The following is a 242,113-nucleotide window of genomic DNA, read 5'->3' on the forward strand; positions in this document are numbered from 1 at the left end:
ATCCACCTATGAAAGTATGGCAGGATTCCTTAAAACTAAGGCAGATTTTTAACTTCATGCTTTTGTTTCTAGATAAGGTACTTAACCGAGTTCAATGTTGTTAATTTTAAAATCCTCTGGAAAGAGAATTATTTCAATATAAAGCATGTGATTGCTGAGTAAATCTTAGGCTCCATTGACCATGAAGGATAAAGAAAATCTTTACACAATTATATATTATGCAATTTCATATGGGGTTACCCTAAAATCCGATTTTTTCAGCTGAATTACCATTGTTCCCAAAATGTTTAACATCACTTCTTAAGACTGACTGATCTCTTAGAACTACAACAGTTATTTTATTCAAAACTCAGTTTGTGCTACAGACTCTTCTGACACATTTACTATACATTATTCCTCTCCTCCAAACCTCCTGTCTGTTTGATGGCTGATCTTAATGCTGCAGTTTTAGTTATTTGACCCGTGAGTTGTCTAATCTGTAGTGATATTAAGATTTCCATAGAGCAAGCAAGCAAACTTGCCTCCACGGCAAGTGTTCATGTAGGTTAAGGTGCAGATATGATGAGATAATTGGAAACCTTGTTAAAAGTTGTCTGAATGGAAGAACAAGGAGCTGCAGATATCCCACAGCTTCTGAAATCAACCTAAATGTGTTTGGTAGCTAATTTTTGTTGTTTTCATCACTAATGACAAATAAGCAATTTAGTACAGTATGTGGAGATTAATGTTCTTGCCAATTGTTTGATTTCCCCCCTTTTTACATTGAAATGGCAAAATATCAAAGCATTGATTTTACAATTACAATGTGTAATTATCAGCAGCAGAGGATGTAGATTAGGCGATTTTTCTAATTTTATAATTTCATTGTTTCTTCTTGTTGCAAAACCCTTCTAATATAAATCTTCCCCCAACCAAATCTCACATTTCTCTCCCCAGTTTCCTGTCTCTATTCACCCCTTATGGCAACATTTCTGCAGTCACCAGCTCCCCACCACGTGCAGATTGTTTCACTATATTTCTTTCTGCTCTAAACAACTGTGGTGAAGGCCACAAGCTGTTTCCTCTTGGGCTCTTTCTCACTTTCACTTCCCTCCAGTCTCTGCTTGCCCTGAGCTTTTCTCCCAGACTTTAACAGGCCCATGAAGACATTTTTGGAGGCTGGGGGGTACATTTTGGGTGTGATTTCTGTGGTTAATCAAAACAAAGCCTTCCAAGGCAGCAGAGCTTATTAAGTGCATTTCTAGTACAACAATATTGGCATTGCTGTGTGCCTACCTTTGTACTTTTGGCTCACCTATCAAGAAGCAAGTTATTGCCTTATAAATCACAGAGAGACCAATATAATTCCTTATCTCTATTATACTTAATTTATTTTAATCTCAATCTTTTGCTTACTGAAATTGAGTTCTAATTAAAGCCCATTAACAAATGCCAAATTGACTTGATATATATAACTTTAAACTGTGCTAAGAACTTTCAGCTATCAAAAGTTATCTATTACTACCAAACAAAACTCCAATAGTAAAACTGATATGAACTTAGGAGTTGTTCTTGCTGAAATCACACTGATGGCTATCTCACTTTTTAGAAATACAATTCTTATCTTTGTTAAATACTCTTTTATTGGCATGATCTCATGTCACAAAACTGCCACCAGGCTATTTAGAAACGTGTCTTTTGCACTGTCCAGACATAACTGCAAAAACAAATTACTACTGTAGTTTGTTCAGATTTAAATAGCAAGAGTTTCCCTATATTATTCTGATCAGATATTATTTGGGTCAAATCTGTTTTGATCATATACTGTTTTGCTCATTATTTGGACAAAAATAATTGGTTTTGTGAGATTTTAATTTCCTTGATAAATTTTAAATTTTCGGGAGGGGGAGTATTTTGTGCCATTTCACAATTTCTTTGATAAACAAAAGTATTGCTTTCTTTTTTATAGTCATAGTTTTAATACCTGTCATGAGAAATATTGAATTATTCATTAAAACAAATATATAATGTAATTTAATATTAAAAGCTTCAAGTGCTGAGGCATGGAACTGCTGCCTACCCCTATTGGTACCCATGAGACTGAGACTGCCCAGTGATCATAATACCCAAATATTTCAACACTAGACATTAAAACAAATAAACAACCACAGTACCTATGTAAACTTTCTCACTGTAAGACTTTTATAACTGTATCTGCAACTTTCAACATCCCTATTTACATGTTTTAATATGCAAATGATACTGCTCAGTCATGTGTTTTCAAGTGGGTAGAATGACAGCATGAAGGTTGGCATTCACTTCCAGGACTGAAGGTGTAGAAGTGGGATAAAATTTACAGTTAACAATTTACAATTAACAGAAGTTAATGTTGCTGCACTCTTTCCTACCTGGTAAGTTACTGTACATCTTTGGGGGAACATAAGGAAAAACTCAAAAGGTTTTCATTTTTCTGGTTTTAGTAAATGGCAATTGAGTTTAGTGAGATTAACACTAAAACAGTGTTCCTGAACAGGAATTATGGGGATTGTAAAACTGATCTCTTCTGTAAGCTGTTGGATATCTGCTCATAAGAAACATTATCAATGTAAATAATTTGTAATAGAGCTTTTTTCCTGTCTGTTTCCATACCCTATAAACCCTGAAATGGCTCATAATAAGCAGAAGAAAAATGTGTAACCAAATAAAACAAACAAGAGGTGGAAACTGAAACAACTTAGCAGTCTGGCCAGTTTTACACTTGTGGAAATCTGGAGAGACTGCAGAGACAGTGGCTGTAAATGATGGCTGTCAATTCAGATCCAAGCATTTTATTTTATCTCTGTGTGTGCTGGGCAAAGTTCAGTCCATTTGTATCTACCAGTTAATGTTTTACCCAAATGGGCACTTTTAATGCTTTTAACAGTTTTCTAATTAAGATATTAAGGCAATGACAGATCTAAATTGTGCCACTTAGTCAAACATGATCACAAGGACACATGAGGTGTCATCAGGTTCTTGAGATAATTCTCTTCTGTGTGAACTTGGGGCTCAATTTGACCATCAATAACCCCAGCTCAATAAATGTTCTAATGGACAGTTCCTATGAGAAGATCATCAGGGACTTATCCAGGTGACTTATCCAGGTAACCATACACATCCTATAAACAGAAATTATGTTCAAACCAACAGCTCCTGAATATAATCCTACTTATCTTTATCCTGACCCCATCATGCCAGGCATGAACGTCTAATTTAATTATTGCACCCAGTACAGATAAGAATTGTTTTCCCTGTTTTTATAAACAAGATAACATCAAAATTGCAACTTGGCAGGGATCACTGGTAAGTTCAGTGTGTTGCCTCATGGAAAATTAGACAGTAGAAGCAACAACAAGACCAAACCCTTTTCAGTCAGCAATAATTGGGTCTCACCATGAGGATAAGCAGCACAGGAGAGCAGCAAGGAAGGAAGTGGGGTTGTGATCCACCTTCTTAAACTAATTGGCAAATGGGCATTTTTAAAGCCAGCTGAAGAGATGGGAGGTGTAGATGTAGGTGTAGAGTCTGCTCAGGACTCAGCACTACTTACCTACCAGGGTAACAATGCTCTTCACACTGCAGAAGTTCACATGACACAGTGAAATGGACTACTCATAATCTTGTCTCAAGTTCATAATACCTGAGAATAATATTTTTTCTACCTCAAAGTAATAGAAATCAGTTTTCCATTTTTTCTGCTTATTCAATTAATAGAACACAGTGATGCTTATATTCCTGATAAAAATCTGTATATTACATTCAGTAATATTCAGGAATGTAAAGATGGTAATATCCTCCTATAGAAAGTAAATTTACTTGCTCTTCCTCGAGGCAAATGAACAACAGCCAAAATGAACAGGGGTGTGATTTACTCCTTCTCTTTGGCAGCTCTTCACTTCCTTAATTCTTCAAATCTAGCACTTTCTGGTCTCTATTATGGGTTGTCAAGCTATTCTGCAATGCTGCAGTTTGAATCACAGGACGTTCTCAGGCTGTCATGATGCAGCTGTGATCTGTGATCTGCACCAGAGTACAGATCAGGACCACTCAATGACTTCTGGCATAAGAAAGCTGTTTCTAAAAAAAGTCTTTCTGTTGAGGAAGAATGCAAAAGGCATATTTCCCACAGGAAGGTAAGTACAAGGAGCACTGTTCACTTGATGTCAAGTGAGTTCTCACTTATGAGCAAAAAGGGTTTTCAGAAGTTTCTCTCTTCCTGAAGACCTTAGCTGCTAATTTTGATGCTTTAAAAGCAGTATTTTCTTTTCATGTAAATGCTTTTCTCATTCTTGTGGTAAACAGAATAAACTGACAGAATGCTTTCCTGGCACTAAAGTAGAAAAAGTCAACAAACTGCCAAAGAGGGAAATTGTCTTTCTTCCACTCTCCATCTGCTGCAGGCAGCTGAAGAGTAACTTATAGCAACCGTAGATTAGGAAAAAAAATGCACATTGCTATAGAAATTGCCAACAGTAGACTCACTTGGAGAGCTTGGCTTTATTTGTAGACATTTTCAAACATTATTTGTTCTTTTTCAGGGCCTATTTCAAAATCCATCAAAGCCAGAGACAAGACTTCCATTAATTTCAATGCCTTTGGAGCAGATTCACAGGGGAGAGCCTGTGGCACCCTCAGCCCTGGCATTTTTAGTATGTTCATGTAGTGAGATTTCCAGTAGCAGAGAAAGAACCAGACAATGCTGCAGACCACATTCATCACAAAAGTGAGCTCCTAGTGGAAATGTCTGTATTTAAGTGCAGTCTCCCTCATCATGCCTGTGCTTTCAGAAACAGGCTGTGTTCCTCATATCTAGAAGGACAAAGTGGGAGGGCTGGATGCCAGCTGCTGTGAAGCCTGGCAAGTCAGCAGGGCCCAAGAAGAAGCAGGGAGTCTGGAGAAAGCATCATGCAAACATACAGTGGCCAACTAACTGAAGAGCAGCTGCCCTCAGCTCTGACCCTGAAACAGCTTGAATATAAAACAGTTGAATTGGGAGCTCCCAAACTGAAGCCTGTGAGGTTTTGTATGGGGCCTGAAACTTGCAGGCACCCACAACAGAAGCAGCTGAAGTCGTAGTTGCACAGTCTCATCTGGGAAGGGGATGGGTATCTGGGCCAACTAACTAATTAGAATATGGATTGGCTTTCTCCAGAGCTGGGAAATCCAGTCCCTGTATTCATATCTTAGCTGCTCCATAAGCTCTTCCTATTAATCAGTCAGAAATTCATGTGGGATCTGCTCCAAGGGTTTCATGGCTGAACTCTTGATTTACAGGTGTGGTGAGAAGGAAGATATCCAGCATAGTGTACTTTCTTCTCCTTTCCTCTCACCCCCCACAATTTTCCTACCCATTAAACACTTCCCAATTAACTTTATCTTGAAAACCCTGATAGCAGTCCTGCTATTTTCAGCTGAGCAAGACAGCCATAAATGGGAAGTCCAGAAAGGGATTGAAGTTCACTCTTGGATGTTGACTGGATGAAGTGCATGCACTTGACTTTGGCAGAAAGCTTTGGAGCTGGACTGGGATGGGCAGTGCCTTCAGCCCAGCAGTGCAGTGCAGGAGGCATTTCTGCAGTGCAGGAATCAAACACTGCTGATTCCTCTGTGCTGTGGTAACTGGCTCACTGACCCATGTCTAAATATAAGTGCATGTTCTTTCAGTTTTGGGTTATGGTGCTATGAATTAATAATTGTGGCATCAAACTTAGTGGAGTTAATGCCAAGAACAGAAGGATCACAATAGCTAAAATCCTTATTTGTACTGTGATTCTACTAAGCTGGTGGCTTTGTAAACCTGATGGATATCTTTTATAAGGAAGCAGAGATGCATTTAGATATTTCAGCTCCTAAAAGTTGCTGGGCTTGCTTCCCAAAGTCCATCAGCAGCCTTTGGAATATGCAAATAGGGCTCTCAAGTAGTTCTGATGACTAAGGCAATATTTTCATTTTTCCTAAATGATTGGTTTAAGTTATGGCCTTCTCTTCTGCTTCCCAGCAGGTAAAAATACTGTAGCTCCTAATAGTTGAGCAGCTTATCTTTTGAGGGATGATGGGAGCATTTCACTTGATATGTGGAATTCTAAGCAGACATAACAGTTCAAAATGAAGCTTACTTGGAATAGCTGAGATAAATCTGCACATATGTAAACAGAGGGTAGGATGGATATGATACAATAATTATAGACATTGCATTAGCATCTTAAAGAAGCACCTCAAACAATAATTATTAAAAATAAAACCATCCAGACCAATTAAATGTATCTAGAGAAGCAGTGTGTTTTCCCATCTCATAACTCCTTGTGTTTCTCACTTTTTAAATTCTCACTATTGTATCTCTTTGCTGTTGTCAAAACCTCCCAACTTCAATATTCACACAATGAAACCTTTGATGTAGGAGCTTTATCTCACTTTTCCACATGTTCAACAGTAGCATATATCAACTTTATCTTCTCTGCTCATGAGGAAAGCAATGATTTAATGCCTTCTCCTCAAACTGATCTCACATGTGACATTTGTACAATAGAGCTCATAAGGGCCAGTACAGGGGCTTAGCATCAGCTCAACACGCCCCAGATGCAATCACAATTATATATTAGAAGTTCTGTTCTGTTCCATGCTCTATTGCTGCTGTTGTGGCAAGCAGCAAAGAGGGAGGAGAATGCTGATGACACAAGGATGACATCTCAAGCTTTTGAAGAAGGCAGCAAAAAGAGTGGTGCCCTGGAAAGCAAGATGAGTGCAACACACAGCAGTGAGCTGAGAATGTGGCTGGGGGTCACAGTTCTGATTTCTCTTGCTGTGTGCGTGGCTGTGGAGGAAGCAACTGATGAAGGAATACCTTGTTCAAAGTACCAGCAAGCTTTCAACCATTCATGCTATGAGTTTGTTAGACTCCAGCAAACCTTCACAAGTGCCCAGAGCTGGTGTGAGAGAGGAGGAGGGCACCTTGTCTTTATTCAAAATGAGGAAACTCAAGAGTTCTTGCAAAACCATATTGCTGAGGATCAGGAATGGTGGATAGGACTGATCTCAAACTCCTTGCTGAATGAAACTACTGATGGTAGGTGGTTTTAAAATAATGTCTTTAAAATTATATCAGCTTATTATTTTTTTTAACATGGTAAAAATGCAGTGTCTTTGTAGATATCTGCTGAAAAGCCTCTGTCTTTTGCTGCTGTATTTTCAGATTTATATTAAGATGTTTAATTGCCTGCTTCACTTCCTTGTGGCATGTTATCACCCTTTCCATTGGATCTTGTGGTTGTGTGAACACACAGTGAATGAGACCAGCTTGCTGACCCAGTGAAACAAATGTGCTGTGTTAGGTCTCCAGTGGAAGCCAATTCATCCCACTGGGAAGTGCTGCAAGGTCTGATGCAAGGGAAATGGTGAAATCTTGAGGCTGGGAGCACAGGTGGAAGTGGCAGTGTCCCTTTTCATTATTGTATCAGGTTCAATATAAAATGCAATTGAAGATACCCATACTAAACCATCTCTGCTTCAGTAGGAGCAAGGCTACAGTCCTGCTCTGCAGGCTCTGACTCTAATTGTATTACAGTGGAAAATAAACATTCAGGGCACAATTTCTCTGTTCACAGGGTCAATAACTTGGCTGGACACTTCAAATATAAGCTACAGTAACTGGTACAAGGATCAGCCATCTCCCCTCTCATCCACATGTGGGTACATCCTGAAGAATGCCAAGTATCAGTGGGGTGTGACTGAAAATTGCAGCCAGGAATTTGACTTCATTTGCGAGTTTGGTAAGGTACACAGCAGCTGGAACAGTGGAGTGAGTGTGCCATGATCACAATGGGGCATAAATTACCATAATTTCCCAGCTTCAAAGTAGCTGGGAAATAAGTTAATGAATCTTACTAAATGTGAACAAGCAAAAAGCCATATAATCCCAACAGGTGCTCTTTTTCCAGTGTGCTGATGTACTCCTTATCCAGAGAACGAAAGAACCCACAAATCACTGGGAGATGCAGGTGCTCAGCAGCCAGACATTAGGGCCCAGGGTTCCAGCAGAGGCTTGATGAAATAGAAATGGATCTGAAAGTGAATCTGATGTGTAGCTGTCCACATCTATAGTGGACATAAGCTGGCTATGTTAAAGCATGGCTGCAAGAATAAACTCCCACAACACTGCAATACCTGGGCTAGGTGGGACATATATGGTTGCCCTATAAAAACACTCATTAATGTGTGCCAGTAAAATTTCCATTTGTAACTGCAGCAAAAATACAGTCAGGCTTCCAGAGGCACCACTCCTTGCAGGCTGGAGTGAGCAAAAGTGAGAGCAAGTTTTTCCTGTTTCTTCTCAGACCCCTCCATCACATGAAGTTCAAGGTTTTCCCCGGGTTAAGGAAGCAGACAGGAACCTGTACTTCCTGTGCTCAGACAGAAAATCCACAGACATTGTGTCCCTCAAATTGTGACTTGGAACAAACAGTTCTGGAAAGGAATGCTGGCAATATCAATCCTTTCAACATATAGATATGAGGGGAATTTGTGTTCCTCGCACTTTGCACGGGAGTGTTTTAAACTGCAGCTAGAACTGGGGTCAAAAGCACTGGAAGGACAGTCTGGCTGTGGGCTCACTAATATAAAAAGATTTCCAGTCAAGTATGCAAGTACAGATTTCCACAAGCCCTAGAAATGCTACTGCCCTGTTCAACAGTCTACTACTACTGACTTAAATAAGTTGTTCTGCAATAAACAAAGCTAATAAAGTTTTGCTTTTTATCCCGATTTTCTGTTCCACATCCCCTCCCTCCTCAGCATTCCCAGTTTGCTCCCATATCCCCAGCATGTCCCATCTCTGCAAATGCTTCTCACTGCCTCAGCTCCCTCCCCTGCAGCTGCTCCAGAGCTCCAGCTGTATGTGCTGGCCACTTGAATTCCATGTCCCAGAATAGGTAAACATAGGGTTATAATTCTTCTACTCATTGAGGTGTCAATGTAGCTCTTTTTCTTCTCCATAGATATTGCATTTTGTGAAATGTTAGTGTGTTGGAGGTTTATATCTATACATCAAATTTAGCTGAAGATGACTAACATTAAAAATGACGGGGGGAGAAGAAGCTGGCAGACAGCACAATCCCTTAAGCTTATTTTCCTTGCAAAAACAGACTAGAATTATTTTTCCATTACAACCACAGTAGACAACTGTCTGTTTGTAAGGAAACCATCATCTGTTACCATAGGATCTGACTGGGAGCCCATGAAATTCAAATAGCAGCAATATCCTACACTACATTCATCATCCCACTACCAGGGAAACCAAGACCAGATCAAGACAATTCTACCATTTGCTGCTCTGTAGGTTAGCAGTTTATTCTAGTAAATATGTATGTAGTGAACCAGGGTTCATACCTAGAAACACAGACCAAGTTTTGTACATCTTTCCATGTAAAAGTTGCTGAGACAGCAAATACTGTGAGAAATCTTCATATAGAGAACAAAAAAGGCATGAGATAATAGTTTATACTAGATTTTACCAGCAAGTTATTTTTCAAGCTTATTTAGAGAGCTCTAATCTGCAAACTGATCATGTTGCTATAGTTACAGCCAGGCTTAGCTTTAGCCTTTAAATAACAATAGCACACAATTATTGCAGTGTGCACACATTGGCACTGTTAATCAAGGGACTTGATGGGAGCCATCCAAACAACAACGGGAGGACAATGTATTTAAAACTGGGACTGTTGAAACAAAAACATCCTTTTGCAACACTCCTATATGACAGCAGTTATTCACATCCTTCTCTTCAGGGTATTAAGTATCCTGATTACTACACAATACTAAGAATTCTGAAAGATAATTAACTGTCCCAGATTAATCAAAGAATGAGGTGCATGCATTTAGAGCTATGACCTTACCCTCTGAGCAGTCCTACTGAATGAAGTCAGTCAAATATCACACAGGAACAAAGGAGCCTCTGTTGCAGAAATGGGATCAGCTCCATACTTAATATGCAAATATTCTCTAAAGAAATTACCTGAATATTATGCAATCCATACATCTCTTTCAGAAGTAAGGAGTAACTTTAAACCTTCCAGTATTTCTGGTCAAATGCTAAGAGTTTTCCACAAAAATACTATTTATTTTTATAACTAAAATATGTTTGCTTATTGAAAATGTCCTCAATGTTTTAAGAAAAAAACTATTAATTTTGACTTTTTAAAAATTAAAATATTCAATTCTTTTGTAATTTTCTTAAATTTCCTTAATTGTTTATATTAAAAAGGAGAAAAGGGAAGAAAGAGAAATGAAACAAAATGCAGTAGAATTGCAGGAGGATTTTTCAAAAATTCAAAAAGGTAATATTTGGGTTTTATTCTCCTGTTAGAATCTGGCCAGAGCATCGCTTGTGATAATTAGAATGCCACTGTGCAGTGTGGATCAGGAGAAGTTATTCAAATTGAAGAAAGCTTCTATGGGAGGAAGACTCCTCACTACTGTGTGCCACAGACTCCTCTCCAGCTGGAAACAGATGAAGGCTGCAGCTGGATCAGTGTCAAGGATGAAGTAGCAGGTGGTATTCAACTACTTTATCTTGTGTTCCAGTAGTGTTAGCAAATGGGAAAGTGGATTATTACTAAAAAAAAAGGGAATCACAGATAGGAAGGAAGTTGGTACAGGAGGCTGGATGGAAAGCAGGGGTTTTGTGAGGAACAGAGATTCAGAGAAGGAGAGGAGGAGCACGGAGAGGAGTTTTGTGAGGAGCAGAAATTCAGAAGAGGGGAGGAGCAAATATTGGAGAAGGGTGTGTCTGGCTACTCCCACTGCAGGAAGAAAATATTTCAGCACACTGATTCCTTGACAAATTTGGAAATTTGGTGGGATACACAAGATTTGACAGAGATGCAAGGCAACACATCCAGACAAACCTATCTCCAAAGCAGGAGGGAATTGCTGACACCCATGGGAACATGAGGGCAGGAGGGACCATGTGTCAGGCACCCACCCTGCTGCTGCCAAGGGCTTGGGTATTAAACAGTGACTGTGGCCTGTTCCTAGGGTGATTCTTAGGGCTTCCAGCCAAAATTAAACAAAACACATAAGCTTTAATTTTTTTGTACCTTTTCAAATTTAGCTTTGCTCCAATAAAATGAAGTGGTGCTATGAAATGCCACACAATAAGCAACACACTGAAGTCAAAGTGATGTGGAAATTTCTCTAGAAATCAGAGACATGGTACTGCTCCTCCTGCCCTTTTTGTTTCTCAATCATCTTTCATCTGAGCTGATGTGGCAGTAAAGGCAAGAGCCACTTGCTGATGTGAAATGCTCCCTTTCCAGGCCAGTGTCATGGTCTGCAGGCTTGCCAGGTGGCAGCAGATGGCACTTTCTTTGGAGATCCTTGTCCAGCTTCAGGAAGCTATTTGTCTATTCAATACCACTGCAAGGAAGGTAAGAGGGAGGGGGCACACCAAAATATTGCACTGTTCTCTGCTGTTACACTGTGACCATTGATATTTATCTTAAAAATCACTGTTCCACCCTCAGGGAAGAAACTGGAATGGTGGTGATCACTGAAAATAGGCACAAAAATGTAGATTCCCTGTCCTAACTGAAGGTTCTGGGTAGAATATAAAGCCCAGAAATTCAGACACATGAAACACATTTAGATGAAACTATGTTCCAACAAGAATTTTGATTAGCAGTCATGGAAAAGAATCAGCTCCCTGTCACACCACTAACACACACAAATTAGCAGTAGTACCAGCTGTGGTTTGGAGCAGGTTGGCTCCCAATGCCTGAAAATTAATTTAATTTTGTAAGAAAAATAGACAAACACTGGCACTGAATTCTGTCATTCTGTTTTGCAGGTCTGCAGCTGGTTATGACAGACACATGTTTTGTCTTTGAAAATATCACACTCACTTTGAACTGGCTGCTCTCACCCTACTCTGGGAATCTTTCCTGTACCATTAGCACTGGAGATGGTCACACTATTGATCCCTACTACCCTCTAACGTAAGATTGAGCTTTCATTTCTCTTCAGACAAACAGCACATTTCATTGCTTGCACTTTACTGAATGTGCCAAGTCTCATACATGAGATATTAAAAAATAGATAGCTCAATAATAGAACATACCTACGAGAGACTTGCATTCTGCAAAAACCTCTTCTGAAATCAATACAAAATTTTATAATAAGCTGCCAACCACAATCTTTCTAATATAACAAATGTTTCCTATTTCCAAGACTATTTATTTGAGATCTTAAGAAACAAAATTACTGAAAACATATTAGTAATTGCCAAATAAAAACAAATATTATTTTCTTAAGTTTAGAGAATGAATATAACAAGGACATTCTGTAGTTTTTCTTTTGTTTTAATTGCATAAAAATCCTGTCTTTAATAGATTAAACATTTTTCTGCTGGATTTAAAAACCAGATTTTGTCTTAGTGATAGGAATAACATTTGAATCAATGAAATTTGGGGATGTGTTATCATGTAAGGTAAAGGACTTCTCAGGATGGTGCTCCACAGCAAGGAGCTGTTCTCCTTCTATTCTAGACTGGTCAGCAACCTCACATACATGTACTCCTCTCCTGGGGAGTTCAGTGTTTTTGTGGAGTGCACCACGAGCGAGTGGCACGTGCTGGCACAGAGGCAGGTGACAGTCCAGGACCAGGTGGATCAGCTCAGCATTACTGGGTGCTACAGCCAGTATGAGACAGGGAACAGCTCCCACTGCCGAACGCTCTATGGGGACGTGCTGTGGATCCAGGTGCAGCTCAGTGGAGGTGAGGATCATTTCTCTGCATGATTTAAAGGGAAGGATAAATTTAATTGCCATCCATGGGATAGAAGTAGGATTTTCATTATGCAAAATAGTCCTTGTTTTTAGTGGATGCTTTCCCTCTAATTGTTGTATTCCTGCAATTTAATTCTCTCAGTTCCCCTGGAGGGGTTCTTCCTCAGAGATATTCCACCACCCTTTTTTCCTCCTGACAAAGCTGACAGCACAAGCATAACTTCAGTCACAAAAATCCGCGTGATGCCAGTCAGAATATTTCTGTATTTGAAGTTAGAAATTAATGGAAATGCACCTCTGATTAGAGTAAGAGGATTCCACCCTGAGCTGGACAGATTTGCTGCTGTCCAGTTCTTTTTCACTTCAAGTTCCTGGAAGCCAAATATGTGCTGAAAATATTAAGATTCAGTAGTGTATGTTTGAATTCTCAAAATATTCCCAGCAGAACACACAGGATAGATTTTTCATTAAGCCACCTTAAGTGACTTTATTAAAAAGACTGCACTGCTGCAGTGTTCTTGTGACTCCTGTATAAACACTGGAAAGCTGCACAAAGCAGCTGGAATTTGCTGGCCTATTGCACAAGCTGTGAGAAATTTTCATCTGTGTTTTTGCAGGCAAAGGAGTAACCTACAGTGTGCTAGCAGATAACATGACACTGACTGAATCCAGTGCAAAGGAAGGCCTTGTCCCCCATAACCTGACACTCAACAGTGCCTCTCAAAAGCTGATAGGCCCAGGGACACATCAGCTGGAAATCCGAGCATCCAGGAACGCGTCCGAGATGTCTGAGAGTATTGCTGTTCATTTAATCGAGCCAGTGTCTGGAATTCAGGCTGCAGTAGCTTCCCACACTCTGCAGCTGGGGGAGGATTTGGAGGTGAATGTCTCTGTGTCCCACGGTGCCCCAGAGAAGCTGATGTTTGAGGTGGTTGGAGCCAAGCAAACACACTGGCACACAGCGGATGGCCCTGGCGGGGAGCCGCGGGCGTACGGCGTTCCTGTGCCCTCGGCAGGTACAGCACTCTGACAGACACCTCCCCTGCTGCCTGGACACATCTGTACAGGTCACAGAAACAGCCACAGCATCCTGGGCTAGGGGACAGGAATGTACACCTGAATTTGGCAGCTTTTCTGACTGCTCAAACTTAGTCTGCAGAGCAGGGTGAGCAGCACAGGCCTATGTAAGTGAGCTGACAAATGGGTTTGCACATGCAGGCTCAGAGCAAGGCTTCACCTGGTGCTTGCAATGCAAGAGACACAGTGAAAAGACATAAGGTTTATTTCTTTATGGTACCATCTGATTGAAGTACAAATGAGGGCATTTTCTTGAATAGCAAAGTGTTTTCCTCCTGTTTGTTCATAATGTTTCAAGTTTAGGTTGCTCTGCATTTTATACTGAAATAATTCATAATATAAGGAGTTCTCAGAAGAGATGGTAAAAGAAAAGGGGAGTTTTTCTGTGTGTCAGTTTCCAACATATAACTTTTGTTGGAGTTAATGAATAAACATTTTAGTAATATTATCCTTCCATTATTACATAGTCAAAGCCTTTAAAATGTGGAATTAGGCAGATTGTGCTGAAGAGTTAATTAACAGTGGCAGAAGATAAAAAATTTCCTCCTCTAATGAGCTATTCCAACCCCATGCCAAAGTGGGAACAGAGGAAGCTAATTATGATTTCATTTCATATTTTTAAATTATTCAATATTAAAGTTTTATTTGTTCTCCCTGTACCCATTTGAACATCCCTTCCCCATGGGCAGAAATTTTCAAACAAGATAGCTGCTGTCTCAAGATGCCCAAACTCATTTGGCCTCCAGTGTTTGTACACCTCTAGTTTCCTGTGTGATCATATCATAGTCAGCAGACAAAGAATAGCATGACAAGGGCTAGGAAAAGGACAGCTGAGTTATTAAGAAGTTGAGATAAAGGAGAAAAACGTTCCAGGAAAAGCATTTCAGCCGTGGACACCCATCAGAAACCCTCCTGAAAACTCTTAAGCAAAAAGTAGGGGGTTTCCTTTACAAATTGGATATTGTACCTCAAACCTGTTGGACTGGACCCACTGGCACTCCTAACTGGCCCTTTGCCTTCTCTAGGTACTTTTCTAGTGAAAGTGGTGGCCATGAATGCCTTCTCAAACATGAGTCTGGATCTTGGATTCATCACTGTGCTGGCAAACAGTTCCCATAAAAAAGGTAATTGCATTAATCTGACAGTGCTGGTTTTGACCACGTAAGTGTCTTTTTGCAATCAGAGCATTTCATGGAGTGTTTATGGTTTGCATGTGGTAATTGCTTTCCTTCCAGCAACAGCACTGAAAACTTTTATGGAGGCTTCTTCCTGATGAAGGCAGATTCCCTGACTTTGATGTAGTCATAAATTAGCATCACTCTGTATATGTAACACATTGCACATTTGCTGTTTGTCCTAGAAATAATTAGTGAAGTTTATGGCTCGGGACATAGCTTTGAAACCAGAAAATATTTGCATCACAGCAGTCTCATAAATTGCTGTCACTAATGGCTTCTAGATGGCTCATCCTTACATTTACAAGAGCAGATTAAAACAGAAATAAAATAACCTTAGCACTAATTGTATTGAAAGTTTTCCAGTGCTTTCCATCAATTTTCCTTTGTACATCAGTGAAACCCCATCACCTTCTGTGAATACATTTTGATTTATACCATTATGTTTGAAGAATCATGATCATCTGCTTTGTAGTCTGAGATGAGCCTGTTGTTACCATTTTACCTATTTGACTGGGCTGTTTATCACAGCTCTGATTCTTACAGCTCCATCTTTCACACTGTCAGTAGTCAAATCCTGTGGATTTAAGTCATATTCACTGAGGATGTCTGCAAGCTTTACAAGTAGCACTAAAATATTCTGTTCTTTTATGCATTAAACAGATTCTGCTAAGGAAGAAGGCAGATACAAAACAAATACCCAAAAGAAAAACGTAAGTATTATTTAAAGATATTTCTTTTAAATTGCTTAGAAATTTTTCTTACCAGTGAAAGCACTGTATAAGACAGGGAAAAGAAGTATTTGTAGCATAGTAAATTATGGACTAGATGTTCTGTTTCCCATATGGCCTAACACAAAATCTACACCACAAGTCTTGGAGACAAATGTGTTTACAGGCATTCCATCTACAATTCATAAAAAAGATTAAAGAAAAGGAACTTTCCACAACAATTCCATTTTGGAAGTTAAAATGTGTTTAGATGAATCTTTAATTCATCTACTTGACTAATGCAAACCTTTCTCTGAAGAGTGATCCTTCAAGCAGAGTTTAATATATTTTATATGGTTCCTAAGTGTTTTCTACTTCTGTATTGGAGTGTTTAAATTATTTTGCAATGAAAAATTTTTAACTTTATGGCACTCTAAGAAGTTAATGACACACCAATTGCTAGCAGCTGTCCAAATTTAAATAATAAAAATGCCAGATAGAATATTTTATAGTCTTAAAAGTCTAGTTTTTAACTGTAACACTAACAGACAGACATCTGCTTTGGGAGATTTATTGCTCCACTAGAAGCCATCATGCTTTACAAATTGCCTCTAAGAATATATTGCATCAGAGGAATATAAATCTAATCCAAACCCAAGTTTATCACTGTTTGGTACACAGAAAGACAAACTCAGCTATCTCTTCTTCTCTTTGTAAATAGCTGCAATGTATCCAATTCAGATAAAAAAGGGATGCACCAGAAGACAAATGGTTATTCAAGAGTTAGAGGTTTTGGTCCAGATATGAAGGTTCAATAGGAAATAATTTCCTGGTTTTGAAAATGGGAGCTGCACTCCTAAACCAATTCTGCATTTGGGAGAATTTTGCCACGCAATTTTTCTGTGCCATCTGCTTCTATTCCCATACTGCTTCTACTTCCATACTAACTCTGATAAGAGAAAGATCATATAAACAGCTCTGCATCCAGTGATTTGGGGTCAGACCTTTTTCATTATAAAGAAGCAAAGTATGTGTGTGTTTATACATGTCTGTGTTCTAACAGATACATTTAATTCTTATTTAGGATCACAAAATATATATTAAACCAAGTCGCCATGTGGATCCTTTCACGACTGTAACACTTGGCTGGCCAGACAACAACAATAATTCAAGTTTTCTCTGGACCTGTGGTTTGTGCATTTCCTGAATTTTTTTCACCAACTTGTACTTGATGAACAAGAAAACTCACTGTTGTGTCAGATCCAGTGCTGCAAATCTGACTTAAAGATGCTTCATTTTCTGTCTTTAAAGTTTGCCACTCAGTGTACATGAAGAATATCCTTCCAGCCAACCCTAGTTCTGGCACCAAACTAATTATGGGATATAATTTGGCATAGTAGTCCATTTGTCTTCTCCCAATGGTTTCAGTTTTTCAAGATCTATCTGTTCTAAGCTTCACTCTCATAGCCAAGGGCTAGTCCCAAGTGACTTACAGAGTCAGGCATTTGCAAAGTACCTGTGTCTCAATAAAACAGCAATAATTAACATTAAACATGATGCAAAAACATTTCTGGCTGAAAAACAGGATTGGGATTCAGGCCATCTGTGTTCTATCCCCATAATTATCCCTGACCTCATACATGACTTTGGAAAAGCCTGTACTCTGAATGCAGATTACCAACTTTTTAAATTGTGTTCAAGAAACTTGTCTATAAAGCTCTGTGAAACTTAAGGCAGAAAAGTCCTTTATAAGATGCTGCTCTATCTATAAAGGAAATGTTTCTGCAGGAGCTTGCTGGCCTGCCTGGAATGAATGTGTGAAGCAACAGATAATCCTAATCAACCAAAGTGAGGTGCAAATCCCACCTTCCTGCCTTCCTCCTCCGAAATCAGCAGTGACTGTCAGGATTACTGTCAGAAACCATGGCAGTGAAGAGGGACAGGATGAGCAATGTCTCTATGTGACTGCAAAACAACAACTGCAGCTGGAAATCAGGTCTGGTTTTAAACCCTGGTATTCACTGGTTAATATTATTAGTGCACAAGCATAGTGAAAGGCCACAATTTCCAATAATGATAATAAAGTGGTATTGTACTGTCAGAACCATAGAATCACTGAATGGTTTGGGTTAGAAGGGACCTTAAACATCATCTTGTTCCACCCCTCAGTCATGGGCAGGGACATCTCTATTAGATGAAGTTACTCAGAGCTCCATCCAGCCTGGCCTTGAACACTTTCAGGGATGAAGCATCCACAGCTTCTCTGGGCAACCTGTGCCAGGGCTTCAACACCCTCACAGTAAAGAAAACTTATTGTTCTAAATCCATTTACACCTTACCATTATAAACATTACTGACCAAATAAGTCTTGTTGCATTTTTCAGTCCACATTTCTGAACACAATCCTTTTATAAACTGAAACACATTTTTCCAAAAACCACTTAGGGTTTTTTACCCCACTGCATCTTTCCAGTGTTGGAGATTTCAATGTGTCAACCTCATTGGAACAACAGGAATAAATGCCATAAGTCTGAAATTTCTCCTAGACATCTCATACTATCTGTAACTCCCATCTTCTTTACAGGTGTGAAGCAAACTGTAACCCAGTGAATGTTAGTGATGAAGTTGTTTTGAGTGTCTCTGGACAGGAGGACAACCAGACCATATATTATAACTGGTATTTAGATAACACAGTCCAAAACAAGGTGAGAAATACTTGTCAGAAATACTGCACACACAAAAAAATATCCACTGAGCCATATGGCCTTAGAGGATTATTTTGTCAAATGGATGCTTAGCAAATACTGGTGAAGACTGAGACAAGAGGGTGCCTGAGTTGGGAGGGGTTATAATGAAGGGCACCAAACTGCCACACTGCTCCTGATAAATCACACCAGAAAGAACAGCAAAGAGCCTCTACTGCCATTTGTTCTTTTCTGTCTGATTTTCCAGTCTACAGCCCTCCCTCCTGCCTGTGGCCTGACTGGTTTCCAGCAGAACTCTTTGAATTTGCTTCAAAGCAACACATCCGTGTTGAGAATGACCAGCTCCTTCTTGCAGACACAGGGAGAAGCTTTTCAGATTAAAGTAACAGGTAGGGGCTAACAGAGTTTTTAGGGTTTTACAGACTCCTTTGAGATAGTCTCTGCCAACACAACATCACATTGGTGTCACACACATAACCTCACTGACAAATGTGAAGGTAAATGACTCCACAAGCTAAAAGGTGTTACTTTATATGCACATTCTTTAAAATAATGAAGAGATAAGTTTGTTCCAGGGCATCTCACAGAAGGAGAAATTCAGTTATCATACTCCAAGCTGTTAATAACTTTGTTAAGGCTCACCAGAAACGAAGTTATGCCAAATGCTTGATCAAATAATAGAGTTTCACTTCATAATGCAAATATTAACGTATTTGAAATAGTTATTTCTCCTCTAATGGTTTATCCAGGGGAAGACAGCCCCGTGTCTCGGTAGTGTCAGGCAAATTAATCCACAAACACCAGAGGTTTATGTCTAAAAAGGAAACAGAGGAGTCCTTTTTGCTTTAGCTGAATAAAGGGAGAGGCCATGAGCATTCCTCTGGGATCTCTCAGATTTTTAGAGGACACAGCCTCCTTTTATCCTAATTTCCCAGCCTCTTTTCCCTCCCTCTTTCCCTGTTGGCTGAGGTACTCGAGAGGAACAGACTTCCCTCAACGACTGACACCTGAGATTCCCCTCTAATGTATATCCCTTCCTTTTAATTGCTAATTCTTAGAGAATTCATTGTTTTTCCCCATTGCTTCTTTCACCTTTCCATATCCAATTTCATTTATCAGCGAACCTACAGTTTGTTTGTAAAGGCAAATCTCTTTTCCCATTCATCGATCAGCGGAATCCATCCCATTGTTCTTTTATCTCCCAGTGCTAACCTTATCTACCAGCAAACCCACAGCTTATTTGTAAAGACAAATCCGGCATTCCTCTCAGTAGGCGATGATGGTGATTTACCAAAACAAGAATATTGGTCTAATACCGATACTCAACTGTGACGGACAAAAGACTCTCTAACAATTTAAAGTTAGAAAGTGTATGATTATTCAGCGCTGGGCAGTAGCGTGAGGTAATCCTCTAATAGGCACTGCAAAATCACAGGTGATCACAGAGTCTATTTATTAGCAAAGGATCCAAACAAATACATATTCATAATAACAGCCCCTCCCACCCCCTGCTTCCTATGGTAATTAGCTTGATTAGCTATTAAGCCTGCGTGATTGACTTATTAAATTAAGTCTGGGGTCGTTTTCGTGAGGAGGGGTCTTAAAAGGAGGAAGTAAGGCGAGTCTTCCTCGCCCTAAACTCTTGAACTTTTCTATCAATGGCAATACAAATGATTTCTGGAGACAGTCCAATTTTTCCAAGAATGGGTTTCTGGTTGCATTGTCTATGTTCCTTTGGATCTGCTCACTAGTTTCGTCTTTTCCCATTGTAAGCGCAGCTGAGCAAACATAAAACAACAATCAATTATTTAAGTTTCAGATAACTACTCTCCTCTAACTTTTAATTATTTTCAGCAAGGTAAGTAAAATTTTCTAAGATGAGCGTTAGGCTGTGGCGCTGCTGCGGCTGACTGTGCTCCGTCCCGGCAGGCAGGGCTCGGCGAGGCTTCGGGGAGCGCCGGTTCCAGGTGAGCGCCGCGGCCGCGCCCGCCGCGCCCGCCTGTGCCGTGCGCCCCGGGCGCGGCTCGCCGCTCACCGCCTTCAGCGTCTCCTGCAGCGCTCCCGGCCGCTCGGGCCGGCCCAGCCAGCTCACATACTGCTTCTACGTGACACCGGGTGAGTCCCCGGGAGAGCTGCCTGGCTTCTCCTAAAGGCACAACCTGCCCTGCTCTGCTGGGAGACTGCTCACCAGTGAGCCATGCCCTGAGTCTCCTGTTCTCACAGAGCAGGAGGTGTCTCTGTGCTGTCTGCTCCCTGACCCCTTCTTTCCTGTTTCAGATTCTCTCCTGGATTGCAGCCCGCATCCTGAACTCTTCCCAGTTTATCTTCCACTTGGAGAAGAGGAAAATGATTTTATTTTACATGTGACAATTATTGTTAGCAACAATTTTGGTGATACAGCTCAAACAAATGCTTCAGTGAAGGTACAGGTAGAATTAATTTCTTTCAAGAACTCTCAAGTTAATAACTAACCCACAATTGACTTTCGAAGCTTTTTCCTGTTTTAGATAGATTTCTTCCTTCTGAATGTGCCATGATCACCATTTTTCTATCTAACAGAGACTATTCTCTGTGTGCTCACGGTCAAAAGATCTTCCACTGTCCTTTTTTCTAGAAAAGAAGTCTAAAAGAATTGTTTGGACATTGACTGAGCAGTGTAAGCCTATTTACTGAGCCTGAAATTACTCTGCGTAAGCCCCAAAAGCCTCCTGCTTCTTTCCCAGTGCCACAGTATGGAGAACCCTTATCAGGCCATTAAAAATAAAACATGTAAAATGGGGAGCATGAAGTTTTATGTCCCACTCTAGGCTGTCATTAAGATGATCATGGGAGCTGTTCAAAGAAAATTGTAACAGCCTTGGCAATGCTGAGAGCATATCTGCTTCCTTCATCAGGTTGGACCTGCAGATATGATGGATGGGAACCTGACCCTGCAGGCTGTGATATCTGAAAAGGCAAACACCATCCTAAAAGATGGGAACAACAGCATGAGTCTTTTCCAGCTTTACAAGTCAGTGACATCTGTCCTTAATCAGCAGATCCAAGAGGAAAGTTTTAACATGTCCTTACAGACAAATACACGAAAAGAGGTCAGCAAAACACTTGCTGTCTTGGAGTACAGTGTCATATAATGGACTCTTCATATTCTTTGACAGCTCTTAAGTAACAAAAAGCTCACATATCACCACTTGAAATCAATTAAGGTTTCAAGTTTCTAGCATATGTCTCAGTGTTTGGCACAGGTTTCAGCTAGTTTTCCCTATTTGTCTACATAAATAATTTTTTTAGCACTCATCAATAAAACAGTTAATTCTCAATTGTTATTTCACTAATTTAAACTAGTTAATCTAAACCTGATTTTCTAACCTGATTTCAATTTAAATATCAATAAAATGGCATCTTCACTGGGATAAATATGCTATCCTAAGTAATATAAATATACTGTCCCCCAAAGCACTAGATGGCAGGTAATTTTCTTTTGTCCATTTTAGGCACCAGTTGATGTTTCAGTCATAAGCTCATATTTGTATAGTGCTTTGAGTGGCTCAGATGAAGAGATCTAGAGAATGTATCCTTCAATTAAGGTTCATTATTTGAATAACATCAATCACACATGGCTCTGCTTTCTCTGGAAGTGGCATTTACACAGTAATTCACATACATTAGTACAAATTCTCACAAGTAACTCTCCTTGCTCTTAATGGATGTTAAGTGTATGAATTCTCTGTGCTAGGAGCTAACATAAAACTCGTGATTATATAATTGCTAGGGCAAGTGGCATCTTGTCAGTAGAGCTAATATCAGCTCAAATGATCCTTGTTGTGGAACCTTACTCTGCATAACTTACAGCAAACCTGGCTGCCAATACACAGCACTACTTTCACAGTCCTAATTAGCATCTTGTTCCTTTGCCTAATTATCCCTTTTCATCCCAAGCTCCGAGGGCAGATGCTGACAACTCTCTCTGTTGTTAATATAACATCAATGCAGACTGCTCTGAAGATGTCAGAGGTACTGAAAGAAATCACTTATAGGAGTGAAGAGCTGTCTGTCTCAGCACAGGTAAGAAGCAACTCATATCTCCTCACACTAAAAGTAGACACTCTAATTATCCCACTGATCTTGGAAGAGTTTCTGTGCCTTATCTGTTCTTACCCATTTTTTCAATTGCACCAGCACGTGTATTTTCACCAGCAGCATTTTGGCTCTTTTTAGAGTAAGTAAATTCAACTCTCAGATATTGTCTCAGCAATCTGTACAATCCAGGCTATGACTATTAGCACTTTGGCACTAAGATAGAAACGTATAACCTAATTTACTATTTTACTGTACATCTAAAAGCTATCCTTGCCCAGGGTTTGACAGGCAAGTTATTCATCTTTTTATGGATTACATCTGTAAAAGCAGGCTGCATTTTTCATGGCTGTATTCCATTTTGGTGTACCATCTAGTATATGATGTTTATTAGCATTTGAAGTATTATCCCAGCACAAATAATTATAGTAAAAACGGCTTTAGCCACTAATAGTCTCAAGAGATTACTGACATTGCAATAGTCAGTAAATGACACAAGTGTCACTTCTGTCATTTGTAGTGCCAGCACATATAAACTGGTCCCCGTGTTTGTCATGCAGGTGGAAGCCAGCAACACTCTGAAACACGTCAGTGCCTCCTTGCTTGCTGTAAACACAGAGCACAGCAGAGATGGCCAGGAGTTAAAGGAAGCAGCCAACTATCTGTTTAATGCAGTGAGCAATGTTCTTAAAGCTTCTGTAGAAAACAGAGCTGGGAACACTTCAGTGCCAGAGGCAGAACGGGTAATTTAGATTTGGTCCAGTTTGTACTGTGCTATGTGTGAATATTTGTTTGCTTTGGGAGGTTTTTGAATTCTCTGGTGACTCCTGTATTTTTTAATTAGTGCTGGGAAGGGTACATTGTGACATCATGATGGACTTGAATATCAGAGGAAATTTCTCCTCAGATATGTTAGATTTAATGTCTGGTAATGAAGAGATAGAGGCCTCTTAAGATTTATTACACTGAAAACTGAACAGGACAGAGAACACAGCATCAGCTCTGACCTCTAATCAGTGACAAGCACATTGTGATTTTTTTTCAGATTTGCTTCTATCCCCTCCTTTTACCCCCTAATTCAAGGAAGCCACAGGTATTAAATATTCGTGATTGCTGCCACTACTTCACAGCTTGGACCAGCTCTGGTTGCTGCTTACACTTTTGCAGAAAGCTCTGATTATTTGTTCAGAAAGATGCAATATGTTTATTTTGTCCTATCCTTTCCTATCTATATGTGAATTGTCACAGCTGACTCTGTGAGTTTCCTGGGCTGGACATACTTTAGTTTCATCACTGCACGGGAGTAGGGATGAAATAAATCTAACCTGAGAGAAAAGATTATGAACTGGACAAGTTCCCCAACAATAATCCACTAATAATACACAACTGATATGTAATTAGGTCTTGCTTTCCCAAGTAACTAAACATTAACACGGCTAGCTAAGGATATTAATACACAATATGTTGATTGATGTCATGCTTGTAATTTCAATATACAGAAGTTATAAATACTGTAATATAGAAGTAAAATCTGTAGGGCATTTATTTGCTATCTGCAATGTTTCAATGAGAATTACAGAAACTGAATTGCAGTAGAATAACTTTCTCTGAGATTAGGAAACTCATCACCAAGTTTGTCAGCTTAGTAAAACACCAAAATTGAATAGAAGTAATGACAAATAATATGCAGCATGATGATCCTGAGTACCTTCATTTTAAGTTTCCTCCTCTAATCCTTTTCCAGAGTTCAGTGTCACACCAGCTCCTGAGTACAGTTGAAAATCTCCAGAGTGCCCTTCTGTTTGGGAAGGCACCAGGTGATGAGCCAACAGTCCTCACCTCTCCCTCTGCCACAATGTACATGCACAGGTAATAGCTGCAGTGTCACCCACTGAAGCTTCTGGGAGCTACAAATGTTAATTCCATTGTGCTTAAACAGAATGTTTGGAACTAACTAAATATTGTAGCATAATGACAATTTCAATAGTGCACCAAGGCTGTTGTTAGTGACTGATAGTGAGAACAGCTTGGACTCCAGGAAACTGGAGTCCTCTTGTCCTCTTGGACACCTTAGAAATTCCCATGCTGTGTGTTCTTTAACCAGCAGAGAATTGACAACAATTTCCTGAATGAGGCACTAGTCACTTACTTTTGAAATTATGTAGCAAACTCATACCAGCTAAGGGTTTCTTTTCTATTCCAAGTTGCCAATAATGACATGTTGTATGGAATTGTAACCAGTTTGGCAGAAGCAAATACCATCTTGAGGAGCCTGACAAGCATTTACCATTCCCTATAATCATCCCTAAATTGTTCATGAGAGCCTGGTTTTTATTCACATCAAACCGTGCATTCAAATCAAGAGCATGTTCACACAGAAATCAAGTCCTTCAAATAAATACATCTTGATACAACTTTCTCTCCAGATATGCCAATTCCACCCCTTTTCTGATGATTCTGTAGTTGCATTATGTGGAGTCCTGCATCAGGGACAGATTCATGTACAAAGTATTAATTGGCAGACTTGGAAATAATTTTGCAACTAAGTTATACCCATGAAAAGACAAAGCTTTCTCTGTAGATATGAAGTCCATGCTATTGATGTTTGGGTTTTTTCTGGTGTTTCTTTTTCCTTTTATTATTTTTTTTCTCTTTTATTCTGCTTTGCTTATGCCCAACCCTAACTGGACAGATTGCAAACAGAAAACATGGATAGCACATCCATTAACATCTCCAATTCCAGCTCTGCCAGCTTTACTCTCCCACCTGCTTCCTCTCTCAATGTTTCAGGAGTTGATGGTGAAACAGTGGATATAAGGGCAAGTAAACAGCTTTTATCCAACTTTATCTGATATACAGCTTACATTCCTGATCTAATGGTTTTAAAATCATTTATCCTTGCACAAAGAACACACAAGCACACATCATTCCTCCTGTCATGACAAGAAAATAATTTGAAAATATTGGTCAAGAAGCCTTCATTTATCTTAATTGCATGAGATTGGTTCAGCAAGTTAAGGAAAACTGAATTCTTAAATTCCCCATCCCATCAGCCCATTAAATACACTTCGATTCACAAGTACAAGACAGGAGCAGGCAATAGAATGAATCAATATCTACAAATCTATTTGCTGTTTGTTTATATCTTATGTCCTGAGGAGGATGCAAAAGCTCAGAGTACAAATCACACTCAAACTAATCTACTAGCAGGAGACCCCTAAAATACCTGCAAACATTTGTTTTTTCATGGTAGATTTTCCAGCTCTGCCAAAAAGGTGTCACAGTCTATGGAAACAATAAAGATTGTTGTAGACATTTCAGAATGAAAATCACTTTCAAGGTTTATAGACCCACCTTAGAGATAAGTCTTGATTAAATCTGGATAGAGACTTCTTGGAAGTCGACTTCTATTTGGGTCTGAGCTCAATCTTTCACTATTCAGCAATTCAGAGTGTGAATAAAATGAAATATTTACAATAGCTCAGTTGTCTGATTGTTAATGTCTCCTAACAGATGGTGAGCTTTGCCATGAATCCCTTTTTCTCCAGTGACAACAGTTTTGACATCAGTGGAACAGTGGGAGGTCTAAGCCTAACTGGTCTGGATGGTTTGATCATACCAGTCAGCAACCTCAAAGAGAACATTGAGGTAAATCCATTATTTCCTAATTCTCACCCTCTTTTCCCATTTTTTTCCTTTCTCCATTAGCAAACTATCATTTGTGCTATCATTTGTGAGGTGAACACAAATGCTGGTAGTGCTCATTACTTTAGGTAATGGCCTGATGCTGTCTGTAGTTGTGATGGAGGGATTTGTGTGATATGGTAAATGAAATGACAAGTATTTTTGTCTTCTCTTGAAAAGGAGGTATTTTATTCTTCCTTTAATGAAGATTCCTAAATGAATGTAAGAATGCTAATGGTTGGGGAAATAGATTCCAGATTACAATCATCTCAAAGCACAATGTGAAGTCTGATTTCATCATCCAACCACTGTATTTATTGTACTACACTTTGGCTTTCTATCCTATGTATAAAATGACATCTAAATCATTCATATGTGCACTTCATGCAGCCAGTGTCTCAGTCATAAACACAGTTCTCAGTTCAGAAATGCACCAAGGGTCATAGACTTTGTGATGAGTCTACACAGATTTTAAATTAACTTTTCAGAGGTTAGTTTATATTATCAAAAAAAAAAAAAAAACTTTGAAAGTGATATTTTTGTTGGCCGTGCTTTCTTGATGTTATGAAAAAAGATAATCTAGCATGTGGCTGCTTGCTAAGAAGAAAAATGCTTTTCTGTATTTAAACCTATGTCTTTCTGTTTAAAAACAGATCATCTTACCACGGCTTTCAGCAGCTCAGGAAGATAAGATTCTATTGAAGCTGGGCAATTATAGCACTTTTCAAGTCAATGTTACCTCAGAAAACACATCTATAGTGATCCACCTGGAATCTGAACATGATATCCCACTAATACTTTACTTGGGGTATGGTTATCATCCAAATGAAACCAACTATGACATGAAAAATCATCTGTTCTATAAGAAATCTGGAGGTAAGATAATTGGTTAGTGACCATGAACTTGCAGAATAAGCCCTGACCATGAGTTCAGGTGTCTAGCTGGAAGCAAGCCTCATGTTTCAAAGTTCCAATCTCTTGAATAAAATGTTCATAAACAGGAGCAAAGATTGGGATGATTTGATCAATGAATTGCTAAGAATGATTTCACTCCTGTTTCTTTGGTTTATTTATTACATGCAATAAAGCTGCATACTTCTGAATTAGCCTTTCTGTATATACATTGAAACAAAATTACTTATGTTCAAGGTGAGACAAACAGCTGGGTTCTCAGCCCAGAAGAACTCATTTTTGGAGAGGGAACCTACTATTTCATGGTTTTACAAGACATGGGGATGGATTCAGCAGTCTACAGTGGGCTAACCATAAATGCCACTTGCTTTGCATCCCGCTGTGTATTCTGGGACGAGCACCAGGGAGGCTGGAACAGCTATGGATGTCATGTAAGTAGAGCAAAACAAAACAATGTGTCTGTTACACTCTTCAAAGCCAGCCCTCATAACCACCATCATGTAGTAACTGACACCATAAAACAAGATCATTCTGAGATATTTTAATAAACTTAAGAAGTTTAGTCATAATGAACTAACCTTTGAACAACATTTCCATTTCTTGGGATGAAATTCTATATAAGAAGAAATGGAACCATTCTGACAAGGACATAATATATTATAATTCCCATTACTGGTTAGGTGTTAGAATTAATACTTATTATTGGAACTTGAACAATTTGGTGTGCAGCAGCTCTCTACACTAACTTATCACTCTCACCACTGTATTCAAATTTGCTAGGTAAGTCTTTTATCAGGAATCTTTTTTGGGTTTCAGGTAGGACCAAAAACAAATCCTAGCAGCACACAGTGCCTCTGCAACCATCTGACCTTCTTTGGGAGCTCCTTCTTTGTCCTACCCAATGCCATAGATGTCAGCAAAACAGCACAACTGTTTGGTACATTCGTGGACAATCCTGTGGTGGTGACAACTGTAGGATGTATCTTTCTGATGTATGTGCTTGTAGTTATTTGGGCTCGAAGGAAAGATATCCAGGATAATGCCAAAGTAAGTCTCCAGCTAATAAAACCAAGGTATTCTGGCCAATTCCCACCATGCCTAGCCTGTTTAATAGGAAGTCTTTAACCAATCCTACTCGTTTTCCTGTAACTCTCTGTTTACTGGTAAGTAAACATTGTTCACAAGATCACAAATTCCTACCCCCAGCTTTCAGGAATCTGTACTTTCAGGACAGCTAACATGCTGCTCGTGTTGTGTGGTTCTGCAGGTGAAGATCACAGTCCTGGAAGACAATGACCCCTTTGCTCAGTATCGTTACCTTGTGACAGTTTTCACAGGACACCGCCGTGGCGCAGCCACAACCTCCAAGGTATCAGTGGCACTGTGTGGGAGGAGAGTTGATTTGCTTAGAGAGCTGGATGAATAAAGGAGCACCTGAGGCTATGAAACAAGACTGCTCAAATGAGCCAGAAAGCCCTCAGGTTTGATGAAAGGAGAAGTAATCACACATAGGATGGAGATGTGCAAATCTTCGTTTTGCCTCTTTATTTTCCAGGTGACTCTCACTCTCTATGGTCTGGAAGGAGAGAGTGAGCCCCACCACCTAAATGATCCTGATACACCAGTCTTTGATCGTGGAGGAGTGGATGTTTTCCTCCTCTGCACCTTCTTCCCTCTTGGGGAACTGCAGAGTATTAGATTGTGGCATGATAATTCAGGGGACAGTCCATCCTGGTAAGTAGAGGACTGGAGATGCTGGGAAGTAAAAAATCCACAAATAATTTTTTATAATGACAATACCTTTCCCTTTCTAGCACTTGAAAATTATCTTTACTGCAGTTCTAGTAAGAAAAGAAGTGTTAAGATTCTAGTTTTTGCAGCTAAATAGACCAAATCATAGCCTAAACTGCAGGACCAGCAGTGCTTCCCATATCCCATGTCCAGTACAGGATGGGATATGTCCTGTGCCTTACAGTATAGTCACCCTAAGAAGCTGAAGGCCAGAGTTTGTCCTCCACAGCCTTGTTGAGCTCTAGATTTTAGACACTCAGTGACATAAGACTGTGCCCTGTGTGTTTTTCCAACAGGTATGTGAATCGAGTATTAGTCCATGATCTGGCATGGGATCAGAAATGGTACTTCCTCTGTAACTCTTGGCTAGCCATTGATATTGGAGAATGTGTCCTAGATAAAGTGTTCCCAGTAGCAACAGAACAGGACATGAAGCAGTTCAGGTACCTCCTATTTCATGGAATTTTTTACTCTTGATAGCAGTCAATCTGGAAAAACAAGCATGAATAAACAGACCAAAGCTGAAGAAAAAAATGAAAATAAGGAAGGTCTTTCCACTGTCCTTAAAGGGCTCTGAACAAGGGAGAGAGGGTGGATGGTTACATAAATCTAATCATTACCCTAACAGTAATACCATACTGAAAATATTGATGCTAAAGAAGGATAGCCTGACAAGCCTACAGAAACCCAAACATCTTCTCTTAGGTGTAATTTTCTTAACAATTTAAATAGTTATGCTATGCTGTGACCAAAAGGAAAGGACATAAGTAGCTATGACCATTCCATGCAAATCAAGCCATGATGTTTGATAATTCCTCCTAGTTACTGCTTCTGCTAATAGTGCCTAGAAGCACGAACAGGCTGGGACCCTGAACTAGGGCTTTGTTCTTTCCTCACACCTCTCCTTTCTACATATCCATTTGATTTCCCTTTTCTCCTTCCCAGCAATCTGTTTTTCATGAAAACCTCCAAGGGTTTCCAGGATGGGCACATCTGGTACTCGGTTTTCAGCCGCTCCCCGCGCAGCTGCTTCACGCGAGCCCAGCGCGTGTCCTGCTGCTTCTCGCTGCTCCTCTGCACCATGCTGACCAGCATCATGTTCTGGGGTGTGCCAAAGGATCCTGCTGAGCAGAAAATGGATTTGGGTAACAATCCTCACCATTGCTTGGGCAGGCAAACAGAGAGACAGCAGAATCTGGGAGCAAGAGTTGAATAAATGGGTTTTTTTCACAAGAGAGAGACCTGATGGTTTATTTTGACTGGGGTTATTTTCCCTTCTCTCCTCTGTTTGACCTTGACAGGTAAGATCGAGTTCACATGGCAGGAAGTGATGATTGGCTTTGAGAGCTCCCTCCTCATGTTCCCCATCAACCTGCTCATTGTGCAGATATTCAGGAACACACGACCCCGGCCGGCCAGGCAGGGCAGAGAGAAGAAGCCGGGAAAGAATGGCCGAGTGTCCCCAAGCCTGCCTCCCACCCCAGGGGCCACCCCGGCTGCCTCTCTCACTGCAGAGGCTGTGACAAAGGCAAGTCCCAGCGAGTCCTGCACTGCCCTCTGCTGCCACACACTACTGGCTTCCCCAGCTCCAATTTCCCTGTTCTGATGCCCTTCAACCAGTCTGAAGAGAAAAGCCAGTTACCACTGATGCAAAGCATTCATTTGTCCACCTAAATGCAATCCTTCACTAAGGTCTGCCTTTGTGCACCCCAGCCCTTGCACAGTTATTGTCTATGACCAAATCTCTGTGTTCAGGAGTTAAAGCAAACACTAAGCAAGACAGTAAAGATAAAAGGTATAATGGACCACATTTTCCTCAGCTTAGTTCCTCAAGCAGGCACACTGCCCTTGCAAACCCTGAAAGCTTCCTTGCTGAACTCACTGAAATCTGCCTGTCACATCCAGCACTGTAGGATGTGCTATTCTTATCCATTCTGGATTTTAGCAGTTGGTGAAGCTCCCAGCCAGTGGTACTGTCAGATCACATCAGTTTAAGCCACTGCAGCCAGAGTCACTGCTGTGTTGCTGCTGTCTTTCCTAGGACATAAGAAGAATTGCCAACTCACTCTTTAAAGCCCTAAAGACTCCATCTCTCACCTCAGTACCAGACCTTGAAAAATCAACTAATATCAACACACTCCTGTCACTGGTTGAGGACATCATCTGTCAGCAGAATGGAGCTGGGCAAGGGTTTTTTGATGAGAGCAAGAAGGATGGTCCTATAAGTGTCACATTGGGTGCTATGGATATCCAAGGTAAATAGCACACTATGAAATGCCTGCTGAAATCTTTGCAGTGAAAATTATCATAGCACTGGGTGTCATGACCCAAGCTCTTACATTCTGACTCAAAGGCAACTACAGAATCACAGAATAGCAGAGGTTAGAAGGGATCTCTGGATCCCAACCATGCTGCTCAGAGCAGGGCCAGTGGGAGCAGGATTGCCCAAGAACAGATCAGTCAGATGCTCAATGTCCCCAAGGATGAAGACTCCACAAATTCTCTCAGCAACCTACTCCAGTGTCCAACAACTACATTTTTTCTTATATTCAGAAAATTCCCATGTTTAAAGATGTGCCCTTGCTTCTTGTTCTTTCACTGCACCACTGAACACTCAACTAAGTAAAAGCAACTGTGAAATCTCAGTTTCTTTTGCTATAGAATTAAATGTTTGCTACCAGTCTGGTTTGGGAGCTGAATCAGCATCTACAAATGAAAAGACTCACAAACTCTTTGACCTGTCCCTTTTTTTTTTAAATTTCTTCTTGGCCTTGTGCTCTCATTCCTTTCAGTCTGACTCTCAGTTAAAGAATGAGTAAACAATCTCACTGATTTCATTTAAGACATACATTTGGCTTTTGCAGGGAGTCTTCCAAGCTACTAATTACACAAGTAAACCATGAACAAATTAACAGTTGATCTGATCTGACCTGTCTATTAAGATTTTAGGAGTGCTGTTTAAAGCAGTTGCCTTCTGAAAAAAGTTCCAGGCCATTCCAGTAGAAGAGTATTTAGCTCTAGTATTAAAGCTGCTTTTACATGTCCCTTCATATGTTAGTCTTCACTTCATCACATTCATGATCTTTAGCTCCATTTCTACCACCCTTTGTATTGAACATTAGTTTAATCTGGGACTATTTATTTTCTCAATAAATAAATAAATAACTAATCATTTGCCTGCAGAAAAAACAAGAAGTCCAACTGCAGAGAAGAGAATGTGTGACCAGCTGAAGTACAGTGATTACCATCGCTGCTTGTACATGCAACTCCAGCATGTAGAGATGGAGCTGGAATTACTGGGGCCCCATAAATTTCAGATGCCTCAGAGTTACACACAAGCTGTTTGCCAGGTTCAGCACATGAAGAACCTCCTAGAGAACCAAATCTGCTCATCATCATCCATCACTGAGGGGTAACCCAGTTCTCATTCTCAGTATAAGTAAATTCAGGTCATGAATTCAGAATTGGGCAGGATGACAGAGCCCAAATTATTACTGCTTAACATGTGCTAGATAACTACTATTACATCTGTAAAAATAAGCCTTACTATTATACCACTGCAGGAGCTACAAAGAAATTTCCATGTACTGTGAACTGCACACAAAGGCAATAATGACAGATCGTTGCTGTTTGTCATTTTTGCTTCCAAAGTGGAAAGTTACAATACAATGCCATGTGATAGTAAAGGGCTGGGATAATCATCCAGCTCCAAAGAAGTCTCTTAAAGTGTATGGATAAAGAAAAATTAACAAGCAGACAAAAATAGTTCAGTGAAATATGATAATTAGGTAGGAAGTATTGAAAACAATTGCACTAATTTCGTCACTTGGCCATTATGGTGATCACAAGAGATGCATTCAGCAGCTTTAATGCACTCATAGCTTTGCCAATAATTCTGCTGGAGATCCAATTACACATGAACTGAGGAGTAAATAAGTTCATCACATTTATTTTGATTTTAGCTGATCTCTGCACACTTCCTTGTTATTTTTTCTCACTGTACTTTTCGGTATCCATATATCCTATATAACTGCATTCATTAAAAGAATATTTTGATTTTATATCATGAGATGTTGCCTATTCCCAGTGAACCTCATGACCTGTTCCATCACAGACTGATTTTTTTATCTTCTGGTTGTCTCTCAAGGTGGTCCCATCCTCCCAGCTTGCCCAGCGATGACAAGAAAAGTTCTTCTCCCAGAGGGCTGCCCTGGTGGTTTGTGTTCATTGCTTGGTTCCTTGTGGCAGCCACCAGTGGTGTGTCCGGGTTCTTTACCATGCTCTATGGACTCCACTATGGCAAAGAGAACTCCATCAAGTGGCTCATCTCCATGGTCATCTCCTTCTTGGAAAGTCTTTTCATCACACAGCCCTTGAAGGTGAGAGCCTCAGAGATACAACCATTGGCCAAGATAAACTCACCTCTTGCCATTGCAGGAAGATAATGGAACACGTTCTAAAGACCTAAAGGATTTAGGATATAAAATGAGAAGTCTTTGCCCTCAAAACAAGAGCAGGCAGGTGATTTACAGAGTTCTGTTGGGTTTTGCTGACTTTAACTCCATTAGTTTCATCTCCCTTGCTTTGTCAGGGTTTTATGAGGTTTCTGACTAATGAGGATGTGTCACAAAATCAGTTTAGCTGGACAAACCCCAGCGCTGTGCACTGTTTTCTTGTTTATGGGCTTCAGCTGCATAGGTTCAACAAACCCAGAGCTGAAATGTTTTCCTGCAGTGCCTGGATCCAAAGGGATCCAGGTCAAAGACAAAGGCTTCTTTATAGGAAATGGGAATATGGTGAGTCTGTAGCTGATTCTTTCCAGGTGCTGGGATTTGCTGCTTTTTTTGCTCTGGTTCTGAAGAAGGTGGAACATGAGGATGAAGAAAACACAGCTATTGATGGGCCTTTATCTGCACAAGGTAACTGCCTGCAAAGTTAAAAATTATTAAAGAAAGTGCAGGATTCTCCAAGCTTTTGGAGTGCTTTATGAATGAGTATGTGACTAAGCTCAACTGGCTTGCGACAAAACCTGTAACTATTCCACAACTTAGTGAAAATAAATAAGTGACCAGTAAAAAATGCATCCTTCATGAAGACTAGTAGCTCTTTATCCCACAAGCATAACTAAAACTTCTCACAAAGAAATTTCCCACATCCTTTAAGCCCTATATGGATGTTCTCAGGTTACATATTTTTCCACAGCCACAATTATTCCCCTAAATTGAACAGTGGCTTCTGTAGTCATAATCATATCTAAATAAAGCCTTCAGCAGCAGACAGGAATCCTAGGGCACAGCAAAGTTATCTGATCTACAGCTTCCTCCCTGCTCAGCCTCAGGCTATGGATACACCACCTTCTGAGATGCTCAGCCTAGACAGAGACACCTGGGCCACACCTGGTCCTAAACCCTACACACTGTGTTTGTGAGCTCCTTCCTCCCCACTGTTTGCCTTACAATTGCTAGAGTAATTGTTTAAATCACATCCTCTGTATCCCTGAGGGAAAGCATTAGATAGAAATGTTTCCTTAGAAAGTCCAAACAAACAAAAAGGAGGACATGGATGATAATTGACTAATCCCAGGGTTCACTGCTCTCCCCCACAGGTGATTCACACCCTCTCTTTGGGGTCCGAAGGGACAGCAGAAGCAATATTTACCGACCACCTCCCCCTGCTGATGTGGAGAAAATGAAAATCAGCTGCATGAAGGAGCAGAAAGCATTTGCCCTCATCAGAGAAATCCTGGGTATTACCCATATTACCCAACAAGATTCTCTTGTTTTATTCAGTAACACTCATCAGTAATTTTACAGAAGTGAAAACACTGTTCTCTTGGGTGACAAAGTTTTGGCATATCTTCAGTTTTCTGCCAGCCATTATGATGTAGAGACAGGCTGTTCCATGGCAGCTGGAGCTGCAGGGAGGTGGGAATGTTAGCTGGAGATAAAAGTGTAGCTAAGGTTCCATGGTAGAGAAACTCACCACAAACACAAAAGATTCAAGAAAAGCAGAAAGGATAAAAGAAGGAGGTCAGCAGTTAAGTGAAGCTGAAATCAAAGAGCAGAAGGAGGCCATCTTTCTAAAAGCAGATTATATCTATAGATAATGATTTATACTCCTGTTCCTTTCCTCTAAAATCAATGGCAAAAAAAATTACCTTAACTTCACTTGGAATAAAGCTGGGCTAGCTGGAGCTGCCATGACTACTATTCAGCATTCTCACTTATTTTCTTGACTCCTACTCATATCCCAAATGTGAAACTTAAACTACAGCACATTGAAGCAGCTTGAGTGCATTCATTAGCACTGGTCACTCAGAGTCTACAAAACACCTCCTTGGCCTAACAGGTGCTGACAGCAGTAATCATTCATGCAATCTATTTTAAACTGCATCGTTAATTCAGAGCTCACATGTGCTGTCTCTTCCTGTTTTTTTTCCAGCCTATCTGGGGTTTTTATGGATGCTGTTGCTGGTTGCCTATGGGCAGAGAGATCCCAATTCCTACTATTTAAACAAACACATTGAGGACAGCTTTACAGATGGATTCCACGATGTCTACAGTTACCAGGATTTTTTCACGTGGGCAAACACTACTTTACTCAAAAATCTTTATGGATCATATAAAGGTGCAGAGTTGCATTGTTTCCCTTCAGCTTGCCAGATTCTGAAACATTATTTGTAATACTTGCCTCTAACTTGCATATTTGAGTGGAGAAAGGGACTGAGAGTGTACAAGGCCAGCAAGGAATCATACAATATGAATACCAGTGGATAACAAAAGCCCACAGCTTGACCCCAAATTAAGCATCTCCTGATATTTTCCTCTTATTTAATATAACCCAAAAAGTCTGTCCTGCAATGCTAATTTTTTTCAAATTTTACGTTACTTACTCCAGATATTCAGATATAAACTCAGTTTTACACAACTTTCCATAATGAAAAAAAAAAAAAAAAAAAAAAAGAATGGCAGACAGGTGGCACCATAAAGCTTTTCCTCAGGAGAGTTGTTTGTATCAGGACTTGGGTCAATGTGAGGCAAAATTATGCAATATCAGCATGTTTCTATCTAGCCATATCCAGTAAAATATGACTCATTTTCCAGCTCACATTTAGTGGTAAATATTGAAATATATTAGCAGAGGTTTTCTTTGGACATGACAAGCCATTTGAACACTAAAAATAAAATTACTCTTCTATGAGACTCAAGGTGAGTCACTTTCCCCCAGGTCTCACTTTCCTTCTGCATAAAATACAGATGGGGGTGACACAGAACCCTGTTATTGGGAATGTTATTTAAGAATTCAGTTCAAATCAATATGAGGGTTTAATTTTCATGACTATTTTGCTTACAGTGTTTCCAAGAAAAGAATATATGGCAAAATATTAATGCATCAGTGAGTCATAAATGAAATGAAGAAATATTATGAATTTTGTCATAATGCCAGTGCTGCTCTTTTCCACCCCCTGTTTAGGATTCATTACAGATGGCAATTCCAAGCTGGTGGGTAGTGCTCGAATTCGCCAGGTGAGAGTGAAAGGAGACACCTGCCCTGTTTCTCCCAGACTCCAGCACGTGGTTGAGGAATGCCATGCTCCATACTCCCTACAAACTGAGGATACAACAGTTTATGGGGAGCACTGGAATACCTCAGTCTTTGATAACTCCTCTGATTTCAGCTCAGCATGGCAGTATCAAAGTCAATCCAAACTGAGAGGACACCCCAGCTGGGGTAAATTTGGCATCTACAGTGGAGGGGGATATGTAATTCACCTGGGAACAGACCCTAAAAATGCCTCCAGGTACCACTTGTGTTCTTGTACGTTATCAGTGCACCTTCATGTGATGCTGTCTCATTCCTGTATAAATCAGATCACTGGCTACACATTCTTTTGGCAGAATTCTCCAGTACCTTTTCAACAACCTCTGGCTTGACACCTTCACAAGAGCAGTGTTTGTTGAATTTACAGTCTACAATGCCAATGTGAACCTCTTCTGCATTATAAGCCTGATGTTTGAAAGCAATGCTTTAGGTGAGAGCCTTTTCTAAGTTACACATTTCTGCAGACAGCAAGCAATGCACCTACAGAAGGCAGATTTCAGCTAATCACTACAATATTAAAACAAAAATGCAAATCACTGTATTTTTTGTTCCAGATGACTTCTAATGTATAGCTATGTAATCACATCTGGATACAACAAAGAGAATAATGAAAGCAGATTCTGATTTAAAGGCTACAGGAAAACATTTGGTCTGAACCTCCTTAGGGTGTGTCCAAGTATTGGAAAATGCCCAAATGGAGCTCATTTTGGGTTTAGAATGAGATTCAACTTTTTAAAAATTCCAAATCCTCCTGCTGTACTTCTGCATTTGCAGTCCAATTCAAACTCAGTCCTGCTGGGATTACTATTGTGCTATCCCACAAGACTCAAGCAGAAAAGCACTACCACTGTAAAAGTCTTGACTCTCTGAAATTCCTGTTTGAAGAAAATTTCAAACCCTCTAGAGTTACTCACATACTGAAATCTAAATCTTAGTTCAATAGTTTGATTCAGCCTCAAGCTTACGTGAAAGCAAGTACAAAAGTCTCACTGGTGAACTGAGTTGTTTGAGTGAAAGCAGAAAGAGCCCTGAGGTGATCCTTGTTTGTTTTTTAGGGGCCTTTTTCACAAGTGCAGAGCTGCAAAGTGTCCGGCTCTACCCCTACACCGACAGCCTCCACATCTTTGTGGTTGCAGCAGAAGTCATTTATTTCCTCTTTATTGTGTACTACATGACAGTACAGGTGAGGCCCAGTGGAAAGTTTGCCTGAGAGCTTTATCTTGTGCCTGCTGTTGATTTCACTTACAAAAGATTTAGGACTGTACTTGATTTCAGTAGTACTGGTGCTGCTACACCTATGGAAGATGGAATGAGGTACAGTGTCAGTACTAAATAACAGGAATGCAACACTTTATTTGGCTTGGATGCTGTTTTTGAGAAAGATGATGAGAAACTAGTGTAAGATGTAGTTTTATTAATGCAGAGCAGTCTCCTTTATAGTGGAGGGCAGTGTCCTAATGTTCAGAGGTGCATTGTATGATATGGAATCATGAGACTGAAACAGTAAAACTTCTCTCAGGGGAAGCTGCTGAAGAGTCTGAGATGGAGATACTTCCATAGCAAGTGGAATCTCCTGGAGATGGCCATTATATTGATTAGCTGGAGTGCTCTGTCAGTGTTTGTGAAACGGACAGTCCTTGGGACCCGGGACATCAGCTACTACCAGGAACACAAGGAGGAGTAAGTACTAATGTCTTTAGTGTATTCTTTGTGGTTGCTACTTATGCAGAAATAAATCTATTTTTCCTCTTCCCAGATAGTCCCTTGTCTGTGCTATAGCTATCCTACATTGCTATATATTCATAAAGCCTGTAAGTGTGTCAGGGTTTCGATTTGTGTCAGCAATAGGATTTTCTTCTGATACTTCTCTAATAAAATCCAGCAGACTTGAGCACCAAGCTGCCTATTTTTCTGTCTGCATCACCCTCTTGTGAATCTACAAGTCTTTCTGCTATAGGACATCCACCCAGAAAGCACACAATCTGCCTTGGTCTTTGTTGCAAAAAGCCATTGGTTAGAGGGCAATAATGGAATATTTAGTATAGAATGGAAAGTTACAGCATCTTTAAAAAAAATGGGCACACAGGAAAGACAATAGAATCACAAGATAATGAGCAGAATTTGGGCTACAGCCTAGACCTCCTCTCCTTAAAAATCTTAGCCATGCACAACTGAGCTTTTTGTGCGCACATAGTAGGAAGAGCAAGTGGGAACACTCAAGTAGGAACACATTAAGTCTCCACTGAAACCCCAGCATAGGGGAACTGGCTTTACCACCATACCCATTTATGCACTTCAAAGGATTCTGTGTGCATGGTATATTATGTATTTTCCTTTTTTCCCCCCTAACAGCTCCATAAGTTTCAGTGAAACAGCGAGAGCTGATGCAGTTCTTGGCTACCTGATTGCATTCCTGGTGCTTCTCTCCACAGTGAAACTGTGGCATCTGCTGAGGCTCAACCCTAAACTGAACATGATCACTTCCACACTAAGGAGGGCATGGGGTGATATCTCTGGATTCATCACTGTTATTGTAATCATGTTCCTCGCTTATTCCATTGCTGTGAGTATCATGGTGCTTTCTCTTGTCTGCTTCCAGGTACTGTCAGGTTAAATCAACTATTTCTGAATGCTAAAAGCAACAGAGCTTTGCCATGTAAAATGGAATAAAGCTGCCTGTCTAAATCTTAGTTTAGCAGCTTGGAGCCCAAGTTTTCCATATGAGTGAAAGAGAAGCTAAAACATCCACTTGTCTGTTCTTTGCAAACTGAAATTTAGTGAAAAAACCAACACTGAGCTGAAAAATAAGGATTCTCTATCTGTAATAGATGTGACAACGAACAAAGCATAGGAAAAAAAAAGAATATTTTCTGGATAAAGCTTATAATGTGGAGCATTCAGAAAGTGCCATTTGCTGTTTGGCTAGTTTATAATTGGGAAATAATTATCTTTTTTACATATCTAGTGGCAGGTTGAACATTCTCGTATCTGTGACAAAGCTAAGCACATTTTGCAGCAAGGACTCTGATCATGACACAAGACATGACTTCTGTCTTCTGCAGGCAAACCTGATATTTGGCTGGAAGCTCTACTCTTACAGGACTCTCTTTGATTCGGCAGAGACCATGGTCAGTCTTCAGCTGGGAATCTTCAACTATGAGGAGGTACCACACCTAATTTTGAGAAGTTTACAGCTGTACAATTGGCATCTCAGCTATCAAATATGCTTTGACCCAGCAAATAGAAGGACTTTCAATTAGTGTTAAACATTTATGCAATTTTGCAAGCTCCACAGCTCTCTAAAGCAGCCACCCTTTCTGAGACAGAAAAAGAGATCAAGTGGAACCTCTTTAATATCCTATTTTGACCACAAGGAGGCTCATAATGAACCTTTCATTAAGAAAGCTGCTCATATTTCAACTAGAGATGTTACTAATGATACAAAAAAGTTTTGAGCATTTTCCTTAGAAAGCTACTGATAAAAATGTGAGCCCTGTTTTTGTTCTGAACACCCTCTCTATCTCCCAAGAAAGGCAAGGCCTTCCACAGGGGAACTTCATGCTAATTTTTTTGTTGTTGTTGTTATCTCTTATATACCACTTTTCCAGTAAAATCTTTCAAATATTTCAATATCCTTTGAACATTTCTTTGTGAATTAATTCTTGGACATCTCTGACTGTGAAGTCCTCCTTGATGCATGTTTTTAGACCATGGATCCAATAGGAATATGGGTGGCTTTGAAGATCAGTAATTTGACACATTTTCACCTCAACATCCCACTCAGGTTAATAATGAAAATATATTCCTATGTTGCAGCTTGTACGAAAATTAGTGTTTGGATTTTTCACAACCCTTGATTTATAAGTGTCTCTGACAGTCTGACTGCGCTTCTTTGTAAAGCATACAGTAAAATAAATGAAATGCATACAGGGATTTAATCTATTCTGAAAGCTGAACCATTAGGAAGCTTCAGCTGTCCTGTGGATAAACAGATCTCCAGGCTTGTCAACTTTTATCTGAAACTGTCAAACCATTACAATCAAATGCAAATACTTTGAAACTCCCAAAAATTGCCCATATTCACACACATATATATAAAATATTCTGTTGTCTTTGTACTATATCATATCAACAAAGGACAATACTAGAGTAGGAAATTTATATATGTGTATGACATATATGTCATAATTGATTAGACACAGGATTTTCAAGGTGATAGACTTCTTACTGGGTATTAACTGCTTGTATGTATGTATGAAGGTATGTATGCTTTTTTGTTTATTTTATTGATGTCTTACCTTATGTATTACACAGGTCTTGGACTACAATCCAATTTTAGGCTCCTTCTTAATTGGATCCTGCATCATTTTTATGACATTTGTGGTACTGAATCTGTTCATTTCAGTGATTCTGGTTGCTTTCAGTGAGGAGCAGAAGCATTACCAGGTTTGTTCATCTAAGCTCTCCTGCTTTTAACATTTTTTGTTCAGTGCTTACTCAGGTATTCAACCATGGATGAAAACCATGTAAATTCAGTCCAGCTCTTAAAAAGGCAACATTTGCTCAGAAAGTACACTTCAGGTTTTCCAGATTTGCACTGTCTATTCCTGTTCGGATGAGTCCCTGTTCAGATCTGATTTGTAGCCTTCTGTTCACATACTACATCCATCAAAAAACTCTTAGGCTTGTGCTGGGCTATATTGAAATTAGTGACAAAATTGCTACTGAAGTGCATGAGGCTTTACAGATCCTTTTAAAACTCTCACTGTAAGTGCCTGACTCATTCAAGCGATGATAGTGCAGTGTGAAAATCCATCTTAGCACTCCAGTACTGCCCAGAATTCCCCTATGTTTTAAATAAAGTCAAGGGAGATGAAAACAAAGCATATAGCTGATAGAAGACAGGATATATATTTAGTTTTTCTCATTTACTCCATCTAGCATCTCACTGTGTATACCATGAGCTATATGGGAGTTGGAAAGTGCACTTCAGGCTCGTGTAGAAGGATTTCCATAAGAATTCACAGCCAAAATTTCTGTAGTGTCCACACTCATCTGGGGCTTCTGTCTGGATAAAAATATCAGCACGATGTTTTGTTTGGCAGTTGCTCATGCTCTGCTGAAAGTTGGCCCATTTCACCTCAAGTAGAGATTTTGTCATGCAACTTTCTCCGTCTTCAGCAGAAACTGAATGCACGTTGGGTGTGCACCTCTGAGTAACTTATTTGCTATTATTTCAGGCTTCAGAAGAAGAGGAGATTGTTGATCTAATGCTAATGAAGCTCTTCAGTTTCTTTGGGATAAAATGCAAGAAGGAAGAGAAGCCAGTGACTGGTGAACAGCTGGAACAACCTGTCAGCGAGTGAATGAAGACCACCTTGAAAAAGCACTTTGCTTGCGGGCAAAGTATTTAATTGTTTGCTATCAGCTGCAGTGGTTAGAGTTAGGTTAGATTATAGGCTTAGGTTATTACAGCTTCTGATTAAAATAGGTTTTCCCGAGACAATGGCTGGAGCTCTGTTAGGGGAGGTTTGTGTTAAAGATTAGAAAAAGGCTCTTCGGGTGTTGGGGCACTGAACAAGCTCCCAGGGAATGGCATGGCCCCAAACCTAAGAGAGCTCATGGAGCATTTGGACAATGTTCTAAGGCACATGTGGGATTGTCGGGGTGTCAATGTTCTAAGGCACATGTGGGATTGTCGGGGTGTCTCTGAAGGGGCGGGAGCTGGACTTCGAGCCCTGTGGGTCCCTTCGAACTCAGCCTGTTCCGTGATTCTGGGAAAACTACGCGGTGTTCACCCCCAAAGTGCTGCCAGCGTGTTATTCTTGAGTAATAGCTAAGAAACAGCGGTAACCCTGAGGCGAAAAGTCCCACATGCATTTGCTGTAGACTCGGCCTGTATTTATTTAATAAACACCGAGGCGTTGTTGCGCTGTTTGGTTAAATCCTTTCGGTCTCCGCCGCGGCGGTGCGGTGAACATGGCGGCTCCCTCAGGCCGCCCCGTGCCCGCTGCCGGCGGGGCGGAGCCCGGAGCCCGGCCCGGGGCGCGGATCCGAGCCCAGCCAGGGGCACGGGGCCCAGCCCGGGCGGCCCCTCAGGGCCCGCGGGCCCCCGGGTCACCGCGCCGGCCCCGCCCCGCCGCCATCGCCGCCTCCCGCCGGCACCGCCCCCGCCCGCCCCCGGCAAAGATGGCGTGGCGGGCGCTGCGGCGGGTCGGGCCGGTGCTGGCGCCGCGCTGCCCGCGCCTCCCGCTGCCGCCGCGGGGGCTCGCGGCCCGCAGGCTGGGCACCAGCTCGCTGCTGCAGTCCGGTGAGTGGCGGCCCGAGGGAGGGAGGGACAGCGGCCCGGGGCTGCGGGGAGCCGGCGCTGCCTGTGCCCGGCGGGGTGGGCAGGGTGGGCTCTGGGGGTTCGCTCCGGCCCGCGGGGGAGCCCGCGGCAGCCGGGGCTGGGTGCGCGGCGCGGTCGGAGCGCGGGTCCCGCTGGCTTCCATCCCTGTGTCCCTCCCTCCTCCCCTGCCTCCCGCCGTGCCGCAGCCGCCCGGAGCCCCCCGGAGTCGGCGGGGCCCGGAGAACCTCGCAAGATGGCTGAGCCCCCGAGCGCCCCTCACCTGCCCCGGGCGCTGCTGGCGCTCCCGGCCCCGCTCCCACAGGAGCGGCTCCATCTCCGTTACTCGCCCAGAAACTTTTAACCTCGCCTCCACACTGCAGTTTTGAGCGCAGCGGCTCAGTCCCCCGTGTTCCCAAGGAAGATTCGCAGAGTGAGCCGAGCGGGGAGCGCACCAGAATAGCGGATGGCTTTTCCCGGGGTTGCCGCTCGCCAGCGGCTCGGTGCGGGCTCCGGGGAGCATCGGCAGCGATGGAAGGGGCAGGGTGGGTGCCTGGCGGGGGCAGAGCCGCAGCCGGGACCCAGCGGGCTCGCAGGGCTTTGAGCCGCTCTGCCTGCACAGGTTTGGCTCCGGCTCCGGTCAGGGGATGCACCCGTGCATCAGTGCGTGCTGCGGTTTCCATTTGGCGTAGTTAATTCTGTAAGCATCTATTGGTGTCAAAGCTCTCTTTGAATGGAAGTTGCCCACGAAAGTCTGAAAAACAGAATCTGTGGTAGTGTAGCAAACAGAAATGTTTAAAAAGCAAGGAGGAGAAAATTCTGTCAAAGACTGCCACTAAGAACTCATCCATTTCTTTCCAGACAATCTTAAATCCACCTGTTTGTCTTCTGCTGCAAGTGAAAAAATTAATATTGTTCATTACTTGCAAACTCAGTCAAGATCTAAGCTTTTATTCTGGCCAATGTACCTAGTTTTTCTATACACATCACTTGAAGGAATAACAAACAGTGCTTATGTTTGAGGCGCAGAGGAAAAGTTCTGTATTCCTCTTTGTGGAGGTGTGAGTTCACTCTTTGGGTATGTATGAAATATTTAACAGAGACAGGTTACACTAAATGAAAGTTCAGATGTGCTAGTTAAACTAAAACCAAAGTCCTGTTGAGATGAATGAAGCTAGAGTAAATTCAGCTGTTCTTCTGTAAAAGAATGCAGAGAGATTTGGTATGCATTGACATTTCATATTCCTTTAGGTTGATTTATTTGATGGGCTGACCACCTAAGTTCAAAGTTCAAATTTTGAGATTACTTATTAACTGTTTTTCATTTGACCTTTACTTTTTTGCAGTGTTTTTTGTTGCATGCTCAGAATTTTAATTTTTCACCTTTTTTTGTCCTGCAAGAAAGTTACGTGATCTTCTAACTGTTCAGGACATTTCACTGCTGTATGCCAAACTGCTGTGAAAATCTCCTGTTCATTTATTAGCCTTGCTTTATAAACAGATTCTATACAATATTATTATCCTGAGTAAAAATGTAGTGGCTGGCTTCTTTGTGCCATGTGTAACATCACTAATATTCAGCTTGGGTTTGAGATTTGTCATTCTCCATTCTTATGGTTCATTACTCATTTCCAATAGAATTCCCATGGGTTTAACATCTTGACCCAAAATTATTTGAGACATTTAACACTGTTCATTAGAGTGTGTTGTGAGATTTTTGTAGTTATAAGTAGTGCCAGATGGAATTCTGTGGATTTTTGACTGATAATCCATGAAAAAATACTTAATATATTGAGTTTACTCATGTTTGTTTTGTATTATACTTGCAAACCCACATATTGTTCTACTGAGCTCTGTAAAACTTGGACCCTAATGTAAGACAAAGTGTTTTATCTGAGACTTGCTACTCTTGAACTTTTTAGACACAAGAGGATCACTGCAACTGAAGAAGCTTAAAGTATTGACAGTGGGGAAAGATTTTAGCAGGTCTACAATGAGAGCTTCTCTTTTCCATATGTACAATTTTAGAAAATATGCAAGGATTTGCAGAAGTGTAGTTTCTCTGGTATTTGCCCTAAAGAGTCCAGCCCACAGTGGAAAATAAAAATAAATATATATTTTTTTAATTTAGGAAGGTAACTACAGGGAAATTATATAGAAGTGAGAAAATGGACATGGCAGGCTGAAAATTCTCAGAGTAAGAAAAGGTCCAGGAAAAATGTTAGCTAGAAAAATGTTGCATGTTTCTCTTACTTCTTTTGAGGTTTCTCCATATGTCTTTATTTGTAAAATTGCTGCTGTCTTGAATCTTCCATATGTGAAATGTAAGGAGAATTGTAACCTTGCTGTGAAAAGACTGAAGGTTTTAACAGACCTATTTTAAAGTGATACAGAGTAATGACTGTGTTCTTCTCACAGTAACAATATTAACAGAGAGCAAATTCTATTAAGTTGCAGTTGTCTGTATGAATTGCCTTATTAATTTATTCTGTATTAATTTGCCCTAATATTACACAGAACTGTGCCAGCTTTGCACTTTGAATGAGATGCTGAAATGCTCACAGTGTTTCTAGAGTCACCAACACTGGCCTTCCCAGCCATAATAAAGCAGTTATCAGAAATAAACACTAAATATGGTTGAAAAGCTTCTGCGCTATCATACATAGAAATGTATACAACTATGAGTAAAACACACATCTAAGCTTTAGATTTGCACTTCTGTTTGAAGCAGAGCTGCTCCTGTAGTTTATCAGTGTCCAGATGGCTGCTCAGGAGCTGATAATACTCTGAGCAGGACACTCAGAGAGCCCCTGCCCTGTCACTGAGCGTGTTCTGTGCTTCTGTCAATTGCATGTGCTGGTTAAAATATTTTGCAAGAAAAATGAACACACTCAGTGAAAAGCCCCACAGTTTAAGCCTGCAAATGTGTTACTGTATTTAAGTGAGCAAGGTGTCACTTCTTTCCGAAATGTTTTGTTTCCTTTTAGCCCGAAAATTCACAGACAAGCACGAATGGGTATCTGTGGAAAATGGCATTGGAACAGTAGGAATCAGCGATTTTGCACAGGTATTGATCCCTCCCTCCTTGCCCAGGTCTGCAATATTTATTTTTGCCTATTTGCTCTGTCCTTGCTCTTTGGACATTTACTGTTCTTTTGTTGCTTTTTGCGTGTGCAACATGCACATGATTTTTTGGACCCGAGTCTATCCCATTATTTGTGATATTTGTGCCATCTCAGTATTCTAATAAGGTCTTAATAGCTTCAGACTGAGTCTGTGGAGAGCTGAACTTGGTGAGAAATGTCAATGTTCAGGTCTAAGCCTGAGCATTTCGTGGCTGTGTGAAGAGGACATCATGTACATTTTTAGGTCAAATTTCCTTTGAACACAAATATGATGAAATCCCTCTGGCTAAAGAACAGTTGTGAACAGATGTACAGCATGGCATATATTTCTTACTCTAGGACAGGAATTCCTTTGGATTTTTTTGTTCTCATGCAGATACTGGATTTTGGAACAGTCACAGGCAAATTCTGGGCTGTATGTAAAACTTAAAAAAGAATGGGACAAGCTATCAATAAATGGAATTAATGTTTCTCAGGACAAGCAGCATTTCTTTTAATCCCAGGTTTCTGTCAATAACTAATACTCTGTGAGATCTCTGGCCTTTTGTAAGATAGGGTACATGTGTCATGTAGGACAAGATAGGGAAGAGTTGAGCCAATTCTTATGGTGATAAGGGTCCCAATTAAGTGAGTAAATTGTGTGCTAACAGCTCTCTGTAGCTGATGTTGAGAAGACCAGCAGATGTTATTCCTCATTCTGCCAGAAGAAATCTGCATATAAACTGAGTCTGAGGGTTATTAACACTCTAAATAGAGAAACAATAATTTGGTATTTGGGGCATGATAACACAACAGTTTACTCATATTAAATGTTTGCTAAGAAAAAAAGTGAAAAATATGTGATCTGTATAGAATGAGAACAACATTTAGAGACAAAGAATACTTATGTGCAATTCAAGAGTTACTGTATCTGTTCTCTCCTATGTATAGTTTTGTTAATGTTTGTTCTGATGCTTTTGTTTTTCTGTTAAGGAAGCATTAGGAGATGTTGTTTACTGTAGTCTTCCAGAAGTTGGTACAAAATTGAGTAAACATGGTAAGTTTCAGTTCTAGTTGTTTGCTCTTGAAGTGATTATTCTGCTCATTCCACTCTTCCTTTACAAAGATAGATTTTCTGAAATAATATTTATGGTTATTAATACCATTATAAATCTTCTGGATGCAAAATAAATTCAGGTGTTTCTACAAGAGGTAGCTTTAATTTTAAATTCTCACTTCCAGACTGCTTAGCAGCAGAAAATATACACTTTTTAAACTGTGAAGATATTTATTAAAAAATAAAGTATTAAAATATTTTTATAATAATTTTATCTGTAGTCTGTTTTTAAAATATTTATGCTTTGATCTGAACTTGTAAGTGTTTCTCTGTAATTCTTCAGTTATGCACTTTGGGAATTGTGTGATGTGAAACTTCTAATTGATATCAAACAAATTTTTCTACAGATACAGACTCAGTAATTTTGGGGGATCAAGTGTGATCACAGATTTTTTGCTTGTTAGTGATGTACAAGTTGTTACATTCTTCATCATTCAATTATGTAACTTTTCCTGTTAGAGTGAACATTAACAGGTAGAAATTAAAAACTTTTTCATGGATTAACATGGAGAAGTGTCTTAACAGTATATGAAGAAAATATTTCCATTATTTTCAGACAATTTTTAAAAAAGAAACCAGGGGTTATGTGGTAAAGTAGAAGGCCTTTCTTCTGCCATCCTTCTTGTGGAGTAGATCCCTATCAAACTCTTTTAGCCAAATCTATTACATTGAATGCTGACTGTTAGACAGAAGGTCTCTTTGTGTAGGATTTTAATTAACCAATTTGTAGTTTTGCTTTATTTGAAGGAATTTCATTTCATTTAAGTTCTCTTTTCTACCCGTTCCGGCCTCAGTCTAATTCCAAGAACAAGTTGTTCTCAGATCCCTTGTGCTGGTGCCTATCTACCCTTGTGACAGCTCCCTGTTCCTTCAGCCTCTGTCTTGTTTGCTTGTGGCTGAGAGCTGCTCTGGATTAACTTTGCTCCAGGCACCATTTCCATAACTCCCTACAAAATAGGAAAAAGGGAAGAGCTGCTGGGTGCTTCCAGTATGGTGCTTCTGAATACTAATGTGTGTTTTCCAGTCAGTGCAAATGTAAGACTTGATATTGTTTCTGAAGGAAAAATGGGATTGTTGAAATTGTGGCTGTGTTGATTTTGTAATCAAATTACAAATAGAAAGGTTTAAATTGTAGATAAATGGCATATTTAAGTCTCTTGCAGCAAGAGCTGGGTGTTGTTCCTTCTAAGTCAATAATATCATATGTGCTGTAGGTTTTAGGCAAAGGATTAACCAAATGTAAGGAATGCCTGTCCTTTCTATAGTAGCCAGCTAGTACATATTCCCCAGAATTCAAGAGCATAAACATCATATTTAATAATGCTGATCCTTGTCATAAAGTGGGTGACTGCAGTCTGTTTCTTGCTCAAGATCAAGACATTTCTTCACTGCTGTGTCATCACCAGAATATCTGACAACAAATGGAAGTGCTTTGTGTTTTTGCCTTAAACATTCAATCACATTCTCTGTTTCAGATGAGTTTGGGGCTTTGGAAAGTGTGAAAGCTGCTAGTGAACTCTACTCCCCTCTCTCAGGAGAAGTGACTGAGATTAATGCTGCCCTTGCAGATAATCCAGGGCTTGTCAATAAATCCTGTTATCAAGATGGTAAGATGTCACTTTTATCATTCAATAATGAATAATATGTGGCTTCTTGCTACTACAAATGGCTTTGCAATTCCTGTTCTTTCAGTTTAATGGTGTGGAGACTTCAATGAAATATACTGAATATAGTTCAAGCCCAGTAAAATTTAATGTAAAAGCATTATCACGGTGTCATTTTTGAACATCTGTTTTACAACATGTTATTTTCAGATATACACCGTGGCTGAATTTAAATCTATTTGCCTTGACTGCATTTCTGGGTTCTAGATCTTGTAAGAGTTCACAATAAAGAGAGATCAGGCTCCTTGTTTTTCCAGACAGCATTTCCCTCTGTCACAGCCAGCACTAAACTGCACAATTGCTCTGACTCAAAAGGCCATTTCTTATCTTGGTTGGTTGTTCATTTTTTAAAATACTGAAATGTTGTTTTGCCTGCACAAAAACCTGGCTGATTCTCCAGTGATCCAGGGTTAGTTGTTCCTGCTGGGAGTGCTTTCCTAAGGCAGTAACATGAATGAATTGTTCTTGTAGGATGTTACCAATTCTTTTTAATTTCATAACTACAGGTTGGCTTATCAAGATGACTGTGGCAAACCCTGCTGAACTTGATGAACTGATGACTGAAGATGCCTATGAGAAATACATAAAATCCATTGAGGACTGAGCTGGAATAATGAAATAAATTAATATAAAATCTCAGTGTAGTTTGTCATCAATTAAGGAAATACTGAATATCCAGTTTTGGCAACTTGAAAAATACCACTTAAGATCACATGTGCAAGACTAGAAATAATTAAGAGTGTTTCACATCTGTGTACCTGTGAGGGTTTTTTTTATTCTGTTGTCTGATTTGTGTAACTGCAGATGTTATCTAGAATATTTTGGGAAACAAAATTCACTTGCTAAAATATATAGTTCTATAGATCATTTGTCATCAAATTTAGTAACAGCAGCCTTAACATGGCAATTTTGCTGTAGGCACATGACTGTTCTCATAACCTGGACTACAGTTTTCCCTGAAATACTTTTCTAGTTCTCCCTAACCATTGAAAAGCAGTGTCTTCCTAACCTACTCATGTTCTTTTTCCTTAGGGTAGCAAAAATGGTACCAAAAAAGGAGAAGCCATGTCAACTACCTCTCTGCATGATTTTTATTTCTTTACAAAACTTATTCATCTTTTGCTCTCCTTCTTTTTTTTCTTTTTTTTTCTTTTTTTTTTTAATTGTGTAATTAAATAGTCCTGCCTGTGAGGCAGGAGGGATGGGGGCCCTGCCTTCCCCTTTCTGTGTTTTCTTAGTGTGCAAAGCTCCTGCAGTGATTATTTATCAAGGTTCTACAGGGAATTGTTGAGGCTATATTTTTGTCTTGTAAACACTACCTAAGTCCCAAGTAATTAAGGAATTAATTTTACATCTTTTGGCTGGCAATTGTGGTGATTTCAGCAGAGCAGGTACTTGTAGAAGTTGTGTGATCAGCACAGTTTGCCATATCATGTATCCATGTGTGTCTGTATTTAAGATCAAGTAGCCAACTGCTCTAATGACATCTGGGACTGAACCCAAGACTTCCCCTTTGCAAAGCAGCTCATTCCATTAGGCTTAATATTTAATGAATCCTCAATTGTGAATTCAAAGTTGATGTGACATCTAATGGTAAGGTGGAGTTGTACACACCTGCACTTTAGGAAAACACAGTAGTACAGCAGAGTTTTGGTCTCAAACTTTCCCCCACAATTTTAAAATTATTAGCAGCTAAGCAAAAATGGGAACAAACCCAGTGATTTAAGCTCATCTAAGAGGAAGCAAGGGAATGCTTAATTCATGTAAGGTGAGTAAAGCAAAATTCATATCCTTTGAAAGTTCCTCCTTTCTGAAGGGATGTGAATCACAGACCTTCTGAAGTGCATAAATGCACTGCTGGTAATACAGAAACCTTTCTAATGTATAAAAAAGAGGGTGTCTTTTATGATTTGAAGGGATGTCAGAGTAATTGCTGTGGTGGTTTTTGGGTTTAAATCCTAGAAGCAAATTTGCTACACAAGTCACACATCAAAGCCCTTCCAAGAGAGAATCCACTGCTTATTTAAGATGGTTTCATCTTCACAGGAGTTAAACTGCAAAATGGGTAAGAGGAAAGAGGGAGTTTGACTGTTCCACAAGAGTTCTAACTTGGCAGTGGTTGATAAACAAAAGGCTCTTGTAAACCTAGTGTAAATGTTTCAAAAACTCTCAGTACTTCTCCATTATTCACAGTTCCATGTAGTATTTTTTGTGACAGCCTTCAGGGCTCAGAGAGCTGGGAGTTGGTCCTGGCCCCTTTACACCTCCCTGCCTCAGCTTGAGTCTCTCACACCCCGTGCACTTCAGAAGAGAAAGTTTGTTTCAAATACAGTAAGTGCAGGCAAGTTGAGGTAGGAATGCAGGAAAATGTTTCTATTTGATACTGTTTCTTTCAACATTTTTTTTTCCCTACTTGGCTAGATAGTAACAGGCCCTTCATTGTTTGCCCTGTAATGCGTGACTGTTGTTGATCTCCCTGTAGAGGTTAGTCCAGAGCACTGTAATGCATTTTTACACCATTTTCCTTTAAAATGTTCTTGTATTTTGATTAATAAAATAGTAATTTCTGTAATGACCTAAGGTAGCTGGGGAGCAATAAAAACTGGCAAACGATCTCTTCTTAAACTTTGCCCATTTAAACTGTATTAGCAGTGTGGATAATGACAGCTGTCTGGGAAAACTACCCAAAACTGAATTCAACCTCTCTTTCATGGTGTACAGGTACAAAAGTGATGCTCTATTGCTTAAAGAGGAGGATCAAGAACATCTCTCTCTGTAACTATTTTAAAATTTTATACAACTTTAAAGTGACTTATTCCTCTTAAAATGGGAACAAGGGTAATTAGGTGCCTTTTTTTTAATGTGGTTTATGCCAAGAGTTCAGCAGTTTAGGATAAATTATGTGGATTGGACCAAATATTTTTATACCTTTTTGCAATTCACTCAGCTACCTGAATTATGCTGCCAAAAAAGTGTGTTCTTTCTGGTTTGATGTTTGCTATCCAAGCATCTCATGCCTTCACTAAGTTCAGCATCAGCAGGAAGCCTCAGGCAGACCACCAGGCACTGATAAGCCAGACTGCAAGAGTATGAATGTAGCACTTGCTGATGTGAATCCACAATAAATGTTTTAATCAACACAAAAAGATGGAGTGAATGTGCATTACCTTCAGTCTGTGACACAATTTTAAATGCTTTTGTATAAATTGTTGGGGAAAATGTCATACGTGTTCACCAGTGTGTGCTCCTACAGAAAATTAATAAAGGAAGTGATTCTTACAAAAATATTCACTTTATCTGTGACCTCTTAAGTCTAGATCCTAAGTTTAAGAACTTAACAATTACAAGATAATTTATATGCATTATAGATTCAATAGAGAGATTTGGTTTACAGCAAGTTATAATCCCACAAGCAATAATTACGTCTCTGTATCTCCTGGGGGTTAATTATATCATCACCTTTCTTTGTGCCAACACTTCCTCACTGCTCCTCAAGTACCAACCCCTTTATCTCCCCAGTTATCTGTTTGGCTAATAGAAACTAAATTTGGAACTAAGTTTTCCAACCATATTTTATTTTCCAAGATTTTTATCAACATAAGTCCCCAAAAGCTTGAATACCTTACGTTTTGTTTGTTTTTCAGCCAATGGAGTGCTGCATCTCTTTGTGAATCTTGAGCTTGTTAAGAATATAAATAGAAATCGTGTAATTGTTACTTCTTACTAGAGAGAGGAAGAAAAAGATGTTTAAAAGAACTAAAATACATCAAAACACTTGGCAGTGTTTTGATGAGCATAAAAGAAGGGCAATGTCAGCTTCACTCTCAGTAAATGAGCAGTGAGACAATCTGTTAAACAGCTCTGAGTAGAAGTGCAGCAACTCTCAGTCTCCAATGCTTGTCTGAACCAGTGTCTGCAGACAAGGGAAGTCCTATGGCCAAGGATCCCTTTCCTTCAGACTGACAGGTCAGGAATCTAAAATCTCCACGTAGAAATGGTTCCTATCACTGAGGTTTAATCTACCAAACTGACAGAGAAAAGACACTATATTCATCTTCAGCCCAGCGAGTGAATAAACTGAACTGCAGCAATCAATCAACCTCTGGCACACGAGGGTTTTCTGCTGTGGTGTCAGGAGATCACACAGCAAAGAGGCAAAGGGAACTGCACCACCTGCACTAAATATCCTGGAGAAGAGAAAGAAAACTTAAGAATATCGCAGAATTATTTAATAAACGCAGGTGACCTGTAGGAAAAATGCTTCAGGTTACAAACGGAGCCCTGAGTGAGCTGAGTGCTGGATTATGGCTGGGATTCACCACACGGTGGCACTTGGAGCTGGCAGCCGGGGCAGGGAGCGCCCACGGCACCTGCGAGAGCAGCGAAAGGATGGAAACCCTGCTCCACTGGGAATGTTCAAAACGCAAATACGTTTCACAGCATGTAACAAAGAAATTAACTTCAACCTCGTTTCGTTGTACCCATCGCCACGTGGCTGAACTGATGGAAAATAGCAGCCTCGGGGGTGCTGTTTCCAATGAACAGGATCTGTAAGGCATTAAAACTCTGGAGCAACGTCCAGTCAGTACAAATTATCACCAAGATATGATGCAGATAGCACAGACAAATTTTGAGAGCAGCTGGGAGTGTCCTTGATGTAATTTTCTCCACTCTCCCCACACTGCTTGAGCCACAGTCTAAGAACAATCCTTGGCAGGAGAATTGACTCTGTGGTATCTGGATTGCTTCGAGTTTGCCCCACAGTATTGATGTCTCTCTCTTCCTGACAAAGCATAATTCAGTCACTTCAGACCAAATCTATTTTAATGCAGTACAAGTATCCTACATCCTTTGCTATTAGGCTGTTTTATTTGTCATTTGTTTATGGCATTTAATTATTTATGCTGTTGAATGTATTTTGCTTAGAGAAGGCTTTAAATGCAGGTACAGCACTTGTACCTTTCTCTGACCATGAAAGTCAATCCACAGGCCAGGAGGATGAGTCTGCACTTCTCAGGACACAGGAGAATTTCTGCTTTCTGCCATCACCTGCCTCCCTTCTTTATGGGTCTGGATCAAGAGAAAATGATAGAATTAAGTGTTCTCCTGGCTGTTCTGAGAAACCCTCACTTGTGCCACAACTGGAAATGCAAAGGCAGTGATAAAACTGGTATATTATCACTATTGTACATCTCTTTTTCCCTGCAGTGTATCACCCTCATCCACAATGATTATTATTATTATCACTAATAGTAATGTGACTGAATACTTCACTTATTTTAACTGTTATTAATAAGACTATCTACAACATGTAATGCTGATTAATCATCAGATGAATTACCATAGTAATATACTAATATTAGACATATTAATGTCTAATATACTGGCCCATGGAAAAGTGAAAAAACCCAAAAAATTAATCCAAGAACAAAGTAAAACTAATCATTATAATCTTCACTCAGAACTGCAATCTCATTACTTCAGGAACATTCAAGTATAATAGCAGTTTTAAATTCAAAGCATATTTCTTACCAAAAAGAAATCTAAATTACACTCTGTGATTCTAACTAAAGCAGTCTAATATATATGTAATGGTAGCTTAAGAAAATAGTTCTGGATTCTGTAATTTATGTGGGGTAAGAATTCATTTTTACTTGAACAGAAAGATTAGATGGATGTTAAGTCATTAAAAATTCCCTATGGAAAAAAAAAGGAAAGAAATCTAGGGCTAATATTAATTATTGCGTGCTTCCAAATAAACACAAGCACAAAAAAAAAATTATTAATGAGACAGGTAGGCAGATGTTCCTGAAAGAAGATAGAAAAATAAGTTGTACCAATTACATGAGAACAAACAGAACTTTTTTTCTCCTTGTGGCTATATGGCTTTTCTATGTATTATAAAAAAAGGCTTAAAAAGTGTTAGTTAAAGAAAAGCTGAAAACTGTTCTTGGCATTGCAAGAGAAGATGCTGAGTACACTAAAAGACTGAATAGCAGCACATTGTAACAATTCAAGAAACAAATATTTCGACGCAGGCAATGAACAAAGAAAGAATATTTGTAAGAGTGCATGGGATCATTTAGCTGATATGGGACAGCCTCAGCTCTGCAGTTCAGCAGCCCTTCCTCAACCACAGAATGCTAAAATGGTGCTCTTGAAACAAGACAATAAAACCAGCCACATCCATTTACATCCACTCCCATCCCCCCAGCAGAATTCCTCCTGCAGCTTCCTCAGAGGACACTCAGTGGAGACACTCCCAGGACAGGCTGCCTGGGAAACGTGCCCCAAATTTCAGGTATTGGCCTCTGATCTGCAGGTACATCCCAATATGCACAGTGGAGGCTTTGGAATATCATTGCTTCAGATCTTCAACAAAAAAGACATCATGGTTTGTCAGTTTAAGAAAAAGGAGTTTATAGTCACCACATGCTCATGATTTGTCTCACTAATCTTTAATGACAGCTAGAAGCTACAGGTTTATAAATATCTCTTTTTCATAATTGTGACAAGCAGTGACTAGATGCAGTTTTGGTGGAAAATTTTCTGAAATACTGTAAGGCTAGGTAAATTACAAGGCATTATTAGAAAATGTTGATTTTGACTTTTGGTGATATTACATTAACTTTTACAAACATTAGAAACAAACATTATTTGGTGAAATACAAACATTGCAGAAGACACTACAACCAAGAGTAATTTACTAGTCAAGTAGAGAGTTAAGTAACAATTTTTTTTTTCCAGAATGAAGTCACAGTAAATCAAAGAAACAGTAATAAAACTTGCATGTTGAAGAAGAGCCTCTTCAACAGACAGAACCTCTATTTGTGTAACACGACAAGGGAGGAGTTGGGTTTGTTCAAACCTCTCCAAGAACAGCAATTCTATCACAGCAATTTTCCTGCAGCACAAGCTGGATTGGTGTCCAGATGTTGGCAGGTTTTGCACCCAGGGTGCCCCTCCATGAAGGGGGAACAGGAGGTACACAAACATTGTTTATATTACAGTTCAGAAACTTGACATGTGAGTAATCCCAGCCAATTTTAGTTTGACTATTTTCAATAAGCTTTAAAAATACACTTATTAGCTCTTAGTGTTTAAATGTGTAGCACAATTTGGCTTTTTGTTTTAAGATGCAGAAATACAAAAGTTTTAAAACTAACAACAGTAACACAACTTTTGTAGAATGTGATAAGTGTAACGTGAAATTTCATTATGCAATGTTATGAAATATTGTCCTGTTATTGTTATTCAGAGGAGTTTCTTATGATTTAGTGAAGTCAGGTTGGACAAAAAGGAGCCTAAAGTTGTAACACCATTTAAGACACACAGTTTCCTTAATGACACTTTAAACAGAATATTCTATACATAACACACTGATACATGAACTACACCAATCAAGTTAATCCCTATAAAAACAGGTGCACCATAGAATTGCATAGAAAGAAATCCCTGGCATTAATAGTTTGCACTGGAGACTAGGACTTTCTCCCTGCCTTTCTAGATCAAAGCACATATGTTTTTTAAAAGCACAACTCACACTTGACATTATTCTTAGCTATATTCTTTGGAATCACTAGTGCATATGTTATTTCAAGCCATTTTTGTACTTCATGCTATTGTTTAATATCTAAAAAATGAAAATTACAAGGAAAAAATTTTCCCTGTCTTCCCCTCCAGAAATCTAATGTAAAATAACATTTCTATGTAGCATCAAAATAAAATAAAATCTTTCCTCAACAACAGAGGCTTCAAGCAAAAGCCAGAGAGATTAATGAAGAGGATATTCACACAAGATGAGGAAACCCAGGGTCAAAAATCCTTTCTGTGAGAGTATTTTCAAACAGTATTTGTAAGTTGGATAAAGAAAACCTCCAAGCAACAGCCAGTGGTTTTATAGCTTAGTATCCACTTTGTTTATGGAAGACCTACATTCAAGCCCATACATAGATGTAAGGAAATACTATTATCACTTCTTTGTTTTAGGGCAATTCTCTCCTATCAGATGAACCTGAGAAAACCACCACTGAAACAGGTGTGTTTCCCTGAACAAGTTTAATTTTCAAATTCACCACTGTCGTTCCATTTTAAACAACATACTGATCAGCTCTACATAGGAACAGTAGGCTTTGTTTTACAGAAATATTTACTATATTTTCTTCTTGCCCTGGAACTATGTATGCTGGAAAATCCTAAATTTCAGTGCTCAAAAATATTTCCCTTCCATTAAGTAATCCTTCCATTTACTCCAAGCATGTGCACGTGGAGTACCTACAGGAAACAGAATGACTAAGGATTTGCCAAAAAGCCATGCAGAATAGCTGGAAGGTAAAAGTAATTTACTTCAGATATTCCTTGCACTGAGGATTTTTGTTTCATGATATAAACCCTGCAGACAGATTAAATCCATCAAAAATTTTTAACAATATGCATTATGCAGCATCGGGTAAGTAACAGTAGAAGCTGAAAAGGTCAGGTCTCCACAAACAGATTTCATAGAAAACTAGAACTTCTGGCTTCAGATAAATATATATTTAGAATATTTGTCCAAGAGGTGAATATACGCAACAAATATATCCTGTTATCCTAATTATAGTCACAATTGGTTACTTTTTATTTAACTATATAAATGTAGAGGTGTACCAGGAAGATATATTTCTGACTGACATTTCTTCCACGGTAATATGGGAAAATATTATCAAATCTTTCTGGCTGCTATAGATACATGATTTCTGGCACAGCTAAAAATGTGTCAGGAATTAGGATTATTGTATTTTTCTAACAATTTCATTTCAATGACCAGTTCATTAATGGACTTGTGGTGGGAGAGCTAAGGAGCACATGAGCTTTATTTCTAGGAAATGCTGAAAGGCACATAAATTTTTTAATATATGATATGTTAAAAAATCAGATTCTGAGCATTTCTGCAGGTTACTTTACATTAAAATTAGCAGCTGCTTGCCTATTGGCATTATGGAAAAAAAACATTTCACATATCTGTAAAGGGATGATGCTCATGCATGAACAGACATTTGTTCATTCAAGTGATATATTTGCCCCTCACATCTGCTGAAACAACTGAGTGTGCACTTACTCTGTTGTTTACTGAGATGCTGAAGCACACACATTCACATTAAAAAGTTACTTGAAAATGGTAAAAGGAGAAAAAAATTAATTTACCTGAAATTATGTACATGAGTATGACACCTTCAGTTACTGACTTTATGCTAATAAATAATGTGTTTAGCTATCTGAAATTCCATTTACAGTCACTTAATAATTCTCATTTGTTTTAGGATTTCTAATAATTAGGGTAAATCTCCAAAATCTTGCCACAGAAGGCATGCAAAACCCCTACCAGTTCCAGTGTGAAGCAGCACACACCCATGTCTATCAGACATACAGTACAAGTCAACTTGCTGTATAAATGAGCATTATAGTGCACATAAAATAAAATGGCACATTTCATAAAGCTAAAATTTTGCACCATAGATGACAGACACATTTTTGCACCTGCAGTGACATAAGCAATGAAGAATTCACTTACAACCTAAGGATTATTGCCTTGCCAAACCATTCTGGTATCACTTGGAAAGGGAGGTGGCATGGACCTCATTCATGTATATAAAACCATTTTTTCCAGAAAGAAATTGGCTGGAAAATTTTCAAATATTTAACTTTGCTTGTGAAAGTTTTTCTGGAACAATATTCTTTAGAAATATGATTTTAAAAAGATGTTTTGCTCAAGCTACCAATAAAATAATTGGTGCCCTGCCAGCTTGGAAATCACCCCCTTCAACATAGGTTTTTCTCCTCAAAGTCATTGTTTATGTATTATATAAATATCATTTGATATTTATATTTCATCTCCACTTATCACAATGCTTCTAACAAGTATTAGATGGAATGAATGGATGCAGATTGAAATCTAATGGATTGAAAACAACATGAATGCTGCCAGTGGAAAAATAATCCCACCCATTAAACTGAACATGTGTTTGGAAATGTGAATGAACCTTTCTTGGAAATAAATTCATGTGACAAAAGTGCAAATATGCAATCGAAGTAGTGCAGCTTTGGCATATGCTACTGATAATTTCTATGGAAACACCTCAATCTCCTTCCACAGACTTCATCGATACCATCAATAGCATTCTCTGGTCAAAGCTGGCTGGTGCAGCTTTCCCTTTCCAGGCTTTACAATGGATCAGTCTCTAAATCTTCTACAAAACCATGTCTTTTACTGGACTTGCACCTGTCTTATCAATAATCTCTGAGCAAGCTCATAAAGTTACAAAATTTAGGTTGAGGTCAGGATTAACTGCTTGAAAGCTCAGGAGACATTTTGCAAAAGACTCTACTGGTATGCTATGACTTCAAAAGGTTGAATATTCAGATTTATGTTATGCAAAGGTGGCCATAAATAAAAGACCAAAAATATCTGAACAGTATTACAAAGCCATAGACCAGTTCTGCCTGTAAAATTCCAGCCAAGAACAATAGTAAATTTACCTAAGTCATAATTAAAAATAAATTCAAGTACAACAACCTCCTTGTGCACTTGATACAGGTACATCCCCTTAGGTAATCCAAATTGAAAGTGTTTAAGCCACAGGTGCTAGGAGGAGGTTTTAAAACCTTTTTGGAGACTTCTGGAGAATTTTTAGAGACCTACATATGCTGCATAAATCAAACTACAATGAAAACTGCCAATCATTGGAAAATAATTTTGGAGTTCTAGAGTTGTTCCAGTGCTTTTTAGCACTGCCTGTGTTTTTTAAAGCCATTGAAACAATAATCAGGAAATCTTGTTAAAACTTCATAAGCAAAGTTGCAGCATCAGTTGATCTAAAATGCATAGAAACTACTTTTTTCTCCAAGCATTTTCAATAGTCCACATAACTGCTGTGGGTTCACTCTGCCATTTAAAAAGGCAAAGCTTTGGAAAGCTACAACATAAATAAATGATGGTTTGCTATATTTCTACCAGGTTTCAAAGTGCTTTCAAATGGAGACAAGTCCTTTTCTTTCTCTCCAGTATTAAGGCTCTTATAAAAAGTAAAGTTCAACTAAAAGACACTTGGGCTTGCTTTATCAAATACACCACTTAATATGTTTTAATCATGAACATTTTAAGACCCTATTTGTGCAATTCTAGCTTGATAAACGTGTTCTAGTAACTCACAGGATTACTGTATTACAAGGTGGGGACCTTAATATACTAAAATGTGAAATACTTGGAAGATGCTGACAGTTAAGTTTGGTTTCATTAAAATCACAGGAATTAGGACACTGACTGGGAAATTAAATCCAAGCTACCAATACTATAGAAAACAGTCTTGCTATTTCTTCCATTAAATCAGAACCAGTAATCTGAAATGAAGTTAAATACTCTTTCTCTGTTGAGTTTCCAGATCTCTTTTTTCCCCCCAGAATTTATAAGTTTAATTATTCTGACTGAATCAGACCCTCAGCAGAAAAAACTGCTCTCACTTCTCACCAGAGTCAAAAGGTTTTGTAAGAAATCATTACTCCACACATTACTCAAACTGCTTGGGACACTTAACCCTTTCAAGAAACACAAAAATGCAGTTAAAAAAAAAAAAAAAAAAAGTTGCATTTCATCCCAAAACAACCTACAGAAAATCCAGAACCTAAAGGCCTGATCTTACAGCCCTTCACAACCAGAAAATCACACTGACATGGTTTTACCACTCTCAAAAGTTATATTTGCAGAGGCCCCTCTCCAGCAAACAGACACATGCCTCAATCCTGGAAAATCAGCACCCAGATTTGGCACCAGCACACCTGTATTCAGCTGAACTCCTGAAAAACCATGCTTAAAAAGGAAAATGCTTTGTTTAGTGCTGATATAATTTAAAACATACCTTTGAAGGCAGAAGCCAGTATGCTGCACAATTTTGATTGATATATTTTATATGGCAAGGTAGAACTTCCTTTGATTTATCTGATTAAACCTCACCAGTTTTGTGAAAATTACTTACTGAAATTATTACAAAGAATTTGGAGCAGGAAATCAGAAAGCAGGCTCCTGCATTGATACTGCTTAATTAAACTGTTAGCAGGAATAAAAATGAAGGTGTTGCTCATGATGGAGACTGGAATTATGGATTCAGCTCTTGCCTCTCTTGTTCCTTTGGTGCAATTCCATGACTTTCCTGCTGACCTGAACACAAGCAGCTTTGTGGAACCAATCCTACTGAAACAAACACCAGATCCTGACTAACTTTTCCACCAATGAACCACACGAATTCTAAACCAAAACACTTTCTTTTAAAAATCCCTCAGTGAATTGCATTTCAAATAGGATGCGATGCTGATCTCTTTTCTTTCTAACTATGATTAAGTAACTGAAATAGGGTTCAAAGGTAAAAAAAAAAACAAACCTGAAATCTTTTTTTATAGCACTTTCATTGCATAATGAAACACAACTACGCCTTGGGGCATCCATACTTTTGTCTTTTTGAGTTGGGAACTAACCTGTCCCTCAGCCCGCACTACCCGGCCGTGACCCCGCGGGACAATGAACACGGGAGGGTCAGCGAGGCGCCGAGGGCGGATCCAGCCCCGCTGGAGCCGGGCTTTGCTTGAGCTGGATTAGGCGAACAGGACGGAGGGACGCCCTGTGGAAGTGCCCTCCGTGTAACCTGCTGAGGTGACAGCAGCTCAGCCTGACCTCCGGGGCCGGGGGGATGTGCACTCACCTGCGGATCCCGGTCCTGGCCGGCAAATCCCGCACATTCCCGGCCCCTGTCACCCGAGCCCGGCCCGCAGCCGCTGCTTTGGTGGAAGCCACAGTGCCCGGGACACTGAGGGGACCCCTGCCCACACCCCGCCAGCGCCTGGGAGGGGAGCCGGGGCTCCCCCAGCCCCGCTAGTGACACAGAAAACACAAATCACCCCTCTGTAAACAGAACTCGGGAAAACTCCTCCGGGCGGCTCTGGGGAGTGCGCCGAGCCCCCCGGGAGGGTCCCCCGGGCCTGGGCTGGCTCCGCGCCCCCCGGTTCAGATGAAGTGGATCCAGGCGGAGCTGTCGGGGTCCTGCGGGGGCCCTGCGGCGGGCGGGACGCGCTGCCGGCCCCGCAGCCGGTAGTTCTTGCCCTCGTTGTTGTCCCAGTACTCGGCGCCGGCGACGCGGTAGCGGACGGCGAACTCCAGCGTGGTGTCGGCGGCGGCGGCGGCGGCGCCCAGGGGCAGCAGGAAGGCGAAGCGGTCGGTGATGCCGTCGGGCGGCCCCGGCGGCTGGTACGTGGCGGCAGCCTCGGCGCAGCTGGCCCAGCCATTGAGCGTGTAGCGCACCGACACGACCTTCTCGTAGGCGAGGTTGAGGACGCGCACGGCCCCGCGCAGCCCGGCCGGCTCTGCCCGCACCCACTCCAGCCTCACCTTGTGCTGCCTCACCCGCTCCGCGAAGCCGGGGCTGGCGCCGGGCTGCGGCGGGAACAGCGGCTCCAGCAGCGGCGGCGGCGGCCCGAACAGCACCGGCTCCAGGTCGCCCAGCGCCGGCGGCTTCCTGGTCTTGAGGAGGTCGGCGGGGCGCGGCGTGGGCGGCGCGGGCAGCGGCACCCGCGGCAGGTCGGCCTCGCAGAAGAGGTGCACGGAGGTGAGCTCCAGCCCCAGCGAGTCGGCGAAGCGCACGGTCTTGCGGCGCGCCGGGCTCTGCTGCAGCGCGGGGCGCAGGCTGCGGTCTCCGGGCGTGGGCAGCGACTTGGCGCGGCGGCGCTGCGTGGGGCTGGGGGGCACGGCGGGCAGCGTGGGCTCCCGCCCGCGGCTCGGCGGCGGCTTCTCGCCCGCCGCTTCCCGCACCACGGGCGTGGGCGCGGCGTCGCCGTCGGGGCTGCAGCCCGCCCGGCACTGCTCGGCCAGGCTGCCATAGAGGCAGGCGCTGCAGCTGAAGTTGCGCGGCAGGTAGAGCCGGGGCGGCGGCCCGGGCACCGAGCTGTGCAGCGAGCCCGCCTTATCCATGGGGTGCCGGCGGGAGCGGTGGCGGGGCCGGCGGCTGGCGCGGCACCCGGGGCTCCTCCTCTCGGACCGCGGCGTGCGGACGGCGAGGCGGTGTTAGCGCCCGGTCCGCGGGCTCTGTCTCTCGGCCGGAGCCAGCGGGATGCCCTCGGCGCTGTCCAGGTCGCGGCCGGCCCCGGGGGATGCCGGCGGGTTCATGTGTGCGGGGGCGGCGGCGGGACCGCGTTGCTGTGGCTGCTGCCGCTGGTGACGTGCCGCGGTCAGGCAGCGACACACGCCCCGAGCCATCCTTCCTTCCCCATGGCTCACACCGCCCCAGCGCCCGGCTCGGTGCCGGCCTCGCCGCGGTCCCGAACTACAGCCCGCGCCTCCCCCTTGCCGCTCCCCCCAGCACCGCGGATACGCCGTCCCTCTCCTCCTCCTCCTCCCCACTCGCTCTGTTCTGGGTCTTTCCTCGAGGATCTCATCCAAAAGGAGGAGGCGGCAGGGATTCCCCAGTGGAAGCATTAAAATTCATAGCGGCGCTCTCGCTCGTCCGATCCCGTTACAGAAATAGCTGAGAGAGGAAGAGGCAAAGCCGGGCTCGGGAAGATTACACGGGCCGATAAGAAACAGCTGGCTTGCAAGTTGGATCTCACAGTATACATTTAAAGGAAGAAATCCTGCTCATCTGCTGTAATGCGTTTATAGTACATCTGCCGAATAAAATAAAATGCACCTGCCACAGTCCTGCCACGCATCTCCATCGGGGTAAAAGGAGCTCCGGGTTAAACAGGGGGGAATGACTGTGAGAAACATAAACCACACTGCCTCTTGTCAGAAGAGCATTTGGAAATTGCTGAGCAATATTCAAATAAATTACAGTTTAATGACAGACTCTGGTGTAGCAGGTTCAAAGAGCTAAACCACCACTTTAGTAAGCCGCTTCATTCCAGACTTTCCGTAATCTGGGACTCATTATTAATTAGTAAATGGCATTAAAAACAATGATCCTACCATCCTACCAGAGCCTGACCCTGAACTGTGTTGACATGTGATTCTGATTTAGCTTCTGAGCAGGAGCTTTTTACACCTCTAGCATTTTATCTACAGCACTTGGTGTTCCTTTGACAGTCTAGGCAGTGGAAATGCGGCTGATAAGATTAAGAATAGGACAAGTAAACCTGATAAGGACTAAGAGTTAAAAAAAATAAAAAACCTACCACTGGAGCACAAGGAAAAGTTACCTGCTGTCTCATATTAGAACAATCAACTTTAATTCCTTCACTAATACGTATAAAAATAATTCCTAGATTATTACTGCTGGTTTCCAAATCTTTCTAATGACAGATGATAAGTAGGGAAAATTATGCCCATCTATATTAAATTTGATACTATTATGTTTTATTGCGCCACTGTCTCACATTTGCAGCCTAATTTCAGGTTTTGAAAAATCAAATAGTAATAACATAAGTACATCTGAATTCATTAGCCCAGAATCTTTAAATTGTCTCACTTGTCCTTTAATGCACACCATGGGAAAGATTTTTTTAGGTCTCTTTCCTGTGTCTTCCTCACAGAAATGAGTATTTCAGTAAAACATGAATTTATGTCTGTTTTTTGTCTACTCATATTAATATGGGGGAGAACAAGAACAGACTCAAATAATTGTTCAAGCAGGTTTTAAGACTACATCCTTTTGAATTATTTTTCTGTAATTTCTCTCTGTCATAATGAATATATTTAAATGAACTAACACTTGTTTTTTCCAATGTTCATTCTACTGATGTTCATATTAAATCAAGTAGACAGAACTTTATTTTCTACATCAATATGCAATCTTTGCATTTTTAAACCACTGTGAAACTATCAGCACCAGTAAGCTAAATTGGTTTAAACCAAATTACATATTTAGTTTGGTCTGGATGTTTTCGTGGTATGCCTGGGAACACAGGGAACACAACTTTAGAGTAATTTAGCTTCTGCTGTACTTTACACAAGTGGGGTACCTTTGTAAAGCTGCACTTCCCCTCTTCTGGTAATGTTAGTTGCTCAACTTATCATAAACTTGAGTAATACTATTGCTTTTTGTCTTTCTCAGGTCTCCCCTTCCACAACCATGGTATTTCATGGAATCAAAAACCCCAACTTCCTTATTCTCTGGTGATTGCAGGTCAAGCAGTTCATGCAACTGAGCTGAAAATACAAATTACCCCAAAGTAGTAAGCACAAAAATAGCATAAAACCTGAGAAATTACAGTGAAAAAAAAAAAGAAAAAAAAAAAAACCCGAGTCCAACACAATAAGCTCAGGACTAGCCAGGTCAAGGCAACATGAGATGCAGGGGCACCTCAGCTTTGTCTCAAGCACTGTCACTATGTAAACACCACCAGAATTCTCACAATGGTATTTCTCACTTTCTTCTCTCAATCCAAACATTCCCAGCAAGTCTCACTGAATCTGAGGATGCTGCTGCTTTCTTTTTACTCTTGCTCACTTGTCAAGTGTGCTGTGGGAACTCTTACCCACGCCTTTCACATCTGAGGGTGTCCTTAATACCAAGCTGGCTTGCCCCCTCTGATTAATTTTAAGATAGATGCAGTAAATTAAAGTCTTGAGCATGAAATTTAACAAATATACACACAGACATTCCCTCAAGTAGCCTGCAGCCTCTGTGACGTGGAAACTTAAAGATGGGAAGCATCAGGCACCATTTGTAAATAAAATTTAAAAAGCAATTTTGGGTTTGCCTACTATAAATATTTGTACACAGCAAATGCTGAAATCCTTGGAAGCAAGTAAGCACTACCACACACAGAAACTATGGTTTAATGTATGCAGTAGTAGGCAGCCATCCACCACCCCCTCTCAATCTTAATGTAGTTCACAAAATTTTGAACACTGAAGTTTTGAAGCCTAATCTCCCTCTGCTTTTATAGTGCTATGGTAAGGACATTTTTCAAAAGTATTTTCTAAATAATACTGTCAAAACCAAGCTGATATAGAAATCATCAGTGCTCCCCTCCCTTTTAAGAAATACCCATTATCTTTTTGCTGGAAAGTAGTATTTTTATGACAATATAATTTTGAAGGCGCCAGCACTAACAGAGACAGCATCCTGTAAATTCTAGAGCCATGCAGCTTTGCTCTATTATAGGACAAGAAGAGCAGGTGGTCTTAAATTGCAATTATTGTGAACAGTCTTAAGAAACAGTGCTCAAGCATTGTTTTCATTCCTCCAGATTCCTCTCCCTCTGCAGATTTAAATAGCACAGTCACAGGATAAAGGTTTGTCCTAATTAACATTGTCCTAATAACATTTTGTTGACCTGTCTCTGCATCTTCCAGCTGACGTCAAAATTTTTAAAGACAGCTTCTTGTTTGCCTACGTGAGCTGACTGCCCCTGACATTTCTGCCATGCCGAAGTGCAATTAAAATCTGTCTGATGCTTGAGAATTTCCAGCTAAATGAACAGAGATGTTTGGTCCCATTTTGTTAGATTTGCAAAGAAAAAGACAGAGCTGTAGCAGAAAGTGAACGGGGATCTTTCTTCTGCTGCATTTACTGATGAGAGTTCAGGTAATCTAGGAGAAAGCAAACACCAGTGCTGGGGAGCATTAGGCAGAACTATGATGGAACCATTAATAGGGCAGAGTGTCTGAGTGCTGGGGCTTATCCAAAGTGGCCACTGTCACATGTCCACTTTAACTTTCCAGAACAGGTTTATATTTAGCAATGAGAATTGCAGGCAGATAAAATGGATGTAAAGGCAAAGTGCATTACGGTTACAGCAGCTTTGGAGATGAAGTTGTGACTCAGTACAAGAACTGTAAAGGTCAACTTCTACTCTCATTTGTATCTGTGCAGCTCCTCTGAAGTCTGTGAGCTATGTAGGTGTTGCATGAGAATATCACTCCTGACTTTAATAATCTTATGTGACTACATGAATGTGACAATGGTATTTACACTGGCAGTCTGTAAGCCTTGCCTGATACAGTTGTTCTGCATGCTTCTACTTTAAAAATACCTTCCCACGCTGATGATTAACTCAGACTTTATTTATTTCCCCAAGAAAATATCTTAGTCACATCTCAAGAAGTGCCAGATTAGAATTAGATAGCATGCTTGAGTTATGTAAAAGAACAATAGTATTGATTTCTGTGTCAAAAATTATCTTTACCAACTAGGTTATGCAGTCTTTATCTATTCAGGTGAAAATTCTTTGATTAATAGCATCATATCAAGGTTATTTGATATCAAACAATGATCAGTGAATAAAATCCAACAGGTGAAAGTTCTAAACAAAAGATATTACACTTGGAAAGGGTGTTTTGTGATTGGGTGCTGGTTTCTAGGGTTTTGGCTTTATTTTGTTAATTTTTTTTTTTTTTTTTTTAATATTGGGATCCAAATGAAGAGATGGCATTTGCAAGAAAATAGAATTTTAACAGTTTATCTACATTTATGACCTTGTGAATCTGCCTTAGAGTATGATGAAGCTCATACACAATTTTAGTAATTAAGCATTAACTGCTAACTCTTGAGTGGCTTAAGACTTCTGGAGACAACAACAACAACAAAAAGCTAAAAAATCCCAAAAACAGTTGAGAGAGTGAAAACGAAAAAATACCATAGAAAAATCAGCCTACAAAAATTATGCAGAAAATGATAAAAAGCATGTATTTTTCTTATATAAATAATCCTGCACTTTTTAGAAGGACTGAATTTTCTTAACAAAGGTTAAGTAACAGCAAGCAGGTCTGGGACTCCTTCAGTCCTGGAACTTTTAACACATCTCTTCACGCAAGTATCTGAAAAAATGCACTTAGGGATGTCCCCAAATCCCATCTTCTGGTAAGAGTCCTTGTGACTCAGTCTTCATAAAATAACCACAGGGCTTTCTAACAACTGCAAATGTCTCAGTAGCACTAGTTCATGACTTTATAGACCCAAAAATAAGCTTGTTGCATGCTTCTTTTTTTTTTTTTTCCACACTTAGGTCTAATAGACCATTTTCTTCCCTTCTTTGTACCTTTCTCCCTATGGCAAAATACTTTCTAATCTGTTTTCCATATTTAGGTATAAAATGCAACCTCTACAAAACAAGCATACTTCACAAATAGGATGTGCAAGCATCCTTCACAAATAGCCACAAGAAAATCATATATTCTTGTTTCAGTTGCATTTTCCACTAAATAGAAAATGCAAACATCCATCCATCTCTAGCTCCAAAACTAGAAACGTTTTTCAAAGACCAGAAGGAGACTTCTTCCATTCAGACAAGTGAAGTCTCACTTTCTTCAGTGAGAAAGCAGAAAAATGAATGCATTACCAATTAAAAGTAAAGATGTTTGCTATACTATTTAAAAGATTTAGCCATTGCAGACAATCAGTTTTTTTAGGACTACATTAAAAAAAAAAAAAAAAAGTTGCAAGGAAAACTATAAACATTATTTCCATGTTTTCCAGTGTTTCATGCCAGGAGTTTTGCTATGTTTTTTGAAACTGTCAAATCAGACAGATTAGGTTTTGCTACAACCTGATACAAGAACACAGACTACACTCAGAGATTATTCTACTATTCTGCAGCAGAAGGCCTGAAAAGCTGCTGACTAAAGACCTAGAACATCAAGAAACAAATACACAACACTTCAGCTATCATAAGATTAATCAAGTTATGTGACTTTGAAAACACTGGGTTCTTCCAGCAGAGGAAACTGCAACTTCTTGTTTTTGTGTTAAATTCTCTCAAGAACAACACCACTCCTGTTCAAAGAGAGGAAATAAAGTTACAGGCTGGATCAGCCAGAAGTGTTTCCTCCATCCAAGGTGCCAAAACAAAACAAGGGAATTGTTGACAACAATGTAAAAATGCAATGATGGAACACCTGAAAGTTAAATCAACATTTTTCTCCTATTGTTTTAGGTCCAAACATCCAAAGGATTGATTCACTGTCAAATCCTGGAGCCAGAAAGAAAATCAGCCTCTACCTGCATTGTTCTGATGGAAAACAATCAGCTTGCCAGCATGCAATTTCTTCAAGTGAAGGAAATTTAGGAACTAAACCCAAACCAGTCAGGAACACTTTCACTGCCAGCAAAGTTCTCAGCAACGGGAGGGAAGAAAGTAGTTTGAAAATATAGTAGTTGAAAATAGATGGGTCTTCCCTATCTCTGAACAGCCACTTTCTTCTCAGTCTAATCAAGAGTTAGTTTTTCCTGCCTTTTGGACTGTCTACGATTTGTAAAGTTTCCAGAGATGAAGTCTGTCAAAATATTTGACTTTTGCCCCTAAGTCAAATCTTTTCTGAATGATGAAAAGCCTGAAGTAACAGTCTCATCTAAAGCAGAACCATTCCCATGATGGAATATGTCTGTTACTCCCAGAGGATCTTACACATCTGACTGTCCCATGATTTTAAACTCTCTGAACAGGAATTTACTTTCTAGATATTTATGACATCCTCCCTTCCACAAATACCTCCCTTTCCCCTCTAGAAATACCTGAATGCTGCTGTTTGCAAATGCTTACCTGGACTGTGACAGAGCTGAACACAGCAGCTCCTGCTGTCCATCAGGGAGTGCTTCATTCAGCAGTACAGCTGAGGAACAGTGCAGATGAACCTTCAGCCACAAGGCTTCTGCTCGTTCACCTCTCTGAATCATGCAAGACTTAGAGGTAACAACAGAAATCAGCATTTTGTATCCTCCAACTAACAGAAAATGGTGGGACCATCACTAAGCATGGGAACTGTATAGGAAGAAAAAGGACAGAGTATGATACATACTCAAACCAAGCCACTCTAGGGTTTGGGGGTTTTTAAATATTTACAGTAGCAAAAATATCCTCTCAGTTATATAAAATACATTACAAAATCATAAGGTGTTAGAGAGAATAGGATACTTTGAAAACCAACCATCATGACACAGCTGAATTCCTACTTGGTGTTATGACACCAGAGATCTTAAAAGCTACAGAAGGATGGTAAGGTTGAGGAAGAAAGCAAAGGAGCCACATCCTGAGAGTCTGTTGTAGAGGTGAGGCATCTGTCACAGAGCTGGAACTGCAGAGGTTTTCATTCCACTGCCTGTACAAGGTAAAGATTACATTTTGCATGTGCTGACAAGAGGTTTGAGACAAATAACCTTTTTGCACCCCCAAAGATCAAGAACTGACATAGTAAGATACATTTTGAAAGCTTTTTGGTAGAGATTTTTGTAAAATAAAATGAATATGTTCAGGAGCAATGGGTGGTACTTGCCAATAGGTGCTGGATTCCCCACCCAGGCCTCTGCAGGCAGAGGTCATGGCCATTAAAACAGAAGGCAAAAAATGATTGAAGTTAACTTTATTCCAAAATATGTATAATTTACAGGACTGAATAAGTGCTTCATTTGTGAACAAAACATTTCAATACTTGTGAATAACTTACTAGTAGCTTTATGTAACACTTCAGTTTCCAACAGAGGGAAATATGAAACAGTATTTTGGCACAAGGTTTTCTCTGCATGCAATAATGTAATTACAAGTTTCACAGTTACTAGGACAACATTCCTTCTTTGGGATTGTCACTTGTAAAATAGGTCTAAGAAATGAATGCTTTTCTCTGGTCACTGCAAGCTTACTGACTTAAATAGCAAGAATAAAACATGAATATCCTTTGAAAACTAGATTTGTCCACTAAATAAAAAAATCCCACCAGTAATGAAAAGAAAAATATTTTAAGGACATTACTCAGCCTAGCTGAGATTAACTCACACACGCTTTGGGAAAGATTCACCCATGAGATTTATTACTCATTCATTCCAAATAATTACAAATTTAAATGACATTGTAATCAAGTGTTGAAGTCTTTAAGCTGTAAAGATATGGCCATCTTTCATATGTAGCTTTATCAGAGATGCACTTGCAAATGTCTGTAGATAGAGGTACTGTCAATCTAGCTCTGCATGCAGGTGCTTGAAGCATGTAAAGCACTGGATGTTGTGAAATGTAGAGCAGACATCACCACAAGTCATCTATCATATTCCATTGCTAGTTGTTGAAGGTACTGTAAAGTCAGCATATGAAACATGGTCACAAGTAAGGGGACTTCTGTTATTTAACTGGGCAGCTCCTTGAGGAGTTTCCACCGTTTCAGGCTGTTCTGGTTACGTTTTCAGTGAAGAGACACACACACAAACACAAACATTCCCTCACCCTGACTGTGGGGCTGAGCACTGAGATCTGTTCATTGCATAGCAATGGCACTTGAAACAAGAGAATTCAGTCGTGTTCTAAGCAGCAAGTCCTTCTCGCACACGTTTAAGTTCACATCAACTCTTAAAAAATAACAACAAAAGAAACAGAAGATGCATAACTGCACCACACACTGGTTTGCTACCACTGAACAGCCATGTCCTCACAGTGTTCCTGTCATCAATGGCAGCCTGCTTACAGGAGGCCTATCCCACCAGAACACCAGCATAGCAGCACCTTCAACCAAACAGGAATGAAAAAGCTTGCAAGGCCCAGAACATTACCAACAATTTGGTGTGAATACATTTGGAACAGTCAATGGTACATATTAAGATAATGTTTAAAAAATCAGCATATGTCAGAAATATATTAAAGCAAAGGAAGCTGTACAACCTTAATGTTAAAGGCAAGTACATTTGGTTCACCTCCAAACTGCCATTTCAGGAACGTGTTCTTTTGCAAGTTGAGCACACTATGTTGATTCAGTATCAGTTCTGTTAAGTCTCCCTACATTTAAAAGGCTATTAAATGTCCTCTAGCCCCTTAAACCCCCAATCCTGCCAACTCTTAAGTTTCTACTCAGCCTCACAAAAAAATCAACTCACATCTTAGCAGCATAAGGATTTAGAACAAGTGGAAGGCAGCCACCAATTCTTTGTTCTGTTGCCCCTACACAACTGGGGTCCATATGACTAACAGCTAAATTCAGCCTCTTGTTTTCAACAGAAAAAACCTGTGTATTATGCCTTGGAATAAAAATTTGTAAGGAGTTAGTTACATACATTAAGTTACAGACATTGATCAAGTTGTTCAAAACTAAACGAGGTTTCACAAGGTTTCTTTTGCAGCTGTTTAATTTACAGCTGCAAGTATATATACATTTTTAAATGCTTTCATATCCTTTGGAAGTGAGAATTTTCTAGACACAAGCAGCTTTGCAAAACTAAGAATATATAGCATTAGCAAACTCTGACTTAAAACTACCAATTTTTCTAGGCCAACAAAAAGTTTTGGGGAGAACTCCCTCTCTACCCACAGCAGAAAGTATTCACAGGTGTATTAGCAGAAGTAGACACAAAGTCATAAGACATCTACTGTCAAACAAATTTTAACATTCTGACAAAAAATATATAGAAGGCAACAAGACAGACCTTTCATTTTTCAGCTTATGTTCTCACAGAATGCAAGCCCCAAATCTGTTGTTTCCTTTGTTCGACTCTTTATATATTAAAGAAAAGCACAAATGAAACTACAGAAGTACTAATTCAATTTTATAATAGTGTTACACAGGCATCTAGATCAAGATCCAGCAATCACAGCTTAACAGAATTAAGCAGGAAACACAAAGGGTAAGTACACATAACATTAGTATCACTTCCAGATAAAAAAAATTGGGCTAAGAGGCTACAGAAATGTGATGTTAATTTCTGTATAGCAGCTCTAATGGCAAGAGGGTACAATAAAGAGTAAGATAATAAGCCACTGCTGACCAATACTTACAATACAGTGCCTTGAAAATCAAATCAGAGACAAACTGCAGAAAAAGGGAGATAAGTATAATTTTAGTTCTACCCAGAAATAGTTGTGTCTGAAGTTTATTTTCTAACAAAGGCAAATATAGAAAATCAGACTTTTTCAAGAATTTGTTTAAATGTGAAGAATTCCTAATATTCAGCAATAGTGTTTCAGATCAGGTTTCATGAAGTTTTGTGTGGGATTCATCAAACTATGAAATCTGGCTGCAGTCTCCACATTTTCATAAAAATACTTAATAAATCCAAACTGAGTGATGCATGCCAGACATACATGACCCAAAACTGTTTTTCATTTTTATGAATAATTTGTGAATAATGAAAGTAGTGAAGAAAGAAGTTAATTTTGGTCAGAAATTAATTTTTGTCTTTCCAAAGACAATGCAGACATTTAATAAGTTTCTTAATACTGCACTTCCAATAAATGACTTCATGTTACAGTACTATGTTCACCTAATTGAAGTCCAAACTGTTTTAAACCAATGGAATGAGTGAAAGGATTGTGATTTGCATGTTCTAATAAAACACACAAAGCTCAGAAATACTTTTAATTACAAAGTACAATAACTGGGTAACGATTACATTATATGACTTTGTCCACACAAATTTTAGGTCTTTTCCTGACAGTCCCTGATGCTAAGAGCTTTGGAAATTATTTTCAGCTTTAAATCTCACTCATCTACAATTCAAATCCTTCAGTAGTTCTGCTCCTTAGCACCCAAGATTCTTTCTCTTGCAGAGTAAAGACTGACTTTCTAAATTCAGAGGTAATGAATAGTTTCTACAGCTGTGGAAAACACCCTTTCTTCCAAACCAGGTTTATAGTAACTACTTCTCTTTCACTCTTTTCACAGCTTGCATGTGGGAAACACAGAAATCAGCATATGAAGAAGTGTTCTCTGGTATTCCAGCCAAGGGAAGAAAGGAGAAGGAAAACACTTTAAAATATGAAGTTGCAACATTACTAGAAAGATATTGCAATAGAATAAATTATCCTAGTTTTGTTCTTTATCTTATCTCTCAATTTCAAAGTAGGCAGGTAAATATGAGTCAGTCATATCTTCAAAAGAAACAAAATCACAAGTGACGTCTTCCTTTCTTAAATATATCACACCCTTCAGATGAGAACTCTACAGACATTGTGAAACCTGGGGGCATCCCCCACAGCAGAGTTACTTTCTCCTGAGGAACTGCAAGATTCTGTTCTGCAGTTTCTTCAGCCAGACTGGAAGTGTCTGAAATCATATGTAGAAATGTTGAAAAATCAAACAGGCAACACAGATGGGGTTTCAGAAGGAACATGTGAGTTTCAGGATTAATATAAAGAGATTATTTCAGTCAAGGCAGAGACACTCACCACAGCAATATAAAGAGTATTAGGAAAAGACTAAGAAAAAAAAAAGGAAAAAAGAAAGGTATTGCTCATCTGCAACAAAAACAAGCTGGCTGCAATGGATGAGTGATTTCACTCCCACATCCTTGAATTGAGAATATGCAGCACAAAGCACAGGGAGTCCACAAAACCTAAGGCTTGGACATACATTTGCTGCTGGGCTGCACAGTAAATATGCAGCCAATACCTCTCCTCTAACAATGGAGGAGAAAAGTCTGTTACAGGCCCAAAAATTTGACATAAATAGTTTTCCTTCAAGGTTACAGAAACTAAAACCTGTCCAGTACAAAAACAGAGGCCTACATTTCACAGATATTATAGTAAGAGATAAAAATTACTTAAGGCCAAATTCCAACATACATTCACAACTGGCTTAATGTAAATGAAAAATACTGCAAACAGTGGCATGAGGGGAACCTAAACATAAAAAAAAAAAAATAAAAAAAAAGGTGCCAAGAGGTCATATGCTTCTTCTCTAAAACATCAGTTTGTGTGAATTTGAGCATACTCAGGGAGACTGTGAAAGCTGCAGGAACTGAGGGCTGCAGATCAAAGTGCAAAAGCAAGATAGAGCTGCTCTGGAAGAGCTTTTGTGAGCTGATCTCCCAGCTCTGCTGAACGAATTCCAATTGTTTTTGGAAGCAGGAAGTCCAAAAACAGAAGTCAAGGTGAGTGTTTTAAGGAATTTAATTTCCCATTCTTAAAGATTTCTCTTAAGGTAGTAAACCACTGTAACGTTTCTCAACTCCTATCTCAATAAAGCTAGGATAATTTTCAGTAAAATCAAATTATTCCAGTCTCTGAGGCACACACATTGTAACATTTGCATCTTACAGACAGAAATAACTTAAGCAAATCCCTTCTGAAGACTCTAAAAATGTTAGTCCCATTTATTACACTAGCTAAAAGGACAACATACTAATTTTCCCTACAATTACAAATTCCAAGCTCTTTTCCTACCTTCAAAGAGCATTGGTGCCACTCAGGGCAAAAAAAAAAAAACAAAAAACAAAACTGCTTTCTACACACATTTTTAACAATAAATATTTTCAACAATTCATGAATCTCTATGTGTCTAGTGTGTTGGAAAGGTAATTGGAAAATCTCAGCTTATGCAGGAGAAAGAGCTGTGAAGGCATAAAGTAAAAGAAGACGATGCGGCTGATGATGTTCATGCCGGATTTAAAATACAAGCTACTAAAAAAAGTAAACAGAAGTAGCTTACACTAATAGAATCCTCCCCCGTAAGTTCAGGGAAGCATCTCAATTGAACAGGTCAGGGTTTTGGTCCAGCACATTGGAACCCTGCATGTAAGCCAGGAATAGAGAGAGAGAGATATAGAGAACAACTTTAAAAGTTCTTCCACTTAGATGAAAGCGGTAATAGCTTTGTAAAGAAGTTTGAGCAAAAAACATAGGCACCACATATTTTTTTTTAAGGTTCAAATGTACATTAACATGTTACAGCTCCCCCTTCCCCCTCTATTTATACACACATTGTTTATGTGAAGTTACATATTCAATAGAGTACCTTCAGCATGAAAAGTCTCTTAGGTCAACTGCTCATGACAAGTACATTCAATAATGTTAAGTGGATCACTTGGTAAAGCCATCTCTCCCACCCCAATAAGTTAAATTCAAACCACAGGAAACAGTTATATTATGTAGCACTCAGTGGCTGGGCTTGTCAGAGCTCTGGAACAAGGAGCACAGCTCTTCACAGGTCTGTGTTTCTACTGAACTGAACTGGGACTCCATTGTATTCCAGGCTAAGTCAGCCAGAAGGAAGTCATCCATTGCTGTCTGTGTTTCATTGCTGGTAAGGAATAAACTCCCCAGATTCTCAAAGCAGCTATCCATAGTCTGTGTCTCAGCACTACTGAGCTGGACTTTGCTTTCAATATTCTGAGTAGGTGTATTTTTAGTAGCCATATATACTTCTGTCTGGGTTTCTGTATCAGATGAATCAGTGCTCATTGAGAAACTGGACTGTTTCAGAATACTTCCTAAAGGCAGATGGGTAGTACTGTCCAAAAAGAAATTCAAGTCTGTCTGTGTCTGTGTATCAAACATCTCCAAACCTAAGAAGTTAGAATTGCCTCGGCAGTTATATGATTGAGTGGCACTATCTGAAAATAAGAAATCAGTCTGAGTTTCAATGTCCAGTGACTCCAAAACTGGCTCAGAGTTCAGGGTACCAAGCTCACTCTCTTCAGTCTGAGTTTGGATGTTGGATGCTGAAAAGAACTCTTCAATGTCGAAGTCTATCCCTGTGCCCTGTGATGGACCAGATGGAAGATGTGTGTCAGCATTAGAACTTGTCTCAGACAAAAGACCACGATTATCCAGTGTCTGGCCAGACATGTTTCCTGAAAAGATGTTTTCCAGATCACTTAGCAGGTCCATTGTCTGGGTTTGATTATCTGTTGTATTTTGAGGTGGAAGTATATTAGTCTGTGTATTGAAGTTGATAAGGGATTCAGACTTAACTGTGTCCTGACTCAGACTCTTGCAACTACTTCTTTGCAGCAAGGTTTGATCTATATTTGCAGACATTAAATTGTTTTCTGGAAGTTCAATGTGAGTAGAAACATTATATGATGAAGGAACATTGTCAAAAATGTCACTGCACATTACAGCCTGGTCCATCTGCACTCTTCCATCAATACAGTCCTGTGTCCTACTGGTTTGAGTCTCTCTGGAAATGCCACACGTTGGAAAACAGCCCTGACTGAAAGCATCAGTCTGAGCAGCTATGGATGAAGTCAGTTTGGAAGCAGGCAGCAGTGTCTGTGTCTGTACACTGATGGGTAATGAAACCTGGGAACTGAATGACAGATCTGTCTGAGAACAAGAGGACACAGAAGAATTAGGAGTCCAGGCTGCAGCTGGTACAATGCTCTGTGAGATATAAGATAAGTCAGTCTGTATATTTATTGAAGAAATTTTGTTCTTGTGACAAACATTTCCCAGGTCTTGCCCTGTGTTATTTGATGTAACCTTGTCCAATTCAACTTGTACACCAGTACTTACTGGTTCACGATCACCAGAAGTCGTCACTTTTGAAACAGGCATACTGTCTTTAAATACAAGTGTTTCTGCCTCCAGGGCTGGAATCAGAATTCCTATAGATTGAGGCAATAAATGAACAGTACTTACAACTGAACCTTGATTATCAACAGCCACTACAGCAGGTTTGACAGAAGAGTCTGTTGCAGATACATACACAGGCAAGTGAGCAACCTGCATTACTGGAAGTTTAACCAAAGCTACCTTGGGCTTGGGTAAAAGCATCTTTGGTGCACATTTTGGCTGCATTTGGTTCGTAAAGTTAGAACTGCAGGAGCCTTCAAGAGAGGCCACTACTTTCACTTCAGAGGACTCCAGTTCCTGAGTGCCAGGAGCAGCACTGTGTGTATTGCTGAATGCTTCGTTTGCTTTCTCTGCCAGCTGCTGATTATGTACGGAGGACTCCATTTTCCTTTTCTTACTAGGAGGATCCCTGTGAACAGGACATCAATAATTTATACTTCTTTCAAACACAGAACATCTGCCTTCCATTCTTTTGAGTCACTGCATTGCAAATACAAACTGAAGTCACAGATGAGGTTGGATATGAGAAGACAATTAATCCAGATTAAAACATAAAAAGACGTGATGAAGGTCAATTTTGTTAAATGTCATTCCTTGTTCTCTCATTTTAAAAAAGAATAGACACTACCCCTTATGGAGACATATTTCTGAATGGATGTACAAATTTATATGGTTTCTTCCCCTCTGTGCATTAAGCACTCTGATTTGAAGACTTTTAATGTGCTATTTTGACACTGACTCAGATTGAGCATTGAAGGTGCAGAGATCTTAAAATATGTGCACAGGCAATGGTCTCTTATGGAAATGGAAGACAAAAATTAGCAATTCTTCACACAAAACTTAAATTTTGCAGCAGCTGAACCTCAAAGACAGTCTAGGCCTCAGAAAGCAGACTGCCCTTTATTAAATATATGTATATATTAAAACTGTAAATCTAAAAATACATCCAGCAACAACTGCAACAATGACTAGACTGTACAAGAAAATAACCTGAACTGCATTCCACATCTCAGTTACCAGCTATAAACATTTCCAAATTATCTCTACTCTCACAGAACTGCAAAAGCAGATGCAACAAGAACCACCACCATTTATGCCAAGCACTGCAGTGTCATCAGTACTTTTTGTTTTCTATGTAGGGAAACCAGATCTTACTGATTAGATGATCACCACTGCCTTCAACAAAACAGAAACTCCTAAAAGCAACAAAGAAACTGCAAACTGCTTTTCAGCTAAAACAACACGATCCTATTTCCTATTTAATCAACAGAAAGGAGACAAAAAGGCAGCACTGAGACACACAGGACCTGGTGATGAATGTATCATTACTTCACTGTTTCACTTTTACCTGTGTTCTGCAGGAATTTCATGGCCAGTTCTGTAAATGTGAGACAGTAATGCTGTTCTGCTGGCATAAGGGCAGCCACAAGTACACTGGAAAGTCTTGCCACAGACCTCTATATGCCGTTTCAAATACCATTCTGTGCCATAGGAGTTACTACATTTATCACATTTGTGCTTCTTTTCAGCATGCATTTTCATAAAGTGCTAGAATACACAAGGGAAAGTAAACATTAGCTTTCAGTGAAGATTAAGAAAAGAAAATCATGGTTAGGGGAGTAAATATCTGCAATTTTTTAGTTGCTAAGTAGCGCTGAAGTGTAGCATTAATTGTTTTTTTAAAGTGTTACTACAAATAAGTTTAAAGAAGTCAATGGAGAGAATCTGAAGTTTGCAAATCTGCTGATGCTACATGCATCTTAAAAACATAGATAAACATTTACCTATTCTAATGCCATTGAAGGTTTCCTGTGGACATCAATAAATCTATAGATCAACCTTGCCACAAGAACACAGTAAGTCCATAGACTTACTGCAACATGTGCACACTCCTGAAGATCTACAACTGAGCAAACAATCTTAAGTAGTACAGGTCAACACCAGAGCAAACACCAGAATTTTTCCTTCTCATTTATGGCACCAAGTGCTTGTCACTGAGCTCATACAGAGTCCCCAGCTCAGCACAAGTAACCAACTGCAGCACAGTGCTCTCGTTGTCACTAATGCAGAAGCATTTTCTTAAACAGGTTAACTAGTAAACAAATGCATTCTGTTATTAAAGCAGAGAAAAACTCTTAAACCTTGACCACTTGAAAAAGCAGTTAAAAGCATCAGCCACAGCTTAAACCTTCATCAGTTGCTACTGTGATTTCCCCCCCTTCTTTAACCTTTCTCCAGCTATTGGATTTGTAGAGAGGAGCTCTGTTCTAGTTTAGAAGAACATACTGACATCTGCCTGATCAGGAGGTTCAAGTCCTCTAATATCAACATGCAAATTCATGAATAACATGTGCACTTGGATTTGTTGCATAAAGTTCTAACTTCTGCCTATGTGCTAACAGGTTATGCTTGTACCTGTATGCAAAAGTGCACACTCTCTGGAGTAGAGACAAGACTAAATCAGTGTGAAAATACTTCAGGAAACAGGAATACCTGTTTTACGAGAGAAAATTGGGAAAATGGTCTGTTTGGTCCTCTAGGGCAGCCTTCAATAGGACAGCAGTAGAATTTCTGTGAAGTTTTCAAACCCTTCCTTATTGGTGCATTAAGTTTTCCATCCTGAAAAAGAACCAGTTGAAAAGTTGACAATTCTACTGGCTTGCATATTCAAGACAATATTCAGAATACACACCAACTAAGCTTCACTGAGTTTACACATCTCAATGAGTTGGAGGCACTTCCCTATGTGATTTGAAAGTTCAAATGGAGTTTTTTCCTGTGTGGATGCCACTTTGCAAAGATCCCATCAAAATTACCAGGTGCAATTACAACAAGCTCTATGGTGTAGTGGTACTGTACTATTTACTTTCATCAAGACACTCCCTGTCCCATGTTTCCTGTTATTTGAGCCAAAAAAAAAAAATTCCATACAGATACTACCCTAGATTGCTGATTCAATGTTTTTACTTGTTATTAGCACAGTATGTGAGGCTCCATTAAGATTAGTCACTGAAACAGAACACTTCCTTGATGTTGGAATTCTGCTAGCACTATTCAGAGTTTACTTGTAATAAAATGAAAAATGCCAAGTATGCTCTGCCACTTAATTTAGATCATAAACCAAATCTCACTTAAGCCTTTGAAACAACTGGTATGCTAATTCTGATCCTCCAAACAATAAGTGATCAAGCTATCCAGGCTTTCCATGGGAGTTGTCTCACTGACCCTCACAAGCACACAGAAGAAAGCAACACAATTTGCTCAAAGAGGACCTCAAAACCACATATAAGGACATACTAGTGGGATTGTGCAGATTGTTCAACCACATAGAGTCCCTTCCTACTGAGCACACAGGCATGGAACCAGACAAGACATATACCTCTAGACATACCCTATCTGAAAGGGTTTCAGTGAAAGCATCAGGCATCTGTGTCTAAGCAAAAAAGTAAAAGTGAACTATTTAAAATCTGATGCTCAGAGTAGCTATGAGTCTCCTTTCATCCTGAGACTGAATTGGAGGCCAAACATAGTCTCTAGAGCCTGGAGTTACAGAGTTACTGTAGTCCATGGTGACATCCCCAAGGTGATTTTTCAGGGAAGAAAAGGGACTGTGCCCTGTTTGAACTCAGCACCTGATTTTCCTCAGCATGAGATCGTGAGCACAGTCAGTAGGGGCTGATTTCACACCAGTCACTCCCTAACTACCTCTATGGGCAGATCTCCAGCTGGTTGTGTTTACACAGGTTACACCAAACACAGAGAATGCACAAGGCACAACAGTCTCCTCCCAAAGTGAAGCAAACAAAGCATGTACCTCAGCTGCCAGGGCCCAAAGGGCTTCACTGCTCACACCCCCACCTCTTACCCACCTGCAGTTACTCACAACCCAACAATGCTGTCCTCAACCACTCATGCCTTGCTTTTGAAGTCCTCTCATTTACACCTCAGGAAGCTGGGGAGGGGGATTTTTCAGTGATTTTGTTTTCCCTCAAATTATCTCTTAAGCTAAGATACTGTATAAAATATAATCCCTTCAAGCAATATTTCAGTATATTTCCACACACTCAGCACTGCTACTTGCTGGCATTGCCACAAGTTCATTTTTATAAATGACATACCAGACTGAAACAAGCAATATTTAGAGACTCTTGACCAAAATGATCAGCCACCATATCAAAAAAGTCTGTAATAATTCTCTAAAAAGGGAGTTTTCATGTACCATTTTAGCCTTCTAAGCACCTTTATGTACAGCAGTTTTCACTGTGGACAGCCCATTCATAAACAGGCCTGTTCTATCTCTGCTGAATCATCACTGTGACTATTGTTGTACCTCCTAGAGCCACTGCCCTAAACAGGAACATCACACAAACAAATCTAGCTGCTCCAGCCCAAATTCCACTTTTTAACCCTGACTTTACACAGAACATTTCCATCACATGTCAAAGTCCTCAGGAGAAAAGATGATCTGTCTTTAAGTCAAAGCTGTGTTTGGCCTCTCCCACTGCAGATGCCAATACACTGAGTAACTGGCAATTAGAGTTACTTATTTCTAAATAAAAAGTTACTAATTGTGTTATACTTAACATCACAACCCAACAACTGACAGGGCAATATGGGAAACATGTTTGGCCACTTAACAGGTAAACCACAGTCAGGTTATTTAAAACCACTGAAATACTAAGCTATAGAATAACACCAGGCATTTAAAAGCTTTGGAGACACCAGTAAGATGCTTTTTTAACAGCTGGAACACAGCCTTTAGCGGCAGAGACCACAACACATTAGTTGTGACAAGTTGAGAGATATTCTACACATACAAGGTATCATACATGGACAATAATCTTGTTTTGAGCTATCCCAAGCCCTTGTGGCTCTAATTCTGCCTCTTCTCAAAGCCCACCTGGCCAGTCCTGTTTCAGACATTCTCACACCTTCCTTTCTTACCTATCTGATTTTGTGTACCATGTTTCTATGACATCCACCCATCAAAATTATTGGTAGCTACTGGTCCAACAAACCTCTCCCAGTGCAGACACTTACAAGGTAAGGAATATTGACATGGCTTGTGATGACAGCTCAGAAAATAGGAATTAATAGTCCTTGCTACAGACTTAGTCAAGGTGAACTTGGTGACGTCTTGCTTTCCTGCCCCAGAAAGGCTTATTCCAAAGGATTACTTTTAAATTATGTTGCAGTAGACTACAGTCAACTATTTAAAACATGGGGGCTTTTGCAGCAGAAGCTCAGCCATTTCTTTACTAAATAGGACATGGAGAGAAGTGCATTTATTCTTATTGTAACAACTATTGTGGTAGTGCAGTATTTGAGTAACCTACCCCAAGGGTATGCTATCCTTTCCAGTTCACACTGGCTACAGACTCCCTGTTATCACAGGAATCCCCAGAATAATCTCCTTTACATGAACTCTTCTAGCTTCATTTTAAACTATGCAGAAGCAGATAATCAGGAAAAAAAGATCAAAAAATTAAAATAAAAAAGTCAAATAATACTCTCTGTTTTTGTCATCTGCTCTCATTTTTTTTCTTGGCTTATCCTCTGTCAAGGAGCCAGTAAATAAAAGTTTATATAAGATAAAAAGTGTTGACTTTTTATCTTCCTTTGTTAGGCCAAACAAGTCCAATTCTTCTAATTTCCCTTTGTCAGAAACACTTGCCATTCATTACCCATAGCAGTTATTTTCTACACATCTTCTGGATTCATTTTAACTTATTTAAATCACATTCTTACCCTACAGTACTGACATAGAATATCCCTCTGCCATATTTTAGGACTGTCCTTCTCACAGCAGCTTTACCCTGCATGCTCATTGGTGTATGACCAAATTGTTTTGCAAGTGTTTCCCACCTCAGGTTCTTTCTCTAACAAACCAGAGCTGATCAAAGTCACTTCACAAGACTAAAACCTGGTACTGCTCCACTTGACTCTGTTTTTACAGGGTAATCTCCATTTAAATGTCCTTCCTTTGTCACTGCAATCCCTCATGGGTTTTGGTATCAAAACGTCCTACTGGTGCTACTTTTATTAATGAAAATCAACCAAGTCATTCTCCCTTCTCTTCAGGAGTACTATGTTCTCTCCTTCCTCAACAGCTTCTTACCATCTCATTTGCAAAGTTGCCTCTTCACTAATTTTCTATTTCACTAATAAATGCAATCTACTAAATTCTTTTTATCTGGGGAATCAGCTATGTCTTAAAAAGTAAGAATACCAATATTAAAATATTTGGCCTCCTTTAAGCCTCGACAATATTTTAGTCACAATTACAATGACCTTGAAACAAGTCAAGAAGTTTCTGAAAATCTGCATTCCAGCCACACTTCAGTATTTACTCCAAGCTATCACAAGATTCAGTAATAAGGTGTATGGAGTATGCTCTAATTCTTCAAAGCACTGGTGGCTAACAGCAAGCTGGGTGAGAAAGCAGCATTTCCTCACCCATTCTACCCTGAGTTATGTAAGCCACCAGCTGCACTGCACACTCAGAGCATCAGCTCCCAACCAAAATGACTCTGCTGACCTGAAACAACACTTGGAACTTCTGCTGTACCTCCCCCCATTAACAACATGTGAGAACTAACACCTAACACACAGTAAAGTTGTTAGTACATATAGGAAATGAAATTAAAACACCCCAAAGACAGCAGACAGCAAGTACACTTGACACCGTTTCCTTTTGTTCCTCACCAAGGAGCACGTGTGACCCACACTCGATTCTGTAGCCATTTCACAAAACAGGGATGTTTATTGTTCTCCCACTGAGGCTGCACTTTCAGCATGAAACTATGAATGCTGCACTTGAAGTTTTCCAGGAATACAATTTGTCCTTGCACACTTGGCATTATGATTCTGGGAAAAACCAGGATATCTTTCTGAAAGGCCCACTCTCAATGTGTGCCTGCTGAACTGTGCTTCTCCTCCCCCCTAGCACATGCTTAGCTCAGGAGTATTATGGAAATGAGGGCTTGTTTCCAAAATGGCATCCATCTGTTTTGATGCTTTTTTTAGCTCAGACATTTAAAAAAAAAAGCAAACAAAACCCCAGCATAACAGCCCCCGGTGTTGGGATGGAGATGGTTTGCCAGCTGATAAGGTTAGGAAATGCTGCGAGTTTGCACAGCACCTCACAAGTGGGGCTTTAAAATCTTACTGCAGAAAGATTGGTGATAAGAAAGTAAAACAACACGAGTCCCAAAGAACTCCTAACTACCGTGGTATGTTTACAAAAATGTGCAAAATTGGTTATTTTGCAAGCAATTTTAGAGGAATCCTCAACACAACTGGTCAGCCCGTCCCCACACAGACTTGTGCATTTATACATGGACCTGCAGGGGCCTTTCACAAGAGGAAATTTAAACAACAGACAATGAGAAACACTTCATTATTCCCATCTGGAATCAGAGAATGGTTTGGTTTGGCCAGGGACCTTGAACACCATCTTGTTAAACCCCCATGCCATGGGCAGTGTCACCTTCCACTATCCCAGGTTGCTCCAAGCCCCATCCAACCTGGCCTTGGACACTTCCAGGGATGGAGCAGCCACAGCTGCTCTGGGCAACCTGTGCCAGGGCCTTCCCACCTTCACACTTTAGAATTTCTTCCTAATATCTAACCTAAATCTACTCTCCTTAATTTGAACCCATTCCCCCTTGTCCTGCCATTCCAGGCTCTTGTCCCCATCCTTGCTGCGAGCTTCCTTCAGGTACTAGAAGGCCTCAACCAGGTCACCCCAAAACACCCTCTTTTCCAGGCTGAACATCCCAATTGCCTCAGAATCTCTGGGAAGAATCCCAGTTCTTCTCAGGGTGAGGAACCACGCCCCCACTCAGGCTCACTACGAACCAAACCCCAGCACAGCCACACCGCAGCCGCCCCCCGGACCCGGACCCGGCCGGAACACGGCGCTGCGCCACGGCAGAGCCCCGCAGCCACGGGGAGGGGCCGAGCGGGAGCGGGCGGCGGGGCCGGCCCGGCCTCACGGCGGTACCTGGAGCGGGTGCGCCTTGCTGAGGTGCATGTTGAGGGCCGGGCTGTTGGGCAGCACCTTCCCGCAGCCGGGCACGGTGCACAGGATGTTGGTCCGCACTTGGGACAGCTCTGTCACCGAGGGCCGTACCAGCTCCCCGGCGGGCGGCACGTCCCTCACGGGCGCGGGGGGCCGCCCCAAGCCCCCGCCACGCCGCCCGGCCGCCGCCGCCATGTTGCTGTCAGCTGCTCGGCCCCCGCTCCGCTTCCGGGGGCGGCGGCCAATCGGCGGCGCCGCTGCTGAATATTCATGAGGCACGTGGCGCGGCCCCGCCCCCGCCCGCCAGCGCCCCGCGGCGGCGGCTGCGAGCGGCGCGGCCGAGCGCGGGCCCGTGCGCGCTCCCGCGGCACCGAGCGCGCACACGGCGAGCAGCGGGACACGCGGGCAAACGGCGAGCGCAGCCTGGGCACGGCCCCGGCCCGCACAGCGCTCAGGCGGCTCCGCTGCACGGGAAGCGGAGACACAGGCACCGACCGCTCTGCTGAGCGGTGACAGCACACGAGGGAATGGCCCGAGCTCCGGCCGGAGGGTGAGGCTGGGTGTTAGGAAAAGGTTCTTCAGCCAGAGCGTAGTCGGATACTAGAAAAGGCTCCCCCGGGAAGTGGCCACAGCAGCAGCCTGACAGCGCTCCAGGAGCATCTGGAAAACACTCCTAGTCACAGGTTGGGATTTAAATAATGGGTCCCTTTCCAATTCGGAATATTCTATGATTTCCTGATATTGGAATCACCAACACAATACACATATTTTCCCCCTATAGCTGGTCAAGCTTAGGGAAGAGATGAACACCATTTATTGGTAAGAGTTATGCCATAGGTGTAGCCCCAGGATGTGTGTTCCTGCTGCAGCCCTCAGCTGCAGGTGTTCTCTGGGTTAGCACAGAATAGTTTGGGCTGAAAGGGACCTTTAAACATCATCTAGTCCAACCCCAAACTTCCAACTTGCTGAAGAGACCAACTGGAATGGGGAAGAGAAGTTGGTCTGCACATTTCTCCTTTACCTTACCTTCTCCTCACCTCCTTGATGGGGAGACCTGCTCAGCAAGAAGGAATCCCAGAGTTGTAGATGTTTCCTGACAAGATAATAAATACATACCTCCTTGCCTGGAAATGCTGCACTTTTCCTGGAATATTTCCTGGAATATCCCTGCTTTAGAAAGTCAGAGATAAAACATCTCTGAAAATCAGAGATATCAACCAGGGGATGTTAAAAGGGGGATGGAAACTGCCTTTCCCAGAAACAAGAGGCAGTAGGCCAGGCACTCACAGTGTTCTAGAGCACTTGGGAACTTTATGGTAAATCACTGCCATCTCAGGCATTTAGCTTATTTGGGAAAGCACATTATGAAGAATAAGTTGCACAGAGTGAAAGGCATGCTGGAATCTTAATGGATCTGAATCCTGGAAGTATGGTGACATGTTAAGAGCCAGCTCTTAATGTCTATCACACCAAATCTGGAATTGTTCCAGAATCCTAACATTATGTTAAGTATTTTGTCAAATCAACATTTAGATCACACAGGTGGAATTCCTAAAATCCATACAACTAGCAGATAGTCCCAAATCTCTTTTCATGTATGAGTTATAGAGGTGCTGAAAACCAAACCAAAAATCAATATATGATAAGTAACATTTTTAAGTCAGGCCAAACAAACTTTTATAAAGAAGACTTAGTTTACAGTCTAAAGAACATGCCCATACAACCTCTGGAAATACAGCTGCTTCTGCACACTGAGATATTGAAAGTATATTGGAATTCTACATACATCAAGTACACACAAAACAATCCAGATAACAGAATTACAAATAAAAACTTGTACATCATAAATGAATCTTCAGTTCAATTTCAAAAAACAAAGTGGGAAATATATATATAATTACCAATGTTTACCAACTGTAAAGAACTCCAATGCAAAGCATTAGTGACTGTTGCCATGTTGATTTAATCTTTGTCCCCAAGCAAAAAAAAACAGTGGCAATGGGCAAGGATTTCAGAAGGATCAAATATTGATATATTCTAAAATATGTACCTTTCTCAAAAGAAAATACTGCTTCTTTCAATTTGTTCTTCCAACATAAAATTTCATAAGGCATTAATAGCAACAGGCAGATTTTCAAGTATTTGTTACTGGCTGCTGCCCTTGGTGAGAAAGACTTTGGAAGCTGAATTAACCCCTCCTAAAGATGGATGGAAGGTTTTTATTGACATCTATACCCCAAAAGTCCCTTCTCCCCCATGCCCTGAAATAGTCTTAGAATACAATTTATCTACTTAGGTAAAAACATGCCTGAGCTGCAGCCATGTGAATGGGACTGTTCTCCCTGTTCCAAACAGGGCAGGTGTTCTGTCTAAAATATGAAAGGCCACCTAGAGTATTGTAGCCACCTACAGCTATTATTGTGTCTTTATTAACTTCACAAATACTATTAAAAGCACAGTTAAAAGCAGTCACATTTAAATTCAAAATAACCACAATCTCTGTTAAAACTTGCAACTACCTTTTTTTATTAGTTAAGTCTAACTTCTGTTAAAGATAACTGTGGAATAATAATTAATGAGCCATCACTTGAAAAAAAAACAACTTTAAGGTATTAACAAAGAATAAGCTATTTTTGAAAGTTTATGATGATTTAGATTAATACCAATAATAAATAAGTTGCATATTTCTCTATGAATCAGTTTTAAATTAAGGGCTTACAAAGCTTTTTTTTTTCTCTCTAATTTTAAAATAATTCCTAGCTTTATGTGGTATGCATGTAAGGAGTGGTGAAAGTGGTGCATCAGCCATACCTGGGGGGAGAGAGAGAGAGAGATAATTGCAGCTGGACTCAACTGTTATTTACCTTTCATAACTGTTAGTAAAACTGAAACACAAAACTAAAACACTAAAACAAAACACAGCTTGAATATCCATGTACAAATCAGCAATTCTAAGAATAAATTGTCAGATATTTAGACATAAGTTGTTAAAGTGGTAACATTTTTATTCTACTATGTTTCTTTTTCTAATGAAACCATAAAGTTGTTTCCTTATGCAAGATACAAGCAAAATATAAGATGACAAAAGTATGTAAAACTATGGAATTTCCCTCCATTTTACAGAGTTGGAACACTTACCTGCTGGTGCCAAGGATTTCAGTGATTCCAAAAGATGTGGACTAGAAAACTTGACCAAACATCTGAATGGTTCTTTTTTATCCAAAACATCCATTTTAGGACCACTTTTAAACATTGTCTCAAGCTGTTAACACAAAATTTAACCAGTGAGTATAAGCAATGAATATATTTCATTTATATGTTATTACATATTACATTTAAATGTTTTAATAGGACTGTTTCCAATTTGTAATCATAACATGATTCCAGCTGGAAGAATGTTGTAGTAAAATCTGAGGGTGCCACCGTGTGGCAGAGTTTTCTGCTGAAAGCAAGAGGCAGCTTGTTCAGTAATACTGTAAAACATCAAGTATTTCTTAGAATTTTCAACTTATCTGTTCATGCAATAAAATCTCTGCATCATCAAGAAGTAGGTTATGGTATCATACACAGCATAAGATTTATTTGTACTTAAAATAATCCTAATTTCTCATGCTCCAATGCACTTTATTACAAAAACAGGTTGAAATGCTGAAGGGCTGAAAGATTGAAACACAATCTAAAATTCTCACCAAATTTCAATCTATTTATTTCAGAGACCTTAAAGTCACTTATTTTAAAATGTCTTTCCTAAAGTTCAAAAAGCCCTATAATATTTCTTAAATTTGAAATTTAATCTAACTATCACTACATTAAAATTATAATCTCAAATCAAATTGGTTGCTTTTCCTACCTTGTATTGTGCAAATTCAAGTTGTGGTTGGGGACCACTACCAAAAGCTTCCTGGTTCAGTCTGTGGATTCTTTCTTTCTCTCTTCCATTTTCATGAATTATTCTTATATCTGCTGCAGCAGAAAAGGGAACAAAGACAAAGTTGTCAGCTTCTGTAATACTGGTTTTCTGATCAGATGATTCCAATGAAAATTTGTACATAATAGTTTTAATGAATTCACTGCAGTCTTTTTTGGATAAGGTAGTTGTCTCTACCATTTATATTTTCAGCTCTTACCAAGAGAAAAACACAAGCTAATGTGAGATGCTGGGCCTTGAGTGGGTTTGGTGTCCATGTCCAGTGCCACTCATGGGAAATACTGACCTCTCCCAGTGACAACCAGTATTAAGGCACCAGGGATGGATAACATAATGGGAATGGAGCATATGTACATTTCCTTTTATCAATCTCTTTTCACAAGCCAGTGGGAATGATGTTTAAACTAGCTTTATATTTCAAATATACATACCATTTTCTGGTTCTACATTCCCTCCTTGCAGAGGTTTTGGAGTGTAAGTTTCGAAGTTCTAAATGGAGAGAGAGAGAGAGAGAGAGGAAAAAAATATTTTAGTTCAGCTCTACTTTTAGAACGCCTAGCTGAAAAATACTTCAATATATTTCCTTTTATTTCTCATTCTGGAAGACTGATTTTCCAAATTTTTACCCTTATTAGAAGTCTGGAAGCCAATCTTATTTTGAAAATATTGTCTGTCTTAGAGTATTTGTGAAGATTTCCCTATTTACAAATTTTACATGGATGAGCAGACTAAGCATCCATTCCAACAGCCTTCAACTGATGGATCTAGGAAGCCTAATGAAAGGAACCTAAAAAGGGTTAGGACTGAATTGTTCATGTAATTTTTAGTCTGAGTTTAGCCATCAAGAATTACAATAATAAAGAGTCCATGGGATACCAAATAATTACATCCTCACTGAAATATTACCTTCATGAAAGGTTGTCAACCTCAGTAGTTCAATATTATTTTAACTTGATGATCTCTTGGAAAAGATGAATTTTCCCCCTTGCTAGGGTGTGAGAACTAGGCTTGAAACAAAAAGCAAGACTTATCTTAAAATTTACTTGTGAATTGGCTCACCTGGCTATATCTTTTAAACACAATATCTTTAAGGGAGTTTAAAGAATGACTTCGAAGCTCCATTTCACGGATGTCATGGTAATTGGAGGCAACAATCAGGGCCTTTAAATAAAAATGGAAATTGTTTTAACATCAGTCTTAATCATCACTGTTTGCAATATATAAGAAACATAGCATCTCTAGACATTGTGGTGTTTTTGTTTCAAGGTAAGCAATAACTGCCCTTTAACTAGGATTTTCATTCTGAAAAAATGTTGCAGAGATTGTTATACAGCTATATTTAATTAATTCTATTTAATTAAAATTAATATTTAAAAGTATTCACAGTATTAACAAGCTAAGTCCCATAGTCTTATTAGCTGAAAAATAGACAAACAGAATCATAAAATACTACCAAAGCTGATCACCATAAATTAACAAAAATGAACAGCATTCCCTCATGAGCTCATATGCTTTGTTCTTGAAGTTAACTGTGTTAATCTAATATTCTTCAACTTCTTGAAGAGACAATTTAATGGAATACTGCCCAAGACTTGGCTACGAAATTAAATTTAGGAGCAGTAAACTGAATAAACTGTATTTATTCACAATGCACCAATCCAAAGATTTGGAGTTTGCCCCATTTTTATCACGGGCTAAGGAGAAAAAAAAATATGCAATTTGGCAAATTATAATAAGTGAGGTGTCTTTACCAATCCTCTTAAAAGCTAACCCAATTATATATTATATAATTATATATATACAATATAATTATGTTATATTATAACTGTGGGGAAGTCAGAGTCTGAGCAGTTTTATTCTGTACCTGACACAGCAGAGGCAAGTTGCTCTTCAGCATCGAGGCAGAAATGAAGATATAGGGAGTCTGTGAATGGTACACAACATAGCTGGGTTTGTACTGGTTTGGTTTTTTATATGGTGTTCCCCAGGCAACTCTAATCCAGATTGCATTATCCTCATATTCCTTAAAGGTGATGGTGACCTGATAGAAAAAGAAAAGTTTTGATTTACCAACACATTTAGGTATCCATAAAGATTTTCTTATCTCTTAACATCTCTGTTTACAAGACCAAACATAATTTAGTACCACTGCTTGAATAAGAAAAAAACCACCAAGCGTCGTAAAGATTGTATTTAAATAAAATTTCCACACAAAAACAATAACCACACAAACTGGGATAAAAAGAAGAATCACTTTTCAAACTCTAATATTGCTTTTCGTCCTGTCCATATACATTTTTTCTGAAGGTTGAAAATAGAAAATAGCTTATTACAAAAGCACTGATTTCTCTTTTGGGAAAACAAAAAAAGATGTCTGTTTAGAAGGAGGGCTAGTGGCAATAATTCCAATATGTCAATTTTTTGGAGAAACTAAACTTTTGATACACTTGTGATTTTTATACCTGAATATTTATTACTGCTCAAGAATACACAATCAAAACTCTGAACATCCCTTTTCTATTCTTGTTGATTTGGTCCTTGTTTACTTCTTTTTACCTTAACTCAGGTAGGTAGGCTTAAAAAAACACAACAACAAAAACCCCAAAATATTGCAAAACTCTTTTTTAATAAAGTGATGTGAACTGCATTTGATTGGTTGTGAGTGATTTAGATTTGTTCCCCTCCTGCTGTGAGTGGGAATCCACTGGGTGTCATGGAGTGACACAGGTGATCAGCCAGAGGCATTTAATATTACCTTGTTCAAATGAAGTTGGTGAGCTAAAGCAACTACAGATTCCTGCAAACTGGGCAAAGATTTGATAAAAAACCACCAACATGCTGCCTTTCTTGAAGTCAGTCACATTTTAAAACAAACTTACATTTTATTTCCTTCCAGCATAATTGTGAAGTTGCTAAAACAGATATGCAATACATTTTTCCTGTTTCACATGCAGTTCCTATCCTATCATGCCTAAATGAATAATTCCATTCAATTCTTGACTCAGTCTGTAAGGAACAGTTATGAAAACAACATATTGACACCAGAGCCATGAAACAAATTTAGAATGGATTTATTCTTACATTTTTCAAAGCTGACCGAATTCTTCTTTTAAACTTTTTTTTGAAATCTGCTATGTCAAAATATTCATCTTCTTCTCCTGTTACATAAGACAAAAAAACCCAACCAGAAATAAGATTTGTGGATACAAATGATGTTGAGAGATGTTTTTAGTTTTGCTGAAACAAAATTAAGCAGAAAAAAACAGAAGTTGCATAACCTTATATTAAAAGGTGTATTTTAATTCTGACACATATTATTACTATACAAAGATTAATATTTAATTAGTAGTTACTGATGTGTAATAATTACTTGAGAAGTTCATGGACAGTATACTAAAAACATTAAAGATAATCTTCATTGAAAAATCCATACTAGGCTGCAGGAAAATGTTAAACTCTCCACAGAAAAAATCCAGATGAGATTACATTTATGGCTAAAATGTAGGATATGAGGCAGTACAGCACTTAGTTGCTGAGAACTGTGAAATTATAGCAACAAAATATATTTTACCTGATTTTTTCATCTGGTAAACACTCCACATTCTTTTGTTTTGGTAGATGTGATTGTCTAGGAATAAATGGGAATTGCTCAATAACAATGTATTATCAAACAGAAATAAGGAACAAAGAATTTCACAATACTTTTATAGACAGGTTGCTTTAAAAAGTATTACTTCTGATAATGCAATATAATGTATTAACATTCTTAAACTACCACTCACAGCAATCATAAAAGCAAAATAGATTTTTTTTTTAATTGAAAGAGATGTAAAGTTATTTTGTAATTTGGTGAGTAGCTAATAAAGGGCATCCCTGGGGTTAAATGTTTAAGGAAGGGTTTTACCTACACTGCCCAATGTAAGACATGTAGACTGTTAGAAAAAACCTTGAGATTTAAACTATTGTCTAATCAAGTTGTGAATTGATATTGGAGTTAGGAGTTAAATACTTTAGTTAATCTTGAGCTTTTTGTAAAAGAGGTCACATCCAATAAGATCCATCTAAAATGTGATGTGCTTACCTCAAATGCATCTGCACCCCACGAGGGTCATCATTATGTAATTAGAGGCATTATGAACTTACTTAGGAAAAAAAAAAGTAATTTTAATTCACTTTTTACTTACAAATTATGTCTAGAGCTGCTGCTTGCTTTATGTCTGCAGAATTTTCCTAGAAAGAACAAGAGTGCATGGTGAACTACAGGTCCAGAATGCTGGATTCTCACTGTTTATCAAGTGAAAAATAATCTCATTATTGGTAGTTTAAAGGACATGGCATTGAAATCCACAACATGTACACTCTCTTCAAAGGCATTACAGCCAGTCCCAGGTTTTGAGAAATCAATCATTAAACTGCTTCAGCAAGGTTTACATGTTCCTCTGCAGAGGCAGCAAGAGGAATATAATCCTTACAGTGTGATGTACAAAAAATTAAAAAGAAAGTTAATGAGTATTTGTGACAATGCAACAATATTTCACTGTTCACTGTTTCAACTAGTATTTCACTGTCAGGAATCTTAATATACTGGTTAATTCTTATTTATGCTCCGCTGTATGAGAAGAGTTTTAAAAAAGTGCATGACACAATTTGTTACAGATACAAGTATTTCAGAAAAAATGCTATTTTAAAATATGGTATTGACTATCTTATGAGAATAACTTAAGCATTTCTTTCCTGTAGTTTGATCTACACTCCAGGTAAGCAATTTTTGGGTATGAAATTCAAAGGGAATCATACCAAAAGCTACAGAATTCAAGATTTATCAGTACTAACTGCATCTGTCTAGGTTATGATATTAAAGCCCTCTGGTACACTAAAATCAGAGTTAGCTCATACAATTGTTTTGCTTACGGCATTCTGAATGGGAGGAATTCTGGCCAAGGAAATTGAAAAAAAAAGACCAACAACATTAAACATCTAAAAGATATAAACAAGTGCTATCATTTATCCATACTAAATAGCTTTAAATCAAGACTTTGTAATGAGTGGGTATCTCCATCAATGCCTTTATTTTACAATTTAGAAACACACATTTTTAAAAGGTTTAACATGCTGAGCTTTTATCTACCATATGTAACTTAGAACTCCAACCATATATTTGCATACTTAGTATAGGTCTGTTCTACACAGATCCTACAGATCAGACAAAATCGATGGTGTTACCCACTCAGCTTTACATTTTCCAGACTGCTAAGTGCCATTTGAGGCTGTGTTGTACCCAAAGGTTACTGTTTCAGTTTTTTTTCATGATACTTCTCTTGCATCCTATATGTCACTGACATTTTTTGAAGGAGAGGATTTACCTCACAGAGTTGAACAACTTCGTGAGAAATGTTGTCCTTGATCTGGTGGAAATTTAGAGTCTGCAGCTGTGCCTCCGAGAGAAAGCCCCATTTCTGCAGCATCATTTTGATTTCATCCTTTGGCATTTTTAGCACAGTTCTTCGGATGTACTCAGCCACAGTTGCATCCATGATGGAACCACCCGGAAAGCTGAAAGGTTAAAGAAAGTAAGACCAAGCCGCAGGTAGGTTCAGGGCACTTGCTGCCTTCCAAGGTGTACAGAGCTGCACCTCGGCACTGCCTGACATGGATTTCAGTCCTAAGAGCGCCACTACTACAGATTTACACAGTGGCAAGTTAAAATACATACAATAACTTACATAGAAACTGAATCATAGAGCATCCTGAGTTGGAAAGGATCCACAAGATCAGAATCCAACTGCCTGTGCGGGACACCCCAAGGATTCCACCATGCACCCGAGTGTGTCTTCCAAACACTTTCTGAGCTCTGTCAGGCTTGGTGCTGTGACCGCTGCCCTGGGGAGTTGCACCAGTGCACAACCCCTCATTGGATGAAAAACCTTTTCCTGATATCCAGTCTAAACTCCCCCTGACACAGCTTCATGCCATTCCCTGGAATCCTGTCACTGGTCATCAGAGATCACTGCCTGCCCCTCCACTTCCCCTCACTGCGCTGAGTTCCCCCCTCAGTCTCCTGTTCTTCAAGCTAAACAAACAACTCACGTCACGCCCTTAGAAGTCTCCCGGCCTTACCGAGGCCTGGTGCGAGCAGAGGGATGGGGCGCTGGCTGCCGCCCAGGGCTATTGCTGTGTGTCCGCTCCGATGAGTGTTCGGAACCCTCGGACAGCGGGCACCGGTGCGCAGAATCCCGTGACCGACGGACCCGGCGCGGCCCGGCCGCCTCACTCGCACCCGTCGATCCCGCGCCCGCCTTTCGAACTGACCAATCAGAGCCCGCGCCGTGCCTCATCATCCAATCACAGCGCTCCCCGCCTGCAGCCCCGCCCCGCCCCGGCGACGGCGCCGTGCGCGCTCTTCGCTCTGAGGCGACTTCCGGCTGGGGCCGGCCGGGTCACTGCGCCCGCCCCGCAGCGGGGTGAGTGAGGGGAGGCCTCGGGCAGAGTCAGTGGGAAAGGGAAAAATTCAGGGAAAAGAGGGTGTATAGGGAAACTCTCCCCTCCTTCTGCTGCCTTTCCTTCTAGCCGCCTGGCTTTGGGGGGGGGCCGTGGCGAGCCGAGCTCGGGTCCACCTCTGGGACTCTCTGCGCGACATCCTCCGGAGCTCCCGGGGGGCCTTTGGAAGGGCAGGACAGAGTGGGATCACGGGTCTCTCCGTTGTGCCTGCCGTAAGCTGCTTTTCCTGTCTGTGTGTGTCCCGTCGCTTCTTTAAGGCCTCCCGGGAGCAGTGAGGAGCTGCGGACGGCGCGGGCTGGTTCCGTGGGACGCCCCTGCCTTAACCTTGTAACAGCAGCTGCCCCAGCCCCTCGCACCCCACGGCGAGACCGTGTTACTAAACAATGTTTTCTTTCCGCCGAGTGCTGCCTGCCTTTCGGCACGGGATCGGGCTGCTAGAGAGGTCAGAGGCTGTCTTCCAACAAGGAATGCATCCTCTTGCTCCCTTTCTCTCTGGAGGGGAAGAGCTTGCGAACCTATCGCAAGAAGATTCTGATAGGTTCGTAGAGTTCTTTGGGAAATTAATGAAACGGAGATGAGATGGAATGAAGCCTGGTCTGGTGGATGCAGCTGAAGCTCAAGAGCAGCTGGCAAAGCAGGAATTTGGTGACAGCACCTTGTCCTTAGTAATTGTAGAGTGAGTTAGGTTGGAACGGACCTCAAAGATCCTCTTGTTCCAACCCCCTGCCATAAGCATGGACACTTTCCACTAGGCAGCGCTTTAGTTTTATGGTGTCTGGATCTCGTCATTCTTAATTGTATATTTTGAAAAGGTATAACAGGAATAGGAAGAGACAGCTTTAGTAATCTGTTACACAGTGTTGTCCTGTGCAGTGGTGCTGGTTGTATGTTATAATAAAAATATCCCACTAATCGTGCCAAAACTCTACTGATGTTACTTGTATGAATACAACCTTAAATAATTCAGGGAGTAAAAATAGTGCTTTACGCACTCCCCTATTTTAACCTTAAATAAAAATTGTAGAAATTAGTATTTAAGTTGGTGTTCCACCTGCTCTATTCCTTAGGATTAACACCTTCTTAATTTGTTTTGCTAAGTCTGAAATCAGGTATGATGTAGTTTCATCAGGTACTAAAAGCAGGTGAGCTCATTCTGCTGCAGTGAGGGAGGCTGAATTGTTGGCAGAAAGTGGTCACGTGAAAAGAATATTAATAATAATCTTATTTATCAGCATTAAAGAAATATTATTCTTTAGGTTCAAAGTAAGTGCATTCTACATAATTAAAAAGATCTCAAAATAGACGTAATGGACCATTTTTCTATTTCCCTTCTAGTTTTCATAGATATATTTCTAAATTATTTTCCCCCATTCTAATAAGTAATGTTGAAAATCCAGTGCATAGTTTTAGAGACTGAAGTTCAAGAGTAAATTTTGTATGGTTTAGCTAAGCTTGGTTTATTAAAGTGGATTTTTAAATTTCTTGGAGTTGCTGGAAATTTTGGGGTCAATCTCAATGTATCTAATCATACCCTTATAGCCACAGCAGCATAGAGTGACCCTTCAATATCCTGGTCTGGAAGATGTTAATGGTATTACTGAAAGGTAGAAACAAAGTCCTGAGTTTTGAGTTCCCTTGGGTTTTGAAATGGTGTGCATCAACTGTGATTTCTCATTTCACTGATCACTGAGTATTCAAAGTTATTATCAAAATTCTTTGTGTAGTAAAGAACACTAGGAATGCAGGAGTTGTGCTAAAGTGGCCCAAATGATACCTTGAGGCAAACACCATCCTGTTAGATGTGGAGATGAGTATTTTATGCTAAAATTTTGTACAATCTTAGAGAAAACAGGATTTGAGTAAACAAAAAGTTAAGATTGTAAATATTTTTTTTTCCAAACACCAAGCAGAACAATACCACCTAACTGAGAATGTGAAACTCCACATGTTTTGTATTACTCCAGTTACACAGTGCCATTAGCTGCAAAAAGAAATGTGAAACGTGGAGAGCAGAGAGGCTTCAGAGGAATGGTGGGTTTGTTCCTGTCCCTGCTGTGAATCCCTGCTGTGCTTTGCACGGTCCTGCTGCCTCCTTGTGGGCATCATTTGAGTGTTGGCAGCACATGTTTGTGTTTTTGGGGTTGTGCAAAGCACAGGTCTGTGTTCCTCATTAGCAATGGACGTGCTCAGGTGTAATTTTTCATTAACAAGGATTTGCGTTTTGCTTTAAGAAGTCATTTTTCTGAACAGTGTGAGAATTCATGTGATTTGGGTGTTTCTTTACCATTGACCTTACAAAGTTGAAAAAATAGGATTGTGTTCTTTTCAAATGGAAAAATAGTAAAACTCGGTTTAAAAAGTAGTTTTCTAGCATGTTTCAATTAAATATGGAAAAAACATCTTATGGAAACAATTACCTAGATCTAAACCTTCCCTTCATTGTTGTCCTTCAAGAGTGGAAAAATTAAACATTGGGCTAATCAGCAAAACTAAAGGAACCTAATTCAGTTTTCCTTCTGCATCAGGGTACTGGTTAGTTCATATTTATGGGAGATTCTGAAAAAGAAAGAAATTTCCCTGGACTCCTGACATGCTGACCTCATAGCTGATTTTGGGAAGAAGTTAAATTGCACTGAAGCCTTTGTTTCTCCACACAGGAAGTGTGAGGAAATCAGAAGGAAAAATTGGCACACGAACAAAAATGAGCATTTTATCCTGAATTTTGGTGTCAAGCATTAAATGCTCACAGTTTTATTTGAATTCTGTACTACATGTAGGTTCCTTTTCCAGTTAATATGAAATATTTAATGCGTTGAACACAGGTATAGGTCAATTTTCTGATTAGGAATGAGTATCACATCTTGATAATTTGTATGTTGATTGCTGTTAGAAAGTTTGAGATGCTTAGTGTCCCAAGAAATGCTTATACAAGGAATTACCTCATTATTTTTCTAAGCAGAAGTATTAGTATTGGAAGTTCAGTATCATTATCAGAAAATTTCCAGCCTTAGGTTTTTGATTTTTTTGAAGAAATCTGGTTTATGTTGGAAACCATACAGCAAGAAAATCCTATATTTCCCTATTTAAGGAGAAACCAGACATGATATGATACTGGAATGAGACAATTCATAATTTTTTTTCCAGAAGAATAGCATAGATCTAGAAACTGGTTTAGGAAGTTAAAAGATTAATTATCTTTATCCATGTCTTCTATGTTCAGAGACTATTAGTTTATAGAAATTTATATTTTAACCAAATCATTGAGATACCTATGTAATGTAATTTTTATCAAGAAAGAAAAAACTGTGCTGAGTCTCATATCAAACACATTAAAGGGCAGAACATTTCTGTGCAAACCAGTGAAATATGTCAGTGCCATTATGTAAAGAGATAATTTCTTTACTTCTTTCCAAATACTCACTTCAGATATTAACATTTGCTTAGCATTTTCCAGTTCTAAAGCAATCTCTGTATTTTCTAAATATTGTTCTTTTACTTCACTTCCAGTATTTCTTGTACAGAAATTGTGTATTTACCTTGGCTTTCTTTACCCCACATTTTTACTAGTAGTTTCCTCGGACCAATTTATGTTGCTTATTCACAATTTTTTCCTGTGATTTTTTTGTTTTGTTTTGTTTTCCCAGTATTCTTTTATATATCAATTCCCTATGAGCTACCACCTATACAAATTTCTGTCCATTTGGACTTAGATTCTGGTAAGATGGCAACTTGCAGTTCTTATTTTTTTATTAGAATGTTATTTAAAATAAACTAATGAAACCAATGTCCTTTCTTCACACTCATTGTTGTTTCTGTTGAAACTTTTTTGTTTGTCAGAGTCATTCCCCTCCAGCAAAAAGATTTCAGCCTTCCCTGCTTATTTATAGATCACTGTATGATCTGATATTTCTAAACATCAGTTTAATATTGAGCACTGGAAACTGCTCTGTCCTTACTTCAGAAGTGCTTAAAGCCTCCAGGGAAGCACAGAAAGATGTTTTGTTACTTTAGTCCATCACATCCTACAGGAACTGAGCGCTAGAACTTGAAACACTGTAATATTGAATGTTACATGAAAATTTCAGGAGTAACTGGTGTGACAGTTAAGAACTTTCATTTGTAGCATCTATTCTAAAGAGGTGCCATTGGAAAATCCCTTGGAGTTGTTAGAAAACTTTTAACTGATGGGGTGCAACTATCAACTCTGTTTGTGCCACTGGTGGCTTTCATCCACTGTCTGAGAATTCTTTTGTAAACAATGGCAGTGATTACTATTCTTATTTTAGAAATAACAAATATTTCCTTGAAATGCTCCCTATTACATCCTGCCAGTGCTGATGTGCATTCCCTGTTTCATTAGGACACTGCTCTTTCTCCTGAGACTGCCAGCTCAGATGACAGTTTTAGCAAGTGCAGGCAGAGGCTGAATGATGAAGAGCTTTAATAATCATCTGGGTTCACACATGTTAAAGTAACACACAGCCATTGAGCAGGTCACCCTCTCAGGAGAATACTAACTCCAGAGCTATCAAAAAAGCTCTACTGATAAATTTAAAACATATTGACTTTGTGTGGCATGCAATCAAAAGCTGGTGGCAATAACACAGCAGGGTTCTTAATCACTTTGCTGTTACAGTTGTGCTCCTGCTGTCATATTTCTAAAGGTTCATTTGTTAATTTGTTGAAAAGAATGCTTAAGCAACTTGTACAGCTTCCAACAACTTCTGTGCTAAGAGTAAGTGTAGTGTAATATTAGACTTCCAGATAGTATGGGGAAAGGTTTTTGGAAGAAATCACTACAACACTACGTAGAACATATTCTCATGGTTCTCAAGTGACTGTTAAATGTTTGGATTTTTAAAATTAAGTTTGCTTGTGGGAATCTAACTCTTGTTAAGCTGAACACATGGTGAGAAGTACTGGATATGTGAGTGTATGTGGCTCTTTATGCTGAATATATTCCTTGAGCATTCTAGGAATAGCAGTGTAACTGCTATAACTGCAGCTGAATTTTGGGATTTTACAATTGTACAATCTGACCATTGGCTTCTTGTATTTGTCCAGTCTGTCTAGTAGGAATGTTAAGACAGTGATGGCTACTTAGTACAAGTTGTAGTGATGTTTGCCTGATGTATTGCAACTGGAAAGGTGATCTGTTTGGGAGAAGGGGAAATGACAAAATACTAAGTAAACAAACAAATAGACATCTCTAATTCAGTGGCAATATGGGCTATAAAAGTAAAATTTTACCAGGATGAGTCCATTTGTTCTGGTGTGAGCTGGACTTTTCTCCTCCCCTTCCTGGTGATCTTCCTGAGCAAAGATGTCATCTTCTTTCAGCCACTGTCATATGATGCTTTCATAAAGTCCATTTCAGCTAAAGAACTCACTCCCTCCCCACAGAATCCTGCAGGAAAGGATTCCCCTTTAGTTTACCAGAGAGAAAACATGAGGGAATCCTAAATGCCTCATTCCATTATCTGATGGAGTGGGGGATTCATGTAGAAGACCAATCCTGTTGCTTCTCAAAGGAACACAGTGAGGCAAGAGGCAACAACATGGAGTTTCAAGAAGGGACATTTCAATTCTTAGTGATTTAAAAAATATGAAGTGATTAAGTACCAGTTTTTAAAGCATCACCAATGTCTGGTTTAGGATATTTTTAAAAGTGTGTAGATAGCTAAAAAAGATGCCAGTTCTCAGAGTGCTGGAATGGAATAGCATTGTGCTTCCTGTTGTAATCTTTGTAAAAGGTAGAAAGAAAATCACATACACTTAACTTTTTGAAGTAAGGAAGCAGAAAATTGAGGTAGGAAGCTGAAAAGATAATGTGGACTTCAAGAAAGATTAATGTTGCTAGAGAGTCTCTGAAAATTAAAATCTCAGCTGCATGCTTATGCCTGTGATAGCCAAAATCATAAACTCCTAGTTGACTGGTAACATTTGGGTTGTGTAGAAGATCAGGCATGTGCTGGGTTTAATGACTGTAACTGTATAATAAAAATTATACACATTAAACTGCATTTTGATCTTCAGTATTGTTAAAATAACACTGTGATAATCTCCTAAATGTTAAATCAGACTTGCTAGTGACACTATTTTAATGTTGGCAGGTGGAAATTTTCTCAGATTCTTGTCCTTGTGCTACTAGAATCATCCCTAACTAAAGATGCATCCAGACCTGTCTCCTCATCTGCACACTGAAGAGTGTAACCTAATTATCAGTCTGCTCAAGCAGTGTCACAAGGAGGTAAGAAGTGTTGAGCAGAGAAAGGAGTGGGTGGGTTGGGAAAATGAGTGTCAGATAAATTAGTGATGATGTTATATGATCCTGGAGGGAAAACCATCCTCTAGGCAGAACAGCCATGAAATACAGCTGGTGTGTTTTCACTGAAAAGCTATCTGGTGACTGTAAAATCACCCCAGTGATTTATTTAGGAAATTCAACATACCTTAAAATTTTCTGTCCTACAACTTAACATTTAAGGACCTATTTTAAGGACCAAAATAACTTCTGCACCTCTTAGTGTACTGTGTACCCCTCAAAAAACAATAATAAAACCAGCTTCAAATGCCCTCTTTTTGTATGCTCATGGCATTTTCATATTCCAGCTGACTCTGGGGCAGATGCTTCAGTGTGGTTATAAGCAGATGTGCTGATGGGCATCCCAGCAGCCACATGCCTGATGTTCAGTGCTTGGAGAGCTAGTTGAGAATTACTGCTTGACTTCCATCTTCTCAATAGGCACCTACTCAAGGATGGAAATGCTAAATTGTCTTCAGGCTTCCCCAGGCTCTTCCTTGCTTCAAGATTATTAAATCATCATTTCACTTGTTGTTTTTTAAAAATTTGCTTTGTCTACATCTTCTGCATCTCTATATGTAGAAGATTTGGCCCCTGCATTGAAATCTTTCTGGAATGTTGTTAATTATTTTCCCAGTATATTCTAAATACATGTTTTGCAGAGATAATCTTGCTGTATTACTGCATAAAAAGTTAAATTTTATAGTTTATACTGATATAAAAATATATTTAAATATTCACTATGAATGTGAAAACTCTCATTTGCACCACTACATGCAATCTACAATATTTTCACCTCCGTGGTCAGTTGTGATGTTGATTCTTTTTTCTAATATAGTTAGATTCTAAGACAATACAAATGTTATTGTTTTGAACAGAATTGTAAATTTTTTGTTTTAAAAGCTGTTACAGGATGAGGAACAAGGCTGATAATTCCCAAAATGTGAGAGAAGACATTTTATCTGAAAGAGGAGTAACAACATTTTTGCAAGATTTTTCTTTTTTAGCTAAAGTAACATATTAAAAAACATTTTCTGCATCACACTTTATGATTTCTAAATTACAGCAATGAAGGGAGCAGAGTTCTAATATTCAAATTTATTTGCAGGGAGTATATTATACTGGTTTTCTTCAGCAACATGCAGTTTGTTTTTGTTGGCACTTGGAGTGCAGTATCTTGAAACATAAACACACTGCAGCCTGTTGATGCCATCTCATGGTGGTACATCCCATTCCACTGCTCCTGTACAGAGCATCTCCAAGCTTTAAAACTAAAAGCTGAATTAATGTAGGAGTTGTACTTTTCTTCCAAGGTCAGAAATTTTAATTTGCCTAAAAATGCTTTAGGTAGTTTGAGTGATGGAACAAAATTTCTTCCTTTCATTTTTTAGTTGATTTTTTAACAACAACTTTAATGTTGTAATGTAGGTAGATATTCAGTAGCTAGAGTTAAGTGAGAAGACTACATGTACATTAACTGCTGTAGTATCAAAAGGATTGCCAAAGGACCATCAGTTAGAATAGGCAACATGTAAGCAATATAAAGTGAAAGTGCTGTAATTATTTTTTCATAATTGTGAAAACAAATCCAATCAGGAAAGAAAATGCATTCAGATTTGTCCTGCATACATAGGAGGGTTTCTGTGCTTTAAGTAGGAATGCAGTAGTATTGATTTATTAATTGCAAGTAATGGTTGACTGGCTTTTTGTTTGTGTTTTGATTTTTTTTGGTTTTTTGTTTTAAATGAATGTCAAGATAGGAGTATGATCGACTTGTGTGAATTAGACTGCCTTGAGAACTGGAACTAAAAGGTGAATTTGAACTCCTTGGCAGCAAGTGATTCAAAGGAATCTTTTGTCAATCTGACTTATGAAGTGACTGGGAGCAGCAATAATAGTCATGCACAGAATTATGTTCTCTTGGTTTTATTTGAAGTTGATCTCTACATGAAGAGGAATTACTTTTGTCAGTCTTATGCTCAGCTGGGAGAGGATGCTTGTGTTGGCAGTCTCAGAACAGAGAGGATGAGGATGACTTTTTCACACTCAGTTGAAAGGAAGCAATACTTTTTCATTTGAAATTCAAGGGGAATGTACTGAAATATTCTTTTTAAATTTAACTCACTGAAATCTGAAGTCAGTGATCTTAATGAGTTATTGGTGACTACTTGCTGTTTTCTTATAATGCCTAAGAAACCTCATCTACAGTTCTAAGAACTTTCATCTACAATTTAAATCACCATTTCTGAGGAATCAAAAGCATTATATTTTAATTGTGTGTCTGTTTTCACAACGGTCAATTTGATTTACTTTATCACTAATTTAGAACCTGCTCTGTATATCAAGTTTTGTATCTAGTGAGGACAGGTTAATAAGATTCCTATTTGATGTCACTTTTTTTTGTTTGGTAACTCCACTCTGGTGCCAAGTATGTCCTATGAATAGACACATTTTTATAGGTAGCAGCTCAAAGAAAAGTGTACTGTCTCACAGTTGTATCACTGTAATAGGTGTGGTAGCTTTTTTTGAGAAACTGATTCTTTGTTTCTATTATAATCTCAGCCAAGATGTTGACATTTCAGGAATCTGGCAAAATAAACATAGATTAAACCCATTGTATGCACTACTCAGAGTGGAGTTAGCTTGAGCACTCACCTTGAAATTTAACATGCAGGTATGCAAGTAGAATATAAAACCAAATCTGTATCACCTGGAATGAAAATGTTGTAAAAGCATGATCAACGTGCAGTAAAGTGACCACTTACTCTGTGCAACTGCTTCAGAGTCATCTGATGCCCTTTATAAATCACAGAGCTATAAACAAGCTAATTATAGCACTGCTATAGTGAAGTGTTTGTCATAAACTTTATTAACCCACTCCTACTTCAGTTGTGTTCTCTTGGCTAAGATCTTGTTCATTTGAATCCTTAATAGTGTTCATGTATTACTTGTATGAACCCACCCAGCTGCTGGTCAACTGTGGAAATGCACCAAGGTTTCCCTCTGAAATATGCAATAGACTTTATTTGCATCTGTTTTGTTCTTCTTGGTGTTTTTTATTTCAATTCATTAGCTGTCTGCAAGATAAGGCTGAGTTGTCTCCATTCACTGTATAGCTGCAAATATCTGCTAAAAGCCCCCTCCATCAGATCTTCTAAACCACTTAGATGCTCTGCTGCCAGGTTCTGCCATTAGATTCTGTGGCATGGCACAAGCATCCCCCTGAAAAAGCAGTCCTTCTACAACCATGCATTCTGAGAGTGGTTTAATGCCCAGTATTATGGAATTGCTTTAAGAAATCCTGGCTAAGAGGACAGATTTTTATGGTGAATATCATCAGGTTAGCTATGGAGAGCCCTCATGAGGACAAGGCCTGCAGTTTTTAGAAACTATGGGGCACTTAAATGTAAGTCCCACGATTGAGGTGTGCCTTAAGATGCATCTTATTTATTAACCTTAAGATCCAGAGATATTTTTTATGCTGGCTCTAATGTTCCAGTCAATTAAGCCTAGTGCCTGCATCTTCTGGAGCAACACCACATTCTTCATGTAGCTGGGATAATGGAGCAGTGAATCCTTTGCCTCTCTAGGTCACAAAGAGAAAATTAAAACTAATTGCCTCTGTATCACAAGCTGGAGTTCAGAATATTTCATTTTTGTACGTTATTTAACCTACTGTGAGTGAGAGTTGTGAGGCTAACTTCTAGATCAATAAAAGGTATGTTCTGCATTTAAACATAGCTTCAGCTTAGGTGTCCTCCTTTAGTCTGGTTATACATGGTGAGTACCTTCAGCTTTCAGCAAGGCAGGGGTGGCTCAAGTGAGCTTCAGGAGCAGCTCAAACCTCTGCCTGCTTGGGGAAAAGAGTTACCAAACACCACTTTTCACAAGAAAGGGAAAGGAAAAGACCAGGATATGTTGAGAAATGCAAATGAATTTAAATAAATTTAAACCTTCAGAGGAAGAAACCTTTGAATTGTCATTTTTTTTTTCTCCTTAACTCATCAGCATAATGTTTTGAAGTTTTTTGGCCATTGCAATGATATTGACCGTGAGATGAGGAAGTGCTTAAAAAAAGAGGTAAGCAATAAATTATAAATACTGTGAGTTAAAAGCTTAATAGGAAATGGGAGAGAACTAGAGTTGCTTTTTACTAAGTAGTATGAATCAATAAATGTAAGCACATTCTGCTGTGGGCACTTGATAGCAAATCTAAGCTTTTAAAAATAAATTTGTCAAGTAAAATCTGGCATTAACAAATGGTGTGGTGTATTTTTTTGTATATACAAAAATAGGCAAACACATTTTAATGAAACAAATATTGCAGATAGGAACTGACACTTCACAGATTGCTTCTGACTTTTTTCTTAATTTTTTTTAGTAGTGGTATTTGCACAGAATTTAATATAATGCAGTAATGGTCATGTCTACATAAGTAACACTTAAAGCTGAAGTCAGTTGCACTGACTGAATCTACTTAATGAGTTGCTGAGTTAGGCCCTAAATGAAAATATCTGCAGGTTTGAAGGAATGAAGACTACTGTTTAAGTGGATTAACTGTTTAACAGGCACATTTTCATAGGGGTGTTCTTTATATTTATGGTGGTTGTGCCTACATGGCACAATGTATATATGAACATTTCACATACCTTTTAACTTGAAGCTATAGTTTCTAATTTTTACATAAATTTTACCATACTAAAATGTTTCTTTCCACATAATCCCATTATTCTTATTTTGCCTTCCACTGAAGCCTTTACATTAAAGGAGTTCTTGATGATTGTATTTGTCTGCCTTCTTAAAATGTGCTTATATTGATATGCCATTACTAGGAAGCCCCTGAAAGGTTGTCCACAAATATTGAATAGGTACAGATGTAGCTTTTAAAGATCCATTGTTCTCATTCTACATAAAAACATAAATGGGTTATTGAAAAATTAAATATTGGCAAGGGAAAAAGTTAAGCATACTGTAAATGTTAAGTAATGTTTTGGGTCATTATTTCAGTTATAGACCAATCAGTATAATGGATGAAAAACTGCAAATCCTTTTCAAAATCAATTTATTTAGTAGTTTATTACATTATATGGAGAATTGAATATTTTTGGCTTACTTGGGTTTTATTCTTCATACCAATTATTAAAATATTGAACAAATATATGCTGTAAACTAAGGACAAGAATTATTTTCTTCTCATGAAATACATATCAAATGATGCATTGATTTTTAATTTTTCATTTATTTGAGCCATGAAAATGTTTCCTTTTTGTTTGCAATGAAAGAAAGGCTCTTCATTCTTCTGCTAGTGCAGGGGCATACTTGAAAGCATGGTGACTTTATACATGTATCTTAACTCTGAAGGCTTTCTTGATTCCATTTTACACTGGAGTCCTGCCTCTGTTGTGGTTCTTGTTTAAACCATTAAAAATCCCCACATGCCTTACCCTCATTCAATCCAAATTTGCCTTTGTTCCTTTCATCTTGGTATCCTGCTTTATTTATGTGTGTAGTTAATGACCAGGATCAAAAATAGATCAAGCCTGTGATGACAAATTCATGTTTCAGAAGGCAGATGCACATTAATCAGTATCTTGTAAAAGGAGAAGGGCCTGACCTGTGCTCTAGAATAGCACCAGTGCAACTTTTTTTTCCTAGTTCATGTGTGAAGTGTATCTGTCTTATGTTACTGTATGATCACTGTATAATTAATGTCCTCCTTAAGATTAACTGAATATTCTTTATTAAAATGTTCTAATACTCCTTAGCTTGATAAGCTAAAGAAAAACTTAGAAACCTTATATTAATGGAATAAATATTAATTTCAAAGTAAAAGTGTTAATTTCAAAATAAAAATGAACCTATATCTAGATATTAACAAGAGCTGCATTTCTAATGCATCAGTCAAATATAGTTTCTATTCCTGGTAAAAAATGCTCACTACAGTTTTAAATTTGACATATCAGTTGAATGATAACAGCTGATCTATTGATTTCCTTATCTGTCCTCCAGTATGAAGAAAACAGGCGCAGAAACCGGGAGAAGAGGCAGAGGATAATAAATGCTCACAAAGCCTCAGAGAACTGAGCTGTGCTGAGGCTGGACAGCTGCAGCTCCACAGGGACATTCACTTGGCAGTTGACAGAATACTTGTGTTTCATCACCACTGTCCAGCCTGTGGTTTGTGAAATGGTGACAGAACAAATGCATTGAATATATATTCATTCCCAACAAGGCAAACAATGTGCAACAATAAATACAATACATCGCTCACAACCTAACTTAAATTTTGACCTCTAAAAGGAAACTACCATGGCAAGTCTTTGTTCTGGCAGTTTTATGATTAAACAATGAGGAATTGTGTTCAGGGCAGCTGTGTTCCCCACTTTTTACTGAGTTGCATTTACTTCCTCATGTTTAGCAGTTTCACTTCCATAGCTTGGGTTTTTTAGTTTTTTTTTTTTTGTTTTGTTTTGTTTTGTTTTTGTTTTTCATTGCAAAACACTAAATTATTTTTTCCATCACTCTTTGTAGTGTTGTGATAACACTTCTTAAATGGATTAGTGAAAAGAAATTTTAAACAGATGTGGCTTGAAGTTGGAAATTGCCTATCAAGGAATAATTGGAGTTCTAGTATTTTTATTGGAGCTAAAAGGATGAAGCTACTGTCTTCAGCTGAGAAGATTACAAATCCTCCCTGCCAACCATTTGTACAGTGTAGACTGTTGTAAGACAATTTGTTCATCATATCCAAAGCAAGTGGCTTTAGAAATTCAGAATGGAACATTTCCAGGGATTTACAAAGCTTCTCCTTGATTTTTGTTGAGTACAATCGATGTGTGCTGAGTGATTTTTGAAGAGGAGTGCTGCCAAAAATGCAAGCTAAAGTTCTTCTATTTTCTCAGTTACAAAGGTAAAGCAAAGTTACTGCTGTTGAGGTTGAAGCAAAGCTGGCACTGAAGTGGAAGGAAAGTGTAACTTTCTCAGGCAAGTTAATGTGTATTGTATTACTAAGTTGCCTTGTTTGCCTATAAAAAGTGTTTATTTGCCATCAAACTGCTGAAAGCCCAGAACAAGCCTCAGAATTCATAAGATTTGATATCAAAACATACACTGATTTGTCCAGTGATGGAGCTGCTTCTCTGCATGTCTGCTGGATTCACCTTACTTTTAAATAATGCCTCTGTTGTGCCTAGCAGCAAAAGACTTTTTAAAAAAATAAATTTTATTGAGCCAAATATAAAAAATATCAAGAAACCTTTTGGGAAAAAGGTGCCTATTCTACAATGAATTACATGGTTTGTTGTAAGAACCATTGTTGATACTCAATCTTGAAATTGATACATACCCCTGTGTTTAGAAGAAAATGGTATTTTGTGAGTTGTTTTGAAGGGTGAATTAGATCAAATAATTTCAGTTATTTTTCAATACCTGGATGGACCCAATTAGATTGGTAAAATTAAACCATAGGTGTTTTCAGGGAAAGCTCCAAGCAAAGCTGAAGCAATTGTTTTTGCATATTGATACTGTTTGTTTCTTAGAACAAGTAAATTTTGGAAGAGTACTTTGTAGTGAACTTCCCTATCTGGGAATTCTGCATCCATGATATCTCTTCCACTTGAGATGACACAACTTACTTCAGGCAAGCTCTTAAATAGGATTTGTAGTCTTTAAGTAAATAAATAAATTGAGAATTGTTCCAGAGATTAGGTTGAGAAGCTGATATCTGAGTGCAGAAGCACTGAAGCTTTTGTTTCTTTAATCAGCTTGTGTGAGTCCCTATCTTTCACACAGCAACAAAATAAGAAACCAAGAGCCACTTAGCACAGCTCATTAGTCAGAATCATGTTTGCAAAGATCAATGTGCTTAGTGAATGAAAGACCAAAAGACATACACAATTCCTATTGATACTTTCAACTACATTTTATTTATAAATCCGTTTTACAGATCAGATTTGTTTACCTAGTAAAAGTCTGATCATGGTCTTCCTTCTGTTTCCCTTTGCTAATTGCCCACTAGTAGTGTGATATGAGAGTGCCCATTGATTCCTGTGGGTTTTGTTCCTTTTGTTTGACAGAGAGTTCATGTTGCTAATTTGCTCTTGAAGCTGAAAAACACTGGTGTAATAATACTTATGATTTATCTGTCAGAGAAAGGGGTAAGGGTGAAATAGTAAATGTGGGTTTTTTCTTGTTTCCTAAAGTGAGCTTGTGTGAAATAAATTTTATCTCTATAGACTTTGAAGACACTTTATTGCATTGTCATTTGTCTATTGGAGCACTTTGCCCATTGTTCTTTCTGAAAGAGTGTATTTGAGAGAGAAAAGAAATTTGATGCAATTTGTGTTGAATTGCATGTGAGAAACTCAGGGGTGTTTTACATGGGAAAGTGAAGAAGGGGGAAACAGAAAAGGGCAAATGGCAGCTCTGGCCATGTGGTGAAGATTTCCCATACTGAAGTGCCATAAAAGTCTAGGATACATGGAGTGGAGGAGGACAGAGCAAAGGGAATTATAACTGTCCAGCAAAATCCCTCCAGTTTTACCAGAAACACCTGGTAACACTATTCATAGTGTACTTTCTCTTACTGGAAAACTAAATTATATCTGCTTTCCTTATTTAATTTTTCAAAAAATTAATTTTTTATTAGAAGGAAAAATATTCTGCTGAATAGCAGCAGCATAATATAAGAGCAGCAGGGTGAATTGTTCCTCTGGTGTTAATTTCTTTATACAACAAGGCTTGAATCCAGTGCTCCTGTTAAGCTGCAGTGCTGAGTGTTAATATATTATGAATGTACTGTTCGTCTTTCCCTGTAAACTTTAGTTGGTAACATCCTCAAGGAATTATGTCCTTTGTTGCTGATAAAGATAATATGTAGTTTCTAGAGCTTGAAGCAAAGTCTTGATTTAGTTGAGGTGACGGTACAATTTGGGTGAGGACTAGTCCTGAACATTTCCAATGTGTTACACACTTTGCTGAAGCTCCACACCTCATGTATAAAGTGTATTCAACAGTCAGGCATTGCTAAATTTGGCACTGCCCATGCTTTATAAAAATTCATGACATCTAATACAAATTTTTTTCTGATATAAGTGAAAATACACTTCTGTGGAATACCTAAAAGGATTTGAACAACTGGAAAACTGATAACAGATTCTGATAGTTGAGTTAAAAATTAATTATTAACGTAAGTGCTTAAGCAAAGGAGATTCTCTACCTGGACAACATAATGGATTTTAGTGCTGCAACTTATGTTGCACATTGAGTTTTATTAACATGGACTAGAATGGAGTATCAGCAAATATTAGAGGTCCCACTAGATTGTTTATTTTACAGGCTCAGTGATAACCATGCTGCTCATCAACAGAACCTGTCTTGCAGTACATAAAAGTCTACTAATAAAAACTTGAAAGTGAATAGTAAATTCACATCAGGTTTCCCAAACCTACTTAAATTGTTGTGTACCAAAAATATATATCAATAGGAAGAAAATATATATATTTAGCCTGAAAATGGTTCTTCTGGACCATCATGCTTTAAAATAATTTTATTGAACTATTTGGTGACATTTTAAAGGCTGGGAAATTTCATATAGAGCTATTGCTTTAACCAATGAGACTTTTATCGGTATTTTAATGTAGACCCTTACATAAAACAAGATACATTTCAAAAATACAAGTGAGCAGAAAAATCTTTTGGGATAGTAATTACCTGGAAAGATGTTACTGATGGCTTGACAGAACTCATTCCCACTACAGACGTCATCCATCCAGGACCTGGAGATTTGTTTCAGCTTTGGCAAAAGCGTCAAATGCCTTGAAGAGGATGGATATGTGTGGCTAAGTTACAGGAACACTTATATGACCGTGTCATTTCCAGCACAGAGGTGCTGCGAGCAAAGGACGTGTTTTGTTCGCATGACATTAGCGGTCTAATTTTTACAAAAACCTTTGACTGAAAACTCTTCGTGACCTTTGCTGCCAGCAGCTCGACGCTTGAGTTGCTCGGTTTGAAGTAAATCTGATTTCCCCTCCAGCCGCGGGCTGAGGCGGCTGCTCCCCGCGCTGGCATCACCGCGCTCCGGCCGTGCCACGATGCCCGCGGGGACTGCGGCTCCGTCCTGGCCGTGCCACTGGGAGCCGCTTCGTTACACACACCGGGAAGAACACCGGCCAGGTTTTGGTGTTTTTCCGGAGCGCTGGTAGAACTCTGTCAGCCGACAGACACCGGACGTGACCGTGTCCAGAGCGGGGCGGCGGCCGGTTCGGAGCTGCGCAAGGCGGCCTCCGCTGCCTCCGGGGCCAGCCGCCAGCGCTGGGCGCTGCGGGATCACCGCGATCCGCAGCGCCGTCTCCACTCTCCGCTTCCCCGGCTCGGCGGCCACGACCTGGCCTCCCGTATCCCATTCTCCTCATCCGTATCCCGTTCCCGCATCCCGTTCTCCCATCCCGCATCCCGTTCCCGCACCCCGCGCTGCGGCACTCGGCAGCGCCGCCCAGCGGCCGCTCGGTCCCGCGGGAGGCAGCGGCCTCCCCGCCCCGCGGGGGGGCTCCCTCAGGCCGCGCCGCCATCTTGGCGGGACCATGAGAGCGGCTTTTTGGCCCGGCTTTGCCATGTTGAGGGCTTGGCCTGCGCCTAGGTGCTCATGCTGTGCTGTGGAATGGCCTCGGCCCTTGTAAGAACCGAGTGCTGAGTGCTGGTGAGGTGCCATCGCCCCTGGATTCTGTGCAGCCCAACCACAGACTGTGCCTCAGGTAAAACGACATGCACACTCATCCCTCATGGGTCAGAAGTTGACACAGCTGACCCCCGTGCTCTGACATACTCTGGGGATGCCACTGATCCCTCGTTAATGCTGAATTCTCTTTCACAATCCAACTTCTGTTTATCACCAACTTTTTTTTTATTTATTTAAATCAAGTCCATGTTGTGCTGAGAACAGCGCTGTTGAAATTAGCAAACGTGGTTGGACTTTGGTGTGTCCAGTGCTGAGCAAGGCCCTGGCACAGGGCCCCATGTGTAGCCACAAACCACAGCAGGGATCAGCGCTGACATTACCAAAATTCCTCTCTGTGGTGTTTGGTAGGATTAGAAGACTACACTTTACTGTGTTTAACCCCCTGGATTGGTAATTATAGCTATAAGAGATATTTTAGAAACAGCTATGTTGTGCCCTAATACAAGCATTCCTGTTTTCCAAAGTTCAGCAGGATATTGGAACTGGCTGATGCACCTGGCTCTGGAAGCAGCCAGGAATAAAAGGTCGTCCTCAAAGACAACTGGCGTGGATGAAGTTTTGATTTATTAGTGATTCATTTTGTGTAGCGTACTGGTTGGTTTGTCACTTGCTCTGGGTATTCTGTAATATTGTAATTATTTATCCCGTGGCACCTTAGACCATGTATGCAATGCACAAAACAATCCACCTCAGCTGTCTCTGTTAATTGAAAACTGCAGCTTTAAATTCTTAACTTTCCCATAGCTTTCAAAGCTACAAATTTGTGTGGATTATTTAGCTGTGTTTTGGGTTGGTTCATATTCTAACATTCCTGGTAATGAATATATAAATTACTTTGAGTCTAAGTGGCATTAGTTAGACAGCTGCGGTTACAAACAGCCCACATAATCACATTAAATCAATATTAAATGTGTGCTACTGAATAGTTGTCTTTGGGATGCTGATGGTCCCAATTTAATTTAAACTTCATCCCACTAGTGCTTCTGAAAAACCTCAGAGGAAAACAAATAAAAAAATCAAATCCCCAAGTGAATAACTCCAAATGGAATAACAGATCTTTCATAATTGGTCCACAGTGGCTTCATTTAGGTGGATGTACAAGTGTGTGGTATACAGCAGCAAAAAGTCCAAAACCTGTTGGCTGTTCACTACAAGAGAGGGATTAACTGTGGAGAATGGGTGTCAAGATGCTTTTTCTTTTTTTTTTTTTTTTTTTGTGATAAGTGAGTTTATTTGAACTAGAAAAATAGAAAAGACTCATTTGAGTTACAATATTTTGTGTGAGGAGAAGATGTAAATACTAGAAGTTTCTGAAGAAAGCCAGTTTGTCCTCAGTGTGATGTGGCTGTGCTGCTGTTGGTTTGTTTGCAGGATGGCCAAGTATAGATGGTAAGGGCTGAAGAGGGGCAGCAACAAGGAAACCTGACACTTTTCTCTGGAGCTGCTTGGTATTCAAAATGGAGACTTAAATCATCTGGTTATAACAAGAGCTAGACACTTTTCCATGGATTTTTTTTGTGCTGGGCTTGTGTTCATGGGCTTCTGTTTCCATGCTTGGGGCTGTGTTCAAGGTGAGGGCAAAAATTATTTGGGTTATCTAAATCTCCTGGTTGGGAAGTTGCAGATTATTGCAGGGAGTGGTGCATTGAGTGGAAACCAGTTCCAGTGTCCAGTACTCACTGGAGATATAATTTTTATCTCTAATTGTTAATTAGGTCTTAAAATATTTTAGAAGAGACTGCACACCGAAGTTGTGTACTATATGTATTAGGGGAGAAACAGAAAGTGAAGATACCTGCAAGGGAAGTGAGAATTCTCCCTTTGAAAAAAAATTGGAACATTTGTGAAAGAAAGGAGATGACCCATTTTAGCCAACATTTCCAATATGGAAGGGTTATGGTCCTTTTCTCTCAAGCTGTGTGATGGATCAAGACCCAGCAGTAATACAACAGTGCAGCCTGAGTGAGGGCATTTTGATTCAATATATGAAAAGTGAAAAAATATTACCAAAAATCAAGAGTGAAAACAAAATATGTTAATCTTTCTGTTGTCTTTTGAGACATTTGCAAATAGGCATTTTAATTCAGGTGTGTTTGTCTTGGCTTTGACAGTGAGTGAAGCTAAAATAGCTTAGCAGCAGGAAGAAGTTTTGGATTATCATCTGCCTCTGTGCTAACCTGCATTTTAGAATTATTTCAGCTAAGTGCAGAATTATGTTCTGAGTCTTAGCATTCCCAAGCAAATCAGATCACTGATGTAATGACAGATGTGAATAGTGTACAAATACAGCAAATATGAATTTTGCTATTTTTCAGCTCATGGGAAAGGATGACTGACTAGTAGATTTGCATATAGGCTACACAGATGTAAAGTATTTTTCTTTAAATAATTATAATAATTTCTTATAATAAATAACTTTATTTCAATTTGATCAGCAATGACAAGTAATGCAAGTTATTTTTGTTGATGCCATGAAATCTTTTAAATAATTATGGTTTGCTCTTCAAAATTAAATCACCATGTTTCATCTTCATTTGAGCTTTCTACAAAAGTGATGATGGATAAATACTTGAGCACAGCCCCTTGGGGTCTGTGGTACATTGCAGAGGTCCAGTATTTAGCAGATACAGCCAAAATCAGCCCAGGGAAACCTTGAGTTTATTGAGTCTTTTAGATTGAGCTAATGATGGGCTCCTCCAAAAGCCATGGTCTTAAACAGCTGTGAACTTAAGTTCAGATTCAGATCTGGTTATGTTTTACAACTTCCTCTTATCTTTGTAAGCAGAACCAAAACCATAGTTTCAAGTCTCTTTTGTTCCAAAGATTAGATGTGTGGGCTTGAAACTTAAATCCAGATTTGGTGGTTTAGCCTTGTGCTAATTTTTTCTTTTTAAAATGAAACAAAGTATGAACAACCACCTCAGCAGCTGGCCAGGAAAGCTGCCATTTTACCATACTGAAATTGGGATTCTCAGTTTAAGTGTAAAATTGGCCTTTAGGAAAGGGAAGAACACAAGATGCTACCCTGAGACTGTTGGCAGGTGGCACGTTGACAGAACATTTTCCTCCAGACCTGTGCTGGGCCCCTCAATCTTGACTTGAAACTGAGTTCTGGAATGAAAATGTGTTATTACTGCTGAGCAGAGAGTGCTTCCAGGACAGAGAGCAGTTGTACACATACAGAGTGGGTGAAGCCATTTTCAGCCAGAATTGAAACCAGCAACCATTTTCTCTTACTAGTGAGTATGTAGACAGGGAATTTGTAATTGCTGCTGTTTTTCTGAAGAAATTGTTTTGTTCTATTACTTTCTTTTCACAGCAGTATTAGAGAATTCTTTCAATTACACATCTTTTGAAATTGGTTTAAAAAAATTGTATTCTTAGTTTGCAAATAGGCACTGGCACCAGGCTAGTGGTTTTGTTTTTTGCATGGTCGTAGGGAATTGTTTAATTCTCCTTTCTGAGTCCTCTTTCTCTAGGTCAGCAGCCAGCAGCGAGGAACATCAAGTAAAAATAAAACCCCTATTTTTAGTTCAGCTACATAATGTCCTATTTATAATACTGAAATTTCAGCTACTACCTGGCCCCTTTCAATTCAATGAACCATCTCTTCTTTGTTAGCCCTCATTGCTCTTTTTTCACATCTGCCCCTTTTGATTCTTCTGCAATTATTCTTGAAGGTTTGGGGATGCTTTTCCAATGGGGATTTTAATTCTGCATAGTGCTGAGAGTGATCAGTTCAAGTAATTTGACTAGAAGTAAGGGCAAGTAGCAACTAGCAGAGGATACTCAAAAGTTGACATAATTAATCCTCAAAATTTTAACATAATGAAATTCTTTGGGGGCTGGGGGGAGCAGCTGCAATCATAAATATATCAGTTGATCCAGATAAATATTTGCTTCTACTTTTAATCCCTCATGACTACTGAAAACATGATACTTTAACTTCATTTTCCTTAGGGTGATTCATGATAGTAATTTTCTTCCTCTCTCTCTCTAACACCCCCCTCCCCCCCACCCCCCCGCTTTGTTTTGTATAAATTTTAACGCAGGCCAGGGTGAGGGAGACAGAGAGGAGCACATACACAAACATCTCCTGGCTAGCCAATAAACTGGCTAGGGTCTGAAAATGAAATGGTTAAAAATGTGTTGAAAACCTCAGAGTGTAGCTGGAGTCTGGAGTTTTGGCAAGTAAAAGATGGCTCTCAACACAGGACCTTAGAAAAAACGCATTTGTCCAAAGGCAGTCTTTACCCTGCCTGCAGTCTTGGAGATAAGGCAGGAACTGTAACAGGAATAGTTCCAAAATGCATTTGTCAGCTCAAAGAGCAAGAAGGAAATGTTCATGTGCTACTGAGTGAGGTTCTGCTGCCATCAGAGAGTGGGCTTCAAAATGGGGATTTCACTCTGGTTAAGCCAAAACTAATGGAGAAAAATTTCTGCCGGGGACCAGACACTGAAAACATTTTATTTGTTTCCTCCATATGATGTATCTCACTTGAAAGAAATGAAATGACTTGTAAACCGACAGCTTTTCAACGAGGTTGAGTCATGCTAGAGACTGATGAGAAGTTGGATGGGGGCGGAGGAGGAGGGAAAGTAATTCTGGTAATGTGGAGACCTTGTCATTGTGTGGCAAAGTTTGAGTTTTAAGAACCATGATTATGCTTGAGTGAAATTTTTGCACGATGTGTATGATACATGGTGCTGAGCTGTATTGGAAGCTGAATAAATAGATTGAGCAAGTGCTTAGCCAGGCACGGTCACGTTGTTGTAGCAGAGGTAGCAAAGTCTGATGGCTGGAAACAGCCATTCTTTAGGAAAATGGGGAGCTGCTTTAAAAGAGCCAAAATAATATAAAAACACAATTTAAAACCCCTGAACAACAAACCCTGTAACCCACAGCATTCAGTGGCAGAGGTACAGAACACTTTATGTAATTAGATTCCAGGTACAAAGAGTCTGCATTTCACAGAATTTCAGTTATCTTCTGAACAACAACAAAAAGCTATTGTTTCTTCTTGTCCTGTTTCATCTCCTTGTTTGAATATAAATCCAAAGAGAGTTCCTCCTTCTCAAACAGCTCTTTTTTTCTCCTTTTTTAATATTCAGAATAAACAATATAAATAAATGGAAATAAGTGAGGTATAAATAAAGGAAAAATATCTATCTTATTTATCTATCTTATGACTGCTCAAAACCTTCATCTGTAGTTGCATAAAAGATTCTTTTTGGAGAGGAAGGTGATGGCTGGAATGAGGTTAGGTGGTATAAAGTGTAATTCTATTGTTAAATTTAGTACTGCAGTATCTGTGAGCCAAGAGAAAGGTAGCAGGGTACAGATGTGCAAAAGAGGAATATTTGAGGGTTTTCGGTTCCTGCTTGAGGAGAGACCATATGAGTGAATGAGGTCAATAGAAGGGTAAAAATAGACAATGTGAAAAAGGGATGGAGTGAGAAGAGCCCCCTGGAAATTGCCCACAGGGGGTGAAGGGAGGAGGAGGAAGAATAGACTATTGAATGGAGCTTTAAAAAGAAGGACAAGGAGGAAACCCACAGTATAAACTGTACTAAACTGAAGTTTTAGGGAGAGATGGGTAATTTGTGATGTCAAAGATTTCAGTGTGTAAGAGATTTGGAGAAGACAGTGTTGGGTCTTGAATTTACAAAGGTCTGCAGTGATGTCTGGGAGGGCTGTTTTAGCAGAAGCTTGAAACTACTTTTCTGTAGACATGAGGTGGAGACTCACAGCAGCTTCCTGAGTAAAGAGATTCTCATTTTTAACCTTTGCCTTTAACAAGTTACGATCATTTCATGTCTTGTAACAGATATCCTCCATCTTTTCATTAAGTGACTAATATTCTTGCACTTTATACAGTCATAAAAAATGTATGTTAGATGTGACCATTCCTGGCTGAGCTCCAAGTTCTTTTTCCACAAAGAAACTTTTTTTGCCTTCTACCTAATAACAATTAAAAGCAATGAAGACGCTGCTATAGTATTTTCGAGGTTATTTGGAGTGTTTACTGCAATGTAATGTATTCACTGCTCACTGCATTCTCCAAATAATTTATTTTAAAGACAAACACCCGCCCCTTTCCTGAACTCCCTTCCTCCATTCACCTTTCACTTTGAGAAGAATCCTTTCCAAAGCAATCAGTTGGATCTGACCCAAGTACAAATATGCTACATTATGCCATTGTTCTGTTTTCCTGAAATATTTTTTCCACCCTCTGCCCCCTTGTTTAATGCAAACACATTTGATCCTGTCCCCTTGGCTTTGTAGTACACAGTGCATACATTTAGTGTAGCCTTGCAATTATTTCTGTGTATTTAATTTCAGTATCACTTTTTGTCATTTTTTAAAATAAACCTTTAAACAGCTTCAATCTGATAAGGTTTCCAAAGCTCGTGTTTTCTCTGTTTCTGGAGCCTGAAGTGCTACCTTAGTGTATCTACATCCACATATGCAATTAAACAGCTTCATTTCATTGGTTTAACACAGGAGGAAAGTGATATGGAAAACTTGTCATTTATAGACACCTTGGTAATTCCCTCCTTTTGTATTAAAAGAGAACAGCTCATGGAGGCAGTGATGGCTTTAAATATTTTCTTTTAATTAAATGAAAAGCTACTATTGCTCTAGAGCATAGAATGTGACCACTGGTTACTTTTGCACACCTATGCTCTGCCTGCTGTGGATGAAAGGTCCTGAGAAGTAATGCAAAAAGTGTATGAAAACAGTTTACACCCCTGAATCTTTGATCCTTTAAGGTCACCAGTGTGCTGAATGGGATTTAAGATATTCTGCATAGGTAGAGAGAGTATTTAGGAATGTAGATGGTGAATGATATTCTGTGGTGATACAACTGCTCAAGCCTGTCTGTTTCTTGGACATTAATAAAACAAATTAGGTTTGTTCCCTGGGAAAAGAGACCAGTGCCTGTCTGTTGGGTTGTAACAACAAGAATTACCAAATAAAACTTAAGGTGAAATTCCACCAGGAAGATAGATGATCCTCTTTTTCTGGTATGTGTGAGAATTATGACTGGAACACTGCTTCAGTTTTTGCCTTAAATGTCTAGATTTAAAAAAAAAAATATATATATTATGCAAAAAATTACTGAGATAAAGGAGAGATACAGATTCCATTTGATATTTGAATATGTATGAGAAAGAGGAGGCTATTGTAGGGGACATCTTCATATAAGGGAGTCTTATTCACAGGAAATTGGGAGCACAGTTCAAAGAATATATTTAAGAAGGCAGCAGGCAGCACTGAAGCAGTCAGAAGAGGATGTGTGATGAGAGAGTACTGCACTCATAATAAACAGAAATACAATGCTACTGCACCCAGTAATGACATGGAAAACAGTATGGAGCTATTTTCCTCTGAAATGGAGATAATGAAGCAGAGATAAAGTAGGATTTAAGCTTGAGATACAAACTGTGCCTTCAGAATCCAGAGGTTGTTCATTAAGTATCTTGGATACTGAGAGCCTTCAAGATGCTGCCTTTTCCTTGAGTACTTTCTTTCTGCTTCTGAATATCATGATATTTGTATAAAAATAGCAAAACATCCTGAAGAGAAATGTGCATAAACCTTTGAGCACATATACAGTCCCTGGTTTTCATCTGGGGGTCCATATAGAGGACTGGAAATCCCAAGGTCATTAAAATGCCATGAAAGCTCTGGCTTTGAATACCATTATGGCTCCTCTAGAGCCAGAAGATGAAGAAAGATGAGAAGGCAGGATTTGCAAAAGGTTGATCCCCAAATCTGTGTGTGGTGGTTTAAACACCAAGCTCATCATTGGCACATTCTTGCCCTTTCAGCTGAAATGGAGCTTGGAAGAGCTGAAGACTGGTCTGGGATTCTTGAGTGCTCTGTTCTCCAGGACCCTTTATCATATTCCTTTGTTTCCTGTTTTTTTTTCCTCCCTTTTGGGAGGAAAAAAGCATCTGCATTCATATTGTGGATTTCTGCTTCCACATGGAGATTTTGTGTGCTTGAGCTCATGTTTCTAAGGGAGTAAACTTGAATAAGAAGGAAGCAAAAACATATGTGTCCCTCTTGTGTCAAAGCCTTAGTCATTAAAATGAGCTTAGAAAATTTTCTGTGTGAGATTATTGTGATATTGTAAAGCAAGAATATTTCTTAAGTGGCTGAAGTGAGCTATGGACTTAAAGGGTAGAAACCACTAAAATAGAAAAACTTCCATTTGGTTAAAATAGAATTTTTTCCCTCAAGAGTCTGTTCAGCAGACCCTTTTTTGACATGTTTTAATTCATGTTTTGCATATGTGTAAGTAGGACTTGTCTGTTATGGTGTTGGATGTCCCAGGCTCTGAAGGTTCTCCCTTCAGTTGGAAAAACAGAGAAAAGCAATAAAATTACCAGGTATGTCTCTCCTTTAGTTCAGCTGTAGAAAAACTGAGTTGTTCCATCTATCTGAGTGACAGCTTTGGACAAGAGATTATCATGTTTATTTTACTCACAGTCATTTTCCTCATTGTTAAAGGACAGGCAAGCAGATATTGTTTCGCTGATGGGAACGTTCATGGTAGCGAAGAAAATTAGCTGTAAGTAGGTGTATTTCTGAAATGTATGTTTTTCAGTCCTGACAAGGATTGGAATGTATTTGCTGTTATGGGTTTAGTTGCTAGTTAACATATTTTTATGTTTTATTCTTGGGACCTGTTTCACAGATGCTTGTGGCTCATCGATGAGTGCTCTGTGCATGTTTTGCATGGTAAAATTTGGTACGAAAATTAGGCTTCTATACAAACTCCCCTTTGTCACATTTTTTTGGTTTGAAATGAGGACAGAGCCATGGTTCTAAAAATTGTTGTCCTGTTTGCAAATGGTTAAAATTAATTTATTCTATGCAGAAATAGTTTAAAACTTCACTTACTCCTCCTGTTGTGTTGTCCATTAATGATGGCACATTAAGAAACAGAGGAATGTGTTTTTCATTGTTTCTTTCCTGTTAACATAAGGCAGTTGTTCTTGACTTGAATTTTCAAAGAAGCAGTGACGTTTCTAGGTAATTATTCCTGACTTGATACTTAATGCCCCTGAAACTATAATATTCATGCAATCTCCTGAATTTTCTAAACTCAAGTTTTGTCCCTTTCTGTGTTTTGTTTTCACCTTTCTCCATTACTGTTTATAAACATAAATAAACACAAATTAGGGTAGTAAGTAGTGTTTGACAGGAATATGTGTAATAGAAATTTCCTCTGTTGCCTGACCCTTTTAGGATTATATCCCACTCCTGGTGTTGTCACTAAAGATTTGCAGGGTAATGTGATCCATTTTGGTTTTCCAGCTGAAAACTGAGCTGTGAGGTTCCCCTCACTGCTTTTTCTTCTGACGTTTTGCTATGATTCTGGAGAAGGAGGACTAGGATCCCTTTCTAGACAATCACCACAATTCCCTGTGAAGGAGAGTTTTGCATTCCCCTCCAGTGTGTGCACATTTTACAGCTTTATTAACCTTTAAGACAGACAGAACTCCTGAGCAATGGAGCACATAGTGCATAACAAGAGAGGCCAACCTGTGCAACCTCTCTTTTCTAGGAATGAAACTCTAATGAGTGCTGGGTCTTTTGTCCTGGCTGTTCATCTTGGTGCTGCTGCCTTTCTCAGTGATCCAGTATTGATTAGAGCAGCCATGGAGGCACATGGAAGTGATCAGTGTAAGCTGCTGTCACTGCTGAGGGCACAGTGTGTGTGGCTGTGTTTTACCTCCATGCCAGGCTCTCCTGTAAGACACTTCCAGACTCGTGGCACACCAAGCTGGGTAAGCTCTTTTCCTTGGGTAGTTGTGCATCATACCAAATTTTCTCCCAACTTCTCCCTGAGCAGGCAGTGATTTCAGAGCTAACAAAGCAGCTCATTGGCAATCATCCAGGAAGTATTGCTTTGTTTTCATTATTAAACTGTGAGTTTAGAAGACAGAGACTGGAATGGGCTTAGTTCTAGAAAGTTAGAACAGCCTAGGGGGCTTTCTGTGCTACCCTAGCAGTCTCCTGTGTACCACTGGTAACGTCCCTGCTGCAGTGTAAATCACTGGGTAACTCAGCACACCTTTTATTTAGTTAAATATAAATAAACAGCAGGATACTTGAAAGAAATAACACTCCAGAGAAAACACAATCCTGGTGCAATTAGAGCATTTCTATTTAGATAATTGCTCACAGAAATTATAAGCTTGGATCTAATCCTCAAAGGATATAGAAAATTGGCAGTTCCAGGATGATCTGCTTCTTTCACTCTTTTTCCTCTCTTAATGCATTAATATCTTTGTTTCTCAAACCCTAAATGCTGAATTTTTTTGGCCTTTTTTCCTACTATACCAAGAGCGATACTGCAAATGACAAAATAGCAAAGGATGCCCTAGAGATAATCTATTTTTTGAGAGAATCTAATTTTTGAGAGAGGAGTGATAACAAGCATGGTAATTTACTGCTGCTTGAAAGAAAAACATGACCTCATGCAGTTACAGAGGGGCTTGCCCTAATTATGGGTGCAGGCAAGTTGGTCCCTGGGGTATTGGTGAGACAAGCAGTAATCTCCACAAACAAGTATTTTCCTCAATGAGACTGTTCTCTCCTATGCCCCCTTTATAGGAATAGGCTTTTTGTGAATATTTTTTCCCATTTCTAAGAGCTGTTGCTTGGTACTCAGGTGAGGAGGGAGAATTAGGGTTCTGTTCCTGCCTGTCCTATTGACCTGGGCTGGGAGTTCAGGCAGGTTAACTCTGTTCCTTTGCTTTACCCATGTCTGTAGAGTGGGGATTACCAGCTATGGGTAGAGGGCTTGCAGTTACTTCCCATGCTTTAATTTGGTTTCTTTCTTCTCTGTTGATTTTTTTAAAAAAAAATTCTTAAATTTTCTGAGACTAAGACTCTTAAAAGCTGGAAAATTTGGATTGCAAAGGGAATTCCCTGTTACACTACTCAGTAGAGTGCTCTGAAAGCATAGAGTTTTGGCCAGAAACAAATAGTGCCATATAAAACATACTGGTGTGTAAAGCAAATTACCCCTGTAATCCAGGTCACCTCTTTGCTCAGTTGTGTTTTCTTAAGTCGCCTCAGTCCTCTGTTTTCAATGCATTCTGTGAGACATATTTGCACTTGCAGTTTATAGAAACACTTGCTGAACACCTGCCAAAAATGAGATTTCTAAAGGATGAAACTAGAAAAAAAATATTTTTTAAAACATAGTTTATGTTTTAAAACAGATTAATTGCTGAAAAATAATTGAATTAATTGAAAAAGCAAAATGTGAACTCAGTTAAGACATGTATAAAATACCTTACTGGTATGGAAAACGGGCTCAGTATTTGTACAAGAAGGTTCCAGATCAGAAAAACAATATGTTGCCTCGTGTATGTTATTGGTTAGAGGAGTAAAATATACCTTTGAAAGTAATTTGTTCTGTATGCCATTTTTTTCCTGAATATTCTAGAGCTCAGATTTTTTTTCACAAATATATGAAAAAATGGGTAGATATCCATATGCAGTTTCTGTGCATGAGGCCTCTTCCCCAGCTCTTTAACATTTAAGGGAAGGGAAAAAGTGTGGGTGTGAAAGTACGGGGGCAGTTTGAGAAGGCACTCTTTAAATGGTATGGGATTGTGTCATTCTCCCTCATAATTTACATCCTCAAACCATCATTTACTTTTAATCCTTCTTTGAATAATGAATATTCATCTAATCTGTTCTTGGTTCTCTATGTAACTCCCATTGCTGAAGAACATCTTTCCACAGAAAGTCACTCTGGATTTCACTTCTCAGTGCTGAGGCTGCTCTGCTGCATTTGAACAATTCTGGAAGGTCTCTGTGCAGGAGGAAGAGGAACTGCTGGAGTGTGCTGGTGTGTAACTGTTGCAGTCCCCAGAGTAAATTAAACCCCATACAGGCTCAGCCTCTGCCTCAGTGACTGGGCTTATTGATTCCGAATTGGTGAAATACAGTGATGGTTTGCTCCCAGTCCTCCCCATTCATTGTCTGTGGGACACTCCCAAATGGGTGCAGAGGAAAAGCCACAACAATTGAGGATTCTTCTGAGCTGAGGAAATGCTTGTTGACAAATTTCCTTGATTTTAATTTTGAATCATGCTGTTAGATCAGGGCACAACAGACTTAATGGCTGATGAAGTCATCCACATTCTCCATTGTTACTTGTGGTTGGCTGAATGTTCACTTGTGTTACTGCAGGACACAAGTTTATGAAGTTGATGTGTTGTTATCAAAGCCTTCTAGTGTGGCCATTAGACACCTCTTTTTTTCTCTTCTTTAGCAGTCAGCCATCTGCAAGAGCTGTTTGTCGTATCCAAATGATTGTGAGAGCATTCAGTGAGGGTATAAACAATTACAGAGCTGGTTTCATTAGCAAAGGCCATGTGGGATCAGTGTCCAGGTCTGATTTTGTCCTTCTTAACTTGTAATGCTGTAATTCACATTGAAGTGGTTAACTTCTGATTTACTTGAGCTCAAGTAAAATAGAGAGGTCCACACACTGACACTATTCATGTTGATGGGAGACCATTTATACTGCTGCCAAATTGTTGTGGTGTTTTATTACAGTGGCAGTGAATAAAAGCCAGAGTAAATTTTTAATTTCACTGCCTGTTATATGAGAGAAACTGAGCTGTCTTATAGAAGCAGTCCTAAACTAATTCACAGCAGTCATTTATTTTCTTAGTTTTCTGCAGAGATTGGCTGAATTTTTAATACACATAGTTTTATATGGGCACTGATTATAAAATATTGTTACCTTTCTTACTGTTAAAACACTTTTCAGTAATTATATAGTGTTTGGAGAGGAAAACAGTAGAAGGGCTCCCATGTAAAATTCTTCCTGTCGTTTCTCAAAGAATACTGGGAAAAAAAGCACCAAAATCACATGAATCTGAGCCTTGGCTGTGAGATTTCCATGCCCTGTGGGGAGTATATCAAAGATGAAGCAGGCTTTCTCAAGGGAAATTATACCTTATTACCTGGGAAAGTTAATTGGTACTGCAAACCCCACAGAAGTATCTACAAGATACCTGAGCTGTCCACAATAACCTCATTTTCTAGGCTTAAAAAGACAAAACCAGAAAGCCCTGTGCACTTAAATATGATAAATTTAACTAGGGTGAATCTATAAACTGCTGAAGTGAGTGATTCCACTTGGTTCAGTACTGAAGGCTGGCAGGAATCACATTTCCTGTGTTCCCTCACGCTCCAGGACTGCTCTGCCATCAGCTTTTAGACTGAATGTCCTTGGGGCAGGGACACTGTGCACAGCACTGTGCATGGAGCATTGCATGTGGATGTTCTGGGAGGGAGTTTACCACCAAAACCAGCTGCAGACTTCTCTGTGTCATCAGATTCCTGTGAATTCATGTCAAAGACAGTGGGACTGGAAGACAGTGGCTTGCCTGTATGGAACATATTACAAAAGATGTGAGTCAGAGGAACTCACACACATCAGCATCCTCTGTCATATCATGTAAAAGGCTGCCTAATACTTAAAACAATGTACCTGCTTTTCCATTTGCATAGGCTTTTCTGAAATGCAGTTTACTTTTGCTTTGAATCTCCGTTAATGCCTATATTGATCTTGTTTACAGGAACAAACAGAGGCTTTTTATTTCTGTATGTGTGTGAGGAAGGTCCCTATGTCTGTTCAGTATCCCAGCTCAATGGATATTAAAACTGGTGCTGACAATATCATGTCATCACCAGTTCTCTGGAACTCTCCACAATGTTGAGTGTTTCTTACAATACTGCATTCTAGAGAGCATAAAATTACCAGTCCAGGAAAGGGACTGGATTCTGTGTGAAAATAAAATCAAGATTGTATTAAAATAACACGACATTTACGACAGTAGAGGCTTCTCAGCATTCACTGCTGTAGCCATTGTTGCCTCTTAGAGACAAGTGGCTATTTCACACCTGGAAAGTCTGTATCATCCTTCAAGGTTTTTATGAGTTTTCTTACTGCCAGTGGTTAACACACTTCAATACCTAGAACTGTTCTGAAAATACCCTTTCTTGTTCAAACTGTTCAATTAGGAGAAAAACTGCTGATTTAGGTACTTTAGACGGGTTTTGGGATACAGGAGATGCTTTTGTGACAAAGCAGGTTCAGGAAAATGCCATTCTGTGCCCTGAATCGTGGCTCCAGCACTGCTTGCTTTGTACCTCTGCAGAATACAGATGGAATGTCACTAAATCCAGAAGGCTCTTCCACAGGGACAGATCTATTGAGGTGGGATTGTTTCTTACCTCCACCTATACTTTGCATTGCCTCTTTGTATGCTCTCCATGCTCACAATAGCAGTTGTGTAATTCCTAGATCACCACTGCAGCTGTTTCTGCCTTTTTATCATTTCATCTCCTTCAGAGATTCCTGGGCCATAAAATGAAGCTCATTTTTCTGAGCCACAGGTTGCTGACCCCAGAAACTTATCTTTGCTAGAGGTTTCTATATTGCTGCAGAAGCCATGAACATTCCCTGTGAAATTCTCCCTAGAGGTGTTAATCCACCTTTGCTGGAAGGCACAGTCCTGGTGGATATTGATGAGAAGGTAGAGATGGATGTAGACTTCATCTGAATCTGGCAAAGATGCCTGTCTGTGATTGCCCATAGTTTGTGGACAGGTGGCCATCTTCCAGCCCTGCAACCTATTTCTGTCAAGTTGGAGACCTCTTCTACATCTTTTTCTTGTACCTTGTCAGATTTGGTTGAAACATTTGGGCAGTGCTTACTAAGCGTGTCTGAGGAGATGGTGGGCTGGCATGGTGTTGAAGGATGCAGATTCTTTCAAGACATTTGTGTGTTTGCAAGGTTTGTGATGTCAACCCTGTGTACACAATTGTAGCCTCTATTGGTCCACACCAACAAAAATATAGCCCACAATCCTGGAGAAGCAGGAAAAGCAGGTCACAATGAGGATACAGGTCCTCTCAGTGGTTTTTCTCCTTTGCACCACTTAGGTCAGGGTCTTTCTTCACTGCTAGTGTCCATTGTTGATGTTCTTTGGAACAGTAATGTAGTGAGTTTTGGTGTTAAAATATAAGGTCTGGACCATCCAGAATATGACAAGAGGTAATATTATGTTCCAGCAATGATAAGGGGGCTGGAAGAGCTAAAGAAGTGAAACACCATGCCACCTTATCATCTCTCATCTTCCCTCCTCTCAGCTTGAACTGACACTCACAGCCATGTTATAAAGGCTCTTGGGCAGGGTTATCCATTGGTAAATGTAAAATACCAGCTCAGGAGTAATGAGGCAATGCTGTGCAAGGGGTCTCAGCTATGAGGATTCAATGTTTTGTTTGCCCCAGAACCTAAACCAGCTTTGTGGTGGGAGAGCTGAGGATGAGCTGGAGTTCTATGTTTTGGGGGACACAGATCAGTACACGAATGCTGTTAACAAAGGAAGAGCTGACTCTTTGCTGTCCTTTCCATCTGGCAGCTGGAGGTCAGGGAGGGGTTTCTTGCAGCGAGGGAAGGGTCCGGTCCGTTCTGTGGAAGCGCCGCATAAGGCGCTGCTGGCGGAATCTGCGCCCCCCGGCACTGCTGGTGCGCATTTGAACCACTGAACTGTTATCTCTTCACAGCCACTCCGAGTCACATTGGCTTCCTTGTTTCCCTTACTGCCTCTGTGTGTTGGTCGGGAGCACTGTGCTTGCTTTGAAGAGCTCGGGAGTGCAGGAGGAAATGCGCACACGCACACGTAAGCATGAACACACACACACGAGGAAATTAGGAGGAGGCAGCAAAACAAGGGAGATTCAGCAGCCAAAAGTCATAGCAGTGAGGAAAGAGTAGCATCTTGAGGAAGTCTTATTAGGGGTAATTTTTGAGTCAAATATATGTTTTAGTGATAAACCCAGTGAAAGGTTTACTCATAGCAAAGAAATGCAAAAGTGGAGGATTCTAGATGGCACTTTTTTTCTGACCAAGCAGACAATATTTGGATGAAGTAAACCTTTATTGTTTTGACAATAAAGTAGTACTTAAAGCCATGTTTAGTTTAGTACTCTTCACTGCAGTATAAAATGCCCCTAACTTCTGCCTTGAAGAGCTTAAAATTACATAGACTAGGCAGAAGAATAAGGAAGTGCATGAAATCATGAGGATTGATTGTCATTTTTCAAACACATGATCAGTAATTTATGCTTTTACCTGCAGAACACACATGCAGTGGGGTTTTTTTGTTTTTTTTTTTCTTTAATCAAGCAAACACTTGAACACAGACATAAAATTAAATGCAGGACAAATGCTGTAGTTATATGCATAAGCAATAAGTATAATTTTGAATATGACAGCATTATCTGTTGTACTCCAAAACAGAGAAACTACATCTTTTCTACTCTGACAGAAGCAACAGTAAAAGTTAAAACATAATTTCTCAGGTTCTATAAACCAAACTGACTGATGTGCTGTCTGCTGAAATACACATTGCTTCAGAATTGATGCTGCTGTTAGTTTTTATATGTCTAAACTTTTAGCAATTCATCTTCCTCACAGACAGAAAAAAGAGGTGGAGGGAAGAGATTCCTAGCATCTGCACATAATGGAGAATTCTTTTTATTCTGTATTTCAAATCTTTCTTGATCAAACCCATGCCATTCTCTGAGCTGCTTCTCAAGAAGGAGAAATAATGTTTAGCCTTAAAGGCAAGAATTAAACAGCTTGCCCTAGAGGGCCCTAAAGTAATAGAAAAGGTGAACACTTGTAATTTTTCATTCTGGTGTTTCAGGTTTGAAAAATGTAAAGTAAACCAATCTGAATAGTCTTTCTAAATGGTGAACAGTAAAATATTTTATTGGCATGAGAAGAATAGAAGATCTTGATCCTAAAGGAGAGGAAAACCTAGAATAGTTTAGACCTGTCTTGCAGTATATTTAGTTGATACTTCTCTGAACCATTCTGTGTTTTATCTACTAAAGAGGAAACATATTTCTCATTAGGTGAAATAAATTAACCTTCCTTCTCCCATTTGTGTACTGAAGATAAAGCCATGGCTTGCTAGTTACTTTAATTCAGGAGACATGGAACTGGCAACTGAAGAAGGCTTTCCTACTTTCCCTCTTCTCCTGTTTTTCTCCTTTTCAATAAAAAAAAATCATTATTTGTCTATTTAGCATCCTGTGATGCCTGAAGGGGTCAGTTAAGTGCTGTTGCTTGCATGAGGGAAAGGATGAGTGGATTGGCGGGGGAAGGGCAGGGGATGTATTGCCAGCTTTCATTGGCATTTTGCTAACAGTATTAAGAGGCAGGTCTGTGCTAATCTACTTTATTTTGGCTGAAGTGGTTTTGGTGCTGGTTAGAGAGGACAGATGGGAGCTGCTCTGAAGGGGCAGAAACCTCTGCAGCTGATAGTGATGAACATCTGGGGATAAACCTTTTCTACCAATACAGTCTTCACAAGGTGGGTGTTTGTCCACATCCCAAATTCTCTGCAGGGCTGAAGGAAGAGTCTGGTGAAAGAGATGGCTGCCTGCAAACCCTTCCAGTACTCACTTGGTGTGGAGAACTCTCCATGTTAATTTCCCATTCTCTCTTATCCACTGGAATACAGTATATTAGTTCATTGGAATGCAGAGCCCAAGGAAATCTTGCTCTGATATGTCTCAGGAAAATACACTTGAACATACTGCCAGTTAAAGGATTGACAGAGATCCTTCTTCCATGTTTGCAAGAAGATGTTGAGGATATGTGGCTTTTTATTTTCTTTTTTCCCGCTAGTTGAGTGACATTTCTGGAGGAATTAATGGCCTCATCTTCTCATCTCTTGATCAAAGCTGCTGAGGATCTGTAGTAAGGTAAAGCAGGGAAGAGTTGATGGCAGAAGCTGTGTTGCCAGTATTGCCAATCTGGTGCCCTTAAGCCTTAATGAGGTATTTATTAAGAGCCTGTGACATTGTTTTGAAAGAAAAAAATTAAATCATGACAGAGTGTGAACTCTTATTTCTTTCCTCTAGCTCTGCCACCAAAGTTTTAGAGGAAACCTTGCTATGAGTGAGTGTTTGGTCTCACTTCAGTGAAACTACTGCTCATCTCTGGAGCAGCCATTGTTGGACAGTCTCAGCTGTCCCCATCAGCACTGGGACACTTTCATGGGTGTCTGCAGAGCAAACCTGTTCCATTTTAAAGACTGGGAGCAATGTCCTTAAACAGTAATAAATGAAAAATATTCCTTTATGTGGAATCTCCTGTGAGTGTGTAGTGTGTACTTTTTAAGCTTTGAGTTCTTGATCATGTCAGAAGATGAACCAGCAGCCAGTCTGTTATGAATATTCTTATTAAAAGAATGGTAGGATAAACAATTAATATGAACTCCTGTCATTGCAGGAGTTTGGTACACACAATATAAAACACACTTAAGGCAGGTTAAAAAAATAGAAAGATTTTCTTAGATCTTTACCATCCTCTTTGTTGTCATGTTTTTGTTCTTGATTTTCATGTTTTGAAAATACTGTAAAATGTCAACAGCACAGAGCTTGGAAATTAAAACTTGGATAAATTATTATCTAGTACAGCAGAAACTGATGTATTAAAAATTATGGAAGCAAATATCTTTTATGAAAGCAGAGTCTTTGTGCAGATCATAGCAGCTGAAGTTGATTATTTAGCCTTTCAGAGAGCTGGTTTATATTTTATGATGGGAGATTAGGAGCATTATTGAAATGTGATAAAAATCAGCTGCATGTTTTGAAATTAGTGACACTATTTCATCTGGATGTGTTGTTTTTTGTACGGTTCAGTTCCTTCTGTAGTGTAGTGCTCACTGGAGGACCTACAAAATGAAAGCATCCTAAATCTGAGGTTTGTATCATGGCCAAGGGACAAAATATTTTATTAGATATACTAAATGAACAAGATTCTCCATGGATGTAAATGATGATAGCTCCATACATTTTATTAGATCATGGTTTATAATTTAGAACTGGGGGATCTTGTTCTGAAGAATTTTCCTTACAATATATGATGCCGTGAATATTTATGTCTATCTTTCTTACAGCCATTATAATCTAAATGATTTGCAAGTATCTACATTAAAAAATACATGCAGAGAATGTTTTACTTGTGAAGTTTGGGAGAAGGAATAACCAATTCAAGTACTGCCTTAGAGCTTCATCCAGGCTGTGAAAATGACAAAAGTCTTAGCTGGGATCATGTGTTGGTTTTAAAACAGAGAAACCAAGTTTGAGAAATTGATGTGATCTCAGTCTCTTGCTGTGTTCACTGACACCTATAAAAGGGTATTGAGTGTTGGTGTGCTTGGATAGATTAGTTTTGTTTTTGGTGGATGATACAAACTAGTAAAAATCTGGTATTGTTTCCTACAGATCAATAAGAAACAAGAAATGGGTTTAGAATTTTTAAAAATATTATATTCATTGGCTTTGGCTTGCCTTGTATAAAAATATTATGACAAAGTATTGTGGTTGCCAAATCAACCAGCTTCTGCAAAGTCATTCTCGTACCCCACCTCTCAAATTCTGAATTGAAACATAAAGAGTGAAATAAGTGAAATATGCACAATGAACTGCATTTGTGATCTTGTAAATGCTGCAAACAGCTCAGAGTCACCCTAGTAGGTCTGTTTGACTATGGGTCCTTCCCAGTAGATCTGATGAAATGCAGCTGACTGGAACAAGAGGCTTTGGGTTCATTCTAAGCACTGCTGAAGACCATAGGATCAAAATGCAGGAAGCTTTAGGGCATGTCAGAAAGGGAAAGTAAAAATCTTATATGAGGACTATGGAGGCTGAAAAAAAATCAGTTTAATTTTATCTGTGGTTGTAGGCTTTGCTGCAGTAATCCTTGCACATGAATGCATGCATTCACAGCTGTTTTTTAACATAATAAGCTGTGCACATACTTTTTCTGTTCCACATTGTGCTTCTTCCTCTTCTTTTCAGCAGTAGTGGAAACTGCTCTTGCAGATGCTGATAATACTCATATACAAAGACTGGAGTGAGGAAACCAGGGTTTCCAGTAATAAACATGTGGTTCTGCAGGAGTGTGTGTGTTTTCTGAAGTACTTATAGTCAGAGTTCAATAGGAGCAAGTTATTTTTGGAGGTTTTAGTGTTGCTTCATGGTTAATTTCTTCTCTCTAACAACAAGAATTTGTCTTCTTGCTCTGTGTGGAGCTGAGCAAGTGCAGTAATAAAATAAGTTCTATTAAGAAAAGTAGTGATGTTGAGGAGGATCTGTGATGCAAAATACTCTGCAGCCTCCTTTGTCATGCTCAGAAAATAAGGGGATTTCAGTATATGCATGCCCCCATCAAAAAACTGAAGGTTTGATTGCTGCTTTCCAGCTCATTGTAGGTTTATATGTCAGCTGAGTTTAATCATGAGTGGTATCCCTTCTGTAAATGTGTTATCCAAAATGGTGAAAGCACATTGTCAGATTTGCTGGAAAGGTTGTCATTTCAAGAGTGAAATTTGTGAATTAACTCCTTGTACATTAAAATGGACAGCAACTTGGTATTTTTTTTTTTTTCTGATTTTTCAGTTGATCTATGCACAACATTCATACTCAACCACATAGACAGACAAGTAAATTAATTCCTTCAGAGGATTACTTGCATGTTTGTTCTTGGATTATCATTTTATTTCAGAACAGTCTGAGTGATGTGTGAGGCAGCCCCATTTTACAGGTAATAAACTGTAGCAAAGGAAATGAATGGCAGTTTATGACTAATTCTGATTGCCTAAGTTGTGACACCAGGTACTCAAGTTACCTGTTTTGAATCCCCTTGTGGCCCATACACTCCATGGTCAGGGAACAGCTTCCAGTGCAGCTGGTCAGTATTCAGACATGTATCCAGTCAGAAGATCTGAAATTGTGGGACATGTTTGAGTCAAAAGATTTCCCAACCATGAGAAAGTAAAGTAGAGATGGGGATGAAATCCCTATTCAATTCTGTAATATACAGATGTCCTACCATGAGACTTGCTTCTTTTTGCTTGCCTTCCTCTGCCCACTCCCTGCCATTTCAATTGTGCTCATAACCTTCAACAGCAACATGGGAGCCTTTTCCTCCTAAACCAAGCTGCACATGTTTATGTCCTGAGTACCAGGGAGTGGTGAAAAGAATATTATGAAATTACATAATCTAGGGCCATGTGGTACTACATAATGTATGGGATGTTTCTCCAAATACTAGCTCTGCTGGCACCTTGCATAGCACCTCCCAAGTTCTCTCCTTTCCCTTCCCACTGAAAAGTCTTATCCTGCCAAATGTGGTTTAGTTCTCTTCCCTATTTGTCTGCTGTTCTCCTCTATCTAGACAGACGACTGGCATGGATGTGTAAAGTCTGGCAAAGGCATAGTGAGCTGAAAGGAGAGCTGCTGTGCTGGGCTTTCCCTTGCTGGGACTGCCAGGCCAGAGCTCAGCTGTGGCTTACTGAGCTGCTGCTGGGCAATTCCCAAGCATGGGATTGTGCAGGAGGCTTTATTAGGCTTCAGGTGTAATGATTTGTATGCTTGAAGAATAAAGCAAATAATCAGGTTGAGTATCATTCTTAAATGTACTCACAGTCACTTTGTGTAACCTCTCACTACTTTTTGCAATGAAACCTCTGTAATAGATAGGCTTGCTCTGGGAATTCATACCTTATACCTGGAACAAGAACATTTACCTGCTTCAATAAAGGTGCTCTTAGCTTAGAATGTGCAAGACAAGTTTGATTTTTGTTCCAAATGTAAAAATTCAGATTTCTTTGCCTAGTAGGTGTTGTCCATAGTCTTATATGGATTTGTGTATAAAATAAGACAGTTTGTTTTAACCTTTGACTGTATTTACATCCCTCTACTTTCTGCAGTGTGTAAGAATGAAGAGACATCCTAGAATTTTAGCATTTACCAGCAAATTCTCTACTGATTTCATACTGTGGGTTATGATTGTAGAAAAAACCCCAGTGTATCTGTGGGCATTGTATTGCATTGATTGAGGAGCTGTATTGAAACCTTAATCCGTGACACAGAAGAGTGATTTTTTCTATACAAATATCCTTTGGCAATTATTGTTCACAGAGGTTACAATAGAAAATAATTATTTCTTAACAGAAGTTAATATTTCAAATGTACTGAGTATATTGTGGGACTTGTGACTTTCTGCAGTTGTCCACAGAGCATCCCAAAGGCATGTTTAACGTGCACTAAGCAATTCCTATTTAGTGTTTATTTTAAAACACTTATGAGAGATGTAGCACAATAGAAGAGAACATTGGCCATGATCTGTGGTTTCATTTGCAGTATATTCAATGGAAAGTCTGTAGTTTGTGTTACCCTTTTCTAGTACAAATTGCCTTTGCTTGTGCTAAATGTGCAAGCATGTGCAGTTGAGCATCTGTATCATTGCTTTAATTTGTGGACATTTTTACTTGTGTAAGTCGAGAGCTGCAAACTAGAACTCAGAGATCAACGTCCTGTTTTGAGGACATATATCTCCAGTGTTGGGGATAAGTGAGCACCTGAACATTTTAAAGGTAACAGAGAGAACAGGGATGATTGAAAGTTGTTGAAATATGTTAGTGGAAGGATAGAAATGTTGAAGACTGTGATTCCCCCGAGTGAATTCTGTACATTGTAATAAAAGACCAAATGTGTGTTGGGATGAATGAGTAATTCAGGGAACTGTCATATATCTCTCCCACTCAGCAGCTTGTGGAATCCCCACTCAGGGGCAGTCAGCAGTGATCTTGGCTGCAGGGCAGAACATGGGAAGTTCCCAGCTAATCTGACACACACACAGTGTGTTAAAAATGTTTATTTATTGCTTCAAAGGCATCACAGGGAACTCTCACACTGGAGTCCCAGTAGACATCCTCAAAAGTTACTGCTTGTGAATGTGCAGACACAAAAGGAAAAAGGCTCAGTAAATAAAACACCAATCTTGCAAGTGATTCTTAATATCATGTTTGGTTTATGCACTTGGTATTTTCAGGTATGTTCTGCTCGAGTTTAACTTCCTTCACAGGTCATACTTAAGCCCCTGCAACTCTTCAGTTCAAAAGTTAAAGTAGCTTGATGCAGCAAGAGATCTACAAAGATAGCCTGAATGGAGTTAGTAACCAACCTCCCCTGGGTGTGATGTGTTTTAAAGTGTGCTTTGTAATGAATGGTGTGATTAAATTTAGACTTGCACAGTAGACCTGCTTTAAAAACTAATTTCTTTTCAGCAGATTTTTTTTCATCTTAAAGAAGATTTTAAAAGATTCTAGATTTTGAGAAAGATTGCAAAATCCTTTTTTTTCCTCTCTTATCCCTATGCTTCTTATCCACATTCAGACCAAATAATAATTTCTGAGTGTTTTTAATATTCATCAGGCTCACAAGCCAAGCCACATTTCTGATCTTTTTGAACATTTTGTTCCCCCAAGCCTCACCCCATTTCACTCTTGTGGCCTTCCTCCTTGTCCCTGCTTTCATTGCTTTTTCCCCAGGGCGTCTTGGATACATTTCTTCTAAACTGGAAACTGCTATTACCCTTCTGGAAAAGAAAAACTGTAGACAACTTTGAAATTCCTTAGCTATGTAAAAATGCAAGCCATGGATTAGAATGCACAGTGATGTAACTGATGGCTTTTGAGTCTCTGAAATTTCCTTACAGGGACAGGGAAATGGGGATTTGATGTGCCAGTAATAAAATAAAATGTTTTAGGAAAATTCAGCTTTCTTGCTTGCTTTCTCCCTGGCCCTTCTACTTTTAGAGACACAACCAACATTGCTGAGAAATACAAGAGACCAGAAAGAAACTTATCTTTATCATATTTATAATTCATAATCCCTGAAAGCAGAAATTGCACTCAGCATTCATGGAATCAGAGTTAATAAGAAGGAAATATGTAGCTTTGCATATCTCAAATGAGCACATAGCTCATATGTTTAGGATAGCATTTTCAGTGTACATATGTATATACACTGAAAAAAACAAAACAAAAACTATTCATTAACATGCACAATATTTCATGAAGAGAAGTTTGATTAATTTAATATTAATATTTTCTAATTTCCTGCTCTTCTGAGAATCACTTTTAAACAGGATATTGATTCTGTTTACAAAAAAGAGCCAGTTTATTAATATAAAATTGGAGTTGTGCCCAGATGGAAATATGTACTCCCTTGCAGCACTCTGCCTTGTATTGGAGCTAAATACTGAGGTTCACCCTTCCCCAGCTAGTGTCTGTCTTTATAGTAAAGGACTTTTGGGACTTCATTTTCTTTTAAATGTTTCTTTCTTTGTATCCTTGGTAGATTTCCTATAAAGAGTATCTGCCTGCAGTCTGCTGAGGGGCTGATCCAGCACAGGTAAATGCCTAGGATGTCAGTGGGTGTTCAAGACTCTCCTCCTGACCTGTGGAAATTAGCCTGGGCTGTATCATGATTTCAGTGCTTACAGAGTTTTGCCCTTTCCAAAAGAGATTTGTAGAGAATGGTAGACACCATTCATGAAATATGCATAATTTATTTACAAATACACTTGTTCAGTGACTAATTTCTTAGTCACTTTATTTTGCATTTGCTTAAGACTGTAGAGCTAGAAATTCAAGTTTATGTAATGGATGGATGAATGGTTAGTGTGTGTGATGTTTATTTTTCAGAGGAACTTGATCATCTCAGAAAGAGAGATTTAACTCAAGTGTAGAGTGGCGTGCATGTGGAGAACAAAAATATATCTCCATCCCCCTCTGGTATCTGAGATTTTTAAAAAGCTCATGATTTTGCTGTCTCTCTCTTGATTTAAGCAGCTGACCACAGTTTTGGAGTTACAATTTGTGATAATTTGGACACAAGGAAAAACAGCACAGATCTGTTAGAGGGGTCCAGAGGAGGGCTTGAAGATGCTCAGGGGGTGGAGCACGTCTGTCTGTGGATACAGGCTGAGAGCTGGGGCTGATCATCCTGGAGAAGAGAGGGCTCCAGGGAGACCTCATTTGTGGGCTTCCAGTGCCCTAAAGGGGGCTTATGAAAAACAGAGAGAGGGACTTTGACAGGACAAGGGGCAATGGTTTTAAACTGAAAGGTTTAGACTATATGATAGGAAGAAATTCTTTACTCAGAAATTCTGCACTGGCACATGTATCCCAGAGAAGCTGTGGCTGCCCCATCCCTGGAAATGTTGGATGGGGCTTGGAGTAATCAGTTGTGGGAGGTGTCCCTGCCCATGGCAGGGGGTTGGAATGAGGTGATCTTTTAGAACCCTTCCAACCAAAATCATTCTATGGCTCTGTGAAACTGTTGATGGACTAGGGTTCTTCATTCATTATCTGGTTTAGGGGATTTCATGAGAAGTGTCTACGTATTTTGTAGACTGATACCAAAAGTAATTCATGTCACACCACATGTGTAGAGCACCTCATGCTTGGAGCAGAGGCTTGAACCTGGGTTTCATAGAGCTAAACCCACCACCTTGACCTACTTACTTATTTTCTCTCTCTAAGTTGGCTATTTTATTTGAATTAATTTGAACTTCATTGAAGTTCACTGATTCACTGGAATTATTTGAATGCACTGATTTATTCAGAAGTGTGACCATGAGAAAAGTAAATAACAGATTGCAACAACTGTTCGTTGCAAAGAAAGGGAGAGTGAATTCAATCTGCTGTGATGAGTCTGAGTTTAACTCTCTGGGCTGGAGTTTAATTTGGGGAAAATATAAAAAATATGATGATAGAGCATCTGATATTTTTCTGGGAAATAAGTGGTCATATAGGAAAACCTCTCTGTCTTCCACCCTCACAAATAATTTAAATTCCATTGTTCCTTGGGGTTTTAAAAATACTTCCAGTATATTTAAAAGGGGTTGTTGACTAGATATGAGTAAGCAACCCTTTTCTTGAGATTAAACAGACTGTTTGGCTGGCAGCCCCTCATTCATTTGTCTAGCTATCAGTCACAGTGGAAATATCTTTATATTTTTTGAATCAAATCTTCATAGCAGTGAGCCCAAAAATCAATCATGTGATACCCACTAACAGCTAGTTTGCTTATTAATGTAATTGTGCCCTTTGAGAACACTCAATTTTCAGTATTTTTAAATTTCTGCGGTTATTTTAACAATTGTTGCTTCAGACTTCAAAATCCTATGTAAATCCCGTGTCCCTCATGTTCAGACTAGTCACTACTTCACATCACTGAAAGCTCTCTTACCCAATTCCTTTCACTGTGCAGGCTGACAACGTATCCATTGAGTAATTCCAAGTCCCGATTTTGAGAGAAACATTTTATTCCTCCTAGTAATTACTGTTAAATATAAAAATGCACTCAACGATTCTCATGGAGTAAGGCCCCATTTTCAGCCTCTTCATTCCTTGTGCTTTACCCTTTTAGTTTCCAAGCCCTGTATTCATGAAGATGTTTCACAGTTCTCTTGGAGTTGTAACGATTTGTATCATCTGCTAACCTGTACTATTTCCTACTTGTCTTTTGTCTCATTGTCTCTTGATCCTCTGCTTCAAATCCCCTTTTTATATTTCATATAAACCTACTGTGTCTGTTTCTCTTTTGTATTGATCTTAAAGACCTCCCTCTAATGTGATGATTGTAATAAATGAGACTGTCAAAGGCTAGGTGGAGGCTGTTGAGCAAAGCTGGCAGATCTCCCATCTGTGGGCTCGATCCATTCAAATTGGTGAAAAATCTCATTGATTTTAGTGCAGCAAGGTCAATATCAAATTTCCATGTATCTGTATTTATAACTGTGTTTCTGATGGTGAATTTTCTTCCTCCTTGGACAGGAGCTGTCTTTGTCTGTGTTACCACATCATCTTGGCAACCGAGACGAATCTGGGTTTAGGATCTCATCTCTTGTAATAGCATCATTAAATCATTTGGGTTGGAATGACCTTTAAGACCCTTGAGTCTAACTATAATTCCAAACCTAATGTTGCTAAGTCCATCACATGAGTGTGTCCCTTAATACCACGTCTGCCAACATCAAAGACTGGGAAAGAAAAGGGGAAAAGAATTTAGGTGTTAGTGATTACCTTGCTACATTGGAACCAGTGAATTTACCCATTGTCTAAATTCTGAATTCTGTATATCAGTGACTGAGAGACAGCAAACATTGCATTGGGATTTATGGGTCAGTACACTTGTCTGGGAGGGTGGGAATGAAGTTCCTGTCGTGCTTCAGCAGCGTCACTTTGTGGATTATCACATCTGGAAACCGAACTGCTGTACAAGGGGAGTTCTAAAGTTATTGAGGTGACTGTACAAATGGGTTTGAGCAAAAAAAGGTGCAGGATCAAGCAGCAGTAGATGCAATCCAATCTTTATTTCTTGGCTGGTGCTGCTCAGCAGTTTCCTTGATGACTCAGTTGCATGGTGAAATCATCTTTCTGAATCCAAAGAACAGAAATGCCATTTGTAACAAGGGAAGGTTCTTTTTTGGTAATCTGTTCACAAAGTAGAACATTAACCCACTGAATATCTTACTTCCTTAATGTAAATGTCATCTTAATGTTCGAAGCACAGATTATGCACAGGGAAGATCAGGAGGTCTTGCAGAATAGAAAGGAGAACATTTTAGAGCATTCATTGACTTACAGGGGGAGAGCCTCACCACAAGCGTGTGGGTTCAGCATTTTGTACTTGCTTGGTTATAATTCGTTATATATCAGTTGAAGATGACCTATTTTTTTCTAGTTGTAAGATTTTAATCTTTAAAAAATGAACCATTCTTGTCAAATGAACAAGACCTTCCTCCTGTTTTAAAAAGGTAGGTGTTTTCATGCATGTAACCTGTGGTAAACTGCTTTAATTAAAAAAAAAAAAAAAAACCAGACCAATGATTTAGTGTTTCTGTGGATTGTCTGCAGGTAATACAAAGGCAAAAATAATCCAAACCTCTGGAAATCCAGTATCTCAGCCTCTGTTTTTGGAACGGTGATAGGAAGGTTTGTGATCAATAATGTTTTTAAACACATGGGCATGTTAGGAATATGACTGAATATGTCTGAAAGGTGCCTCACTGAGCACATGCTCACTGACCATGCTGGAGTCAGGCAGTGCTCACAAAAGCAGGAGCTTAGGTGTTTTAAAAGGCATTATCAGCACAGTTCTAGGTGAACAAAAGCTTTGCCAAAACACTGAAAGCTTGCCAGGGCAGACACAAAAGGCAGGATTCAGTACCTAATTTCCATTAATGCAAATTTTGAAAAAATCACATAAGGAGATGCCTGGTCTTTGACATGGAAGAAGCCCCATTGCTGCCATGATGTCATTCCATGGATTATTTAAACACAAGTGCAGCTCTGGCCTTGGGTAGTCAGAGGGCTTCAGTGCTTCAGAGATGTACTCTGTTAGTTTGCAAATTATAAAATAATTGAAGTTGGAAGAGCCTGCCAAGCTTTACTTCACGGACAGTAAAATTAAAATTTTCACAATTATTATGTGTATTTATGAACTATTTCTCACTGTAGTAATTATATGAATGATTTGGATTTGATTTAAGAACAAACAGGCCCATGTTTGCAGCAACCTGTGATTAATTAGTCTAAAAGACACCAATGGCTATTATGGAGGAATATAAAGATTTATAAAGAATATAAATATTTATAAAGAATATAAAGATTCTGCAAGAAATTTTGGGACCTACTAGATTGTCAGCTACTTACTGCATTTATACCACAACTTGAGAACTACTGTCATCACAAGAGGAGTTGTTAGAAAATCAAAATATCTCTGTACTTGGTGTTACTGTTTTTTATCTTCTAGAGATAATAGTATAAATTATATCTAAAATATAAACATTTGTCTGTGCAGTATTTTTATTTAATTTTTACTATGGTGGCAGCTTTGTGAATTTCAGCTTTACCCTTAAGTGTTTTTTCCACTGAGCCTTTATCTTCATTGACACATTTTAAGTTCTAAATATTTGCATTTTCTTTTAGTTGAAATTCTTCCTGTCTGTGCCAAGTTCCTTTTGCCTACTGCACATTTTGCTTACCCACGAAGAATTATATTTATCTCCCCATGCCTTGCTGCAGCAGAACATTTTGGTACCTTCTCCTCCAAGTTTACTTTTGAATTGAATGCCTCACCCTTAGACATGTCCTGTGGGGACAGGTTCCTGCTGTGTCCCCCATGGTGAGCTCAGTCACTATTATCCTTCCTCACAGGCTCTTCCTTGTCTTCCTGGTGGTTTTTCATCATGACCCTGCAGAAGAGCTGCTGCCCTCACTGCTGCTGCATGCTTATTTGTTCCTGTATGTGTTAAGAATATTTTCTTTTAATTTCTGTAGCTTCTCTGAATGAAACTTAGAGTGTGCTTTTAAGTAAAAGGTTCTCCTCTGTGACTGAGAGCCTAAGTTTTACAGCTTGCCTGTGCCCTGGCCACTGTACAGTGGACATTGGGATCCTTTCTGTTTTCAAATGGATTTGCACAGCACGTAAAAACTGAATGTGGTCTGTTGCAGAATGGTTTTGGCACTCTTTTTTAGTAATTACATATCATTATACTGCTATTTAAATGCAACCTGCCTAAACATTTTATTAGTACTTTACTACTTAATTACCAACTATTGCTGAAAACAGTCTTCATACTGAGATTTACTCCTCTTAAGCATCCATGCTAATGAAATGTAACTCCTTTTTTGAAGGAATATATGACATTCTGTGGAATGTTTTTTCTTGAATGTTGGTTCTTGAAAGTGAGCCACTTATTTAGTGCTGAGTATCTGAAATTATTTAAAACCTTATCTGCTAATGCTTTTTGCATTAAAATTGATAATGTATAAATAAAAATCTCAACAATTATTTACATTATCTGGATGAAGAGCCTTCATACAACAAGCCACCAAGCTCTAAAGTGTTCAGATATTTCTGGTGTTAAATCAATGATTGTGTTAGCCTTGTAGTGTCACTACATGTGTCATTTCCTGTGCTCTCTGACTCTCCTGGTGTGTTCCAAAGGTTCCAAGCAGTGTAGAACAGAATTACCTGGAGATGTTGTCATTTCCCAGGATGGTACACAAAGAAAGCTAATGTTTGGGTTTGGGAGAAAAGTAAAATAATTTCCTATTTGTAAATGGAGTTTTTTAAAAAAATAATTTTTTATAGAGAAGTGCTGGGTATATAAAATAGTGCTCCAGAGAGTTCTGGAGCTCTGCAGGATTTCTGGGAATTAATGTTGCTATAATGATGAAAGACTACTTAGACCCTTCTGCATACAAGAAAGATGTGTGTCTTAATTTTCTTCCATAAACTGCAAGCTTAATACCTCACCCTGACAATCTTGCACATTTCTTGTTCTTTCAGAATCTCAGATGGAGGAATTTAGCAGCATGCATGGGGAATTTGCTTTCTAAGCTGAAGTTCTGCAGGACTTGATTCTCTTCTCACACTTCTGTAGGTCAAGTGCAACCCATGGCTGAATCCTTCACAGTGGGTGCCACTGGTTTCTCATAAAGTTATTCTTTGGTCATAGTTCTGTATTTACAGTCTGTAAGATGATGGAGGGGAATGTTTGAAGAGAAAATCTCCTTCCTGCTGCTGTGTTCTTCTCTGAGACACTGTCATCTTTCAAGTGTCCTAGATTCTGGTCAATCATTTGAGCTCACAGTTTGCTCAACTTTATCTCCTTTGGCTCAGATGTGTCTGTGTAATCTGCAGCCCCTGCTGCAGTTGTTCACATCTGGCAGGAAGAACTGAAGGATGAGGGGAGAGTCTTTCTGAGCACTCCAGCAGGGTTTGTCAGGCCTTGTCTCTTAGTGCCATAGGTGATGGTTTTGTCTAAACTTTGAGTTAGCCTTTATGAGGGTCATAAGATGGGAGAAAAAACTTTCATAGATCTCTGAAGGGATGCTTACTGTATTTCCACCCTGGACATACTAGGTGTCTACACAAACTAATTTTTATCTCTGCCATTTCATAGCCCAGGCTCAATCAGGGCAGGACAAACTAACAATAAATGGATGATACTGGCTGTGAGTTGAGTTACTGGAGGAACTGCCTGAGGCCATGGAGGTCACTGGGGGCAGATGTTTAAAAAAACTGCTTTGTGCAGGCGTTTGAAGGCTCAAGTGGTGTGAGGACAGCAGAGGTGGCTGTCTTCAGCCTTAACTGGAATTGTATTAGTTTCCTGATGGTGGCAGGCTATAAATTCACAGCTGGTCTATAATTACCCTTAACTAACACTCTGAAGGTAATAACTGGAGTCTTTTCTCCCTGCTCCTTTCCCCTCCTCCCCTGCTGTCCAACGTGGTTATTTACACCTGTGAAGAGTGAGTAAGAAAGTAGGTATAAAATGCTGTCATTCAGGTTTGGCAGTGTTTTAACAACCTTGTAAATGAGTGTTCAAATCTTCAGGTGGATGATTGAGTACTCTTTCAAAAATTTTCTTTTTAATCCTCACTTTTTTATGCTCTTTTTCCATCCTAAATAGAGTAACCTAGAGTGATCATGCACAGTGATGCTTCAGTGGGGAATTTTTTATGATGGGTTAATTTAAAAATGATTTAGGAAATCTCATGATTTCATCAGCCACTCCACAAGAACGCTGTGAAGCAAAGTGATGTGCACAGATATTCTTTTGGGAATAGGACAGATGAGTTGAACTGTATTTTCATTAGGAAAATGTACTTCTTTTTATATCTGTGCAAGTATTAAATATTATCAATTCTAATGCTCTTGTGAAACCCTTCAGCACTGAGTCTTGCCAGGGTTATCACTGGGATTTTGGTCATGGTAAGGATTTTAGGAATGTACTGAACATGTTCATGAACCTCTTCCTCATCAGTTTGCTGTTTGCTATTTTCTTAAGTGTTTGGCCTAATTTAAAACTTGAGAAATTCTGTAAAGTTGGAAGAAAACTGAGATAGCTGCCTGTATTGTGGTTTAAAAATTCCAGTAATTTTTTGCATTTTTATGGTGTGCTTTCATTCTGCTAGTAAGAAGAATGTTCTCTGAGTGAGGGTTAAATGCATTCTTGACACTTGATTCCCTCCCCTGCCTGCTGACTCACCATTTCATTGGCACACAGCCATGGTACAGTTGTGGAGTGTGTTTACCAAGTGCTTGAATCACAAATGGAGAGCTGTTGGATTTTCTCATACTTGAAATGGTTGGAAAAAGTTTTAGCCTTTCAAATCAGCCACATTGCAGACTGTTCATTTAAAGCTCAATTTTAATCTTAGAATATATTTTCAGATGAAAAGCATTTATTTAAAAAGAATCATTTAGAAGGAGACAGTGTCTTTGTGTTCTAAGTAGTTACAGCCATATATGGAAGATGAGTCCTACCAGGTCTAACGTGCTTTGGGATTTTCCTTTCCAACTGGCATCACATTAACATCCAGGAAAATAAATCTGCTTCATCCTGCTACATGTAAATACATGAAGACTAAAATGCACTGTTTTTCTGGTCTGATGGAGGCGGCTGCTGGGGGTGGGATGGGTGTTATCAGCACCATGTCTGGGGCTTTTGTCAGATGCCCTGGCCATGGGCATAAGGAGCTTGTGGGTTGCTTTATAGTTAATAAATTACATGGCTTCAGACCTCATTCTGGGAGCAGCCTTATGCAAAGGAGTGCTAAGAGGTCATTACATGAAAACTCAGGGCTGGACCACTGATGGCAAGTGAGGCTTGCTCTCAGAAATAAAGGGAAACTCTGGAGCCCACAGTCCAACCAGAGGGATGCTGCTGGCAGCCGTCAAAGCTGTGCTCATCTGACCTTTGGAGCAGGAGCCTCCTCAGCAGTGCTGCCTGCCAGAGTTGGATGGCAACTCAAGTGTTGCTCATTTTGAGTCTAAGGGGCAAAAGGTAGACTGGAAGGGAATTGTTTGTCAGAGTCTGAGCCCCTGACAAAGTTACTGTAGCTGCATAGAAATAAAATTAAAAAAAAAGAAATAAACAAGTGAGAGGCTAAAATAATGTAGATCTTGAATAATCAGTTATGGGAGGAATTTTATGTGAATTCCTGTATTCATTTAATGAAAGCGAATACCCCAGAGCCTGGTGGGCAGCATATGGAGTAACCAGGCATCTGGAAGGACAGCAGCAGCAAACTGCTCATCTTTTTGGAGTATTAGATAGTGAAATAGTGTAGTACTTATTTACAGACACATCAGAAACATATTTCTAGATGACTATGAATGACTTATTTCTAGATGATAGTAATTAACTCAGTTCTAACGAGTCAAGATTGCTGCTTAGTGTTAAAATAATTTTTTATTCTAGAAACTCCAATGTTAGATGAATCATTTTATTTCATCTTAGGAAGCAGCAGCAGTTCAACAGCCCATTTCAACCATGACTTCTGGTTGCAAAGAGCATTTTCACTTTTCACAGTTGTTCTCCAATATATTTCTGTCTGTGACCAATGTATAAAATCAGTTTCACAGATGTGTTACACAGTCATCCAGAATTCAAGTTGATAAATGTGACTGAAGAGTTGAAGAAGGTTAAAACACAGCAGGGCATGACTTTCTACTAACAGGAATCAGCAATAACATCAAAAAGGTTGAAATCTATACAAAATTTCATAGGCACTGCTGTTAAATTTTGAAATAATGGAACCCTTCCTCCAATGCTAATTATGTGTTTCTTATCAGAGCACTCTGTCTTTTGAAGAGATGGCTACAAGATATTCCTGTACTGTTACTGTGAAGGAGTTTGCTGTGGTATCTGTCAGCCATTGGGGTTTCCTTAGAAGCAAGTGAAGTGAGGAGGAGGATCTCCATTGATGCTGGTGGCTCTTGACTTGGATCCATGGGGTTTGTTCATGACACCAGTGTCATATGGAAAGGTAATACAGTCCAACATAGAATTTTTCAAGTTACTAAATACAAAATGTTTCATTTTCTCAAAATCAAAATTGCCTTCTTTCTCCCATAGTGCTCTTAACTATTCCAGATGAAAATTACTGAGTCACACCAGATGATTTAATAACTGGAATTTAACAAAGTTTCTAACAGTTCTCTTTTTATTACATAACTCTAATGAGCAAATTTGTAAAACCAAGGAAAGAGTATAAATTAAAGCAAAGTGGTGCTAACAAGGTTCAAATAGTTTGAATTCTAGAGGGGGTTGTTAGTCTGGCTTTCTTAGTAATCTGAAACTCTCTGTGCTATGACTGGAGATTGGTTTTGAGGTTAAGTAAGAATTGTGAAGACATGCATTATGCATGATTAAATTTTACTTCTGAGGGGGTTTCATTACAAATAAGACACCCAAGGAGAGGTGAATTCCTGCAGTTATTATGTCCAGCATCAAACCTGACATCTTCCTTTGCAACCAAACTGTACTCCAGTCCAACTTCTGACAATTGTTTTACTTTGAACTCCCCCAGTGTTTAAAATTGTCTGTTTTATTTCACATGCTTTCATTTGCTTTCAGAACCTCTCCTTGTTCTTATCATATGCAATATTGTTTGTTATTCAAAATGAGAGGTGGCACATCTTAGTGTATGCAGAGCTTTGACCTGTTTTTATACCTTAGATGGGATTATTACCTTCCTGTTCTTTTATATATGTAATTACTTCTTGATATCTGCTTAACAGGTTGCTCTTCCATATAATTTGTGTATTAATTTGCTGAAACAAGGACTGGCATTTGAAAAAAGTTGAACCCCTCCAAAATCTGAATGAAGTTTTTAATTTTAAAGAATTTTTGCTTTCTTTTAAAAATGAGTTATTTAAAATGAAATTTGCATGTTGAAAATTTATGTCAAAACTAAACCAAGCTCATCAATAAAACTGTTAGACAGAAAAGGTGTCACACATCATGTTCATCATGTGCACTGTGCTCACAGTCCATTGGATGCTGCAATAAGTTAATTCCTGACAAGAGTCACCGTAATAAATAATTGGATTTGTTGATAGTGAAGCAAGACTAAATTGCTCAATCCTCTGCTCCAAATAGCTGACCACAGTTTTTACTAACTAGTGTCTGTCAGTTTAAAGCCAACCAATATAATTGCTAGGACATAATTGTTTCCTTTGAGTGAAATGTAGGTAATTTTTTCAGACCTTGTTGTGTAGCTGGGTTGGATAACTCTGGCCCTCTGTAAAAATATTCTTCCTTTCCTGCCCCAGGCAGGAGTAATTTACATTTACTCTACTAATCACAGGAGATTCATGATTTGGAATAGCATTTGTGGATGCTATGGGCAAAGAATCCCATGGTACACAAGAGCCCCTGGCAAGAATGTTGTGTGGAGCTGGGGGCCCTAGAGACTGATCCACCTTCTCCTGCACCAGGCTGGGGCTGGGCTGAATCTTGGCCCTCCTGGAAAACACCACTTCAAAATCAAATTCTCTCATGTGGAGCCAAAATCCTGCCTGGAGCAGCTGGTTCTGGACAGGAATGCTTTAGGTGATGTGCACATATCAAATAGTGGAAGTGTGTCTTAGAATGGTGTCCTAGAAATGCCTTTGTGAGACAGCTCTTGGTGGTTTTCTTGAACTTGATCAAGAAATGGTCATTGAAATGGATCATAATTAATTTCAGAGATGCAGTGTCTCTTAGTGGCCTGAGTTTTGCTGTTTGAAAAAAAAAAATTCTTTGGAAAAGCCCACTGTGTGCCTGGTCTCTTTAGACAGGCAGAAGCCCATGAATAGTATTATAATATATAATGGCTACCACTTATCATGTTCATTCTGGTTATGTAAAACTGAAAATCACTGCATAGAAATGAAGTTTCAATGTTTTTATTCAAAGCAGCTTCTCACAATGTATAAATACTGCATATTAACACACATGAAAAATACAACTTCTAAGGCACCCAGAAATGTGTCCATACACTAGTTACAGGACCATCAACAAATAAATTGTGTACAATTTGATCTAGACAGTCAATATTTGATATATCAGAAGATACAAGTCCCTCAGTACTGTACCAGTTTCAGAAAATATTTACAACACTGTGATATAGGGGTGCCTGTACCCTTATAATATTATAATATGTACTCATCATTACAAATATTAGAAACTGTTTTAGTCTGTTCCATGGCATTCTGACAAAATAACTTAAGGGCCTAATTTGCAAAGTTCTACAATTAATTATTTGTGCAAGTTCTGAAAATAAATTTACATTGACATAACTTGTGAATTTTTGGTTCTTTGCTTCATCTCAGAGGTTTGGTAATAAGCCTTACCAATAGACATGCCATCCCAGCTGAACATCACTCCTTTCCCAATAGCTCAGTGGATACATCTTTCCCCCTTACACCTGACATGGATGAGGATGCAGTGTTTGAAGCAGAAGGAGACTGTTTGATCTTCGGTACAAATGTCAAACTAGTTCACTGGCAAAGGAACTAATGCTTTGTTAGAATAATGCAACTCTTTGGTCCTTTGTTTTTTTATGGAAGGCATAACATTTTTATTCACTAAAAATCAAAATCCTGTCCGTGAGCAAGCAAGCTAGTGAATGACTTTCAGTGTAGTATTTAAAATAGCAGTAAAGAGATTTAATATGGCTTAAAACATACGGTTAATTGGGCAGACACAGATAACACATTGAGGATAGCGAGTACCCAAATGTACTATGATAAGATTGTCTATAAGTCTCTTATGTAAACTTCTTTAGTGTCTCCTAAAGAGTGCTGGCTTTAGCCAGATTTGACTTTTATAGACCCAGCCACACAAAGCCTGAGATTAAACTACCATGGTTGGGAGCACAAATGCACAGTTTATATATAACAAAGCCCATGCTGACAAGTCTACCTATGTTGTTCAAAAGAAACAACCCGTATTACCCTTTTCACAAGAAAAACTTAAGGCCCTGTACTCTGATTTGCTAACTTTCTTACAGCAATTTTTTGGGGAAGTCCTTAGTGCTACATAAGCAATTATGCAGCTTTAAAGATTTCTTGTACCTAATGGTAAGGCTTATTCACAAATGCAATAAATTTATAAATTATATTTAAAACTGTAAAGGCTGGCAAAATAATTAAAAAACCCAAAAGCAAAAATAAAGCAAACCCCAACCAAAATTATCTGTTCATCCCTAACAGTAAAAGAGCATTTTATTCTAATGAAAAACTATTGGCACAAAACCATTATATTATAGATTAAAAGAACAATCCATAGTAGTGAAAAAGATTGCCTAAAACGCATACCCTAACCTACCACAGAAATATAAAAGTTTATATTTTGAAAATATATACTGTATTAAAGTTTGTAAGCTTATTTATTTAAACAGAAAAGTACTGAAATAGTAAACTAAGCAACACTTATCTACAGCAAAAATATACATGCAGGACAACACAAAATAAATTGCTTACCTTTAATATCTACAAATGCAAAACTGTAGATTTTTAAAGATTGTACAAAACAATTTACACAAGAATAAAATAACATACTTAAACAACAAATTGCATTTTTAATCTTAAATACTGTGAATATTAGTAAAGGTACCCAGACTAATATGTACAGTACATCTAGATATCTGAATACCTAGTAGGATAGAAACACAAGAGAAAATTCAGATTCTGATATTTAAATACTGGAAAAGAAATTTTCAACATTGTTATTACTCTTTTTTGAAGGGAAAATAGATTCCATGAAAACTAGATTGTAACTGTATAGATATGAATAATTAAAAATGTTAACTATGGTTAGCGCTTGCTTTAATGGAAAAATAATTATAGAAAATGTATTTCAACCATTCCTTTGTCATAAAAAATGCTAAGATACAGATATCTGAAAATTCAGATGAAATGGTGCAGTTTAAAAGATCCAACAACATAAGAGTCTTCTCTGTTTGCAAATCTCGTTCGGAACGCATTCCTTCACATTGCTGAGCAATCTTGCTATATTTATCTACAAAAACTAAGCATAGTATTGAAATAAACTTCCTAATATCTTATTAACACATGACTAGGAGTTATGGCTCTCTGGACGGGAATAAAGGAAACAAAGGAAATTGAGGAACCGCGGTACTTTCCATTGCCTTTTTTCTTTTTCTGAAGGTGTATGCTGGAGGCCTGATTGTGCAAACTGGTGTGTGTGTGAGTGAAAACTCATTTGTGTGTGTGTGTGAGTGTGTGTGTGAGTGTGTGTGTGAGTGGTTTTCTCTTGGTGATCCCTCTTTTTCCAGGTGACTCTGTGTGCACTGCCCCGCTGGGCGCCTGGGGCCTCGATCCTGCAGCACGGCTGGCAGGTTGGGGACAAAAGCAAGGGTTGGTGCAAAACAAGTGCATCCATCACTTCAAATAGTTACTGAAACAGTTCTCTTTCAGTCATTTTAAAATAAGCTAATGGTTTCTATAAGTTGCTTTAAAAAAGATTTTAAACAGGCTAATTAGAACCAGATTCTGTTTCTTTAATGAAGAATTTCCATCAGAACTTCTGCATTTAGAGTAATGTTTTCCTTAAAATTCTGTGGTACAATTAGGCCATAAAAACAGCACTTCTAATTATCTGGGGAAAAAGAAATGCTGTATTAATATGTTGAAGGCTACTGTTTACTGTAATCACCTGTTTGTTAACTTTACAAAGGCTTTCTTGAAACTCTTTATGGAAATGCTAAGAGGGAGAAAGCTGAGCAGCCTCATTTGCAGAGGTTTAAATCATAATAAGTCACTGAGCTCAAGGATGGGGAGCAAGTGCACAAATTACAAAGCAAACAAATGTGCAAAGCTTCTGTTTCAAGAGGTTTCAATTTGGGCGTACTATAATGGCAGGTGAAGTCTCAGAGCATGCTCCTGTCCTTTCCACATGAACTGCCCTTAGCAGGAAAGAACTGAGAGAGATCCAGTGTTCAGAAGTCAGTCAGTGTCACTGAACAGTACTAGATCACATTTGAAGAGAGCAGATTGGATTTTCCTTGTTTATTGTGAACTGCTTTTATGGATAGCCGTAAGTTCTTGTAACAGGTGGTGGGGTGGCCAGATGTGGAGAGCTGGAAAAAGCAAAACTAAACCTCTGCCTCCACTGAGTTCAATGCCTAGCACCTTGTACAAACTGCTGGCCCACACCCAAAGGCCTCCAGAGCAGAAATTATCTCACACCTGAGGAATCAGGCAACTAGACTAAGGCTCATAAGGATTTGCTTTTAGACTTCAGACCAAAAGGGTGTTTAAACCTGAAGAACAGTACGATGCCACAGAACGGCACCACTCACCCTGTTACTGATATCCGGCTAACAGGAATATAGTAAACTTAAATAAAGCATCTGGTTGGTGAGCCCTTCAGTGCTCCTCAAGAAGGCAGAAAGTGAAGAGAGACTTAAGGGGGACTCACTGTGTCAGAACCCATTTTTTTTCTCTTAACCCTGGCAAATGAATCTGTTTTCATACATTTTTTTGTACAATTTTACACATAGAGGAGCATGCACGTGGCTGTTTCATTTACTGCCCACAACATTCTGTGGGTTTTCTATATATTCTTTATTTTTCTACTCAGTTTGCTGCTAAAAATGTGTTTGCATTCTCATGTGATGCCTTTAATTCAGTCAAAAGGGAAATATGAAAATAAGATCTGTGATCAATAAACAGCTGAATATGAACACAAAATAAATAAGTTAAATAAATTTAACAAAGAAAAAAATTCTAGTAGTTTTTGTAAACTAACTTTACATATTATACATATAAATTATCAGATTTTTCCATTAAACTGTTAGAACTTAGAAAAAAATAATTAACATATTTCTAACATATGGTTTTTGGATCTACAGAAGGTCATTCTGACCCAGAATTTAGACTGAGCCCTCTGTGTCAGCCTAGATGTGCTGCAACAGCAAGTTAAGAAGGACAGACAAAATAAACCCTTACAGGTGGGTGAGCCTTTCTGGGCCTCAGTGGTGCTTCTCAGCACGTGGAATGTAGAGTTGGATGTGGATGAGCAATGTGAAAGATGCAGCCCCTGCACAGGTTTCATGCACTGAACGCCTGCCCACGTCTTGGTTACACAAAATCAAACCAGCTACGAGCAGCTGTGCAGCTCACACAGCCACAGGCACTGGGATCACTGTCACAAATTCCTCACTGATGCACTGCCTCTGCTTCTCAAACATGGTCATGGCTGACTCTGGTCACAACTGGAGCAATTTCTCTTTGAGTCAGGCCAAGATATCAGACTTCATAAATTTTGTCTTGCAAGTAGCTGAATAGTGAATCCAGTCCTTTGGAAGAACTCCACAGCTGTTTTAACATCTGACACTCTTTCTCGTTCACATCTTCAAGTCCGGATTTCAGGAAGCTCCGCACGAGACATTTGGACTCTTCCAATACCTAAAGCCAAAAGTATTTTATTTTGAATCTGAAAAAATACTATGGAAAATGGCATGACCAGCATTTTTAGACTACTGACTCTGTTTTACAATCTAAATAACTCCTCTGGGCACAGAAATTACATTTAATTAATAGCCACACCTCCACTAGCTGATAGTCAGCTTCTTTAAGAATTGAGGTTGATAGGTTAGTGCCAGGTTTTTAAAAGAATGAGGGATTCTAAGGTACCTTAGTTTATTGAAAGTCTGCCATGAAGCACAGGAAGGAGCTGAACTCCCTCACATTGAAATGAAAATGTGTGAGGGACAGTACACTGGCTTCCTTTTCTGGAACGTGGCCTTTAAGGTTAGACATGTTGGAAACTCAAATGTGGATGTCCATTATCTTTAACAATTTTCTCTTATGCATTATTTCCTTATCAATACAGACATTAATAGGAAAGGGCCTTTACTGCAAATCCCTTTTTAAGCCTATTTGCTTACATTTTTATAAAAGGGAAATATTTTGTAGTAGAATGGTGCTAAGCAAAACAAGCACCCTTTGCCTGTGTTCTGGAATTAGATTTACTTGGCAGATACAACAAATCACCTGAGATCTTTGCAATAGAAAGCTCAATCTCAAGCCCTTAGCAATTGTTGCATGTTCTGAAAGGCACAAACTGCAGGTCCATGGTTACTCCCATAGTTCAGCTCATTTTTGCCAGACCCATTTTTAAGCACATTGAGATTGATTCCTTTAAAATTAGTTTTTAAATACACATCACCAGTATGTATCTCACAAGGAACTCAACTGGTCAAACAAACCAAATTGTAATTCCTACATTACTGATTTTTTGATGACAGGAGATTTAATATAACTAACACTATTCTGGGGAAAGGAGGTGCATTTTCTTCACTCAGCCTTGTCAACACCTTCATGTTAAGCCCAGTTCCTGTGTGTTGTGGGTTTCAACACTGCTATTACAAAGCAGTATTTTTCTTTAACTCAAGTAAAAGGTGTTAATAGCAAATTAAGGGGCCTGTGTATTTTTGGTGGACTATGAAAAAGTCTTTGAAGGTTTATCTTTGTCTACAAGTCAGCACCAGTCTTCCTAAGGGGTTTGAGAAAATTTCATTGACAGCCAATAGCAGCAAGGGAAGGAAGAATTCATAGTAAAGCCCAGAGGTTTTCCCAACTCAAATAATACACATTGTATCAGCATCATCAAATAAAATTCTGCTACATTTCCAGAGAGTTTCATTCTCAATATCTACTGTGAGATTTAATCTACACTTTGTTTAATTAAAAATCTCTTGTGTCTCTACCTCCTTTTACAGCAGATCTTTTAAATGAAACTGAGGGATGCTGAGACAGTTTGAGGCATAGGAGATATAGCACAAAACTATAACAATTTTCACTTTAATTACTGCAGTTTTATTGCTGCCAGTATCACTTTCTTCACTGCATGTTTTTTAAATAAGGATATACCCAGAATAGGACTATATCTGCCTGAAGGGAAAAACCCTTAGGAAGTAAAGAAAGGAAAGTATTTTCTTTCAACTTTTGTGTACACAAAAGGAAAGTTATAATACACTGTGACCAGACTGTGTTCAAATCCCTCTTGTCTGGATCTCACCTTTCCTTCACAGCAGAGCTTAGCTGGCACTATCCTACCCTTCTGGGGTGTTGTGTAGAACATTCTGCAGCAGCAGAATCTGTGCAGGTGCAGAAAGAAGACAGATTCAGCTGAAATACAGCAGCCCAGGACAAAGTGAAAGGCAGATCTGTTTTCTTACAGAGGTTTCCCAGTACAGTTGCAGGGCTTCAGACTCTTACATCTCCATGAAGGAAACCTGTACTAAAATGCCCTTTCAAAATCTGGGGCAAGGAGGTGCCACTCATTGAATAAATGCAAATATGATGAAAGGAAATAACCCTCCCTCCCCCAATCCCTGACAAATGAGAAACTCCATGAGCTCACTGATCCCCATCCAGGTTTTCTGATGTCAGCCTTCTTTCACAGGTGTGGTTGTGGAAACTGAAGTCCCACATGTGATGGGCCTTGGGAGCACAGCCTACCTCTGTGAAATGTCATTTAATGAGGCAGTTTGATTTCTTACCACTGCACTGCAGGATGCCATTTCTTTCACTCGTAGCATCACTTCTTGGCTAAATGTTGTTGGCCAAAATACTTGTGACACCAGTCCTCTGCTGCAGGCTTCCTGTGCTGTCAGCTTTCTCCCACAGAACAACATTTCATTTGCCTGTGAAACCAAAAGATTCTGGTAATCTTGGGTTATAATTCCCTTAAAATTTTTCTCATACTTGCCTGCTATTTTTACGATTAAATTACAAATGTTCTTCTGTATCTTTCCATACTGCAAAATACTTTAAAAGGAGTTTCAGAAGCTATTTAAGGATTGTGCAGGTGGCCAGAGCACAGCATGGGTTTAATTTAAGAGAAATGTGCTGGCATGCATAGTGAATCTGTATTGCTGATCTTACAAGAGTAACTGTCAGTGATACTGTGTCAAGAGTCATGGAACCCAGTAGGAAATATTTGTGGGGCAAATTCTGATTTATTATACTGGTAAAAGCTAAGCAGTCTTACTGGAATCATTGTGGATTATCTTTAAAGAACAGAGAGCTGTATCTGGCTGTATTACTGCCCACTCCTAACATAATTCAGACAACTACTCTGCAAGATTATTCTGCTAATGTATTTCTTCACTTTTCTACCAAGATGTTGACAATCTTTGCTTTTTCAATCTTTCTTGTGTATCGTGTTGTATATTGAATTCTGAGGTTATTTTGTGATAAGAAGTTCACAGTGATTAGATGAACTTTTCACAGATTTCATTTCTATTAAAGACAATTAAGAAAATCATTTACTTTTTAGAGAAAGAAGATCAGGAATTTATGAAAGGTTCTTCAGCAATTTGAGGTAGAAAACCTTACCAGTGCAACACCCAGAATTTGTGGGAATGTGTATGATGAGCAGCCAGCTGGAGTGAGTCGGATTGTTGCATATGGTGTCTGAAACCAAGCCTTCTCACTTGCCCAAACGATATCACAGAGTGGCAAAATAGAAGCTCCTAACCCCAGAGCAGGGCCGTTGATAGCAACCACAATTGGCTTCTTAAACTGAATAAAAGCTTTTACAAAATCCCTAAAATAAAAAATAAAAAATAAAAGAAAGATCTTGAATACAGAAGTAACACGTAAATATCCAAATTTAAAATATTTAATCTGAAAACAAATTAGAACCAGAGAAAAATACAACAAATGCCCAGTTTTATGAGGTCAGAACTGCAAGATACTTTCTAGTTTGCACATGAAAGGTTTGCTTATTTTTAGTTATTTAATCTGAATACCTGGGCTATTGCAAGTTTTGTGTATGTTGAATATGGTGTGATTAAGTGGATTGCACTGAGTGTTGTACTTTTATCAGAAAAGTTTGGTTGGGTTTAGTTTTACTTCTGAGTAACTCCTGAGTTTGTACACACAGCACTTCTTGGTTTGCTTCACAATGACTGAGATGGACCTGGTTTGGCTGCTGATGAAATATTATAGTCTGAATATTTTTTTTGAAAAGTTCTCTTAAGATCCTCTGTCAAAGGTTACTGCAAGTCCCATCAGTAGATTGGGAGATTGTCAATGTTTATGGCACACCAGCAGAAAGAAGACATGCAAAGGGGAGTCAGAGAGAGAAATGTTTGAATAGTGAGTGATCTTCACTTGAGTCTTCATTGCAAAAGTCTTCAACCATTACACAGCAGATGCCCTTGCCTGACTATCCCAGTAATGTGATGAGAAATAACAGGCAAATTAAATGTCATTGGATTCATCTGAATGAACAAACTAGAATATGTTAAACTCTGTGCAATGAGGAGATCTTTTAAATAAGTTACCTACCAGCAACTGTGGAAAGGTATCTGTTGAATGGAACAGCCTTTGCACCAATTAGGAAAAAGCAAGAATGTAATTGTGGGCAAATTATGGGCTCCAGCAGCTCAGTGCACAGCAGGTATATGGAGGCAAACGAGATGCTTGGATATGTTAGAAAAAAGATATGGATAAATGAAATCCCAAGCAAAAGAGGAGATTCTGTCCCTGCACTGGCTATTTATTAGATCCAGAGAGCAGATTTGCTGACAGATTTTAGGAAAGAACATTTTGTCAAATGTGCCATTTGATGACTTGCTCCTCTCCCACTGAGGTCAAAAGGATCCAGGCCTCTGTACCTGAGCACAGGTGGGCCTGGCAGTTTAGAGAGCCCATGTAGCAACTGGGCTGAAGTGCAGGGCCACTGGCTGTATTTTAAATGAGGACAAAGAGTCTGAGATGACCCAGCATTAAATTTTCAATTAATACATTCTGGTTTTCAAGTACTCTAGTAAGGAGTTAATTTTCAACCATGAGAAAATAGAGAATTGATGCAGTTCTGTTCACAGAAGTAAACCTTTAAATTTAATAAAATTTAAGTTTAATAAAGTAAATCTTTAAGCGAAGTGGAAGACTACAATGTTGGAAGATGATGAGGGGAACACTGTCAAGACAAAGAGAGTGAAATAACAAATCTTGTTTTTGCCTGTTCAAGACTATTTCTGACTAGAGGAGAGCAGGATTAAGGAAAGTTGTGATTTGTTTTGTTGCAGAAACGATGCTGTTCTCTTATCTCATTATTTCTTTGATTGTTTATGACTGAGTAGTGACTGTGGATCACTGCACCTCATTAATTCCAGAATTTTGAGAACCTCAGCAATTACATAAGCCTTCCAGACAGGACTACAGTTGGGAATAGGGATATGATGAATGATTGGTGAAAAGAAAGCAAACTAAGGTTAAATGGTGGCAGTAAATCTGAGGACCATGTGGAGGCAGATAAAACCAGTGTTGTGGAGAAAAGCAGGAATCATGGTGATAAATGGGATTGGAAGTGAATATGGAAAAGCAATTAGGGATGTGGAGAGGAAACAGATAACATGGAGGAAGAACAAAGCAGAACACATTAATGGAGGGGAAGGGTTGAAGGAAGTCTTCCTATGAATGAGCAAGGAAGGGAGGACCTGAAGAGAGCAGAATGTAACATTGAGAAGGCACAGCAAGCCTCTGTCACGAGAAGAATGAAGAGCACTGAGGATGGTAAAATGGATGGGTGTGGAACATTCTGCCTATAGGATGGAGTGGAAGGCTGCAGTACTGGGATGATGAGGGGAACAAATGCCTGCCTTGGTCTCTAGAAGCTGCAGTGACCTGCACCCCATTTATCTTTATTTCCTCTTTGGTGTGTTGTTTCAATGGGTTGTCTCTGTACCCTGAACCTGGCACATTTCCTTTTCTCTAAACCATAAGTTCACACAGGGAGTTTCTGGGCTACAAGATCCTTGTTTCAATTCAAAGCAGTCTTTGAAAAGGATTTCAGATTATAGCTATTGTTGCACAGTAGATCCAGATGCTCAAAGATAGGAAAGAGATACTCCTGCAGAAGACTTCTGGATTTGCTGGAGCATATCTGGGAGGCTGACCACTGAATGAATGGGATGCTCAGACACCTCTGCACTGTTTCAGGCTCTTGCTGCTGATCATGGCTTGTAGGTACATCCAGGGCTGTACATCCTGGGCAAGGAACTTTGTCCTTCTCTGTTTTCTTCTGAGCACACCCAGAATGTTGTGGCTCAGGTCCCAAAACACAGGGGCTGAGGACATGACACCAGTGAATGAACCATTCCTGGGAGAGGAGACTTGGTAGGGATTGAAGCTTCAGTTGTAACTTGTGACTGCTGTAGGAGAGCCACGCTTGGGAAGGTGGAAACACATGGTAACCAAGAGTTCAATTTCACTTTGATACAAGTCTAACTTGATGTAAAGCAGTGGAGGCAGAGATCTGTGGATGCATTTTAGGACATACAAACCACTGAAAAAAGCAATGGACATTTTTTCTTCTCTTATTACAGTTTATTTTCCATGAGCTGAGTCCTTTGTTCACAGAAAGCACAGAGAGTACTAAATGGAAAACGTAGGGTATTGTTTCCAGAAGTACAATAAAAATCTATTTTCAGTGGGCCTGAAGCTGACATTCTTGACAAGGAGCAGTACATTGTACCAGTATTTCAAGAGTGTTCTGTGAGACCAAGGGTGGAAAAACTGAGCATCACAGTCTGGCTTACACTTATTTAAATGTTGGATTGATAAGTATACCTGAATATTAGATGTGTGCAAATAAATGTAAATGTATATAACAACACCTAACTGCACAATTTTTACAAGAATAATACTAAATTTGTGTCTTTTGGTGGGTGGTGAATATGCCTGTGTTTTTAAACAAGAATAGTGATTTTCTTCCCTCACTTTTTTTTTTTTTTTTTTTTTTTGTTCCACATTGCTAAAAATCCCTCACATTTTAAAAATAAACATAGGCTGTGTCCTTCAAAGGATTTTTAATTTTTTTTAAAAACATCACTCCATGATACTGAAGCATAGTTAGGGTCTTATAAAGAGATTGTAACTTACTACATTTAAGAAGTATCTTTTAAAGTCTTTGAAAATAATTGCTACTTTGAGAATTTCAAAAGTTTTTAGCCTGGAATCCAAACTGATCTGCAGTAGTTGTAACCAAGATAATTGGTGGTTGATATATTTTGTGTAATACCTAAACCTGATCTTATGTTATACGATGAAATTCCAAGTAGAGATATCTTGTAAAAAATTCTTTTAATATTCCTTCATCAAATTGTTGCATAAAGTTTTAAAGCACTCAGAAGAATATTTAATTGTAGGAAATGGGGGGAAAAAAGGGACCAAACCGTCTCCTGGTACAGACTGGTGAAATACCATTGGCTTTAGCAGAATAACATTGATTTATACTGGAAAATCTACCTTGTGGATAATGGAATATTTGGTGATGTGTTGTGCAGATTGATTTGCAGACTGCATGTCATAAACCCTGGAATTCTATTAAGGTGATGCGATATATATATATGTATATTTAAGGAAAGTCACATTTTAGTTACAAAAATAAAACTACATTTACATATATATTAAGTAATTTAAATTTAAGAAGAAGAGTGGAGACCCTTCTAGTAAGGTTCTGAAATACAGTGGCAGACTGCTTTTCAACAAAATATGAGTAAGCCATTTTGACTGAAACTCATTAAAATGATCAACATTAAAACAAGTAAAAGATCTGCCTTTCAGGAGCCACTTTAGAACATAAAGCAATACTGAATTTGGAAAAACAACAAGGAAGTTGTATTTGAATTTAGAAGAATAATTTGAAATATTAAATATAGAGAATTGGAATAAAATAAATCCCTATGGATAATAGCACTGGAATAAACGTGCTTGCTTTTCTAATACGGAAAGGTCCAAGTTTCTATTTACTAAACAAATTTGCAGGACTAAATTAGAATGCAATCAACATTTAAATATACAACATTTTTGGACCTGATAAATATCTTTATAATCACACACTGCATTTCATAATTTAGAGATCATAGGTAAGCTTGGGTCACCTTATAGCTTCTGCAATCCTAGTGCTTTCCTTTCTTCTGTCATTGGATAACCTGCCAATTAAATATGAGTAATCTAGGCCACTACAGAATACACTTCCCACTGCGCTGAGAAGTAAGAGTTTACTGTCATCAGCTGATGCATTGCACAATGCTCTCCGAACTTCCTTCATGATCTGTGGATAAAGAAAAGTAAACAATTCGACATGCATGCCGTGGCAATATCATTTCCCTACTTTTACAAACCTTATTGATTTTGAGCGACTTAAATTTTGGGAGCTATTAATAGTTACATCAATTATATATATAATTTTAATATAGAATGGTATTAGAATCATAACACTGAGAGTTTGCAAAATATTTTATGTTTGGCAGTGCTTTGTTGATGTTTTACTAATTCAAAGAGGTTTTAGGACTTGACGGTTCTTTGTTGTATGGGAAATTCTACCCAGCTTATTCTATTTGATTGCAATTTTATAATTTCAAATATCAACTTTTAATTTTCATTGTGTACATCACTGTATCCTCGGGAACATGTTTATCACAGCAAAAGCCTATTATTAACCTCAGCAGCTTGAAAGCACAATTTGTAAATCCCAGTTTTCAGTTCTTCAACTACTTTGGTTTACATGAATTCAACCAGAGCAAAGCAGGACACAGGACATCATATACATCACCATGACAAATATATTATTCACTTTTCTGTGGTCAGTGACATTTTTACAATTTACAAATGTTAAATCATAAAAGTCCCTTGAAAAAGAGACATTTTGACTTTCTTGTACAACTGGATCAATCTATTAATTGTACCATAAATCAAATCTAATCAAAATCTGTATAGAATTGAGCTGCTGGTATTGTAGGAAAATGGTCTTTCACCTGAGCAGAGAATTGCTTCCTAATGATTTTTAAAAGGAAATATTAGTTCATAAACTTCTGAGGGGTAACTTCTTGTTTGGTCATGGTTAGGTGTGGTTTGGGAGCTGTAACTCACTTCAGCCCCCTCTCCTTTACAATGTGCTCCTCACTGCAAATAATTTGCTCCTCACTGCAAGGGCCCTGATTTCATCTAATGTGACACCTCCTATCTTTAATCATACCCATGTGTCCAAGTATTTCCTATAGACATGGTCCTGCCCTCTCACATTTTTCTCTTTTGCACTGAAAGATTTGCTGTTGGTGTACATTTAGGTAAGAGAGAGCTAAATGTGGCTGGGGATTTAAATAGTTTACCATGTGAGAGAAACCCAAGATTTTTAGCCTGTGATTATTTCTGTTCACTACTTTCTGTTACCAAAACTTCTTTAGATCTCTAAAATTCCTTGTTTAAGAAACATCCCTAAACACTAAGGTTTTATTGATGCCACCCCCTAGGTAGGCTTTTAATAGAAATCCTATGGATTGTGCTGCTTTCCCTATGGGTTTGTGTAAAGATGAGTATTACTGGCTGCTGGGACTGGGCATGAGAGCAGGTGGTGAACTTTTGGGTGCTTCACTTCTACAAGAGCACTTCAGAACGCCTGTAATACCGAGTGTGTGACAGTGGGTGGAAGTGAAGTAATTAAAAGCTGCAGAATTTGGAAGTGTATTTGAAATTCTTATGCAGGTACAAAAATGTCATCAGCAATTTTAGGAGCACTATTTATTCTGAGAGTCTCAGAGGCTGTCTTAGCCCTCAGCTGGGATAAACAATAATGGGGAAACAAAGGGGAAAAACCCCTAAAACCTCTGTTCAGAGTTAAAAGAGAAACTTTAGAATGTGGTAGACATTAAAACAAAAAAATATATGTATTTTGGTTTTCCCAGTTCCCTATGAATGCAATGTTGTCCTTTTAATTCACTGTAGAAGATCTCACAATCTGCTCTTTGTTAGGGTGAATATATGAACAGTATTAGGGAACACCAGTCAAACATTTTTCTGCCCAGTGAGGAATGCTGCATTAAGATGCCACGATACCCATTCAGCAAGTTTCTTTATTATTCCCCTTCTTCCAGTGGTATTTGCCTATGTGCCACCTCTTTGCTCTTACCAGTGCTGTCCTTTACACACATCATGACTGTTACAAACCTGCCTCTTTTTTATCTTGCTCCTCATTGATCTGGATGATTAAAGCCACCTAAAGCCCATCCAAATTTTTGAGCAGCGGTTTCTTGTAAGAAAAACCAATATTCTGCCATTGCTGTTTTTTCAGTGTTCTGGAGAGGATGACATTGAGTCTGTTATTAGGAACTAATTCCTCAGATGTAGTTAAAAGTGGGAAGGCTTTGGTTAGTATTTTTGAGCAGGAGAGGAAATTTAGTTCCCCTGCTCCACTTGTTTCTATCAAAATAAACCAGGAAATCATTATGTATCAGCATTTTCAGGCTCCAAAAAATATGTTTTTTTTTTTAAAGAGCCTAAAGTTTGTCATTAACTTTATCATCCAAAGGTACTTGGTTCCTTTGCTGGTGCAGTCCAAAATTCCCTGGGTCCCCTTGTCACTCAGCCTGGTTACAGCAACTGCAGCTCAGTGCTGCCTCTGGAGCCTTGGCTTTCCCCCTGGGTTATCTGGGCATGGGCATTTCTCTCCAGCTATTTCTATCATTACAGGGAAGCTACAAACAGGACAATAATTATAAAAGAGCTGGTTTGTCTGCAGGGTTGCAGAATTGTGTATTGAAATGTAGTACTGTAAAGTAAACATAATTGTAGTTCAGAACTGCTCTCTGTTTTTAAGGACAAATTTCTGTTTAATGGGGTGGTGAATTCAGTTCTCAAATACAGAGATACAATCTGTCTTTAGTTATATTTCTATGTCAGATTCCATATTCTTTTTTTTCCTTCCAAAGCCCCTAAACCTTTCCCCATCTTGCTAAAACTATGCATTTGTCCAATTAAATTTCATTTTCTCTAGTGGACCAGATCTAATACTACTATTTCCAGAGCTCCTTAGCAATATTCTCCAGATCTGTGCTTTTATTAATTAGCTCTTTATGGCCTTTTAGGTAATTTTCAGTTGTAGGGACAGTATTTCTATTTGAATGCATTTGATGAAAATTTCCAAGGAAGTATTTACAGAACAGTATGGGCCAGTTATTTAGGTTTTGATAGTTGACTGGATTGTAAATTTAGACCAGACCTAGTGCTTCACTTACTGTTTTACTGAAACACAAATATATAATAAAATTATCACCTCCTTAGAAGCTGCTTGTATTTTTAATCCTGCCAAGTAAATAACCTCATTAGTTCTTGAACATGACATCTTACATTGCAAAATAAACATGAACCAGTTAAAAACTTCATTAAATTTCTAAGAGCTTATTTTAATGCCTTTTGCTGGACGTAGGAAATTTCCAAAGGCATCTGATGTCCTTTGCTTTCCATCTTGCTTACATTCTGGGAAAATCAAAGAACTGGGAATTTATCACCATAATTACACAAAGTATCTTGAACAGAAGTCTCTTGTTCACATAAACAGAAGCACTAGTTAAAAAAGTTAACCTCCCTGAATCTGAGGACTCACTGTGATATTCTTAAAGGTAATTTTTCTGTAAATATTACTGTAAATCCAAATTTTTAAGCTATTCCGTTGTTCTTAGAACCTCTTCACCACTTGTGCCTTTTTACATACATGAACTTTGTGTTAGTGATTCCAAGTCCTTTCTGTCTGCACCTAAAGGACTTGGGAACCTCTAAAGCTGCAGCCACAAGCACTAGCCAAAACCCACAATTTACTTTTATATAGAGAGCAGAACTAGAGAGAACAGTAAATGTGTACCTGCCTCTTTTTTATTATTTCCAGGTTAGGAAAAGTGAAGGCAAACCAGTGCTCTAAAATGCACCTGGCAGAACTTTAAACTGTTATTCACATTTGAAATTTGAAACCTGATTCTTCTCTATGAGAAGGTACTTGAGGTAGTTCTGTCACTCTTTGATGGAAACACTGGCTGTTCAGGGAATGTTTTGCTTTTAATTCAGGGAATATTAACTCCTAGCTCTGTTAATAGTGTTAAATGAGAAGAGCAGATGGGTCCATTTAGTCTGAAATAGAATTTGGATCCTTGAGATGTGCTGAATTAAAACAGCAGCAGCATCAGTGGAGAAAGAGCTTCAGGACCAGCAGAAGTCCCACAAGAAAAAATGCCCTAATGGTATTAATAATGAAATATTTCACAAATGTATTTAAAAAACCAATCTTAAAAGTAGCAAGCTTAAGCTACTGAAATAAGAACAAGCTGTGCTGTTTCATGACACTGTCTTGGAAGTTTTATAAGCTCTTGTAAAAAATAAGAAAGAATTTCTATAGTGCTCTGAACATTTTTGTAGAAAAAACTCAATTACTGAAGAGGCACTGAGCCAACTTCAATCAGAGCAAAGGCTGCTGGAAAGAGCATTGGCACATTTCATGCTAAAATCACCTGCACAAATGGGGTTACCAACAACATAGGATGAAGAGTCTCTAGACTCTGGTAGACTTCTCTAGACTTTTTTTCTTTTCTTTTCTTTCTTTTTTTTTTGAATAAATAGATTATTTGCAATTTAAACTAAATTGGCATATATGGCAGGGGCCAATGGTTGAACACAACTATTACATTTCATCTGAAGATTCCTATGAAGCACAAAGGGAAGCAGAGCTGTTGAGGGGTAAGAGGGATCTTGCATAAACTTAAGTTTAGAAGTTTAAAATTATTGTTTACAGTGCACATCTGCTTTTTTTTCTTTAACATAGATGGCCAGGTATACCCATGCCACTATTTAAGCACATCAAATAGACCTGCTCTGAATAAATGATTCATTTGCTATTTGGCAAACATAATTTACTGAATGTCTAATAAAGATTGAAGTTAGCATTTCTTTATAAAAAATGAAATACACTTTCTTCATTTTGTAGGAATTGTGTGTTTGTATTTTGTATTCACTGGGGATAAAAGGCATCAAAACTGAAAATGCTCTAAACCTCCCTAAAACACTTTGTCAGTTTGTCTCACCTATGGCTATGGGTGACAAACTGCAGGGACAAGTCATTCAACACGTTCCTCCTTCCAGTTCCTGGGGGTTTTTGCTGTAATTGCCAGCAAGAATTTAAAATTGCCAATCCTGGAGGTGCTGGATTTTGTGGTGTGAATGATCATGGGCGGCAGCCTGGACTGAGGCCAAAGAAGCTGTTCCATGTGTACAGACATGAGTCTTCCAAGGGCAAGAACCTGCAATTGCTCTTGGCCTGGATGAGGTTTAAATAGACAATCTCCATGTGGAGAACTCAATACTTGATTAATTCCTGACCAAACTGGTCAGTAAATTGGTTTTCTAAAATCTATTTCCCAGTTTTCAAGTGAACTTCATTAAAGGTTCTAGGAATAGTCTATGCTGGTGATGCAGGGAGAGGACTATTACATGCTTATCATTTATTCTTTCACAGAGGGGGGTTCCTGGCATATTGAAAACTTTCAAAGGATGAAATGGATTGCTTTGGCAGATCCAAGGGGTCTGAATTAATCCCCTGGTTAGAGCATCTGAACACTGCTAATGTGGAACAGCATAGCCAGCAATGTAAAGCTATGTCTGTTGTGACTGAACACAAGAAATCCATGATTTCATATTTTTTCAGGCCCTTGAGCTCCTTCATTTAAATTACCTGCAGTGTCAATTAGTGGTAATTAAGACAGAGATGGAATGATGGATTTGATGCCATCTAATGCATTTTAAGGAATTAAGTGTTAAAAGCGAGCATTTGGTGTTCTGTGATAATTACCAAGCTAGTCCTTCTAAATATTAGACAGTTTAAAAACTAGGAGTGATAAATGTTGCATACCATCAGTTTTAGCCATTTAATATCACTGTGTGTATTACTGCCCATGTGTATGTGTGCATTTGAGAAGGGGACTCATCATACCTGTCTGTTGTAAGTAATTAACTTCAAAGTTATTCATTTTCTTATTGAATAAAATGATTATTCAAAGCTGCAATCTACCCTTCCCTCAGGTGTATGAAACTGGTATTTCATACACTCTTATCTTGAAGTTGCTGTGTAGGACAGAGCTGTGCTGGAGTGTGTGGGGGCAGAAAGGGCTGAGATCTCCCCAGTGAGGGCAGCCCTTGGAGGAACTCTGCCTGCAGGATGCTCACACAGGTGCTGGGAGGCTCCTGGTGTTCCCTCCCTGTCCATCAGGCCACTACTGCCAGTGTGGAACAGGGCTCAGGTGTGCTCTCTTCTCTCCAGGATATCCATCCTCATGCAAGCACTTATGGACACCCCTGTTCTGACATGGGAATGGTATAACAGAGCATTGCAGCCACAGGGCATGGAAGGAAAATTTTGGATTTTTTCCTCAACCCTTCCAGTGATCCATGTGTGTACTAGGGTAGTACATCCGCAAGTCTGAGTCTGCCTTGTGTGTATAATGTTTGGGACCAGGGAATTCATTTGTATCTTTTATATGTTGTATGACTTTATGCAATTCAGCTGAGGATAGAGCCCCTAATTGGTTAAGATTTCATAAATAAGGACTCATACAGTGATTCAGAGAAAAAGTAATTAGGGATCAAGATAGAATTTACAACGGCTGTCTCAGGATATAGACTGAAATTCTCTGTATACAACTGTTAAATTAGTTAAAGGAAAGAGACCAGATTTCTCCTAAGGATAGTAAATATCAGTAACTTCAATGTGTGAAAAGCTGCTTCACACAATTCCATGCTGGAAATACTGATTCTGCCATTCCTTTCATTATTTTTTTTTTCCAGACATGTGAATTAAAATTTAATTTCCATTGCATTCTTTTGGATAGGAATCCCAAATGTGAAAAAGTTAGATATGTCTGTATTCCAGATTTCTTTTCTAAGTTCATCAATTAGGGGAAAAAAACCATAAAATCAAATTCAAGTGTAGTGTTTGCAAGACAACCCACACGTTAGGATGACTTTCTTTGGCTTTAAGGGCTAAGCACTTACCTCTGGGGTCAGTGCATTGTTCTCTGAAGTCTGACTTGACAGCAGAATATGTGTGAAACCATCTTCTTTCCGGACCACAATGTCCCTGAAGCGGCAGTTACTTTCATTTTGTCTCACGCTGTATCTCAGTCTCTTATCAAAGACATAATCTTTCTCTCCATCAAGTTTCCTTTTCACAGTGCTGTGTAGATTCAAGCTTCCATTGGCCAGAGAAGAACCTTGCACATGGAAAGAATTGAAGCATAATTATGTCTATACCATCAAAGAAATGGAGTGATACTCTCTATTAGCTTCAACAAAAATAAATAAATATAAAATAATAAGAGAAAAATGAATAAAAAATGTGCCAGCTAGTCAAATGCGGCCTCAAGCCATTGTTCTTATTCTGTACTCCAACGTGCAGAACTTTTTGTTCTCTGATCAGACAACCTCTAGACCCAAGGAATGATGCCATTTTGGAGAGTATCCAGCAGTAGAGGAAAAAGAGAACTGTGAGAAGAAAGATATAATTCCTCCTTAAAAACAAGTAATAGCAATAGTAAGTCAGTTTTAAAAGACAGTTTATTCTGACTTCACTGTGTATGAACTGCAAACCTTCCTGTGCTGATGTCTGCAGTGTTCCTGTAATAGGCAATAGATGATGATTGCTAAGTGCTGAGCAGGGGTGTTGAAGGAGCTTTACAAGGTTTGTATGCAATAATCCTTTACTAATTACAGATGTTTTACACTATTGCCATTTAAAATAAAGCAGAGACAGGTTGTCGAGGGACAGAGATTAAAGTCACTGGTTTTTGTTTATATAGATCCCAGTCCACAATGCTCCATTTTAAAGAAAGGCCAAGAGAGAGCTGAATGAAAACACCTTTGTTTGTTCTGTTCTTTACTCCTGCCAAAGCTGACCTGTTCCAGCTCCTGGTTTCAAATAGCCAGGAATTTTTAAATGGCAGACAACATGAATATTAGAATATAAATTTAAATGTTATAGTTTAAGTGACCATCATCCAAAAAAAATGCTCTGCTGGAACAGAATTGAACAGTGAATGTATGACAGATGACTCTAAACCAAAATCACTTACCCTCATTTTGGATTAGCTCTGTTTCAGCCTGATGCTTACGAAGGTAACTGATCTGTCTGACACCTCACAGTTGGCAGTGGCCTGTGGAATTGTTCACAGTGTGTGAAATCCTGTATGTGCACTGCAGTTAGGGATGGGATGTGAAAACACAGCCAGTGCTCAGTGTGTGACTGGGTCTCGTGTGGTGTGTGCATGTGGATACTCACACATCTACACACGGGGATCCACCTTTCTCCAGGAGCCTGTTCAGTCAATCAGGAAACTCTTTTTGTTGTTGAATTACAGGACACCATCTAAAGCATTGCCTGGGTTATACTGAATAGAGGATTTACCTGGTGCAATGCAAACATGGCCAAATTCCATTAAATCATCACTTAAAAAGGTAATTTGAAACCAGAAGTGTTGGAAATTTGTTTTCTTCAAAAAACGTGCCTACAAGTGTAGAAATTACCCTGTGCTTGAACTTTAAATGCTATGAATAATTCCCTATGGCATGTTTCTGCTTTTTTCTAATATTTTTTTTGACATGTATTCTTACAAACAGAAATCAAATTGTGAAATTACTAATAGAACGCCAGTGTCATTGGGAATAACGTACTGAAACTAATGAACTCTTTGACTGAGGCAGGCTGTTAAATATTGCATTTTTATCTATTCAGTGCTTAACCAGAAACAAGCTGTTGAATTGTGTGACTTCAAATTCCCAAAAAAGTGTAAAGAACTTACAAGATCAGAGGCACAAATTCCCACTGAATAGAAGGTGTGTCAGACTAACTGTACTGATTATCTACCTAGTATGGAAGATTATGCTACATCTATTTTAAATACAGATGATAAGAGAATAGAAGATTAATTCACTCAGATAATCCACCTCAACAAAAAGCCTCACAGTAATTTTTTTGGTTTGTTTTATTCTTCCTTATGTCTTTAGTTTGTAAATGAATATATGATGTAAGAAACTATAGATCTTATCACAGTATTTTAACTATCTGGATGCCAGTTGAAAGAAATTTAACCAGAGGAAAGATCTAAATTAAATATGAGAGAAACATAAATGAAAAAGTGCCATTTCCAAAAGTGGATCATTAACAGAACAATATATAGTGAGTAGTTGTTGTTTCTGTGTCTCCAGTGCATCCCTGTAATCTTGTTTAATCCGATAAACTGGAGAAAATGATCAGCACACTCTAAAGACAACACTGATGTGGAGCCAGGCCAATTTAGCACGACTGCTGCATGGAGGTGGTGGAGCACTGAAGGTTTGCTCTGGAGCCACTGGGATTGTCCCTGCATGAGGATCACTAGTCAGCACCTGCTCAGTGCACACAAGGGGAGCAGCACCTGAGTATGTCATGGTGAAAAATGACTGTGACAGGCAAAAAGAGACATTCAAAGACTCAAAGAAATCTATACTGAACATGAAACAAATTAAGGATGTCAGATATTAACTAAGGAGGCTTCAGAAACATCTAGGTGTGGTTTTCTGGCTTAATAGTAAGTGAATATTTGATGCTCAGTCTAAGTACAAAAAGAAGACAGAATGGGAGAAAATACTCTTTACTGAGAGTTTAATTACTACTTTGTGTTTAATCAGCAGTAGAATTTGTGGAATACCTAAGCCAACATTTATGAGACTAAGCCAACATATATTTATAAGAAGCTTCAGTATCTTTTTAAGGGAACCCTGCATGTTCCCAGACCATTGCTGCACGCAGTAATCCTTCTCCAAGAATGGCAGTAAAAGATGGCAGTAAAGGATGCTATTTAAGGAGAAAATGTGAGCTTGGTTGCTTTCTGCAGTCCTTTCCCATAGTATCATCCCTAAGTGTTGTACAGAAATATGAGAGGGCTCATCCCTCCTGTTTCCTTCAGTGTTTGCTTGTGGACCTTTTCACGGATTTCTCTAATCCCCTTCTGAGCCTGTTGATGCTCTCTGTCTCCACAGCTTCCTGTGGTATGACTTTGAGGTTGGGTAGCCTCTACACAGAGAAGAATTTTCTTTCATCTGTGCTTTTATCTGATGTTCCACCAGTTTCAGTGAGTGGTCCCTACTTCTGCTATCAAGGGATTTCAGGAGCAACAGTTCTGCATTTAGTATATCTGAGGCCTTGATGATTTTGTAAACTTTGATCGTGCTGCCCCTCAGCCACCCCCTCTGCTAACTGAAGCCTCTTTTATTCCTGTAATCCTCTTCATTTTACCTACCCATCCCTGCAGCTTCTACAGTACTCCACCACTGCCAAAGGGTCTGGGACTGGGGCTCCATTCTACATGTCATTGCAAAAAACACATTAAAAATTTATATTCTAAAAAGCTGAGGCAGACAAAGAGTGTGAGAGGAAAGGGAGGAAAGATCACACTGACCCTCAGTGCTTTGGGGGACTTGGAGCTTCATATCTCCTTCCACTGTTTCTGCCCACTGCTGGAGGACACCTCAAGCTCCTGTTATTTTCAGATACAGCTTTTCTAAGTGTCCCATTAGAGCCAGTTTAAGGTGCAGAGCCTGTGCCACCACCCACCACAGCAACCCCAGTACTGGTATGAGCAGCCACACCATGAACTGGCCTGGTGATCTGCTCTGGCTGAAAACTCACCCTGCAAAACTGGTTAATTTTCAAACAGATGTAGTTCACCTTGTAGCCTCAAGAGTACTAAAACTGGTGCAGTGGGAGGGATGGGAATAACAATCAGGCTGCCATGGGAAGGACAGCTGGACAGCTGCTTTTTTTATTAGCAGTATGAATTTATGCTGAATGGAAAGGATGATAGAACTGTGGCTTTAATTTTTCTAGGTGAAGTAAGCTATGCACCCTCACTCTCCCTGGTAAAACAGGTTGGCATTCCTCAGTCTTCCCAATAGCCTTTAACTGCCTTTTTTTCCGTCTTTCTTGTGGGTAATGGTTAATACTCTACATACTTATAAGCTGCATTCTGTTGATAATTTACTAATAATTTCAGACTTCTCCAGGAGCATCTGTAAGATATCTAAAAGCAATGAGTTTTTATCCAAACTGAGAGAGCAAGCTTGTCTTTTACTGCCAGTATTCTTTCAGAATAAATAAAACAGAATAAGCTCAAAAACCAAGAGGAAGCAGTGACTAAGTCACAGAGAGTATTTAAATCAAGGGCACCATGAGACTACAAAGATTTTCGTAATGGAGAAAAACAGTGGTTAGTGATACATGACAGGCAGAAATTCTTCAGCAGATGGTACAGAAAAAACAGTGTAGAAAAAGGAAAGAGAAAATTAAAAGGGGATGTTTTTTGATGCTGTCAAGAAACTTGACAAAACAATCACTCTCAATTACAATATCTGGAGAGAAACAGAAATGTGATAACAGAAGACAACAAATATCAGAAAGACCTGTTAGCTCCTGTTAGTACTGTTAGCTCCTGTTATCACTGTTAGGGCAACAATGGATATTCTTCACAGAGTTTTTCAATATTTTCCAATTTGCAGACCCTTAAATAACAGTAAAGATTCTGCTCTCCTTATGGCAGGATGTGTAGAAGACAGTTTTTGGTATTAAAGCTCTGTCCCAACTTCCACAACATCTCAGGCCTCCACTGGGGTGCACTGAACATTTTGTGCATGCACCTGTAGGTACATGCTTATCCTTCTGGGGTAAAGAGCTCCCTGATGAGAGTTTGTCTACAGGTTGAAAAAGAAACACTTGTACCCAAGTGGATTGATACACAAAACCAAACAGACTGGTGGAAGTTCATTCAAGGATTCATCAAAAGTTGTTTTTCAAATACTGTTATTTGTTTGAATACAGCAGCCATTGACAGACAAACAAAATAGCTATTATTTGATTACTTCCAGTTTAAACATTACTGTCTATATTGCTTTGTTCAATACACTGGTGATTAATTCATATTATTATAATATGAAACAATATTGGTTCAGGTTGGTGGGGTTTGGAGACCTTCAAGCATAGGCCCACACTGGTAGCTGAGCTGGGTCTACAGCTGGGTTTTTAAATTGTAGGGAATTTTTGACTTTTCCAAATCTAGGCTTCATCTCCAAACAAACCTAAAATTTCTGTACATATTTTCTGTGCAGTCTTACACTTAGCTGTGAAATGAATCTGACATTCATTTGGGTTCCATACAAGCAATCTCAAAGCTGACAGAAATGTCTGCTTCCTCAGATTCTGAACAGGGCTGCCCAGGAGCCACAGCTTCTGGGAGCCAAACTAGGTCCTCCAGGCTCCCTCTTTTATTCCACATCTAGTGTCTGGGAGCCCTGCAAGTGCTGGTGGAGCATGCCAGGCTTTCAACTACCAGACTCAGTGGCAGACTGCCTGAAACCTCTGGCATAGCTGGCTGCCTCCAAGCTAAACGTGGGAGTCCTGCCAAGCAGACTGCCACACTGCTCCTGCTCCCCAGGGACACAGCCTTAGGACCTTGGCTCAGATTTGGAGAAAGTTTTGAAACCAAAGATGTTTGGAACAAAATTTCTGTTATTCAACAAATTGGGCATTTTTCTCTGAAACTTTTTTTCATTTGTAATTTGTAAAATTTCAGCCTGGTTTTAGTGTGGCATCAATCCCAATTAAAGTGGGTTTCTGTGATAATAATGGGACACAGGGCAGAATCACACTGCCATCCTCTCTGTGAGTGTGAATGCTCAGGGAGTTCAGGAAATTGTTGGGCTTGGTAAAAAGTAGTGGAAGTTTCTTCTACTTGACATTTCAGACCTCTGTATCAGGAAATAAGGCTTCTCTCAAGCTTGCAGGGCAATATTAAGAAAAAGCCTAGAGATTTGATTTTGACCCTTCTTCACCAGTTTCTGTCTGCTCTTACTCTGGCAGTCTCATCTCTCCTCTTTGTAGTTTTCTCCACTCTGCATGTGCTGGGTATCACACAGCAGGACTCAAGGCATTTCTGACCTTGGCAGTGCTGCTGAGTATGGGCTTTTCAGAAAAGAACCAGGCAGAGATTTAAAGATCTCTTCCTTTTGCCTACAGAATGCAAGGGGAACAACATACAGAACACAAGTGATGGATTTGGAGAATGCAAAAGCTCTCATAAAGAAATGTTTGAAAGCAGCTGCAGAGATCAGCTCTTGGGCCAGGAGAGAACACCTGGGTGCTCGGGCAAAGCAGCTTTCCACTGAATGAGAGCTCTCTGACAGGGATTATTCAATCAAGGGTGCTGGAGGCCACTCCTGAGCTCTTATGGGGACAAAGCAAAGGCTGATTTGACCTTACAGTTCTTTGTGACCCCTTAGTTCTTCATTAAACAAAAGATTCTAAAATATGGGAATTAATGCATTTCAAAAATATATTTTGTATCAGAAATTCCCCACGATAACATAAAACAAGAAATTAGAAAAGCTTCATTAGAAACAGTAAAAGAAATACCAAAACTTTATACACATCTGTAATTAGATATGCAAATTGTCTTAAAGAAGCAGGTAACTTTTTAAGCATTCTAAAATGAGCTCAAACTCCTCAAAATGCAAAAGCCAAAATATACTTTTAAGTGCTTTAACTTCAAATTTCATTGACATCATAGGGAGCACTTATGCATTTAAATCTGACCATGCATTTTGCTGGGTTGGGAGTTTTTAATAGCATATTTGATGCCTGGTTTGAAGGATCCCAGTAGCTACCCTGTACAGCCAATAAGACTAAGCAAGGTCAGTTCTCCTTCCCAAATCAAGAAGCATTTGCCAGGTTGCCAGTAGGGTGGAAAATGGAAGGTAAGGTGATATAATTTATGTTGACTTCTGAAAAGTTTTTTTGGCAGGGCAATTCACCAGAAGCTGTTAAGGAAATGAGTAGTATCATGGGCTATAGAAAGTAGCTAATAAAAATAAATAATTGGAACAAATGGTTACTTTTCATCATGTCAAGTTGGCTGTCCCAAGGACCTGTAGAAGGATTAGTTTATTTAATGTATGTATTAATGAACTGGGAAGAGAAATATGAGAGGAAAATTTGAAGGCAATACAAAATAAGTAGAGTGAAAACTAGGAAAGATTTTGAAGAGCTTCACTGAATCAAAATAAAAAGGTGAATTGGCAACAATAAAGCAGATTAAATGCATAGTGAAAGGGATCATACATAAAGCTGTGTTCTAAATTAACTGTAACAAGGAAGGAAAAAAACCCCAAGAGCAACTGTGGATCACTCAATGAAAACCTTTATGCAGTGTGTAAGAGCAGAAAAAATAATTCTCCAAATGCTATCGTCACTGTATCAGTAAGCAGTAGGAAATCATCTGGAACAGCTCCTGCTGTTTCTAAAAGGTATTAAAACCACCTCCCACACCAATAGCACGAGAGGACACTCAAAACTCTCAGAAATCAGTAAAGCCTTCCAGGTGGTAGGAAGGCTGAAAAGGCTTGGGCTGCCTACTAACAGGGCATCTTCCACTTCATCCCTTCTAGATGGACAAGAGTCTATTCAATGGAAATAAAGGCTACCTCCCTTCCAGCCAAATCCCAAAATCTGATCAAATAAAATGTACATCTTATTGTTGACTCCTGGAAATTACTGTGCCAAAACACTATTGAGGTTGTAAATTTGGTTGGATTAAAAACAAACAAACCAAAAAGATTGGACAGATATAGATAATGAGAAGCTATTTAACTTCCATTAAGCTGGATAGCTTTTATAGACCATGTAAACCTTATTCTTTGAGAACTAAGCCAGAGAATAACTACGAGGATTAGAGAGAAATTTCTCCTCTATCTTCTTGTTCACTCCAAGACTGTTTGTACCTTCCTCTAAAGCCTGTCTTAGACTTTTGATGTGTCCAGTTACTGTCAGAGACAAGGACCTGGCTGTTCTGAGTGTTCCTGACTATGACAAGCATTAATGCTAATAACTTGAATCTTATTCAGCCACACTTGCCAGGGTACTTTAGCAAGAGTGGTATTAATTCTAAAATAATTCTACACCACTGGTTTCTCTAGACCACCGGATTTGAGCACACCTAACTGAGTAGTGATTTGTTATGTGGTGATATAGAAACCTACAGTTGCAGCATTGTACATATCTCAGTTGTCATTCCTACTCCATGCTCTGTCCTTCCCACAGGGATTTACACTGCAAATGCAATAACAGACCCGCACTGCTTCGTGTCACTCCATGGGAAAAGGGATGAGAGAAGCCAACTGATAAAAAAAGGTGTATAATATATAGGGAAAGTGTGGAACTTGTTTTTGCTTCTCACCATATCACTTGTGTGAAAACAATTTTTCCACAAGTGGGCCCTACTTGCAGTTGCTGCAATTAACACCCCCCTCCCGCACAGAAGAGTTTTTAAAATCACATACCAATTCCATTCACAACAGGGGAATTGCTACTGACTTCTAACACACTGGGCAAGTTTTGTTCTCCTTCGTGCTCATTTAAATCCACGTTTTGCTGCTGTGAGCCATTTCCAAAATGTCTAGAATCTTTCTCATGGCTGCCATCTCCATTCTGCAGACCATTATGTGGCTTTTTCAGTGGCATGATCTGCAAACCGCTGGGAGTAGTTCGGTAAGTCACAGTTTTAGCAGCCCTGTCATTTGCAGATCCTGGCTTTGCTGCATATCCTCGTTTCTGTTTTGGATGAGATGGATTAATTCTCTTCCTTTTGTGTGTTGATCCTTTAGACTTCCCAGATTCAGAAGGTCTATGTGGTATTTTCTCAACAGATGACCCTCGGCTTTCCCGCAATAGTTTTGGCGCGCTGGCCTGTTTCCCGTGCCGGGATCGCTTTTCTCTGGTAATGTGCAGTCTGTTGAACTCATCAATAAATTCCTCACAATGGAGTAGGTGATGTTCAGGTTCCCAGGTGTCTTCATTGCTCCCATAGCCTTTCCACCTGATGAGATATTCCCATTTGCCCTTCTTGTTCTTCCTTTTGTCTACAATCCTCTCTACCTAAAAGGAAAAATCAAAACTGTATTAGAAAGAATTCCTGTGAATAGATCTGACAGTACAGGAGTAAAATGCAGAGCCCCAGTGGTATTTTGACAGCAAGGCCACTGCCCTTCTGAAAACATTAGAAGAGACATAAACACATTCTCAAATCTGATCTGGGCACTTGCAGTAGCTCCAATGTGAAGAAACAAGAGGGAGTCTGAAATCATTAATCAAAGCACAATTTCTTTGAAAATCTGGTTGCAAAATGAGACTATTACCTGTTATATTCCTCAGCTACCTCTTGTTTCAAAGAGCCAAATAAAGCTTTTTTTGCTGCTTTGTTAGTTACTGATCATCCTTCTGAATCCACACATGTATTATGTCTCTATAAGCTTCCCCAGTCTTCTTTGTGTCTGGGAACTACCTTGAACAGAACTGATGACAGCAAATTGCAGTATTTTACAGCAAAGATCTTGTTTGCAGTAGTGTACATCCATTTTGATGCTTCCAACTTATAAACATTTTAGGAATGCAATATTTGAGCAAATATACAAAATGTTTGAATGCATGAAATAAAAAAATAAAATAGCAAACAAAGGGCATTAAGGCATACATGGAAGGAATTAATTTTATCAGCCTGTGCAGGAGAATGTAATTGTAAGGAACATTTCTACACCAAAAGCTAAAGGACTGTACTGGGACTGAACCCTGAATGTGAATTAACAGCATCATGATACTGTGGAACCTGGATACTGATCAAGCCTCAAGCAGAGGGAGAATGCAGAGAAAAATCCAAACACACCAATGGTAGCAAGTTGGGGTTAAATTGCACCAAGTGAAATTCAGATCAAGTCATTAGGAAAAATGTTGTAATGGCAGTAGGAACTAAGTATTAGAATAATACTTGGTAGCGTGGGGAAGGTAGGGAGGGTTTTTAGAACAAATTGTTTTTGTTATATATGTCTGCCATGAAAAGTCAATGCTGGAAGATCAGCTATGATAAGGAAACCTTCAAAGACTTTCTCAGGTTTTATTTTTTCATTCTTTATTTTTTAAATTTCATTTTTAATATGAGGTTTATGAAGGATAAAGATGCCACTAATGAAAAAAAATCATTAATTATCATTAACCCAAAGTGGTATTGTTAGTTTAGAAGAATAAATAAGTGGATAGATCATGTAACAGTGTTCACTGCTCTGCAAAGAAAATCATCTCATGTGAAGAACAACAGTAGAATCTGTATGGAGAATTTAACCTTGAAGAAGGGCAATTGCAGCAGTGTAAGTAATTGTTCATTTTAGGTCCCTTGTTAGAGCAAACCAATGGATTAATTCTGTCTGTTCACTGGCTGGAACTGTACATTCATAGAAATCTTGGTGGGTTCCCCAAAGGAATCTAAATGTAATTAGCAACTAAACATTATACTTCTATCTCAGTTCATTTACATGGGAACTGTGCTAAGATATCTGTTTCTGAGTCATAGTGGACACCATCCTCTATCTCCAGGGCTCCCACTGCAGCATCCCAAACAGCTCCTTCCTGTGCTCTGGCTTATCAAATATCTACACAGAACTACCTCAGAAGCAAAGCAAGGCATCCTCTTTACTCTGAATTTAGCACAGTCCCCTTCAGGATTGCTCAGAGAGGCAAAATAATTAACCAAAGCTCAGCCTGGGCAAGTTTGAGATTATTTGTCTGAAAAGAGGAAAAAGGCTTCACAAAATAAATGAACTGGCAATTTTTTCCCCCTCATGTGGGATGTATGGCTTTCAATTGTCAAACTAATGGTAGACTTTCTATGATCTTGTTAACTTTATAAAGGGCAGCTGTCCAAATTATCCTTGGCTTTAAAATACTTTCATCTTCCTATCAGGGACTAGCCAGAAAAACTCTACATTGAACCGTGGAACTCTGTGTAGGCTGCCTGTGGATTTGTTACCTTAATTACTGCAGCTCACTATACTAAAGTGCAAAACACGTACATGTATCCTGGGGAAAAATGAAATGGCTGCTAAACTTGGTAAACCACAGCTATCAGTCCTGGGGAGTCTGGGTTACTGCTTTTCTGTCTGTACCAGATAAACAACACACACATTCCCCTCCCTTTTAATTCAGGACTTTGGACTTGGAACACAAACTTGGTGTCGGGTTGGTGCTACTTGGGAGTTACTTGTCTTTGTTTTGAGGGATTGCACCAGCTTTGTTCCCCAACTTACACACTGAAGGAAGAACCTCAGAAAGGATGAACAAATATACCTCATCTTTTTTGGGCTCACACACAAAAACCATCTCTCCACCCTCACCTTTTTCCACTCATGCACATATCTCTACACAGATTTCTTTTTTTTCACATTGTTGCTTTATGTGAAGAGGTTTTGTGGAGGGTGTTTTTTAATATGGAACACATTCAAGTATTTTGGTGATGAGGCATCCTGCATTTCAATTAGGAGGATAAAAGGAGAAAATATGACTAGTCTTTGTTCCTGGGAAATAAAATAATGGCAATGGAGAATGTGATTAACCAGTTAAACATATCATGAAGGAGGAATAAAAGTATTTATTAAATTGGGTCAAATTTAATACATTGTTTCTGAAAAACACATTCAGAAAGCAAGTATATTTGGGAAAGTCTAACAATTTAATTACAGCATTTTCAGAAAAAAATGATCAGTGCTCAAATTTAACTTACTAAAATAAAGAAGGACTAAATAAACTGAAGACAGAATGTTTTGTTTCTGGTCAACCCTCTTTTCAGTTTATTGTTTAGTTGGGGAGAAAATGAAAAAAATGTGGTTTAATCCAAAATTAGTTTGTTTTTCTTTATTTTTTTTAGTTCAACCATAATACCCACTGACTTGGCTAATGATGCATAAAAAGTCTGAGTAGATATTTTCCTGTCCTCATTACTGCCTCATTGTTCACTGAATGCATCTGAGGGTATCATCGAATATCCTTGACCTCTCAACATGGTCCTTTTCTATCACAGGGATTTAGGTTCTTCAGTAATATTTACCCCTTTAGAGTGCTACTGGGAAGTGCTTCAGTGGATGCAAAAATATCAGGGTTTTAGCCACACCTGCTACTGTCTGTCTCATTTTCCTTCTATCCATAGTCCACAATAACAACAAACATCACTACTTCATGTTTTTAATGATGTGCATTTGTTTTAACAGGTACTGTGTGAAATAATAATCTTTCTGTATTTACTTAAGGTTGCACAAATCATATCAGTGTTTGTAATGAGAAATAATTCTGTGACAGCTAGTGATTAATAGAAATAATACTTTAAATCCTCCCCTAGAATAAGCAATACATGTTTCTGAGAATAGGCAGAAAATACTAGGGCTTCAGTGTCTGGTTTTCCATTTTCCCCCTCAGTTTCAACTGAGTAAAATGTTCCCAAAAGTGGCCCTGGTAGTTACAGTTGCCAAATCCATGATTTCACTATATTTGCTTTGGAAAACTAAGGAGTTAAATTCAATAGAAGCGCAGTGACTACAAACAAACTTTGTAGAGGTATCACGGTTAAAAGATTGCTAGAAATGTCATGTACCATCACTTCCCTGGATTCTCTCTCTCCTGTCCCTGCTGGCTAATTCTGAATAAACTGAGGTTCTGATATGCTACCATATAAATACTTCTAAAGAGAACAAATAGAATGAGAACATGGCATCTGTGCAAATGCATTTGCAACACACTTTTTAGCTTCCAAGTAGCCTTAAACCTAGCTCTACACACAGCTGCAAAAACTAGGATGAAAGTCATAAATAAAAAACCTTTAAAATATATCTGCATTCTATACTTCATGTGAAATAAAAAATATATTAGTGAATTAAAGTACAAATATCTAGAACTTCATAAACTTAAGTGTTTTGCTTATGTATGCAGAACACAACAACACCGCCACCTTTCCTTCACAGAAAATTCTGGGTCAAAATCATTTAACTTCACAATATTATTGTTTGCTTATCAGAAAAAATTATATCTAGGCTAAGTTAAAAAAGGAGAATTCCAATGGACTTAATTCTACAGCTGTAACTATAAAATCAAAGCATAGCATCCTCATCTCAGTTCACAGCTCTGAAGAGCATAAATAAAAACCCTTGTGCTTCCAGAAAACACCTTCTGGGAGATCAGTAAACTTCTCAAAAGATTTGGAAGGTTGCATATCTACTCATTGATTTCCAAAATAAATACACATCATCTCTTCTTGCCATGCACATTCCCATGGAAGCAATTTAAACTGCAATCAGTGGTGTTTAGATGGTCTCTGTTAGTGAACTCTTCAGAGCATCACAGCGACTGCATGATAGACATTAGAAAAACTGCCTTTCATTACTGTGATTACAGGACTTGTACTGGTTTATGTGGGTTTTTTTCATTGGAGGTCTTTGTCCCATGTTGTGCCTGAGGGTGTTGGAAGGGTATTTGAAGGAAGTACCAAGGAAGGAAAGGCAGTAAGATTTCTGAGAGAGATAAAAGGCCATCTGATTCAACGTTTGTCTTTTAAAACTTCAGTATTGCTCTAACTTCCCCCTTTTTGTCACCTTTGCTTTGAGAATAACTGTGTCTCATTAGCAGCAAATATTTTGCCTTCTTATCTTTGTAACTTATTTTTGTTTTTCTTGTATTTGTATTTGATTTCACAAAATCTGATACTTGGAGCATTTGTTCAGATGCACAAATAATATGGCAATGTACCTTCTGAAGCAGCCAGTATTCATGTTAGAAAAGTAACAGTGGGATGGCTGCTGGGATTCTATTCAGAATCTGACCCACAGAGTAGGTCATGCTATAAAAACCTCTCAGGACTAAATTTGTGTTGTTACCTGGCTGATAAAAATGAAAGTGAAGGACTAGATAGTCTTAAAAACAAAAGGGAAGCCATACCTCACCAGAATTACTGTTAGGCAGAACATCAAATGACATCTTTCCAGGAAAACCAGTGAACACCCTGTTAATCTCAAAAGACACTGCTTTTTATTCAACTCTTTTTTTTTCTTTTTTCTTTTTTAAGCATATATGTTTTTTATTTTCTGTCTTTCATTTTTCTTGGAATCAAAAGAGATCTTAAACTTAGTAGGGAACTCCTGGAACTTCGGTATTTTCACTGGGAAAAGCTTATCAGCCTGGTATGGAAACTACTGGTATGGAAAGCACTGCATTGGGTATATGTGCTCTTCAACACAGACATGGGAAGACTTTAAACAGAACAAAGAAATGCTGTAAGATCTGCTGCTGCTCCCTGTCCTGCACCTTTGATTTTCCCCTCCTGAGAGACACTAACACTGCAGAGGCATCCTGCTATGAGATTCCACAGTTGAGGTTTAGATGGAAAACCAGAAGTGCAATGCCATCAGTTGTATTTACAGTAGTGGTGCAGCCATTTGAAGTTACTGCTCAATGTGATGTTTTCACATTGCTAACTTTGCTGGACCCAACACTTTTCCTGCAAAAGTACACTTTTTTAGTTACCTTAGAAAAATATTAATGTTGTTTTCTTTTATATTCATTGGTATTTTTTGCTCCTTTACCTTGTTCAGCTATGGCTTTTTTGGGTGTTTTTTTGTACAGTTCTCTCAGTATTTTTCTTCACCATATGGGCTTCAGATTCAACTCAAGGCCAGGACTTCAGTTCAACACTTTTACATCCATCCCAAAACTTATTCAGAAGTGAAGATTCCACATTAAAAAAATACAAAGATTTAGCTATAATACAGCATAAACAAATATTTGAACTATTTGCTGTACTACCACTCAGTGAGTCATTGCTTTCCAAATGCTACTGCTACGACTGTCATAAAACAAACCACATGTTCTTGTGGGGTAGGTAGAAAAATATTTTCTCAGCCCTTTTACAGCAAAGTGGTAAACTTGAGCACAGAGATGTGCAAGCCTTGGTTTTGGGGAGCCCTGCCTCATTAGATGTGTCTATAGGTGCTGAGGATTTGGGATTTCAGATGTTCAGAGAGGCTTTACCAACTCAAGAGGGAGGCTTGCTGGCTCTGCAAAGGTGACATGGCAAAGAGGAGATGAGGGACAAGAGTGGGGACAAGGGGACACTGGTCAGTCCAAGAGGCCATTGTATTGAAGGGCTCAGAGTGGATTTTACAGTGATATCTACAGCAGGATAATGAGATAGTTTTGCAGATATCTTCAAGGATTGAAATGACAGCTTGGTAAAAATGAAGGCTCTGGGTTGGAAAACAAGACAAATGGACAATGAGATGTAGTTACTCCAAAATCTGAGATATAAAGCAGCAGGTTTTTTGCAAAGAGTCTCCAGTGGCAGTAGGTGTTTTGTAGCTCTTGCACAGGGAGATATAACTATTTTTTAAATTACTGTCACGGCTTAGAAATTATATTCTCCAATTTAGTACTCCCACTGAAACCACCCTCTGCTCCCTCTCTAATTGGAGGCAAGAAAGGCAAAGACCATGGGTTGAGATATGAACAACATACTGGAAACAACAACAAGATAAGAAAAATTAACAGGAACAGCAAGAAGAGTTATAGGAAAATAAATAATTCACACAAAAAGCCCCCTGCAAGTAAACAATACCAGACAGCTCCCTCTATCACGTTTTCTTAACTGGAAGAAACCCCCTCTTCCTGAAGAGTCCCTTTCCCTGTCCCTGGCAATGATGTGAGGTGGTACAGAAGAACATCAAGGTCCTGGCCATGCTCCTCCAGCTTACCACAAAAGATTAACCCTGTCCTGGCCAGAACCAGGACAACAGCAACATATACCTGACAGAGAGCAAATAAAAAATAATCCCCAGCTGATGGGTCTGAATGTGAAGGAGGACAGTAATCTCTCCCCATCACAGACACAAAAGGGAGAAGAAAATGCAGAACCTTATCCATGTTACATGAGTGACTGGACAGGGATAAGGTGTTTGGAGAAGGATAAATCATATACACACTTCATACTTTCTATCCAGACTAGAATAGGGGGCAACTGGTTTGGAACATCCATACAGCAAAAGTAGCAACAGTCAAATTTGTGAATAATACCATGCAGAGTTAGGTTTTAAAGGGAAATGGCTAAAAATAGATGACTTTGTACAATACAGAAGGCTGAGGGGCAATCCTTTGAGTGAAAAGCTGAAGTAGCAGTTTGTAAAGTAGTGGGATAATAAGGGAAGAAAACCCATGAAACACAAAGGTTTCTTTCAGAATTCAGTAGAATTCTTCTCTTCTTGGTTAAACAAATGAAGTTAATGTGGTGGCAGAATACAGGAAAGAGCCAAAACGAAAGGTAGAGCAGAAAAAGGAATAAAGAAACATGCTTCAGGCAACTACAATGCCATGACAGGAACACAGAATATTACAACTAAGTATCCAGGATACCAGAGCAACATCACAGAAAAATGGCACAGAAAATTTCAAAAATTATCTGTGAAGAAGTAGTTGTCAAAAAGGAAGAATAATACATCGTTATCCCCTCAGAAATAGCATTCGGATGAGCAGGGTCAGTAGGCCAAGTTTTGGCCTCAATTATTGTATTGGTTTTCACTGCAGATTTAATTTGTGTTTGAGATTTGAATACTGCCCAGTGTAAAACCAACTTCCTATGGGTGCTTGGAAGGAACAAACTATCTTATGGACAGTAGTAAAGGCAGTTATGAAAGCTGTCAATGTTCATCAGACATCTTAAATCATCTGAGTGCAGCTAATGAGAAATCTGCATTTAAAATATGGGGACAGCAGTCTAAACATGGAGATGCAGGATATGAAAGCACATCCACAGATTTAAGAGAAGCATGCTTTGGAGCAATCAGCTGGGCTCTGAGGAGGCTGTTTGCTTCCAGGGTGGGTGAAAGGCACTGACATATCTGGGCTTGTCACAGTGTCTGCAATGAGTCAGGCTGACCACACCACGCTGCATGGCACGCTCTGGTCACACGCTGCCCTGAAACTCCTCTGGCAATGCAGAGTCCCCAGGAGCTGCCATCACAGCCACTGATGGTGCTGCTGAGGAGACAAGCACAGATAACCTGCTGAACTCAGACCCCACACCTCTTGAAAGCTGCCTTTGGCAACAGGTGGACACCATTCCTTGATCTCACTGAGTCCTCTGTCAGCCCTGGCAATTCACTCAAGCCAAGGACTTGTTAACTGATGAATCCAGAGTTCTTTCAGGTCATTATGATTCCTGATGATAAGGTTTCAGCCAAGTGTTGGCAGCCATAGGGGTTGCTGTAGAATGGAATCCATTATTCCTTTCAGGGAGGTCCTAAGGAACGACACTGGGGTTTCTCAGGTAGCAAGGAACAGACCCTGCCATGCTGCTCCAAGGGTTCCTGTGGAGGTGTGTGCACATCTCCATGCTGTAGCTACCTTCTGTTTCTGTTCAGAGATGGTGCAGACCTATCAAGCATCAGGGTGAGACTGGAACTCTGATGAAGCTGAGGAGCCATTTAGAAATGTCTATGCTCGAAGCAGTATTGAATATGTAAGTAGTGAATATATTACTGAGGAAATTTTCCATGTATTTGTTAGTCAGATTCCTGACTTGGCAGTTGTGTGAATACCTCAGCTGCTCCTGGATGCATTTACAGCAATGATGTGGCAAAGGGCTTTGTTCCATGTCCCTCCGTAAAACAGGGCAATTACAGAATTATATTTTTATAAATGTAGGTTTTTCTGAGATTTATTCCCTACATTTGTCTCACTGGGACTGGGCTAGTGTATGTTCTTTCTGTGGCACTGTGCCAGTCACAAACTGGAGCTGGGGAAGGCTGCAGCTGTCTGCTTGTTTTGAGGGTTAGTGCAGAGACCAATGCACATTGGTGCTCCAGCACCCAAACTGTTTTCCAGATATTTCATGAATGGAAGCTTAAATTCCCACTTTAGTATAAGAAATCTCTGAGTCACATTTAATACTAAGATCCCGCAAGCAAATGGTTTATAAGTTTACAAAAAAGACTTTTACCTTCTAGGACTCTTATGAATTGGACAGCTAATTAATCTGATTGTAATGAGCCAATAATAATCTTCTGCTCTCCTCACTGTCATGCCTTGAACAAACCATACATGTGTTCAAATACTGGGACAGATGTCCAGAGAGGCTGTGAAATATCCACCCTTAGAGATATTCAGAACTTGATTGAGCAAGACCCTGAGTAACCTAATTAAGTTGGTGCTGCCTTAAGCAATGGGTTCGATCAGATGATCTCCAAAAGTCCCTTTAAAACTTGCATTATTCTATGATTCTGTAATACATTTTGCATAAAATATTTACTAATAATTTACTAATTCTTTATAAATTCTTTTCCACTGAGAAAAGCATCTCCATTTGGAAAACTGAGTTCTGTGCACTCTGTGGAAGAGTGTATGTGTGAATTGACTCAATTAATCTGAATTTAGATTAACCAGGCAGCTAGAAGGGAGCTTCTCACAAGCAGCTTAGAACTTTCAACTTTCTTTGACTGGTACCATCAGAATTTGTTGGCCTTCAGTCATACAGCAAGATGAATCCACACTTTGAGATGTAAAGATGGGTTGGAAGACCAAGGTCAGCTGCTCACAAGGTTAAAGATTTTCATAGTCATTACATGGATGTTTTTTAATACTGAGATATATTGTGAAGTCATTCCTCAGTGTCTTTTCAGTGTTTGAATAAACACTCAGTATTCATGGTGTAAGCACAACAAGGAACGTGCTAAGCTGGGGTGTGAACATACAACATGCTCCATGGCAACAGCTGCATATTTGCTCTTCGTTCAATATGATGGAATTAAAGACAGGGATAACAGGGATAAGTTGGCAAACCTTTGCCACAAAGCAAAGAGGAAACAGCTTATATATATATATATACTTGTGTTTCCTATGCCTGTCCTGGAGGTTTGTGCTGAGGCAGTAAGAGAGTGAGTGTTCTGCAGGGTAGGATGCTTAGATGGGACTTCAAGGTCAGAGTTTGTGTTTCTACTCCTTGTCATCATCTCAACTTTCTCTTTGTTTTTATGTGCTTCATCCAAAATTTCAGACCTGATGTTGAAAATGGGAAAGGTGCACTGAAATAATTTGTATGTAGAGCAGTGTACAAAATGAAAATTTTGGTGAAGCAGATCTCTTGAAGAGTAGTGAAAAATAAAAAATGGGAAGAAATCCCAAGATTGACTTGTGCTTTATATGTGCATTTTGTACTGGTGCTTGCTGCTTGCATCTCTCAGTTTAGGAGCAGGATATGCAGTACAATGACCAGAAAGAACAAAAGGCTCCTGGCATACTCGGGAGGGGTAAGAAAATCACAAGATGAGCATGTGGGAAAAAGGCTACAGCTGGATTATATGGCTCTGGAATAACATATGGAATTTCTGATTACACTTCAACTGTTTTTTCTGTCCAAAGAGAAGTTGTGTACAAAGGCATACCCAGAAAGAATCTAATAGAAATAAACAATAACACCCATGATGGAGAGGTGCTATATTCTTAGTACCTCAGCAGAAATACCGAAAAATACTCAGAACAGTTTTGCTTTTATTTTGCCTATAATGTATGATATGTGCTTATATGCTGTAGTCCAATGAGGGAACATAAACCTCACCCTTTTGGAATATTTTTAGGGCTAATAATTAATGTAAGGTATCTAGAAAAACTACTCTTGCCTTCTAGATAATAAGAAAGTATTAATAATACAAGGAAATAAGAAACTTTTGTGGTCATGCAAGAAGGATTTAAACAAACCAATTTGTTTTTAGATAATCAGAGAGTTTCCCCAGAGAGTTTATATTTCCCCAATTACCACTCTGAAATGTTATTTTCATAGTCACAAAGCACCATGTAAACCTATCCCACTACAAGGGGACTAATGATCACTACTGTTATTTAGCAGCATTGCAGGTGGAGCTTAGAGTACTGAGCTCTTTCCTTTAATACATAGTGTGCCATAATGTTTGACTTGTTCTTGAAATGAAATGGTCAGAATATGTTAATCACAAAATCTAGTACACAGTGTCTGTCAGAAAAGTGCTAGTGATTGCCCAGTGTGCCCCAAAGACAGAGATGTTAGTTTTGCTGTGCAAAAATGCAGTGTTATTCTGGAAAAGACCTTGCCCTTGGCTGCTAAATGTCACATGGACTGTGCAGTACAGGGCAAAGGCAGCACCGTGTGCTCCAGGATTGGATCTTTACAGTTCTTGCCTTGCTGATTCCATTAATGCAACAACCATAAATAGTTAGTGCAGCTTTAAAAGGCAAGTTTGCACCTGTGAATTACTTCTAGAGGGAATCGCAGATATTTTATGACACATATAAGGATAAATACTGGTTAGATGACACTGGGGGAAAATGGATGGAATAGTCTCCAGTTTCTCTCTGAATGACTGGAAAGAGTCTTCTGAAGGTGACAGTAAGGGAAAAAAAATGTCTGAATCACCTGTGCATCTCCTACATTTTGCTAGACATGTTCCTTACTCAGATAAGCACTGTGAAGTGTTTAATAAATTCCTCTGACGGCCATAGAATATCAAATAATTTTTATTCAAGATAATCTGAACGTCTGAAATCTTTCTACTTTCAGTTGTTTAGTGAACTTTCTCATTTTTTAAACCCTTCATAATAGCATATGTACCAAAATGGACAGTCCTGTCCAAGTTAATCAATAATCCACTTCAGTTTTTTGTAAGGGTCAAAAGTGCAATTTATGTTCAACAACAACAAAAAAAATCTATTTGGCCTCAAATTTTTTCCAAAAATATTCTTTTAAAAAATATGATTAAAAAATTAGATCTTTAGGGAACAAAGATATTTCTCATTCTGTGCTTACCCCAGAATCTGCATTTTATGATTTTGGTTTGTCTCGGTTTTGAGACAAATTTCAGAGGAAATGCCCCAGAATGAGCGTTTCCTCTAAGGAAAAAAGATCTTCAATAACTCCTTTTTCATCTGTCAATGAGAAAAATGGATACCAGGAGGTGAAAGTGAAAGAAGCCTCTTTATTTAAAAAATAATAATAAAAAAAAAGATAAACGGAATAAATACTGCCTGGGATGGTCCCTGGGGCCAAGCCGTGCGAGGTGAGGGGCAGCACCCAGCGCGAAATGAGGGTGTTCCCAGTCCTAGGGGGCAACACTGGCTCTGAGCTTCCCAACAGCAGAGCAGCAAAAGAAACCAAGCTGGCAAGCTCAGTCACAGTGCCAAAGCAAAAAAAAAAAAAAAAAACCAAACCAAAAAGAAGCAGGCAAAACCCACAGAAACAGTAGGATCCCTGGTCAGAGATACTGGCCATCTATATCCAGATTTATATTTAGAACGTGCTAAAAGGAAGGGCTGCCTCCCATCCCACCCCCAGCTTCCTCTGGAAACCCCAGCTTGGCTCCCAAAGATTGTGATAGACAGTCCCAGAGCCAGGGAGGGTGGGGGCTGAGGCAAGGACACAAAATAAACAGATCAAAAACCCCAAAAATTATATGGGAAAATAAACCACCCCAAGACATGTTCTTTCCCTTTTCTAGTGCCCATCTTGTTAGACTCATAAGTCAGCAACATTAAATCTAATTATGTAAGTAATTGTGGGCATTGTTCAGTGAAGGGTATCCAGTGATAATCTAAATATACTGTGTATACAGTGAACAAAAAAGCACAATTCTAAAGAATTAGAGTCTGAAATCACTTGTCATTTGAAACAGCATAAAGTACTGGAAGTTTCTGCTCCATTTGAATGATCTGCACTTTATAGTTTATTCACTCACTAGAACTCATTCTCCAACAGTTGGTCACCATGCCTTTCTTCAAACTATAGATTTTAAACCACTGTTTAAATAAAAAGCTAATAATATTCTGTTTGTCAAATGTTCTAAAAATAATGGTGAGACAGACTCTGCATATTTGAGCTTGAGGTTTCTAACATTTTAGATGTTTAGTGTATAGTACAATCTAAAATAAAAACCACCAAACTATTAAATTAATAGTAAATTCTGGAGTAAATGACATATGATATCACAAATTTTTTTTTCAATGTTCCCCCAAGTTTTCATTTTTTGACAAATGTTTATTCTGTGGCTGTAAACCTTTGAGAATATAATGTCTTGGTAACACTAAAAATCCAAAGAAACTTAGATTAAAACTTAAATAAGATCTAGTGTAAGTTTTGCATACCAAGGCACCAAAGGAATCCCAGAGCCACTCTGTTAAGAGGAACTCGTGTTCCTTTTCAGTACGAGGGTTCAGATTTGCTTCTTTGTGTGTCATGATGTTACTTACAGGCTCACAGTTACAGATCTGAATGCCAAAAGGGACAATTACACCCACTGAACCCATCCTGGGTTGCACAGGAACATTCTTCATCCATGTTCTGCATGAGGTCCCAAATTCTGATTTACTTAAATCACATTATTACAAAGTCATCATGTCTTAATTTGAAGTGATTCACAGAAGGTACACCATTGCTGGTAGTGAACCAAAGTCCCATAAATAGAATGCTATAACCTTAATGTTAAAAAGTGTGTCTCAATTCTAATTTTGAAGGGTAAACTTCCAGCCACTGGCACTTTTTATATCTCTTAGTTAATTTAATTTTCCAAACACTAAATCCTGCAAAGTGGTTTGCAACTTACTGAACAGATGGTCTCCATATTTCTTTGCATTTTATAAAATTTGGGAGCTAATGATGGGTAATGATGGCTCTGTCTAAAATTTTGTAACTGCTTTAGAGTAATATTCTGAAACTTCATCCTAAATGTTAGGGTTCATCACTCCTGTTTAAAGTTCAAATTCATGTTATTTTGTATATCATTGGGAGAGAGCACTTTTATTAAGTGTGGGATTATAATAACTGCATTCACCAGATCAATATAAATAATTTCTTAGTTTTATTGCTTAGAAAAATAGTGCACCTCATTTTGACTAACAAAAATGGAAAAATTAAACACAAGGAGGATGTGCACAGTTCTGTCTCCAGTTTTATTTGTGGTATGCAAAAAGTTTATTACTTATTGTCTTAAATCTGTACCCATGTGCTCAGTCACATGGCCAAAGAGATGTTTTAACTGTGCTATACTGTATCACTGCAAACAACTATGTAATTACCCACATCTGTCTACAAACTGCTTTACATCCGCATAGATCTGTACCCTGCTGGAAACAGGACACCAGCCTTGTTCATTTGCAGAAAGTTCAAGTGCTAAATATGTATTTGAATTCATTTTGAGCCATAATACTAAAAATGCAAAGGCTTAAAGAGAAGTCATCTATGGAAGGTGCACATCTATAAAAAATTAACCATTTACCTTATTTTTTTCCCCCAGTGTTTGGGTTTTTAAAAATCCTATGCCATAAATTCAAAAATATCAATTAAACAAATTGAAACAGAACACTCTAAGAGTGTTCTGAAAGCACACACATGAAGCATGAATTAAGTGTAAGGAATTAAATAATTTGAGTTAGTGTCCCATATATGTTTTACCACAGTAAAGTACATTTGTATTTTTTATCCAAAGAATAAGTGTCTTTTGGATATATGTGTCCCTAAATATGAAAGGGGTTGGTTTTGCTGACCTGACAGACCAATCACTAGGCACAAGTGAATTCACCATCAGCTGCATTTTGGAAATGAAGACATAACAGCATTTTATTTTCAGACTCAAACTGACTAAATAGTTTGCTGAGTCTGTTGGGCTATGTAAAAGAGCTGCTGTCACTTTAGAGCACACAGTGAACCAAAAATTACATGATTTTCTCAAATGAAATTCATGACTAGTGAATCAATTTTCACTGAAATAACAGTTCTGCATCATCAGGGAACTCCATGGGGTAAATTCAGTGAGTTTTGCATTAATGGCACACAAGCTCCCTGGTCCAGGACAGCCAGTGTGAGGGAGACAGAGGGAGTACGTCAGTGACACTTTCCTGTCCTTGCAGCACTTTTGTAGCCTACATGACATTCAAAACTACACCCTGAGTTTAGTTTTGAGGTCAGGTTCTCTGTGGAGTCAGCTGTGGACAGCCTGTCTTATTCTCCAGGTTTCCCTGTGCATGGAGGCAGTAGAGAGAGGCAATGGGATGCCAGAGAGCTGGAGATGGGCAGGGGCTGCCAGGCTGCCCCAAGGCTGGCAACATGCAGTGAAATGTCACTGGCAGCACAAAGAGAAGGGATGGGAAGAGCAACAGAGCAAGGCTGAGAGGAGAGGAAGATCCTTATAGAGCCTTCAGAACAGAACAAGGGGTTTGAGATTAGGAATGATCTTGAAATGGCTGTGTGTATTGGCCAAATTGTACATCCCTGCTGGTGAAGGGACTGCCTTACCCATATGTCACATGGGAGATTTACTGCTTGTCTGAACTACACACACAAAAATGAGCAGCACAGATCTACCATAAGGAAAGATGCAGCAACCCTGTTGTGTTCTAGAATGCCATCCTTTTCCTGGATGACAGAAACAACCTTTTGCTCCAGGAACATTCTGGAAAATTGTGAATAGTTTCATTTAAGGGCCAAACCCTCAGGTATCTTTTGGTTTTAGATACCTGAAAACTTTGTCAATGGCATGTTGGACACTTCCTTAATCATCTGAATACAAACCTGCAGATTTTGTATTAGTGTATTAGTCACAACCTTACACCACTGGCAGATTCTGATAAGTTATTCAAACTTATAGCTGAGCACAACCGAAGCTCTCCAGCACTGTAATAACCAAGGTCAACTTAGTTGGTCAAAGTTCTGTTTTTTAAGTGACTTTTATAAAAATATTTAGCCCTAGGGCTTTTAATTTTCTTGGCATAGCTACCATATTTCTCAGTATTTGGTATTAAACGACACTGAAATAATTTTATAAAAGCAATTTTTTAGTTTGACTGTTCCAAAGTAGACTGTCCAAGGATAGGTAACTTACAATATACATCCATTAATAAAATTGTAAAATAGCCAGAAAATAGCTGTGATGGTACTTAAAAAAAAAAAAAAAATACTAGTTCATCACCCTGCTTTGCCAAAAGTGAGATAAATGCTGCTGCAATGAATTTTTCCCTTTGAAGGTCAGTGTCCATACTGCACATGGAATGAATCCCTGCCATTCATGCTTTACAAGAACTATATTAACATTCATGAACATTTCAGCTTTAATCATGTGATGAGTTTGGTTAACAAAATTTCAACTCCTTATCTTCTGTGGGTACTTCTTTCACAAAGCAAATAATTTTGTTCCTGGACTTCAGTGAGTGTCTGTGACCATGATGAGCCGTGGCAGTGGAAGCCCTTTGCAGTACAATGTCTGATCAACTCGATGCTGAGAACAGCTGCTAAAATGGGTGAGCTACTTCCACTGGGGTTGCTGATGTTGCTGAAATTGGTGCAGTGCAGAACTGGTGCAGTTTTCAGAGCTCTGTACAAGGCTCAAAGGTCAGACTGAGAGTGCTGCTTTGCAGGACTGAGGACTCCAAAGAAACTTTCAGTCCTATATAGGATTTATTAAGCTCATTAAAATAACACCCAGTCCTAAATGAGCCACAGCTTTACTTACTCTCTGTTGTGGCTCTTGAAACTCAGAGTGTGATGCCCTCACACAATAGCAGTGAGAAGCCACAGATGGAAAGCAGCTGCCACCATGTCTGCAGGGGAACGTGCTCCGAGCAGTCGGCAGTTTCTGTCCTGCAAGCGCTGCAGCTACTGGTTTACCCCGCTTGGAGATGTCACTGTTTGAGTCACAGGTTCAAGTAACCTTCTCAGAAATGGAGCTACAGACTAGTCATTTCAAAAGAAGAAAAGTCTCAAAACTGACTGTAAACCAGCCTTGGTTCATCCTCTGCCTCCTCAGTTAGGCTGTATCTGCCTCTGCAAAGCCGTATTGCGTTACTGTATAATCAGAGGGGGAATGAAAAGGTAGGTCTTGCTATCAGTTCTTCTGTGAGATCTAAGGCTTATCACACAGCTCCTCTGCTAACCCCGAGGCTTACTTCTCAAGTACTTTCCAAATCTTGAATAAGTGATATATCAACTACTAAATATCTGTAGGCAATCCCCAGATATCCCCTCAATGCCTGTGAAAGTGTATGTATTTAAATGTACATCCAAAACATATCTTGGTGATTTCTCAGTATTAAACAACATCCTCGATGTCTAAGCCAGAACTTGGAAAGATCAACTGCCATTACACTGCAGCTTTTAAGATGCTTGTTACTGTGGAATGGCTGCCTTTTGGTGGTAACAGGAACAACAGCAGCTGGACATGAATTAATAAGGGAATCTGGACATCTTGGAAAAGTGCTACATTAAAGCAGAATTTATTTCAGTTAACTAAAGGAATTCTGCCTTGTGGATTGGGGATAAAAACTTTAAAAAATATTGTCCTTGGTTTGTCAACTGTCCTTTAGACACGTATCTTCAAATGGACTATACAAAATCAAGGGTTGTGTAACCTAAGATATATCAGCAATGCAGACTGCATATCCGAAATAAAAACTATATGTAAACTACATCTCTTATTGATCAGTAAGCAAGACCTTTTTTTCGCTGCAAACTAAACAGGCTACAAGAGTAGCAGTTAATAGCAAGGGAAGAAATTGCATCAGTCATGGTACAAACACAAGGTTCAGTTCATGTTAAAAGGAGACCTGCCTTTCTTCTAAACAGAGCAGGTTGTCAGTGGTGTTTGACATGAATGGATGAAGCACAAAAACTAACAGCAGCACAGTTGCAGAACAATTTGAATCACAGCCCACAGCAGCTTGTCAGTAAGTGGTCACCCTGTGCCACTTCAATACCTGATACTGCTTCTGAGAGGCACTCACTAGAAACACTGAAAGTGATGTCATGTCAGAAAGCCAAAGCACAGGATGGTCAAACAATGCAGGAAAAAAATCTGTCATCCTTTGTGGTGCCCATGACAAAGCTGGGGAGATGCTATTCAGCTGGGAGATGATGCTATTCCATCAATTCTGGCCATTTCTTAACGCTTCCTGAAGCAGCAAGAGGCAGCTCACAGGAGATTATGAACTACAACTGGTAGTCCACATGTTGAGCTATGCTGCTCTTCAATTAAAGCACATTCTCAGTGTAACAAAAGATTGGTGAGAATAATAATGCAAAGCTTACATGTGTACAATGAAAAAAAAGGGGTGTCTTCCTTGGATCTTGTAATTTTTATTGTCTTGATCCATTTGCTGAGTGCTATACAACAGACTGTTCACACAGGCCTTAGCAGGGAGAGATGACAAGGCCATCTTGGCACTCCTGCTTTAACCCATCACCTGATGCAAGTGCATGGGAAAGGCAGTGGAAGTCATTTGCTGCTGGTGAAAAATCTCCTTCCAATGGCCTCCAAATGCTGAATGAGGACAGGGGAAAAGCACACAGGCAGCCTGCTCACTGTGTATTCTGATGGTGTCTTTACACTTCAGCTTCCCTAAAAGCACTAACACATCACTATTGTGTACAGAATGTTGCTGAAGACCCTAAACCAGCAAAAAGTAGAGGAAGGAGCTGATACAAATCACGTGGCCCTGAAGATGTTGCTCAGCACATTGCCACTCAAGTATTTTCCTCTGAGACCCACATTTCCCACTGTTAATTGATGATCACCATTCTTGACACAAAGAGGAAAATAAAATGCAGCACTGGGAAACCATAAAAGCTGGCCAAGGACTCACCCTTCTTCTTTTCTTAAAAAAAACCTGAGGGCTTCTGTGTGTGTAGGGTAAAAGAGAAGCTATTTCATTGGTATATGTAAAAAGAGATTATCAAGTACAACTTTCTCTGCTGTTACTCTTACATCTTCTGTGTATCATCAGTGCACAGATGATTAGGGCTTCTACTGCACATAAGACATTAACAGACCATAAAGGTAAGTTAGAGGAACATTGAGTCTTATTAAATTTTGCTACCTGAACTGCCTATCTATTTAATTGCCTGTCTCACACTGTTTTTATACACAAAGACAGAAGAGTGGTCATTTTGCATTTCCACTGTAAAAAATGAAACAAACAAAATACCCTAAAAACCACAAACAAAAAACCACCCCCAAAAATAATTTTTTTTCATTGCTTTTTCAGTTTCCTGTTGCTTTTATCACTGTTTCCATACTGTGATGTATTTTGCTGACTGTACCAACACTGCATACCACTATGTATTAATCTGCAGCAAACAGCAGCAGAAGGTCTGTAATACTGACCACATGAATACAACACTGTCAAGTTCTTCATCTCTACCATCTCCTTTTCTGACTGTTGTAGTGCATTGGTTCTGACTTGTCAGCACAGTAGAAAAAGATGAGCCAGTGCTAATATTTACTTCCACAAGAGTGGAAGTTTTTTTCCTCAACTTATCCAATTTTCAGATTGTGAAAAGCTTGAGTTTATGTACCTGGACTCCATTACAGAATCTTTCTTCCAGTTACTACAGACGAATCACAAAGTTCTAATTGCCCCTCCTCATCCAGTATTTAGCATTCCTTCAAGAACTTTCAGGTTTTTTTCCCCTGGAATCACATGAAATCATTTTGGTACATAAATGTAGTTTTCCCCCCTAATTCCCAGTACTTAATTGGGGATCCAAAGTTTCCCTTGTCCTCCCTGTATAGCTTTTGATATGTGAGTCATATTTCTATCTCTTTTGAAGCTTTGCTATGTTGCACCATTGCCAAACCTGAGTTTGCTACTTCCTCTACCTATGTAGAGATACATTCAGTCACTTCACATCAAAGAAGACCTTCCTGTGCTGTGTCATCCTAAATTCATGCATTCCCATTTGCACTGCAGTTTGCTATTCCTCCCTTACATTAATCACCAAAACACTTTGTGATCAACTTCTCTGCAGTTTCTCTCAGAACCCGTTTACAAGCCCAACATTACTGTGCCTTTTCCTTCCGTGTGAACCCTACTTCTCAGCACTTCTCCAGCACCTTCCCTGTGCTAAAATACCTGAAAGTTATCCCAAAAGATTTCTGGAAGACAAATTAATTAGGTGTATTAATGTCATTTCGTATTTTGCAAAATTGTCCCTTCCCCAAAAAATGAAAAATATGAAAGCAAATTTCAACTGCATAACATTTAAAGGCAAGTACATTAACAGAGTCAAACAAATTTTACAAAGTAGTCTTTTAAAAAACTATACAATATCACACTTTATTTTAACATCTCTTGTATTACTGAGAATAATAAGATACGTGAGCAATGCTCTCTCCTTTGTTGGAGTGACTGCCAAGTGATGTCACAAAAAAGTTCATTGTGTATGTGTGAAAGAATTTGACAGGTCAGGCTGGTCAGTTAGAAATGAGACTGTTTATATATCAGTATATTAGTAAACACTCTTTCTGGAAAAAAACCAAACCAACCCAAACAATAGAATAACCACTTTATGGGTTTGTTAAAATTTAGTGGCTTTTTGATAGATATTCAGGTAAGGCAGAGTGACAATTCTGTACATTATTAAGGAAGTCTATGAATCCCATCCAAAACCATAAATGTGGGAAAGCTGTGAAAAAACCCTTTTAGATGCTGAAATGCTTTTCTAGGATTTTCTTAGGTTTCTCCTTTTCTATGTAGGAGAAACCTGATTTTGTTAATCAGAAGCATATTATTCCATTAATGTAACTTTCCAGTAACACTCTATTGTTTGCCTCATGCCATGCATTTACGGGGATGTTTTCTAGTTTATCTTTAACCCTTTAGCCCCAGTTATTAAACAGAGCTACAATAAGGAGCCAAAACTTCATGATTATTACAGAAGTTTGATTCAATGTTAGTTCATCACCTCTTCTTCTACTTTTTTGTTTGCTTGCATCACACATTGCAGCTTGTCAGAAGCCTGGAATAGGCTGCCTTGGTCAGTGATGGAATCACCATCCTTGGAAGTGCTCAAAAGGCATCTGGAGTCATGATTTAGCAGTGAACACGGTGGTGGTGGGTTAATGATTGGACTCAATGGTCTTAGATGGCTTTTTCAACCTTAATGATTCTACAATTCTAAATCTAGACTGTGAGGGCTCTAAAGCAGAAACCAAACCCACTATTCTGATTTGTCCTTTGCTTTGCCAAGATATTAATTGACAAGGGCTAAGAAATAGAATAGTGGGATACAGCTTGTAAGGCAAGTGTGTTTGTGATCTCTGCAGACCGTATCAACACCTTAGTCAATAACTGTGTTTGTTTAATGACTGTGGTAAGTACAAAACTAAGAACTGCCATACGAGGTCAGACTAAAGGTCCACTTAGCTCAACGTGTTGTATATTCAAACAGAAATTAGTACTGGATGCTTAGGAAACAGCATCTATAGAGTAAATGCTGCCCTTGCTCTGCCCTCACAGCTTCTCATATTAGCAGTTTAAAGATTGGTTTGTGCTGAAAAGTATAAAGGAATCAATACACCAAGAACCTGTTTCACCATTCTTTGAAACCATTTACAAACCTGATTTCCACAACATCCCAAAGAGTTCCAAGATTTAAATATTGTGAAATACTTCCCTTGTCTCTGTCACTTGCCTAATTATTTCCTTTGCTGCATATCTTTTCTTGTGCACTAAAAAATAGCATTCATCTCTGACTTAACTAAACATCCCCTTCTGTCTTTTCTATCCCATTCAATCACTTCTCTACCCAGACAGAAAGTTGTCATAAGGTGTCATTTCACTGACAGCCACTCCATCCTCTGCAATACCCTGATGGTCCTTCTGTGCATTATTTCTAGTTCTGTGTCTCCTTGCAGTGGGTGCAGTACTGCAGAGATGGAAGCACCATGTTCCCCAGGAACAGAAGGATGATCATCTTCTCTTTCATCCTCAATTGCTTTTTTAATAACACCTAAATGTCTGTTTGCCAGAAGTCTGGTCCCATGGACTGGACATCCATTTAGGAGCTGAAAGACATTTTCTGTTTTTTTTGGAAGGGAGTGTGGTCGCTCCTCTCCAAGACAATGCTGTGATGCAAACAGAGGAGTGCTAACTGGGGATCACAGGGAGATCCACGTCAAAAGCAAACATGTGATCCAAATTAAAATACTAACATAGACACACTCAGAAACCTTCCATGATAATTCCAAGATTTCTTCAGAATAGGAACAGCTTTTTCAGGGCTCATTTGTATGCATGTATAGTCAGGATTACTTTTCCTTTGATCATTCACTTGCATTTGTAAGCACTGAATTTCAGTTGCTGTCATTCAGCTCTTCACTGTCAACTTTTTTCTTGACAATTGTAATAATAATAACCTAATAAATTATCAAGAGTAAATGTGATTACTTTCAAGTAATTGATGGCTCTGTTATACAGCACAGGTCCCAATACCAATGTTTGAAACCTTTATTCACAGACATCTCTGTAAACCACATGGTCTAGGAGATGACCAAACCTTCTGGACCATAGCTTGGTTTTGTTACCAGCTGCTCCTGTGGGGTCTTACAAAAAGGTTTTTTAAAAAAAACGTTTACACCAGCCAGAGTCATTCTTCTCTAAATATTGACCCTATGATCTGTGAGATGTCCTATAAAAATGTTAACTCTTGTCCAAACCAAGACATATTCACATGCATCTGCTAATTCCATTTCTTTTGACAGGTGCTACTAATCTGCATGCAAAGGAGCTCAGACTTAGTGCTGTGTAGTCCTTCATATTCCTTCTTAATCCATTCTGTATGAGCACATATAAGTGATTAATAGAAGATGATTTCACAAAACCTCAACAAAATCTAAATAAATCCAGTGAACAACCTGAAGGAAGAAAATATTCTCATTGTTCCTGGTTTGCTCCTATGAAGGAATGGCTGCAAATTTTGTGGTAATCTGAGACATCTAGGAAAGCCCAAGTAGGAGAACTTGCTTTTTTCAGACAAAACTGTCTTTCTGACAGATATTTTAAATGCTGATTTTGTTTTAGTGTTTTGTTGTAGTCTCCCACTCCTACTGTTATCCTTTACCACTTTGTAAGAATCAACTTAATTCCTCTTTTTGGTAAGGCATGAGAAGAATTCTATTCTACACAGATCAATCATATCAATTTCTTGTGAAAGTCTTGAGAGACCTAATAGATTTGCAGCAATATTTTATATCAGGATTTGTAATGAGATAGTATTGAAATAGTATTGTAATCTACATTTGCTCTGTGCAATAGGAGAAAAGAGACTGAAGTGTATTTCTTTTTAGTGTTGCAATATTACCAATGTAAAGTTTTAATATTTAACAAAGAGTGTGACATTGTAATTCAACAGGCAGAAAGGATAAATTTCCTTTTGTCAAAACAAAAATACTTGTATTTGCATGAATGTACATTATTTAATTTAATTATATTTTTCTAATATTCTGAATGCAAATAGTTAACTATTTAATAGTTTTTTTGCCAGTGTCAGGATGCCAGTGCCATAAAATGTGCTGCAAGCTATCTGAAAAATATATGGATATGAAGGAACAACAAAAAAAGATTGCACTGATGAAAATGTAAAGAGCCAAGAAACTGTACTAATGCTAAAAGTCAAATGAATGGACAAAGCAATGCTATTTACAACATAGCTGGCCATCACAATCACTCCATTGATTTTAAAAAAATTAGCCCATTTCTTTCAATATTAGACCACATTTAAATTTTGCCATTATTTGAGCTGTCTCTCTGCAAATATTTTAACTTTCAGAAGCAATTACTAAACAATGAGTTTATTGCTAAATTTTAATATTAAGTCAAAACTCAGCCTAAAATAAAGCATCATATTTGTCATTCAGGAAGTATTACAAAAAATGATGCAATTTTAATTTTTGGATAGTTATAAGCACTGAACCGGGACACTGAAGGGAAAGAAGCCTGTTCAGTTCAGTGGCTTTGGTGGTACCTTCACTTCAAATGTTTAGGCTTTTCAGAGTGACAAGGGTGTAATTCAGTGTCCCTCCCAAGCAGGAACATACTTATGATTTGTACCTTGAAGCAAGCGACACTTGAGTCAGACAAAACACTTTATCAAGACTGTAACAAGAAATCAATTGTTTTTGGGTGTCACCAGTTTACCGTGTAATGGGCAAGTTGGGCTTGTGGTAACAGTGATGCTGTAGGTAAACAAAACAGTCATGGGCATTGCAATGTCCCATAGGCAGCTCTAAAGTGGAATTTCTTAGCAAGACAGTGAATATTGCCAGAGTTATCCAGGTCTGCTTTTGAACCTCACTCAGTAACTTTAATTTAGAGAAGTCCCATGATGTGGGCAGAAGGGACCTCTAGTTAATTCTTTGTGACCACCTTTATACCTCAATATATTGCCCAAGATGATTGCCCAGTTTAGGACTGAAGAATACAGTCTGCACTGCAAATCACACCACATTTGTTACAGAGTCCTGAAAACTTTCATCAGACAACAAGAGTTCTGGATTTCTACCTACTGAAGGTAATACTGCTTGGCAGTTTCTTGATTTTGAGGAGAGCTGTCTTCTAAACACCCATTTTGAGAACAGATCAGTGATAATGTATTGATAAATAGCTGATTCTTCAAAATAGTGGTTAGTGTAGCTTGTCCACTAAAAAAATGGAAAGGTGTAACTTACATACAACCAAATCTTAGAATTTGTGAGTGTCAGCTCAGTATTACTGAAATCAGCATTGCATTGACAGCTTGCCAGTGTACATATTGAGTAGATGCTTAACTGTTCTATATTCCCCAAATCCTACTTCAAGCCACTGTTTTCTGCTTGTGAAGTCAGTCCTGTTCCTTCACTACAGAGCACTTGTATCAATCCAGAAGTTGATTTGAGAAATAATAACCTTTACTAAAATACACTATTTTCTTCTAAGTCACTTCTGTCTTAGAAAATACCCATGTGAAAAAATTAAAAAACAGATTTCTGCTTTTCAGTTCAATAAGTAGGTTTAAGTATGTATGTCTGCTAAAAAGTGACTCCATTGAAAGAGATGAAAGATGGAAGGCACAACACTCAAAAACTTGCATTTCCTTGTAAAGCAAAGATGATTTTCTAAACCCTGCATCTCAAGCCAAACCTTGCATCCAAAAGTTCAACCCTGTTCTCTCCCATCTGCATGTCTCCACATGTCATAGGGATTCAGAAGTCCAAACAGTGCCATTATTATCTTCAAGTTTTGACTTTGCTGGTACCTGAGTGCAGGTATAAATGGGAAATGTTGCAATTATCTGAAAGTGTGTTATCTGGTGGATCATGTGAGCTGAAGTAAACTGCAGCTCATTCTTATACTGCTGCATAAACAGACTAAGATTGAATTGAAATGTGTCACTGTGGTGAACATGCTCCTGGCCATGGGCATTGCATCATTTCAGTGAGAAGATGCCATTTTTAAAAATGTCACTTCTTCTCTTTAATGCAATAACTATTGAGCTTTAAAGACTGATTTTATTATTGTGATCCAGAAACATGTACATTATAACCCAAAGGTGTTGTAATACAATCTGACACAATGGTAAAATACCACTGTAGATTTCAGCTTCATCACCCCTGAAAGTCTAATGGTGTTCATTGCCTACAACCCCCCAAAAATATATTTAAAAAAACCCGATCAAGATGCATTTAAAGAGCATCTCTGTGTAACTGATAACTGGTTCACATATTCATTGGTAAAAGAGGTTTTTATTGCAGTAAAAAGGATGCTCTGGGCTAGGAAATTGAAGTTAGGAGCACAGTTCATATGGAATTTTTTTCCCCCTCTAAAGCCGTGTCATGGACTTAAAATACCAGAGTCTGTGAGGTACCTGTCTGGGTTCAGATAATGTAGGTGGGATTGTCCATGGAAAATGAAAAACATTACTTCAAGTTACTGACAAATTTAATGTGAAATCAACAAACTTGGTATTTAAGAGTAAATACATTTCCCTTTCTGTCTGTTCCCAAAATGAACGAGTATTTCCTGTCAAAGCATCCAGCAGTGTATTGTGAAACACAAGGCAAACCAGGGCAGCCTTACTGAATGCTATTCTGAAGACCCTTTTTGACAGTCCTTTATTTTCAGATTATTATTGCTAAGGAAACATGCACCATAGGTCTTTAATATTTAACAGGTTACCTCTTAAGAGGAAAAGCAAGGGAAAAAAAGGAATATTCCGTGGCACTTTCACCCACTCATAAAAGCTTGAAATCATAAGAACATGGAAGTCAACCAAAGCCAAACCAGAATTTTATATAGCCCAAGAATTAGAGTAAAACATACACAACATTCTTTACTGGTAAAGGAAAAAAATGTACTTAAAACCATCAAAACTAACACCTACATTTTACCATAAAATGGAATAATTATCTTTAGCAGCAAAACATCTTGGCTCTAACACTCAGGTCTAGAACTGACTACCAGTAAACAAACAACTCCTAATGGGTGTTCTTCTGCTTCTAGAGCAAATCGGTGCCTGTTTCACAGTCCTAACCTAAATACAATAGAAGGTATTTCAGATGATTAAAAGCCCATTCTTACTGGAAAAAGGCACCTACCTAACCAAACACTGAGGTTATTTTGTCTGTGATCTTATTTTGCTTCAATATAAAGGCAGTAATTGAATTTATCTTTAAGTTTAAAAGGTTGAAAAGCCTTTTAAAATAACATGACAGGAGAAAATGAATGAATGAATGACAGGATAAATATGTACATCTATTTCCAAAACTCAAAATTTATAAAAGTTTCTTGGGTGTCACCAAGTATGATAAGTTCATATAGGCAATATACACACTGTACTTTTTCCAGGTCTTCTATATCATTACTGGCTTTAAAAATAATTTTTCAGCCAGTATTAGACTCTCCAAACTGCAGTTAATTGTTGGTCTTACTTGATGAAGTTCAGTAAGAATCCTTGAAGGATCTGGATATTACAAAGGAGTGGAAAAGGCAATCAGGAGTGCACTATACCTTTGGAATGTCACCATAAAACCTAATCTACACCCACAGTCCCAAATTATTTCCAGGTAAAATCCTGAAACTGTTTAATAGTCATCCTGTGATCCTCATAACGTTTTACTTGTTCAAGAACTTGGACTTTCCTGAGGGAAAAGCACCTCATCTCACATGCAAACTGATGTGGAACATCCCAGCTCTAAGAGCTTCTTTCTAATAAATCCCGTGGATGCAGTTGCTTTTTGGGAAGGGGAAAAAGCAGAAGGCAAAACGGAGTCATCTTTTAAATGAAGCCATTCTACACAATTGCTGTCTATTAGACATACAAACTCTTCAGCTTTCCAGAGATTTCTTCTGACCTCTGTCATGGAGAACTTCCCAGAGAAGATGCAAAATGCAAAATGCAAATGGATTGATAGCTAAAGCCCTGCACATACTTTTTGCCACATAGAGATGAAGATTTTACACCATGACCAGTTGAGGTCATTTTCCAAACATCTCACACAACAAGAAAGAAACAGCCACACTTCTTCCACCTGCCTTTTCTGGTGGAGACAATTCTTCCATATTGGACAATGATAAGCAAAAGTGTTTCGAATGGTCTAACAAAGAAAGGAAGTGATTCAGAGGCTTTGAACCACACTACCAAAAATTCACATTCATCCATGCAAATGTCTGCAGAGAGACGAACACTGCCTGCAGACTGGGCTGAGAGTCTGCTCCTCACAGACCCACCAGGTTGAGCAACCTTGGATGTCACACAGAGACACTGCCCACATCCAACTACCAAATGTCACCATCTTACAATACAAGGATCATAAAACAGCAGCATTTTTTAACAATGAGTCAGAGCTAAACTAGCATGGCTACCATTAGCCTAAGACATACCAGCTTTATTTCTTTCTAGAACTAATCTAAACGTCTAAAGAAAGCTCAGAGAACACCAGGTAAAGGTCTTCTATGCATCCCAGAAATTAGTAATCCTAAAATTGTATTGCTAACTTTTTTGGGTCAAAGTTGTTCTTCACTGAACTCCCACTGGCTATTCTGGAGTCACAACAGCAATACAGCTGACATACAATATCCTTAAAATTACAAAGTTAAATGACAGATACTGCAAAATGGGGGGTGGGGAAGGTCAATGACACTATTCAGATCATCATGTACTTCCGATAATTTAACACCACATAGGAGGGTTTAAGTGCTGTTCACTTCAGAGGAGGTCTGTGTCACACACAGTAAAACACCATCCTAATAGAGCAATGTCATCCCTTAGCTATGACCTCTGCTAAAGACTTTGAAAGACAAAGTGAAAACTGTCTACATGAAACCTGTCAGATCCTGCACTTCTTGCACTTGAGACCCTACAGCTGATCATCAAGATCATCAAATAGCGATTAAGTCCAACCATGTCCAACCAACCACAGCAGCAGTTCACACCCAATGATGGTTGAGCAGTACCTATCACTGGCACACAGCTCCAACTGGAAGGTGGTGGTCTCTGTCCTAGCTCTTAAACTCTGCACTCCAGGGAACCTCAATACAAATGGCCATTCCACCAGGAAACGTGGAGCTGAGGAGGTGCTCCGGACCAAGAAGTGTAGGACATCCAGTCGTGTTTGGTGTTTTTAACATTTCCATCCTGGTTCCACTTACTGGAACTGGATATTTCAAATGCCGATGTCCAGTCTGTCTTATTTTTCATTTCAGCTTTCTCCCTGGCGTGGCAAGAGTGGCTAGTCTCGTTCTCAGTTGGGGCATTAGAACCGGGCGCTGGACGTCAAAATCCGGCTGGGTCTCGCCCACTGCCCGCGTGTTTTCCCCGCCTGCCCCCGACCCGGCGGCCGGGCGCCGTCGCCCGATGCTGCTCCGCCGCTGCCGCCGCGGCCGGGGGGCAGCGCACGCCGGGAGCGGGGCCGGGGCCGCCCCACCTCGCACCCCGGGCCGCCCGGAGCGGGGCCCCCGCCAAACTTTGCGGCCCGCGGGGAGCCGGGCCCCGGCCCGGCCGCCGCCCCCGCAGCACCCCGGGCAGGAGGTGAAGCAACCTGGCGCCGGCTTCTGCACTTTGCACAGCGGGCGCAGAGCCGCCTCCATCCCTGCGCCTGCCGGCAGCGCTAAGGCGCATTTTTTCGCACTAATCTGCACATTCAGCACGTCCAGAGCGCCTATGACTTTACCTGGACTTTCTCCACTCTCTGGGCTCATCACACCGCGATCGCCTCCCCATCCTACCGCTAACTCTCGCTCTCCTTCACTCCTTCCTCCTTCCCTCTTGCAAGGCCTGCTAAGATCAAGCCCGATGGAAAGTACAGAGAGAAAGAGAAAGAGAGAGGCAGCGGGAAGGGAGGGGAGCCGCTCCATCCCTCCCTGCCCCCCCCGGGCACACACGCCAGCCCTTTTCCCCCACCCCAGCCCTTCCCTCGGCGATTTCCTCCGCTCTTCGGCAACTACGAGGGCTCGGCGGAGCGGCTCCGAACGCGCCCCCGCTGCCCTCGGCGGCGCCCCGGCCGGCGCCCCCCCCGCCCGCCCCGCGGCCCCCGGTACCTCGTAAAGGTCCCCCGAAGCCATGCTGGGGTGCGGGACTGGGCTCCTCCGCGCCGTCTCCCTCTCTCCACCTCTCCCGCTCCCCCACTCGCTCTCTCTGTTGAGTAAACTGTGTTTTGCAGAATGACAGGCTTTGGGGCTGGCTGTGCGCAGAATCAGAGGCGAGGAGAGCGGAGAGGCAGGCGGCTGGGCTGGCGTAACCAGCAGCAGCAGCAGCTCGGGCGCACAGCGCCGGGAGCCGCGTCTCCCCCGCGGCGGCGGGGCCGGCGCCCCCCGCCCTCCCCTCACACCCCGCCCGCCGCCGCCGCCTCCCGCCCCGGGCGGGGACCGGGACCGGGACGGGTCCCCCCTGCGCCCTCCCTCCGGGAAAGTCCCCGGGCCGCTCTGACGGCGGCCTCCTTTGCCTCCTTTCCCTCCTCCTCCTCCTCCTCCTCCTCCTCCTCCTCCCTCCGCCCCCCCCGCCTCAAACTCTTTCCGCGGCCAAAATAAATAAATAAAAAATACGAATAAAAAAATAAAAATAGAGGGGCGGGCGGGAGTGGTGGGTGCCGGAGCGGGCGCTCGGCGGGGAGGGCCGCGCCGCCCGCCCAAGGTCACCACGGGGAGAGGCGGGCGCGGGGCCTCGGGCGGCCCTGGCGGCACCTTCCGCCCCCCGGCGCCGCGTGGCCGCCCCGCCGCCCATGGCGAGCGCCGAGGGACCCGAGGTGGCGGCCGCGCCCGAGGAGCGGCGGCCCGCGCAGCGCGGCGGGGCTCGGAAACACCTCTCGCCCCCGCTCCCCGCCGGGCACGGCGATGCCTCTCCCGCTGCCCCTCAGCCATTTTGCAGGTTCGCCCGCCCGCTCGGGGACATGAAAGCCAGCGGCCTCCCGCCACCTGCCCTTCACGTGGAGGCGATGGCCGGAATTTTGAAGCGGCTGGGGGATGCGCGGCGTCACGAAGCCGTCGGCCATCGCCACTTTAGAGCCGTCCGTATCGTTTCTCGGAGGAAAAAGGCCTCCCCGTAGCCGCTGGCATCCCCGCAGAGCTTTGCTGAGAGGGGAACGTGTGAAGGTGATGCCGAGTGTCCGGGCTGCGCCTCGACTGAGCACCGCCTCGGGCGCCATCGGTGCCGAGCTGCTGGTGCCCGGCCTGAGCCGTTTCCCTCACGGGCAGCCGCCCGCCGTGACCCGCGTCCCCACGCGCTCTAGCATGATGGTTAACCAAGGGCGCTGGTATTGAGCCCTGAGTTATCTCCAAAATTTCATTTATCACCAAAAATCCTGGTGTGGTTCAAGCTGTGTAAAGCCCAAGACTCTTCTGGCTGAGAGGATTCCTTTCTAAAATATTAATATTGGGTGTTTTGGACATTGTCATTTTTTATCGTGAAAGTAGGAAATCGCACATGCACATCCAGCTCTTGCTTGACCCCGTCTCCTGAACTGTGAATATTACCTCTGGTGATTATGAACTAGCCAGCTAACCAGTTTAGTATTGACTGAGAGTTCAATAAAAACTATCTAATGATAGTTTGGAGCTCAAAGACATTTATGGTTTGTGTAGTCTACAGTAGTGTGTGATGATATTGGACTCCCAAGGACATGACATTCTGCTTCCATAAAACATAACTATTTTTTGTCCTGACTGTGGTAAGTGAAGACTTGTCCTCTCCTTGCCAATTAGCCAGCAATATTTGGATTGTTGGGATTTGATGTTTGAAGGGTAAAATGTTGGAAAGATGAAGAAATTCTGTAAACTACCCATGCATAGTAATTCCAATAATTAATGCAGCAAATACTTCTTAATTACTAAGCAATGCATTACTTAATAATCACACCTCACGGTTTCTTCTTGCTAAATCAATTATTTGGTCTTATTGTAAAGTGACCTTTATTGTTTACAGTAGCAAATCAGCTCATTGAGCAAAATATAAGAATATATCTGTCGATAAGTAGGTGTTTTAATACATCTCTTCAATGGCTGCTTTATTACAACTACATCTTTCCACAGCAGTAAACAAAATGGCAATGAGAGCCAGTGAGTCATTTTTCAGATGCATACTAAAATATTCCTTTTCTGAAACTCATTGACTTCCTTCATAGTATCAACTCTTTCCAAAGGTGTCTTGAATGAATTTTAAAAAGTCCCTTCTCAAGCTGTAGAAGAGTATAAGTCTATTATTTTGAGACAGGTCTAGAAATCAGACTGTTCTTTCTGGACTTTGCTGTTTCTGTGTTCCCAGATGGATGAAATGAGACCAGCTCACCCTGTGCCATATTGGAAAAAGTCTCCATGACCTGATCTGCATTTTGGACAATTTCATTTACATTGTACAGTGTTTACAGTAACATTGTCAATATGGTTGCTGTGAGATTTACAGCCCAAACAAATAGTAGCTTGGAAGTTTTGAAAGGATGAATGCTTTAGTGAATACTTTGAAGAGGGGAAACATCTTTTTCCTGATTACTCACTCCTCGTTTCAGAGTGCACAGTCCCTTGGGATGCGGTGGTTTGTGAGTCAATAGGAGCATAAAGAAGATTTTTGTGATTGTCAAACCCAGGAAAAGTTGGTTATGGTTTTGATGTGTTTCCCTATGAGCTAGCAGAAGACAAAGTTTTAAGTTTTAAAAAATTCAAGTGACCTTCATTTGCCCATCAGGTCTTTATTGTAACTAGACAGGGCAGGTGGTGTCCCTCTGAGTCTTGTGTAAAAACTGGAAATGCTTGAATTTATGATAATTTTTTTAGGGTTTCTGATAATAGATTTTCTAGGAATACATCTTTTCCAATTTTATTTGCCTTTCAGTGGTAATATCTATGAAATGAAATTGCAGCAAAATCCAGATTGTTGTACAAATTTCAAAGTCTAAACTTAATGGTTTTGTTATATATGTGATTATTCATTACTCTTATTGTTTTGCTGCCTTCTCTTATTTCCCATCCCAAGAGAGTAATGCAGGCAAGGGAGGCATTCCAAGCACGATACATCACATTTGAACACTTCTTTGGATTTGATGGATGCTCTGGTTTCCACTACTTTGTTTGAAGGAATTATCTCTCAGTCAGAATAAACTTAAATGCAAAACTATTCTATTCCAGAAACCAAAAATACTGCTGTCATAGCTGGGCTATTGATTTGTTATTGACTGTTTAGTCAATCAATCCAGGGCTATACAAATATGAAATAACTGTACAGTCACTGACACAGTTCCCCCAAGGAGTGCTGATGAGCATTTGCAAACACCTTGTATGAAAAATTGCCATGGGGGGAGGAACAAAAATGATGGGCAAGAATAACTAATAAATGGAGAAATTGAGAGAACTCCTGTGCTGAAGCATGAAAATTATATGAGAGAAGGAGGGAAAACAAGGCATGAGTGAAGGATAAGCAGCCAAAGGCAAATGCAAGGAGAAGGTTGTGCAAAGCCTTGGTTGTGTGAAAAAATGGGGGAGGGAAAGGAATATTTTAGCAGCAGTAACTGAAACGAAATCAGGGAACAAGGTAGCAACGTGTCTATCACCAACCTAAGAAGGGAGGATGATCAGAACATGGGAAAACCAGCGAGTGAAGAAGAAAAAAGTGTCTTAGTGGGTTCATAGAGTAGCAGATGACAGGAAATGGAGAAATTGCTTATGGCACCACTGTCCTGGATGGTGATGGGCAGGATCAGGGATTTCCCAGGGCTTGGGACTCTGATGGCTCCACACTCACCTGTTAGGGCTGAGGAATTGCTAGGATACCACAGGAGGCTTGTCACAAAAATTATCCAAAATGTGAAGTTAGAAAGGAGCTGCAAAATAAGAGAAAGGTGTCCTTGGCATACAGAGAGCATCTGAAAATTGGAAATTAGATCAATGAAAAAATTAAGAATGCAGCATGTTTTTTAAAACAATTGATTTGCATTATTTTGTTCTAAGAAGTAGGCTTGGGAAAGGCACAGTGTTCTTTGCCCTGTGCCATGCTGTCTTTGGAAGCAAACAAGTAGTAGTATCATTTTATTCTGATGCTAAATTAATGTGTTCCTGCAAACCCATCTTTGGATCTTATAACATACAATTACTTATCATCAAGAGGAAGCATTTGAAATAGAAGCTGGAATACCAGAGTATAATGAAGCAAACAGTAATATATGGGAAAAACCCAAAGTAATATCTGTTTGTTGCAGTACATTGGATACTGTGGAACAGAACTTTTCTGCAGGTGATAGTATGTTTTAATGGCTGCTGTTCTCAAAAGTGACTTTACTTCTTTCAACTTTATGATTGTATTCTGTTCTCTTTAGTATGGTCAATACCATTTTGCCTAAACTGGGGAAGGGGAGAAAAGAGACTTTGACCAAGGATAAAATGATGATAACTTCATCTTTCTCTGAACACATTGAGACCTCCCAATACAGCACCAAAAATAGAATCTTTCCTCATTCTTCTCCCTCTTGTTTGCAAATGCCTTTTTTCCCACTTGACATGTTGTCAGAGATAATAAGAAGGTGCCAAAACATTCCTGTTGGACAGTTTGCTGACTTTCCAACTAAGGTGAAAAAAAGACAAAGTGTAGATCATGTGTGTAGAAGTCAGTCTCATTTGGGAGCTCTTGTGTACACAGAACCTTCAAAATTGCTGGCTCAGCAGTTGAATTTCAACTGATTTAGAAAATCATGGTGTACATCTAACAGGAGAAAATGGCACACATTGTTTTCCTATATTCCTGTGTACCTTGAGCATCAGGAAAGAGTGCTGTATTAGAGATTTTAGGTTATGGCCTTATTTTTCATGTGGCTTGAAACTGAAGTGTGAAATGGTGCTCCAGTGGCTTTTTCTGTTAAGCAACAAATAACAATGTGTGAACACCTAAGTATGTTATAAGCTAGTAGAATATGGGATTTGAAACTCAAAATTAAAGATGGTTGGGATGTATTTTAATAGTGCTATCTGGGCAAGATGTATTAGAACCGTTATAAAGAATCCATAAATAGCAAGACTATAGGAAACAGATTAATAAGAGTTGTTCTCTTGAGGGAAGACATCTGATGTGTTCACTTTACACATAGAGTGCTCGTGATATTCAAAGTGATTACAATGTATTTCAGCATATTAGTAAGCTAATTTTTAAGCTGTTTTTTCTCCCTGATTCTTTGCTCTATAAAAATTGCACTAAATTAATGATATCCAGCCTACAAATATGCAGGGGTTTAGGATCTAGGTGTATAAATTGTATATGTTAAGCAATACTGTGTTTTGTGACTTTTAATCATGGTCTCAACTTGTAACTCTGTATTTGCCTTGCACAAACCTTCTGTGCATAGTAGGCTGCTCACAAGGGTTGCCCAAGAAAAGGAAAATCACTGCATGATTTAGTAATAACTCTGAAACTGTGCAAGGACACATAACATTTCAGAAAGCTAAAGAAATGATTCCTTACTAATGAGAAAAAGTATGGAGCTGGATCCATCCAAGAAAAGGATTATATAATGTCATTATTTGTGAGGATGGAGAGCCTGAAGCCACAAAGTGCCTTCAAGTCAGTTTTTCTGGGCTTACAAGGAAAGACTCTATGATGCACTGAAGATGTTTCAAAATACATACAATTATAAGAAAATATAGAATATTGGTGGCTGGAGACAATCTCTGTTGCTTGTCTGCTCCAACCATGCAGCTCAGCCATGAGTCATCTCGAGTGCATTTGCCCATGACTGTCTCCAGTTGGGTTTTGAGTACAGCAGCATAGCCAGGGATGAAATCCATACCCCAACTCTGAGGCCCTTTCTCCATCAGTTAATTGGCATATCTGTGGCCTTGTTTCTGATGACATTCTTTAAGGAGAAACCTTTTTTTTGGTGCTTACAGGATTCTTGGGCCTTTGTACATTATGTTAAATTTTGCTCAGGAAGATGAATATATGTTGTATTTGAATATCACAGCACAGCCTAAAATATTATTAGGAGATAGTCAAAGATTAGCTACTCTTTACCTGCAAAGCTAAAATAAGAGCTTTTTGATATTGGCAAAATGGGTGAAACAGAGTGTAGTCCAGGGAGAAGCAGCATTCCTTTTGTCTGCTGGTCATTCAGAAATTCTTTCTGTGCCAAGTTAGTTAGAGTTTCTAATGGCACACTCTTTGAAAAATGAATGTTTTCACAGGAGCTTTTTGGGTTTTTTTAGAGTGTGCAAACTACATTTTAAAGAAATATTTTTCTTTTGTTATTTATTTTACTAAGATGTTTTATGTTTTGAAATAATATATGTTTAATGATGCCTTATCATACAGTTTGCACTTTAAAAATGTGTAAATACATCACACATGTTAATTATTTTTTATTATAGATGCCTTTAAATACAAGCTACTGGAAGTCTCCATTTACATACAAGGGCTGCTGGTGGTTTGGTAGTGTCTCTAAGAAGAGAATTATACCCACTGTGAATGAATATGCAACAAGCTCTGCATTACAGTACACACTTAGCTATGCTAATCATTAGGACTGCTTTTTAGGGTAAGGGCTATAAACTTGGTCTTCTGGGACATAGTATTTGCATTAAATTTATTTGGAGGAAGAGGGCCCTTCCAAAGTGTTACTCACACAATTTTTCATAAAGAACTTGGAAACTGGTAAGATGTTCTTAGATATTATTCTTAGTTTTTATATTCTCTTTTTTATTTTTAGACATTAAATATTCTCAACTTCAGAATTGTCAAGAATTTAACTCTTTTTAGTTGTTGCTAGAGTAATTTTAAAAAATTGTAAATCCATTTGTAATACTGATTTCCAAATAACAAACCATTTAACTTTTCTTTAGTGCCTCTACCAGTGTCAGTACAGATGAGACAGCAGCCAGCCCACTTGTGGGAGGCATGAACTGGTCCACAACCTCCATAATAATCTTTCTTAAGCCAAGATGGACTGTCTTAAGAGTGAGAGAACTCAATGAAAAAAAAGCCTAGTTTTAATTTGAAAGACTAATTAATTTATCAGTGTGAATTGAGAGTAATTCTTGAAAACTCAGGGAACATAAAATCTGAGGAGATATGACAGTCAGGTCTGTTCCTTTGCACTCAACTCAAAATTTTCTGATGGTCTTGTCAGAACAAAGCAGGCTAGAGTGTATTAAAACCCAAAAACTGAAATCTGAACTTCCAATTAATTCAAGTAATGATGTCAACATAACAACAGCAATTCACCTTCCCTGAAATTCCAACCAGGACTCTTTAAGTGGAGATAATGTTGGCAGGAACCAAGGATTACTCTCAACTTAGCACTCACCACTTTGTCTTATTCAGTGTTGTTCCAGCTCTATAACAGTGCATTAACTTTGCTTCTTCATCTGCTCTCTTGGAAACATGCTTCTTGTAACTTCTGGTTCAGAGTCCCCTGAAAGCAGAAGTTGGGACTTTGTTCAGCCTGGCATTCTGGTCACTTGTAGTTGTACTTCTCACTGATTGCTGTGTTCCCTCTGTTGTTAACCAGTTACACCAAACCAAAAATGGAAATAAGAGCTGTTTTGTTTATTTGTGAGTTTGTTCAACTTAGTGTATATGATACAGATAATTTTTCATTCAAGACACTGCTGGATATTGGTGCTGATATAATCAGATGACAGTCTTGGTGTGTTTTTTGTTATTTTGAGCAGTCTCTCAGTTACACTCTCTTTTGTGCACAAACCAGTCCATTCTCATTCTAATTCTGGGTAGTGAAACATATAATTTTCTGTTCTAGTTTTAATAACACAATTTCAGAGCATGTGTCAACTAAGTATCCCTGTGAAAATGGCTACTCAATTCCTTATTGGTGTTTTGATCGTTTTTGCTCTTTAATGCAAAAATCTTTGACACGTGTTCTTCACCCTGTTCATCCCTGAACTGAATTTGAGTTCTGATGTGGCAGTAAATGCAGAGGTCTGAGATGAGCACCTGGCTTCACTGCAAACTTTAAATTGATGTGGAGACTGGTACCTCACACCTGATGTCACTGTCCTGGGCAGGGAGAGTTTTCAACCCTCCCAGCCGTGTTGGTGCAGAGCAGGACAGTGTGTCTGTGCTGAGGGCTGGGCTGTGCCTCCAGTCAGGTCATTAAAGTGCCTGGGGTGACTGAGATCCTCAGAAGAAGGGGCTGAGGACAAAGGTTTATTTAATCCAGAGAAGAGAAGGCTGAGGTAGATCTAATAGTGGTTCTAAGGGATGGTAATAGGGAGGATGTGCCAGACCTTTCTGAGCAATGCATAGCAAATGGATGTGGTGCAGTGATCGCAAGTTGTAAGTGAGGAAAATGTGACTGGACAGAAGGAAAAAAAAAAATCATAGAGAGATTAAGTGCTGGAACAGATGCCTTGAGATTTTGGGGTTCTCCATCTTCAGACATTTTCAAGACTCAGCTGGACAAGGCCTTAGACTACCTTATCTAACTTTGAAATTAACCCTTTGAAAAAGGAGATGGACTGGATGATCTCCAGAGATCTTTTTCATGCTCAGCTATTTTGTAATTTTATGAAACCAGAGGGAGAGATGTGAGATTTTTCCCCTTGATCTGTAACTGCAGTTCTAAGGATTTTACTCCTTGAAATTGCAACTGTTAACATCGTGTCAGTAGATAGTTAGAAGAAATAAAAGTGTTCAAATTACCTTGCGTGGGTGGAGGTAATCTGTGCAGCCTTGAACTGCAAATAGTAATTAAACAGGGTGGTAGCAGAATGTATCCTGTGCTGGAGCTCCTGCTCTCTGCATTGCTGTGTGCTCTTTCTCCACTGCCTTGTGTGCCAGTACCAGAGAGTTTCAGCTGAAAGGAAGTTTTCAGCTGAAGGAAGTCAGGAAGCAAGAGAACTTGTGAGGTGATCATGGTCTGCTGGTTATTGTTGTGATGCTGATGCTCTACTCAAATGTGTAGTCAAACAAACAAACAAACAAACAAACAAAGGTTAGTAAAATACACCTGAATTTGGACATTTGGCATGCTGGGAGGACAGTGTTTTCTACATCTTTGTGATGCAGATCACATAATTTGTCTTTATGTTTTGGTTTCTGGCTATTTCAGTGTGACCCATGAACTTTTCCAGAATGTTAGCTGTACAGGGCACTGCAACCCAGGAGCATGGTCAGTGATGGCTGCTTGATGATTCTAGGGTGTACCTGCCAGCATTTGACATTCAGAAAAGGGTAGAGTTGGCTGATGTGTCTGGTCACTGTGTTTGTTGAGCAGGAGCTGCAGCCTGAACCGAGTTTTTGTAGGGTCCAGTCCTGTTACAGGGGGTGTTCCCTTGGTTGCTCAGAGCAGCAGAGATGGTGCTTGAACTGAGAGCTGTGCTCACAGTCCCATTGGTACCAGCCAAACCCAACAAGTCTCATTCCCTCACTGCCTGTGTGAATTCTGCCTGAGCCACCCAGGATGTCTCACCATGGCCCTGTGTGGGTGCTGTGCTGGCTGCTGTCGTGGACTTATCACAGGCCATGGACAAGCTGGGCCATGGACTCTGCTTAAGTCATGAGATCACTTCAGTGGCTGTGGTGTCACATGGTGGTGACAGCAGCAGAGGCAGGACCTGCCTTTGGCTCCTTCTGATGCTGCCAGTTGTGCTCAGTAGCTGCTTCCTCCTGGCTGTGTCAGTGTTTTTCAAAGACTGAAAAAGCAGCTGAAGTGGAGGAAGGCTCATAAAAAGAGTAGTCTGCTCCCAACTAGAAAAGGAAAATATGTCTGTAAAATATGTTTGGAATCTTGAGTTTCAAGTCTAGGTGAACTGTTATTCATGTCACAAAACCAGCTACTTTTTCTGTTGGTGTCAAAAGACAAATGCTAGTGGGTATAAACCCAAAATGTCCCTGTCATCTTCAGATGTGGCCTGCTTAGCCCAAAGGTTACGTCTATCAGCTGTCTGCTCCCAGGAAATCCATGAGTACACTTCAGACTTTATGGCTGTTAGCTGTCACCTTTCTTGGGCAGTAAAATTCCTTGCAGAGCAAACCTTGCCTTTACTTTCACATGATTAATGGGATAGAAGTAACTCAGTTCATGAGCAGGTTTTAACAGAGCACTGAGAACACACTACTGAGTTGGAAGGTGGCACCCTAAAAGCAGTATTTCCTCTTGACAGAAAATTTATTTCTGCAGATTATATAATGAGAAAGAATAATTTCAAAAGTAGAAGATTAATTTCAAATTGAGCTATTTCTCTTCAGATGGAGATATTTCTTTCTTTCAATAGTATGAAATGAGTGAGGACAGACATGGAGGAAAGTTCATATATAGCCAGAGAATATGTACAGTTACAAAATGATACTGTATTTCTTATAAGAGCAGTATCACTGAGTAGTTGCTGTTGGGATCTACAGCAGTAACAGTTAAAACTGACCCAGCAGGATTTCTAAATCAAATGAATGATCAGTTATGATATCAACTGCTCCTTTGACCTATGGTAGATCTTGAAGGCTTTGCAAGGCCTGATGGCCTTAAAGACTCCTCTGATACATTCTCACCTCTCTTTTCAGTGCATACAACTTTTTTCTTATTTTTAAGAGGTTAATCTGCATTGCTGCAGATTTCATTGCTATCCAAGGAGGTCAGAAAAGTGGTGACATGTTGGAATGATGTACCAACCTTATCCTTCAGCTAGGTTGGACTTTAGAATGTAATATTGAAGCAACAAGTCTCCTGCTTTCTAAAATGTATTGCTGTTGTCCCACTGTGACATCTTCAGAATGTATTTTGTAAAGTCAGGCTGAACTGAACCACAGCAGTGACACATTGTGCTGCCTAAAACTACATATAAAGGATTAATTTTCTGGTCTATGTGTCTTTCTTTGTGTGTGTCCATGATGGATGCACAAGTGTCCCAAGTGCTCTCTGAATACTAAGTCATTTGTAAATGCTGTTGATGACTGTTCATCTTTTAGGCTGGCAAATGATTCCCTTGCTCTCAGTGCCCTTCTCCAGTGCTTCTCAGCTGTGGACTTACTCAAAAGGAATGGTGGAACAGTGCTGGGCTCCTCTCCCTGCTCTGGGACATCAGATGTGTTCACTCTATGAGAAATAGATGTCATACCTTTCTGATCCATCACCCTGAAATTCCTATACAGAGAGAAGTTCAGGGTGGAATTTATAAGGAAATTTATTGGGTAGAATGCAAAAAAAGATAACAAAACCCATCAAAGAATGACCATCTCAAACCCTGAGAAGCAGAAGACAAAAAATATAGAGCACTAAAATGCTTTCTGTCAGATCAACACTACTTTGTTCATCCAGTGATTTTTGCAACAAACTTTAAGACTTTCACTGTTTTGCAGTTTCCAAGCTCTAGGAAAAAAAAATGAGCTTTTTCTAATATCAAGCCAATTTTCCATGTTTTTTTTTTCTTTATCAAAATCAACATTGACTCACCAAATGTGATTATATAATCTCTGTTTTTTTCTTTCCCATTGTTGATGTTGTATTTCCCCACATCTTTTCCCAGAACTGTATTTATTAGAAGTCCACAGGCAACATAATTACACCAGTCTTTAGATACTGTGTTCTTGCAAGGACCTACTTCTGTTGTCAGTAAATGTTTAAAGCAAACCCCTCATTGGTTAAAAACATTTCTAGAGCTTCTAGAAAATTCAGACTGATTTCAGTGGCTTTTTATACAACATTTAAAAACCCTTCCTGATGTTTTCTGGTTTTGTCCTTAAATCACATAGTTCCAGAATTGCAAATTGCAAAAGAACCTGAGAATTAAAAAAACTAAGCTTGCACCAGTGCTGTCTTCCTGTTGTTCCCTGGTGGTGCTGAGCTCCAAAAATGGGTGCATTGCAGAAGTTTTGCTCAATCCTTTTCTTAACTGAAATTATTGATGAATGCTCAATGATTTGGGTTGGGGAAGAGCAGTGTGGCAGCTCTAGGTTAGTCCTGCAGACCTGGCCCTTTAGGATGCCCATGGACTGTTCATTTTCCCTGTGCTCCTGAAGCTCATTAGGAGAGTGAAAGACTTATTTTAGGATATGGGACTGAAAAAGACTTGGTTTGTTCAGCATTGGAGGGGAAATCCAGAGACAATATGAATACCTGAGGGAATAAAAACAAGACAAGGAAAAGAACTATTGAGCTAAAGGGCAGTGTTTTCTTATGGACAAAAATGGGTCTAAACTGACTGGAAATCAGAGGAAGGCTTTTTTATTTTTATGATGTTCTGGAAGAGCCTGAAAATGAAGTAGTGGGTTCAGAAAAAGAACAGCAGCTTTTAAGGTGGAGCTCAGTACTTTTATGAAAAGAATTATATAACATGGTGCCTACAGACTGCATCTGATGACTCAGGAGATCCCTTCCAGTCCTATGTTCCTAAATTTTCCTGGGCAATTCAAGTATAAGAAGAAAATGTCAATTTTAAACAATTTGTAACTGGGCTCAGCTTGAGTACAATTCAATGGGATGAAGAAAAGGCACTTTTTTAGCTTAAGGGCATTCTGCCTTCTGAATTTCAAAGGCCTGTGGCAAACATGGTAGCTTGTCAGAATGGTTGTAAGAATCTTTTAAAATACAGTGTTTTAGACATTATAAATCTTGGGCTGGCCAATAATGTTTAATGTCTTTTCTTTTAAACTTTCTAAATCCTCCTCCCCTAACCTACAGGAGGAGGAAGAAGAAGTTCCATTTTCATCATGTGTAGAGGGAAGGATTGGTGTAATCCTGTCAAGGGAAAATTATTTTCTGCTCTAGATTAATTGTGGCTCAAAGCTGGTCTGTAGCAATCACAGGTCCAGTACACAAACATTGTGGAGACTGGACAAGAAGCTTTAAGAAATGTTCTTCTTCATTAATTTGTTGGCAAAACACTTCATATATTTCCAGAGAAATTTGGCTCCGTTTACCAGGTCTGGAGTTCAGTAACTAAATTCTCCATGCCCATTACTCAGACTTGTGGTATCAACACAGATCTCTTGTTACTGATTGGAAATGCTGTAGAACTCTAGAGTAGGACCAAATAAACTGGGGTGTGATAAGATGTTTATCAAGCCATTTTCTTGTTTGCAAGCTTTTCCTTCAGCTTTTGGGATTTTCTTGTTCATTAGGCTCACTAGAAACTCTTGCTCTGGCCTAGATTAATCCCTAAAACCAGAAAACAAATTGCTTTATACTTGTGGATTAAGAGTCAGTTAATGAGGACAGTTGATATTGCCTCTCCAGTTTGGCTGAGTTTCTTAAGACCCAAACTCCTCTCCAAGATTGCTGCTCTCACCTGCAAAAACCTATCTGGGAAATAACTAATCAGTGCATTTTTTTCCTGGCCTAATTGTATTTCTCATGAATCAGCTAAACCCACGGTGGGACTTTGGCAGCTATTTCTGGGTCCCTGAAGGGAGGTGGGGATTGCAGGAAGTTTGCAGCATTGCTCTGCTACTGCAAGCAAATTTATCAGTGTCAATGGTTTCCAGACTCTTAGGCTGAGCACTAAAACCAGCAGTTGCAAATAGGACATTTTTCAGCAAAACGTTTTCTTTTTTTTTTTTTTTTTTGGCTGGAAAGAAAGTGACTTTTCAATTAAATACTACTTTGGGGATGGAAGAAGAACTTTTGTTGGGACATCTATTTTTTTTGCTTAAAATCCAAGAACTTGCAAATGTTCTCAATTCTGGTAATCAAGAACATGTTTTATACAAAACCCTTTCTCAAATTTAATTTTTGTTGCTGATTGAAACTTTACATGAAATAAAAAATATGGCTTCCCAGCTGCCCTTGCTCTATACAGTTTGGGTTTCCACAGGTGGAGTTTGTCTGTGGGAGTTTTGAATCCCTTACATCTGCAGTAAGTAGGGTAAAAAACACTTGTAATATTTGCTGAGTGTCTCTCCTTCCTCACCATTAGTCAATGCTTACACAGTCACATTTCAGAAAAACCCCAATAGAAATGTAATATTTCTGTTGTTCTGTAGTTTAGCACTGACATTTCCTACTGTGAAAAGGTTATCTTTTTTTTTTCCCAGTATGTTTCTAGGGGAAGAATATTCCAATTTTCAGCTAAAATGCACTGAAATAACTACAGCTTTTCTTTTAACATTCATTACTAAGCATTCAAATTCTCCAAAGTACAGGAGGATACTTTATGCTGGTAATGACTGACTGACCTTTCTATTAACACCACTTCGAAGGCAGTTTAGTGGCTTACCTCTTTAGCAAAATTAATAAATCCAGAGCCTCCATTACTGAGTATTTTGATTCATAGTTCTGCTTTAAAACATAATATGTTACTCATAATGTTGCTCACACTCCTTATATTCTGCCTCTTTCTTCTAAAGCTAGTCTGTGATGTAGCTGCATTTCCATTCTTTCTTTTATCCCTAAAGCCACATCTTGAAATCAGTGGGGCCACATCATGGCAACAGAGAAGGATTTGGCACTGCCTCATCTGAGAGTCTCATCTCTCCACACATTGTTCTTGTTGTAGCTGGAAAACACATGTCCCACTACTTCTGTTGTGGAAATATCAAGTAAGATGTAGAACGTCAGCTACAGTTGTTCATGGAGAGCATTAGGGTGGGGGAAGCCTCTGCAATAAAATCTGGAAGCTCAGGAAGAGCTCTCCAAATCACTTACTCTAGCATTCCAAATGATGGGAAATTCTGAGACCAAAAACATGGTAAACATTGGGTGCTTACTGGTGCAGAGCTTTAAGGTTTCTAAAATGGTGAGATTTCTGTCACCTTTTCTGTTTAGAAGCCTCTTGTTTGAGAACATAATTAATATCTTGCTTTTTTTTTTTTTTTTTACTATCATCAAGCAAAGCTCTCACTGAGCTTTCAGGTAGACAATAAGGTAGTTATGCACTTAAATATAGTGATTATTTTTATATGAGTAGAACCAGGATAGGAAATTCTAATTCTGCTGCTGCTACTTAGCTAAAATAATTTCTCTCAGGATTTTATTTTGCACAACTAGATGGAAGCAGCCATGAGTCAGCAGTGTACCCTGAATGACTCAGCAGTTTGTCTGATTACGTGTATTTGAGTATGACTGGATAAAAAAAAAAAAAAAAAGAGAAAAAGAAAAAAGAAAAGACAGAAGAAAGTAAAGTATATGACTCCATCATTAGTACTGCTTTTGTCAGTGCAGGTAGAATTTTGTCTGTAAGTTCAGTGCATTCATTAAAACCTGCAAGGACCCAGGTATTTGAGTGTTTTTTTAATCCCTTGTGTGTGGAAGTTCCAGCACTTCTAGCTTGAGATGTGTTCATGGTGGAAGGTGTTTTGTGTCTGCAGTCTGAGTATGGCCTAATTGGAAGATGGAAACTAATTTCATTACTAATTTCATGTATTTTAATCACTGTTTTCAACAAAGACATTGCTTATTTTAGATGTACCCAAGTATTGTCTATTTAAGGTTACTTCTCATTACCAGGCTAAACCAATGGTGCTGTTCTGTTCTGCTCCTCTTTCTCCTATTGCTCTGTCCATGATGATGATATTTGGCATCCAGCATCACAAACACTTACCCTGGAAGCTGTAACAGTGTCACAACAAGGGCCAACTGCATTAATCTATTATAGAACAGAGTTTTTGTTTAAGTCCACGCATTTTCATTTTAAAGGTCACATGATGATATCAAAGATCAATAAATGGTTAATGTGCTATATTTGCATGGTGAGGAAAGAGCAGATTAAGAACTGTTATAAAAGGCAATTGTACTTTTTCAATGGTTACTGCTTAGCATTTTGACTTTTATTTATGCAATTGCCATATTCCCACGACTGTGTCATAAACGAGTTGGGAAATTCAATAGTGTATCCTGGCCAGGTAAATAAATGGGGACAAAACATGGTAATGGCTTTCACATTTTGTATCCTATGTGTTTTATCTCAGATAAATAGACTCAATAAATGTTACAGTATATGCACTTGAGCCACAAATATTGCATTTGTTTCCTAATGGGTCATAAAGTGCCTTTTGCAAACCTTCAAAAAAATGTTGGGCTCTTATATGGAAAACATATTTCAGTACTAAATTTATATTATTTGCCCTACTGAACTTGTTCCTGTCTTATGTTTCTAAACTATGTAGATAGTAAAATTTATGTTTTGGGTTTGATCTGCCTCTTGGTTACAAAGATCTTAATTCCACTGAAGTGGTACAAGCTGGAGTCTTTACATCCTGTTGCGTTTTAATGTGTTCAATATTATAGTAACATAACAATAATAATATCAAAACCTATTATAAGCCACATGAATTTTATTATTTGAACACATAAACCAAAAGTAATTTACAATATTGCATCATAGTAAGTCTAAATTATATTACAGAGATCTGCATTATATAGAATGGATCTTCTGTTGTGTTTAACATTTTGACCTTGTGGGATATGACTCATGGTATAAAATGATGATGGGGAAATGGAGGATAAATGCAGCATCAGCTATAGTCTTGTGACTTTTGATCACTTGAAGGAAACCTCAATGAAAATATTGTGTTAATATGGTGGTAATTTCTAGCTAAGGTTGCTTTTAATGAATTATCTACCATCAACACATTTAATAAATTAATGGTTGATTCAACTTGGGAAGTAGCAGAAAAGCTGAAAATCTAAATTTGTAAAGTAATATTCCATAACTGGTAACTGGAATAAGCTTCTTTCATCTAATACCAGAATTTTATAAACATCATTCATAAAAATTGAAGAGCTATTTATTCTGAATAGAATATGGCACATATTGATAGAGCCAAATGTAGCTGCATCTAGATGATGGCATTTGTTCCACATTTATTTTAGTATTTAGGATGATGCAGTCCCAGATGATTCCATTTAAGTATAATGGGAAGTTACTGTAAGTTACAGAAACAAGGCTAATATATAATTTCTCTTAGTAGTTCCATATAGGCAAGTACCAGAATAACCAGTGAATGGCTGCAAGATGTCAGTAAATCTGGCCCACAGAATATTAAAACTGTAGAATCTGAGTTAATTAAGATCCATCGTGTTCATATTATTACATATGTGTTACTGAGGATTCCATGTACATTATTTCTGTGGTCTTTAAACCATTTCTGGTCAACATAAATATTTTAGATAAAGAAAATGGATGGCTCAAGTGTCAGCATAGTGAAGCTGGAGCTAAAGCCTTCAACTTTACTCTGTCCAGGGTTCCAGGAAACTCCAAGGGAATTTTCTTTAACTTTTATTAGTCTGTAGAAAGTTATTTAATGTTCAGGGTTTGTTGACTCTAAGGAAGAGTGATTGGCACTTAAGTAAATATTTGTGAAAAAAGTGCAATAGTGGTCAGTCAGCTGCCCCTTAGACCTGGTATTCCTTCAGGGAACCATTAGGAACACATCCACTTCCAGCCAAGTCTTTCAAAGACTTCCCATCAAATGAGATGGGATTGAGCCAGACTTTTTGGATGAGATATTTAAGTGTGTCCTTCAAACAGTAATTTTCAAAAAAATGACAGGAGAATTAAGTAGAAAAAAGGATTATACTTGGGCAAATAAATGTATTCACATTCAAATTAAATTTTTTATCAGAATACTAAATCCTAAATTAGTTAATTATACTGTCAAATCAGCTCAGGTGTCCAAAAGTCTCTGAAACAAAATCAGTTAAGCAATCAAATTAAAACATTAAAAAATATCCACAAGCAAACACTGATAAGTGAGCCTGCCTTGAACCTGTTCACCCCTGCTCTACTCCCAGGAGCTCTCCAAAGAAGGTCTACAAGGCAACTGCCATCACCATTGCTCCACAGCAGGATGGAGATTGACTGCACTGGATGTTTCTAGATGTGTTTGTTTCACCATACAAGAATAATTTGTTTAAAACCTGTCAGAAGTTCACCACTTTAATAAGAAGGAGATTCCTGTAATCTGCAATAATAGTAATTAAAGATTTAAGTGTTGTTTGCTTTTATATGTCTTATGTACATATTCAGAAATAATTTATGTACAAAAAAGTGTCTCAAACTCCTGAGGCCAATGATGTATGTGCCATTCCCTTAGTGAGGTCAAGACTTGGTAAGAGAGAATGATTAAAACAAGAATTAAAATGTGAATTGTAGGGAGACTTTTGTCCTCTGCAGAGACAATGTGGTAATGCTGCTCCATGAGAGGAGGATCTCTGAGGAGGATTCTCAGATATGCTGGTATGAAACTGGAATAACAGTTTTCTTTTCCTGTTTAAAATTAAAGAGTTAGAACAGCTCTGTTGCTTTTCATTTTTTTTGAAAACAAGCAGATCTTTCACCTGAGTTGATTTTTCCCTGCATGTGGTGCTCCCCCAAATATGATGCACATGTGTGTCAGGGTGGACCCAGCCTGGGAGGAGGAGGAGTTCTTACCCAAGCTGCTTGTGAGTAGCACAAACCCTGTGCATGGTGTGACAGACCTTTCATCATAGCAGCAATGCACTGGACATGCTTTATGTACTTAACTAGTCCTGAAAAAGTCAGTGCCTCAAAGTCTTTTGTGTAGAATACTCTGACTAGGAGAGTTTATGAGGTGTATAATGTCTCATACTCTGCACTTCCTAACTACCAGATTGACTTTTGCAGCTCAAATAAAATTTGACATGCTGGCTCTTCTGACAATCAGCAGCTGAACAGCTCTCCAGGGCTGAGGCCAATGAGTTCCCAAACTCTGCCCCACCTTTGTGTAGCTTAAATATTTCATGCATACGGAGGTCAGGGAACATGAGGTTTTAAAAAGCAAGTGTAGAAGCCTGTTCAGCTTGATTAATTTGATTGTACTTTCTTCTCCTGTTTTAATAGGCAGAATATAGGCTGTTGTCTTGAATTTTCTGATCTAATGTTCAAGGAATTTGTTGTTGTTTCCAGTCATTAATAATGGCTTTTATTTGAGGTAATAAAACCATTGCTGCTTTAGCTTTGTAAACATTTGTCACATCTCCTTAGATAGAGTTAGCAGCTATAATTTCTAAGTCATTAATCACCTTTTCCAAGAGCTGTATTTCTCTGGGCTTGTTTTTCTTTTTTCAGTATAGACATTTCTGAGACTTTGGAAGTCTTTCCTCATTATATTGTTAAGAATTTTATCCAGAATTTGTGGAAAGCCTCTCTCTGACTTGTTGCTATTGCTCATAGATTCAAGCTGCATATATTGCACTTGAGATAGATGTGGATAGAGAAATTTCAAGTGTCGTATTGCATTACAGTCTGAAATTCCATGAAAGCTAAAGCACATTGTAAAATTACATTGTCTCTCTCATCACTTAGTTTCAAGAAAGAAAAAGCTCACAAAAATGTCAAAACTTGGTAAAGTCAGTATTAAATATAATGAGCTTTTGACTTTGGTACTGCCAGAATTACTGGCAGATGAAAACGTTGTTTAAAACCTTCGTAGAATATTTCTCCTATTTTCTAGCTTGAGTTTTTTCAAGAATGGTTTATACACCTGGACAATTTGTTGTTATTTCAATGCTGTCATATAGCTAAAATAGCCATTCAATGTATTTAGGTCTCTAATGTACTTCAGACATCAATCACAAACCTTTTCAGGCTTCAGCCTGATAGACTGAGCCTACATTCATTTAGTTTTCTTGTGGAAGATAAGCTCTGCCTTTCCCATTCATCTTAGTAATGATTTTCTGTGCTTGATGCAGTTTGTGTTCATTTTTCTCCAGTGGGGGTTGCTGAGGCTGTGCATAACCCTGGGACAGGAATGATTCCAGTGTCTTGGACAGTGGCAAAATAGAAATCTTTCATCTGCCATCCCCTAAGCTTGAATCCCAGACTCACTGACTGTTGGAATTGGGAGACATCTAGAGAAATTATACTGCACCCCTGCCTGCTCAAAGCAGGGTCAGGGTGTCACTGAGTTGAGTGTCACTCAGTTCAGTGTGTCAGTTTAATACCCAGGAGTGGTCAATAAAATTGGACATTGAGAAAAATCAGGAAAAATAAACAAACCAGAAGGCTTTATGAAGTTGCTGCATGTTAGGCCCTTTAATCCATAACACTGTATATAATGTTTTGGTCCTCAAAGGAAATGCATTAGAATTCCAGAAGATGGAAAATTGTGGGAACAGCATTCCAAATCAAAGGAGTGGTGCTGCTTCCTCTTGGTTAGTAAATGAAGAGTGGGACTTTTTAGCCTGTAAATGAAGGATGTGGTAGATCTCCATTAAATCAGAGTGTCATGGAAAAAGTGAGGAGGATATTGCTCACTGTGCCTTCCAACAAAATATGGGGCATGAAATGAAAGAAGCATCAGGCAGGCTCTGAAGAGCAAAAGAAGATGTTCCTTTAGAGCCATGGCATTCACAACTCTCTGCCACGGGACACTGTGGAAAGCAGAAGTTTTCATAAATTTAAAAGCAACTGGAAAAATTTATGAAAGAAAAAAATCAATCAACAGCTATTAATTAAGAAACACAATATTTTTCTTAGTAATCTGAAAGAGTATTCTGGGAGAAATACCATTTCCTGCTAGCCTTGTTCTTTACAGTCTTTATAGTGTTCACAGATTTTATAAGCTTTGGTTTTTAATTTAGAATGAAGTTAAATTTTAAAATCTTGAAGTCCTGTGTAAATATTTTTTCTCCTTAGAGGTCTAATTTCTGGAGACCAGTCACAGTGAAAAGTTCTATTGAAGAATACTGGTTTTATGCAAGAATATAATGGGCCTGATACTTGTTCTCTTTCACCACTATTATTTTATTGAGTTAATAAGGGTACCTGTTATTTACAGAGGAAAAGAAGGAGACAGCTATTCTCTCTTAAGAGGATGAAATTACAAAGACATCAGTAGGCACAAGAAATGTATATTTCCTCCAAAAGATACATGTTTTCTGAGATGTTTCAATTAGCTCACATCTGTGAGTTCTCTGTGAGAACTAGGAAAATTGTACGTGCATTTAATGTTCTGAGTTGGCCTGAAAAAACCAGAATAATAGCTAATTATGTTAATGGCCAAGGGCTGAAATCTTCACTTCATGGCTGTTACAAAGGATTAATATTATAATATTTAATGACCACCCAGAAGTCAGACTTGCCAAGAGTGAGGCCATGAATATTTTTATTAATTGCACAGAGGTCAGATATAGTGTTGGTCACTCAGCCAGAGTTCACTGGAATCACATTTTGGGATGGGGCAGGAGCCACAGCCTCGCTCACCTCCTCAGCATCCTCCTGCTGGCAGCTCACTATCTGACCTCACAGGAGGGACATTTTAGCAAATGCTTATGCCTTGTACTTTGATAAATAAAGTGCACTCATGTCTTCAGCTCTTTAATAATCTTGTGGGAGAGAAGAACATTTTTTTACCTGAACCCAGTTAGTACAATCAGATCCTCCTGCTATTTCTCAGACATGTCCTACTCAGCTCTTCTTGCAGTTTTCAAGCTAAGTAAATATCTCTGTCCGTTTAGAGATAATTGTTCTGAAAGTTTGCCTTTAAAGCTGATGGGAATACTTTTTGATTTTGTTTTATAAAAAAAAATTATAAAGTAAACAGTGAAAACACAAAAAATTTAGTCAAAAGACTTTGGTTTAGTATCTCAAGTTCTGAATTTGGAAATGCTTCCAGGGTATCTTATTTTTGCTATGGTCTTCTTAGAGTTATGTTTTTTTTCTCTCATGGAAGTACAAGACTCAAACTACGTGTCTGTTCTTGAACCTTAATACAGTTTAAAGCCCTCTGTGTGTTTCTCTATGATTTTTCCCTATTTTAATGAAACAACATTTTACCAAGAAAAGCCAACACTCTTTGAAAAATCATTTTTTAAATTCATATAGTTTATGGAAAGATAGAGGAAAGAAACCTTTTGCTTCCATTTTAGATATTTTAATGTCACCTTTTGACTTAGGCAGATTAATTCTTTCCAAGTTAATTTGTGATTCTTAGGGTCAGTGTTTCCTGTACATTGTCAGATTAGACCATTGTAGTAGTACATCTCACAGTGAGCAGTGAATTCCTTAATTCCTGTTTTCCCTGTTTTCTGTTAACCTGCATCTCCAGTGGGATTGTCCAGGGCCAGCCCAGCAGTTTCTCCCAAACCATCTTGCTTGTTTCCTGCTGAGGGTCTTATAATGGCTTTTCACTGTTTGCCTGTTCCAGCAATTATTTCCTGGTTTCTAGCCAAACAGTGATTCACACAGCATATAAAGGTTTCATTCCACTTCTTTTTTCAGTTTCCAACTTTCTGGTGTTTTCCTGCAATTTCAGTTCCAGAAGACATGCTACCTTTTTTCTTCCCTTTTAACCTCCTACTTCATTCAATTTACCGACATTTGTCTACTCCACCTCTTCCTTTCATGCTGTTAGAACTGAGCTGTGCTGCAGAGTTCAGGGGCTGCAGCAGCTTGCATTTAATTCTTCCTTGCTCTTAAAGATTTTTTCACATTCATCATGGAGTTTTAAGTTTCACATATTCTCTTCTGTATGGAAAAGACATTGCAGCAGAAGACATTCTTTTGATGCATGGTCTCAGCTGTGCAGAAGAACACAAAGAACAACTCAGCTTTGCAAGATCTCTTTTATGAGGCCTCATGCCCAGCAATGAAGGCTGGAGCTGGTGATCATAGGAACAATACTACACACTTTTTTCCTTCTTTTCTTTGTTTTAAGAAGCAGGAACTCCACTCACATGCAAATAGCAGCTGTTTGCAAGTGAAAAGCAATGAATAATGATGCTGTTCTGTTCAGGAAACAAAATTGTGTTCTAGAATTGATAATGAATCACAGAAGATACCTTAATAAACACATCTGCTTTAGTGTAAGGCCAGAGCTTTGACATGCATGACCTCATTGTCAGAAGTAACATGGACAAGTATCAAATCTCTATGATTTCACAGGCATCAGGAGGGATTTCTTTCACTTAGTTCAGAGTTCTGGTACTGCAGGTGGCTTTCAGTGGGCCCCACTTTATCCCTGCCCAAGTAACTTCTGAGAGGAGGAAGAAACATCACTAAAAAGTGGGTCCAGATGAGTATTGCCTCTTATGAGTGAGAGGATCTTAACTTTGGGGCTTCTTACCACAGCACCCAGGATTGAGGGCTGTTCTGGCTCTCCAGTGTTAATTTAAAAACTGACATCCCCTGCTGCTGCATCAGTGCCCGTGTGTGTCTCATCTCACAGTAGTGACTCACCTCTTTTCTCACCTTTCTGGTCAGATTGCGTCACTGGATATGCTGGAAGCAGCTACTGTTATATGTGGGCTGATCAATAACAGAAATCAGCCTCATTTTGCCTGCAGCAGGTGGATAGTCAGTAACAAAACCTGTTGATTCTGTCCTGCAGAAGGGGCTTGATACCATTTGTACCTGTGATGCATTTGCCATTCCTTCTTTATTTGCTGTAAATATTTTTACTTTCAGCTGAGTTAGAACTTAATGCAGCAACTGCTGGAAGATGTTTTTTGGGGCCTTGGTAAGCAGAAGCAGTTTATCAACCAGAGCAAGTTCTGGTGGGGATTCAGTCCCTCCCAGAATGGTGGCAAACCAAACATGGACAAGGGTCCCTCCACTGCAGGAGCAAAACTTCCCTTCCTGTGAATCCCTTTCCTTTTGTGCACTGGACTGAAAATACAGTGCTTAATGAATTCTTAAACAATGCTTTTCTCTTAGAAAAACTGACTTGCATATGATGAAAACCACTGGAATTATTTCCTTCCAAGGGGGAAAAAAAAACAACATGTGTACAGCCTGTGAGTTTAGTGGCATTAATTATATGGTAGTGATATTTTGTGTGTGACAGAAGAATGAAGTTATGCTTTTATCAGTGGCATTGATATCAGCATTCTTTTCCATGGGAGATACATGGCTGACAAAATGTTGCTGTTGCTTAAGCTATTGTTATTTTATTATGCCACTGATTTTATTAATATACTGTTGTTATGCTAATGAGTTATGAGTGTTTGTGTCTTGGAGGTTTGTTCACAAAATGTACCCTGAATGGAGAAAGTTCATGAAGTACAAAATTGTCACGTATGCACATCTGGATCGTTAATGTGAGAAGTTGGTTTTATATTATATATATAAAAAAAAGAAAAAAAAGAAAAAGCATTTTGAAGTGCTTACTCAGCCAGTGAATTTTCATACTGAAATGTATCAGTAACAGAACCTCCTCATTTGCCCTTGCTTGTTATTTTGCAGTAAAGATGTTTATTTTCAGCTGTGTTACAAGTTAATAATGGAAACCAAGGGATTGCTGAAAGACTTTCTGTTGATTTCAATAAAAAGTTCCTTAAAGTCTTTCTTAATTTTGTGTTGCAAAGAGTGAGACTTTGCAGGGGAGTTTCTATTGCAGCATCTCCTACAAAACATTGCTGTTCTGTGTTCTGGTAGAATTCTGCAGAGGGTCTTATTTGTAGCTGGAGATTTGGGGGTATGGCCTGCCCTGAGCAGTACATTGCAGATCTCTTCTTGTTTTAGTTTCTTACTGCCTTTGGAAACTGGTATACTGATCTCTGAAGAACAGGACTATAAATCAGTAGTCACTTTCATCTTATTTTTATTCAAATGTTTATTGGAAATCTTGAATACATATACATATTCAGCAGCAAACCCCTGTAATTTATATTGCCAGTGAGGGCATTCCTGGGTTATTATGCTGAAGATGACTGCCTTCTGTGATCACTGCAAAGCAGATTATATATAATGCCTATGACTTGGGCTTTATCTACTTACTTTACTATTATTATCAATAATAATGAATGTATATGAATTTTTCCTTTACTTAAAGTAATGAATTAGTTCAAAATGTGAATCCTGAGTTCACTTTCTTAACTTCTTGTTGCTTGTCACAGTATTTTCACAGTATCTTCCCAACTGTCATTTGAAACTCATGGGGTCAGTCCCCTTATGATGCTCATGTATCAGTGAAGAGAATCCTATAAATTCCCTGCTCTTGAGGCAGGGATGGAACCAATTAAACAAAATTAATGACATGATTAAAGGGGCTGGAGAAGATTTTAAATACTGTTATCAAATATACAGCTTTTTGCATGGAAGGGAGCAAGCACAGAGGAAATACCACTTTGTTTATCTGCTACTTATTTTTTTAGAAGTCTCACAGTCCAAGATAAGCCCAGTGAATTCTGACCAGCAGGCACACTTCTCTCAGTCTTTGAGATGTTCCTTGTGAAATTGCCAGAAATGCAAAGCAAGGGTGGTAGGATAATGCTGTAATGGAAGATCAAACTCATTCTTTCTGCTACATTACTCTAATTTTTGTAATGCCCTCCCAGGAGCATAAAAGATCCTTGATGCATGGAGCAATGCTGATATAAATTATTAGCTCTCTGCTCCAATTTGTTCATCCTGGATAGACATAAAATGTGTTTGTTTCAAAGGAAAACCTCTGCTTTCCAATTAGACAACAGTAAACCATTTTCTCCTTGCTTGTTTTTATTTTCTATAAGAGTATTTGAAGGCAGAAGCTAAGTTATTTTGACTTTTAAATTTATATTTTCAAGGATAGGGGTTTAGGATCCAGCTGTCTATATCAGCATGAAATTATTGAGATTGTTTGTTTGTGGTAGTAAACCAGTTTGTATAAGACTTGGAGCATAAGCTTTGTGATTGATATTTCCAAAACTATGGTGATAATATTTACTGTTAAATCTGGGAATGTGTTGCAAATTAATGATGACTCAATTTTCCTCTTGAAATTCATTCATCAGAATGTCCAAATTATATTATACTGACTCCAGGCTTTTGCTTTAACAGGCCGTGTAAACCTCTGTGGAAAAACAAGAGGAAATTTAATAGGAGCAAGTATAGTAGGATTCTACAAGAATTTAATGAAGTCCCACCAAAACTTTTAAGATTACCACTGGAACTAAAAAGTAAGTGATACCTCAGATAGACTTTTGCAGTAGCTTATAAAATTGGATAGCAGTGACACAGTTTCCTAGAAAATTATGTAGGATTTTTGAGGGAGAAAACCCTCAAAGAATCAGAAGACTGTGATTTTTTAATTTCCATAAGAATGTTTCCATGCAGGACTATTCAAGTCCAACCTATCATTAAGATATCAGATCTGTAATGGAAAAACCCCAGGTAGAGCAGAGTCTGCGTCAGTTATTTTTACATTCCAGGCATTGCCACCTCTTTTAGAATGGGACCACACCTTGTGGCCAGCTTGAAATGTAGAACTAATCTCTGGCTTCAACTGAGCTCTCAGAAAAGAATTTGATGCTTATCATTTCTGCTTGAATTATTTTCCCATTTGTGGGGAGATTTCATTACTCAGCCTATCCTTTACATGGGATTGGGACAATTAATTGAGGAATTATTTGAGGAGTAAGAAGTTTTAAATAGAAAAAAGAGAAGGAGCTCTGCACTGTGAAAGAGGTACTTCCATAGAAAGGGTTTGCTCCAAGGAAAGGTGACAAAACATTTGTGTGGGGCAATGCAGGTGGCACCAGAGCACTGGAGTTTGGTTCTGAAGACACAGCATTCCACTCCTCTATGGAATTTTTCCTCCTTCCTGTGCAGTGAACAATCCCTTCTCCCTGGCTGAGCATGTGTTGTACACTGTGGTACCAGCGGGGCTGAAGACATGAGTAATAAAGTGAAGCAAAAATCTTTTTATTGCCTGGGATGAATCACCTGTCTGGGTGTGGAAAACTTCCTGCAACCTCAGAAAATGTGGCAAAAATCTCAGTTTTTGGTTAAATTTCATTACTGGGAATTTAGGGGTAATTTCTACAAAATTTAATAAATGAAAGGTAAGAAATTGCATCTTTCCTTATAGTACATGAACTTGTAGAGTTTATAGATGCATTTTCAAGTCATATTCCATACTGGTGTAAAGGAAAAGGGATTAATGAGCTGTACCATGCTTTCAGAAGTACAACATACCATGGAACTCAGAGGGTGACTGATTCCAGTCCCCTGCTGCCCTAGCAGTTCCTTGGCATGACAGGCTGCTTGAACATTCACAAAAACAACAGTGATGCTCCTTCTAGACACATGAGAAGAGTTGATCCTCCCCCAGAGCAGCAAAGACTTAAAAATATTAAAAAATATGAAGGCAGAGAAGGTGCAAGAGGATCTTAGATATGAAATCAGTGATGAGAGGGAAGAGCTTTATCTATAAGAAATATCTGTGTCCATTGGAGCAAACTTCCCTCCCCAGCACAAGATCCAAATTTGAATATTGCATTCACTGTATAGCCATCACCCAAACTCACAAATTGCTGCTCTACCATTTCAACATTAGCAGTGGGGGGAAAAATCTACAAAAGCCAATTTTCTTCTCTGCTTCCACTGCCCTAAGAAGAATCTATTCAAATGCCAAGAAAACCAAAATGGCACAAAAGTGAATGGACATGAGTCATCACTAAAATACACCAACATGTTTTGTCTTCTTCACCTGGATAGGCTTAGGGGGCCAGCAAAGCCTTTGCTGAAATCATGTGGATGTTTTGCTCTGAAAACACCTTCATAATTATTAAAAAAAAAGCCATCACCACTGTCTAAGGAAATGGGACACTCACTGATACAAGCCATTCACCCTAGTCTGCCTTGCAAGAGGATATTCGCACACACAACACACTATGTTTGTCCAAAGGCTGGCTCTACTCTTTGGCTTCGCAGCTGGAAGGTCAAACCAGCTGAAAATTCACGAGGTGGAAAAGGTAAGCTCAAAGTTCCTTGCTTATTAACACAGTTCCTGATGAAATGGATCTATAAGGAAATTAGGGAGTTTGATCACACAAGACACTTTCAAAATGTGAAGAGTCATTTTGCAGTTGGCTTCTAAAATCTTGCTCTCACTGTTTGTTGGGAATGGTTGTTGATGTGTTTTGGGGTCTGATTTCTGGTGTTGTTTGGTGTTTCAGGAGTCATAAGCACCATGGTCTTTTTAGCTTCATCATTGTCATATAAGATGAATTTTGCCATCATGCTTTTAGATTGCAAGATGATTATGTTATGTTCTAGGACATGAATTTTATTTCCCATTTAGTTCCACATCCCTACTTTGAAAGATCTTTGGACAACTGGTCCTGAACTTCTTTTTTTATATCCCTAATCACCTTTTCCTTTTTCATTTCCTTGTTATGATTTTTGGACTTTTTCACTCTTTCCTGTGAACAGTTTGAATTCTGAGGAGGTGTTAAGAGTATTTTATGCTCATGTTATTTTTATATTGGCGTACTTCAGTAGGGCTGTGGTTTTTTGATTTTTAAATTACAGCCATTTTCTACTGTTAATATTCAGACAAGATGGTTTGACCTATAAGTTTGACTTTTGTGATTGTTTCTGGAAACTTGTGAGCCATCTGTTAGGTACTTTAAAGGAAAGTAGATGTCCATAAAACTTATGGAGGCATCACTGATGTGTGCAAATCTGTTTCTTTACTTCTGTATCTTAAAGTTCAGACGATTCAATATTCTGTATTTCATAAAAGAGAAGCTGCACCTGAATTAAAAATTTAACATGCAGCAAATTCAGCAAAAATTGATGAAGTCCATTATGAAAAGAGAGGATGTTTTGATAAAATCACTGTGCTGCCAAATGGAATGTGACTGAGTTACCTTAGGAAAGGTCAGCCTTGAGTACCAGTGGTTTAAAGTGTGGCTCTTCCTTTGCAGGCTCTGGTATCAATCAATCATTCTGGTGTGTTTTGCCTGATGTTTTTCTGCTTGGGAGGACGTTACACCATAACCACGGTTTGTGCAGTAATTGCCCTCCTTGGGATAGTCCCGGTGGATGGAGCACATAGCTACAAATAAGGGTTTTCACATGCTGAGAGGAAATTGGCAAATACTTTGAATACATAATAGGAGCTATACTGAGGTTTCCATTAACTACTCCAGTAGAAAAATGTTGCAGTGGTCAAGTATTTTACTATTAAAGCGCTGACTAACAAGAAGGAATGTAATCCTGTTAGATATGTCATTTATTAATAACTGATTAAAAAAAAAAGAAAGAAAAAGATGTGCCTGCTTAGAACCAAGCATAGGGGATGGCATTTGCCAAATATATTGTTTTTAGTTTAATCCCCCTGTTTAATTTAGTGGTAGAATACAGAGTACTTTATTGTTAGTAGAATGCTCCAAACATGGAATTCCTTTAAAAAATTTACTGAGAAAAAATATTTACTCCCTCAAAAGATGCAGCCAGTCTGAAATTATTTTTAATATTAGACTAACATCATGAGTAAGAATATGCAGCATAAGAAAAATAAGATCTTACATACATAATCTATTAATTGTAAAAGGTGAAAAGAAATGTAAATTATTGAAAATATCACAAATAGGCTTTTGTAAGTAAAACATTCAAGGAAAGAGGTGCAATACTCAAATTCTCACACATACTGAGATAATATTATTGGTATTTCTAAAAGCATTGTAGAAAATAATATTTAATAGTGCATGATTTACTCTTTTATCTTGACTCTGCTGTGGTCCTGCTGCTTGGAACTGGAGAAGTAACCTCAGTGGAGGAAGTAAAGTAACCTCAGTGGAGGAAGTAAAGTAGACTTTTTCATACTTATTCTCCAGCAAAGCCCAAAAGCCTTCCCATAAAAGTCATCAGCTTTTATAAAGTATGTAAAAATGAATATCCTTGTTAACTGTTATCTGGCAAAATTCTTGGAATGGATGCTGACATCCTGGTGTGTGTGTTCCATTATACAAAGGACATGGGATTTGGCCACAGCTGGCTAGGATAGAAATCCTTTGCTGTAGGAGCATTCCCTGCTGGGGCTGCAAAGCTGGACCTCTGCCCAGGAGCTCTGTCCTGACTAAAATCTGCTCTGCCTCCTGCACCAAGTTGAGCTCTGATGAGGAGAGGAGCTGTTTCTGACCAACAGTTTCCTTACTGTGTTCTTAGTCTCCAGTACAATTGGAAATCTATTAAAAAGGAAAACGTGTTCAGAACAATATGTCTCCTCTGACCTTTTTCTTTGTCCAGTTGTGAGTATTGAATATCTTATCCAGAATTCTCATGCCAAGGTTGAAATAATTTCTTCTTGAGCTAGTCCACAATGATGAAGTAGAATTTTTCAGGAGACGGATTGCTCTGAGAGTGGAAGATTATTACGTGCAATTCACTCTGTTAAACTGAGCAATAAGCATTGCTAAATTGAGCTTTCTCAGTGCTGGGTGGTCATTCTTCTAGGTCTATGATGAAAAAAGGGGATTGGAACCAAGTTCCCTGCTTGGATCTGATCATCATACCAATCCATGCCATCTGAGCTCCTAATTATGATTTGCTAAAAACTTGGCATGAAGCCCAGCTCTGCTAAGGAACCAGAATGGAGTGTCCCTGCTGAATCAGTTCACATGTCAGACCATGTAGCCATCGTGGATCCCAGGGTGTGTCCCAGCTGGGCTGTGACAGCAGCACTGTAATCCCATCATCAGCATCCCTGGCCCTGCTGGGGACTGCAGGGGAGACCTGCAGCCTCTGCTGGGACATGGGTGCCCTGCCATGGCCACCCTCCTGCCCCACAGCCCCACATCCCCAGTGCAGCTCAGGGCTGAGAGAGGATCCAGCTGCTTGTGGCTGAATTATGGGAGCAGGGATATTGACCTAAAAGTGTGCATAGCATCAGCAAGGAAGAATGAGACAAAGCCCCAAAGGTGAACTTTATATTCTGTACATGAAAACTGATGTCTGAAAGTCTTGTAACGGAACTACTTCCTGCTGTTTGTATTAGTGATGGAGATGATTTTCTAAATATTTCACTTCAGCAGCTTTCTGGGAAAATGAGAGTGAATGCTAAATTATGTTATGTTGTCTGGTAACAATATTGATGTTCAGTCAACTTTAAGTCATAAAATTATGGAATAAACTGAGTTGGAAGTTGGGACCCACAAAGATCAAGTCCAACACCAAATCCTGCGCAGGGCAGCCCCATCAATCCCTCCATGTTCCTGGGAGTGTTGTGCAAGTCCCCTTAGCCACTCCTCACACAGCTTCCACTCCAGACCTTCACCATCCTCATGTCCCTCCTTTGGACACTCTCTAATGCCTTTGTGTATTTCTCATCTGTGATTCCCAAAGCTCCTCACAGGGCTTGAGGTGAGGCTGCACCAGAGCAGAGCAGGGCAATCACCTCTTGTCATTCTTCCTCCCAGTAAAATGAAGTAATGTCATGTTTTTGGAGAATATTTTGGTTTGTAGTTTCTTGTAAACAGCAAGGTTGGATGGTTTTCAAAATATTCCTCAGACATCTAGCAGCTCACAGAACTAAAGAGTCATTGTCCCAATTAGCTATTAAATTCTTGGTTACAGTTTTTAAAAATTCCTTCCTTCCCTGGTGTGATGATGTTCACTTAAGCTTTCTGGAGCTTATTTTGGTGACAGCAGCATTAATGTGAATCTTCCAACCTGTGTCACGCTATCAGTTTCTCCAGTTAAACAACATGCTTTATAATTTCTGACTGCATTATTAACATGTATTTGGAGAGGGAAGGACACAAAGCTTACTGTAATATCCTTTATGAGAGAGGAATATCACAGTTCCTTTTGGCCTAGTGTCAACAGAAGGAGATTACTCTGTCTGAAGGAGTGGCTGCTCACTGATCTAAATATTAACCTACAAGACTTGGCAGCACGAGAGTGTTCAGCTGACTGATTCAGGACTGATATCTTGCACTGAACATATTGAGAATCATTGTGTATTTGAGGTAACTTATGGCATTTTGTCATGCTTTAACTTCATCAACCTTTAAAGTAATTTTACTTGCCAGAAAATTTCTTGATGGGCAAAGCTTGCTAAGATTTCTAAATGCCTGCATTCTTTTATGGTTGTAGATGAGTACTGGAAGACTCTTTGAAAACTGGGCTCCTCAGATTTATGAATTTATTGAGTAAATTCTGTATAATCATGCGCTAAGTATCCAAAAGATGATGAAAAATCAGGTGAGAGAGGTATTTTATTTTTCAACTACAGGGCCAGTTCTGCCCTTTATATGAAATGCAGGTGACTTTTGTGCAGCTGCAGTGGAATTTGACCTTCAAGTAGTGTTTTCCCAGAAATGATCAGGCACCTTCTTTTGTTTTCAATACAGTCACATAAAATTATCACCTTAATTAAAAGGAAGACTTTGAGCTCTCAGCCTTCTGCCTAATTTCAGAACCCTCTTGTTCCTTTCTTTGTTGAATGAAGATACTGTGTTAATTTCATCCTGCAATATCCTCTGAGTTTAGTAACCCCTCCTGTTCTTCAGACTGGACTTACATAGCACAGTCAGAATTAGGGCTCACTCATCCGACAACATGGATTTTATAAGTTCATTTCCCTCCTCAGGTATGATTACATACTTCAATCTTAATAAAAACTTTGATCTGTAGAAAGAGTTTCAATATATTAACAAAGGCATTTTGGGCACTGGCTCCTAGATAAGCTACAATTAAATATTTCAGTTTCAGCATGAGAAACTTAAAGAGTTTTCTGTATTCTTAAGTGCAGGTTTTGATATTAATTTTCAGAGCCATCCACCTCTTTTACAACATGCTGTCTTCCTCCTACACAATTTAGTTGTTTCACAATTGTATTGCGCAGCTGACAAACTTCCTGTAAGTTTACAAATAATGCTGGTTTTGGTGCTTTCAGAAAGCAGCCTTGAAGCCTGAACTTTTAGCCCCTCTGACCATTTCATTTTTTGTGGATGAAAGTTTGTGTTGAAAGTTTGTGGACTCTTCCCTGATTTGTCAATGAGATGATCAAGCAAATGGTGTCCAAAACCCAGCAAAATCTGCATTTGGGGCTTTGAATATCTGAAGATAAAAGTAATGCAGAATGATCATTGCACTCTCCTACTAATTTTTTTTTCCTTTTGAGCATTTTTTGTGTTAGAAATGTCAACACTTGAAATCAGATGTGGCTGTGGCTCCCTCTGAGCAGTGCCAGGCTCAGGAGAGCCTGTCCCAGGGGCAGCCTCCTCTGCCGGCGCTCCGGGACCGCTGCTCCCGCCTGACCCAGCTGCCTAAAATTAGACCCTGATGTCAACCCTGGAGTTCAGCCCTAACTACTCAACTTTCATAAAACTGCTTTTGTCATTGCTTGATGCCTGCTGGTCCACTGAGCAAGCAGGTATCAGGGCTAATCCTGAAAATGCCTGCTTATTTTTACAGTGACCTTTTGAAACAACCTGGAAGTTCTGTCATTGGGATCAAACTAGAGCTGTTGGTAGTTCATTAGCTCATGTCACTCTGCATTTGCCTCCAAAACATTTCATCAGATATTCCAAGTACTCATTTAACGTAATTAATTTAACCTTCTTTTCCATTTGGAAATAAAGCCATTATATGTTTTGGCTTTAAAAAAAAAAGATAGGAAATGTTTAGCTTTTTTAGCTATTTTGATTTTTTAAGTGTTGAAATGACAAGGTCTGTCTTCATCAGAATGGAAAAATCGCTGTTTAGTTGTCACTTAAACTTTACCCTTTAAACTTTAAATATCCCAGCATTACTTTTTCTGATGCTTCTTCTTTTCAAATTACTTTTGTGGTAGTTGAAATGCATGTAAGAAAAACATGTATTATTTACAGAAATAACTTAAAATTAATAGTATTCTGAAAAAAACCCAAACAAGCTACACTGTACTTGAAAGCAGTTTGATAATTAAACAGAACAACTTAAAAACTAAAAAAAAAAAGCACAAAGCAATTTGGAAAGGAAGTAATTTGTATAACTAGCAAATATTTAAAAAGAACAGGACTATTTCCTGCAGCATAGGATTCTTTGCAGAGTGTTTCAAACAGTTGAACTCACAACAGGAAGTAATTTGCTGCTGAAAATAAGATCACATGAAACTCACTGCCTATAGTGATAAAAGGGAAGTGCTTCACTTGGTGGAACTGCTGGTTAAAGTGATGCATCAGAGCAGGTTAGTGGCACTGTGTGTTTTAAATTAGGTTGGGATGTCTGAAACAGGAGCAGAGAAGATATGACAATCCCATGGAACATGCATTCAATGAACAAAGGCCCCACTGGGCATCAGATTACGAGAAATGGCTGTTTGAAAACATCCAGATCTTTATCCTAGGTGCTGGCAGTGTGAAACCAATCAAACAAGGATGTTATAGATCTCTGCACTGACACACAGAGGGAAATTATTGATGACAGTGAATAAAATTCTTTCTAAATTCCTGAGCAGGCCAAGGTGTAGGTGTGGACCTTTAAGTAGGAAAATGAAACAACTTGAAAATCGATTTGCATATTTCCTCTAAAGTGGCCACTGTCAGGATGATGTTTGAGGATACTTGATCATGCACTTGGAGACAGTAAACCAGCATACTTTTAATTTTGATGTACTGCCCTTTCAGGTGGTAATGGGGCAATCTTTTTCAGAGGCTGAGGAAAAAGTAAATTCTTAGTATTAAACAATGCAGAAGGATTAGCATTTTTTGGAGGTGGTGCAGGTCACTCCTGTCAGCTGTATCAACTACTCCTTGTGTCCAATCTACAAATTGCTTTGATAGAACTGTATTTTTATAAACATCTATATATTTGATGTTGTGCCTGTTTCATGGGGTTTTTTTTACTACATTGTCACCCTTGAAGGACCTCTGAGACTTTCCTGCTGCTAACCCACCATCCTTACACTCCTAGAGGGTTTAAGGCAAGGCTCCTTCTTTTCCAAAACAACTTCTTTTCTTGAGGTCTAATGCCAAAATCAGTAGGAATTGTTGGGTTGACTTGGGTAGTGCATATCTGAGACACATTTGATCTGTTGGTCCATCTTTGTGAAGAGTCATTCTTAGGAAATACTTACCCTTGTTTATTCATTCTCTGGTACTGCCAGTAATCTTTGACTTGCTTTGGATGACGTACTTGGGCATTCAACAGCAGATTCAATAATGTGAATTCATCTGCTCCAATCTGCACCTAATTCCCCAGTGGATCTGTCTGCACTAATGTACTCTTTTGAAGAGTACAAAAGAAATTTAGCGAAAGCAAAAGAAATTTAGCTCTGTGCTTCAGTGTTAAATTATTATTATAATCTGAATTTTAATTAAATCTTCGCTATATAAACATGACATTTTAATGCCCTTGGTAATAAAATAGTATTTTATTTTAAGTAACTTGCTAAGAAGATGTTATAATAGTTGAGATCAAATATATTTGCACTCATTCTAGGGGGACAAATGATATAACACAGTGGTATGATTTATATTTTTCTTTTTTTTAAACTATGTCCAAGTATGCCCATACATATGTAAAATAATTGTATTCCTACATTAGTCACAAGAGCTTTCTCAGTGGAAGTGGTCTTGCTCCAGTCCTGTGGTTTGTTTTGCCAGCAGAGATGCAGTGCCCTCCCTGAGATCAGCTGGGCTCTGGCAGTGAAACCACTTGGAGTTACCTGACCCTTAATTAGCTGCTCCCTGAATTTGCCCAGGGTGTCAAGCCTGGAGGGAGTTTCCCCAGCTCTCCTGGGACACTGCCCTGGAATGTGCTGTACAACCAGGGCAGTGCAGGATTCTCTGCAGGGAGCTGTGGCTGCTCTAAAGGATGAGGGTCTGCAGGGGAAGTGGACTCCAGGCAAGGCATGAATAGTTTGGGCAGTTTAAGAAATTTGTCTCTTTTTGTTGCTTTGCCCAGAATTCCAAAACAACAGGCTTGGATTCTGCTAGTGAGATCATCTCAAAACACACATGATGTAATGGTTTAATTCCCAAAGTTCTGCACACTTGGAACTCTCATTAAACTGGAGATTACCAGTATAGTGAAACTAGTTGAAGTTTTCCTTTCCACAACACTTGTTAATTTTGCAGTTTCTATTCAAAATCATCATTGTCCAAATACTTTCCTTTAATCACAACATTTCATGCTGACACAACTATTTCCTTAGTAATCATGCCATACCTCAACATCTATGCATATTCATGGCATCACAGAAGAAATTATGGCATAAAAGTTGCTTCAGACCAATGCAATCACATACACTGATAATTTAAATGGGTATTACACAATTATTTATTCAGCCTTTAAAAGGGGAAAAATCAGTTACCAAAGCAACTGCTATATTGTGTGTAACTAATGCTATTTTTAAGATAAAGGACATTGGTAAGGCACATATATCAGTATCTCTCAGAAATATGTACACACTTTGCAAAGGGGAAAAACACCACGACTTTTATAATCAGTGAATTTGTAAAAAGAAGAAGTTAGGACCTGTTTGCTAAATATTTCCTTATAATTGAATTTTATCACCATTCTTAAAGCATTATAAAGTCTTCTGACAAGACTTTTGAGTAATATTCAGGGAAAAAAAAAACCCAAAGAGAAATAATAATATTCAACAGCAAGGGAAATGTGTTTGTGTTCAGGCTAAGTCTAGTAGATCAAACAGCATTTGCAATCCAAAGCATGCAGCCAAACACACAACATTTATACCATTGCAGAAGACTCTACATAAATACAGGCTATGGAGAATAATTTTCTTCTTTTCTTTTCTGTTCAACCAGTAGAATATTGCCCTATCCTTGCTCTGAGAGTTGGGAACATAATGTGCTCTGTATTCCTTGTCACAGAGCAAATGCTTGAGGCTGAAGATGTTTGCATATCACTGTTATGGGCTGAACAGCCATGATTCTGTGTCAGAGTGGAAAATAGTAGCACATGACGTAACCTTCAGTAAATCATTTTTGTCCTAAGTGCACTCATAACCAACTTACAGACTTCTAAAATGCCTGGTTTTACTTTTTGTTCTGGCAGTCCAAAGGGCACAGAAGAATATTGAAGAAGTGCTGGGTTTTATTCATCATACTTTAAATTTTTCTGTTAACATTCTGTTCATGAATAGAATGACATTTCCTTGCAATCCAGAATTGTTTACAAAATAAGTTTAAAAAAAAAATTCTGGTCCCTGGCTCAATATAGCTGATACATTGTGAATGCCTAATGTTGATCAAAGTCCTTCAGGTGGGATAAGTGAATGATGCTGTGCTGAATATTA

The 242,113-nt window shown here is 39.2% G+C and overlaps 7 protein-coding genes and 1 long non-coding RNA gene across 17 annotated transcripts; 4 read left to right on the top strand and 4 right to left on the bottom strand.

Annotated features, from left to right (window-relative positions):
• Nucleotides 1-6,744: 6,744 nt before the first annotated feature.
• PKD1L3 (polycystin 1 like 3, transient receptor potential channel interacting) lies at nt 6,745-42,485 on the top strand. Its single transcript, XM_079316306.1, has 43 exons — nt 6,745-7,081; nt 7,620-7,789; nt 10,408-10,561; nt 11,328-11,438; nt 11,858-12,005; nt 12,555-12,784; nt 13,413-13,811; nt 14,898-14,996; nt 15,711-15,760; nt 16,842-16,947; nt 17,546-17,753; nt 18,342-18,462; nt 18,710-18,851; nt 20,392-20,577; nt 20,740-20,885; nt 21,357-21,551; nt 22,399-22,524; nt 23,097-23,279; nt 24,281-24,405; nt 25,229-25,355; nt 26,050-26,184; nt 26,874-27,112; nt 27,365-27,563; nt 27,949-28,179; nt 28,400-28,501; nt 28,688-28,866; nt 29,220-29,366; nt 29,869-30,068; nt 30,225-30,451; nt 30,965-31,178; nt 32,107-32,335; nt 33,071-33,302; nt 33,746-33,842; nt 34,529-34,669; nt 35,365-35,550; nt 36,397-36,724; nt 36,822-36,955; nt 37,581-37,708; nt 38,045-38,205; nt 38,878-39,088; nt 39,588-39,689; nt 40,840-40,971; nt 41,766-42,485. Exons 1-43 carry the CDS (start codon nt 6,754-6,756, stop codon nt 41,889-41,891), a joined length of 7,434 nt encoding a protein of 2,477 aa, XP_079172432.1. The 5' UTR covers nt 6,745-6,753; the 3' UTR covers nt 41,892-42,485.
• A 4-nt stretch (nt 42,486-42,489) lies between these two features.
• GCSH (glycine cleavage system protein H) lies at nt 42,490-49,374 on the top strand. The gene is made up of 5 exons (XM_079316100.1): nt 42,490-42,835; nt 45,838-45,917; nt 46,948-47,011; nt 48,547-48,678; nt 49,242-49,374. Exons 1-5 carry the CDS (start codon nt 42,505-42,507, stop codon nt 49,337-49,339), a joined length of 705 nt encoding a protein of 234 aa, XP_079172226.1. The 5' UTR covers nt 42,490-42,504; the 3' UTR covers nt 49,340-49,374.
• Nucleotides 49,375-55,171: 5,797 nt separating this feature from the next.
• PPP1R3E (protein phosphatase 1 regulatory subunit 3E) lies at nt 55,172-62,871 on the bottom strand. The gene has a single exon (XM_079316504.1). It carries the CDS (start codon nt 62,723-62,725, stop codon nt 61,766-61,768), a length of 960 nt encoding a protein of 319 aa, XP_079172630.1. The 5' UTR covers nt 62,726-62,871; the 3' UTR covers nt 55,172-61,765.
• A 6,371-nt stretch (nt 62,872-69,242) lies between these two features.
• Nucleotides 69,243-85,208, bottom strand: ATMIN (ATM interactor). Of its 7 annotated transcripts, none has more exons than XR_013775650.1 (6): nt 84,965-85,208; nt 79,453-79,578; nt 78,308-78,507; nt 75,092-77,368; nt 72,442-72,475; nt 69,243-69,453 (listed from the first exon to the last, which is right to left on the bottom strand). XR_013775650.1 is itself a non-coding variant. In XM_079316502.1 (4 exons), exons 1-4 carry the CDS (start codon nt 85,175-85,177, stop codon nt 75,538-75,540), a joined length of 2,370 nt encoding a protein of 789 aa, XP_079172628.1. In that variant the 5' UTR covers nt 85,178-85,208; the 3' UTR covers nt 70,037-75,537. The 7 variants fall into 7 exon arrangements, 2 of the variants coding, with proteins under 2 accessions (XP_079172628.1, XP_079172629.1); XR_013775652.1 differs by lacking the exon at nt 69,243-69,453 and having other exon boundaries at nt 70,037-72,475; nt 75,092-75,171; nt 75,398-77,368; XR_013775651.1 differs by lacking the exon at nt 69,243-69,453 and having other exon boundaries at nt 70,037-72,475; nt 75,398-77,368.
• A 1,434-nt stretch (nt 85,209-86,642) lies between these two features.
• CENPN (centromere protein N) lies at nt 86,643-95,349 on the bottom strand. 2 transcript variants are annotated; one of them, XM_079316505.1, is made up of 11 exons: nt 95,028-95,349; nt 94,274-94,463; nt 93,095-93,140; nt 92,482-92,538; nt 91,992-92,068; nt 90,775-90,951; nt 89,970-90,071; nt 89,342-89,399; nt 88,833-88,945; nt 88,121-88,244; nt 86,643-87,793 (listed from the first exon to the last, which is right to left on the bottom strand). In XM_079316505.1, the coding sequence occupies exons 1-11, from the start codon at nt 95,246-95,248 to the stop codon at nt 87,690-87,692; spliced, it is 1,269 nt and encodes a 422-aa protein (XP_079172631.1). In that variant the 5' UTR covers nt 95,249-95,349; the 3' UTR covers nt 86,643-87,689. The 2 variants fall into 2 exon arrangements, with proteins under 2 accessions (XP_079172631.1, XP_079172632.1); XM_079316506.1 differs by lacking the exon at nt 95,028-95,349 and adding an exon at nt 94,634-94,753.
• On the top strand, nt 95,282-108,016 carry CMC2 (C-X9-C motif containing 2). 3 transcript variants are annotated; one of them, XM_079316507.1, is made up of 4 exons: nt 95,282-95,371; nt 101,522-101,658; nt 105,721-105,792; nt 107,722-108,016. In XM_079316507.1, exons 2-4 carry the CDS (start codon nt 101,578-101,580, stop codon nt 107,794-107,796), a joined length of 228 nt encoding a protein of 75 aa, XP_079172633.1. In that variant the 5' UTR covers nt 95,282-95,371; nt 101,522-101,577; the 3' UTR covers nt 107,797-108,016. The 3 variants fall into 3 exon arrangements, with proteins under 3 accessions (XP_079172633.1, XP_079172635.1, XP_079172634.1); XM_079316509.1 differs by having other exon boundaries at nt 95,314-95,620; XM_079316508.1 differs by lacking the exon at nt 95,282-95,371 and adding an exon at nt 99,053-99,124.
• A 33,627-nt stretch (nt 108,017-141,643) lies between these two features.
• Nucleotides 141,644-147,027, top strand: LOC306807182. The gene is made up of 3 exons (XR_013775655.1): nt 141,644-141,688; nt 142,740-142,865; nt 146,034-147,027. It is a non-coding gene; the product is annotated as an uncharacterized lncRNA (long non-coding RNA).
• A 1,079-nt stretch (nt 147,028-148,106) lies between these two features.
• On the bottom strand, nt 148,107-205,737 carry CDYL2 (chromodomain Y like 2). The gene is made up of 7 exons (XM_079316510.1): nt 205,321-205,737; nt 175,446-176,040; nt 167,079-167,296; nt 160,151-160,323; nt 155,595-155,805; nt 154,757-154,900; nt 148,107-152,657 (listed from the first exon to the last, which is right to left on the bottom strand). Exons 1-7 carry the CDS (start codon nt 205,342-205,344, stop codon nt 152,499-152,501), a joined length of 1,524 nt encoding a protein of 507 aa, XP_079172636.1. The 5' UTR covers nt 205,345-205,737; the 3' UTR covers nt 148,107-152,498.
• Nucleotides 205,738-242,113: the final 36,376 nt, after the last annotated feature.

Source organism: Erithacus rubecula, assembly GCF_903797595.1.
Source record: "Erithacus rubecula genome assembly, chromosome: 12".
In the NCBI taxonomy this organism is placed as follows: domain Eukaryota; kingdom Metazoa; phylum Chordata; class Aves; order Passeriformes; family Muscicapidae; genus Erithacus; species Erithacus rubecula.

Coding starts and splice junctions, on each gene's coding strand:
- PKD1L3 (XM_079316306.1), top strand. CDS start 6,754: ATGAGTGCAACACACAGCAGTGAGCTGAGAATGTGGCTGGGGGTCACA. Junction 28,180..28,399: donor ATATCCAGGATAATGCCAAA/GTAAGTCTCCAG, acceptor GTGGTTCTGCAG/GTGAAGATCACAGTCCTGGA. Junction 33,843..34,528: donor TGGGCCTTTATCTGCACAAG/GTAACTGCCTGC, acceptor TCTCCCCCACAG/GTGATTCACACCCTCTCTTT.
- GCSH (XM_079316100.1), top strand. CDS start 42,505: ATGGCGGCTCCCTCAGGCCGCCCCGTGCCCGCTGCCGGCGGGGCGGAG. Junction 45,918..46,947: donor GAATCAGCGATTTTGCACAG/GTATTGATCCCT, acceptor TTTTCTGTTAAG/GAAGCATTAGGAGATGTTGT. Junction 47,012..48,546: donor TACAAAATTGAGTAAACATG/GTAAGTTTCAGT, acceptor TCTCTGTTTCAG/ATGAGTTTGGGGCTTTGGAA.
- PPP1R3E (XM_079316504.1), bottom strand. CDS start 62,725: ATGGATAAGGCGGGCTCGCTGCACAGCTCGGTGCCCGGGCCGCCGCCC.
- ATMIN (XM_079316502.1), bottom strand. CDS start 85,177: ATGGCGGCGGCGGCCGGGCGGCGTGGCGGGGGCTTGGGGCGGCCCCCC. Junction 78,508..79,452: donor AATTTTCTCTCGTAAAACAG/GTATTCCTGTTT, acceptor TGTGTATTCTAG/CACTTTATGAAAATGCATGC. Junction 77,369..78,307: donor GAAATTCCTGCAGAACACAG/GTAAAAGTGAAA, acceptor TCCTGTTCACAG/GGATCCTCCTAGTAAGAAAA.
- CENPN (XM_079316505.1), bottom strand. CDS start 95,248: ATGATGAGGCACGGCGCGGGCTCTGATTGGTCAGTTCGAAAGGCGGGC. Junction 90,952..91,991: donor TTCGGTCAGCTTTGAAAAAT/GTAAGAATAAAT, acceptor TTTTTCTATCAG/GTCACCATCACCTTTAAGGA. Junction 87,794..88,120: donor GAAATCCTTGGCACCAGCAG/GTAAGTGTTCCA, acceptor CTCTCCCCCCAG/GTATGGCTGATGCACCACTT.
- CMC2 (XM_079316507.1), top strand. CDS start 101,578: ATGCATCCAGACCTGTCTCCTCATCTGCACACTGAAGAGTGTAACCTA. Junction 101,659..105,720: donor TCAAGCAGTGTCACAAGGAG/GTAAGAAGTGTT, acceptor TTAACTCATCAG/CATAATGTTTTGAAGTTTTT. Junction 105,793..107,721: donor GGAAGTGCTTAAAAAAAGAG/GTAAGCAATAAA, acceptor TCTGTCCTCCAG/TATGAAGAAAACAGGCGCAG.
- CDYL2 (XM_079316510.1), bottom strand. CDS start 205,344: ATGGCTTCGGGGGACCTTTACGAG. Junction 176,041..205,320: donor CTTCGGGGGACCTTTACGAG/GTACCGGGGGCC, acceptor TTTTCCTTTTAG/GTAGAGAGGATTGTAGACAA. Junction 154,901..155,594: donor AAATTCTGGGTGTTGCACTG/GTAAGGTTTTCT, acceptor TTGGTTTCACAG/GCAAATGAAATGTTGTTCTG.